This window comes from Papio anubis, chromosome 5, assembly GCF_008728515.1.
Source record: "Papio anubis isolate 15944 chromosome 5, Panubis1.0, whole genome shotgun sequence".
NCBI lineage: Eukaryota > Metazoa > Chordata > Mammalia > Primates > Cercopithecidae > Papio > Papio anubis.
In genome coordinates, this window is record NC_044980.1 from 91690199 (window position 1) to 91978556 (window position 288358).

At 38.0% G+C, this 288358-nt stretch overlaps 2 protein-coding genes, 1 long non-coding RNA gene, 1 other non-coding gene and 2 pseudogenes across 6 annotated transcripts; 5 read left to right on the forward strand and 1 right to left on the reverse strand.

The window, feature by feature from the left end:
* The first annotated feature begins 6719 nt into the window (after positions 1 to 6719).
* LOC101019744 lies at positions 6720 to 10002 on the forward strand (annotated as a pseudogene).
* Positions 10003 to 26359: 16357 nt separating this feature from the next.
* Positions 26360 to 102802, reverse strand: CHD1 (chromodomain helicase DNA binding protein 1). Of its 2 annotated transcripts, XM_031666325.1 has the most exons (37): positions 101622 to 102802; positions 99421 to 99621; positions 77154 to 77355; positions 76033 to 76155; positions 75131 to 75195; positions 73415 to 73564; positions 73036 to 73307; positions 71740 to 71965; positions 70934 to 71034; positions 70523 to 70701; positions 69440 to 69567; positions 68466 to 68682; positions 66797 to 66886; positions 65622 to 65812; positions 64417 to 64605; positions 60986 to 61148; positions 59993 to 60145; positions 57512 to 57583; positions 55302 to 55451; positions 54231 to 54379; positions 53544 to 53640; positions 53339 to 53434; positions 51794 to 51970; positions 48665 to 48825; positions 47329 to 47370; positions 45531 to 45661; positions 44296 to 44434; positions 43936 to 44086; positions 42595 to 42711; positions 41669 to 41797; positions 40938 to 41201; positions 40427 to 40567; positions 35365 to 35543; positions 31542 to 31638; positions 30504 to 30555; positions 29378 to 29588; positions 26360 to 27884 (listed from the first exon to the last, which is right to left on the reverse strand). In XM_031666325.1, exons 2-37 carry the CDS (start codon positions 99471 to 99473, stop codon positions 27539 to 27541), a joined length of 5403 nt encoding a protein of 1800 aa, XP_031522185.1. In that variant the 5' UTR covers positions 99474 to 99621; positions 101622 to 102802; the 3' UTR covers positions 26360 to 27538. The 2 variants fall into 2 exon arrangements, with proteins under 2 accessions (XP_031522185.1, XP_017815236.2); XM_017959747.3 differs by lacking the exons at positions 40938 to 41201; positions 101622 to 102802.
* LOC116275074 lies at positions 61640 to 61742 on the forward strand. Its single transcript, XR_004184043.1, has one exon. It is a non-coding gene; the product is annotated as a U6 spliceosomal RNA (small nuclear RNA).
* LOC101020439 (basic proline-rich protein-like) lies at positions 99908 to 158697 on the forward strand. The gene is made up of 7 exons (XM_031666822.1): positions 99908 to 99933; positions 101074 to 102041; positions 111104 to 112161; positions 118498 to 118553; positions 147778 to 147907; positions 148214 to 148920; positions 158373 to 158697. The coding sequence occupies exons 1-2, from the start codon at positions 99908 to 99910 to the stop codon at positions 101954 to 101956; spliced, it is 909 nt and encodes a 302-aa protein (XP_031522682.1). The 3' UTR covers positions 101957 to 102041; positions 111104 to 112161; positions 118498 to 118553; positions 147778 to 147907; positions 148214 to 148920; positions 158373 to 158697.
* A 33437-nt stretch (positions 158698 to 192134) lies between these two features.
* On the forward strand, positions 192135 to 220158 carry LOC103885275. The gene is made up of 3 exons (XR_648285.4): positions 192135 to 192180; positions 195681 to 195801; positions 216567 to 220158. It is a non-coding gene; the product is annotated as an uncharacterized LOC103885275 (long non-coding RNA).
* Positions 220159 to 223214: 3056 nt separating this feature from the next.
* Positions 223215 to 224006, forward strand: LOC101020793 (annotated as a pseudogene). Its single transcript, XR_002522666.2, has one exon. The product of XR_002522666.2 is annotated as a glutathione S-transferase P pseudogene (transcript).
* Positions 224007 to 288358: the final 64352 nt, after the last annotated feature.

Below are 288358 nucleotides of genomic sequence, written 5' to 3' on the forward strand. Positions count from 1 at the left end.
CTTCCCTCAGTACTATCCATTTGGAATAATTTTCTTCCACTCAGCTGAGACTTCTCTTGTCAAGGTCAGAAATTAATTCCCTGATACTACATTCATTGAAACCTTTTCTGCTCTTACGTTAACTAACTCCTTAGCAGCTTTTGACAGTTGACGACTTAAATTTCTTTTTAATGTGGTATGTGAAAACGATATACTGGTGATACCTTGATGACTTGGTAGTAAATAATACAAACTCACTCAAAGTAACTTAAATAGAAAAGGATTCATTGGAAAAATGAAAAAATGATTAGGGGCTGGGCATGGGGGCTCAGGTCTGTAATTCTGAGACTGAGATGGAAGGATCACTTTAGGCCAAGAGGTCAGGACCAGCCTGGGCAACATAGTGAAACCTCCATCTCCACACACACAAAAAAAGTTTAATTAAAAGATTAGCAGCTGGGCACAGTGGCTCATGCCTATAATCCCAGCACTTTGGGAGGCCAAGGCGGGTGGATCACAAGGTCAGGAGATTGGGACTATCCTGGCTAATACGGTGAAACCCCGTCTCTACTAAAACTACAAAAGAAAATTAGCCGGGCATGGTGGGGGACACCTGTAGTCCCAGCTACTCAGGAGGCTGAGGCAGGAGAATGGCATGAACCCAGGAGGCCGAGCTTGTAGTAAGCGGCGATTGCGCTACTGCACTCTAGCCTAGGCGACAGAGCAAGACTCTGTCTCAAAAAGAAAAGATTAGCATATTTTAAATTAATACTATTTATTATAACATAGTACATTATAAACTCAAATACAAATTAATATTCGTAATATAGTTCAAATTTCAATCACTTCCTTACATAATTTGACTATTCATATTGACATTTTATAGCTTCGGTGGCTAGAACTAAAATAGAAAAGGGACTGGTCGAGGTGGCTTACGCTTGTTATCTCTGCACTGTAGGAGGCTAAGGTCAGAGGATCGCTTGAGCCCAGGAGTTTGAGATCAGCCTGGAAAACGTAGCAGGACACCATCTTTACAAAAATAAAAATTAAAAATTATAAAATTTTAAAAATAGGCAAGGGCTAAAGGCTGCAACAAAGAAACAAAAATATAAAAAGATTAGTGAAAAGAAGATGTTCACTCCTGTTGCAGTTTTATGTAAGGGGTTTCCTGCAGACTTCATCACGTACTTCAACTCAGATAGCAACTATAGCTCCCATCTGAAGCAGCTATTCCTCATTCTTTTCAGGACCCTGAACCACCAATATGACTACACATTTGATTGGATAATGTAAAAGCAAAAAGTAGCACAGCAAGCAGCCTCTTCCAGTGGGCAGGGTCAGCAGGCCCAAACTCCCACAGACAAGCAAACTGATAAAACCAAGAGTAACACAAAAGGTTTCTAAGCATGAATTGGGGAACAGAAGCAGCAGAGCAGACGATCAGAGCAGCATTCGTTTCTCTCCAAATCTAGAATTTTTAGTTCATATGTACACTAGCCAGTGGTTGTGGACAGTGATTTACTTGATGTAAAGAACTTAATTTCAGTATAAACTGACTTTGAGCAGCACTGGTGATGTTGTATCCTGAGTTGTAGCTGCTGTAACTGTGACTATTAACTGAGATAGTGAAACATGGTGTCTGGCTTTCTACTGCATTTTTTCAAGTGGAAAAGTTAACTAAACGGTTGACACACACAAATTGGGGGAATTTAAAAAATTAAAAAGTAGAAAAGGCACTCTGGAATCCTCTGCATTCTGGAAGTGAAAGAAGAGGTGACACTTTCAAAAAGATAGACCATATAGAAGAAAAGTTCATTGGAATGGAGCAAAGAGGTGAAAGATCCAAGGCAAAGAGTAGGAGGGAGTCTGACCTCACTTTCTGACAGCAGCTAGCCACTAGTAAACTCTTACTCTTGCCATTTTCTTTCTAGACCAGTATAGGGCAATCTTGAATACCACAGTAGTAATAAAATATTTATTCACCCTAACGCTAAATTCCTAAAGTATACATGAAATGCAGTGTCTTATTTCTGTTTGTATGTGCGTGTCTTGTTTTCACAATTTGCAGCCAGAGCAAAACCAAAATTAACTGGAATTCTACAGATCAGAAAATAGGTTATACAGAAACTGAGGTGAGGGAAAATGGTTTGAAGAAGGAAAATGGGTTGCTAAAAAATTAAGCAGAGTTTGAGGTAGAGAAGACAACCAGATAAAAATGTCCAATGGGCCTCTGAAAACAGCACTCTAGAGTTTGGGAGAGGTCACCACTGGCAATGATGTAGAAATTATCTACTGAAACATAATAATTAAAGCCATGAAAGTAGATGGCATTGCCAAGGAAGAATGTGTAAAAAGAACAAAAGAAAGTGTATTAGTCCTTTTTCATACTGCTGTGAAGAAATACCTGAGACTGGATAATTTATAAAGAAAAAGAGGTTTAGTGAACTCACAGTTCCACATAGCTGGGGAGGCCTCACTATCATGGTGAAAGGTGAAGGAGAAGGAAAAGCATGTCTTACACGGCAGCAGGCAAGAGAGGGTATGCAGGGGATCTGCCCGTTATAAAACCACCAAATCTCATGAGACTTATTCACTATCATGAGAACAGCATAGAAAATACTCACTCCTATGATTCAATTACCTTCCACCAAGTCCCTCCCAGGACACATGCCGATTATGGAAGCTACAATTCAAGATGAGATTTAGGTAGGGACACAGGCAAACCATATCAGAGAGCTTGGTACATTTTTAAGGATTTCCAACAGACAGAAAAAAGAGATCTGATTTAAGGGAGGGGAAACATCCACTATTATGCAGCTGCACTACTTGGCCTCTCAGGAGCATGTTTCCCTTTCATTCATTTTTCTCTTTTATTTTTGCTATGCCAATCCCAATTTATTCTATTTTGCCCACTTCACTCTGGGAAGGGTGAGCTACTCCCAGCTCCAGGGGTAAATCCTAATTTACCTAAGCTGATCATTGTACTCCCTTCGTCTTGTCATAGATTGGCATGCATATCTCTATATAATATATGGTTGTATATATTTGTATATGTTATATATAATTGTGTATACGTTTATATATATATACACATAGTAGTTCTGGCTCATGCATTGTGAGAGAAAACCCGCTGTAGAGACTTCTGGGAGAGAGTTTCGCTGCTGAAAGACACATGAGAAATGAAGTTCCCCTTCTTCTGGCTGTTGTTCCTCTTGGAACTGCAGCAGCCATCTTGTGGTACTGAAGAAAACGATCTCAAGATGGCAGAGTAGAAAATGGAAAGGACCTGGGTCCTCAATCACATCATTAAATTGTTGATGAGTTACCCTTGAGACAAAATACTTCAGGACTATGGAAGATAACTTTTCCTCAGTGTTTAAATCAGTCTAGTAAGGATTTTCTGCAGCCCAAAGTGCACATTAATATGTAAAATGCAGCCAGAGTTAAGAAGAGTCAACTTAACCTTATCAAATGTTCCTGATAGTTGAAGAAGAAGAGAAGAGTCATTCTTGGTTTAGGTCCAAATAGAAAGTGAAAAACTCAAAATCCTTAATTTGATTTTAATACATATGTGCTATGTATAACACATATAGCTTAAAAGGACATTTTAGTCATATTTCTTCAAATAAATGAAGAAATATATCAAGTAAGGTTTAATCAGAAAAGAACTATTAGGAGACAGATGATTATGATGACTAGATAGATAGATAGATAGATAGATAGATAGATTCGGTACAGGTATTTGACCTTATCAACTTTGGGAGCTGGTTAAGCAGTCTCTGTAAGGCTGTAGACTTTGCACCTGAAGCTGAAACTCTTAAGTCCATACAGTAGACAGTCGGGAAAGAAGATGGATCTAAAGTGAGGAAGACCAAGAACAGTCTCAAACCCATAAGCACAATTGGAGCCCCTGAGAACACACTGACCAATATGTCATTTCTTGTTTCTTCTCACCTTAAGGAAATACAAGCCCTGCAGAAACAAAGGCCTTTCATCAAGGTGTTAAACACACACACCTGGCCCAGGAGTCAGAAACACTGACTGCAGGGGAGGGTAGAACAGGTGCAGGCCTGGTCACTGACTCATGCCAGGAGGTGATCCAACAGACAAGCAACGAGCTGTCTAGGCCATAAAATGGCTGCATCTTCACTTTTGCCCTCTGAATCTCCCACAAAAATGTCCCTGGTGGCTCACTGTAACTGGCAACACACAGGACAGTAAATTCTGGGAAGTGTAATGTAGACTAGCCAAGTTGACACACTAAAAATTCACCAAAACTTGCCAGGTTCTCATGAAATAAATAGAGTCTATTGTTATCATGGTGTTTCTTTTTCTTAATCTAATAGGACAGTCTTTGGAAAAAACATTTACATATTTAGATGCATGCTTACCAAAGCCTTTTAGTGGCATCTGTTTTGCAAAATATTTGCATCTGCTCAGCATCTTACTATTTTAATTAAATGTTATAAATAAGAGAGCACTTATCGTCTCTGAACTGTATCCTGAACTTTCTTGAATATGCAGATAGTGAGAGATGTCCATTCTGAAGACAGTTGCTTTATAGACATATGCTACTTGTTATGATAGCAGAACACCTTTGCCAAAGTACCATATCCTAGTCTCAATTTTGCCAAATTTATCAAGAATAAATATTATCTCTGCCCTAGAAGACCAATAATGAAGGTTATGCATGATCAAGGTAATGTGAACAAGAATTGTCTAATATATGAAAAATCTATTTTAACAAATATGTTTTTCTGTGTTATAGTGAATGAAAGACTCAGCAGTGAATAAACCATAGACATCAGTAGTAAATACAAAGGTCAAAGTTAAGAAATACACGTATATGTTAAATGAGATTGATGAAGTCAATAATTAACCTGTATCCACTTAGGTCAATTTACCTCTTTGTGTCTCTATTTTCTTATTTACAAAGTGAGATAAATAAAGCAAATTCTAAGATTAACTTCCAACTTGATTCTATATATATTTCTGAATGTATTCATGTATTTAATTCCAGTATTATTTAATACTTTAGGAGTACAGAATAAAACAATTTAAAACATAAAAATACTTATACATAAAATATTTATACATTTGCACAAATATATTGCAAATATATCATTATAACAGAGGCATGAACTACTTTATAATTCTTTGCATAAACTAAAAAATATAAATCCAACCAGAAAAATTTTGCATCAAATGTATCACAGAATATTTTTCTGTTTTGTTGTTGTTGTTTGTTTTGACACAGAGTCACACTTTGTTGCCCAGACTGGAGTGCGGTGGCATCATGTCGGTACAAGTGAGTCCCCTGTCTCAGCCTCCTGAGTAGCTGGGATTACAGGCGCCCACCACCACGCCTGGCTAATTTTTTTGTGTTTTTAGTAGAGATGAGGTTTCACCGTGTTGGCCAGGCTGGTCTCAAACTCCTGACCTCAGGCAATTCGCCTGCCTCTGCCTCCCAAAATACTGGAATTACAGACATGAGCCACTGTGCCCTGCCCTGTGTATATTTTTTTAATTTGTACAAGTTAATTTTAAAATCTGAAGGCCAAAATATACAATGAACAAACAAGACAATGTATTAAACAAGTCTAAATACAATATCAGCTTTGGGAAACAAGAAAAAGTTAATGACAGATAATTGGTTGGGAGGAGATATTTACAATATTTTGAACCAATAAGGAACTAATTTTTAGTATCCCAAAGGAACAATAATTAACACGTAAAAGGAAAATCAATATAAAAATTGGTAAATGATATGAGCAGGCAATCCATAGAAGAAAATAACTCAAAAGAGTATAAAATATATGAAAAGATGTCAAACTCACTGTTAATCGAGAGAAATACAAGTGAAAATAAAAGGGAGAATTTTTAAAATAAAGCAAGATGATGCTACTTTATACTATAAGATTGGGGAAAAAAAAGAAAGTCTGATAATGTCAATCATTGACATGAATAAGGGACTACAGAATCTACAAATGGGAGTGCAGACCGGTGCAGACCCTCTGGAGAGCAATTTGGTAATAGTTTGTCAAATGGAATAATAAAGTAAAACAGACCCTGTGACTGAGTAATCCTATTCCTGGGTACATATGCGAGAATTTTCTTACACAGGCTCAGCCTATAAGCGGACATATGCAAGGATATTAATCTCAGGGTTGTTCGTAGTAATAGGAAGTTAGCTAAACTGGAAAGCTGAATGGAGAACTATACAGTCAAAATAAAAGAATGGGGAGATTTATGAAACCAAAGTAAATATTAAAAACCAAAACACCACTGTTAAAAATTATAAAGAAATTAGAAACAGCATGGGGCAAAACAACCACAGGTGAAAATCAAATCAGCGGCCTAGAGAGAAAGACATAAGAGAATGACTGCAGATGCAAAATTAGAAAAACAGATTGAGGCCAGGCGCGGCGGCTCACACCTGTAATCCCAGCACTTTGGGAGGCCAAGGCGGACAGATCACCGGAGGTCAGGAGTTCAAGACCAGCCTGGCCATCATGGTGAAACCCCGTCTCTACTAAAAATACAAAAATTAGCCGGGCATGGTGGTGCATGCCTGTAATCCCAGCTACTCGGGAGGCTGAGGCAGGAGAATCGCTTGAATCCAGGAGGTGGAGGTTGCAGTGAGCAGAGATCATGCCACTGCACACCAGCCTGGGTGACAGAGTCAGACTCCGTCTCAAAAAAAAAAAAAAAAATAGATTGAAGAAATATATAGAAGATTATAGAAAAAGAGGACAATGAAACAGAAAATATATTCATAGATACTATTTTCTTAAAACAACTTTCATAAATGGAAGAAGTAATGCAATCTGCAGTGTGAAAAAGTATACAGATTATCAACATAAACACATATTCTGGTTAAGTTACTGAAATTAAGAATAAAAAGTTCTTCGTGTTTCCTTACAAAACAACTAACTACATGAGGAAAAAGGCTGTTAACAGCACACGACATAGCAATAGCTACAAAAGGCTGAGGGAAACAAAGTTCGACCTCTGGGCATGATATTCAGTCAAGGGGATACACAGATGAAAGGCAGGTGTCCTAAGACCTCACTGAACTGGGAGAACACTGAAGTCTCTGCAAAATCTATTGGATGACAGAACCGACTCAACCTCGAGATTAAAGTAGAAATTTTGGGTGGCAACTTGGAGCCCTGGGCCCGGCAGCAGCCCCCGCGCGGTGCAGGTGTTCGCTTAGGCCCGAGCACTGGCAGGGACCCCGGGAGGCGGCTAGGCGGGAGCCAGGCTGGCCTGGGAACCCGGCACCTGGAGCCCGGCACCCGGCACCCGATGCCTCCGTAGCCAATGGTGCGCAGCTGACAAGACGGGACCCTCGGGCACCTGGAGACCATGCCAAAGCAGCAGGGCTTCGAGTTCTGGAGTTGCACCCTGGGGCAGGGCCGCGCCATGTGGTGGCCCCCATGGTGACCAGAGCAAGCTGGCCTGGAGGCTGCTGAACCGCCGCCATGGGGCACAGCTGTGCTACACACCCACGCTGCACACCCAGGTATTCAGCCACAACACCAACTACTGAAAGGAAAACCCGTACTGCGAGGTGTACCCTAAGGACCGGGCCCCTCATCCTGCAGTTCTGTGCCAATGACCCTGAGGTGTTAGTTCAGACAGCTCTCCTGGCTCAGGATTACTGTGACGCCATCAACCTGAACTTGGGCCGCCTACAGGTGATAGCCAAGAGAGGTCACTATGGCGCCTACCTGCCAGACGAGTGGGACCTGCTCCAAAGAATGATTGAGCTGACACACGAGAAACTCTGTTCCGGTCACATGCAAAATTCGTGTCTTCCCAGAGATTGACAAGACTATGAGGTACGTCCAGATCCTGGAGAAGGCCAGCTGCCAGTTGCTGACCTTGCATGGGCCTGCCAAGAAGCAGATGGGGCCCCTGTCGGCGGCAGCGTCCTGCGAGCAGTGTGGAAGGCTGTGGCTATCCTTGTGTTTGCAAACGGAAACATCCAGTGCCTGTGGAATGTGGAGGGCTACATTTAGGACACAGGCGTGCAGGGACTCATGAGAGCCGAGGGTAACCCGTACAACCTCTCCCTATTTGAGGGCCGGAGCCCTGTGGTGTGGGAGCTGGCCAGGGAGTACCTGGACATCCTGCAGGAGCACCCCTGGCCACTGTCCTGCGTCAGGGCCCACCTCTTCAAGCTGTGGCACTGCGCACTGCAGGTACATCAGCAGCTGCCAGAGGAGCTGGCCAAGGTGAAGACCCTGGAGGAGGTTGCTGCGTGAGCCAGGAGTTGAAGCTGTGGTGTCAGGAGGAAATATCCAGGCAGGAGGTAGCAAAGACAGCCAGCGACTTGCCCTTCCCCTGGATCTGCCAGCCCTACCTCGGGCCAGGGCCCAGGGAGGTGAGCAAGGAGAAGGTGGGTGTGTGCAACAAGCAGATCCAGGAGGTGGAGTGCTGCACAGACGTCCTGTCCAAGAACAAGCAAAGAAGCAGCCAGGGATCTGCCACAAGACCTTCTACCCTATCTGGAGCTAAAATATGCAAAGTCTGACCAATGTGGAAATGTTACACGGGGAAGGGGAGAGGGGGTGTGGGTCCTTCTTCTTAAAGCTCCCAAAATGGTGGTGGGCTGCTTCCAAGATGGCGGCAAGCCTCTTGTTCTCTGACCTGGGATTCTTGGCCTCACCGATTTCAAGGAATGGAATCTTGGGCCATGTGGTGAGTGTTATAGCTCTATTAGAAGCCGTGGGTCACAGAAGAAAACCATGGAACCCACTGATTAGTGTTCAGCTCCATTAGGACTAACCTGGGCACTTAGCCCTGCGGGAACAATGGCAAGCCTTTAGCCCGATAGGGAGTGGCCATGGGCACCTCACTGGATCAGGAGGCAGCAGACACACTGCTGGATCTGGAGGGATGGAAGTCAGCAGTGGGTCTGCCACTGCACACAGCAGTGGTGGATGGTAAGCAAAAGCTCACCTTGAGCCCTAACAAACATGGACCAGAAGAGTGTGTAGTTGCAAGATTTAATAGAGTGAAAATAGAGCTCCCATAAAATGGGAGGGGACCCAAAGGGGGTTGCCCCTCCCTGTTTGAATGTCTGGGGTTTATATCCCAATCATTGTCCCTCCCTCTGTGCTCTCAGGCGATAGGTGATTGGCTATTTCTTTACCTCCTGTTTTTGCCTAATTAGCATTTTAGTGAGCTCTCTTTACTACCTGATTGGTCGGCTTTGAGCTAAGTTGCAAGCCCCCTGTTTATAGGTGGATGTGGTCGCCTTCCCAGCTAGGCTTAGGGATTCTTGGCCTAGGAAATCCAGCTAGTCCTGTCTCTCAGTAACCCAAAGGGCAACAGGTGTGTGTTCAGCTGTGCTGTGGCTGCTGCAAGAAGCAAGCCTCCAAAGAGACCACGGATTGCTTTTATAAACCAAATTTGAGAAGAGTCTGGCCTGAGCTGCAGGAGCCTCACCTGACAGGGCCTGGAACACCAGGTGGCTTCTCCCAAGTCATGGGAGTGCCCTGGCCTGAAAGCCCCAGAACCCCCAACCCCCAGCACTGTTGCTGGAGACTGCATGTGTCCTACTTGAGGAAATGCCTTTTACTTAGGGAATCTCCCACTACTTAACATGGAAAGATGTGCTCATGTGCTTGCCTTGGCCTACTCTTAGGGCCTGGAAATGTTGCAGCAGGAAGCAGGCCCCAGGCTGGATTAGCGTTGTTCTCCCAATGCATGTGTTCAAAAGTAAACAAATTATTTCAAAGATTAAAAAAAAAAAAAAAAAAACAGAAATCTTGATAAAATGGGAATATTGAATAAATGTATAGAAATAAATTTTCCAATGTAGACATTTTGATTGTAGAATACAATGTATGTGTTGCAAAACTTTACAAATTAACAATATAAGCTAGTTAATAAAATATCAGGAGGGAAAATATGGGAGAGGGACAGAGAATAGTTTACTAAATGTTTTATATTTCATAAAAAAGAGTCATTAGACACTATGTGAATTTTATAAATCAAGAAAGAGTTAAAAAGTATAAAATTTATAAAAATAACTGATATAAGAACTAAAAACAGACCTTTCAGATATCAGAAAAAAATACACAGAGAAAAAGAGAGCAAATCAAAGATAATATATAAAGTAAAAGAGAATATAAAGCATTATAAATAAAAAATAAGATGAAGACTAAACATATCTGTCCTTTTAATAAACATAAATGAGATAAATGCATTTTTTGGTGAGCAATCTTCACTCGCTGCAACCTCTGCCTCCTAGGTTCAAGTGATTCTCCTGCTTCAGCTGCCTGAATAGCTGGGATTACAGGCACACACCACCTTGCCCAGCTAACCTTGCCCGGCTAATTTTTAGTAGAGACAGGGTCTCACCATGTTGGCCAGGCTGATCTCAAACTCCTGACCTCAGGTGATTTGCCCATCTCAGCCTCCCAAAGTGGTGGGATTACAGGCATGAGCCACTGCACCTGGCTTTTTTTTAAATTTGCTTTCTTTTGTCTGTCATATTGATGCAGGATTTTTGCTTCTTAGTTCAGCTAAAATCCAAGTTCTTATCTCATGACCAGGAAAAAATTAGGCACAAGGACACATTGAAGGTTGAGGAGAGCTGATTTATTAGGCAAAAAGAAAGCTCTCAGCAAACAAAAAGGGAGTCCTGCCAACAGGCTCCCACCTCACAGATTGAATACTAGGCCACCACACATGAGCTGAGGAGGCCAGGCTCCTCCCCCTGCATAAGGTGCAAATCCCCATTGGCTTCACCCCGCACAAGTGGGGCCCCAGTCTGTCGTGGGCATGCCTAGACAAGGCCCTGGGCAGGTTCCCTTATCTGCTTTCTTCATGGATCATTCCCTCCTCTAAAGAAGTACATTCAACTGCCATTAGAATAAGGATAAGGACAAAGACCAATCTTAACTGCTTCCTGCTGACAGAGGGCACTGTTTTGGGAAGACAGCAATCAGATCTCCCTCAGAGGCCTATCTAAGGGTCCTTGGTAAAAGGGGGCTATTGTTTAAGGTTCCCGTTACATGATCGTTTGGAGTTCAGTGGCCTGAAGGTAAGAAGAGACAAACTGTGTTATTAGAAAACATGTAGCAAAACGAAACAAAAAAGGGTAAAGACAGCTCAAAAATCCCAAGACTTCCAACACTCCCAGATAACTGGTGGCTACAGTCATGCCTGGTAAGATTTGGGTGCATGAGACTTGGCTTTGGTGAGCTCCATAGTTCTTATTTTCCCAAAAAGAAACCTCCAGGTTAGGAGCACCTATTTACTCCCATCACCTGGTAGGATTTGCAGGATAATTACTCAGAATTAAAATATTAATCTAGATTTTTACATTACCCATCCCTTTTGTTCCTTCTGAGCTGCAGCCGGAGATTGCTGGTTGGTCCACAGCAACAAGTAGGGTTAGTCTAAAATGTAGGCAAAAACTTAAAAACAACTAATGAGTTTAGAATTTAATGACAAATGTATGATAAATTTCGAAACATAATTTCTCTCTCTCCAATCCTCAATTAGTTAAAAGCAAATCATGATAAGCCTGAGCTGTTTGCAAAATAGAGTTTAGTCTTAATACTTGGCTTGATTACTTGCATAAAGTGCAACAAGAATAATTGTTTTTACATAGGCTTTTTTTTTTTTTTTTTTTTTGAGACAGAGTTTCGCTCTTGTCGCCCAGGCTGGAATGCAGTGGTGTGATCTTGCCTTACTGCAACCTCTGCCTCCCAGGTTCAAGCGATTCTCCTGTTCTCCTGCCTCAGCCTACATAGGCTTTGATGGAATTCTGTTCCACAAGGAATCTCAGATAGGACTTTCGAAAGCCAAGCTCAGCCATGGGTTTGTACACTCAAATATCTATGAGTTGGGTAAACTCCATTCTTCTTGAGGTCCCAAGAACATGGCATTCCACGACCTGTTAGAAAGTGACATTCTTTACTCACCATAGGTTAGGAACCCTGTACAGGGACTGTGTAGACAAGGTATGAGGTCAGTTTTCCCAAGGGGCTTTTATCGGCTCTGCAAGTCAAGCTTGATTCCTTAAAGGGAAGCACACCCTTCCAGTCAAAGCCTTGGTAAAACAACCAGTTTCTCTAGTTGCATCCTGTTGCAAAAGAAAATGGATTCTTACTGCACTGATGCAAACAACTATACTGCCATAAGTCAAGAATACTCATAACAAGTTTCCAAATCCTGAAGAAGCCAGTCAGAGAAAAAAACAAATATGCTCCAAATTTTGTTCACAGGAGTATACATTACTCAATTATTAAAGGCCATAAATAGCTCAAAATACATATCCTTGACTCTGAAAAACAAAACAAGGATCAGGAATGTTCCAAGCAAAGGTATGAAAAAATAATACTTCAGTTTTCTATGAGGTCAGTCCATTCAGTTTACTCTTGCTTTGCTTGATATTCATGAACACTTCAGCTCTTCATGAGTCCTGTACTTCTTTTTATTCCATTGTCACATTCCCCAAAGTTATCAGAAACTTGCATTTGAGAGCACCTGTCAGGTTCTATAGCTGATTATAAACTGTGTTTTGAAGAGGATCAAAACAAGACAACAATTGTCTGTGAATAACAAAATGTCCAGGGTAGTTACTCTCAAAACATGACTGACAAAGAAATTTGGTTATCTCTGTGGTTTCTAATAACATAATAATCTTAATTGTGATTGATAGCATATACTCAGTCATTGAATTTTAGAAATCTCATACAATTCTGAAACAAATGTTAATATTATTTCCTAAAGTACAATCTGAAGAAGATTAAACATCATATTGGCAATCACACATACCTAAACATGTCAAATAATCCTGCTTACCTCTCTTTTGAATGTTCCAGGGGCCCTCTGTACCACTGAAAAGGTAGGGGTCAGGAAAGACAATCTTGAGGCTGAAATTTGATTTTGGGAAGCCCGTTAATGTTATGAAATAGAATTCCATATTACCATATGGAAGTTATTTATTTTGCCAAAATGATGACTCAAAAATTTTAAAACAAAGCAAAAACCTTTACTGATTAAGAGGGAAAATTTAGCTTTCCAAATAATTTGTCTCCTGCTTTCTCTTTCTTTTCCTTGGCAGCCTATCCACAAGGCAAACAGAAATCTTTCATTATCCTTTACTATTACACAAAAATCTTGTACATGGGAGAGAAAGCCAAATTTTGCCCTTACATTAGTTTACTGTTAATGTCAACCCCAATTTTCTAATGAAAACTTAGACAATTCTATCCAATCTTAAGCAGTTTGACCACGAGGTAAGATTCTTATAACCTTTTATAACCCTTTACAAATTTTGCTAAAGAGCAGATTCGTGCCTTAAGGGAAATTTGTTATGCTTTTATTTCAATGCTGAATTTACAGAAAAACAATATAATACACTACTGAATTTAGTCAATGTTTACACATAGAATTTCTTTTGCAAGATTAATTTTTACAATCCTTCCATAATTTTCTTAAACCTTTAGCTTTATTTTAACTAATTTAAAGCAATCCTTTTACCATAGGCAAAAATTTAGATTTCCATGCCTTCTTATAATATTTTACTAAGATTACATGATTAAGAATATTTACTGAGATTAAGGCCTATGTACGCAGGACTTAAGATGTTGTAAAACGGGCAAGTTCTCAAAGGCCAAAGAAACAGTTTACAACTTTAAAACATTTAGCAAATCTAGTATCTGACCCACATAATTTAGACCACCTACTTCCATTTTAACTACATTTGCATTTTACCAATAATCTTTAAGACTTTTTTTTTTTTGAGACAGAGTCTCACTCTGCTGCCCAGGTTGGAGTGCAGTGGTGCAATCTCGGCTAACTGCAAGCTCCGCCTCCCAGGTTTATGCCACTCTGCTGCCTCAGCCTCCAGAGTAACTGGGACTGCAGGCACCCACCACCACGCCCGGCTAATTTTTTGTGTTTTTAGTAGAGATCGGGTTTCACCGTGTTAGCCAGGATGGTCTCAATCTCCTAACCTCGTGATCCACTCGCCTCGGCCTCCCAAAGTGCTGGGATTACAGGCATGAGCCACTGTGCCCAGCCAAGACTGTTTTCATTACTCAAAGATTAATGTCACATGAACTAAAAGGCATTATAGCTTTTATTTTTCTTTCAAAAATATTTGATCTAAGTACTCATTTTCCTTTATGCCAATTAATTAGAGCTCTCTTTTTTATAGACATCACACGCAACACGTATATAACCACACAGACAAACAGAAGCAGATCCAGTAGTTACAAGATTTTCTGTTTACCAGCCAGGCGCGGTGGCTCACGCCTGTAATCCCAGCACTTTGGGAAGCTGAGGGGGGTGAATCACCTGAGGTCAGGAGTTTGAGACCAGCCTGACCAATATGGTGAAATCCCATCTCTACTAAAAATACAAAAATTAGTTGGACGTGGTGGTGGGCGCCTGTAGTCCCAGCTAGTCAGGAGACTGAGACAGAAGAATTGCTTGAACCTGGGAGGTAGAGGTTGCAGCGAGCCAAGATCTTGCCATTGCACTCCAGCCAGGGTGACAGAGCGAGATTCTGTCTCAAAAAAAAAAAAAAAAAAAAAAAAAGATTTTCTGTTCACCAATCTCCTTATTGGACTATTGGCCTCTAAGTGGGGCCCTTTAAGAGCAAGGCTAGGAAAGCATGCAGTTTCTAAGGCCTAATAAACAGGTATAGCTGGAAGACAAAAGCAGATTTTGAAAGGGATCCATCTGCCTCTAATTCTTGGAGCTCCATGAGGAAAACAGAGGTCTCTCCAAAAGTGGAAGCAGTGGCACCTTTTCTGTTTTTACCAGGCCATCAAAAATTATCTTAGGGCCTCCCATGCATACATTAAGGGTGGCAAGAAAAAATGGAGAAAAAGAATTTAGTCAACTGAGAAAACAACTTTTTTCCAACAAAATAAGATCCAAGAGGAGAAAAACATAAAGGTCTAATATACCTATAACTTGGATATCCACTTTTAATTAAGCTGAGTGCTCTTTAAGAAAATCCTTTTAAATCCCTTATTACCTGACTTTGCCCATGCCAAGCAGCCAATATTTCTGGCTTTTGAACTTTACCAAAGGTAATCTCCTAGGTGCTCAGAGAAAGGAAAATTGAAGGTGGTTCATGAAGGGGGAGCGAATCAACAAATGGTAAAGGCCATGTAGATATCAAACTAGTAAGGACCCTTTACCTAAGCCAAGATTGAACCCAGGCCACCGTTGTAAAATGGCAGAGTCTAAAAGAAAGCACTGCCACGTGGTCACAGGTCATCCTTTCAAGGAAGTAAAACAAGATGGAGACCTGCAGCAAAGTTTGCCACTGACCAGTTTGCTAGACTGCGTTGAACAGTGGGCCTATGGAGTCCTAGGCCCACATCGCATCCTATGGTACCCCTATTTCTGACAGAATCATACAGAGAGACATGCCAAGCACACCAGATTGGCTACAGCTTAAGACCAACCTCACAAATACTTTTTCATAATTAAAACTTTAAAGAGAATATAAACAGTGATCCTTATCATTCTCTTTACTGATTTGCACAGGGACAGGGAGGCCAAAAGCCTGACTGGTTTAAAAAAACTCTTATCCTTTTTCTAGCATGTCAGGCTTCTGGCTTCCAACCCCTCAAGTTCAATCCCAAGCCAACCAGTTTAAGGCTTGGGAAATTAACTTTTCCCAATTTGGAGGATACAGCTGAGGGGAGTGCCCTGTAGCATGGGGACACAACCACCCATGTGTAAAGAAAGGACAGAGGAGGAAAAAGGCAGCATTTTTTCAAAGCAACCCCAGGACTCAGTATGCATTTGAAAGAGGTGCAGACTGAAAATGAATGGCTGTGCATCTAGAAAGAGGGGAGAGAGGCATCCCTGAGGATGTACATGAGGTAGAGAAAGTGAGGCATCCTTCTTTCTTTATTTTTATCCCTGAGTCCCAGTGACCACACCACCAGGTGGTCACCAGCACATGGGTGCTGCCCATGAGTGTCAAAGCAGCTTTCACCCATGTTAACAGTGGGACCTAGGTGATAGGATTATCCTCTCTTACCCATGTATGTCCTATCTCCCCTGCTGTCAGTAGCTTGAGTTCCCTAGACCTCATTTATGCCATGGGATACTAGCATGACCTTTATCCATGAAATGGGAGACTTGGCTTAATCAGCAGCAATTAGTCATGCTCACCTGCACTGTGCCTTTTAACTTCAGTCATCGTCTGCCTCTGAATCCCTCAGATACAGTTTTCTTTCCTAGGGCTTCAAGTCGAAGCTTGGAATTGAGTTTGGGACAAAAGACCTGCCTCAGGGGGTTGTATGGACTCCTTATCATAAGCTGAATGCTAAGGTGAAGCTGTAGAATTGAGTCCTCCTCCAACAAGGGAGACAAAAGGATGTCTTGTGAATTGAGGTCCTGTAAAACGTCTTCTAAAAGGAAAAACAAAAACAAAAAACTGTTAACTCCTGACAGGGTGGAGAAAATTTAAAAAAAAAAACAGCTTAAATGCAGGGCTGGAAAGATGCCTGAAGGAAGAACCTCTTATTCTTATGCAAATAGGTTTCTCCAACAGGGAGATAATTTTTTTTTTTTTTTTTTTTTTTTGAGACGGAGTTTCACTCTTGTTGCCTAGGCTGCAATGGTGTGATCTTGGCTCACTGCAACCTCTGCCTCCCAGGTTCAAGCAATTCTCCTGCCTCAGCCTCCCCAGTGGCTGGGATTACAGGCACAGGCCACCACGCCCAGCTAAGTTTTTGTATTTTTAGTAGAGACTGGGTTTCCCCAGGTGGACCAGGCTGGTCTTCAACTCCTGAGCTCAGGTGATCCACCTCCCTTGGCCTCCCAAAGTGCTGGGATTACAGGCATGAGTCACCACACCCAACCAAGAGAAACTTTTCATTGCTGTTTCTTCCCTGGGGCTTAGACCAAGCTGGAGCTTAAACCAAGCTGGAGCCCTTGGCTGGGGGAATGGGGGAAGGGAAGACTCTGTGGGCACTTAGCAGGAAATGCTGTCCTGATGACCACACAGGGCCCTGGCCTCCAAGGCCACCTTGGGCTGGGCGGTGTTGGTGGCTTATTCCTGCCCTCCATGGCCACTGGACATGGCATGCACATGCAATGGACACTGCCATGCACCCCAGCTGGGAGGGAAGTGGGGCAGGGAGCTGCCACTCACCCATTTGTCCCACACGTGCACCTGTGGCCATTGGGGTGGGAGTGGAACACCCCCAATACTGTAAAAGAAAAGATAGGTGACATTACAGTCCCCCCAGAAAAGAAGGGAAATGCCATAGAAAAGGCTGGGTTGGACCGAGACCAATATTCCTGATCCCCAAGAGCAACAAGGGCTCGGGGGTCAGGGGGCAGAGTTTCCTCTACCTTCAGAAGAAGTCTTAGGACAAGAAGGCTCAGAAATGACAGGGAAATAAATTTTTTTGTCCACATTTTACTCACCATTTCTCATAGTTCCAAGCAGGCCACCAAAATGATGCAGAATTTTTGCTTCTTAGTTCAGCTAAAATCTGGGTTCTTGTCTTACAAAAAGGAAAAATTAGGCACACAGGCACACTGAAGGGTGAGGAGTAGGCAAAAAGAAAGCTCTCGGCAAATAAAGAGGTGGTCCTGCCAACAGGCCTCCACCTCACAGATTGAATACCAGGCTACCACACACAAGCTGAAACGGCAGGCTCCATCACCTGCATAAGGTGTGAATCCCTGGTGGCTCCACCCCATTCTCCCAGTGCACATGCGGGCCCCCAGTCTGTTGCAGTCATGCCCAGACAAGGCCCTGTGCACCCTTATCTGCCTCCTGCATCTATCAGTATTGTACAGGATAAGGTCTTTTTATAGGACACCAAAGGCACAATCCATGAAAGAAAAAATAAACTGGACTTCATTAAAATTAGTTTATTTTTTTATTATTATTATTTTTTGCTCTGTGAAAGACATTGTCGAGAGAATGAGAAGACAAGACACAGACTAGGAGAAAATATTTGCTGAAGACATATGTGATAAAAGACTGTTATTCAAAATATGCAAAGAATGCTTAAAACTCAACAGTAAGAAAACATACCCAATTTTTTAAAAAGGGGGGATTAAAGACCTGAACAAACACCTCACCAAAGAAAATACACACATGGCAAGTAAGCATATGAAAAGATGTTCCATATTATATGTCATCAAGGAAATGCATATCAAAACAAGTGAGATAACACTAAACACCCAGTAGAATGTCTATAGTCCAGCACACTAACAACACAAAATTCTGACAAACACGTGGAACAGAAACTCTCATTTACTGCTGGTGGGAAGCAAAATAGTACAGCCACTTGGAAGACAGTTTGAGAGGTTCTTCCGTAAGTCAACATACTCTTAGCATGTAATCCACTAATTGCCCTCCTTGGTATTTACCCGAACGAATTGAAAATTTATGTCTCCACAAAAATATGCACATGGATGCTCATAGCAGCTTTATTCATAATTGCCAAAACTTGAAGACAATCGAGATATCTGTCCTTCAGTATGTGAAGGGATATATAAAACTATGGTACATCCAGACAACAGAATATTACTCAGTGCTAAGAAAAAAATGGGCTACCAAGTTATGAAAAACATGGAGGAAACTTAAATGCATATAACTAAGTGAAAGAAGCCAATCTGAAAAGGCTAGCTACATGCCATAGGATTCTGTGACACTTGGAAAGGTAAAAACTATGGAGACAGTAAAAGGATCAGTGGTTGCCATAAGTTAGGGGATTGAGGGAGAGAGGAATGAATAGGAGGGACACAGAATTTTTAGGGCAGTGGAAATACTCTGTATGATACTATAATGAAGGATACATGTCATTATACATTTATCCAAACCCACAGAATATACACCACCAAGAGTGAACTACTGACTTTGGGTGATGATGTGTCAATACAGATTGACCAATTGTAAGCAAATGTAGCACTCTGCTTATGGGGAGGTTATATGTGTGGAGACTAGAGAGTATATGTCTGTACCTTCCTCTCAATTTTGCCATGAACCTAACACTGTTCTAAAAAAATAAAGCCTTTTAGGCTGAGCACAGTGGCTCATGCCTATAATCCCAGCAGTTTGGGAAGCTGAGGCAGGAGGATCGCTTGAGGCCAGGAGTTAAAGCCAGTCTGGGAAATATGTGAGACCCCTTCTCTACAAAAAATTAGCTGGGCATGGTGGTGCATACCTGTAGTCCTGGCTACTTAGGAGGCTGAGGTAGGAGGATCCCTTGAGCCCGGGAGTTCAAGGTTACAGTGAGCCATGAGGGCACCACTACACTCCAGCCTGGGCAACAAAGCAAGACTCTATCTCTCAATAAATAAGCCTTTAAAAATACATTTTTATAAAAAGACAAGCAATAAAAAACCCAAAAGCTGGTTTTAAAACTATCAACAAAATTGGCAAACCTCTAGTTAGGCTGAATAAGAAAAAAAGATAAACAATTAATATCAGAAACAAAAAAAAAAGGAAAGATCACTATGGAACATACAGACATTTAAAAGTTAAGGTGAAAGAACATATCACCTCAGTAGACAACATTTATGATAAAGCTTCTCTAAAAACCAAGAATACAAGGTAAATTACAAAGCCTGATAAAAGGCATCTATTTAAAAAAACTTAATGCTAAGATAATAATGAAGAAAGGCTAAATGCTTCCACTGTAAGATAAAGGATAAGCCAGGATATCCACTCTCCACCTCTCCCCCATGTCAACATAGTATAAGAGGTCATACCTAGTGCAGTAAAGCAAGGAAAAAAAAGTATACAGATTGCAAAGAGGAAGTAAAGCTGTTTTTATTTGCAGACATGATCATGTGCATAGAAGAACCTAAGGTACAAATAAAACTTTTCACTAAAGACATGATCATTTATGCAGAAAATCTTAAAGAATCTGGAACAAAACTATTAGACCCAATGAGTCAGTGAGCATGATCAGAGGACACAAGGTCAAAGGACACAAGGTCAAATCCAAAACATGAGCACTTAAAAACTGAAAATAAAAAAAAAAACCAAACATTTAAATAGCACAAAAATATAATTTACCAAAGATAAATGTAACAATATATGTTACAAGATTGTATGCACTGAAAAACTGCTATATGCTGATGAGAAAAATTAAAATACCTAAATAACGTAGACCTATTTTGTGTTCGTGGGCTGAAAGTCTCAATATTGTTAAATTGTCAGTATTTCCCAAATTGATTATGTAAACAATGCAATCTCAAAATCCCAGCATGTTTTCTAATTTAGAACAAAACATTGCAGTTCATTAAGATCCTTTTTTTTTTTTTTTTTTTTTTTTTTGAGTTGGAGTCTTGCTGTCGCCCAGGCTGGAGTGCAGTGGAGTGGCGTGATCTCAGCTCACTGCAACCTCTGCCTCCTGGGTTCAAGCAAGTCTCCTGCCTCATCCTCCTGAGTAGCTGGGATTACATGCGCACACCACCATGCCCGGCTAATTTTTGTATTTTTTTAGTAGAGACGGGGTTTCACCATGTTGACCAGGCTGGTCTCGAACTCCTGACCTTGCAACCCGCCTGCCTCGGCCTCCCAAAGTGCTGGGATTACAGTCATGAACCACCATGCCGGGTCTGGGATCCAATTTTTAAAATATTAAATAAACAGAAAGCCAAAACAATTTTGAAAAAGCAAAATAGGATTCACGACTACCTGATTTTATGGCTTACTATAAACTATAGTAATCACCATAGTGTGGTGTTGGCATAAGGACAGAAATAAAAATTAATGGGACAGAATAGAAAGCCCAGAAACAGACTCACACATATATGGACAGCTTATTTTCAATAAAAATCAAATAAGCCAGGCAAGGTGGCATTCATCTGTAGTCCCAGCTACTTGAAAGATTGAGGTGGGAGGATGGCTTGGAGCATGGGTGTTTGAGACCAGCCTGGCAATATAGTGAGACCCTGTCTCAAAATAAATAAATAAATAAATAAATAAATAAATAGAAAGAAATGTAGTGGAAAAAAGGATAGTCTTATTTACAAATGGTGCTGAAAAAATTGGATATATATTTAAATAGTAACAGAACCCACAACTTTTTGTGTTCCACACAATATAGAAAACATCAACTCAAAATGAATCACAGACATACTTAAAAGGTCAAGGCTGCAGTGAGCCATGATTGTGCCACTGCACTCCAACCTGGGAAAGGAGGATCACTCAGCAATAAAAGGAAATGAACTACTGATAGATGCAAAATAATGGATAATTACAAAAGCATCCTGCTAAGCAAAAGGCAAACTCAAAGGGCAACATACATATGATTCCATTTATATGACATTATGAGAAAAATAAAACTATAGGAACAAATCAGTGATTGCCAAGGGCTTGGTATAGGGGAAAGGAGCAAAAGAGAACTTACTTGATAAGATGGAAATACTTTATATCTCAAGTACGCTGATGGTTACAACAACTGCATAATCCGTCAAAACTCATCATGATGTATGCCTAGAGAAGGTGAATTTAACTTGGGTAAACATGATGTAAATTTCTTAATGGGAAAAATATAGCAAGTAACAGCAAGAGAGGGGATATTTTTTGTTTTTGCAATTTTACTTTAAAAACATTGGAAATACAACATATTTCTCTTAGTGTTATTACAAGTTGTGCTCTTGTGCGTTAAAAAAGATAGTGTCTCATGATACTATCTAAAAATATATTTCTTTTCGAAAGATAAGGGAATAGACAACCCAGTCATTGTGGCTTGAGTCTGTAATCCCAGCTACTTGGGAGGCTGAGGGAGCAAGATTGCCTTGATCCCAGGAGTTCGATACCAGTCTGGAGCAATATAGCAAGACTCCACTTCTAATTTTAAAAATAATGAAGAAGAAAGGTAAAGCAATAGACAAATCAAAATGTTTTACATTTTCCTATTTTATATATACCACGTCTCTGCATATCTCTTTGCAAAGTATCGATTATATTTCCTAAGTAGCCATATAGTTACAGAAACCAGGTTTTCATTTAAGCATTAGTGTATTATTTATAACAGTGGAATTAACCTCTGTATTAATTATTCAGGTCAATGAAAGAGATATTAAAACCCCATTACTTGGAGCATTTCCCTGTCATTTTAATTCCAAGAGATGAGGCTTACGTTTTTCTATGTTTCTCAAGTACCTCTGGTGATTTTTATCAGTCAAGTTTAAAAACTGGTAGTAAACAGACTCAAGTAATCCATGAAACAGTAAAGCATACGATAGTTTCCAATACTAACAAATCAGGTTAACAATGGTAAGACAAAAAGTTTGGTAATGCTGGCCATTTATAGGGCATAGCATTTCTGGGAAGGACACTAAAAAAATGAAAACAATGTAATTGATACAAGGCATTAAGTACTGAGAATATAGCAGTGAACAAAATAAAGTCCCTGCCCTAATGGAACTTATCTTCTAGTGGGGAAGCAGTCAATGGCAAATGAACCAAATATATAAGCAGTGGTAATGCTAGAAGATGCAAGATAAGGGATTTTTTAAAACGATGGGGCAGGGTACTAATTTCAAGACTTGAAATGACATTTGAGCTGAAAGAAACCTGAATTGAGGAAACAAGTTTTGTACAAATCACAAATAAGCATTTTTAATAGATGGACAACAATGCAAAGATCAAGAAGTATTTTCTTTGTATTGAGAGGAGTGACTGAAGTGAAGCAAAAAGAACAGAAATAGCTAAGTAGAAAGTGCCTTAGGCAGAAAGCCGTGAATGCATTTATCAAAGACCCTAGTTTTTAAAACTTTCTCTCTTTTTTTGAGGCAGTCTCACTCTGTCGCCCACACTGTAGGGGCGTGATCTTGGCTCACTGCAACTTCTGCCTTCTGGGTTCAAGCAATTCTCCTGCCTCAGCCTCCCGAGTAGTGGGGATTACAGGCGCATACCACCATGTCCAGCTGATTTTTGTGTTTTTAGTAGAGACAGGGTCTCACCGGGTTAACCAGGCTGGTTTCAGACTCCTGATCTCAAGTGATCTGCCTGCCTCGGCCTCCCGAAGTGCTGGAATTACAGGAGTGAGCCACTGCACCCAGCCTCGTAGTTTTTAAAACTTTTAATGTCATTAGTGTAAAAGGGTTGAGTTTGGTTTTACATATTTTAAAATTACATATTGTTAGCTGTCTAAGTGGAGATGACTTCAGGGTAGTGGTTGAAGCTAAAGATAGTCAGCACTAGAAACAGGAAAAAAAAAATAGTACAGCTGTTGAGAAATAAATCAGAAATTAAGTTTTATGATAACAATGACATTGGATTCCAGAAAGTAAAAAGAAGTGGGTAAGAGGCAACAGCTGATCAAAAAAGAAATTAAAATAATAATAATAATAATAAAACCACCACAGGACTTAATATAGTCAGCCTGCAGAACACTAGAGAAAAAGCAAAGATTTGAAAAGTAAACAGAATAAAAAAAGTAACAAGTAAAGTAGTGGCAGTTCCATAGCTCATTCTAAATTTGAAATCTAATGAATAGTAGTCTACAATAATGAAATGACAATACATCATTTTTCAGTCACATAAAGTTTTTGTATCACCAACGCAAACAATATCATTAGCTCCTTTAACAGAATCGTTAGGAGTTTTAGACTGTTCATACCTCTTTAGTTTCATCTTTAGATCAGGACTCAAATGTGGAGTAGAACATGGAATTAAAATTATTTCATTCATTTGAATGAATTGAGTTTCTACTACAAATTTTGTTTCAAATATAGGTGTAATTTTTTTTTTACACCTTAAAAAAATTGTTTTTAAAAACAATTTTATGAAAAAAAAATTTTCCATAGTCTGAACATTAATTTCTAACATACTCTAAAAATTTTTTTTTTTTTTTTTTTAAGCTAAAGGACAGAGTGGTTAGTGGCCTTTTAGTGTAGAAAATCCAGTGCATGGGCCGGGCGCGGTGGCTCAAGCCTGTAATCCCAGCACTTTGGGAGGCTGAGACGGGCGGATCACAAGGTCAGGAGATCAAGACCATCCTGGCTAACACGGTGAAACCCCGTCTCTACTAAAAATACAAAAAAATTAGCCGGGCGTGGTAACGGGCGCCTTTAGTCGCAGCTACTCGGGAGGCTGAGGCAGGAGAATGGCGTGAACCCAGGAGGCGGAGCTTGTAGTGAGCCGAGATCGCGCCACTGCACTCCAGCCTGGGTGACAGAGCAAGACTCCGTCTCAAAAAAAAAAAAAAAAAAAAAAAACAAGAAAATCCAGTGCATGAAGCCCCATTAGAGAATTTGTATAGGTACTTGTAACAATCTTTTAACATTTTTTATTAATCCTACTTTCTCCAGTAATCTCATCTTTCATCCTTTTACACCATAGCTAAGATTTCCTATTCCAAGATCTTCCTATCAGAATTCAAGGAATTTCTGTAATGGAGTCAACCTATTAGGTCCTAATTTTTTTTTGAGTTAAGAAAATTAGCATGAAGTGTTCCACAAAATCAATTACTATTGTCAGAAAATATAATCTCAAATTTTCTTCAAAATATCTATAATGTCTTAGAAATTTTAACACATTTTGACACTATCTCAAAATATTTGTTGTTGCATTACTATCTAATTGTGTCCTCTATAACATCCTCCATTCATTACAATTATTGTACAGTGCTAAAATCTAAGTTTCATTTGCATTTTGAGTAATGTGTATTTAATAGAGGCATCTATATTAATGTGCTTTTACATATTAACTCAGAAATATTTTAAAACATTTTTGCAGTTTCCTATGAAGCTGAAAGTCTTTTTAAAAAAATCCTGTATTTAAATATTAGTTGCTCTTCCAAATCCCTATCCCTTTTTAAAGCTGTTGTATTTATAAAGCTATGACAGCTAATTTGGGGTGCAAAGATCATTTTCTAGTTAGAGATAGTAGTGGGGTAGAAATACAAATCATGCCATTTACCCCTAGAGCATATTCTTGAAAAACTTCATGAAAATGAATAACCTACTCAACCTTTTCATATTAATTACAAAAAGAGAAATTATATATACAATCTACATTACATAAAATTAGAAAGGTTCTCATTAAGCTACTCACTCTGAAAATAAATTATTCAAACTCATTTTCCATAGTCTGAACATTAATTTCTAACATACTCTAAACAAAGAATATCTTTATAAGCAAACAGGCTATTGCTTTTAGTAAGAATCATTTATTGTGTAAGAGTGGAAGGTTAATTGGTACAGTACTATGCATAATCTCTCACCCTTGAAAAATTAAACATAACTGGATAAAAATAACAAAGCAGAATGAGCATGTGAAAGACAAAAAATAAGCAAATTTTATAGAGAATGTTCTGCTATATTTATGTACTGTTCTTCTCCATTGTCTTCTTTACTACTTACTGATCTCTTACAAAAAATGAACATATTTTGTCATTTGATAAATGTACATACAGTTCTATATTTTTCATTCAACTCAGCTGACTGAAACTTTCAACTAAATGTAGCATTATTTTAAAAATTAGAGCCTATTCCCTTGTCTCAGAAAATGCAACATTGTTCTGTGAAATTTGCACAATAGAATATTATGCAAGTATCTCAACTACAAAGCAATAAATTAAAAAATGCCAGCTATGATCTTATGACTTAAGCATCATGAATTAGTCAAATGCTAGCTTGTGGAATAAAATAATCATACTAAATGTAGAGAAAAGTGATAGAAGTTTCAAAAATGTGTGCCAGGACTACATTCATTACTTTTATATTTAAATATAAATTAGATGTTTAAAAAACTGAGCTATTTCCTCCCATGTTATCTCATATACCAGAAAAGAAATAAACCATCATTATTCTTCAGGGTAACTGTATTAGAAAGAGAAATTACTGCAAAACAAAACAAAAAGCAGAAAAACCCACAAGCTTTTATACACATAGACCTAATTGGACAAAGGAAAATTAAAAAAAAATAAATCTATGGACAGGTATCTGTAGGTTGCTCCCACAGCCAACTAACAGTGACACACAGAGGAATATTATAGAAATTATGTCCACATACTTATGTTTGTCAAAGTTAAGATTCAAATTTGTTACATCAAAGCATACATGCTAGAATGTGTCACATGACTTTAAAAAATCCCACTGAATATAAAGCAACATAAAAATCTATGAATAAATATAAAGCATCCCATAATAATATCTGCAGGAAGCCAAAAGGGGCCAACAAAAATGTCTATGGCCTAAGTTTTACTTCATAGGAATATTCATATATTCTCCCAAAGATTTAGTTGTAATGCTACACATTACAAATATTCAACTGCTTACCAAAATACGTTTTCTGGCGGCAAAACGTTACTTAAAAAGGGAGTGCGGGGGGTGTTAAGTGCTTGAGGGAGTAAGAATGCAGCAGAAAATTACAGGAGCCCACATATCCTTTTTCTTAAATTTAATTTGTCATATATAAGGTTTTTATATACAATCAGTGTGCATTGTAACAGTTTATATTAAAAGTCAATCAAGTTTATCTAAAATGTTAACCTGGCTGCATAGCACATTTGACATTATTGCCCACATGAAACGGGAAAACAAACAGATTTACAATAACTTTTGGCCGTTTTGGATTCTGAAAAGTGTTTATACACCTACCCTTTTAAACCAGATGCATCTGAAAAAAATGTTTCCAGAGCATGCAGTTTAAGATTTTACATATCATCTCGCCATTTTAAAACTACAAACACAATATTGACTAAAAAAGGAAAAAAAAAGGGGGAATAACATGTATCTAATAAAATATTCAGTATAAAAAGAGGACTAATGGAATTAAAGTGGCCCCTTTCCCCATTTTTACATTCTAAACAATGATTCCATCGAGACAAATCATTAAAAAGTGTTATTACACTGATTTTTTTTTTTTTTAATAAGAAGGCCTGAGTTGGTAGGGAAAGGAACAGTCAAAAAAAGCCTGAGAAAGGGAAGGAAGTAAGGAAAGTTCCTTTAATATTTACAGTAATTTACAGCCATTTCTTTTTTGTAAAAAGGCATAATAATAGATCACAAACAGGAAATTCCTGGCTATTTTACAGATATAAGTACAGAATTTAAATATTCAAGCTTGTGATGAAAAGCGGCAAGGTGGTCGCAGTGTACAATGTAAACAAGTAGCTTTGGAAATGAACAAAGTCCTTGAGTGTTTTTCTTTATTAAGAAAGAACTCTCTTTCATTCCTTCCTGAAACATGATCACAGGTCAGAGTAAAGTTCATATATAAACATAATTTAAATGGAGGTCAGTCTAAAATCACTGACTTAAAAACAGTTTTATCCAGCCTGTATGGGAGGGCAGTGTTGAGGTCCCTGTAATAGTAAACATTTTCCATTTCTTTAAAAAAGAAACAAACAAAAAAAAAGTACTACAACATTTGTAGTACAGTGCAGCATAATCCTTAAATATAAAAATATTTTCTCTTCTGTTGGGATAATAGACCTTGCATCCTGGAAAGAAGTAACAATACTGCTACTGATAGAAGATCTGTTTATATCTTTCAAGTCATGTAAGGCAATTACTGTGTTGGTTTATGATATATGGCTAAAAGTCCAGAAAGACGAAATAGCAGTTTTTGTTATGTTTTCCGACTACTCCAGGTATGCTCCGGTGTACTTTTGTGTTCAATTGAATGTTCAAATGGAGATCTGGAGCCATAAGGAGATCTCTGATCTAGTGGTGACCTAGGGCCACTGCTGGAAGCTCTGTGGTCCATTTGCCAATCTGAGTGATACCTATAATCCCTGGAAGATTTATGGTGCGTATATTCAGAACTTGATCGGTGGTCTGAATGTAACCGATGATCTGAATGAGAACGATGATCAGAATGAGATCTATCTTTTAAATTTCCTTCCAAATTTGACCTGTGATCTCTACTCCTGTGATCATCCAGTTTTCTGTGTTTCTCTCTGTCACCGTAATATCTAATAAAGAAAAATTGAGAATTTTAGATAAATAATGCAAATTAAAATGTTTCCAAATAAAAGATTACTAAAAAACATAAAAATACCTTAAAACATGTTTTTAACTGTATACAACCTCAGTGTTTCATTATAAAACTTACTAAATTAACTCAAAAATCACTGGAAATATCTCTTTGGAAGAACTATTTGATTCATAAACTAAAGTGAACCATACAAAGTCCTTAAAATAGCATCTAATTTCACATGGCTATTTTAGATAATTAGCTGCTTTTTATTTTACAAATCATTTATATGACTGCATCTTAATTGTCTGAAAGTTGAAATTAAGACTATTACAACTATCTGAAACACTCCTGAGACCAGAGACTTTTATCAACGACTAAGCAGGAAAAAGTTTAAAAATGCTAGAATGCAGTCTACAAAATAATCTGAAAAAAATTTTCATTGGTTGCTGACGCCTATTACAAGCTTCCTCAAGTTTGACTAGTTAGTAAGACGTGACACATGAATCATTAAGAAATTTACTCCACAAACATGTGACAGCTTGACAAAAAATAAATGTGGCAGTTTAATGAGAAGTATTCTCTAAAATGACTGCCTATTCCAAAGTGACACACACTGAAGATAATGTGTTCCTTTTTTGTTGACCTTACTACAAACAACTATATTGTATAAGCCTGTGAAATATATATTACAAATCTGCCTTTTTAATTATTTGACGCTTTCTAATAATGAGACATTTACAACTGATGTGTTCATAGTGTTGACAGAAGTTCTCAAGAAATTATTGTAGTGAACACAACTAAAATACAAAGAATGTCTTCTAATTTGCTGCTTCTACTTACTATAAAAGCATAAATACCATAAATCTGTTTTCAAGTTTACTTTTAGTAATGATCATTAACTACTGACAATACCTCTTTATCAATAAAGGAATAAAAAGTATTCTATGTTATTACACTGAGGTTGCTTACTGTTCAAAGGCTTCAAAAAACAACAATAAAAAAAAAACCCTCCTGGTTCCAAGAATATTCCAGATTGCTGAGATGAAGTTTAACCTCAACGAGATGTGTTTGCATATATTAATTTTTCCCCTCATGACTTTTTAAAAATATGGAATACAAAATTTCCTAAGCCAAACTTGAACCACTATTACATCAAGTTTTTATTTCATCCCATTTATTTAAGAGTATTTGAGCCAATATTCTCCAAAACCAACAATGAATCCCACACAATTTATAACTATGCAACTCCCTACATTAACTTTCTTACTACATATTTTGATCTCAATTTTATGATTCAAAAGCCATTTTATAGAGAAATTCAGTTCTTAAAATATATAAATTTTTCTTAATTACATACAACACCTTTATTTCACAAGATTTGTTTTGACTGCATGAAGATTGAATTAGTTGATAGGTTAAATACAGGAACATCATGATAAGGAGAAAGACATGCATAAGCAAAATTTCTAAAGTGACTGCCAAGTTTACCTGCTGTCTTGCTTGTAGTGATCCCAATCACGATGGTCTTTACCATTACTAAAAGAAGAATAGGGTCTTTTCCTGGATTCACTTTTTTTGTAAGAATCTCCCTGATGTCGGTCTTTATGATGATCATGGTACTGAGTTAAGTGTCTATCAGAGGAGTAACTGTCCCTGCTGCTATCATCGTGATTTGTATTCTCTTTTAATCTTTCCACATCTGTTAGATAAGTACAACTTTTATTAACGACCTTAAAAATAATATGTGGCAAAAAAAACTTAAGTTGATAGATAACAAGAACTCGTTTCAACCCTTGCCAAAACAAAATTGGTTCCCAAATACAAGCAGTTGAAGCATTTATAAATGGTGTATAAAAGCAGTACTAAGGATTATTTTAAAAGGGTCACTTGATTCTGAAATGTGACAAAAACTAAAAAATATGGGACCCATTCCTTTCTCAGACTATACTTTTGTGGCTGTCATACAGAAAGAATGCATTACTATTCCAAATTACATAAAAAAGAATATTTGTTCATTTTAACAGTTATTCTACAATTTCTGGAAACTGGGAAAAAGATGATTAAAAGGATAATCAACTAAAAAGAACGATAGCTTAAGAGAATACATTTTATATAATAATGTAGGCCGGGCGCGGTGGCTCAAGCCTGTAATCTCAGCACTTTGGGAGGCCGAGACGGGCGGATCACGAGGTCAGGAGATCGAGACCATCCTGGCTAACACGGTGAAACCCCGTCTCTACTAAAAAATACAAAAAACTAGCCGGGCGAGATGGCGAGCGCCTGTAGTCCCAGCTACTCGGGAAGCTGAGGCAGGAGAATGGCGTAAACCCAGGAGGCGGAGCTTGCAGTGAGCTGAGATCCGGCCACTGCACTCCAGCCTGGGTGACAGAGCGAGACTCCGTCTCAAAAAAAAAAAAAAAAAAAAAATATATATATATATATATATATATAAAATAATGTAGGTATGTATCAGAATTACCGTATCTTCTTAATATAAAGGTACTTGTAAATAAAAACAAGGTAACAACTTTTTTAAAATTTAGTTTATTTAAAACAAATATTTTAAAAAAAATTTTTTTAAAATTTATTTTCCCAATCAGTAAGGCTTACATACCTGGATTTCTAATCACATGAGGATTCAAGTTGCTGTTTTGATCATTGTTTTGCTAAAATAAATGCACACATGTGTAAGAATCTTTAGGTGACTTCACAAACTTACAAAAAAGGATAATTCTTAGAAAATACTGACACTGAAGTCTTCAAACAAGGTATTAGAATGTTTATGTGTGTACATATATGTATATATGTGTGTATATATACATGTATGACATTTATAGATCTCCATTTTTAAAGTATGAACTACTTGTCCCATGACTTAAAGATATTTTTTCACTTTGAAATAAACTGACTTAATAGAAAAGTTGCAAAAATACTGAGTTCTCACATACCCTTCACCTAGCTTCTCCTAATGTTAATATCTTATATAAACATAGTATAAAGATCAAAACCAAATAATTAACATTGGTATAACACTATTAACCGAAGAACAGACTTCATTCAGATTTCACATTTTTCCACTCATGTTCTTTATCTGCTCGGGGATTCGATTTGGAAGCCCATATTACACTAAGTTGTCATGTCTTCCTCTGAGGCAGCTCCTTAGTCTACTGCATGCTGTTAATACTTCTGGAGAGTAGCAGTTATTTTACAGAATATCCCTCAAGAAGGGCTTGTCTGATGTTTTCACATAACACTTTTATATTTTTGGCAAGAATTCCACATAAGTGATGTGCCTTTCTCAGTATCAGAGGGTTCGTGATGCTGATGTGTCTTACCACTGGTGACATTAACCTTGATCACTTGTTTAAGGTGGGTCAGGTAAGTTTCTCTATTATAAAGTTATTATTTTCCCTTTATAATTAATAAACATTTCAGAGATCTGTCAATATCCTATTTTCTTGCCCATTAACTTTACCTCCCTTCTGTGAATCTTGCCTGAGATTATTACAGAATTATTACTGTGGTGTTCAATGGTGATTTTTAAAATTTATCTTATTCATTCTGTATTTATTAATCAAATTGCTTTGTAAAAAGAATGTCTCATGGTTTTAATTATATAAATTAAGGGAAAAAAATATGATAGCAAGTTTACCTGAGATTCCTGCCGTTTTTTAATAGCATGCTTATATAATTTATGTAATTTTCTTGCATCAAATTCAGTAAACTTAGATACAAAAATCCATAGGTTTCTAGAAGAATTTAAAAAAAGGCAAATTACATTAGTCTGGTGGAAAATATTTAGTTTTTTTCATGGAACTCCTTCCCTCCAAACAGAAACACATACACACATACACAGCCCTCTATGGAACAAACTCTTAAGGATATTAATTCTATGTATTTTTTCAAAACTTCATATAAGACTCCAGTGAAACTAAACATTATATTTTACTTCTCTTCCAGATCACTTCATTTTATAGTCTTTAGACTGAAAAGCAGTAAACAATCCTAATTTGAAATGCACCAAAGATATAAATTAAATCAGGAAGTGATTCAGATTCATACTGTGATCCTGATTATGCATATAAGGGACAGGTATGTTAATAATTGGGAGTGGAAATACCATCAGGTAATACGGATTATGCTTGTAAAGAATTGTCTTAAATAATGCATTAAAAAGTAACTGTCATTTAATAATAGTAATGTAATGGTCCCAAGAGTTAACACGATCAAACACCATAAATGAGGTACAGCTTGGTATCTCTTGCCATTCCAACAGAGGCATCATTAATTAATCAGAAACTGTGGTGATTATTTCATAATGCATGTGTATATCAAATCATCAAACTGTATACCTTAAATATATAAGAACTGTAAATTGTTAAATATACCTCCAAAAAGAAAAGGAATGTTAAGTTCTAAGGGAGGGTAGTAGTCCCTAGAAGATTCAAATGTACACTAGAGGTAAAATATTTACCTTGAAATATATTTTTAAAATGAACTTAAGAGAATATATTGAATGGTACCTTACTGAACTGAAATCCACAGAAGGGGGAAAATTCATCTAGCCTTTACATAAATTCACAGACTATCTCGAACATATCTACATTCTAAGGTTAACTCATAAGGGTAAAAGGTGGGAATTTAATAAAGTACCTTTTTGTTCCTAAGTAAATTCCTTGTAAAAACATATTTTCCGGCCGGGCGCGGTGGCTCACGCCTGTAATCCCAACACTTTGGGAGGCCGAGGCGGGCGGATCACGAGGTCAGGAGATCGAGGCCAACCTGGCGAACACTGTGAAACCCCGTCTCTACTAAAAATACAAAAAAATTAGCCGGGCGTGGTGGCGGGCACCTGTGGTCCCAGCTACTCGGGAGGCTGAGGCAGGAGAATGGCATGAACCTGGGAGACACAGCTTGCAGTGAGCGGAGATCGCACCACTGCACTCCAGCCTGAGCAACAGAGCGAGACTCCGTCTCAAAAAAAATAAAAATAAAAATAAAATAAAAATAAATTAAAAAAATATATATATAGACACACACACATACATATACATATTTTCCCCCAAAAAAATCTAGTCAGGAACCAGATTCTGGTCTTAATTATATCATCCAAATGACTATCTGATCTTGAACAAAGCACCAGAGCTGAGGCAAGCATCAGCACTTACACAAACCTAAGAATTAGTGCCTCTTTTAGAGTTCAGGTCCTAGTGTTTCCTCTGTCATTCTCCAGTTCCAGCCCTAAAATACTTTTCAACTGAATCCATTTTTTTCCTTCTGTAAAATGGAATAGTAAATATCTGTTCATAGTTCCTACAAGTAATACTATTAAAAGGATCAGCTAGAATGAGGCATATTTGATAGACAAATAAAATACAAATATACATTCTATTTTGGCCATCACTTTATTACAGTGATCTTTAAATAAAAACTAGTGTTGCATTTCAGTTGTTTTTAAGAAATTTGGTCAAAAAATATATTGAAAAAAATTGTAAGCAAAAAACAAAAAGATCATTATGGTAACTACTGTAACACATGCTTAATGCCAACCGTTCTGTAATCTTTAGATTTCTATCTTCTTTCATTCTGTACAATTCCCCAGATGGGGAAGGAAAGATGGAAATATCTCATAAAGCAAAACAGCTGCAACTTCTGCCTCCTTAGTTCAAGTGATTCTCTTGCCTCAGCCTCCCGAGTAGCTGGGTCTACAGGCATGTGCCACCATGCCCGGCTAATTTTTTTATTTTTTTTTTATTTTTAGTAGAAAGGGGGTTTCACCGTCTTAGTCAGGATGGTCTCGATCTCCTGACCTCGTGATCTGCCCGCCTTGGCCTCCCAAAGTGCTGGGATTACAGGCATGAGCCACCGCGCCTGGCCCACAATGACTGTTGTTGAGGGGATGGGGTCAGCCAATAATAGGTCTCAATATAAGGTACTTTTTTTTTCTTGTTTCTGTATTAAAAAAAAATTCCCCCCAGCACTTTGGGAGGCCAAGGCAGGCAGACCGCTTGAGGTCAGGAGTTCAACACAAGGCTGGCCAACAATGGTGAAACCCGTCTCTACAAAAAATACAAGAATTAGCCAGGCCTGGTAGCCTGGGCCTGTAATCCCTCACTACTAGGGAGACTGAGGTGGAAGGATAGCTTGAGCCCAGGAGGCAGAGGATGCAGTGAGCCGATATCCGCCACTGCACTCCAACCTGGGCAACAGAGCTAGATTCCATCTCAAAAAAATGAATAAATAAAAATACAATTTCTCCAAGAGAGCAAAAGCTATTTTGCTTCATGGGATATTTCCCTCTTTCCTTCCCCATCTCCCTCTTAAGGGAATTTGGTTTAACCAGAGACAGAGGCAGCAGGAATGAACAATAAGGCATACGAAATCAAAGTAACTGAGAACCAAACGGGAAAACCAAAAAGGTAATCTGCCCAACTGAATGAAGAAAAGTGAAGTGAGAGCATAGCCTTAGGATGTAAAGTGACAGAATACAATGAAAAAGTTAAGTCTCCTGGCTATTAAGTCTCTCTTCTTCCAAAGGTTTCCCCACTCTTTCCTAATAACAAACCGAATTTGAAATGGTACCTATTTGTATTAGTCGCTGTGTAATTTTTATATTTTACTTAAAATTTTATTTCAAATTCTTTAATTGTTTGCTCATTTTTAAATTTACTTTCAACCAAATTCACTGTGTAATTTCAATAAGATGTTCCTTATTTCTCATCTAGAACGCAGAAAAATTAGATATTCTAACTCTTTGAACCTCAAAAATCTAAGCCCTAATTACAAGGATTCAAATATTGGTGTGTAAGATACAACTAAATATTTTCATTCAGTGGTCCTCCAAAAATGATAACCCATTCTTGGCAAAAGGTATTATTTAAATGAGGAGTTGCCAGGCTTTCAAATTTTGTATATCTGGTTAAATGTAAAAGATAGAAGCCAAGCATTTTTACACTAAAAAAAGTAGAGAAGAAATTAAATGTAATCCTTTAGATTAGCTAAATTTAGCTTTAAGAATAATGCACTACATTACTTTTATTTTCCTAACTTTTGCATTTTACATTGCTTGAGGATGTTAATTTTTACAACTTCATACATGTATCCAGGATGTAAACTGCTAAATTCATGCAACAATAAACTTTGTGGGAACATCAACTTCAAAAGATATTACCGATAATAATTTGGTAAATTGCAAAGACTTTTTCAAATAAAATGCAATCTGAATTTTAATGAAACAGCTGTCACTATTCCTTTAAAGGTAGAGATGCCACTTGTTACATACCATGATACCTAAGTAACCACTCATAAATAAAAAACTTTAACGTTAAAGGGAGAAAAATTAAAACAATCATCTGCAGGTTACCTCTTTAAAAATTATCTTGTTCCCTAAACTTCAGAATCAGAAAAGAAAACAGAAAAACAAAAGACAGTTACATAATGCAAATTTAACACTTCCTGAAAAGTGTATCACTTACTTTCTCCATTGCTTAATTTGTTCAGGATTTGTATACTCTTTTAGACATTCTGTGATATGGTCTCCAATTTTTATTAAACATTGTCTAGTATGTTCTAGTTGTTCTCTTTCTGAAAGGCCTTTCTCAGGCCTATCAAGTTGTTTCAAAGCTGCTTTAACAGGCCTCATTCTTTCTTTACACTTTAAAATAAGAAAACAAGAATATAAACACATGTATTAAAAACCTAAAGTCAACAAGATCTACCTCCTTCAATGATATTTACATGAATATTATAACACTGTTTGATAGCAAAATAAGCAATTAAATCTCACTTCACAAATCTTATACATCAGGGTTCTTTCCCCTTTAGATTTTTTTCAGGAAAGTAAGCCTTTCTGTTATCATTTAAAATTAGTATTTGAGTAAGTAAAAGTTTTGAATTTTACTTAGCTTCTACATAAATGGTTATTTTTTATACTGTAGCATACTATTATAAGGAGTCTTAAATACAGAATATTAAAAGAGAGAGAGTAAAAATATTTCAGAGTATAACTTAATATACCCTACTATCCACTAAATACAGGGTAAAATGATTTTAGCAAAACTATTAAAATCAATATAGCTAGATATATAAACTGTCTATTCTTCCAAACTTTTGCAACAACAGAAGGTGGCAATAATGACTTGCTCTTCATATTTTGGGTGGTTGGGGAATACAGGGTCAAAGGGTAACTTTTTCCTTGGCCTGTACATTCCTGACATGCTTATAAAAGGCTGACATATTAAGAACTGCATGTTTTATTGTAGCAACAGGAACTACAACCTTCTACCAAAATCAAAATAAAAATATTACTAACAAGGGAACCGTCAGATAAAATTTGTAAATGCAAAAACAAATTAAAAATTAACATTATATTCACAGAAAGCAAGCTGGTTTAGTTCTAGGAATGTAAGGATGATGGGTCAACATCAGACAATACATTTAGATAATTCAACATCATTTATTAAGAAATCGGGCCAGGTGTGGTGGCTCATGCCTGTAACCCCAGCACTTTGGGAGGCTGAAGCGGGAGGATCACTTGAGTCCAGGAGTTTGAGATCAGTCTGGGCAACAGTGAGACTCTGATTCTATACCAAAAAAAAAAAAAAAAAAAATTAGCCAAGCATGGTGGCACACACATGCGGTCCCAGCTACTCAAGAGGTCAAGGTGGGAGGACTGCTTGAACCCAGGAGACTGCAATGAGCTGTGATCATGCCACTGGCACTACAGCCTGGGCAAGAGTGAGACTGTATCTCAAAAAAATAAAATAATAAATCCTCACACCACTGCTCTGAAGGACCTCTCTTATTAGAAAGAAAATTAAAATTCAGTCAGATCTGATGCTTTAAGAAAATCTTTAATTTCCTTTCTAACTTTTAGTTTATTCATTGCTGTTCTTTATGTTTCCTATTTTTTGTTCAACTTTGGCAGTTTATATTCTGTTAGAAAATAATTTATCCAACATATGTCAGTTTAGTACATACTATGTTCTAGATATTGTTCCAGACCCAGGAAATAGAGCTGTAAGTAAAACAGATCCTGCCTTTATGGAACCTGGAATCTAGTATAACACTAGAGAGCCAATAAATAAAGAAGAAATAGTGTGTCAGGTGACAACAACTGTGATAAAGAAAAATAAAGCAATAAAGAGCAGGGAGCTTCCTATCTTATACAAGATTTCAGAGAAGGGCAATGTTTGAGAGGACATCTAAAGAAAATGAAGGAGTAAGCCATTTCAAGTACAGGAAAAAACAAACATGAACGCCCTAAAACTTGCTTGACATGTTTTAAAAAAAAGTGTGAACACCAGTGTCGCTGGAACCAAGTAAGTGAGAGAAGTGGCTGGCAATGATGGGAGGTGACTAGATGCTACGAGGTTGGTTTCAGGCTAAGAATCTTTTCTCCTACATGAGATAGAAAGCCATTGGAGTGTTTTAAGCACAGAAATATAATGGTGGGACTTTATTCTCCCTCTAAGTCATGATTACTCTGGTTGCTATGTGGAGTACCAACGGAGGTATGAGCAGGATGGAAGCAATAAGAATAGACCCTGACAATAGTCCTTTGCGGTAGTATTTAATCTATTTTATAGAAGAAACTGACACTTAGAATAAAATGACATCTGTCAAATCCAGCTCTAACTGACCTCAGACTCTGTGCTCTTTCTTGACTGCTAAATTATACTGTCACTTAGGAAGACAACCAGTAAAAGATAAGGAGTGATGTTTAGAGAGTGATGACCTAGAAAAGGCCATTGAATTTCATAATTATTTACAGCTATTCCCAAATACAATGGAATTTCTTACTTAGAGGTAAAATCCTATACAAGCCAGAAAGTCTGGCTCCGGAGTCCATGTTTAAGAACTATTCCAGTCTTCATTTCCATGATACACACAATATCATTTAAGATCAATGGAGAGAAAATTCATGCATTGTGCACAGTAGGAATTTTTCCATTCCAGCAGTTACATGAAAAAGTCAGAAGACTAAAAAAGAAATGTGGGGGAAAAAAAGTGGCAAAAGGCACAATCTCACCTAATTCATTAGTGGACCACAGAGAGAAGGGGAAGTAGCTCAAGTGAAGAGTTTAATGTTTTCACCTCAAAAAAGCAAAAGAATACCACCTCCCCCGAGTCCCACTCAATACAGAGTAGACAAAAAACAAAAACAAAAACAAAAAAACCAGTTACCCTTGAAAAAGAGAGAAGAAATCCCAACCTGTGAATCTGCAGAGGAGATAAAAATAAAAGTCCAGAGATAAAACATATGGCTCAAATAAATAAAATGGAAGATAGGAGCCACAGCAGCTTTGAATGTCTCCAATATTCTCAGTGACTGGAAGAATGTCAACAGCCCAAAGTAGGGAGAACAAGAAGACTGGTAAGAACCAATATATTTAAAGGGCATGAACAATATTTGAACTATATTAGGGCATGTTGTGGAATCAGTAGGAAATACATTAGTGGGTTCATTAAATCAGCACTGTCTAGTCATCGTGCAAAAGAAGAGAAAGCAGGACAAGAGGGTAAGCTGGGGATCTAGAAGGACATACTGGGTCAAAAACAAATATAATTTTAGAAGGTGAAATTTCCCATCTTTGAAGTATAGCATTTGATTAATACTAGTGATAAAACTAACAACCAAGTCTAACAAGTGACTGAAGTACGTTAACTGCTCCAACTAGTACAAAAGATTCAGATTCTAGAAATGCATGTTGTCACGCATATCATGCATGTTGTCATGCATTCTCTAAAAAGGAAATATAGGAATATATATTTATATATAAATTTGTATATATTGTAACTATATATAAACATGATACATTTATATATTAGACTACAAATGTTACCTTCAGTTGTGGCTTGTAAGGAAACATTTCCTAGTCCTAGTTAAGGCCAAACTACGTATCTGTCTCATACCACTTGGCTTTTTTCTCTAAAATTATTATTCCTTCCTGGTTTTGCTCTGCAATTGGACTTTTTAGTCTCACAATCACTATCAATTTCTAAGCTTTTCTGAAGACAGCACTGATCTGCAAACTTTACATGTACCAATTCATTTAATCTTCATACTTACTTTCCAAATAGCAGCATTCTGCCTCAAGAGTCAGTACTATTAACCACATACATACTGTTATATTATGTAATTACATAAGTATACAATAATATTCAGTAAATAAATTATGAATATATACATTGAGTAAATTATACATAAATACATAAATATCTTCAGTAAATAAAGTCTTCAGAAAAGGCACAGATAGTTTCTCCCTCACTTTGAGGAACACAAAGGCATGACAACATGCAGAATCAGTATATTTTAGACAAGACATATTGCCAGTCCAAAACAACATAGGTACAAAAATTGAGCCTGTTTAGATACTCGTATAATTTGACAGTGCAACTTTACAGCTACTGCATCTACTAACAAAACATTAGGCTCATATTTTGTACATAATTTTTTCTTATTTTACTTTTCTAGTGAAACATTTCACTCTTATTGGATTTTTAAAAAAAAATACTGGTCTGCAAAAGACTGGGAAAAAAACTAGTCCTTCACCATAGATAACAAGCACAATTACATATATGTGTGTGTGTATATACACGTATTTATTTTTTAATGGCATTCAGGAATTTAAAAATTTGAAATATGAGCTGGAGGAAAACAAATACACTCAAAGTACTTGTCAAACCCCTCTTCTTAAAGTCTTTCTTAAAAAGTCTCTCTGAATTGCTTCTAAATTTAAGACACCAGCTGGGCATGATAGCTCAAGCCTGTAATCCCAGTACCTGGGCCCACCTTGACCTCCTTTTATCTCCCTTGGTTTTTTTGTTTTTTTGTTTTTTTTTTGAGATAGAGTCTCACTGTTGCCGGCCCGGGCACGTAGTCATCTGAGGTGCAATGGTGCAATCTCAGCTCACAGCAACCTTAGCCTTCTGGGTTCCAGCAATTCTCCTGCCTCAGCCTCCAGAGTAGCTGAGATTACAGGCGCCCACCACCACGCCCAGCTAATTTTGTATTAGAGTTTTGTATTTAGAGTTTCATCATGTTGGCCAGGTTGGTCTCAAACTCCTGACCTCAGGTGATCCACCGCCTCAGCCTCCCAAACTGCTTACAGGTGTGAGCCACCACACTCAGGCTTATCTCCCTTTTTCACCAAGGAATTCAAGACAAGCCTGGGTGATATAAAAAATCCCCATCTTTACAAAAAAACTAAAAATTAGCTGGGTGTATGGCACATGTCTCTAGTCCCAGCTACTTGAGAGGCTGAGGCAGGAGGAGCACTTGAGCCCAGAAGGGTGAGCCTGCAATCGGCTGTGACTACACCACTGCACTCGAGCATGGGTGACAGAGTAAGATGCTAACTCAAAAAAAAAAAAAAAAAAAAAAAAAAAGAAGCCTTCAAATTTTAAATATATTGCTTTTATCAATCTAATCTATAATAAATTCAAATGCAGTTCTAAATTAAAAGCTATAAATGACAAACTTCAACTTAAATGTTATATGATTTAGTACTAATAATCAGAAAGTCAAAGGCTTACAATGCTGAATGTCTTCTGATCCAGCTCTTCAGATTCTTCAGAAATGGGAACTGGTTCACCACTTGCTGTGATATGAACTGGAGCATCTGACACTGAAGATTTCTTGGATCTTTCCCTACCATCAGATTTGGATTCGCTCAACTAAAGAAAAAGTGAAAAGAAAACAAAAACAAAACCCCAATAGCAACAAAGGCAAAACGACTAACACTTCCAGAAAATAATTACTGTCTCATTTTATTCTACAAGTGCTCATTCTCATTGAATATCCTCATCTATTTTAATTTTTTTCCCCCAATTTCATTTGGGGAAACAACCAAAGCTACTCTGTAATGTTACTCTGAAGGTAAAACATGAAAGAGTGTTCAGACCTATTATTCTCCTCTACTGCATACCCACACATGCTTCTGAAGAAAATTATTGAGACTAGTATCGGCTGATATGCAATTTAGTCTCCTAAAATGTAAATATGCTGATTGTGTTTACTTTCTATTTTTTATTATGATTTGCGTACCTTTTCTTCCTTTATGTCTTTTTCTTTCTGTATAGCTTCTTTTACTTTGTTTTCTCTTTTTTCTTTAAAATCTTTTTCCTTTATATCTTTCTTATCCTCTTTTTCTTTTATCTCCCTTTTAAGTTCTTTTTTATTCTCCTTTTCTTTTGCTTCCCTCTTTTCTTCTGGTTCCTTCTTTATAAAAACATCTGGCTCAGGTTTTTCTTCACTGTCTCTTTCTGTTTTAATTTTTTTATTTGGATGTTTCACAGAACTGATCTCATCCTGAAAAGTGCAAGTATGGCCAATGTATTACTAACCAAATTTTAACAATGACTAATTTTTTTTTCACATGACTACAGATTGCATGTATGTGGATTCTGAAAGACAGCCCAGAATCCCCCTAATAATTATACATGCAATGTTTACCTTCCTATAAAGCCAGTCCCGTTCAAGTTCATAATACAATTAAAGGAGACAGAAGCTCATCGAACTGGCAATTGTTTGAAAAGGAAGGACCTTTGCTCTATGCCTCTAGTGCTATATAATATCTACTGGATAGTTAGAATTCTGTTCTATAAATGAGACTATGTCATGAACCATAAGCGCGCGCGCACACACACACACGCAGACTTCAGTACCTAAAATACAAATTTTAAGGGACTAGTTCAAATTTTAAATGTAAAGTACACAAAAACATGCCATAATTCCCTTTCCATAGAAAAGGTTGTTGTTCTAAAACACATTCTTACTTTATCATCATCTTCATCAGACTTCTCTGAAGGCAAAGGAGAAGAATCACTCTTTATTTCCTCTTTCACTTTTATAGACTTCATTGCTTTATTCTTCTTAGCTCTTGCTTTTCTCCTCTTTGAACTTCCCTAAAAATCATTATTTTAATTTTAACCAATTCTACAGATTTCATTTTTAAAAACTTCATAAACATTAAATCCAATGGCTAGAATACATATACCTACCTGATCCTTAGTCTATTGGTAATAAGCTGTACCAACATTAGAAACTCAAAAAAGGTGCTATAACTTAATGAGTCAAATATAATATTAATGTAAATAAAAAATACTAGCCAATTATTATTCCTTTAAAAAAAGAATCAGAGAGAAGTAGAAACAATTTTTTGTCCTCTGAGATTATTATCACCTTCAGCTTAATTCAATAGCACAAGAGACAGCATTAGGAATGATTTTTAATGCTACAAGTAGTTACTGACATAATGGTCATAGGTAAACTTTTAACGGTTGCTCTAAGTTTCCAATCACCTCCTTTTTGGTGTCTGTTTCGTTCTTTTTCAGTAAGCTCGGCAAGCTATGATGCTGTCCCTTAAGCACTCTAATGACTCCAAGTAAAACAGTCATGTAGGCTATGTAGGCTTGACGTCTCGAAAAGCACTCTACACTCTAAACGAATTTTCTTTATCCCTCTCTAAAACTAGAAAAAAAACAATCCTACTTCTAAAAGCTATGATTCACCAGTTTTAACATGTATGGCGAGATAATTTAAGGTAAAATTTGAATATGGCAACATCAAATAAAACTACTTAATTATAGAAAAACCTATTTATATAAGCTCATATTGACTTCAGATGTTTAGCATGGTCAAGTAAACGAAATTTATCTTACTAAAAAGTAAACTGGTCTTAGGCATGTGGGCCTTAACTTACCGCACCAGAAAGAGCTTCTTTTTTTGCAAGATCTCTACTAAGTAATTTGATGAGGTAGTCTGCACGGGTCTGCAACTGTTTTGCTTGTGGTTTTTTATCAGGATCATCTGGAAGAATCTGAAAAAGCAATTAACGTTTTCACATTGTCTTAATAAATAACATGAGAAATTGGGTAAAACATGCTTAACCATTTAAATATATATACACACATATAGTTCACCAAGTTTCAATTATTAGTATTTGTAGGAATAAACTCAATGCAAAATACATTTTTTATACCTATGCCAGAGCCAAAGATTTAATTTTTCTGAGAATGAATTCTAAATATACTTTAAATACCCTCATATTATCTTTCAAAATGAAAATAGAAAGTATGAGGTTGTAAATTTCCTTCAAATATACAAAAGTGTACTAAACATCCACTGTTATTCCATGTTATATAATCCTTAAATGCCTTCCCTTCTCAGTAAAAGTGTATTTATATATAATGTACACAAAAATTCCTAGAATACAAGATGTCATCTTTCTAGAAGAAGACCTAAAGCATACACTGGGAGGAAAGTTTTATAGGGGAATCTAGACTACTTAATTTTTTCTTCACAGTAACAAAGCACCAATATCTAAAGGTTCCCAACACATAAGTATAAACAACAAGGAAGTTCTCCCAGTGTTTCCCGTTTTAGGCAAAAAAAAAAAAAAAAAAAGATTTCAGCTAGCACAGTGGAACCAAATGACCAAAAATACTAAAATACCGATGTTTTTAAAAATATATATAAAAGATTTTAATGATTTTGTCTTACTGGAATAATAAAATTAATGATGAATGGGTACAAATATATAGTTAGATGGAAGAAATAAGACCTAGTGTTTGATAGATGAGTAGGGTGACAATAGTTAGCAATAATCTATACATTATAAAATAGCTAGAAAAGAATCATTTGAATGTTCCTAGTGTAAAGATAAATATTTAAGGTGATAATGTCCCAGTTACCCTGATTTCATCTCTATATATTATATGATTGTATCGAATTATCACACGCCTCTGAAAATATGTACATCTACTATGCATCAAAAAATTTTTGGTAGAATAAAACTTTTAACCTAATAATCTGAAAAATAATACACCTAATGCCTTAATGACATATAATTTCACAGTAATGCAAAATCTCAGAAATCATTTAAATTTCATCTTTTCATGCAAGGCATCTTCTAAATACACCAAGGTCACACAACTAGCTAGAGCCTTGGTTTACATATTTCCATTATTTCCAACATAAAAGTAAGAATTAGAATAAATTAAATTCAACATGAATGGTCAACAGAATCAAGAAATAGAAGTACCTTGTGTGTTAGACTGAGGTCAGGATCCATTTTAATCATTTCCCAGCTTCCATATCCATATTCATAGATGCCAATTAACAAATTGGAATCATCTTCTTTGCCCCAGTCTATGTCAAAATGAGCTGCCTTTGTGTGGCATGGGATAGTATACCTGGCATTAAAGTTAATAACTAATGGTAAGTTTGTAATTGCCTTACTGAAAAATTAATTTTGAAAAACGTGAGTCATTAGAACTTTAAAATACTATGCTTTATTTCTTTTTTTTTCATAACTAGCCAATAACACCATAAAAATTAAGCACATTCATTTTGTAATTATTGACTAAGAAAAATCTTACAATGGAGAAAATAAGTAACTCACTGCTTTCTTTCTTCTGGATCAGAAGGAATGGATTTGTGCAAAGGTATTAATTCTTCTTCATGGGAGATGACTAGCTTGGCATTCACCTGTACTCCTGATATTCGGAATGTTGGACCCTTCACTTTTCCGAGTCTACCACCTTGATTTTTTTTTAAAAAAGAGTATTTTTAAAAGTATAAAACATAATTCTATAAAACACCAAGCAACTGATGCTATTACTTATGTTATTTAACAATAAGTATTCTTTATTCATGTTATTAAAAGATTACTGGAAAACCTTAAATTTCATTACATATGAACTAGTGATTATCATCTAGCAGATGTAGATTCACGAAAAGTATTTATCTAAGTGTTTTACCAATTACATAAGATGGATCAATCTATTAATACCACCAACCTCTAAATAAAGAATTATAGGATGATGACTCAGGGTCTCGCTCTGTCACCCAGGCTGGAAGTGCAGTGGTGCAATCATCGCTCACTGCAGCCTCGACCTCCTGGGCTAAAGCAACCCTCCCACCTCAATTCACAAGTAACTGAGAATACAAGCATGCACAATCACACCCTGCTAATTTTTATTTTTTCATTTTTCTTAGACACGGGGTCTCATTACGTTGCCCAGGCTGGTCTCAAACTCCTGGGTTCAAGCTAAAACCCCATCTCAGCCTCCCCAAGTGCTGGGATTACAGGTATGAGCCACTATGACTGGCCTGCTTATTAAATCTTATCTAAATATTTTTATTCAGGTAAATGAACTGTAAAATAAGCATAATAATAAAATAATTATGTACCAAACCAATATCATATATGTATATTTGCATTATATTTTCCCAGTCATCTATACTAAAAAACCCTATAGATACTATACATATTGTATTGTGTGTGTATATACACATATAGCTATGAATGTATATATGTGTACATACGTGTATGTACACATATACGTATATGTATACACACACACACACACATATATATATAACTGATATAAAACAGTAATTTCTGACCTTACCTCTCAGACAGAAAATGTCAGCGGAATTAAAAACAGATTCTACTGCCTTCAAATTGCAATTCTGTTCTCCATTTCCTATTACCCAGAATGGCTTTACTTTGTTTCATAAATAATCTTTTGAGACTGATGAATAGATAATTTAAGATATAATATCTAGCTCAACAAAGCATGTTTTGAAACTTTCATTTACTTCTCTTTTAAATCACTCTCATTTTAATGTTACCTGTTCGTTCTGTTCCTGAAGAACTATCCTTTAAAGCTTTAATGCAACCATTATGTACCAATTCTCCCAGTCGTCTAAGGTCTGTTTCCGACTTATCAACTAATTCAGCATCTCGAGCAATTGCATCTAATCTGTAAAACAAAATAATCCCATTTTCAGGTAAATATGTTAAATGAAGTGGTGCCATTTAAGATAAACTAAGTTTCACTCTATTTCAAGATCTAAATGCTACTCTACTGCATGCTCTATATATTCTTGTTCATATAAATGGCAGGAAGCACATACAAACCAGGACAATGTGGCAGAGAAACAATTCATTTATATATTCAATAAGTTTACTTAATTATAGAGCAAATGGAAGATTACATACCAATTCTATAAAAGTTTTTAATAACTGATCAAATTTTAAGATGTTCAAAATGAAGTGGTGAAGTTTTATAATTGTAAACAAAAAAGCTGAGTAAAGTTCTGTAACTTTTTATTCCTCTGCACCAAATATGAATGATTAATATTCAAGACTTTTGTTCATCTAAAATAATTATGCAAGTATTTTGTTATATTTTAAGTATGCCATCTCAAAATGAAACAGAAAATATGTCTATTTTTGAAGGGATTTTTTAGATAAAAAATAAACTAATTTGAGTCTTTGCTGGTCTATATTCAAACAGTGGGTTGACCACAACAAAGGGCAAAAAATATCCAAATCACAATACTTAGTGAGATTATTTGATAACTTCAAAAAACTGTCTTAATTTGGCCGGGCGCAGTGGCTCAAGCCTGTAATCCCAGCACTTTGGGAGGCCGAGACGGGCGGATCACGAGGTCAGGAGATCGAGACCATCCTGGCTAACACGGTGAAACCCCGTCTCTACTAAAAAAATTACAAAAAACTAGCCGGGCAAGGTGGCGGGCACCTGTAGTCCCAGCTACTCGGGAGGCTGAGGCAGGAACATGGCGTAAACCCAGGAGGCGGAGCTTGCAGTGGGCTGAGATCCGGCCACTGCACTCCAGTCTGGGCCACAGAGCGAGACTCCGTCTCAAAAAAAAAAAAAAAAAAAAAACCAAAACTGTCTTAATTTGAATTTCAATACAGTTTGTATAATAAGAGAATGAATTCGAGAAAATTAAGAAAATATCTCTAGTTAGGGAAAGCAGAGCTGGTTAAAAGGCTGTGTTAGCCTTTGGGAGGCTGAGGCGGGCAGATCACCTGAGGTCAGGAGTTCTAGACTAACCTGGACCACATGATGAAACACTGTCTCTACTTAAAAAAAAAAAAAAAAAAAAAATTAGCTGGATGTGGTGGCACACCCCTGTAGTCCCAGCTGCTTGAGAGGCTGAAGGAGAATCACATAAACCCAGGAGGCGGAGGTTGCAGTGAGCCGAGATCGTGCCACTGCACTCCAGCCTGGCAGACAGAGTGAGACTCCATTCAAAAAAAAAAAAAAAAAGACTGGATTAGCAACTCAGCCCTTCTATGGATAAATCTGCTTATGCTACTTTTAAGTTACTGATGAAAAATGAGATAAAGACTGTAAAAAGTGTCTTACAGTCATAAAAGTGCAATTTAAACATGTACTGTATAAATAACTTCATTTACAGGAAAGAAATTTGAGACTAGAAATTAAAGATAGTATAAAAACATTTTTAAAAATCAATCTGAAATTTGTCTTGTACATTAATTTTGTAAATGCCGATTAAAAGCAAATTTAACAAAGTAGCTAAACTGAATGTTAACACAAACAAAGCTGACAGCATGTAACACATTCCATTATTCTATGAGAATAATAAATGTATTTACCTTTCCAGAGGACCACCAAATTTCTTATAGCTCTTGATAAACCTAAGACAAAATAATTGTTTGGTAAATGTGAGCTTCAGTATTCACTAAAAATATAGGTATTTCTAATATTTACAGATATAAGAAGGTACTTGTTAGTATAAAAACTAATTCAAGGCATTGTTATCTAAGAAGAATGAATCAACTATGCTAAAAACAAAAATGTTAAAACATTAAGATACAGCAGGTAAGACAAGGCATATTTTAACACCCAGGATGATGTTTAGAGATATCAGTATAAATAAAACAGTAGAAGCTAAATTTTGTTTTAAAAATTACTTTATTATTTTCATAAGACCAAAAAAGGTCTGAAGCTACCATAGGAAGTATCTCCATAATAATTATTAATTATATTACACTTCCTCACATTCCAAGTGCTGATAAAAATTTACTGAATGGCTTTAATTCAGATGCGTGGTATTACAACAACGAAAAATTAAAATTTTACTTAAGAAAGCTACATAAGTGGTTAATAAATGAGGAAAAATATCCAGGTAAAGTAGAAGTCGAAATGCTTCCTCAACTAAAGACGAAAAGTCCAGCAATTCAGGTGGTCAGTACCTTTAAAAAAGGCTAACAATGTATTAAGTTTTCTGGTAGAAAGAATGAGGAAGAATTTTGTCAGGTCTAAGATTTAAAAGAAAAAAGTTACAATGGCTTGCAAGAAACAAACTTTCAAAATACAAAACTGAACAAGATTTTAATAAATTTCATATCCAAAACTATTACACAAACAAAAGTAAGTCATTATCCCATTCCCTTTAAATAAATGTGTATATATAAACATTCTGAATGGACATTACAATTTATCCTGCATGGTCAATCTTACCTCACCTCAATTCCTACTTCAACATATCAGAAAAGGTTTTATAACAGGGTTATTTTCAAAAAGGAAATGACCTTGGTGTTAAGAAACTAGAAAAATACAGAACTTCTACAAAATATTAGTAACTGGGAGTCCTAAATGCAGTGAGAATTTTTAATAAAAAATTTTAATAAAAAACCAAATGTATCATAAACACTTTTATTATTCAAAAGGATCACTATTCTGAGTCAAATTAATAAAAAAATTTTTGCAGCCTAAGTAGTTTAGCAAAAAATAAATAACACGCAAAGGTAAGACACTAAACTTGTTAGTTATAATACCCAAAAGCAGAACCACCCAATTCCTACTTAAATAACATACATTTGCCTCTTCTAAAACTTCATCACAATTTTTGAAAATTACGAAATTTTTATATTTTAGTTTCACACTCTACTAAAACTAAGTTGAAGCGATTGTCTTATATCATCTTACCGCCTAATTTCTGCATCACTAAATCCTTTAATATTCTCGCGAGGAATAGTCCGTGGTCTTCCCCGTTTCTTTGGCCTTTTCCCTTCTGAGATGGAATCACTATCAGATCCAGAGTATCTCCTACTTCTACTGCGCCTCCCTTCACTTCCATTGAAACTAATCTGGAATTGGAAAATAAATATTTACCCAACCTTAGTGTAAAAACAGCTTTTATCTTAGAAGCAAAAGCCATTATAAAAGATGGTCAGAATCTTAAAAATGTTATTCAAAGTATCAAAAACATTCCATAAACAAAATTAAAAAGCAAACAGAAAAATATATACATCTGGTGGGTATTTTGACTTAAAGGGTAATGAGACAATGTTACATCAAAAGCCTCAAAAGTTATTCTTCTGACCCAGCAACATAACTTCTAGGCATTTTTCCTGAGGAGATCAGAACTGTGAAGAAACACTGATCAATAAAGTTATTTACATCATAAGAGAAAAATGTGGCTGACCGCAGCAGCTCATGCCTGTAATCCCAGCATGACTGGGAGGCCAAGGCAGGAAGATAACTTGAGCCCAGGAGTACAAGACCAGCTTAGGCAACATAGTGACACCTTGTCTCTACCAAAAATTTAAAATATTAGCAAGGCATTTTTGGAGCATGCACCTGTAGTTCCAGCTACTTGAGAGGCTGAGGTGGGAGATCACTTGACCCCAGGAAGTTGAGGCTGCAGTGAGCCATGATTGTACCACTGCATTTCAGCCTGAGCAACACAGTGAGATCCTGCCTCAAAAACAAAAAGCAAATAATCTAAATACTCATCAAAGAGAGACCAGACAAATCTATATGATAGAATGCTAAGAGACCATTAAAAATGGGGTTGTAGAATAATTAACATTCATGACATACTGTCAAAAAGAAGAAAAAGTTCCAAATTAATACGACTCCACAATTTAATTTGGCAAATGATAATGAATTTTTAAAAACTGGAATGATGTACACTGTGATAATATTAGTCGTTATCTCTGAGGGAACGGATTGATTAACTGTCCCTTTTTTCCTGTTCTGCTTAATATCCACATATTGCTATTCTAACTAGACAAGTCAGATATTTGAAAGAAAAAAATGCCAGTTGAACCCACATAAAAGACTATTTGTAACATCCATTAATTTTAATGGGATACATCAAAACATACATTCTGTAAGTCTTGGGAGTTTTTCCAAAGCTTTGGCACATATTCTGAACCTCTAATATGCTGAAACTTAAATGAAGTAAAAAATGGTATTTAGACCTTATTTTTTCTAACCTCCCTTAATCCTTTCACAAGATCTAATGTAATGCTGCATTCTCACACACTCTAAAACAAAACTACTTAGGGGTTTGAAGAAATAAACAGAAACAAGAAATAACATACATGGTTACTTTTAGGCCAAAAACATTATTTTTGGCTCCACTTCTGGCTGTTATGTAGAAACTTGGTAGGGGCACTGCTCCTACTCTAACAACAAATCTGATCTACAAGATCCTAATTCTTCTGTTTAACATCAGAGAGATGAATTTCAGGGCAACCTATACATCTAAATGTAAGGAAATACAGGAGATTGCAAAAAGAGAAAAAGATATAGGACTCGAACAGTGGCTCATTTGTGGACAGCACAGGTGACAGAAATCAAGTACCATACAAGACGGTATCAGCTAAAATCTGCTAATGGCTGAGTATAGGCTATTGTGAGATCATAGGACCTAACAGCCAAAACTCGGAGGACCTGCACCCATTCTCAGGCACTCTGCCACAGACTTCCACTAGGCGATCATGAGAAAGCAGCATGGTAGAAGACTGGACAAAACTTTTCTCCATGGTACAGCCTTAGAGAAAGTGAGCAGTCACCTTTGTGGAAACAGGAAGGAAGCCTTGCCAGACCCTTCTCATCTGCTCAACTGAGGGCACAGAATAAGATCTAATATGGTTGCGAGAAAATAAAAAACAAAAAACTCTACCCTTGGGGGAATGGTAGCAGGGCAGGGACTAGAGTGGGGCAAGCCCCTCATTTGCCCCAGGCTTAAAATTTAAGGAAACACCAAAAAACTCAGTAATCAAGACAAATAATTTTATAATATTCTAAAAACCAAAGGATAATAGAAAAAGAAATTAGTCTTAGAATTTTTTCCTTTTTGGCAATATAGCTTGGCATGGCACTATTACAGTTATTTAAAAATCTGATATTTGTTTACTTAGGCCACTGAATAAATACCAAATGTTTAAAAACTAAAATTACATAAAGTATGCTTTCTGAACAGGGCAGAATTAAATTACCAATAATTAACAAAGATAGTTGAAAAATCTCCTAAATACCTCAACATTTTAAAACATACTTCTAAAAACACCTATGGGTCAAAGAGAAGTCACATGGGAAATTTTAAAGTATTTTTAAATTAAGGAAAATATAAAGATAGATTTGGAAGATTCAGAAAAAGCAATGCTTGAAGAAAAATTTGTAGCATTAAATGTCGATATTAGAAAAGAGAGATTACATTTCTATATCTAAGCTTGCACCTTAAGAAACTGAATAAAAGAGGCCAGGTGCAGTGGCTCACGCCTATAGTCCCAACATTTTGGTAGGCCAAGGCGGATGGATCACTGAAGCCCAGAAATTCCAGACTAGCCTGGACAACGTGGCAAAACCCCATCTCTACAGAAAGCATACAAAAATCAGCTGGGTGTAGTGGGGCACACCTGTGGGAGGATCATCTAAGGCCATGAGGTTAAGGTTGCAGTGAGCCAGAATTGTGCCACTGCACTCCAGCCTTGGCAACAGAGCAAGATGCTGTCCCAAAGAAAAAAAAAAAAAAGAAAGAAAAGAGCAAATTAAATCAAAAGCAGAAAGGAAGAAATAATAAATTGCAGAAACTCATGAAATTAAAAACACACAAAAAAATCAATGAAACCAGGAGCTGGTTCTTTGAAAAGATGAATAAAATACAAGAGGAGTAAACACTTCTCATTTCATGAGGCAAACATTATCAAATCAAGGACATTACAAGAAAAGAAAACTATGGACTGATACCTCATAGAAACAAACAAAATCGGTCCAGGTTGAATACTCTACTTTATAGAAACATCTTTAAAATTGCAAAATCACCTGTTTTGCACAATTTCTCATTCTTGGGAGCATATAAATTTCTTCAAGTTCCTTTTGTCTTTCTTCTTCTTCTAATCGTCTTCTTTGATCTTCGGGAATAATTTCCTCCCAATTCTTTGAATTTCTTTCAGGTTCCAACTCAATGTCATCCTCATCCATATTTGAGAAGTTGGCAACCTGATAAATTTCAGAATTTTAAGAGTAACTGTTATAGAAAAACTGATCCTTAATTTTTTTTTTAAAGGGAAGAAACTGACATGCCTAAATATCCTTAGGATAATGAATATGACTATGGACTAAACCAAAAATAACTTCTAAACAACCTAGATTCATTACCTCACTAGGGCAAAGCAGATCAAACAAATGACATCTAATAATCCTCTAGGAAAGATTTTCTTTTGCCCTACTGCTCAACAAAATTAGTAGCATCTCAGAACTAAAAGCAGTTAACAGAACAAAAAAAAAAAGTAATTTATACTATTAACATGCTAAATAATCTGCAGAAATTCTCAGACCAGTCCATGTATCAAGTATTGTAGAACAATCTAGTATCATTTTTATGATCACAAAAACACAATCTAAAGAGCTACTGGCAGCAAAGAGCTACTGGCAGAGACACAGAGCTCTTTGAGAGCACACTACCTTCTGGGAGGATTATATAAGATAGCACATTTAAGGGTACTATGCAAGGTCTGGTATACAGAAAGCACCCATTAAGGCTAACTATCACAGCCGGGCGAAGTGGCTCATGCCTGTAATCCCAGAAACCACCTCTTAACCAGGATTACTCAACAGTCTTCTATCTTATCTCCCTGCTACAGCTCTTGTCTCACTACAGTTAGTCACCCACATAGCAGCCAGAGTGATATTAAAATTACAAAAGTTTTTTATTCACTGTGTGGGGTACATGCAGATGTTCTATAAATACTTGTCAAATGAACACATGAAATGAACTGACCCTTAAAAACTGCAGTTCATAGAAAATAGCTAAGATGTAGAGAAGCCTGTTTCTTTAAACAAATGGCACTTAACTTACTCCATGAGGTCAGTTGACTTATGTTGTTTTAGGACTCCTTTCAACTCACTGGCCCTCAAAAAACCAGGGATATTAAGTATCAATATATAGCAGCTTATTGCTTATTTTGACTGATTTACTTGAGTTTTCTTATTTGTGATAAGTTAATGTCAAAAACTGCTTCAAAAAAAATCAGCCGAAAGCTTTCAGTCATGGAAATCTAAGTAAGAGATCACATTGATTCATTTACTTACCGAAGTATTTAAGGACATGCTATTTGCCAAGCACTATTCTAGTTGCTAATTAGCAAACAACAGCTCTTTCCACCCAACAACATGTAACTTCATAAATGGATCTGGTCTCTTTCAAATCAGTTTGCTACTGGTTTGTCTGAACAAGGGAGAGTAGTTTTTATACAACATAGCAATCTTCCTGATTATGCTTAAAGAAAGATTAACAAACCACTAAATGACAATAATTCAATTCCTCTCAATTTATATAATTACAAGGAAAATTTTGTTTAAATCTACCTTGAACTGGGAAAGCAATTCGTCTCCTACAGTTAAAGGACCTGGTTCATTTTCATGAGTTTCAGCTCTCTTCAAGATTTCATCTATATCCATTTCCTATAATTAGAAAAACAATATTTAAATATACTTGAATCCTTTCATCCTACCAAACAGATGACACATATTCTGAAGTGGGTTTGTTGTTTTGTTTTGTTTTTTTTTTTACCTGGGGCTCTTGTTCTTCTCCTTCAGGTTCCTTAAAAAGTTCCTCAGCACCAAACTTTAAAATGGCTGATAACTCTTCTTTATTGAAAGGAGTAGAACTAAAAGAGGAAAAACAAAAATGCTTAACATTAACAGTTAAAAATATTTACACAGCACTTTTATTAATTACTGACATTTTCACCTTTACAAAAGTTACATGAGGAAGTTAGATGAATCAAGTATTAGTATCCTTTTTTTTTTTTTGAGACAGTCTCTCACTCTGTCACCCAGGCTGAAGTACACTGGCACAATCTTAGCTCATTGCAACCTCCGCCTACCAAGCTCAACTGATCCTTCTGCCTCAGCCTCCTCAGTAGCTGGGACTACAGTTGTGTGTCACCATGCCCATCAAGTTTTTTATTTTTTGTAGAGGTAGGGTTTCACCATGTTGTCTAGGGCAGTATATTTACTTTAAAATAAGGAACTTGAAGCACAGAAGTTAAAGAGATTACCCCTAAAATTACAAATCTATAGCGATGAAACCAGGTATTGAAGTATGTCTTCTAACTAGAAATTAGTCAAAAGTCTTCCAAAATATAAAAAGTACAACACTGAATACATTTCCTCAATGATCTATAGTGATGTAACATATCAAAAAAATGAGTTTCCTGACTCTAAAATGACATTTTTTAAATAATAAAGTAACCACCTTGATGGGGCAGAACCTGTATGTAGTACTGTCTTCCCAGTTGTGTCCATTCTTTGAATTACAAGATGATCTAAAACCATCTTCTTTTTGGCCCTTTCAAGAATATCTTCTTCAACTGATCCCTTTGTAACTAGACGATAAATATTCACCTGTAAAAACACACACGAGGAAACAAATTGCAGCATAAAGGATTTGTTTTGCTAACTTCAAGTGCCTAAATATTGGCACACAAATTGAAGCTCATTCTACACTACATGAAGTTTTCACGGGTTAAAAGCAAAATGAAAATTTAAAAAACATGTTTACAGCTAGAGTTCCTCAACTCAAACTATTTTGAAATATATCCTTCCTTCCTTCTTAACATTTTGGCAAGGAGACTGCATTTGCTTATTTTTGCTTTTTTTTTAAAGGAAAGACAGTAATTTGTAAGTTATGATTTAGCTGGGGAAAATGGGGGGGAGCACATAAACTTCTGACAGCCTTATTATACTCGCTGCCTTGATTCTAATGTTTCATCACTCTATATAATGCAAAATTCTATGAACCACTCCCCAAGTTAATTAATAAGAAGCCCACCATAAAACAAACTCTTCAAAATTGAAAAAAAATTGGTGTAGTAAATTTTCCCTATTTCTCTAGGTAAAGGTTCAGTACCACCATTTAAGGGTATTTTGTTACAATTATAAAAATGGGGTCACATATTATATGTGGAGAATCTTGGAAGCACATGGACAAAATATACACTAACAGAAAGGCAGCATATGCTACTCAAACTCTTTCAAGTTAAAACAAGCAAGTAGACTTTTACTATAATTGAAAAACACTGCATTTTATAGTTATGACTAGAACACAGGATAAAAACAGCATACATGATCCTATTTATGCACAGTTACCTCAATTCTGTCATATTCTCCAGGTGATTTTGGTAAACCAAGTTCCTTAGCATCCTATCTGTTAAATAGTAGTATGACTGTTGCAGTGATCTTACCCTCTAGAAGATACACTGAAACCATTCCCCCCCAAAAAAGAATTCTAAGACAGCAACATAATACAAATTAAAATTAAAAATACCTGTTTCTTTTGCCCAATTCGATGCGCTCTAGCCTGTGCCTGAAGATCATTCTGTGGATTCCAATCGGAATCAAATATAACAACAGTGTCGGCAGAGGCTAAATTAATCCCTAGACCTCCAGCTCTTGTAGACAGCAAAAAGCAAAAATCCTGTAAGAAATTGAATAATCAAAATGAAAATTTTTCAATTAATTTTCTGAACTTAAACAGCATGTTACTAATTAAACAAAAAGTTTTTAAACTAATACATAAACATCTAGCAAGACCAACCAACAAAAAGACTCCAAAATCAAATATATATGTTATTAATACCAAATTCAATATAGTGTTTACTTCTGTTGGAAAAAAAAAAAAAAGAAAATGCAATAGGAAAGGAATGATGCTTCAACTCGAACTGTAAATTTTATTTCCTTAAAAAATAAAAGGCACATACCAAAAAAAAAAGAACTCTATGGAAAATAGTGTGGAAATTCCTTAAAGGAACTAAAAGTAGAACTACCATTTGATCCAGTAATCCCACTACTGAGTATCTGCCCAGAGGAAAAAAGTCATTACATTAAAAAGATACTTGTATATACATGATTATAGCAGCACAATTTGCAATTGCAACAATGTGCAACCAGCCCAAATGCCCATCAATCAACAAGAAGATAAACTGTGGTATACATATACAATGGAATACTACTCAGACATAAAGAGGAATGAAATAATGGCATTCGCAGCAACCTGGATGGGATTGGAGACTATATTCGTTTTTTTTTTTTGAGATGGAGTCTCACTCTTTTTATTTTGCCTCACTGTAACCTCCGCCTCCCAGGTTCAAGCAATTATCCTGCCTCAGCCTCCCAAGTAGCTGGGATTACAGGTATGCACTACCACACCCAGCTAATTTTTGTATTTTTAGTAGAGATGGGGTTTCACCATGTTGGCCAGCCTGGCCTCAAACTCCTGACCGCAAGTGATCAACCTGCTTCAGCCTCCCAAAGTGCTGGGATTACAAGTGTAACCCACCACGCCCAGCCTGGAGACTACTATTCTGAGTGAAGTAACTCAGGAATGGAAAACCAAACATTGTATGTTCTCACTCATAAGAGGGAACTAAGCTATGAGGATGCAAAGTAATAAGAAATGATACAAAGGACTTTGGGGACTCAGAGGGGAAAGGGTAGGAGGGGGTGAGCGATAAAAGACTACAAATTTGGTTCAGTGTATACTGGAGAAGGGTGCACCAAAATCTCACAAACCACCACTACAGAACTTACTCATTTAACCAAATATCACCCGTTTCCCAAAAATCTATGGAAATAAAAAAAAAATTTAAAGCAAAGTGCGATAATTTGCTGTTTTGGGGTCTTGTCTTTACTTTTTTTGAGACAGAGTCTCACCTCTATTGCCTGAGCTAGAGTCTAGTGGCATGAGCATAGCTCACCGCAGCCTCAAACTCCTGAGCTAACTGATCCACTTAACTCAGCCTCCCAAGTAACTGGGACTATAAGGGAGTGCCACCATGCCCAGTTTATTTTTTTACTTTTTTTTTTTTTTTTTTGTACAGACAGCAGTCTCACTGTTTCCCAGGGTGGTCTCAAACTCCTGGCCTGAAGCGATTCTCCTGCATTGGCCTCCCAAAGTGCTGGGATTACAGGTGTGAGCTACCGTGCCCAATCTACCTAATTTATTTTGAAGCAAATTAAAGTAACTGTTCCATGCTGAAACAGTATTGATAATAAACGGCAAAATTCTTGGCTGGGCATGGTGGCTCACACCTGCAATCCTAGCACTTTGGGAGGCCGAGGCAGGTGAATCACCTGAGGCCAGGAGTTCAAGACCAGCCTAGCCAACATGGTGAAGCCCCATCTCTACTAAAACTACAAAAACTAGCCAGGCACGGTGGCATGCGCCTGTAATCCCAGCGACTTGTGAGGCTGAAGCAGGAGAATAGCTTGAACCCAAGAGGCAGAGGTTGCAGTGAGCTGAGATCATGCCACTGCACTCTAGCCTGAGCAACAGAGCGAGACTCTGTCTCAAAGAGTGCAATTCTTAGGTTTAAACTAGAATAGTGACTTTAAAACCTCGTTTGCTGATCAAAGGTGGCTAACACTACTCCTTTTTTATCAAACTAGATATGAAGATTAAAAATGTCTGAATATAATAATGTAATATACTGATACTAAATCAAAATTATTTATAATTTAAAAAGTATTAATACATACCTCTGATCCCTCAGCATTAAAATGATCCAGAGCTTGTTTCCTCAGTTCTCCTTTTATTGATCCATCTAATCTCTAGAATAAAACACATTAAAATACTGCATATAACAGAATCGAAATGTTACAAAGCAATTATAAAATTAAGTAGAAATATGAAGCATGTCTTGCTAAAACTATAACAGAAGGTACCTACTAGACGGTAAAATAATGCTCAGGCATTCCGTCTTTGGTCTGTGCTCCAAATCACTAAGACTGCACCCTCAAGAGTAAATACAGCATAGGCTGTCATACTATTCTGCCTCAGTCCCATTCTAAAGGTATGTGATTGAGTACACAGCTGTTTACAAACACCTGAAACAAGTTTCATATCATGCCATGACATACTGTGTTATACTCTCATGTTTTATCATTTTACTTTCAAGATGTTGGTGTAACCCATTAAACTGATTCACAGATCCATTAACAGGTTACAATTAAGTACAGTGTGGTTACTAGAACAGCATTAGTGTCACTTGAGAACATAGATAGGCAAATTATTCAGCCCTACCCCAGACCTACTGAAGGGGTTTAGCAAAGGCCATCCAATTAATTCTGATGCACACTAAAGTTCGAAAATTATTGATGTGAAGCATCATGGGCTCTAGTCAACATCCTGCAAATGAGTATTTTATTCACTGGGTATCTTGAGCAAGTGATTTGACTTTTCTACACAAACTTTTTCTCCATGTCAGTTCGGCTTTAAGTAAAACAGACGTAATAGTAGTCCCTCTTTCGTAGACTATAGAGAACTCAGTGAGAGAACATAGGAAAACACGTAGCACAGTGCCTACATATACTGAATGCTTATTAAACATTAGCTACTATTTCACTTTATAAATGGCAATGATTTTGTAATTATTACCTGGTTATAGACTAGAAATAACTTGTCTACTGTGATCCATGCATTTAACCGATGTATTAAACTAGTATTTTAGGAAGCCATATGCCTACCTTTGCTTTGTTACTGTATGAATTTTAACTCTGAGAAGAAAAATATATACATTTTAAATGATGTATTCTAAGTGGTTTAAGTGAAATGCTCTTAATTATCACCTACACAAAGTAGGAAAACAGATGTCTATTAAGGTTTTAAAAAAAATAATGTTTCTTTTCCACTAAAATACAAACTAGTACAAATATTAAGAATAGTGGCATCTCATTACTGTGGCATGACCTAAACCAAATAAAATTAAAAATGATTCTCTCCAGGAAGCGACCTAGGAACAAGAAGGCATTAGCGGCAGAGAAGTGGTGCTTATAAACACTCAAAATTAGTCAAACTAATTTTTTGTTTGACCAGGTACACAATAATTTGTTTAAAAACAAATCAACACAAGGCAGGAGAAGAAAGCAAATGGAAGGACAGGAGGAATAGCTAAAGGGTACAAGTTGCTTTCCGATGAAAATGTTCTAAAACCACCTGTCTGACAATTACACATATCTGTGAACATAGTAAAAACCACTGAATTGTATACTTTAAATGAGTAAATTGTATGATATGGGAATTACATATCAGTAAAAGTGTTTTCAAAACCCTCAACTAATGGTACTCTTCTACGTCTTCTCCTAAATGATTGTAATTATTTCTCAATGATACTCATATCACCAAATACCTGTCCTTCTTCACAACACTTACCAGAATTGTAATGTTACATTTATTTGCAATCACCTGCTTGATGTCTGTCTCCTGTAAAAGATTATAAGCTCTCACCAAGCAGGGAATGTGTGTTGAGTCCCATTATTATAATTTTACTGCTATTTTACTATCTACACTAAATATACACCATTTGCTAGCTGTATCTACATAATGTCTGCTATGTTCCTAGCACTGTTCATAAAATTGCTTCAAGGATTAAATAATTAGATGTAAAGTACTGAAAATAGCACCTGACTTTAAACACTCATCAATAATATTAGCTTTAGTTATACTGAATGAACTTCAACATAAATTTTGAATAGATGGAAGGGAATTTTGGTCTTTAGTTTCTTCTCTAAAGTTGTCCAGTTTTACTCAGCGAACACTGTGTCAGATAACTATGAGCACAACAATCATCAGAATCTTGGCAGCATTCACATTCAGAGGCTGCTGGCTGTTTTCCTCATTCAGATTAAAGACTAAAGGCTCCCCTGCTTTTAGATCTATCCAATCAAGAAAACTCTGTCTTAGTTCAATTTTTAAAATCTAAAGCAAGCACAGAAGAAAAAGGCAGAATTAAAAGAAAATAAAAATTAGAGGAAAGGAAGAAAAATTGTTTTGTTGCAGTATGTAAAGTCAAGAAGAAAAAACGGAATGACAAACATTTTTTAAAGCAGATATATCTTTTTAAAGAAAGTGCAGTTTATATAAAAACCTAAACACTTATAAAATAATTTCAAAGGTAATACTGTAAAATATGCACAGGAATTAGATAAAATTTAAAACAACAAATACAATTAAATGCTTACTTGAAAGGGGAATTGACGATATTTCAAATATTCTGCAAGTATATCTAACATCCGCACCATTTGCGAAAAAATAAGAACTCGATTGCCTCGTTCTCTTAGGCGAATTAAGAGCTTGTCAAGAAGAATCAATTTTCCGCTACTACGAATTAAGTGCTACAGAAACAATAAATTCAAGTCGTTATATGTTAAAAGACGTAAATAAGTTGTCCACATAACACTTTAGTTGCTTGAATTCTTTTAAATTGAGATTTTTAATTTTCATGTTAGAAAACAACTTGTTTCACTTTTCAAAATTTTCTAAGACCGTTACCATTTCACTATGACTTAAGCTAAAATATTCCTTGCCATATCACACCTAGGTTTTTGTTGTATTGTCAGGGAGGAAAAAAGTACTGTTCACTCTGTTTGCTAGTTACTACACCACAGTGTTTCTCCAAAAATCTTAGCTGAAGAACAATTACACAGGAAGCAGCAGCAACTAAGCAACCAAAGGTTTAAAAGGAGTAAGCAAATGCATTCTAATGTATTAATTCTAGATGCTGATCCCAGCCCTTCAAGGCACTACAGGGGCTGGACTGCAGTTGTGCCTTCACACTTCTAACTTACCTTCCAGAAGTACCAGGAAGGGTTAATTAAGATGTGAGGTCAAGATGTCCTTTAGACTACCATCTACCAAATCACTAAAGCAGCACAATTACTATTAATGATTTTTTTCATAATTATGAACATACTGTGGGATTTTTTTGCTGGATAAGTCATTATAGTCCATGGTTTGAGAGACATATTTTTAGAAAATTCATCAAAATAATTAGATAAATTAGAATTTTAAAATCTTTTCCACAAAGATTAATAACTGAGACCATTATAAAAAGGCACCATTAACTAAAGAGAACTTTTAACCAATATATTAAAGCACTGAGCTATTTTCGATTGTAAGTGAAATCAACATTTCTAGAACTTTATCATAAAGTAACAACATTTAAAAATTCTTACTTGTAAGGCCTCCTGTTTATTATAGAATTCATTATTATCTGGTGGTTTAATGAGGTAGCAATGGTTACAACATTTCTTTAGTTCCATCATAATGTTCAAAAAGCCTGAGGTACTGCCCTTGGAACCTTTGCTGAGGGCTTTGTAATTCCTAGTTAAAATCCATCTTAAAAAAAAAAATTATGAAAATGACATTTAGCAGAACAATTACCAGGATAAATTCTAAAAGCTTAAAAAAAAAAAAAAAGGCAAAAGGTAGTACCAAAGTAAAACTGTACCATTATGAAATTCACAACTGGATATATGATGGACCAAGCCTCTTTCATAATACTCACGAGAACACAACTTGTTTTCCGAACCATTAGCTACACACAGAACAGGCTAATGTAACATAATTATTACAGAGTATTAATCCTTTTCCCCTCAAATTTGCTAAAAAGATGGTCGCCTGCATTACTTATCTTAATCTTCTTACAACTTTCACTGCATTAGACATCTAATGAAATTGAATCTTCTACATGGACCTAAAAGACACCTGAGGATACCTGGTTTTAGCCACAACTGTCTTCTCTAGATTGCAATTACACAATACATATGCAACTTACAGAAAACACCTTGGTGCTATTTTACTACTCCTAACTATATGTAATAATTCCTGTGCTCACTTCGGCAGCACTTATACTAAAACTGGACCGATACAGAGATTAGCATGGTCCCTGTACAAGGATGACATGCAAATCCACAAACACTCCATATTTTTTGTATATATATACCATGAATACTACACAGCCACAGAAAAAAAAGGATGAAATGATGTCCTTCAAATAAAATAATGTCCATGGATATAATTGTAGACCATAATTCTAAGTGAATTAACACAGAAACAGAAAACCAAACATCGCATGTTCTCACTTATAAGTGCAAGTTACACACTGCGCACACATGGACATAAACATGTAACACTGTGGACTACTAGAGGGGGGAATGAGGGGAACATGGGTTGAAAACTACCTACTGCATACCATGCTCACTACCTGGATGCAATATTACCCATGTAACAAACCTGCACATATACCTCCAGCATCTAAAATAAAAGCTGAATTTTAAAAAGAAAAGAAAAATTTCCTCTCACCACGACCTTTTCCACCTTTTATTTTCCTCCTTTTATAACAAGGTCAGTTTTTGAAGGGACTTCAAAGTCTCAAATATCTAGTGTACATACTCTTTTATTACCATTCTTTACCACTAGTTATACAGGCAGTTCCCCAAAACTGGAATGAAAAGCAAAACAAAACCCATGGACAATGCTCAATGCCGTAAGAGGTAATCAAGAATAAAGAATTATTTTTCCTTATCCAGAAAAAGTTTATTATTAATTTCTCTAGAGGTAATAATTCTAAGAATTTTTCCAGAAATTTATGGCAGTATTTTATTACCTTAGTTGCCAAAAAGTACCCTGAAGAGTTTAAGTTCAACATTCATGATATATGACTGGCACTGAGAGAATTACAGGTGAATGTATCTTCTTCCTACTTTGACTTTTCTTACCAGATATTCTACAAAATGCATTACTTTTTTTAAAAGAACCCGATAACAAAATCAGATAATCGCCATTGTGTACTACAAAATATACTCTTATCATAATTATTAATTTGAATATTATCAAGCACCTAGATCTAACTACCGATCTATAGGGAATACAGGGGATACTGTTAAACTATTTTAGAGGGAAGTACTATGCAAAATCTAGATTGTAGAAAAATTCTACAGAACAACTGTTTTCCTCATCGTATACATTTTAACAAAAAAGAAGTACCTATGGATAAACTCAGAGACAAATCAATTGCCATATATGAACCTAACTCAATCCTGATTTGAGTAAACGTAAAAAAATTTTTTGAGACAGAGAAAATCTGAACAGATACTGAATACTGGCATCAAGAAATTACTTGATTCTGTTGAGAGAGCAATAATTTCCTAAATTGTGAAAATTTTAAAGTGGGTTATTTATGATGGGGTCTCACTGTCACCCAGGCTGGAGTGCAGTGGCATGACCTCGGTTCACTGCAACCTCTGCCTCATGGGCTTCAAGCGATCCTCCCACCTCAGCCTCCCAAGTAGCTGGGACCACATGCACCCACCACCACTCCTGGCTAATTTTTTTGTATCTTGGGTAGAGACAGGGTTTTGCCATGTTGCCCTGGCTGGTCTCAAACTCTTGAGGCTCAAGTGATCTGTCCCCCCCTCAGCCTCTCCAAAGTGCTGGGATTACAGGCATGAGCCACCATGCCCAGGTGATACTAGTATTTTTAAAAATCAATTATTAGAAATACATAGAAAAATATTTATGGAAAAATGTCTGATCTGCTTCAAAAGGATAGTTACTGAGGGAAATGGGGATATCAGAGATACATAAAAAGACTGGCTTGAGAGGAAAGTGAAGCTGGGGCTGGGCACAGAAGCTCACACCTATAATCCCAGCACTTTGGAAGGCTGAGGTGGGTGGATCGCTTGAGGTCAGGAGTTCAGGAGCAGCCTGGCCAACATGACAAAACCCTGTCTCTACTAAAAATAAAAAAATTAGCAGGGCATTGTGGGGCACACCTGTAAACCCAGCCGCTCGGGAGGCTGAGGCACCAGGATCATTTGAAACCGGAAGGCGGAGGTTGCAGTGAGCCAAGATCGTGCCACTGTACTCCAGCCTGGAGTACAGAGGGAGACTCCATCTCAAAAAAACAAACAAACAAAAAAAGTAAAGCTGAGTCATGGGTATAAGAGTTCATTAAATTATCCTATTTTTGTACATGTCTGAAATTTTCCATAACAAAAATAATTATGCAGTAAGTATATTCTTTCAAATGTGTGGCACCTATAGATTTACCATAAAATATAAATGTTTCTGAAACTACAAATGCATGTAGCAATGTATTTCCTTTTATGCAATTAAATGTTTAAATAGATATTAGAACAGATTTTCCTTTCTGACTCTTTGAAAAGTCCTACTGTATAGATCTTGACATACAAAATTTATACCAGCTATGATCTGTTAATACTCTTCAAAAAGCAGCAGGGCCTAAAATTTTGTTCTAAGTTTCTTTTTTTGGCCTCTATCTGTTAACTGTCATAATCAAATAATACCTTCATATCGTGGAAATCCTAACACTTAAACTTTTTATAATGTAACAGTATGATATACAGGAAAGCAATTAATGATGTGTTAGAAGATAAATTAGTCTTGTTACTCATCATTTTGGACATGTCATTAAATCTCCTTTTGCCTCCTAACGACACAGAATAAACTTATTCTAAAACTCAAGAATTGCAACTGCTCTACGACACTATTGTAGAGAAGGTGGGGGCACCAAGAGCAGGACACAGACATGGAAGTTATTCAGAATTAAAAGTTCAGAACATGTGCTCTGTGTACAGCTTACTTGTAATATTGTTTCTGTAAAGCACTCATTTCCATTCTTAAAATCTGCTCAACCTTGGCAGGAAGAGATTTTTCCACATCTTTCTTAACTCGGCGTAACAGAAACGGCTCAAGCTCCTTGTGAAGGCTTGCATAACCATATTCTCTCCCTTTGCCATGTTCTTCTTCAAAATCTTCCCAGGAAGAAAACCTTTAAAATTTAAGAAATTGGAACAATCACTAGAAAAAGTCAAACTGCATATGAGTTTTTTTTTTTTAGGGGAGTCATTTATAAACAAAATACTACAGATTTTTAGAATAAAAAATTAGCTAAAAACTTAGTTACTGGCCGGGCACGGTGGCTCACGCCTGTAATCCCAGCACTCTGGGAGGCCGAGATGGGCGGATCACGAGGTCAGGAGATCGAGATCATCCTGGCTAACATGGTGAAACCCCGTCTCTACTAAAAATACAAAAAAATCAGCCAGGTGTGGTGGTGGGCGTCTTCAGTCCCAGCTACTCTGGAGACTGAGGCAGGAGAATGGCGTGAACCCAGGAGGCAGAGCTTGCAAGCTTGCAGTGAGCCAAGATCGCGCCACCGCACTCCAGCCTGGGCGACAGAGCAAGACTCCATCTCAAAAAAAAAAAAAAAAAAAAACTTAGTTACTTCTAAAAATTTCCCTCCGAAGAAGATGCATGATGAAATATAATTAGTTGTTTTATAAGTTATGATTCTTGAATCAAGTGAATATGAAGTATTTTGAGGTATAGGAGTAATTATCACTAAAATATTTCTCAAAAAAAATACTTTTAAAGTTCTGGACCTACTGAAAAAGAACAAGTAGTGACCTTAGGGAACTTATTTAGCCTAGTCTAGTCTAGTTTTCCTCATTTAGAAAAAAGGATTGCCAGCACCTCATTGTTGTTACTCCTACTATTAAATACAAAGAATGTTACCATGTTAGTTTTTCAAGCAAGGTATATTTTGAACATGTGCAAAATCAACTGTTGTGATTTATAACACATGGCTTAAGTTTACTAACAAAATTGAAAAACTGAAATGGTATTACAAACTACCTGACCTCATTTTCCTTTTTTAAAAATTCTTAGTGATCTGTGATCTAATCTTTTAGGGCAATAAAAACTCTTACTGACCTTATTACCTGGGTTTCTTCCCACTAAACATAACCACACAAAACTATGATTAAAATTGTAAATTTGTCTTACTTTTCTGGCATAATGAAATGTAGCAAAGACCAGAGCTCTTTGAGGGAATTCTGTAGAGGAGTTCCAGTGATAAGGAGACGATGATTGGATTTAAAATCTATTAAAGTTTTATAGAGAAGGGAGTCATCATTCTTTAATCGGTGTGCTTCATCAACACCTATAAATGCCCAATTTAGACCTCCAAGGAATGCCTTAAAATAGAAAAACAATATTTTGAGAGAAAAATGGAATTCAGATTTAGCCTTACCATTAAATCTGAACTCTATTATTAAAATGAAACAAAAATTAAAAACACGCTTTGTCTAATTTTCAAATAAAAAATTGTAATTTCAAGATTACAATACACAAGTAACTCAGCACATATTCCTTCTATGACAAATTTAACCACTAGAACGTAATATCAAGCTAAAGTTTTTATTAGCTTATAAACATAATTAACAGAGAAAAATCAGCAGTGTCATTGAAAATTTTTACAAAAGATTTTTAGCCTAAGCCCAATAGAAGCCTCTATTAATGTCAATATGAAAAAAAACTAAGACACAAATTCAGAACAGCGTCTTATTCCAAGTGTAGGTACAATTCTTTGTACAACTTTTATGAACTGTAGAAATCTCTTAAACTTAGGTCTCCAAGTTACAGCAAGCCTGATTCCACTACTTAAGAGTTGTGTTACCATAGGCAAGTTCATTACATTCTTTGAGACACTCTTGAGTCCCTTTTTCTTTTCCATAAAGTAGAGAAAGCGAATATAAAGTAGATGCAGGAATTAAGTAAGGCAGTATCCATAAAGCCTTCATTGCTTCACACAGTGATAGCTTAATCCTATTAGTTATCTTCCTCTTCTTTAAAGAGCTTACAAATCAATACACACTATAACAAACTAGTTTCATTAGACCGAGTTGGCAAGGTTTTTCTAAAAAGAGCCAGATAGTAAATATTTCAGACTTTGCGGATAAGAATATGGTCTCTGTTACATATTCTTTCTACGACCCTTTAAATGTAACCTTTCAAAAAGGTAAAAACCACTCTTAGTTCAAGCACCATTGAAAAAATAAGACTACAGGCTATGGTTTGCTGACTCATGATTTAGGCTATTCTCTCATCTTGGCCACAGCATATGATAAAGAAAAAACTGATATACAAGAGACAAAAACACGTGAGAAATAAATACATACCTTATCCTTTAATAAAATTTCATAAGTTGTTAACAGTATATTAAATTTTAACCGTTTGGTCTGATGATGTGTCCATTCATGAGTTCTTATCTATCAAGAAATTTGAAGGACAATTTTAAGACAAACATCAAGCAAATTATACTTTTACATACATATCTAAAAATAAAAATCCATTCAAATATGTAAATGACTATTAATATATGTTTATGTAATAAAAGAGTTTTTGTGGTTTTTTTGAGACAGAGTTTTGCTCTTGTTGCCCAGGCTGGAGTGCAATGGCATGATCTTGGCTCACCACAATCTCTGCCTCCCGGGTTCAAGCGATTCTACTGCCTCAGCCTCCCGAGTAGCTAGAATTACAGGAATGCACCACCACACCCAGCTAATTTTGTATTTTTAGTAGAGACGGGGTTTCTCCATGTTGGTCAGGCTGGTCTCGAATTCCCGACCTCAGATGATCCACCCACCTTGGCCTCCCAAAGTGCCGGGATTACAGGCATGAGCCAGCGCGCCTGGCCTGAGTTATTCTTTATATAGTCCAAAATGCTACGTAAATCTTATAAATAAAGCATAAATACCACAGCATTTGTTAAAAAATGAAGTAAACACAATTTTAAAGCACATCTTTCACAAAAGAAAAGGTCTTATTTAAGAAAACATTAGTGATTAATTCATTTAATAATGTAATGTTTATGGAGGAAATATGATGTCTGGGGTTTGCTTCACAGTAACTAGGAAAGTAGTGTGAAGAGGTATAGATAAAACAAAACTATCAGTAAATTTGTGAAACTGAAGATGAGAACATGAGGGTTTATTACGTTCTTCTGTCTTCTCTCATGTATATTTGAAATTTTCCATTAAAAATGTAAAATATGGGGGCGTGGTGGCTCATGCCTGTAAATCCCCCCAGCACTTTGGGAGGCCAAGGTGGGTGGATCACTTGAGGTCAGGAGTCTGAGACCAGCCTGGGCAACATAGCGAAACCCCATCTCTACTAAAAATACAAAAATTAGCCGGGCATGGTGGCAGGCACTTGTAATGCCAGCTATTTGGAAGGCTGAGGCAGGAGTATCACTTGAACCTGGGAGGCAGAGGTTGCAATGAGCCGAGATCGTACCACTGTACTGCAGCCTGGATGACAGAGTGAAAAGAAAAAAAAAAAGAAAAAAAAAAAAAAAAAAAAACACACACAAAACCAGTCAAATATATATATGAAGTAACACTAAACCAAAATTGACTTTGTTATAGTCAATTAAACATGTACTGAGAACTTATCTGTGGCAAGTTCTATGCCAGAAACAAAGATTTTTATAAAGACCAAAACAAAACAAAACCCTTCATCCTTGTTAGGCCAAGAACGGTGGCTCATGCCTGTAATTTCACCACTTTGGGAGGCCAAGGGAGGCAGATCACTTGAGCTCAGGAGTTCAAGACCAGACTGGGCAACACAGCAAAACCCTGTCTCCACTAAAAAATATAAAAAATTAGCTGAGTGTGGTGGTGTGCTCCTGTGGTCCCAGTTGCAATGAGCCAAGATCATACCACTGCACTCCAGCCTGGGAGACAGAGTGAAACCCCATCTCAAAACAACAACAACAACAACAAAAAAAACGCTCGATCCCAAAGACAAGTACATTTTTATTTCTACATTTACAGGTAAACAACTTACCATGTTTCTGCTGTTAATGTCACCTAAATAAACCACAGCATTCATTTGAGAAGCCCATGTCTGAATTTCCCTTTGCCAGGAAGTAAGAGTGGAGAGCGGTACTACCAATAGAAAAGGTCCATATAATTGATGTTCATGAAACAAATAATTCAGAAATGAGATCGTCTGTATTGTTTTTCCAAGGCCCATTTCATCAGCGAGTATGCAACTATTTCCTCTACAAAGTTAAAAAAAAATTAGCATGGAAGAAAATATTCAAATATACAAAGAAACCTTTTTATATCATGTGTATATGTTTATATGAAGTTAAATAAAATTAATCTGATAGGTATTATACAGAATATATCACTTTTATTAACTACAAATAATAAATGTAAAGGTATTTGGGTACTCAATCACTAATGTTGTAAGAAAAGTAAAAGGAGATGACCACTTTAGGCCAGAAGAGGCTTAAAGATTAATAGTATTATGTTTAATCAATTATAAAGACAATAATGCAATTCATCTACTACTAGTAGAGTCCAGATATATTAAGTATTAAATAAGTAAAAAGCATATAGGAAGAACATAGATTAAAAGAAAAAACCTACAGCTAAATTGCAACTGAGAGTCAAAAAGTAGACTGGGGGCCACAGAGGACAGAAAAAAAATGTAGAAGACTAAATGGATATTAAAATAACTAGGAAAAAAGAGAATATTCCAGGAACAGCATGGGATGAGAATGGATATGCATTTTGATTTTTAAACAGAATAAAAACGTATTTTAAAAAGGCAACAATCAAGTTAAACTCAAACTCCACTGGATTTTCTTCCTAGTATGTAATAAATATTGTTTATATAAACTAGGAAATACAAAGAGTGGCATATCAACTGCCAAAGTCTTATCCTTTATGTAAATGGAAATCTTTTCTGAATTCTGTATTGGTAAAATTCTTACTCTGTCAAATTAAATAGATGATTCAAAATACACTTACTTGCACCAAGAATGAGCAAGCCAATTTAAACCATTCAGTTGATAATCTCTTAATTCTAAGCCCTCATGTCCTCCAATATAGGATGGCTGCTTCTTCAGGGCTACAAATCTTGGCCTTTGTTTTAATACCTTCAGCAGAAATAAAATTATGTAGAATTATTAAATATAAGAAATTATACTAAAAGATGAAAGCCTCAGCTTTACCATAAATTCTTAAATTTCATCTCTCATCATCAAGCTCAGAAATTCCATTACTCAAAATGTATCTGAGGATTCAGTCAATATTGTTTTCTACTATTCTAACAAAAATGAAAAGTGAAATATTTTGCCTTCTTTTTTAAACAAAAATTTATAGAGAAAATTAAGTTCCTGCCAAAATATGAGTCTCATGTATATCACATGCAAAACCTATGTTAAATTGTTCACAACCATTGCTCCAGCCTTAAGCTACAAATAAACCATAAAACTGGCTTAGCTTATCATTCAATTTCTGAATTCCAAGTTATCCCTATGAAGAATGTAATTCTTTTAATAAGGAAAGAAAGTCTAGTACTATACAGATCTCAACACTATCACTAGTAACTTTGGGTAAGTTACAAGGATTCAGAAAGTATTGTGCAAGGTAGTTCTGGATACTTTCCTATATCCCTCCCTCTCCTCTTTCTCTACCTTCTAAGAAAATATCCACTATCTTTAATATTGAGCGTATCTCTAGTTTCCAAGAGCTTTTTTCTATTTAGTTTCCCAACCCTTTCCAACAATCGACATAACCAACTTATCTTTCTGACATAGCGATGCTCAACAAGATAAAAGACAGTACAACATTTAAGAAGATATACTGACCAAAACACCGTTTACAATTTTTTTAAAAGAGAAAGTTTCAAATAAAAAATTATAAAACTAAAACTAAAAAACAAAAACACACAACAATTGCAGCAAGTTCACTTCCTGTAAGACCAATTAACCAAGAACTATTCTCCCTTAGTCTATCTGAAATCAGGATCCAACTGCTGTATTTAGGCTTGTAAATATTTATAATGCATAAATATATTTTTAGTAATTTAAAATGTTAGACAATACTCACTTTGCAATCTTTAAAAGGAGTGGTTTTTGATTGGTTCCTGCTAAAATACTCATCAATGCACGCTTGAAACTTTTTGGAAATGAGCGCTCCATCTTCCCAGCTGCACTCTGAGTATGGAAGGCCCTGCCATTTGCAGTAATAATCAGGATAACCAGCCGCTGACTTTTGATTGGAATGAGCTGTGAGATAATCAGGCATTTACTTATTTTTTTTTTTTTTACATTTAATCATCAAATGCACAATTCTTAGTAAAGGCTACACGAGTAAAATTTAGCTATCTAGTTTACAATACTGTTTTAGTAAGAGCAAGCTACTGTGTTTGATGTGTAAGTGGCAAATTTATGACTTTTTTCAGATTATTTCAAGCATAAAAAGATAAAGTTTTTTTAACCAGAATCATTTATCACTAACCAATTATACGTTCCACTATTTGATACTGTTTATGTAGATCATCTGTAAGTTCTTGCTGGCAATTATAATATTCCACATCTTCTGGAGAAGCATTTTTCAACCTGAAAAATTATTAATCCGGGAACAGACTTAAAAATCTCCCATAAATAACCTGTCACTCCCCCAATCCCAACACTATTTGTAGCACAGAATCTTCCATTTTGCCACCGTGTGGGCCAAGTTTCAGTAATAAAGAAACTAACAGGAATAAGGCATCATTAATTTTTAACTAAAAATTTGTAATTTATAATGTATGAGACACTCTATGTGACTGTTACCACGGACAGGTTTAGACAGGTACACCCCTAGGAGTTTTACCTTGAGATGGAATAAAATCATCCCTCAGTACCTGCAGGGGATTGGTTCAGGATCCTCTACAGATAGCAGAATCTGAGGATGCTCAAGTCCCTTACATGAAATGGCATGGTACTTGCAATATAACCCACACACATCCTCCCCTATACTTTAAATCATCTCTAGATGTTCTTAAAATACCTAATTTTACATTTACAGTGTAAATAGTTGTTACATTGTATTGTTTTTAATTTGTATTGTTGATTGTTGTTTTTTTTTCCCCTCCGAATACTTTCAATCCATGGTGGGTTGAAACCAAGGATAGAAAAACTGTGGACAAAGACAGCCAACTGTATTATAAAGTCTATAGTTATTTTAGGCTATCATTTGATGTTACTATGTATTCTTTATTAACATAAAGGCTCAGTAATCTTTGAACTATTAAAAAAAAGTATGACATACAGCATACTTACCATCTTTTTGTTTCCTGATCTTTTTTCTTATAATTATCCAATTTTTTCATTCCTCTAACATTCTGCTGCTTGAGGGTTTCTTCTGTCTCCCAAGTGTTGTGGATATGGGACCATCCTTTCCATTTAATTAAATACTGAATCTCTCCTGGTTCTTTGTTTTTTTCAAAGCCTGCATTTGGGTCACCATCTGCTTCAACTGCATAGATGGTTGTAGTAGCACCAGTAGCTGAAAACAAAAGCATAAGATCCTTCCATGTAATCAATTCTGTTGTAGGATTATATTTCAACTCAAAGTTTCAAAAACACGAACACAAAAACATAATACTCTTAAAGTATCGGGGGTATAGAAACTTATGGGAAATTCTATTGCTCATAAATAAAACTAAGAATTTCAGAATTATCTAATATAATCCCCTCCTTTTTCAAATTAGAAAAAATAAAAAGACAGAGGTCCACCTGAGATCCCACAGCATTATTCTATAATTATCCACAATATAGGAAATGTGGTCAGGTGGAGGCCCAGCGCGGTGGCTCACACCTGTAATCCCAGCACTTTGGGAGGCCAAGGCAGGTGGCGGATCATGAGGGCAAGAGATGGAGACCATCCTGGCTAACACGGTGAAACGCCGTCTCTACTAAAAATACAAAAAATTAGCCAGGCGTGGTGGCAGGCGCCTGTAGTCCCAGCTACTCGGGAGGCTGAGGCAGGAGAATGGCACGAACCCGGGAGGTGGAGGTTGCAGTGAGCTAAGATCGCGCCACTGCACTCCAGCCTGGGCGACAGAGTGAGAATCCGTCTCAAAAAAAAAATGTGGTCAGATGGTTATTAAGAAGATACTCAGGCTAAGCAAAGCATGCTTTTATAAAACATAAGTAAAACAACAACAAATCCACCCTCTTAGCTTTCAACACTGTTGAAACATCTTTAACACTTTACTTTTTTTTTTTTTTTTTTGAGATGGAGTTTCGCTCTGTCACCCACGCTGGAGTGCAGTGGCGCGATCTCAGCTCACTGCAACCTCAGCCTCGTGGGTTCAAGCAATTCCCTTGCCTCGGCTTCCCAAGTAGCTGAGTCTACAGGTGCGCACGACCTCACCCAGCTAATTTTTGTATTTTTAGTAGAGACGGGGTTTTGTCATGTTGGCCAGGCTGGTCTAGAACTTCTGACCTCAGTTGATCCACCCGTCTCGGCCTCCCAAAGTGTTGGGATTACAGGGGTGACCCACTGCGTCCGGTCCTTTACTCTTGTAAATATTATTTAAATAAGCAAACAATAAATGGTTTTTAAAAAACTACCTCCTTTTCTCCCAATCCGACAATCCATAAATCTTTCTATGGTTTCAAATTCCTCTTCCTCAGGTTGAGGAACGTCCTCTCCGCAGACTTCCAATAGGTCATCAGAATCTGTTTTCATTTCTTCATCCTCCTTATAGCTAACATTAACAGTTGCTTGGCGACGAGAACTTCTTTTATCATTATCATAATCTTCTTCATCCTCCTCCTCCTCAGACGAATCAATCTGTCTCTTTTTTTGTCCAAGAATCTTCTTTCCATTTTTTGACTTAGATCTAGGAAAGGACAAGAAGAAAAAAAAAAAACCAAGATTTGAAAAACTATATACACAAAGAATGAACACCTTCTACAATCAATTTTCACCACCAAACTGAGACCATACCTATTTTGAGGTTTTCTGCTTTTGACTTTGTTTTTTGGCTCATAATCAGATTCTGTTTCATCACAACTGCTTTTATCTCTCTCTTCTTCAGATTCTGAATCTGAACCAGACTGAGACGGAGATCCTGACCCAGACATTTGCCAATCTTCACTGTAGACAAAATTTATAAAGTATTTTTATTTGTACTTATACAGCAAATTTTATCTCTAATACAAAGACGATCAAATCAACTAAACTATATTCCAGTTATTATCAAAAATACTGTTGCTTTTACTCATGCTAAAAATGATGAAGCATTTACAGAATAAACACACTCTGGATAATATTCTTCATAGACTTCTCTCACAAGTCTAGTTTTGTTTATCAGTTATACGTCAATGAACAGCAAATAAATGATATTTTAATTTTCACTATAGATGAAAATCTTGTAAAATTATTCTACTTGCCCTCTCAAAAAAGAGATACTAATCCATGCCATTTTAATTCTCTAGAGGCTGTGATTTTGAAAAACACCTTTTTAAACTGATTTTTTAAATAGTGCCCGTTCACTAAGAAAAGCTTACAGAAAAATGTAAAAACAAAACAAAAGCAACATTAGTACCATCTCAAACATTCAATCTGAGTACCTTACTTTTATTATTTTTAGCCTATTAAGTCTACTTCATTCCAATCAACATGTAGAGAAAAATAATGGATGTTAATATTTTGCTATCATAAGAAGTTCAAATGAAAGGCACATACTGAATTCTTATAAATACACTATATCCTATTTCAGCTATGCTTCTGCTTCATTGTTCTGTATCTTTTGCACCAATTGTAACTATGATGAAGGCTACATAAACAAGCGTATATGATCATATCTGCTTATGATAAAAACATAATAGAAGCAAATTTTTTACTTTGAGATCTTTTCAGGGCTTGCATGCCAAGAAGTCTCCATTTAATATTTTTAAAACGGAAAAAAAAAATGGATGATCCAATATACATCTATTAATAGGAGGATCAGAGAGATTTGTAAAAAGAGAAAGGAAAAAAAATCCAAAGATAAATGATTGACCTTTCAGAATAAAAGATAGAACAGACTAATAAAAGATATGAGTCTTCACATTAAAAATGCCTGAATCTTTTGGGAAAAGCAAGTAACCACTCTAATAGGCAGAATATCAAAGGCATATAGGAAAATAAAAGTCAAGAAAATGGAATGTTTCCAAACCATTAAAATAAACATGGATTGATATTTTGAAGTATTCTTAATACTTGCTGGGTCAAGATCTTTAGGAAAATACAGTGAGTTTCTAGAATGAGCTCTACAGTATGAAGTAAATTTCACATGCAGCTGAATAGTAAGGATAGCTATTAACATAATTATAAGAATCATCCCAAATCAGTCATCCTGTCATCCCTATACTCCTATATTCCCAAGTTATTAAGATTTTCTGACATTACAACTAAGGAGATCATTAAAGTTTAAAAATATATAGGGGGAGTTATAGGAGATAAAGAAACGGCACAATACCCTCGGGTAGTCACAGAAAGATAAATGTTAAAGATAAGATTTATCTTTAAATGGTGTAATGGTGTAAATTAACTTTATAAAATGCCAAGAACTAAGAATTTAGAAGACTTTCCTTTTGGCAACAATTTTCATAAAGAAAGAAATATGAAATCATTAAGATTTTTCTAAAATGAAGAAGTCAGTTGAACAAAATGACATACTCTCTATGCTTTTTCCTTTTGACCTCACTTGATGAGTCATCGGAATCTTCACTGCTAGAAGAATCCTGCAGAAAAAAAATAAAATCAGTATCATCCACTAATGATTAGAATGTAACCATATCAAAATTTTACTTGCTATACAACATTCACTTTACGAATAACAGCACTTGTGAAGCCTTTTTTAATGTAGTTTTATTTATATTAACTAGCTGAAAGGAATTAGTAACATTTTTATTGCAAATTAATATAGCCAGTGAAATTAAGTAAACAGCAAAATGTCAGCATTTTGTATAAAACCTTAAAATCTACCCTCTCTGGAGACCATTATTGTTGCCTAGTATAGCCAAAACAAGAAATCCTAGGTGCCGGCATGCCAAGTTTTGAACTTTTTTCTTCACCATTACTATTACTTTTTGTTATAATTTTTCCTGAATGTTTTTGTGCAAACATACATGTATGCATGCTTGCACACACACAAAAACTACATTGTTGAAACAATTTACTCTTTCAAAAATATTATGTTGAGAATTCTGTTATTATTTTGTACAAATATGATTTAATGGTATAATATTCCTTCATTCATACATGTATATGGATATATGTGTGTAGGTGCATATCAAATTTAATTATTTCCCACGGAGTTCACATTTAGTTTATTTCTAACTTTGCTGTGATGAGCAAATGCACACAAATGTCCCACTGCTTATTTTGGATTAATCCCTAAAATTGGAATTATTGGATAATGCAAAAGGTGCATTTCAACATTCTTGATATATACACTTAAAGTATTTCCTACTTATTCTTTCAAAGCACCTATTATTTTTAATAATTTCACCAAATACTAGTTAAGTGATTCAGCAGCATGTCCACTTTTAAAATAAAAGCTCATGACGAAAATGCACCTCTTCTGATCCGCTATTAGATGAGGCTTGATGTTGCTGTTGTTGCTGTTGCTGCTGCTGCTGCTGCTTCCTGAGCATTGCAGATCTCTGAACGGCCAGAATACTAGGACTAGATTTCCAAAACTATAATAGAAATATAAACCAGTGAACGATGAAGTATTAAGAAAATTGCAAAAAAGGTTAATTTATTGAAAAACTGTACCACCATCTTTACTGCCTCAAAGTAATAAAGACTATTTTCCTTACCTATATGTAACACGATTATCATTGCAATATAATTAAATAAAATGCTGAGTTTTAGTTATGTATAAAAAAAAATGGTGTGTTGAGTTCCACAGACAATGTTAATCAATATCCTCTTGATGTTAAGAGCATCTAAGTGATAATATGCTTTATTAGTGCAACTCATAGAGTGGTTACCTATTTTATCAGTGTGAGGTGAAGAGGCTGAGTCAGAATATACACCAACGATGTCACTAGGCCCATTGTTTTAGTTCAGATTTGGTGGGGGGCAGTAGTAACATTTTTTTCTATGAAGGAAGCGTGTGTCGATTTATATTCTGGCCCTCAAGCATCTTATCTCATCACAGACAGGTACTCTGAGTAACACTGTACACTACCATGAGGTATAGACAAGTTTTTGTATCTCTTGTAGTAGTTTTTTTCAAACAGAATAGCCCCTTATCCTATTCTATCATTATCTTTGAGGAATCTGAGTTCCATCAAATTATTCTGCTAGTAGCAATAAAGTATTTCCTTTGAAGATCTTGAAAGTAGAGATCACACACAGTAAGGTTAACAAGTAGACCTCAGGATGTCTTAAATTTGTATCTATGACACAATGGATATTTATGAAACTCAATTTCTGCGTAAGAGGCAGAAAACGTTTTATTTGCCTGCATGTGATTTACACTTTGTGTTTTCTAGTTCGAAAATGCATCTATTCCAAGCCAATTAGTCCACACGTGTACCACCACGAATGTGAGGATCACTAAAAGTAAATTTTAATTTAAAACGCTGTCTTCTCTAAAAGCTAGATTAAGAATGGTATAAACCAATCCTCTAAATTTTCCCAAAGTAATACAAGCAATCTACCTTTCATTGGGTATTTTATTGATTACCTCAGCTCCATCAACTTTCGGTGGTTTTGCTTGAACTTTGTTTTCTCGGGAAGTGTCTGACTCAGACTCTGACTGACTGCCTGATTCAGATCCGGAGTCAGAGTCACTGCTACCTGACTGGCTACTGCTTCCATCACTACTGCTTCCAGAACTCGAACCAGATCCAGAGCCTGAAGCTGACCCAGAATCATCATCCGACTGGCTATAATTTGAAAATAAACAATTTCAAACAAAATTCATTAGGAATTTAATTTTTCTTAGACGTCAGCAGAAAGCCCCAAATCATTAATTTCACTTCATACTTAATATTTCAACTATCTTTGGCCAACAAAATAGAAAAATAAATTGACTTAATCTATAGTAACAACTGCCATACTTGATAATTTATACGTGATATATTACATACTTGATAGATTTATGACATATTTTATAGATTTTTATGGCTAAAACATAAGCAACAAGATTGTAATCTTCTTCTAAGACAAAATGCAAAATCCACTAAGTACAAGATCCTGGGTTAGAAACCTTGAGAAGTCAAGAAGTTGAAGCCATGATACCTACCTTTATAAAGTTCTAGCAATTATAAAGTAAGCAATGTGCGAAGAAAAGATTAAATGTGTTAAAAAAAAACTCTTAACAGTAATAAGCAGAAATTTATTTGTAGTTTCTGCCTGTTTTCAAGTTTCCATCTCTATCACTCCAGGAGAATGTAGTTTATTATAATCGAGCTATGATAAAATATAATTTATTTTAAAAAATCAGTAACGCTTAATAGTTCTTCGTGGATCTGTAGCAATAAATCTGAAATAGCAAATTCTCATATTTCCTAACATGCATACACATACATACAAAAGCAATTAACATTTCATAAACTATCTTTTTTTCCATTTCTAATTTTTAGTACAAGATAGAGCAGAAATGGTCTGGACTAAACAGTTCATTATATAATTATCCCCAAGGTCATTTGTTTATATGTTGAAAACTAGGGCATTAAATTTCTGGTACATACGGTAGAATCAGATTTTGATGTAATTTCATTTGGCTTTATGAGAAACCACAGGTAACACAGTTTACAGATACACAAGAAAATACAAGCTTCCGGCCGGGTGCGGTGGCTCAAGCCTGTAATCCCAGCTCTTTGGGAGGCCGAGACGGGCGGATCACGAGGTCAGGAGATCGAGACCATCCTGGCTAACACAGTGAAACCCCGTCTCTACTAAAAAATACAAAAAAATAGCCGGGCGAGGTGGCGGGCGCCTGTAGTCCCAGCTACTTGGGAGGCTGAGGCAGGAGAATGGCGCAAACCTGGGAGGCGGAGCTTGCAGTGAGCTGAGATTCGGCCACTGCACTACAGCCTGGGCGACAGCACGAGACTCCCTCTCAAAAAAAAAAAAAAAGAAAATACAAGCTTCCTGTCCTCTTCTGTAATTTTCTAAAATGCCACCAGATGGAGGTATTTACTCTAAGACAACACAGTAATTCTCTTTTTCCAGAGCAAGAATTTAATAATTTCTGCATGAAAACAGAAAAGTTTGCAGGAAGAATTTTGATTCTACAGGTGAGATATATAAATGCTTAAAGTATGAATAAGCATTATTGTGTTTTTAAATCTAATGGAATAAATGTTATATTCACAGAAACGGTAAATTAAAATTTGCTTCTTAAAGGCTTATGTTATGAACATCATTTTTGCCATCATGTCTACTCTCTGGTCACATAGTTTTGAGGTCCAAAAACATCATATTAAATTTTAATTTTTAAGGCCATATTTTACTTGCATCTCTTGCAAGAAATTTTAGCAAGGATATTAGAAGACTTTTTTTCCTGACATACAACTTTATTTTTCCCTTAAAACAGTAGGTAAGCAAAATATTTCATTTACTCAATACACTTTATTGAGAACTATCATATGTTAGGCACTGGGGACAGACTGAGATGAGACGAAGTCCTTACCATTAAAAGAACTATTTAACCTTGAGACAGTCATATAAATGGATAAATATCATTCTTCGCTATGTTTAAAACAACTGATCCACACGTATGGGGAGCACTAAAGATACAACCAAGTTTGGTACAGTAGTCAGAAAACACTTAGAAGATAAGTGCTGCTAAATGAATTCTTCAGCAAAGAAAGCAAGCGTATCTCTTTCTTTTGAGGAATCTGAGTTCTATTAAATTATTCTGCTAGTAGCAATAAAGTATCTCCTTTGAAGATCTTGAAAGTAGAAATCATACACAGTAAGGTTAACAGACCTCAAGAGGTCTTAAATTTCTATCTATGATACAATGGATATTTATGAAACTCATTTTTTTTCCAGAGTACCTAGCACAGTGCCTCACACAGATGTGTGCTCAATAAATATGTGAACAGTAAATAGATGAATGACTGAATTGTGGGGGCTATTGTGGGCCTGTAATTCTTATTAGTCATTAGTCACTCCAGATGCATAGCTAATACAAACTGCTTGTTAACAAATCAAAATTCTAAAATGAATATAGATATCTTCCCTTTCACATTCTTTAGGCAGTAGTACTGACTGGAGATAAAAGCAACAACCCGAGGCTAGGCTACTCTAATCGCACGGGTTTATTGTTAGAATGCCTTTACCTTGGGTATTAGAAATACTGAATAAAGTATTTTATTGAGTTGTTCTTCAGTAGGATAAAGAATATGCAAAAAGAGCCAGGAGCGGGGGCTCACACCTGTAATTCCAGCACTTTGGAAGGCAGAGGCAGCCAGATCACCTGAGGTTGGGAGTACGAGACCAGCCTGACCAACATGGAGAAACCTCATCTCTACTAAAAATACAAAACTGGCCGGGTGTGGTGGCGCATGCCTGTAATCCCAGCTACTTGGGAGGCTGAGGCAGGAGAATCGCTTGAACCCTGGAGGTGGAGGTTGTGGTGAGCCAGGATCACGCCACTGGACTCCAGTCTGGGCAACAAGAGCAAAACATCTCAAAAAAAACAAACAAAAAAACAAGATGCAAAAAGAGTAAGGAGTATCTTATTTACTGCTATAGAATGATCTAAGATACAGTTTAAGTGAAAAAAAAGAAGTTTACAGAATGTCTCTTTTGCATAAGAAAGAAAAATATTTATATGTATTCGCTTCTATTTTTTGAAAAGCAACAATGGCAGAATAACCCAACTAATTAAAAAATGATCACCTAAAGACAGAGGGAGGGAAGAGCAGAAGGAACAGCAACTGAAATGAGTCTTCAGTTTTAGAATTATGTAAATGTTTTGCATCATTTTTTTAAAAAGAGATTTTAAAAATGAAAGAAAAATATATATGGGGCCAGAAAAAATTATAGACTGAAAACTCTGAGCTAAAATAGGTCAAAAGCCTCTCCCTAATTAAGAAATTTTATTTCCACCTATTGCTGCAAATGCTCTTTCTAAAATAAAAAGCCAATCGTGGCCTTTCTTTTTTAAGTCTTCTGTTCTGTAACAAAGTTCAACAAACATCTATGACACCTTTCAGGAATCTCTAATTCTCCAATCTATTTTCAACTGGTTGCTCACTTAAATCCCTAAGTTCAAGCTATGGCAAGCCACATGTAATTCTCTGAAAGCCACTTACTCTTTCCACTTCCTGCCTTTGTATCATTCCTTCTCTTTTCTTTTTATTATGTAATTTTTTAACTTGAGTACCACCTCACAGCTACTCCTCCAACAAATCTCTGCCAACTCTATCTCAACCCAATGTTAAATCAGGTATCCTTCCTCAGCACTCCCAAAACTTCTTGAATATATACCTTTATCTTGGTTACGAGCAAACGATGTAATAATCACTGTAGTGTTTTTTGTTTTCAGGTACCCCATCTAAGACCTTACGTTCCTTGAGTGCTGGGATTGGCTTATTGCTGCTCCTATGTCAAGCATTAAATGAAGAGTACAATGTTTCACAGGTAGATGAATGACTAAATAAAGTAAATCAAAGAGAAACAGGGGACACAGTTTTACATATTTTATGTAAAACTCACAAATTTGGCTACTAAATCTCTGATCTCCAATTAATATTTTATTTTAGGTAACAACCAGTATTACTAATCTTTTATAAAACTGAAATATCTGTACAACACTTAAGAGTTATTCTTAAAGTATATTAAATCTCACTAGCACAATACTATTAAAGTGATAGGTAGATTACTAAAAACACTGAATTCTTAATTCAGATAATACACCCATGGAATAAATAAATAAATAAACCCATTGAATTCTTTTCCTCACTTAATTCACAGAAGAAAAACCACCATTAATAGGTACTGTGATAAAATTTTAGTGTTTTCTTAGGGTAAATTAAGGAGAAATACCACATTTAAAAGATAAAATAGTAATTCAAATTAAAGTGTCTTTTCAAGTTTATTTTTATATACAATTTCAAATATAAACTGTAGAGTAATATGAATTATCATGAATCACCCAGCTCCACAATTAGCAACTCATATCAATCTTGATTCAACTAAGAAACTATTTGTAAACATTTGCAATACCAATATATCTTAAAATATCACTTCTTTAATATTAAAGATTTAATATTATTAAACATTTAAATTAAGTATACTGAATATTAAATATCCACATCAGGCTATACTTTTAGTCTCATAATTGTTTCTACCATTCTGCTTTCTAGATTTTGCTAAGTGCACCCGTGTTATCATTTAATATATTTTTCTATCCCTTGTATTTCTTATAAACTGGCTATTATATCTAGAGGCTTGATCAGATTCAAGTTCTGTTCTTGACAAGAATAGTTTATACGTGGTGTTGTGGACTTCTACCAGACGGCATTTAATGTTCTGTTGTTTCCTTTTGTGTGAGATTTAGTAAAAATCTGTGGACTCAGGTACTGCCAGCCTTATCCATCCATTATAAAGCTCCCCATCACTTCATACCTAGTATTTTTTAGTAGCCATTGATGATCATATGTTTTCTTCCATTAATTAGAGGCAGTAAAGTGGTGACATCATTCATCAGTTACTCAAAACATCTTTTCTTCATTATTAGGTAGAATACTTCTATAAAGAGAAACTTCTCCCTCACTGTATTTGTTAACTCTGAGGTATATAGTTCATGAAGGGATTTTATTTCCTTTCCTTATTTACCAGTTTTCAAAATGAGTTAAATCGCCAGCATCTTCTAAAGTTGACCAATAATTTTTTAAGTCCCATTATGAACTCATGGATTTCAATTTATTTTATAAATTTTAATCCACTGTCAAGTATCCTTGATGTTCAAACTCTCCCACCTTTTGCCAACAGGAAACCCTTTATTAGCACCTAAGTCCTTCTGACAAGACCTGAAGTAGTCTTTGATAACTTAACTGCCTTTCTAGTATGACAGGATGTACCAGGCTCATCTTGTGTGTTTGTTGCCTGGGGCTATAACCCAGTCATTTTATCAAAAAGCCCTTCTATTTATAATAAATTAGAAACTAAGCTGCAATACTACTGGATTGGTTGCCTTATTTAGGATGTTTCAATGGAATGAGCTAGGATGCGCGTATTTATTTAGAGAAAATACATTAAGAATTCATGTAATTCAAAACTGCAGGCTTTTTACTTCGATTGTATATTCATGTCGTCACTCAGGCTGAGTTGGTTGCAAATGGCACTAATTATTTGCTTTATTTCATTTTTAATAGTTTCAAAATAATACATTATAAACAGTATGATTATTCAAGTTAAGATGACTATGCAATTCTTTTTGTTTTCAGGAATACTCACTTCTACAGTCAAATGACTACTATAAAGTCAGGTAAAATAATTTATCTCTGTGTGACCACCAATTTGGCACAGTTAGGACCATTTGCTTTTTTAAATAGAGACTGTGCTTTCTTACTACTTTTGATTTTTATGTTGCTTTATTTACTTGGATCCAACTTTGGAGCTACAGAACAAGTTATGGTCAGAAGTTCAGCTTCCATTCCTGACTCCTGTACACTATGTCCTCTCTTCCCGTATAGTAACCATTTAAAATTTTATTTTGGCGGTAGCGGTGGCTCAAGCCTGTAATCCCAACACTTTGGGAGGCGAGGCAGGCGGATCATGAGGTCAGAGTCGAGACTATCCTGGCTAACGGTGAAACTACATCTCTACTAAAAAATACAAAAACTAGCGGGCGAGAGTGAGAGCCTGTGGTCTGGCATCGGGGAGGCTGAGGCAGGAGAATAAGAAGTAAAACCGGGGCCGGGCTTGCAGTAGGCTGAGATCCGGCCACTGCACTCCCAGCCCTGAAGGCGGTGAATAGTCTCAAAAAAAAAATTTTTGTGCCACTTTTTTTAACATAGCAAAATTATGAATAAGAATGTTTATATTTCCCCTTTCATAAATAATCATTAACATATTTTACTCTTAAATAAATGGTAACAGATTATATACACATTATATCCTGGAGATCATTCTGTAGTAGTAGACATATTTGTGCTACTGCACATACTCCATTTTGTAGATGCACCATAGTTTCATGTCCCTCAAGGATGTACATGTTGTTTTTAGTTCTTTGATTCTACAAATAGTGATACGGAAAAAAAAAATGGCCCTCTGCAGATATCTCTTTTATTTACAACAGTGTATCTTTTGATGTGCTATTTATCAACCAATGTAAACTCATCCTTTCTGAAGTTTTAAATTTACAATCACCTAGTACCTAGATTCTGACTTCTAAATACTACTCCACACTTAAATAAACTACAGCTCCTTTGAGAAACGGCAGGTTCTAAGGCTGCAACAGGGAAGATACAAGATGAGTCTAACAACCTTCCTGTGCCAAAATGAAAAAAAATGCATATATATGGAGGAATGTCAAAAAGTACAGAGGAAAACCAAAAGGACATGGGAGCCAACTTGAAGGGGCTTCCATTGACCAAATCTGATTTGAGTATAAAAATAAAGACAGTTAAGGATCACTACTCAGTAAATAAAACAGGAACCCTTGAGTCGGTGCTGATGACAGAAACAGACACACAGAGGAGGGCTCTGATAGAGCTCAGAATGTCAACTGGTAAATATGGACAGCATATTAGTCTTAGAAAACCATAATTATGCAATCATCCAAGAAAATGCTGATTCGGGCAAAAAATCATCAATGAATACTAAATCTAGGGGAAGAGTTTGCTGAGTAGAATAATTTACATAGACTCAAAGTGTCTTCTCACAAATTGCTTCTTAGCTGTTAACAAATGAATTAGAAATCACAGTGGAGAAACTGGACACCATGTCCTGGTGACTGAATGTAGCATCACTAATAGGGGGAGACAAACAATGTGAGCTCCAGCTGTGAAACACTTGAGAAGATGTATCATTACCTATACAGTTCTCCAGTCAGGTATGCAGAGTAAGGAACACATAACTTGGATATAATGATAAGTGAATACCAGAAAAACCCAAATTGAGAAATATATTCCATAAAATAACTAGCTTATAGTCTTTCAAAATGCCAATGTCATGAAAAACAAAGAAAGAGGAACTGTCCAGATTAAAGGAGATTAAAGAGATACGACAGTCAAATGCAGTATGTAATCTCTGTACTGAAAGATAATTGACCAAACTGTAATGCAGGCTGAAAATTCAAGTACTGTATTAGTGTAAATTTTCCTGAACTTAATAAACAATACAGGCCTTAAGTAAAAGAATACTTTTTTTATTCTAAAATATGTACTGACTGTTATGGAGAATGGTTTAAAAGAAAAGAAAAAAAAACAAAAAATATATACTGAAGTGTAAGAGGTGTGATTTTTGCAACCTACTATATCACAAGTTTTCTTCATTAACATCCATGATTATGAAATCTTCTTTGCAAGTAGTAAAAATGTACAATGAAGCAAAAATTTAAAAGCCACAGAAGTAAAGTGAACATAACAGGCAACTAAACATTCAATGTAAGAAAAATGGAAATACAATTATCTAATGTATAATGTATCAATAAATTGGCCAAACTAGGCCAGTAGAAATAAAATAACAAAACTTCTTTTTAAACAATCTGAAAAGATAAAAATGAACATTAAAGAAGGCAAATGTCAAACTGGGCATGGTGGCTCATGCCTATAACCCAGCACTTTGTGGGAGGATGAAGCTGGTGTATCATTTGAGACCAGGAGTTCAAGACAAGCCTGCCCAACATGGTGAGACCCCATCTCTATTAAAAATACAAAAATTAGCCAGGTGTGGTGGCACATGCTTGTGTTCCCAGCTACTCAGGAGGCTAAGGCATGAGAATCACTAGAACCCAGGAGGCAGAGGTTGCAGTGAGCCAAGATTGAGCCATGGTATTCCAGCCTGGGTGACAGGGCAAGACTCTATCTCAAAAAAATAAAATAAAATAAAGAAGGCAAAGTCAAATGTATATAATAGCCACCTCAGAAACTGCTAGTAGCACTAGAGAATAGACTGTTTATGTGTATTTAAACATTATATGTCAAAAGCCTTAGATCTATTTTCAATTACATTAAATAACATATTTATTTACTTCTATTCTTAGCACATAAAGATTTTCTTTCTTGTATATATAATTTCCCTACTTTTTATTTCCTTTTTTTTTTTTTTATCAGTTAACAGTGATTAGATGAATTAGATTCCAGTTGGGGGTGTTGGGGAAACCCTGACAGAAGGTAAACTAATTTTCCACAGAATTATAATGGAGGATGGTGTGCTTGACAAAGAGAGCTATAAATAAAGAAATCAAAGAATTTAATTTACTAAAGAATAGAGCATAATGCACTACATTCTCATCCTATGCCTCTTGTTCCCTTCCACCTATAGCGACTGCTTAAGTGTCAATGTCATTTGAAAGAGCTTCTTGCTAGGCATGGTGGCTCACACCTGTAATCCCGACACTTTGGGAAGCTGAGGCAGGAAGATCACTTGAGGCCAGGAGTTCGAGATCAGCCTGGACAACATAATGAGATCCCGTCTCTCCAAAAAAAAAAAAAAATACAAACTTAGCCGGGCGAAGTGGCATATGCCTTCAGTCCTAGCTACTCAGGAGGCTAAGGTAGGAGGATCATTTAACCCAAGGGTTCGAGGCTGCAATGAGCTATCAACTGTACCACTGCACTTTAGCAGGGACAACAGCCAGACCCTAACTCTTAAAAAAAGGGGAGGTGGTCTTCTTTTAAGGAATTCTTGGAAGAATTTTTGGACACACACTTACAGGGTAAATTCTGGACTAACTTGATGTTCTGAAGTTCAACCACAAATTATTTTCCTCTAGCTCTCTAGCCCTTTCTTCTCCTTCTAGTTGTATTTATATCTGTACACTGGTTAGATGAGCCTCAGGTTTCTGCCACATAGAATTAATTATTTAATTATTTAATTAAAAGAGGAAAATATGATGTTATTTGTTAGTTGGTGCTATGTACCAGATATTAGGTTCTTATTTAATCCTTTTATTTTCATAATACAAATAAATTAAGGATCAGAGAAGGCTGTGTAAATAAATGCCAACATTGTAATAACAAGGGTACAAATTATGAATATCTATGGAGAACTAAAAGGAAGTTCAGAAAAATAAAAGTCCCTAATTTCTTAGGATGAGAGGAGTAGTTTATTTTTTAAAAAATTCCTTAACGTTTGTGGCAGAAAATTTGCCCCAACCTATCCACCCAGTATCCACTTTGCTTGTCCTCTAGTATTAACAACCATCCCCCTAGTTTTGGTTGACACATGCCCACCCCGCTAAAGATTAGCTTTTTCAGTATCTTCTACAGCTCAGTGTAGTCATGTGAGTAGGCTGTGGCCAATGAGATACAGCTAGAGGTGATGGTGATGTGTGATTTCTACATCATAGCCTTAAATATGAAGTGGCTTGCCTTAAATCCTCCCCCTTTGCATCTTCTCCCTGCCAGCTGAAAAGGGTAACCACTAGTATTGGAAGCCATACATTAACAAAAGTAAGGCTGCCCAAAGGTTTGAACTCCCTTACCTGGGAGTGAAAGAGAAGTAGTCATATTTAAGCCTCTGTGTTTTTAGTTCTCTAATACAGTACCCTAACTGTTTCTCTAGCCTAACAGCTGTACTAACTTTGTGAAATAAACATTTTGGAAAGAACATGTTTTATACATACACAATTTTAACTCACCTGCTCATATCCTCAACTAATGAGTACTGAGCTAGAGTTTCTATTGGGAACAAAATGCCATAGGAAAAAAAAAAAAACTTTATGTGAAAGTAAAAAGATAAAATACAACTGGTCCGATTCCTGACTGAGGAACTGAAAATAGGGGAAATGCAATCACACGCATGGTTTTATGGGGAGTGATTTTAGGACTCAGCATCAGTATCTTTCTCTATACTTTTCCCTCTGTCTGGAGAATGCTTTCTCTCCAAAGCAATCAATAAAACTTTTCACTCTTCAAGACTATTCAAAACCACGACTATTCAAAACTATGTCCTCTAGGTAGCCATTCCCTGATTTCCCCAGGCACACATCACTGCTCTAGCTCATGTTCCCACAATACTGTGCTCAAGTTACTAACAATTCCTTCACAATATTACAATTATTTGTATACATATATCTCTCTGCTAACTAGGTCTTGAAGATCATTCAGTCAGGACCTTAATTTTAGTTATTTTATAGACCATTGTCCACTTCAGCATGACTGCAGAAAGAATCTGGAAAGTAGTAGGCAATGACTAAATGCTAAGCATTAACAACAACAAAAAAGAATAGTGGCCAAAGTCAAGCAATGGCTTTCCAACTTTTTGGACCATGACCTATATAATACATTTTACATCATGAGGGAGTATACACACACATAAACACAAATAAAAAGTTTGATGACATAGTACAAATAAAAACTGTAAAAGGTTTCAGAAGACCTGGAAAACATCTTCTCATCTGTACAACTCTGAAAACCAGGTAGTTCCACTGCTTTGTTAAACATTGACCAGCAAAAACAACAGTTCCTTTCAGCATTCTAAACTACCAATCCAAGACAAAATTGTACTATAAACTCTTCTTAAAGTACAATATGATTCTATCTCCTTAAAGTTTCTAACTGAAGAAATTTAAAACTGCTGAAAGTGGAGCGATACTAGGAAGAATAACTTTTAACATGACTGATTTCAAAGATGATTACTTAGTTGTGTTGAACCTGGGATAAACTCAAGAGAAAGTATTTTCTGCCAGGCGCGGTGGCTCAAGCCTGTAATCCCAGCACTTTGGGAGGCCGAGACGGGCGGATCACGAGGTCAGGAGATCGAGACCATCCTGGCTAACACGGTGAAACCCCGTCTCTACTAAAAAATACAAAAACTAGCCGGGCGAGGTGGCGGGCGTCTGTGTTCCCAGCTACTTGGGAGGCTGAGGCAGGAGAATGGCGTAAACCTGGAAGGCAGAGCTTGCAGTGAGCTGAGATCTGGCCACTGCACTCCAGCCCCGGCGACAGAGCCAGACTCCTTCTCAAAAAAAAAAAAAAAAAAAAAAAGAGAAAGTATTTTCTGTAAGCAGAGAATGACCAGATGAGAAATAAGGGCTATGGATATATACATTGAAAAATCATTGAAAAATAGTTCCCTAACATACATACAAAATTTATTACAATATTATGACATGCATGAAAATCTCTAAATCTTTAATTTATAGTTATAACAACCAGGCAAATCTTAATGATTTTTCCCCCTTTAGTATTATCTCTCAGGTAGAAGTCTAACACACACAGAAATTATGTTTCCAAAAAATCAAGTGAGGTTGGAGAGAGTAATAGGAGTTGAGATTAAATTAGATTGGCTATGAATCGAAATATGTTGAAGCTGTATGGTGTGTACATGGGGCTCATTTTACTACTCTCACTACTTTAACATAAACTTCAAATTATTAATAATAATATTTCAGTTAACACAAATAATGTCTACATTTAAAAGTTCAATTTTGGCTGGGCGCAGTGGCTCACACCCAAAATCCCAGTACTTTAGGAGGCTGCGGTGGGTCAATCACCTGAAGTCAGGAGTTCAAGACCAGTCCGACCAACATGGTGAAACCCCACCTCTACTAAATACAAAAAATTAGCCAGGCATGGTGGCACATGCCTGTAATCCCAGTTACTCGGGAGGCTGAGGCACAAGAATCGCTTGATCCCAGGAGGTGAAAGTTTCAGTGAGCTGAGACTGTGCCATTGTACTCCAGCCTAGACAACAAGAGCAAAACTCCGTCTCAAAAATAAAATAAAATAAATAAATAAATAAAGTTCAATTTTAAAGAGATTACTGATACTTAGTCTGCTTTTTTAAAAAGGTTTTGGCAGGGCATGGTGGCCCACGCCTGTAATCCTGGCACTTTGGGAGGCCAAAGCGGGCGGATCACCTGAGGTCGGCAGTTCGAGACCAGCCTGACCACCACGGAGAAATCCTGTTTCTACTAAAAATACAAAATTAGCCAGGTGTGGCGGTGCATGCCTATAATCCCAGCTACTTGGGAGGCTGAGGCAAGAGAATCGCTTGAACCCAGGAGGCGGAGGTTGTGGTGAGCTGAGATTGCACCATTGCACTCCAGCCTGGGCAACAAGAGCAAAACTCTACCGCCAAAAAAAAAAAAAAAAAAAGGGTTTTAAAATATTTATATACTTTTATATTACTTTAACGAATACTGCCACAAAAAAATGAAGTTACCAGCAATATATAATTTTAAACAAAATTATTTGTTATGTAGTATTTCATCTGTCTGCATATACCTATAGGTCTGTACTGCACCTAAGAAAAAACTTCTTTTACTGTGAGTCATTTGATTAAAAAAAGTGAAATAAACAATGTAGTATGTATCAGATACTAGGTTGGACACTAGGTTAATCCTTCACTATAAAATACATTCTAAAACTGGAATAGATAAAAGATGATTAGGAATTTCGGTACCCCATATACAACTAATTCTGATTCTTTTACTATAAATTTTCCTTTCATATCAAACCTCTGCCGTTTACTAATGTAACTGAGGACTGAATCATTTAGAACTGTGAAAACAGTATTACAGAAGTAATAATAATCAGTATCAAGCACAAAAACAAAAAGACTCTTCCTTGTTTTAGGCTTCTAGGAATTTAGACTGTTACTTCACTCTTTTCCAAAGGCCCCATGCCTTGACATAAAAACTTTTGATCTTAAGACTCACGATCTTTTACTAACATACTTTTCCTTAGTATAAAAATTAAATCACTCTGCTTTTTGCTTAATCCTGTCAAAATGCCTTACCACCAAAGTCACATTACCAGGACATTTTTAACATATGTGAAATTTAAGATTATCATGGTTTAAGTCAATCCCTCCAAAAACAAAGAAACCAAAAAAAAAAAAAAAAAATTCTCTTCATTTTAATATTGGGCTTGATACTTGTCCTTATGATCAAACCGCATTCCTACATTTGAACGGCCACAGATTTTGGTATCTCTCTGCATTTATGGTATTCACCTGATATATACATGTATTTTTGAAGACTTTTATCTCTTTCTTGATTATAAGCTTTAAAGGAACTCAAATTTTAGAATCCCATGATATCTACCACACAGTAATTGCTCAATCATCTAAATAACTATCAGAAAACAAACACTTGTATTTCTGAAAGCAACAACAGTAGAACTGAGAAATAGCTATTCGGAGTCATTCTCATTAAGACTAACCCACTATTCTTGTGTCTTATGCCTCAGTTCTGAGAGATACTGTAGACACTGAATTCCAGAAGTCAGTACTGTTTGAATAGAACTTTGCACATCTCCAGCTTTGTCTCTACATATTTTAATATCAATAACTTAGATCTCAATCTATCTACACCAAAGAAACTTCTGAGCACAATTTAACATTTAAAGTTGACTTCTGACTCAACAGTCACCTCATACCATAGTGATAGATAATATATTTTCAATCATAAACACTAATTTTCTCAGTCACATATACAAGTTGATTTTGGAACAAGATTCCTGGAATTTCTCCCTAAAACTAGTGGTTCCAACCCATTCACATGGGGAATACACTCCCCATGGGTAGTGTTTTTTCTGCTATGCTTCCTTTTCCTTCCTTCACCTGGAACTAACCCACACAAAAACTTTTTTTTTTTTGAGACGGAGTCTCACTCTGTCGCCCAGGCTGGAATGCAGTGGTGCGATCTCGGCTCACTGCAAGCTCCGCCTCCTGGGTTCACGCCATTCTCCTACCTCAGCCTCTCGAGTAGCTGGGACCACAGGTGCCTGCCACCACGCCTGGCTAATTTTTTTGTATTTGTAGTAGAGAAGAGGTTTTCACCGTGTTAGCCAGGATGGTCTCGATCTCCTGACCTCGTGATCCACCCGCCTCAGCCTCCCAAAAGAGCTGGGATTACAGGCGTGAGCCACCGCGCCTGGCCAAAAACTTTTAACAATGAATAAACCTCAGGTAAAGAACTGCAAAGCTAGATGTCAAACATATTCTCCTTATTAGGGGACTTGCACACTTCTTTACTGGGGGACTATGACTTCTATAAAAATCTTCCTAAGCCAGGTGCGGTAGCTCACGCCTGTAATCCCAGCACTTTTGAGAAGTCAAGGTGGGCGGATCACGAGGTCAGGAGATCGTGACTATCCTGGCCAACATGGTGAAACCCCATCTCTACGAAAAATACAAAAATTGGCTGGGTGTGGTAGCATGTGCCTGTTACCCCAGCTACTCGAGAGGCTGAGGCAGGAGAATCACTTGTCAGAGGCTGCAGTGAGCTGAGATCATGCTACCGCACTCCAGCCTGGCGACAGAGCAAAACTCTGTCTTAAAAAAACAAACAAACAAACAAAAACTTCCCCTCTAACACCTTTTTGAATACATATTATTTGTTCTTCCTTTCTTTTCAAACTGCATTTCTCATCATTATTGAAATTACAAAAGTTAAAGCATGCTATGAAAACTTTCCAACTAGCTCATTAAATGACTCCAGTAATTTACCCTCCATTTTCTTTTTATCTCACTTTCATGCCCATTTGGTCCCACAAATTTGAATATACTCAATTGTATATTTAAACTGGCTATTCCATTATCACCCCTAGATTATAACAGTCTTTCTTGAAGTTAATTTATAACTTTAAAACATGGCAAGATGCTGAATGATTATAGGTGAACAGCTTCATATACATGCATATGAATTTAACATGAATACAATTCTCCTGGGAATCTTGTCAAAATGGAAATTCTGGTTCAGTAGATCTGGGACCTTTTAAGATGAAAGAATGGTTCTGTACAGTACTGGAATAGAGAATAAATTATTCTATGCACTTGTCAAAACCCACAGAACAGTGCCTCATGGAATAAGTATTAATATACACAAATTGTAAAAATCAACCGGTATGATGAGGATCACAGGATGGAATGCATATTGTGACAAATGAGTCTAATTTTATTACAAATTTATCACATGATTACACTCAAACAGGTGAGGGAAAAATGAACTTGACCAACATCAGAAAACAGTGTTTTGACTAGAAACTTAAAGGCTAAATATTAAAGTGTACTGTACATAAACACCATATTTTAGTTGGGAAATTAGTTTCTCCTGATAAAGTATATCTAAAAATTCTAAAACTGCTTTACATGCATATTAGGAGTGAATATATAAGCACATAAATGGTGGATGGTGAGAGCCAGGTTTCTCACTGTTGAATAAGGAAGTTACAAAGGAATAAGAAACAAAGGTTAGAATGAACCCTATAGTACAGGATTAGAGTTGGAGCCATCGGTATGAACTCATGTTTATGTATGAGTTGGTATGTATATAGATGGAAGGATACAGAAATTACTATAGATATGTAGGTATACATAGTGTATCTATATATATTACCTAGCTCTGTCCACTTTGTTCACTGAGAGGAAATAAAAGCAGTGACACTTGAATATCAAGAAGCATACCCAGTACCCAAATCTTGGTTTCTAATACCATTCTCCACAAAAATGGAACCAAGGCTCCTTGGAGAGTGGCTGATTCTAGGGTGAAAGTAAGGGAGTATGTAAAAGAAACATACAAGTCAAACTAAGAAAGCTTCCAAGAGCCAAGGCTAGATCAATTTAAGTAACAAAAAAGTCAACTATTATACATTAGGTACATAAAAGTACCTATTATACATAAACACATAAATATTATACACAAATATGTATTTTATAGAGTTGTAATCCAGTTTAGTGGATTACATATAATCCACTAAATCCATATAAGCACACATATAAATCCACACATAAACGATTCATAAATTTCCTTATAGAAATTCCATTTAATATATGTAAATACTCCCCCCACCAGAGGATGGAATTTAATTCCTACCCAACCCTCCTGAAAGTAGGCTAGACACAGTGACTCGCTTCCAAAGAATATATTATGGAAAGGGAACTTTATAGTAGAGAAACTTGCAAATACTACCTTGACCAAGTGATGGAGGTTAACACCACCAGTAATGTCATGAGGATAACATGTTTCCCATGATGTGACTAGCACACATTATCTTTGTGGTATTCTTCTAAAAACCAATAACCCTAGTTTATCCTAAGAATAATAGACAAGGCCAGGTATGGTGGCTTACACCTGTAATCCCAACATTCTGGGAGGCCAAGGCAGGTGAATTACCTGAGGTCAAGAGTTCAAGATCAGCCTGCCCGACATGGAGAAACCCTATCTCTACTAAAAATACAAAAATTAGCCAGGCATGGTGGCGCACACCTGTAGTCCGTCACTCAGGAGGCTGTGGCAGGAGAATCGTTTGAACCCAGGAGACGGCAGTTGCAGTGAGCAGAGATCGCGCCATTGCACACCATCCCGGGCAAGAGAGCAAGACACCGTCTCAAAAAAAAAAAAAAAAACAACAACAACAGACAAATCTAGATTTCAAAGACATTCTACAGGATACCTGGCCAGTATTTCTCAAGATGGTTTAGATCATGAAAACTAAGGAAAGACTTAGAAACTCTCACAGATCAAAGACGACTGGGGAGATCTGACAACTAAACGCAATGTGGTACTCTGGATTTAATCCTACAACAGAAAAGAGGGAGTTAATAGAAAAATCAATGAAATCCAAGTAAAGTATAGAGTTTAGGCAATAGTTTTTTAAAAAAGAACTAAAAAATATATAAAATGGCTATAAATCTTGTTTCCCCATCTGGAAAGTAGGAATCATAACACTATACTTCACAGAAGTTTTGTGAGGATGAACTGTGATAATTCAAGTAATGCACAACGCCCCATGTGCATCATGCTAGGTTAAGGCACAGTAAGAGCTCAACAATCATCGGTTGCCATTGTTACTGTTTCCGAAGAAATGAAACTTTCCTAGCCTCTTGCTGGTCTTGCTCAAGACACAGTTCATTGGAGGTTCCCAGAAAATGAAAACCATATATAACAACATCAATAACAAAAAAAGTGGCAAGATGCTATGACTCCAGATGAATAGCTTCATATAAATGTGTATGAACTTAATACGTAAGAATCACTTGGGAATCTTGTTAAAATGAAGATTCTGATTCAGTAGGTCTGGGGCAAGGCATAAAGTTCTACAGTTATAATAAGCTCCCAAGTGATGCCAACACTGCTGGTCCATGGACCACAACTGGAGCAACTTTTCTATTTCTGTAGTTTTAAATATTCCCCTTTTTAAAAAAAAGTTTAAACATTTTCTCCATTTATCATAACGTAATATTCATTTTAAAACACAAAACTGCACCACATACAACCCATCAGTCATCAACATCTTAAATAAGCAACCACTTAAGCAGAGTAAAAGGGATAACATCACATTAATGTTTGCCCACAAATTATCTTATGACTATATACAGAAAAGTAGTATCTTTGAAAGTTAACTCATATACTATTCTGATCTTTAACCGTATAGCCATTCCTGAAGTAAATCATCACTCAAGATAACTTATTTAAAACTAAAAACACGTCGGTTAGGCACAGTGGCTCACGCTTGTAATCCCAGCACTTTGGGAGGCCGAGGTGGGTGGATCATGAGGTCAGGAGTTCAAGACCAACCTACCCAAGATGGTGAAACCCCATCTCTATCAAAAATACAAAAATTGGCAGGGCGTGGTGGCAGGCGCCTATAATCCCAGCTACTCAGGAGGCAGAGGCAGAAAATTGCTTGAACCCAAGAGACAGAGGTCACAGTGAGCCAAGATCATGCCACTGCACTCCAGCCTGGGCAACAGAGTGAGACTACATCTCAAAAAAACAAACAAACAAAAAAATTTAAAAAAAAGTCTACCAGGATTTGAAAAATTTGCTTGCAAATACCACCACAAATCCACACAGCTGCAAACTGATGCTTTGAAATCTTCCAGCATTATCTTTAAAAAGCTTAACTTCAGTTATATAAAACTTTGTGTTGAGCTATAACTGTTATACAGGTGCATCCTGGCCCACATTTCTTAGTAAATAAATTTCAAGACTGTCAGTAATAGCATAGCCAAAGAGACGTATTTTCCTGTGTATTCTTCCTTTCAGTGAATAGTTACAGAGAGCTCTCCAGACAGAACACTTAAAAAAATTTTTTTTCAATAGAAAGCTAACTGTAACCTGCCAATGCCAAATGAATTCTTTCTTAATTCTATTCTGTTTAATAAACTTTTACAAAGGAAAAAGGAAATTTTGAAGCAAAAATACATTATAGAATTCTAGCCACTAAAAAATCAAAATTTACTTTAGAAAGCTACTTACAATGAATATCAACTTTAAAAACAAAGTATATTTCTCATCTAATTGTATTAGGGGCCCAGGCACGGTGGCTCATGCCTGTAATCCCCAGTGCTTTGGGAGGCGAAGGTGGGCAGATCACTTGAGGTCAGGAGTTTGAGACCAGCCTGGCCAACATGACAAAACCCTGTCTCTGCTAAAAATACAAAAATTAGCTGGATGCAGTGGTGTATGCCTGTAGTCCCAGCTACTCGGGAGGCTGAGGCAGGAGGACTGCTTGAACTCGGTAGGTGGAGGATGCAGTGAGCTGAGGTCACACCACTGCACTCCAGCCTGGGCGACAGAGCAAGACTCCAGCTCAAAAAAAAGAAAAAAAATTACTCTATATTAATATTCATAGTTATAGAAGCTTTTGTTTTTTTGCAAGAAAATCCCTCTACCTCTAAAGTTCACCTCCTCAGTCTTTTAACAAGGCACAATTTCCCTTCTTTGTAATGTCTTATGACAAACGCTTCTGGGGAAAGGAGCGGGAATAGAGTGTTAATGACTGTAGAGCATAGCTATAGCAGCAGTAAGAAAGAAAATGAAGGCAAAAAAGAAGGTCTCTCTCCTGATAAACTCCAAGGTAGTTGTAAAAGCTAGATAACCACACTTTTCAGAAGCACACAAAATTAACAACTCTGAATAAAGAAATATGCTTTGCAATTATTTAAGATGAGTATGCATTGTAAAAGATTCCTTAAATTAGATTTCACAAGGTTTAATTTTTTTTTTTTGAGAAGGAGTTTTGCTCTTGTGGCCCAGGCTGGAGTGCAATCACGCGATCTCCGGCTCACCACAACCTCCACCTCCTGGGTTCAAGCAATTCTGCCTCAGTCTCCCGAGCAGCTGGGATTACAGGCTACCACACCCAGCTAATTTTGTATTTTTAGTAGAGACAGGGTTTCTCCATGTTGGTCACGGTGGTCTCGAACTCCCAGCCTTAGTACGCCTGCCTCAGCCTCCCAAAATGCTGGGATTACAGGCGTGAGCCACCGCGCCCGGCCACAAGATTTAATTTTTTTTCACCTGTAGTATCAAATTAGACCAAGTACTCCTCCTCACTTTAGATATGGCAGAAAAATAAATAAAATATTGGAACAGGTAAGTAGTCAGAATATACCAGCACATGATCTGTCTGCTAGACAGATCCAACTAGAGGATTTACTCCCAAGAGTCTTATTTCCTATTTTATGAGTAGTTTGGTTCCTGTGTTTCCTCTAGATATTTCTACCTACTACACATTTCACTGCAACTATGAATAAGAAAATGTGAGGCCGGGTATGGTGGCTCACACCTGTAATCCCAACACTTTGGGAGGCCAAGGTGGGAGGACTGCTTGAGCCCATGAGTTCAAGACCAGCTGAGACAATATGGTGAGACCTCATCTCTACAAAAAATTTTAAAATTAGCTGAATGTGGTGGCATGCACGCCTGTCAGGATGCTGAGGTGGGAGAACCGTTTTGAGCCCAGGAGGTGGAGGCAGAGGCTACAGTGAGCCAAGACTACACAACTGTACACCAGCCCGGGTGACAGAGTGAGGACCTGTCTCGGAAAAAAAAAAATTGTGGGTGGACAATATGACTCTTCTATTCACTTAACTGTAGTCAGTAGTCAGCATACCTACAGAGATTTGAATCAAAGCTGAGATTTAAGTCTTTTAATTAAACCTCAACTCTAGTGGTTCTAGTAAAACTTTACTGTTTGAAACTTTACAATGCACTTTGTAATTAATTAAGGTGAAACTTCAATATCAGTTCAATCCTTAGAGTGGAGGCAATCATATGAGTTCTAATTAATGCAGAGATAGCATCAACTCAGGTTTTATAACTCCTAGACTATACCTGTTCAATAACGCTGCTTTCCATAACTGTTCCTTATTTTATTCTATATGATATTCTTGTTCATCCAAACGGTACCTATGAAAGCTGATACACTAAAGTATAACTAGTTAGGTCAGAAAATTCCATGTGTCAGGCCGGGCGTGGTGGCTCACGCCTGTAATCTTTGGGAGGCCGAGGCAGGTGGATCACTTGAGCACAGGAGTTTGAGACCAGCTTGGCCAACGTGGTGAAACCCTATCTCTACAAAAAAAAAATACAAAAATTAGCTGGGAGTGGTGGCCTGCGCCTGTAATCCCAGCTACTCTGGAGACTGAGGTAAGAGAATCACTTGAGCCTGGGAGACGGAGGTTGCAGAGAGCCAGGATCGCACCACTGCACTCCAGCCTGGGCGTCAGAGTGAGACTCTGTCTCAAAAAAAAAGAAAAAGAAAAGTCCAAGTTTCAGATTAAATACAAATACCACTACTTAATTTTAGTTTTCTATCTAACATTTTTCTTAATCTTCTTAATTGCCAAAACTTTCCCGTTTCTTGTCTACCCCCATGTCGCCATCACTGTAATTAATGTTTTTGTTATATAGTATCCTGTGTTACACAAAACATGCTGGTTACAATAAGCAAATATTCAGTGCTCATTATCTCAGAAAATATTTTAAGCCCTTTACATGAAGCATCTCAATCCTCAAATTTTTTTTAATTTTATTTTTTATAAATTAGAGACAAGGTCTCACTATGCTGCCTAAGCTGGTCTCCAACTCCTGAGTTCAAGTGATCCTCCTGCCTCAGCCTCTCGAAGTGCTGGGATTACAAGCATGATCCACCAAACCTAGCCATGAACTTTAAATAAGATAATAGTGTAATCCTCTCTTTATGGGGCAAAAATCAGAGCTTCAGAGATTAATTTGCCCTAATTCACACAACTAATAAGAGACAGAAATGGAATAAGTAAACAGTTTGACTCCACATTTCTAATTTCTAAATATGATAATGCACATAACTACACGGACTGTAAATTAATGTGCAGATAACTCAAAATTTGGGAGCTACAGAATTTGAAGAATCTTCTTTGCAAACACTTGGCCCAAGCAAGAACTCTTAACTCCTTCACAGATAATTAAAACTCCAATCTGAAAATAAAACAGGGCGCAGTAATATTTCAACAAATGTTTGGTTCAGCACTGTCTAAAACTTTCTCCAGTGATAGAACTTTTCTATGTACTGTCCAATATGGTAGCCACTAGCCACATATGATTATTCAGTACTTGAAATGTATCTAGTACGACTAAGTAAATTCTGAATATTTTGTAATTGAAGTTTAAATAGCCACATGTGAATAGTGGTAACCATACTGAACAGTACAGGTATAGAAGACAAAATGCCAGAAAAAGATGAGTGAAAAAATTTTTACTGCCTTCATCTAGAAATTTCACTAACAGTCAAAACAATTTAAATCTATTTTACATGCTCCAGCTTAATTATTAGCTCAAATATAAACTTCCAGATAGATTTAGGTAAACAAAAACTTTCTATATTTAAGACCTACTGTGTATTTGAATGAAAAAAATTAAAACCTGTATTATGAGAAAAGGTTCGTGTATCACAATTTTTTTAGTATTTTGGATAGCTAAAAGGAAAACCTGAAAACTTTGCTACCTATGAGGAAAACTAAACAACAACAATAATAATAAAGAAAAAAGAGAGTGAAGTTTTCAATTTTCTTCATAGTAAACAAATGATAACAAAGTGCTTACTTACCTTGATTCTCCACTACTGTTTCTAACACTTTCTTCATCACTGTGTCCATTCATTGTAAATTATTATCAAGAAGTTTTAAAGTAAAATATAAATCTTCCCAGTTTAAAAGATGAATATAAATACTGACTCCTTGAATATAAAAATTCACAGATAAATTTTCTTCAACAGTCACAGGTTTTCTGGGACTCTCCTTTCATTCACCTAAAGAAAATATATTAACAAATTAAGAAAATTTCCTACAGAAAAAAGGTAAATAAGCCCTGTTTAAAACATACAAATCTACGTAGGCCAATTAGACTACAGGTAGTAACGAAGAAGTGGAGGCCTTTTATTAAATACTTAAAATACCTAGACTTCTAGTAACCACACTCCTGACTACTAACTGGAATTTAGTATGCTACTGCTAGTATACTTCGGACAGAAGAATTAAAATATTTGCGGAGTGATATGATTTTGAGAGACTAACTGAAACTGCAACTATCTAACAATGTTTGTATGGACTCCTAAAGCAAGGTGATACGATGTAACATATGCATACATCCCAAGAGTAGATAACGGAGTCTTATTAGATAACTTGGTCGAATAAATGAAGTGGGGGGCAGGGGGAGGTTACCTTTAATCAAGCTCTCATTCCTGCCACCAAGAACTTCATACACTTGAGTGAGAAAGTTTTGAAAACGCTCCCATGGGAGGAACAGGCAAATAAAAGATATCATATAATCTCAACAAAAATGCACAGATCAAAATAAATGTGTTATTTAACAGGTAAACGGATAGTGGGGTAACATTTAAATAATAACCAGTTTGCACTTGGTTTTTATTTTGTGAAAAAAATTAAAAAGGTAATAGAATATCCACTATATCTGATTTTTTTACATAAAAAAATTGGGGCAAGAATAATGAACCAAGACACACCATTTCCACCTTTAGAGATTTCAGTACAACACTGAAGAATCACCTACAAGCCATCCACGAATAAACAAAGGAGATCTCTGGCAGGGGAGGGAGAGGAAGAAGCGGGGGAAGGAGACGTCAGATCCTTCCCCAGCCAGAAAGTACCGAGACAGCCAACTGAGAGCAGAGCTGTCCTCCGACCTCAGCAAAGAGAATTCACTCCTACGATTATTTCCCTTCCACAAAAGAGGGAGGGAAACAGACTGTTACCAACTCAATGATAGCAAAGTCTGCATCTGGATCAGGATGTTAATTCTCTAGACTACAGTCCAGAAAACTCTGCAAGCACAGGTTATCTAAAAAGTAACTGTTCTACTCAACATTTATTCCTAATGTTAAATATTAATCTCACCCTAGTCAAACAGCCTTACTAAACAATTAAGTCTTAAAAAATCGATGTTAACAAACTACCTTTCCCGTTTCTTCCTTTAAACAGTTCACTCCCCTTTTCGTTCTTTCCTTTTCACTTTCCTTTCGTCCCTCAAAATGGCTTTCTCTGTACATTTTTAACTTCCTTTCTCCCCCACCTCCCTTACCCGAAAAAGTCCTCTGAAACCCTTTCACAACCTTAAGTTGTGAAGCTCCAAGCGCACACAGTGCTCTGTCCTCTCAAGTGTCTCCATGAGGACTAAGCTAAGTTATCAAACGTCTTCAGTCCCCTGTCTTTTAACAGTTGCTTTGCTCCTGTTAAGTTTTTAGAGCTGCACTCGAAAGAGGTTTGGAAATCATCCTCCTTGCTCATCCATTCAACGCGCTCCAATCAGCCTCCCTTGCGGACCTGCCCCCCTCTCCCAGGGCCTCCATCCCGGTCCGGGAGTCCCTCTTCCCGCCTCAAACTTCCCGCAGACCCGCCCCGCGCCCTCCCAGGCTCGCCCGAGCCGCCGCCCCCTCCCCCTCCCGCCGCTCCCCACGTGCTGGGAGCCCGGGTCGCGGCGGGACCCACGCACCGGCTAAGAGCCAGCCATTCGCGGGTCTCCTCTCGCGGCCCAGTCCGCACCAAGCTGAAGAGGCCGGGGCAGGGCCGCCAGACCGGCGTAAGGACGCGTTCTGCGGCCGCCGGCCTGTACTCGCCGCTCACACGCCCCCTGCGCGCCGGGCCCGTACACCGCCACCGGCACTCTCAGAGCCAGCCGGCCTTCGCCCGGCCGCTGGGCCGCCGCCTGGGCACCGCGCCGCGCCTGCCCTCCACCCGGCCGGCTCCTGTCCTCCCCGCCACATCCTGACCCGCCCGCCGCCCCCTTTCTTACCGGCGGGCTTGGCGGGGCGGAGGGAGCCGACTCCAGTCGACGGCCTCCCCCGCGCCCAGGCCCGGGATCTCCGCCGCCAAGGTCCTAGAGCTCCGGCGTCTCCGGGTAAGGAAGAGTCCGTGCGGGGGAGGGGGAAGGGGACAGACGCGGAGGGGAAGGGGAAGCCCTGGCCCGCAGCACCAACGCGCGATCCCCTGCGGAGTGGAGCTAACAATTCATTATTGAAGCACCAACGGCGAGGGCAGCAAGAGCTAGAAGTAACGAGTCGTCGCCGCCGCCGCCGCGCGCGCGCGCTCCCGCTCCCGCCGCTTATCTGCCCCCGGCAGCCGCCATGACGCCGAGAGAGCGAGCGAGCGCAACCGTCTCCGTCGTAGCCGCCGCCGCCACCGAGGTCGCCGTCGCCTCCGCCTCCCGCGCGACGTAAGCGCCTCTGCTCACTCCCCCTCTCGACAGAGCGCGACGCGGGCAAGCGAGCGGGCGAGTGCGCGCACGCCGAACCCTTTCGGCTCGCGCGCGGGCTACGGGAGGGACTACGTTCAAGAGTCGTGGGCGTAGGAAAAAAGCGATTGGTACTGGGGCGGGGCGGAGGGCGAGTGCGCGCACGCGCACGAATGGGAGTGCGCACGCTGGCTGCGCGGAGGCCGCCGGACTCTGACTGCGGGGAGGCCGCCGGACTCTGGTCGCGGCCTTAGTCCGCTGATCTTCGCTTGGGTGCCCGCCCTTAGCGGCGCGGCGTTGAATTCCGGGAAATGGGAGCTTCAGGCTCGCTCCGTGCGGGTATGGGCGCTAATGTCACTCGGGATGGTTGCGCAAAGACGTCGCGGCGGAGACTGACAAGGAACCGGGGAGGAACGGGGGTGGGGAGAGAGTGCGATGGTACTCGGGAAGCCGGGAACGGCCGCGCCGAATAAGCCTAAAGGGCCGGGTCGCAAGGAGTGTCGGGTAGCACAGGCCTCGGCTCCGTCGGAGCGCCAGGCCTCAGGGTCCGGGCGGGGGCTGCTGCGTCACACCAGGCAGCCTGGGAACGCAACTGTTGGGCAACCGTGGTGGCCTCTCGCCACCTCTTACGTTTGGGCGATCTGCGACTGACGCTCCCTCGGGAACTGATGTCCCGCACAGGCGGGGCTCCTGAGGAGGAGTGAAAATAGAGACCCGGTTGTTGACAGCCTGTGATGCCGCTTGATTCCTGTGTGGGTGGCCTGGTTTAGACATGTACCAACCCTTCCTTTCTAGGTTCCTCCCCAGAGGGCGGGGTGAAGGGTGCGGCACCGAATCGCAACAAAAAACGCTACTCGAGGGATGTTAGTAACTGTCTCAGCTTAACTTGCTGCCTTTTAGCTGACAGTTTGTATCGTAACTGTAATTGTGGGCCTTAGTTAAATCCCTTCAATGTATTGGAAACATTTTTTTTAAGTGTGTTTTTGAAACATACGTAAAGCATTTTGAAATGCTTTTTTGAAAGCATTGTTTTTTAAATCAGAATTCTGTTACACGTTATTTTTTTCAGTCTGCAGATGGACTTGACTCACTCAAGGTTAATGATTTTTGTTTTTTACTTATTTTTATAGAGGCGGGGTTTTGTCATGTTGCTAGGTTGGTCTTGAACTCCTGAGCTCCAGCGATCCTCCTGCCTCTGCCTTCCAAAGTGTTAGAATTACAGGCGTGAGCCACGGCACCCAGCGGCCAAGGTTAATAATATTTAAAAGTGTCTAATTCCATTGTTCAGTTATTTGATTTGGTGTAAAGGCCCACTTTCCTAGTCAAATGAGTCTGTGGTAACATGCATTCCCCAAATAATTATTTTCTCTTGTGGGAAATATTCCGGAGTTTTAGACTACCAGCTGTTTAAACAATTTGGTTCAAATCCTTCAAAAAAAATCTCAAAACATAACTCCACATATGTATTTACTGCATATTGAAGGGTATATTCACCTGGAGGAGTAGGGAAAAGCAAACAGATGCCCATGGCCTTTTTGAAAACATGTATCTATCAGCAATAATTGAATAGCAAAACGAAATGGAACACTACCGTCCTTTGCAATATTAGTTTTAATACTGGGCTGTGAGGGATAAAAGGATCATACAAATCTTCATTTCTGAAGTCCCTAGAGTATTACGAACTGAGTGCTAATTTTTCATATTAAGCTTTATGTTAATATCCTTAATGATAGGAACTTCCTGTGCCCCTAATTTCTCCAGAGAAGCTAATGATTAACATATATAAAGAATGTTGTAATCAGAAGTGTAGTTCAGTTAATAAAGTCCTCAATTACAACTCTGACATTTTGTCATTGTCTTATGAAAATAATTACTGTATAATACAGTCTATTTTACGTTTTCTGGAAGCACATCAGACTGTTTTTTTGTTTTTTTTTTAACTAATTGTGCCATCAAATATGCTATTCTGCCATATTGTGCCACCAAACATGCTATTCGAAAAAATATCTTGCCCAATATGTAATAAAATATTGAACATTGGAGATTTAGATTTCGAGTAAAATCATACTTTATTGCTTCACAGAAGTAGACAGTAGGTGGAAACTTGCAACAATCTTGCCGGTTTATTTTTTAAAAAGCGTGTAGGCAATCCCAAGATACGTTTTGGGTGATTTATCAACGTAGTTAAATTTACAGTGTCACTTTATCTGAATAAACTGGCTTTATCTCTACTTACTGGTACTAAAACAATATCCAACAGTTGATAATCTCACATGACTAACGAAAAATTCCACATAATTAACATTAACCAGGAGGTTTTTTTTACTATTTAATTTCCCATTTTTTAAATTTCATATTCTTTGGAAAGAATGTTATTTTCCAGAATCTAAGACAGCATTTTGTGGGTCCTTAATTGTGATATGCTTTACTAGGCGAAGTACTAAATGGGTATCCTTAGGTGGGGATAGACTGGGAACCACATATCCAGAATTTGAAATATGTAACGTAAACAGGATGACTTGCTCCTTTGTTAGCTTTTTGGATGCCAGGGTTGAGATTTTAATTCCATAATTATCTTCTTGTTGCCTGGAGGATTTGCATATGAGAAACCACAAAAACAATCAGGACAGTATGAAAATACCGTAGAATCTCAACCTATGACAGTATTTCCCATGTCCTTGCCAAACCAGAGGAAGTCTTTCCAATATGATTCTTAAATTTACAAAGTTCTCTGAATAGAACCCATGAAATCCTAAGTCATCGTCTAGTGAAGATTTACTGTACATTTTCTGTTTTCCTAATAAGAAATTAGGGGAGTTTAGTTCCCAGTGTTGGGCAAGGGACAGGACTCAGTCACCTGTAAAGTTCAGAAACTACATGTGCCTGACCTTCCTATTCTTCCGCTCTTCTGATATGCAGAATTTCTAGGTTCTAGGTAGTATTTGGGAAGTTTCCCAGATTATTGTGATGTCCACCAGTGGCTCATTCACCTTCTTTATGGTCACTGTGTTTGGGGATTTTGACTGATAAATTCTTGAATCACTAAAAGCTAAATTTCAAACAAAATTCTTAGAGGTGATACTAAGAGGCAAGTATGTATAAAATCTAATAGGCATTGAAGAAGATATAAAGATTCCATCCTCTGCTGCAAAAATTGTGTGCACGCGGAGTAAGAAAGAAGGTTCAGTAGCCAACCTCAAAAATATTAAAAAATAGTTGCATTGATGCTGTATCACTCCTTTCCTTGCCCAGATTCTCTCTCTCTTTCTTTCTTTCCTTTCTTTCTTTCTTTCTTTCTTTTCTTTCTTTCTTTCTTTCTTTTTCTTTCTTTCTCTTTGTCTTTGTCTGTCTGTCCTTCCTTCCTTCCTTCTTTCCTTCTTTCTTTTTTTTTTTTTTTTTGACAGTCTCTGTCACCCAGACTGGGGTGCAGTGGTGAGATCTCAGTTCACTGCAACCCCAGTCTCCTGGGTTCAAGTGATTCTCATGCCTCAGCCTCCCAAGTAGCTGGGACTACAGGCGCGTGCCACCACACTCAGCTAATTTTTTGTACTTTTAGTAGAGACTGGGTTTCACCATGTTGGCAAGGCTGGTGTCAAACACCTGACCTTGGATGATCCGCCTGCCTCAGCCTCCTAAAGTGCTGGGATTACAGGCATGAGCCACCACGCCTGGCCCTCACCCAGATGCTTTACTCACTGCTGTCCAAATACGGTTGGTCCTCTGTACCTGCAGGAATTTACAGGTACAGAGGCTCAACTATAAAGGACTTGAGCATCCCCAAGTTTTGGTAAATGGGGGTCGTGGAACTAATTCCATGAAGATACTGAGGGACAAACTGTACCACTCATTTTAATGCAGAAATTTTGTATTCATCCTTTCTTTTTAAATCCCACTACCAGGCTTAGTTTAGGCCTCTATTTTCTCTACATCTTTCCCTTCAGCTTATCCTTTAGGTTTCCTTCAAACTTGAAACCTAATTAAATCAGTCCCCTGCTTATATACCACATATATTTGTAAACTAAACATATATAAACATATATGTACATATCATATATTCCTAGTATTTTAGTTAATTTTTTCACAGACCAATCTCAGGATTGCCTCCCATCATTCCTCACGAACGCTTGGTACTCTAGACACTTCTGCAGGTCACTGGAAAGGTATCTCACATTGTAAGTGGATATAGCCCATTTATCTTATGGGTCAATCTTTCATAGGTTCGTTTAAGTAAATGCTCAAGAGCTCTTGAGTACCCTGACACAACTGTGCTGTCAGCCTCTGAGACTTGTCAGACAACTCTCTGACCTCCCTTTTAGGACATGGAATTGAGTATTCTGTAAGTGCAACATGTCATTGTATCACAATATAACATTTGTTTCCATACTACATTGTGAGGTCCTTGAGCAAAGAGACTGTGTCCCAGTGCATTGTATTGATATTCATTCAATACAATGTATTACATACCAGACATTCTGCTGAGGGTAGGGAGGGATTATAATACAGCAAAAACTAACACTTCCGAAGTTAAAGCCCAGTTCGGGACACAGTCACACTATACAATCACAGCTTAGAAAAATAGTATGAAGAGACATACAGTGCTGTGAGAATCCATAATAAAGAACCCTAGTCAAGAAAGTCTCAAGAAAGTTACGTGATCGACTTGATCTAGACCTGAAGAATTAACATGAATTAGGCAAGAAAGGGAAGTAAGAGCTGCTTTCTGGGTAAAAGAAACAACATGGACAAAGATTCTGGGGTCAGAGAGATCACGTCAATGCATTTGCCAATTTGCCAAGAACAGGCTGTATTCACTTTCAGAAGTGTTCAGGTTTGGATAGTAAATTGCATGACCACCCTATTTGTAAGGAACTCTTAAGAGGCTTGTTACTGCTGGAGCAAACAGCAGCTGGACAAGATGAGGCTACATAGACGCTAGGCCCAAGGCTAAGTGAAGTATGTTTTTCAAGACAATGAGGAAGCTACTGAAGGATTTGAAACTGGGTGGTAGCTTGATGGGATTGACAAATTGAAAGTTTTTACTTTAGGTGTAAATCCCAGAGAAGGATTAGATGTGAGTTGAAGTAGATACAGTATTCCTAATAGAGTCAGGAGTCTTTGGCAGATAAGAGAGGTTAGAAATGATACGATAGACTAGGATAGTGTAATGGAGGTGGAGAGAAGTAGAATTGGGAAGAATGACAAAACTTGATGGGATTGGATTCAGGCAGGGTTAGGGGGAGGAGGGATGTTAGTCATTTGCTGGTGAATGACATTCACTTATATAGTAATGTATTTACAGATGTGTAGATAGGGAGATCATTACATTTGGTTTAAGACAGAATTGGGCCCAGTGCGGTGGCTCATGCCTGTAATCCCAGCACTTTGGGAGGCTAAAGCAGGTGGATCACGAGGTCAGGAGGTGGAGACCATCCTGGCCAACACGTTGAAACCCCGTCTCTACTAAAAATTAAATTAGCTGGGCGTGGTGGCATGCACCTGTAGTCCCAGCTCTTTGGAAGACTGAGACAGGAGAATTGCTTGAACCTAGGAGGCAGAGGTTGCAGTGAGCCGAGATCGCGACACTGCACTCCAGCCTGAGCGACAGAGCTATACTGTCTTGGAAAAAAAAAAAAAAAGACTTACAGAATTTCCAATGCCTTTGAATTGCCCGGGAGGTTTCTGGATAGAATGATGTAGCTAAGTGAAGTCTAGACTGAAAATTAAAGCTGTTAAGTGTGAAGTGTGTAGGGAAAAATTAAAGTCTTGAGTATTCATGAAGTAAACTTGGAAGACAGCCGAAGTGTGTGCAATGAAGAATTTCAGTTTATTTTTGACTAGGTAAAGGAAGATAAACTGGATAAGGAGGAGTTACACAGTTACCAGAAGGTTGTTGTGCTATTGAAGATGAGTAAGTGCTTCATGGAAAGAGTGGTGAATAGTGTCCAGTTGCTGTGTAAGAATTAGGTTGGAGGATTATCACATATTAATCATCTAAAAAACAAATACATTAATATCTTCAAAGTCTGATTTGGGATAATATGTTTTCATTTTTTTTTCAAACAGGAACTGAACAATACCATCATTTACAGTTATGGGCTGTGGGTGGTCACTTAATTGGTGTGATTTGAGACTGAGAACCTCCTATTCCACAAATCTGTACTTCATCCTCTACTAATGCTTGAAAAGTCATTGATGGAAATCTGTTTTAAAGCATATACTCCTGGGAAGTGTAATATGTTTAGAAGATACATAATTCTCAGCTGTGCCAAAATTTAGAATTACCTGAGGAGTAGTATACTAAAAATGCTCAAAATTCTATTCCATGGTTCTGAGGTGGGGTCTTGGCATATGCATGTTTTTTAAAAGCTCCCCTAGGTGATTCTAACGTGCCATTGTTGGAACAATCATTGACAGCATCCTATTAACACAATGTTGACTCATAACATTTTTTTTTAGATGACATGTGGGGAGGACAGGACACTTATTTATAAAACAGTGGTCGGTAATGGCCATTGAGTAGGGAGGATTTTGCCCCCAGAGAAAACATTTGCCAAAATCTGGAAAAATTTTTGTGGTCATCCCAGTGGGTGGGTTTTGCAGAGTTGGCACTATTCATATATAGTAGTTAGAGACCAGGGATACTGCTAAAAATCCTACAGTGTACGGCATAGCCCCCTCTTCCCCTGCACAAAAGAATTATCTGGCTCAAAATGACAGCAGTGCCCTTGTTGAAAAAACTTGCCATAAGCGATGGCAAGCTAGGTAGTATTTTCCAGTGAAATCTTACACAGATTGGAGTTGTGGTTTGGTAAGGGTGCAAATGAATGAAGATCTACTCTTTACCCAGCAGCTTAGCCAAAACTCACCCTTTCTTATAACCAGTAACAAAGGAGCCTCAAATAAAATGCATTCTGCAGAACAAAGAAATGTGACTAGCATAACAGACTGATTTCAATGTTATTTTTCTTGTTAACAATTTATAGTGTAACAAACTCTTATTGCTGGTAAGGGTGCACATTGGTTACAACCACTTTGGGAAATTGATGGGCAGTATTCATTATGGCTGAATTTATGTCTACCCTGTAATTCAGCAGTTTCACTCCTGAGTGTATACTCAAGAGAAATGAATGTGTCTACTAAAAGTTTTTGTGTAACAATGTTCATAGCAGTTTGATTCATTATAGCCCCAAACTGGAACAAAGTGAAGCATATTCATAAAATGGAATATTATCTGGTAATAAAAAAGAAAATGCTACACACATAACATAGATAAATCTCGCAGTCATTGCATTGAGTGAAATACACACAAAATAATTCATATTGTATAATTCCATTTGTATGAAATTCAGAAACAAGCGAAACCAATTGATAATTGAAGTCAGGATGGTATTGACCTTTCTGGTGTTGGTATTGACTTGGAAGGGGCACAGTGAGCCTTCTGAAGTGATGGAAATGTATACCTTGATCTGGAATGTTACACTGGTGAATGTGTATGAGAAAGTGCATCAAACTGCACATTGACTTTTTGTGAACTTTATATATGTTATACTCCAGGGTTTTTTTTTAATTATTAAATATAAGAAAAACAGCGAAGCCGCTTCTTAACTACTTGAAGTCTTCTGTCTCAAGCTTGGTTAAATACAGGGTCAACTATATAATATAGTCTCAATAAATATAAATAACCTAATGCATTATTTGGTAAAAGGAATATTGGATTTGGAATCAGACCTAGTTTGTTTTTTAAGACTAGTCAAGTGCAGTAGTGAGAAGGAGGGAAAGAGTAGAACAAGAGTTCAATCTAGAACAGACTGAACAACCAGCTGAGATAACTCACTACCTTTGGACCAGCTTCAGACCTGGTTTTGTATCACAGTTTCATCTTTCATTAGCTGTATGACATTGAGTAAGTCTCTCACTTGGGTACTTTTTGTGACTGTAAAAGAGCAGAAGATAGCTGAGAGAAGTATAAAAAACATTTTTAAAATTTTAGCCTTGATTCATGATCCCTCACGACTGAGAAACGTCCACACACATTCAGGAATGGGCCTCAGCAGTTAGTAATGTATTACGTGACCTAACACTTCTGGCTTTAGCTAGTTGAACAACAGAACCCTATCTGAATGAATCAGATTGTTCTGAGAATTTAAAATAAGGATTGAGAGAAGCTTGTCAGACTGCTGATCACTTGAACTGGGAAAATATAAACTTAGGCCAGGGCTGCTTTGTTTGGTAGCAAGCAGCATGTGGAGAATCTGAGAGATGTGATAGAGAACAAGAGTAATCTCAGATTGCTTACTGTGTCACCCAGTGTTCTAACTGCTATAAGTCTATGAATTTGGGTACTGGTTTAGTATTCCTTATCCAAAATGGTTGGGACCAGAAGTGTTTAGGATTTGGGTTATTGGAATATTTGCGTATACATAATTAGATATTTGGAGATGGGTACTCAAGTCTAAACATGAAATTCTGTTATGCTTTCTATTTTGTGCTTTATATACGCCTTATACGCATAGCCTGAAGGCAATTTTATACAATGTTTTCAGTAATACTGTGCATGAAACACATGATGTATTTTACGAGGTCAGGTGTGGAATTTTCCACCTGCTGTATCATGTGGGTGCTCAGAAATTTTCATGAGGGAGGAAGATTGCTTGAATCCAGGATTTTAAGACCTGCCTGGTCAACATAGTGAAACCCCAGCTGATTTAAAGAATAATAATAAAAAGTTTCAGATTTTGGAGCAATTCAGCTTTCTAATTGGGGGTGCTCAACCTGTACTATTATCCTTACTTACAGGTAAGGAAACTAAAAACCTTGCTTAAAGTAAGTGCTAAAGATACTAAACCCCAAGTAATTTGACCCCAGAGTCTGCTTTCGTGAAGCAGTGCTGACATATCAGACACAGATATAGTAGCTGCCTCAGTTACTGATAGCTTTCTGGTTCCTGATCTTAGTGCTTTGCAAAGATAGGTCTGCTGCCTATCTTTGAATTATTTATAATAATTTATCCTTAAAATAAAATTTTGTGTCTTTGGTTAATCTAGCTTGAGTGGATTTCAGCCAGTTGCAACTGAAAGAGCCCTGCCTCAGTTTGACTGTGAATGGGGTTGCAAATAACAAACCTCAGAGAAACTGAAACTGGCTGATTCGAGGTAAGATTGGGGGGTAATGTGGACTTTCCACCATTAAGATGGAAATTTAGTTTGTGTTATGCAGCAGTGAATCTTTTATCCAGACATTCTCCAACAGTGTTTTAGAACTCAGTCATTGAGTGTTGCATTAGAGAATTTGGTAGCCAGATATTTTTAAATGTCAAGTATATTGGTTACTATATATGAGTTTTGAAAAGTACATTGGAAAAGAGAGGCATTCTAAACAAGTTTTCCAGAAAAAAAGCAGATTGGAGCAAATTCTGCAAATTTGACAATTATTGGAAGCCATTTCTGCCTGTAGCCTATGGTCTAAGAATGTAAGACCAGATCAAATTATTTGAGAGGCATGTTTAATTGCAGCATTTTTTTTTTTTTTTTTTGGCCACATTTTTTCTAATACTAGAGTTTTTACACTGAATACCAGAAAGTGAAATCTCAGTATTAGGAATAAGACTGTCAAGGAGATGCAAGTGATAATAAAGAACTCTAATTCCTCAGCTCCCCTCCAAAATATTTTCTACTGCCTACCCCCTTTCATGCCTCACAGAAATATGATGATACCTCACACCATCTATCAATAGCAACTAGGATCGGAATGCACTGTGTGTATAGGGATATGACTAAAGGGCAAGCTGGCATGCCTACTTATTCTCTTATTTGCTTGTGAGGCTGAAACAGAACAATGTCGATGGACAGAGTCCCAGCTGTTGCTAAGAAACAGAAGTTCAGAAGAATTGACAACTTAAGGAGAAAGCTGACCCACTAAGGTCTTCAGCATTAACTAAATACAAAAGGAATCTCCCTAAAAGAAAATTGTCAAGCAATCCTTCACAGTAGAGCAGTTGCATGCCATAAAACCCCAATGTCTGCAGTAGACCCAGACCACAGACTATCTCAACTTCTTGGGCACCTTTCAGTCTCCAATTCAAAGGAATGTGCGCCTGCCATAAGTGAGTACCCTTACCCCAAATGAGGAACTTCAGTGTCTCTCACTTGGGAGTGTACCTGAAGGACTCTATAAAAGGGAATCCAAACTAGGTGTAGCCAGATTTTCTAATAACTGGTTAGGAAGTGGCTTAATTAATTTGTGCCTTGTGAGATTACAAGGGCCCATTATGTCCTATTATACTCCTGCTGGATACAGTATATACTCTATTTGAGCCAGTTAAATTTATATTGAGTCCACAGATTGCAGTATAAATTCAAATATTTCTTGAAAGCTGTCTCTCTCCCTGTCCTCAGGCCAAGTACTAGGAAAACAGTGTTAAGGAAAGGGTTTTTCTTTTTCTTCTTTTTTTTTTTTTTTGAGACAGAGTCTTGCTGTGTCGCCCAGGCTGGAGTGCTGTGGCGCAATCTTGGCTCACTGCAAGCTCTGGTTCCCGGGTTCACACCATTCTCCTGCCTCAGCCTCCCAAGAAGCTGGGACTACAGGCACCCGCCACCATGCCCGGCTAAGTTTTTGTATTTTTTAGTAGAGATGGGGTTTCACCATGTTAGCCAGGATGGTCGCGATCTCCTGACCTCGTGATCCACCCACTTCGGCCTCCCAAAGTGCTGGGATTATAGGAGTGGGCCACCGTGCCCGGCCTAGGAAAGGGTTTTTCTCACTTGGAGTTGACAATCTAGTTTGAAATTGGAGGAGGAGAAAGATGGATGAATAAGTAAATAACAGGATTACAAATGGAAGCTGGGTTCCGTGGTACATGCCTGTAGTCCCAGCTACTTGAGAGGCTGAAGCGGGAGGATTGCTTGATCCCACGAGCTTTAGTGGAGGCCCACCTAGGCATCATAGCAAGTCCTTCTGTCTTAAAAAATAAATAAGATATTGGGATGATTTCTGTAAAGAAAAGATAGGGTACTATCAGAAAGAGTAACGAGACATTTACATGGGAAGAGCAGTTAGGGCGGTCAGAGAAGGCTTCTTTGAGCAGTATCTGGAAGGATGAGAAGGAACTGATTGTAGGAAGAACCATGGGAAAAGTAGGAAGGAGAGCAAATGCAAAGACCCTAAGGTAGGAAAGGGTTGTGACATGGAAAGGACTGGAAGAGGCAGATATTGCTGGAGATAAATGAGTAAGAAATAGAGTTGATAATAGAGTGAGCACTCATGCAACAATTTAAAAAAATATTTTTTAATTTTTATCTGAGTTCATTTTTACTAATTTTGTATTAACATTAATTTGAAGAAGTAAAAATACTCATTTGGCTAGAAACTTCTCTCTTTCTTTTCATTTTTTAAGTTCTCCATACATCTTAATTTTTTAACTACCTGAAATTAGACTTGGTGTAACAATTATAAGGCATGAATATTTTACTTTTAAAAAATGATTTTTCAGTCAATTTGATTTTATGGTTTCTTAACATTTGTTATTATGAATCATGTTTCTGTTTTTTCCTCTGACTAGTTAATATCACTTTAATTAGAGAAATGTAAGTAAAAACTGTGCAAAACTTGTTGTTTCATATACTGCCATTAACAAAACTTCCCGAGGAGATAGTATATGAACCTGCCTAACTCATCAAAAATAATTAGCCTAGACAAATAGACATATTTGATGGGAAGAGAAAAGAAGTACAAGTAGCTCTCCATGTTGATGTCCTGTGGGTTTTCACAGTTAAATCAACATGTAGTTTTCAAGGACAATACATTAATAAAATAAGCTAATTAGACATTTTGAAAAGGGTTCAAACTTAAAAAACAACAACAACAAAAAAACTATCTGTGTATCCCAAAATGTACGGTACAATAGAACTGCTGCAAGGAAGAGAATGGTAGTAGGACTTCTGCCTGTTTTTCATACTTCCATTTCTGTGCCTTCCCCCTGCCTCCCACTCTCATACAGAAATCAGAGAGGGGTTTTTAAAAACGTAAAACAAATCATCTTGCTTCACACTCTTTCAGAAAAATTCAACCTCCTTTCCATTGAGTCTTACAGGAGCCTGCATGATCTCACTTCAGTCTAACTCTCCAAAGTCCCATCCCCTATCATTCTCCCCCCTACTCATTATGTTCCAGCCAATTGGCTTGCTTTCTGTCCTCAAGCCTGCCAAATTCTTTTCCACTTGCAGGCTTTTGCTCTGGTCATCTCTGTTCCTGGAATGCTTCCTTGGCTCTTCACACATAGGGCTATTCGTCATCCTTTAGGTCTGAGGCCAGATGTCACTTCCTTAGAGAGGCTTCCAAAACATTTTCCAAAGAGGGCTTCCTCTGTTACTTTTTCTAATTCCCCTGTTTATTTCCTTCATAGTAATGATCATGATTTGTAGTTACTTTATTTTACCTGTCTTGTCTGTTGTCTACTCCCTTACTAATACATAAGCTCCCTGATAAACTGATATGATGAAACATTTGGAAAACTTAAGGATATATTAAAAGTAAATTTTGTAGGATTTTTAAGAAGAAGCAATTAAAAATTACCAGTGAAACATAACAATTATACAGAAAGGAAACAAAATCATCGGACCCTGTTACCATCTGTTGTCAACATGAAGTAAATATTGTTATTGATTTTAAAAAATATGGTGTTATACAGTAGTTCTATTGGAGTGGTAGGGATGTAGGTAGTATGTGAGTGCTGAATGCCCATAGTAGAAGTTGGCGTTGTTGATCCACCCTTCATCTGTCTTTCTCCCATAGGATAGTGGCCACATGGTCCAGCTTTAGAGTTCAGCCTGATTAACTTAAATTGATTAGTGTAATCCCATCCTGCTTGCCACTCTACTACATTTATGGATGGGTAAATCTAAGCCAATAAATTCATGGCGTTCCTTAGGCCATAGGGCATAGTTAAGGAATGGGCATATAACCCAATTTGGAATAAAGAGTTATGAGAGGTTTGTTTAGGAATTCAGAGAGAGGGCTTTTTTTTTTTGAGTGAAAGATGAGAATGAGCTTCTTTGTTGCCTCTGGGTGTTGGGTGTGTTGTTGTGAAACCAGGAACTGTTAAATTTCTTTTGCTCCCACAAGAGACGCAACCAATCTAAAGATGAAGACATCACACAGAAGAGAAGAGAACCGAGGAAATCACAGAGAAATGGAGCTAGAGCTGCTGGGTGAAGCTGACTCTGAGGCTTCTCATAAACTCTGTTCTTCCAATTGTGAAAATAAATGCAGTTCTCATTTCTTTTTTTTTTTTTTTTTGTAAGTTTTTCAAAATTTTATTTATTTAGAGACGGGAGTCATCCTGTATTGCCCAGGCTGTTTTTGAACACTTGGGCTCAGGTGATCCTTCCCTCCGGAGTAGCTGGGACTACAGGCACATGCCACTGTGCTCGACTGTAATTCTCATTTTTTAAACTAGGTGGGATTGTAATTACTACAAGTTGAGGCATCCTAACTGATAAAATCCTACTAATAAGAAGTCAAGAGATAAGGTCTAAAATATATAAATGAAGAGGTAGCTAGGAATATATATTATTTAGAAAGATGAAACTTGCTAGCAGAATAAACAGCTTTCAGTAGCTAAAAAGTGTTTGTCTCTTTAAAATAGAAAGCAGAGATGGGGAGAAGAGAAATGAGGTGCAGGCTATTTTTTTTTTTTTAATTGTGAACCTTTCAACACTTTGATTTGTTAATTGCATATTTTAATTATTAAGTTTTTTAACCTGATGAAGCTTAGACTTAAATTGAGCCCATTTAAAAAATTGTATCTTAAATTGCTATTTTAATGCAAGCAATTTTAAAATAAAAATATTTGGTGTTCCAGATATAGAGAATGGGTAATAGAGGAGTAGGGTACATGGAGTAGACCTAGAAGGAAAGTCGGGATCTTAAAAGATAAGAAGTTTAAAGTTTTGGGGTTTTTTTTAAGTGCCTAGTGGCTTTTTTTTTTTTTTTTTTTTTTAAGATGGAGTTTCATTCTTTTTGCCCAGGCTGGAGTGCAATGGCGTGATCTCGGCTCACCGCAACCTCCGCCTCCCAGGTTCAAATGATTCTCCTGCCTCAGCCTCCCTAGTAGCTGGGATTATAGGCATGCACCACCACCCCGGCTAATTTTGTATTTTTAGTAGAGAAGGGGTTTCTCCATGTTGGTCAGGCTGGTCTTAAACTCGCGACCTCAGGTGATCCACCTGTCTCGGCCTCCCGAAGTGCTGGGATTACAGGCGTGAGCCACCGTGTCCGGCGTGGCTAAGTACCATGCTAAAAGTACTGCAAAAGTATTGAAAAACAACAAAAACACTGATAGATTTATTAAGATAGATTTCTTAAAACAAATTGGACATTTTATACATAATATGATTTATCAAAGCCCATTTTGGAGAGATAAGAATATCAGTTTTTCTTTTTCTTAGGCTGATATTGGCAATATGTTTTCCCAAAGTAATATTATAGCCCTATATTCCACTTGTAAAATACTCAACTGTTCCTATGTGTAACAAATTTATTACTTCCCAATAGATTTTCACAGTGTTCTCATATTCACTGCATAAAATTCTTGTGCCTCACCCTCCCAAGTAGCTGGGATTACAGGCATCCTGGAAGTCCTTCAGAGTTGATACTAATCTTCTCCATCCCCACCTAAAATGTGAGATACTGCTTTTGGTTTACTCTTTTGTCTGAAGTAGACTGGGGATCAGTTTCCAAAACTCTACTTAGCTTTCCCTACTATAATAGGTCTTACTTCACGATCTAAAACTCAATGTAGAAATTACTCTAACTGCCAAGCATGTCTATACCAAATAGCATTCCGGGACTGGGGACCATCAACTGTTCCCATGGACCCAGGGTACCCATCATGAGCCAGGATTTGGCCAAGACTAAAGTTTATTATTAGTTTGGTGCAAAAGTAATTGCGATTTTTGCCATTAAAAGTAATGACAAAAACCGCAATTACTTTTGGATAAACGTAATACCTGGCTCCTATATGCTGCTACTCTAATAAGAAGGCCAAGATGATACTGTTGATCTGCAGGTATCAATGTTAACTCAGACCCTGTGTCTGTCTTCCCTGAAGTGTCTAAATATTTCCCACTTTCTAGTGTGCAGTCACCTGAGAAAAGGGCTAGATCCCTTTAGGGAAGTATGAGAAGAATCATTACAGTATATGATTATGGGATCCTTCCCTCCAGGGATCTGGCCACCTGTCAACAGGTTCCCAGTCTGAAAATTGGCTCAGATCTGGCAATTGAGTGAGGGATCATGGTGTTTTTTATTGCGATAACCACTCTTAGTCTCCCCATCCACTCCTGCTTTTTTTGATTATATATATGATTACATAACCACTCTTGTTGCCTCCCCATCTGTTTTGCACGTAGGGACACTGAACTCTGTTAGCCAACTCTAAAACTCATTTTGGGTTGAACTCCCTTGACTGTCACTCTCCTTTTGCTCATCATAATTGTGACTCCCCCTGACTTCTGGCAGTAAACCCTGCCCCCTGGCATTTAATGTGCGTCTGGGGCCCGTCATTCCCATTCCTTTTGATAAGCCACGCCCTGTGATAGTATCTTTTATCGTTAGCTCTGACTATCAAAGGTGAACTGTCACTGAACTTTTTAGTGAGGCTAGTGCATCTCTTACTGGTACATTCCTGATGACCTTAGTGAATGGTGTGTCCTCCGGGCCCTCCCATGGAACATAATTCTTGTGTGGGCTGCTGGCCTCACATAATATATCTACTCCAGCCTACCCATTTCCCTGATCCCTTTTAATCCTGTTCTTCACTATCTTCCTTTAGCAGTTCAGGTGTTTTGACTTCACTCAACATGGGCAATTGCTTATAGTAACCATCCTAACCGGAAGTTTGCACCCTCCTCTGGGACCCTGATAGAGTATTAAATCTCATATCCTGAAAATACCTCCAAGTTAATAATGTCACTTTTTTCCAGTCTTATGTTTCAGCCTTCTTGATCAAACACCCTCAACATCCAGTCCCACATACTCCTTTATTTCCTACCAATATATTCTAATTCTTGCTGCTGCTTTTGGGGATATACATTGGGCCTGGCACGTTCCCATTTGGGCCATGACTTAATTCTAGTTACTGGTCTGGCAGTCATGAAAGATAGGGTAGGTTTCCAAGAAGGCGCTCTGTTGCCTTATTCAGGAACTATCTACTTTTGAGTACTAGCTTTCAGTAAGAAAGGTAGGCAGCCTCTGCAGACTGAGTGTTCAAAGGAGATTTGGCAGCCAAAATCTTTGGGGGTATCCCCCTAGCTGTCCTCATCCTGTATGCCAGAGTCCCAAGTTTTCCAACTAGCAACCTAACCTTGGCTTCAATTGTATTTTAATCTTCTTGACTGTTAAGTCCTGAGTTTGGTGTTCCAGCTTTTTTCTGTTTTCCCAGGGCAAAAAGATAAGGGCCTCTTTGTAAGCTACTAAAGAAGCTGTCTGACCTACACAGTAAGTTTTCACTTGTTAACAAGCTCTCAGATTTTCATTAACCTTTTGTAGGCCTTAATGTAATTTTATAATAGCTGGCCAATTCCATTGTTCTTGTAGATATTATTACACACACACACACACACACACTCACACACTCTCACACTCACACTGAATTTTTGCCCCAACAAGGGCATTGCTCTGTATCAGAACATTCTCCCAAATTACTCCTGTAAGTTTTTTTTTTTTTTTTTTGAGACGGAGTCTCACTCTGTAGCCCAGGCTGGAGTGCAGTGGCATGATCTCAGCCCACTGCAAGCTCCGCCTCCCGGATTCACGCCATTCTCCTGCCTCAGTCTCCCAAGTAGCTGGGACTACAGGTGCCCGCTACGACGCTCGGCTAATTTTTTGTATTTTTAGTAGAGACGGGGTTTCACCGTGTTAGCCAGGATGGTCTCGATCTCCTGACCTGGTGATCCGCCTGACTCAGCCTCCCAAAGTGCTGGGATTACAGGCGTGACCCACTGCGCCCGGCCACTGCTGTAAGTTTTAATGACTGAGCCACCACGTTCTTCCAGGGACTATCCATGCTCCAACAATCACACATCCCATTGACAGTGGGTCATTTCTGATCGAACCCCAAGCCCCTTGTTTGTTTGAGTTTGTGGTGTAATATGAAATAATTTGGTCTTTGTCTCCAGTTCCTGTCACAGTGCTAAAACCCTTGGAATTTCCTTGTTATTCATAATATCCCTGTCTTGATCACATCTGAGTTTATGCTAATGAGATAATTTAGGGTGGGGACCCTAAATAGCCTCAGGATCGGGCCAGCTGCCAGAAAAACCAGGTGATTTCAGGATTAGAGGATTGGAACTTTTAACTACACCCAACAACCTCTAGGAAAGGGAGTGGGGCTGGATGGATGTCAAGCTCTATAAAAACTCTTGGACAACATGATTTGATGAACTTCTGGGTTGCTGAAGATACAGAGATGTTGGGAGGCTAGCACACCCAGAGAGGGCATGGCAGCTCTGTGCCTGCTTTCCTCCCCATACCTCATCCTGTATATCTCTTCATCTGGCTGTTCATATGTATCCTTTATAATATCCTTCATAATAAACTAGCAAATATAAGTTGTTTACCTGAGTTCTGTGAGCCAACCTAGCAAATTAATTAAATGCTAGAAGGAGGTTGTGGGAACCCTGATTTGTAGCAGGTCAGAGTATAGGTGACAACCTAATACTTAAATCTGAAGTGAAGGCAATCTTGTGAGACTGAACCCTTAAACTGTGGGATCTGACGTTATCTCCAGGTAAATTGCCAGGTGGATTACCCTATTCCAGATAGATAGTGTCAGAATTGAATTCAATTATGTAATACCCAATTGGTGTCCAATGGAGAATTGCTTGGTTTTGGGAACAGCCCCCCACACATCTGTTCACAGAAGTGTTCTGTGTTGAGTGTGAGAGTGGGGTTGTGGGGAACAGTATGTTTTGTTTTGTTTTTTTTCTTCTTTTTTTACAGGGTTGCTAATACAAAATAACATAAACTGGTTGGCTAATAAATAACAAATTTATTTCTCACAGTTCCAGAGGCTGGAAAGTTCAAGATCAAAGAGCTGGCAAATTTAGTGTCTGGTGAGGGCCGACTTCGTAATAGATGGTGTCATCTCATGTGCCCTCACGTAGTTGCTTTTGGCTTTTTTTTTTTTTTGAGACAGAGTTACGCTGTTGTGCAATGGCATGATCTCGGCTCACTGCAGTCTCCGCCTCCCAGGTTCAAGTGATTCTCCTACCTCAGCCGCCGGAGTAACTGGGATTATAGGCATGTGCCACCACGCCCAGCTAATTTTGTATTTTTAGTAGAGAGAGGATTTCTCCATGTTCGTCAGGCTGGTCTTGAACTCCCAACCTCAGGTGATCCACCTGCTTCAGCCTCCCAAAGTGCTGGGATTACAGGCGTGAGCTACCATGCCCTGCAACCCTCACATAGTTTAAGGGACAAACTAGCTCTCTGAGGCACTAATCCCAATCATGAGGGCTGATTACTTCTCAAAGGCCCCACCCACCTCCTAATACTATCACCTTGGAGGTTAGTATTTGACCATGGGAATATTGGAGAGACATAAACATTCAGACCACTAATCCTTATACCAACTGGTTCACTTTGGATGTTCCAGGAAGCAGAATATAACATTAATTTAAGAGTACAAAAAGTCTATTGTAAAAATGATGGGGAAGAAAAAGACAGAGACTGTGGTGTAGATCTAAAAATCAGGCTGGGTTGGGTGTCTCATGCCTGTAATCCCAGCACTTTGGGAGGCTGAGGCAGGTGGATCACTTGAGGTCAGGAGTTCGATACCAACCTGGCCAACATGGTGAAACCCTGTCTCTACTAAAAAATACAAAAATTAGCCAGATGTGGTGGTTCACGCCTGTAATCCCAGCTAGTCAGGAGGCTGAGGCACAAGAATCACCTGAGCCTGGGACTCGGAGGTTGCAGTGAGCCGAGATTGTGCCACTGCATTCCAGTCTGGGCGACAGAGCAAGACTAAAATAAATAAATAAATATCTAGCAGAATCTCAGCTAACCCATTGTGGAGCTCTGGGGAAAATATTGCTTGTTAGGGAAATTCAACTTTGGGCAGAAATGACTAGACCCTCATACCATTGCCATGTTCAGTCATTGTCTGGGGGCTGCCAGGGAAGACGTTACCTCAACTGGTGTGCTGTGGTAGATCTTGACAGTGCTGCAGATGGAGGCAGTTAGCTTACTGGTATTCATTGCAGCTGAATGGCAAGTTCTATCTAAAATGGAGATATTAGTGGTGTACCTCCTATGACTGCCCCACTGATCTAACCTGAGAAGGTTCAGGAGATGCCTGCAACTAGTAGTCTAAGCATTTGATGGGGAAGGAGAGTAAGGCCAAAACAAGGCGGGTTGGCTGAAAGTTGATGACTGAGCAGTTATCCCATTAGATATCCCCAACTCTTGTCACTAGGCAAAGGCCAGTTGAAAACTGGTTTTATCAGTACACATTCACACCTGTTCATTTACATATTGCCTATCGCTTCTTTTTATTTTTTCATTTACATATTATCTATGCCTCCTTTTTTTATTTTTTTCTTTCTGAGATAGGATCTTGTTCTGTCACCCATGCTGGAGTGCAGTGCTGCCATTATGGCTCACTACACTCTTGACCTTCTGGGCTCAAGCAATACTCCTACCTCAGCTTCCCGAGTAGCTGGGACCACAGGCACACACCATCACACCCGACTAATTTTTGTATTTTTTTGTAGAGATGGGGTATTGCCATGTGGCCGAGGATGGTCTTGAACTCCTGAGGTCAACCAGTCCACCCACCTTGGCCTCCCAAATTGCTGGGATTAGAGGCATGAGCTACTGCACCCAGCCTGGCTCCTTTTTCACTACGATGCAGTGTTGAGCAAATTCGAAAATATTTACTGCTTAGTCTTTTCCAGAAGAGCTTGCTGGAAAGTTTGCTGATTTTCAATCTATGCCATTGGGGTTATTTACATCTATGCATTGAGGTTATTTGTATCTATTGTATCTCCATGGTAGATTTACTATATAATGGTGTGCTGCTGCTTATCTCTTCCCAACTGCATTCAGAGGAATTATATTGGTAGCTTGAAATTGGCTACAGTGGGGGAATTTTACCATAGAAGTTAGCAAGTGCTACAATTCGGGCCTTTTTCTTTTTGGACAGCTGATTGTTAAACATTGACCTGCAGCATTTTTCAGTATGGGATATTACAGGCTGCATTGTTTCCACCCTCCAGAGGTCTGTGTTGAAGTGCCTACCCACAGTACCCCAGAATGTGGGTGTGTTTAGACCTAGGGTCTTTAAAAAGACATTTAAGGCTAGGCACGGTGGCTCATGCCTGTATTCCCAGTACTTGGGGAGGCCGAGGCAGGCGAATCACGTGAGGCAGGGAGTTTGAGAGCAGCCTGGCCAGTGTGGTGAAACCCCGTCTCTACTAAAAATACAAAAATTGGCTGTGTGTGGTGGCATGTGCCTATAATCTCAACTACATGGGAGGCTGAGGTGGGAAGATCACTTGAACCTGGGAGGCAGAGGTTGCAGTGAGCTGAGATCACACCACTGCACTCCAGCCTGGATGACAAAGCGAGACTACGTCTCAAAAAAATAAAAATTATAAAGTCATTTAAGTTAAAATGAGGTCATTAGGGTGGGCTCTAATCCAGTATGACTGGTGTCTTTATAAGAAGAGGAAATTTTTACAGGTTTTGGGTAAGACTCTGTGGTAACACAAGAAGACAGTCATCTACAAGCCAAGACCAGAGGCCTCAGAAGAGAACAACCCTAGTGATACCTTGATCTCAGACTTCTAGCCTCCAGAACTGTGAGAAAATACATTTCTGTCATCTCACCTGCCTATTCTGTGGTACTTTGCTATTGTAGCCCTAGTAGACTGATAGAATAAGTGACCTGACAAAGTGTCAAAAGTTCCTGCAGAAGCAATCAATTGAAACGACTTCCAAAGAGCTTTGGTATAGGGCCAGGAGTAGTGGCTCACGCCTATAATTTGAGCACTTTGGGAGGCTGAGATGGGAGTATCACTTAATGCCAGGAGTTCAAGACCAGCCTGGGCAACACAGTAAGACCCTGTCTCTAATGTCAGTTTAAAAAACAAATACAACAACAACAACAACAAAAATGGCTTTGACTATTTAGTGCATGGTCTTTTCCAGAAAAATTTGCACCTCACAGAAGTTTGCTAATTTCTGTGGTAAAAATTCCCCCACTTCAGCCAGTTTCAGGCTACCAACATGATTTCTCTGAATGCAGTTGAGGATAAGCAGCAGCACACCATTATGTAGTAATCCCACCATGAGGATACAGTAAATATAATGCACAGATGTAAATAACCCCAAGAGCATAGATCAAGAGTCAGCAAATACACCTGATTCTTTTTACCCCAACTGCATTTTGGTGACATTTAATAAATTTGTTGAGCACTGTAGGTACCATGCAAGCCTTTTGGACTCTGCAAAGACCAGTTTACCCTAGGAAATAATCTTCAAGACTCTGGAATCAGGGTTATATAAAGGCAGTACAGCTTTGCTCCCTCCCACCTGTACCCTGCCTTTTGTTGGCCTCATTCCTAAGGTAAAGTGATAGCTAGGTAAAAAGCAGAAGTTACAGCTAATAGCAGTCTTAAGGGAGAATTTCCGGAAGGATTCAGTAGGCTAGGTGAGTGACACCTGAACTACTTTTTGTTTAAGATATACTCATGTAGAAAGTCCTTGAGAGCTGGGCGCAGTGGCTCATGCCTGTAATCAAAACATTTTGGGAGGCCGAGACAGGCGGATAACCTGAGGTCAGGAGTTTGAGACCAGCCTGGCCAACTTGGTGAAACCCCGTCTCTATGACAAATGACAAAAATTAGCTGGGTATGATGGCAGGTGCTTGTAATTCCAGCTACTCCAGAGACTGAGGCAGGAGAATCATTTGAACTTGGGAGGAGCGGAGATTGCACCATTGCATTCCACCCTGGGCAACAGAGTGAGACTCTGTCTCAAAAAAAAAAAAAAAAAAAAAGTCCTTGAGAGAAAGGGGCAAGTAATATGAATGTACCACTCCCTAGGTAGTATAATCTTTAGCCTTAAAAGTTCTGTGTGACTTGACCTAGGGTGTTTTTGACATGGAAAAGAGCAAACTGATTGGGAAAGTAAATAGTCCCAAGACTTAAGGAGAATAAAATAATTCCAGTGACCTTTTATGCTGTTGTGGTGTGAATATGGCACCCCGAATTAATATGTTGAAACTTATTAGCCAATGTGATAATATAAAACGTGGGGCTGTTGGGAGGGAATTAAGGCCCTTATAAAAGGGGTTGAGGTAGTGGATTATCTCTCTCCCACTCTTTTGCCATGCAAGGACACAGCATCCATTCCCTTTTTTACCCTTCTGTCTTCTGCCATGTGAGAAGGCCCTCACCAGACATCAAATGCCAGTGCCTTGATCTCGGACTTTCCAGCCTTCAGAACTGTGAGGAATACATTTCTATTGTGCATAAATTACCCAGTCTGTGGTATTTTGTTACAGCAACACAAATGGACTAAGACATATACCATTAGCACTTTTGGAACATAATTTACTTTACTGGCACAGTACATATATAAAATAAACTCTCTTTTATCCTTTTGAAAATCAATAAATATGCATTGAATGCCTATATATTTATGTAGATGAACACAGGCTATAATAGGAGAGCTCTAAGATATTTAAATATTTATTCTCACATCATTAGTTACTTGATAGAGAGTATAAAGGACAGAAAGACTTGAAGTAGTGGGAGCATAGCCACTGCTGATTAAAGACAAAAAATAAGAAAGTAGATAAACAATTATTTGTCAGTTAAAAATAAAATAAAACTTTTAAAAATTAAGAAAATATATATGTGAACTTCTACGTCCTTAAAAGGTCAGCTTACATGTAACTTTTCTGGAACAAATATATTTCTGAAGTAAAATATGTATATAAAGGTATACTTTCATTTAGCACTACTGATATATGAAATTCCACATTTATGAAGTATGCAAACTGTATTAAGGTTCTCTAGAGGGACGGAACTAATAGGATATATATATATATAGGAATTTATTAAGTATTAACTCACATGATCACAAGTTCCCACAATAGGCCGTCTGCAGGCTGAGGATCAAGGAAATCCAGTCCGAGTCCCAAAACTGAAGAACTTGGAGTCCCATGTTCGAGGGCAGGAAACATCCAGCATGGGAGAAAGATGTAGGCTGGGAGGCTAGGCCAGTCTCATCTTTTCACATTTTTCTGCCTGCTTTTTTATTCTAGTCCTGCTGGCAGCTGATTAGATAGTGCCCACCCAGGTTAAGAATAGGTCTGCCTTTCCCAGCCCACAGACTCAAATGTTAATCTCCTTTGGCAACACCCTCACAGACACACACAGGATCAATACTTTGTATCCTTCAACCCAATCAAGTTGACACTCAGTATTAACTATCACACAAACTGAAGTGGATCATTTGTCTTTCCAAATGGATATGCCGTGAGATTAATCATGTATTTCACAAATTGAACACCAATAATATTCAAAAATATTTTACAACCAAACCCATTTTATGACATCATTCAATGGCATTCTTTAATTTCATGAAGAAAACACAAATTCAGCACCCCCAAAATGAAAATTATTTATACAATAAAGCATAATATAAATGTTGTATAATGACATGACATATAACTTTGTACTGTTAATACTGATTTAGATGATGTTGTATAGTAGTGAGTACTAGAATATGTATTTGAATACAATACTTAGCAAAGCATCTTTATTTTTTGACATAATTTGACTTTAAACATTTTATTTTGTTACATTTTTTAAGACACAGGACCTCACTGTGTCACCCAGGCTGGAGTATAGTGGTGTGATCATAGCTTACTGCAGCCTTGAACTCCTGGGCTCAAGCAATCCTTCTGCCTTGGCCTCCCAAAGGGATTACAGGCTGAACCACCACATGTGGTGTATTTTATTTTTTTTAATGAATTTTTCTAACCCCTTTTGCAGTAACCAGGACCTACCCTTAGGTGAGGCATAGATGGACACCCAGAGTCAACACACTAGTGGTCCCAAGCTGGGTCAGAAAACCTGTGTGATCACAGGAAGACCCTTTGAGAAATCCCCCCTCAACCAAGAACTAAAGCTGGTAGGTAAGTGTGGCCTCCAGAGCAAATGTGACATCTGGAGAGTCAAATTTACCCTGGACAAGTCTGCAGAGCTGCCCAGGAGCTGCTGATGTTTGCTGAGAAGGACCCATGGCCTCTGTTTGAAGGCAGTGCCCTGCTGCAGTGACTTATTCACATCAGAGTGCAGTACAGGGACAGAATGAAACTAGATTGCAACCTAGGCCTGAAGATTGAGGCTTTCCTGCAGAGATGCCTGCAGACCCAGTTCTTCAAGCCAGGATTTGGCCAAGTCCAGTCATCATGCCCCTGTGCTGATCCACTAGCACCATATCTGGGTCTGCAGGTGGTGAACATCATGTCTACTTCACTGACTGCCTGGACTCCCAGAAGCACGGCAACTTCTCCCTTTGCTCTTTGTTTGGCAGTGGTCGCCTGGGCCTCCTGAAGAGAAGAATTCCAAGAAGGACCAGGGTTGGGCTGGAGAGCCCCTGGAGATAACCAAGAGGAGGGTTAAGCACACCCATCCCCTCCTGGGGTGGGGGATTGTCTAGTTTTCTAATCAGATAATGGGATCAACATTTTGAAAACAAGGATTCTAGGGATGATGCTTCTCTATTTTCCATTGATAATATGGAAACATGTTTTTGAATGTACATACTTTTATATTCCATTAATAAGTACAATCATCTACCCAAATCATTTTTTTCCTGCAATTTCAGTAACTGAATTTGAGGTAAGTAAAAATGCTTTGTTTTCTTTCTTTTTTTGTTTTTTTTGAGATGGAGTCTCGCTCTGTTGCCCAGGCTGGAGTGCAGTGGCACAGTCTCGGCTCACTGCAAGCTCCACCTCCCGGGTTCACGCCATTCTCCTGCCTCAGCCTCCCGAGTAGCTGGAACTACAGGCGGCCACCACCACGCCCAGCTAATTTTTGTATTTATAGTAAAGACGGAGTTTCACCTTGTTAGCCAGGATGGTCTCGATCTCCTGACCTCATTATCCACCTGCCTCAGCCTCCCAAAGTGCTGGGATTACAGGTGTGAGCCACCACGCCCGGCCGCTTTGTTTTCTTTCAAGCATGCACAATCTACTTTCTAAAATTCTACAAGCATGAAAAAGAGGAGCACTTCTTAAAACACATACCATTTACTAAGAAATCTGTTAAATGTTCAGGTGGTGTTGCACAGTTTTCTAGGCATAATATTTAAACCATATGTGCAGTAATAGGCACATACCTCCTTTGGACAATGTGAAATCACTCCATAAAGTATTTTCAAAAAATGTTCATATATTTTTTAGTAATGGAACTATTTTTAAAACAAAAATTTGCTTAGAATCTTAGGAAGCCAAAGAGGTAAACATAGCGATGCTAGAGTTGAAGCTGGGTTGGGATGCAGAGGCTCTTCCACTCAGCCATCCGTCCATTATCCTAGAAGCCCTGTAGGTTTCACTAAGAATCCTGGGTCCTTAAGAAACCGAGTTTGGGAACTGGTATAAGGAACAAGCACCAGGTAAGAATCTGAAAGTTTTGTTCTGAGTTTGAGACTTGTAGCTGGTCATTAACTTTCTCTGGTTTTTGTTCCCTGATTGGTATAGTGGAGGTATAAGATGTAGATGATCTCTGAGGTGTCTTCCAGCTCTAAAACTTTATGATCTCAAGTGCTACTAGTAATAAATTACTCCACATCCGTCCAATCAATGCCAGAGATTTAATCTAAGTTCATGAGCAAGCCAGGCTGTGCCAAAGAGGAAATAGTTCTTGACTCTGTATTTGGCATTGTTTTTAACACTAGAAGCAAATTTCATTTTTCATATTGGCTACGTTCATCCCTTATCATCAACCAAGAATTATTTCAACATTGCCTAGTTTATCTAACATAAATAAGGAATGTTCATATTGTTCCATATTTGAAAACTCTGACTTCTAGTTCATGAATATCAAGTTGAATAGAAACTTGGCACATAGTAGGTATTCAATAAATAGTTGTTCCTTATGACTATGCTAAAAACCACTGAATTGTATACTTTAAAAGAGTGAATTTTTATGGTACATGAATTGTATCTGTTTTTTTAAGTTGTTAAGTGAATGAATTAATTATATTTCTGGATGTAGAAGTAAGAGAATTTGTTGCAGTTTTAAAATCCTAATTTCTGGTGCTCAGAATAAAACAACAGCAACAACAAAAACCAAATAAAAAATAATAATAAAAAAGAACAAAAGAAGCTGCCACTTGTTTTCAGGAGACATTAATTATTGGGGCTGGACACAGTGGCTCACACCTGTAATCCCAGCACTTTGGGAGGCCAAGGCAGGAAGATTGCTTGAGCCCAGGAGTTCAAGACAAGCCTGAACAATAGAGTAACACTCTGTTTGTATGAAAAGAAACAAGGTCTCCTTTTGTCACCCAGGCTGGAGAGCAGTAGTGCAAACACAGCTCACTGCAGCCTTGACATCCCAGGCTCAAGCAGTCCTTCTGCCTCAGTTCCCCAAGTAGCTGGGACTAGGCCCGTGCCGCCACACCCAGCTAAATTTTGTATTTTTTGTACAGATGGGTATTTGCCATGTTGCCCAGACTGGCTTGACCTCCTGGGCTCAAGAGATCTGCCCATCTCACCCTCCCAAAGTGCTAAGATTACAGGCGTGAGCCACTGCACCTGGCCACATTCCTGAACTTTTAAGATTTTGGCAAGATGTTACGTAGAATTTTCCTTGCTACTTTTCCAGAGGCAAAATAGTGACTAGATCAACTTCACTCATAAATCTCTATGGCATTTTATAATGTTTTTTTGTGCTGGGCGTGGTGGTTCACACCTGTAATACCAGCACTTTGGGAGGCCGAGGCGGATGAATCACCTGAGGTCAGGAATCGAGACCAGCCTGGCCAACATGGTAAAACCTCACATCTACTAAAAATACAAAGTCTGTAGCCAGTGGCGTGTGCTCGTAATCCCAGTTTACCGGAGGCTGAGGCAGGCAACCGCCGGAACCCAGGGAGGCAGAGGTTGCGGTCAGCCGAGATCTCACCATTGCACTCCAGCCTGGGCAACGAGAGCAAAACCCCATCTCAAAAAAAAAAAAAAAAAATGTTTTTATGCTTTGTAAGTATTGCATTTAATGCCATGAATTCACGATGCCTAATATATTGCCTATTATTCCCTTGAGTCAGTTTCTTAATGCGGTGAGAGCCATGGGCTTACACATTAACTGTAAACATTTACAATGTTTGGGAATCGGGTGCAGTGGCTTGTACCTGTAATCCCAGATACTGGGAGGCAAACGCAGGAGGCTTGCTTGAACCCAAGAGTTCTAGACCAGCTTTAGCAACATACCGAGACCCTGCCTCTACAAAAAAAAAATTGTATAAATTAGTCGGGTGGGTGGCAGCACATGCACGTATTCCAAGGTACTTGGGAGACTGAGGCAGGAGGATCTCTTGGGTCTAGGAGTTCAAGCCTGAAGTAACTCCTCATCTCTCTAAAAAAATAAATTACAGGCCGGGCGCGGTGGCTCAAGCCTGTAATCCCAGCACTTTGGGAGGCCGAGATGGGCGGATCACGAGGTCAGGAGATCGAGACCATCCTGGCTAACACGGTGAAACCCCGTCTCTATTAAAAATACAAAAAAAAAAAACTAGCCGGGCGAGGTGGCAGGCGCCTGTAGTCCCAGCTACTCGGGAGGCTGAGGCAGGAGAATGGCGTGAACCCGGGAGGCGGAGCTTGCAGTGAGCTGAGATCCGGCCACTGTACTCCAGCCTGGGCGGCAGAGCAAGACTCCGTCTCAAAAAAAATAAATAAATTTAAAAAATAAATAAATAAATAAATTACAATGTTCAATCAAATCTACATAAATATTGTATTTTTATATACTTCCTTTCTGAGTAAATGAATATTTGTTGGAGGAGATCTTATAAATTAGTTTAAAATAAAAACTCTTTATATTTGGTTTATTTCTTATCTTTACTATATCACTAATAAGAGAGGGCAGCCATAGACTATTTTTAAGAATTCTATTCTAAAATAGAGGCAAAAGTCCTTTAATTCTACTTTAAAAACACTTCATTCAGTAACACATGGTACTTATTTATTTATTTATTTATTTATTTATTTATTTATTTTGAGACAGAGTCTCACTCTGTTGCCCAGGCTGGAGTGCAGTGGCACAGTTTCGGCTCACCACAACCTCCGCCTCCCTGGTTCAAGCAATTCTCGTGCCTCAGCCTCCCAAGTAGCTGGGACTACAGGCTCGTGCCACCATGCCCGGCTGATTTTTATATTTTTAGTAGAGACAGGGTTTTGCCAGGTTGGCCAGGCTGGTCTCGAACTCTTGACCTCAAATGATCTGCCTGCCTCGGCCTCCCAAAGTGTTGGGATTACAGGCATGAGCCACCGCACCCAGCCAGTACATACTATTTAAAGTCATTGCTGACACATCATTTATACCTCTGATATAACCCTTAGAACATAGAGGGTCCTAAGTAACTATCTAACTGTCTCATTTTATAGATAAGAAAAGTAAAGCCTGAAAAGCTTACATGACATGTCCAAGACTACCTAGCCACTTGATGGCAGAGTTTATGCTTCAGAATTACCTAGAAATTCAAAAAATAATTCAAAAATCATTTACATCATCTAAATTCACAAACCTGATGACCTTTCCTGATCCTATATCCTAATTCTCATTTGCTGTTTTTCTCCTTTTGATGTTAATATTTACATATATCTTAATTATTTACAGAGTATTTGAGATAACCCAGCAGCATATTGCATAAAACTCTTAGGTTTGCTTTGTACTATAGTAATACGTTTAGATGATTTATTTTATTTATTTATTTATTTATTTATTTATTTATTTATTGAGACGAACTTTTGCTCTTGTTGCCTATGCTGGTGTGCAGTGGTGTGATCTTAGCTAACTGCAACCTCCGCCTCCCAGGTTCAAGCCATTCTCTTGTCTCAGCCTCCCAAGTAGCTGAGATTACAAGCATGTGCCACTATGCCCGGCTAATTTTTGTATTTTTAGTAGAGACAGGGTTTCACCATGTTGGTCAGGCTGGTCTCAAACTCCTGACCTCAGGTAATCCATCTGCCTAAGCCTCTGAAAGTTCTGGGATTACAGGTGTGAGCCACCATGCCCGGCCAAGTTTGGATAATTTCTAAAAGTCATTATTTACAGCACGTTATAATGACATCTATACGTCTGTTAAAATTATTCTTTATATAGACTTTGAACATTTCTGGCAAAAAGTGTATTTGTTTTTGTTCTCAATGTTGTAGTGCTCACTTTAATGCTATAACCTGAGGAAACTGAAGATCAGAAGCATGAGGAGAGACATTTTTATGTACTTGTTTCTCTTAGTTAAAAGATTAGTTCCCTCAACCTTGGTTTTCCCATGCCGGTTTGTCTCTGCCTCAGAGATGATTTGAAGAATTATTCTCACCAGCAGCAGGTGTAGTCAGTTTACCAACATAGTTGTTATATCACCAGAATACTTTGATCGTCGGTAATCATTTTTTATGATCCACTTACTAACCAGAGATTCACTAAATACACACACATGCGCGCGCACACACACACACATACACACACACAGACACACTTGCAAAGCCACAAATCAGGTTCTATGGTGGATGATGTGGTATGACCCCCACTACGCCCCCCAATTCCAGCCCCTTAAAGACTAAGACACTCATGCGCCTGTTTGCCAAGAGTGTTGGCTGCTGACTGCTGGCAGCTACATTCTTCTTATGATTGTTCTTTTCTTAAAGAAGCTGCCTCACCTAAGTTTACGCCCCCACGATTGATGTGGTATCAAAGGTTTGGACCCTTGGCTTTAATTTAGAACTTCTCTGAAGGGGCTTCATAGCTCCCATGGGTCAACTGAGACCTCTGTTGTAACTGCATCACAGTTCAATTCCTCCCTCTCTAATCCTACTTCCTTACCTCTCACAGATCATGTTTCTGAGAGAAACCCTCCTTTCCACAACAAACCTCCTACATGCACCTCAGAATCTCAAAGTCTATTTATTTCCTGGGATCCCGACTTGCAGCTGCTTACAAATATATGTGTGTGGAAATGGAAGGAGAGAAAAGAAGTTTGAATGAGTTGATTAATTTTACCTGTCACATGTGGCATAATCATGGGAGAAAGGCCAGGAAAACAAGGCTTGGATATTAAATTCATTTTCTCATATAATACTACTGGTTCTATTTTATCTATAGTCCTTACATTGGATTATGATTTATTTACTTCTGAACGTTAGACTACCTCATCCTTCCGTTCTTTACCCTCTTTTGTCTCTATAATTCCATAAAGAGATCAGATGTGGTGGCATACATCTGTAATCCCAGCGCTTTGTGAGGCTGACATGGGAGGATCCGTTGAGGCCAGGAGTCTGAGACAAGCCTGGGCAATATAGCGAGATCTAGTCTCTTAAAAAAAATTATAAACAATCTTTTCTATTCAGGTAAGTCCTATGAATTTAATTAGCACCTATACACACATGGATTCCTAAATCTTTAGCTCCAACTCTAACCACTTTCTGAGGTTTAGATAAGAATTTTCAAAGCCTATTTGACCTCTCACCTTGAATTTTTGACACTTCAAATTCATTGTGTCCAAAACTAAACTCGTTACTATCAAAACTACTTCCCCATGTAGTCTCTATGTTTTAATATAGTCACTGTCTGCCCAGCTCCCCCAAAGTAAATGATCTAATCATTGTTAATCTTCCCATATGTTATACTAATGATTGATCACCAAGTCTTGAAAATTCTAATCAGAAATGTAAAATCTACTTTTTCCACTGCTTTACTTAAGTCTTGTCATTTTATTTTCTTTTTTGGTCTGAAAGGCTACCTACTATTCAATGTTAGTTCTGTAACCATCCTCCCAGTTTTTCAGTGTAACTCACCACATACCACCTACCTTTAGGCCTATAAAAGAAACTGTATCCAGTGATATTTGTGAAAACCAATTTGGGCCCTACTTCCCTGTTTCTGATCCCTTACCTATCCCGAGTTCTTATTCTGTCTCTTTTACTTCAAATTGGCATTTAGGTGTGTGTTTGGGCTCTTGAATCCTATCTATCCTGTAGGATTCTGACTTGGCTGTCTCTGCTGTGGACCCCTGCAGGTGATGTTATCATAATCATTCTCATACTCGGAGCTGAAGCCTCTGGGTACTAAGGATGTAGCAGTCAACAAAAATTACTGTTCTCATAGAGTTTACATTCTAGTAGGATAAGTGCATCTGTTGAAGCTCAGAGATGAGGGAGGGGAATGCTAACCACAATATTTATACTTTCTCACCTGGCTGACCTAGTTTGTTAAAGAGGGAGAGAGACTGTCCAGCAGATTGTACCAGCATCTCCTCCCATAGTTGTCCAAGGGATCTGTAAGCCATTGCTACTTCACCCTCTTCAAACATATCTTGGGATCAATGAAAACAAAAACAGCCTTCCTTGCTTAAGCAACTGCAAATTCATGTGAAAGCCTGAGACTCATAATTGGCATGTGTAATCGGGTGATATTTTACAATATTACACGGATACAACATAATCTTCACAGCTTTCCTTTTCCTTGGTTTGAGGCTTATTACACAAAAGGAGCCAGAGGATTATTACACAAAGGAAGCTACACCAGAAAGGACACTGATTAGCTTTGAGACTCAAAGCTGACTTTCCTGACCTTTCTAAGAAGAGAATTGTCTTGCAAACCTGGAGAATGAAAGGGTTTCCCAAACTCCTTTTGCTAGCATTAACACATCAAAGACTAGGCCTGATAGCTATTAGGCTCTCACATCACTACTACCGACAATAGGAAACATCATATTGTGACCCAGTTCACATGTACCTAGACCGAATATTATACATTCATGTGAACTGAATCATAATATGATATACGTACACACACACACACACATGCATTATCGCTGAAACAAAAATTTAACATGCATTTTGATATGCTCACTACAATTTTATTTCTTTTTAATACACTATTCACAGCACACTGAACTGAGATGTGCATTTAAAAAAAAAAAATACCACCTAGGATTTTTCAAAAGGGAGAATTCGGTGAGACAGAAAAAGAAGTTAATTCTGCTTCTGCTGGGGGCGAGGGTTGGGGATGGGTACGGGTGGGGGCCGTGCTTAGGGAAAGGATCTGAAGAATCAAAATGTTCAAATTATTGGTGTTGAGTAGATTTTGATCAGAGGGAAAATATCTTACAGTGAAGAATAGAATTATTTGATGTCGGTTATTAAAAGCAAAGTTTTGAAGTCACTGCATTCAGGGGGAAGTATAAGGTCACCAAGACATTGTAAAAAAAATAGATATGGATGAGGCAACTGCAGAATGTTTACATTCTTACAGGGATAAGCACAGGATAAGCTAAAACCACAGCTGATGTTTGACCAAAGAAGGACTAGCTATAACTGACATTGCTCTGTGTGGGTCCCTCCTGATGACTTGGGCAATGAAATTCCTCCTTATGATAATGATACTATAAAAAGAAAGAAGTAAGAAAATGAAGCAATTGGTAACCAGTGATGGAGCAACCTGTGGTCTAGTTACTGTCATCTTGAGGGAAAGACTGGGGAGCACTTGTGTTTGTGGTAGGTTGGGTGGTGGTGGCTGCAGGTGGAAAGTTGTGCAAGAAAGATGAGACCATGAAAATTATAAACATGAGGTAGGCATAAAAATGTACAGACTTGTCGGCCAGGTGTGGTGGCTCATGCCTGTAATCCCAGCACTTTGGGAGGCCGAGGCGGGCGGATCACCTGGTCGGGAGTTCGAGACCACCCTGACCAACATGATGAAACCCCGTCTCTACTAAAAATATAAAAAATTAGCTGGGTGTGGTGGCACATGCTTGTAATCCCAGCTACTCGGGAGGCTGAATCAGGAGAATCGCTTGAACCCGAGAGACGAAGGTTGCAGTGAGCCAAGATTGTGCCATTGCACTCCAGCCTGGGCAACAAGAGTGAAAACTCCATCTCAAAAAAAAAAAAAAAAAATGTACAGACTTGAATACTTAGAGAAAATGCTTGGGTGCCATAGACATGTTATAATTAACTGACAAGGTTGTGTTCAATAAAGATAATAGAATTCTGTGTCTCCACGTTGCCTCATCAGTTTCCCCCATCCTACCTTTGAAGCAAAAAGTAGATTAAGCTGAGGTTTTTCTGGGCTGGGTTAAATATAGATTTTTTTCTTCCTTGCCTCCCAAAAGGGGAGGAACTAAAAAGGAAAATGAGATTGTTGACTGCTATATCCTTAGTACCCAGAAGACCCTAAGAGGTTATAGTAAATGAAAAGACCTCATTGTCGTCGTACATTCAAGTATAGTGAGCAAATGTGTGACCCTATCCATATGGTATTTGCTCAAATGTGACCTTTCGGCAGGCCTTCCCTAACCACACTATACCCCAAGCATTCCTTCTTCTCCTGTTCTGCTTTACACTTCTACATAGCATTTATCACAAATAAACAACAGTGTGTGTGTATGAATAATATAATGAATCTCTTATGTTCCCATCACCAAGCTTCAATAATTATTAATATTTTACCATCATTTATATTACCCTCATCATTTTGTTTTGCTTTGTTTGGGCTTTTTTCTGAAATGTTTTAAAGTGAATACCAGACATGACATTTCCTTTCATACTGTATGTTTTACTTATTTAATGTCTGTCTGCTCCTACTAGAATATGTGCTCCATAAGGGCAGGAATTTTTATCTACTGTTCACAGAAACATTCCCAGCATGTCTTTTACTTTTTCTTTTTAAATTCATTCAATTTTGAGAAGTGATTTTGAGCATTTTTTTTTTTTAAGACCAAGTCTCTCTCTGTCACTCAGGCTGGATTGCAGTGGCATGATCACAGCTCACTGCAGCCTCAGCCTTCCCAGGCTCATGTGATCCTCACACTTCAGCCCCCTCAGAAGCTGAAATTGCAACTGCACGCCACCACACCCAGCTAATTTTGTATTTTTTGTAGAGGTGGAATTTCACATGTTGCCCAAGCTGGTCTCAAGCTCCTGGGCTCAGTGATCTGCTTGCCTCAGCCTCACAAAGTGCTGGGATTATAGGCATGAGCCACCGCTCCAGCCACGGCATCTTAAAAAGCTTCCTGGCACATAATAAGTGCTCAATAAATATTTTTTGAGTGCATAAATATGGAATCCAAAAAGTAACATTTTCAGTCTCTTCCTAGTTAGGCATTGTCTCAGTCAGTTCAGGATGCTATAATGGAATATCATAGATTAGGTGGCTTAAACAACAGAATAGTTTGTTTTCAGTGTATAGAAATGCAAATAACTTTTCATATGTTGGTTTTGTATCCTGCAACTCTCTGGATGTATTAGTTCGAAGAGTTTTTTTATCGCATTTTTAAAGGATTTTCTATACATAAGATGTTGTTCACAAAAAGGGACAACTTTACTTCTTCCTTTTAGATTTAGATGCTTCCTATTTCTTTTTCTTGCCACATTGCTCTGGCTGGGACTTCTAGTACTTTGTTGAATTGAAGTGGTGAAGGTGAACATGTTTGCCTTGTTCCTGATCTTAGAGAAAAAGCTTTCAGTTTTCCACTGATTAATATGATGTTAGTTGTTGGCTTTTCATATATATACTTTATTATGTTGAGGTACTTCCCTTCTCTTCCTTTTTAAAAATTTTTTAACAATTCCCAAATTGTAGTAGAGAGAGTCTGTGGGCTTTTTTTAAATCACAAAAGGATGTTGAATCTCGTAAAATGCTTTTTTGGCATCTATTGAAATGATCATATGGATTTGATCTGTTGATGTGGCAAATCTCATTGATTAATTATTTTGTATCTGAAAAGAAAAATAGGAAAACAATCCCATTTACAACTGCACCAAAAAGAATAAAATACTTAGGAATAACTTAATTAAGGAGGTAAAAGACATACACTGAAAACTATAAAACATTGATGAAAGAAATAAGACACGCATAAATGGAATGACACTATATTCGTGGATTGGAAGATTTAAAATTGTTAAAATATTCATACTATACGAAACAATACAGATTTAATTCTATCCCTGTCAAAATCCCAATGGCATTTTTACAGAAATAGAAAAGACAATTCTAAAATTCATGTGGAACCACAAAAGACCATGAACAGCCAAATCAATCTTGGAAAAGAACAAAGCTGGAAACATCACACATCCTGACTTCGAAATATATTACAAAGCTACAGTAATCAAAACATATACAAAAAACGTACATACAAAACCACATAATACAAAAATCAACTCAAAATGAATGAAAGACTTTAAGGCTTGAAACAGTAAAACTCCTAGAAGAAAACTTAGGGGAAAAACTTCATGACATTGATTGGGAATGATTTTATATATACGACACCAAAAAGGCAACAAAAACAAAAATAAGTGGGACTACATCAAGGTACGTAAACCTGCACAGCAAAGGAAACAATCAACAGAGTGAAAAAGCAACTTACACAATAGAAGAAGATATTCGCAAACCACATTCTGATAAGGGTTAATCTCCAAAATATACAGTGATTTCCTCAAAACATTACTCAATAGTAAGAAAATGGATAACCAGATTTTAAAAAAAAATGGTCTAAGGACTTGAACAGAGATTTTTCCAAAGAAGACATGCAAATGGCCAACAGATATGTGAAAAACAAATGCTTGATATCATAAATCAGGGACATGCAAGTTAAAACGACAATGAAATATCACCTCACACCTGTCAGGATGGTTACTATCAAAGGAAACAAAAAACAAGGATTAGCAAGAATGTGGACAAAATTGGAACCCTTGTACACTGTTAGTGGGAATGTAAAATGGTGCAGTGGCAATGGAAAACAATAGAGAGCTTCCTCAAAACATTTTAAAAATAGGACTACTGTATGATCCTGCAATCCCACTTCTGTGTATATGTCCAAAACAATTGAAATCAGGATCTCAAAGATGTTAGCACTCCTATGTTCATTACAGCACTGTTTCACCACAACCGAGATGAGGAAATAACCTAAATGTTCATGGAAAGATGAATGTGTTTTTTAAAGTGTGGTACATACAAATGGTAAAATATTATTCAGCCCTAAAAAAAGAAGGAAATTCTACAATATGCAACCACATGGATCAACCTTGAGGACATTACATTAAGCAAAGCAAGCCAGTTACAGAAGGACAAATACTGCATGATTTCACTTATTTGAGGTATCTAAAATAGTCAAGTCTGGAAATTCAAGGAGGGAATGGTAGTTTCCAGGAGTGGAGGAAGGAGAAATGGGGTATTATTAATCAATAGGCATGAAGTTTAATTTAAGCAAGATGAGCAAGTTGTATAGATCTGCTGTACAGCATTGTGCCTGTAATCAACAACACTGTTATTGTACACTTAAACATTTGTTAAAAAGGTAGATCTCACGGTAAGTGTTCTTACTACTGTGAAATAAAATCAGAGAAAAACTGCAAAGTCTAACACTGCTATCCTACCAGTGAGCACTTTTTTCCTCAAACTTGCAGCAGCCACTGCTCAAAGTTCTCCATCTCAGTATCCATTTGTCAGTAACCCACCGTCATAGGCCAATTACTGCACTGGGTCTTAGATTATTTACACTTCTACCTACTATACAGGCCCAAGGCATAATTCACTAGAATAGAATTTGCAGAGTGTGTTGCTCTACCCATTCAGCTAATCACAACAGTCATTACCATTACAGCTTCGATCCCTAATTTCCCACTTCCCTGCCCCTCTAAAAACCAGCCTCTGATTGGTAGTGGGATAAGATGCTTAAGAAAACCTACAGGATCCACTGTGCTCTTGGACATCTAATGTTTTAGCATAGTCAGCACATTGTCATTCTTATGGTAAATGCACCAGATTTTTGCTTAGGGCACTGTCTCTCTTTGGTTACCATTCCACATTGTTAGGTTGGGACTGATCCCTTCACCTTTGCTCCAGAAGTAATTATGTAAGCTGGTCAGAGAATCTCATTAGCCTTACCACAGTGCTTGGGTCATAGATAAATGTATAACAGGAAACAGGCAAATCAAATGCATGAAATCCATTTCTGAGCTGTATGTTGGAATTGTTGGGGGCAGAATAGCTCTCTTTACAACAGGTTTAAACCTAAAAAATTTTGAGCTGCTGGTTGCACTTTTGCTATCATATGTGGAGAGCCTAAAGTGAGCCTATCTGAGACTGAAGATAATGCTTAGGAAAGGAGAACCAAGAAATGACTAGTTAATATCAATTGAGCAATTACTATATGTTAATCACAATTGATCATTTAATTCTACAGTAACTCTTAGAAACAGGGTCCAAATTGATCATCCATAAGCTAGAGATGAGGTCAATAAGAATAAATGTCTTGCCTAAAGTTTTACAGCTAATGGCAAAGCTGAGATTTGTACTAGCTAGATCTAGTCTAGATCTAGATCCATGTTCAGTACCACTATGCTACACTGTCTCAATGTATGCTAATATATTGACTAATAAATACATGCACTTCAGAGGGAGTTGGAGAGAGAGTAAGAGCCTGAGAAAAACAATGAGTCCTGGTTATTTGTCTTTGAGTACCTGGATCTAATCATACCTAAAATCATAAACTTTTTTTTTTTTTTTTTTTTTTTGAGACAGAATCTCACATTGTCACCTGGGCTGGAGTGCAGTGGCACAAACTCAGCTCACTACACTCTCCGCTTCCTGGGTTCAAGCGATTCTCCTGCCTCAGTCTCCTAAGTACCTGGGATTACAGGGGCCTGCCACCACGCCCAGCTATTTTTTTGTATTTTTAGTAGAGATGGAGTTTCACCATGTTGGCCAGACTGGTCTCGAACCCCTGACCTCGTGATTCACCCACCTTGGACTCCCAAAGTGCTGGGATTATAGGTGTGAGCCACCGCGCCTGGCCCTAAACTTTTTTTTCCTTTAAATTAAATAAGCAAATTCCCCTTTCCTTTCCACTTTTTTCCAGAAGCCAGTTTGACTGTTAAAACTGATAAAACTCCTAATATATCCTTCAATATGCAAGGAGTGATACACAGAAAACTATATCAAACATGAAAGCTTTCAGATCACACTGAAAACACTGGATGGCTCTACATACTTTATAAACATTTACACTTGTCTCTAGGAGAAATTTGAGGACTATTTCATGAGATTCTTTGAAGTAATTCATTGAAGTAACCAACCCTTCAGTATTCTCCCTATATTTACCCCTGCCCACTTATGCTCTCTTTCATTTCTTCATGCCAGGCCTGACTGACATACACCTTGCTCTACATCTAGGGCCTACAACTTCAGGAAAAATCAGAGTACATAGTAAAAGCAGTGTCCTGGTGACCTGGCATGCTGCAACCCAGGCTCCCATCTCAAAATTGCCCATAAATGTATCTGTTTTCGTTGGACCTTCCCCAAAAAAGTTACACTGAGCCTTGTCTAGTAGGGGAGCCTTGCCTCAGATACAGTGTCCATCTCAAATTTGTTGCTTGAAGTCATCCTAACACATCCACACAAGGAACCTAAAGAAGCATGACCTGACCCTCCTCATTTGTTCTTTTTCTGTTCCTGCTTTCGTCCTGTCCTTGAGTGATTTCCAATTGGAGACGCCTCTTATTTAACCTACCATTTCTGTAGGCAAAGATTTCTTAATCAGTATTACAGACAACACAGTAAACAAAAAGATTAGCAAATAACAAAGTGATAAAATTAAGAATTTCTGTTTCTTGAAAGATACAAATGAGACACTGGAAAAACAAGATAGGAAAAAAACGTTTGCAATGCGTACAGCAAAGAGATCCTACAGATTAATAAGAGAAGTACCTAGAAAAATAGATAAGAAACTTGATTGGCCAAGTGTGGTCAATCCTAGCACTTTGGGAGGCTGAGGCAGGCAGATCGCTTGAGTTCAGGAGTTTGAGACCAGCCTGGACAACATGGTGAAACCTCGTCTCTACAAAAAACAGAAAAATCCGAGTGTGGTGGCAGGCACCTGTAGCCCCAGCTACTTGGGAGGTGGAGGGGGGAGGATCACCTGAGACCAGGGAGCTGAGGCTATGGAGAACTGTGATCATGCCACTGTATTCCAATCTGAGTGACAGAGTGAGACCGTGTCTTTAAAAAAAAAAAAAAAAAGTTAAAATCCCAAAACTTAATTTGGTACCCCATATAATGGGATACACAGTTGATCAATCAGTATATGAAAAGGTATGTAGCATCATTAGTCAAAAGGGAATCGAAATTAAAACTATAAAGAGTTAACATTACCTACCCAGTGATCAGAATGGTTAAGAATATCAATACGAAGAGTTGATGTGGGCCACTTGGGGTGACTCATGCCTGTAATCCCAGTACTTTGGAAGACTGAGGCAGGAGGATCCTTTGAGGCCAGGAGTTCAAGACCAGCATGGGCAACATAGCAAGACACTGTCTCTACATAAAAATTAAACCATAATTTTAAAAAATTTAACCAGGCATAGTGTCATGTACCTGGAGTCCTAGCTACTCAGGAGACAGAGGTAGGAGGATTCCTTGGCCCAGAAATTCAAGGTTATAGTGAGCTATGACCACACCACTGTACTCTAGCCTGAGAGACCCTGCCTCTATTGAAAAAGATAAAAAGTTGATTTGGATAATTTGTTGATGATCTGAAACTCACACACACTTTTGGTAGGACTATAAATTCGTACAACTTTGCAAAAACAGTATTAATCTGCTAAAATTTTAATCTCCTAAAATCTTAGGGACATGCCCACCGGGAATGCAACCATGCATATCAAAGCTACACTGGAAGTTGTTAACAGTATTATTTATTCTAGCTATAAATTGCAAGCAACCCCAATGGAATTAGAATAGATAAATAATATGTGATATATTCATGGAACAAAATACCATTCAGCAGTGAAAGTGAACACACTATAGCTATGTACACAATGTGGATGCATCCCACAAACATAATATTTCCTGAAAGATAACAGACACCACCAAATAATATAAATGCATGATTCTATTAATGTATACTCAGAAATGAAATTTTAGAAGTTAGAATATTGGTTACCTTTGAGGAAAAGAAAAGGGATAGTTCACCTTGCTCCAGAATACCCTGGTAACATACATACTACCCTGGCTGTCTGGTGGATAATTCTACCCTCTGCCCCAAGTCCGATGTCCCACTCCAGACCACAAGCAGGTTCCCCAGTCTTTCTACCCGATTCACCAATGGAAGGGATGGTGGAACTGTATTCTAACAATGGTCAACAACCCGGATTTTCCTAAACGTTGCACATACATGCATAACTATTTGTTCATATTGTTCCCTCTGCCTAGCATGGAATTCCCTCTTCTCTCTCAGCAGAGAAACCCATACTCCCAATTCAAAACACAGATGGCACCACACGAGGTCAGAGAAAGAGGCAAGAAGTTTTAGTCAACTTGTCTTTGATTATTGGCTTACCATATGCAGTCTACGTGAACTTGGTAATTGCTTAACTTTTTAGCCTGTTTCTCACGTATGAAATGAGAATAATGATATCCAGCTCATGGGCTGTTTAAAGGAATACATGACATGATAAGGTAAAAGCTTATTACATATTATTTTTCTTTGTTTTCCTTTTTCCCTTGCAGTATCACTTGCTTTCAGCTGTGTACTGGCACCACTCAGAATCATTTTAGAGTCATTAATTTTATTTATTTCTCTCTTTTATTTCTTTTAGCTTTTTTTTTTTTTTTTAATTTTAAAGGCATGGTCTTGCTTTGTTGCCCAGGCTGGTCTCAAACTTCTGGGCTCAGGTGATCCTTCTGCCTCAGCCTCCCAAAGTGCTGGAATTACAGGCATGAGCCACAGTGCATGGACCCGAGTCGTTGATTTTGTTTTAGTTAATTTAAATAATTAATTTATTTGAGACAGAGTCTCACTTACTCTGTTGCCCAGGCTGGAGTGCAGTGGTACGATGTTGGCTCACTGCAACTTCCCTCTGCCTCCTGGGTTCAAGCGATTCTCCTTCCTCAGCCTCCCGAGTAGTTGGGATTACAGGCATGAGCCACCACGCCCAGCCAATTGTTGTATTTTTAGTAGAGATGGGGTTTTACCATGTCAGTCAGGCTAGTCTTGAACTCCTGACCTCAAGTGATCCACCTGGCTCAGCCTCCCAAAGTGCTGGGATTACAGGCATGAGCCACCGCCCCTGGCCCCAAGTCATTAATTTTAAAAAATATTTATTTAGCCTGGGTGTACTTGGTAGGAGCCAAGGTTAGAAAAAGAGCAAGATAGGATATGCGAGAAATTATTACTTTGGCCAAGAATAGCAAGTTAGTGAATAAGAAAATGTCTAATGAAAAAATAATTTTTGGAAATTCTAAGAAAACTTTAAGAGATTTTAAAGCCATTATGTGCAAGAGACTAAATTTTTTAGATAACCAGAGAGATAAGTCTACAGTAGCTATGCTGATCTAAAGTTATTGGTATCTAGCTTAATAGGTGTGTCAATGGGAAGATTAAAAAAAAGATATGACACACGAGACAGTAAGAAGGAAGAAGCATTAGAATTTTTTAAAATAGATACTGTATAAAGAATAGTACAGGCCAGGCATGGTGGCTCACATCTGTAATTCCAACACTTTTGGAAGCCTAGGCGGGAGTATCACTTGGGGTCAGGAGTTTGAGACCAGCCTGGGCAAAAAAATCAAGACCCCATCTCTAAAAATAAAAAATTTTTTAAAATTTAAACTAAAATTAAAAAAAAACAAATTAGCCGGATGTGGTGGCATGCACCTGTACTAGGTGACAGACTGAGACCCTGCTGAAGAAGAAGGAGAAGGAAGAAGAAAAGAAGAATGAGGAGAAAAAAGAAGGAGGAGGAGAAGTGGTAGGAGGAGGGTGATAAGCAGAAGAAGAAAGAAGGAGAAGAAGAAGAGGAAGAGGAGGAGAAAGGAGAAAGATAAGGAGAAAAGAAGAAGAAAAGAAGAATAGTATAATGTGAACCTGTTTTGTATTTTTTGGTTTTGTTTTTTTTAGAGACAGGGTCTCACTAAGTCATCCAGGCTGGATTACACTGTCTCAGTCATAGCTTACTGCAGCCTTCTGTACTACAGGCACACATCACCATCCCCCACCTGCCTTTTTTTTTTTTTTTTAAGATGAGGTCTCTGTGTTACTCAGGCTGATCTCAAATTCCTACACTCATGCTGTCCTACTGCTTCAGCCTTCTGAGTAGCTGGGATTATAGGCATGACGCACACTGCACCTCGCAATTTCAAAGTCACATAGAAATTGTATTTGTTTACTCTGAAACCAAAAACCTACCAATATTTTATCAATCTAACTGTGTGTGCTTCCAATGGTGATAGCTGAAAATTTCAAATATTCAAAACAAAACACACTGTTATAGAATAAATTCATCATGTTGATTCTAAATAACATTAAACATGTTTTATTAAACATTTTAATTTTTAAAAGATGAGACTTTTGTCACTTCTGTCAAAATATCTATCTTGGAAAAAAGAAAATAGGATGCAGGAAAACATCAAGTGGCAACTGTTGCTACATAGCTAGAAGGCTACATATGTTTCGGTTATTAGACAAACATTTCCATGCTCTGTGGCTTTTAAAAAGATTACTGCCCCTGTAATGGGACATAAATCTTAACAATACATACAAGTTGACAACTTGAAATTTATTGGTATTGTTATAAGCTGTTTAACTGACAAAATTGTACCTTGACATTTGAATAAAACATCTAATATGCAATTTGCTTAACACATAATTTGCATATCATCTGCTATAATATAAACTTTTATTGTAACAATGGGAATATAAGATATAAAGACATTTTTACATAGTAGACGTGAACCAATGAATCCTTTAAGATGAAATGTGAAATCCTGGCAAGGAGGGGGAAAGAACAGAACATATTAACGGAATGCCCTAAGATGGTCTGGGAACACTTACCCCTAATCAATATTTCATCAAGCAGATCACATAGCAAAGCTACTAACTGAGCTAAGCACTGAACTAAGATACGTAACTAAGATACGTAAAGAATAAAGAATAAAAATTTGTAATACACAAAATAAATTACATGTTTACAGTTGTGGATATATAAAAAGCCAGTATTTTTAAAAAAGATTCTGGAAGAATCATGGCTTGCCAATAATCAAAATTGATTCTGGACTGTTTCATCAATGGAAGATCTTTTGAAGTAACAAGATACTCATAATGGAGAAGATACACTCAGGAGAGGAAAAAAAAAAAACCTTCTGATATGAAATCATGGAATATCACAATAACTATTTAATGGGAACAAATATTCCTACTGAAGTACTAAACTTTAATGTTCCTATTACAATACTAAACTCCTGGATATTACTCATCTGACAGGAGACAGTTGAACCTTACTGTTATGCTTGTACAAATGTTTGGAATGTAACTTAATCTGGAACAGTATTTGCACCTGGAACTTTTGTTATAATTTCATGAAATTTGCTTTATGAGTTTGCACTGCCATTTGGGAGTAACCTACATTCAGTCCTTGCCTCTGTATTAGTTTGTTGTTGCATTGCTATAAAGAAATACCTAGACAGACACAGTGGCTCACACCTAAAATCCCAGCATTTTGGGAGGCCGAGTGGGGCAGATCACTAGAGCCCAGGAGTTTGAAACCAGCATGGGCAACACAGTGAAACCCTGTCTCTACAAAAAATACAAAAATTAGCCTGGTGGTGCACACCTGTAGTCCCAGCTACTCAGGAGGCTAAGGTGGGAGGATAACTTGAGCCCAGGAGACGGAGATTACAGTGACCCATGATTGCACCACTGCACTCCAGCAGCTGGGTGATAGAGTAAGACCCTGTCTCAAAAAAAAGAACAGAGTGAAAGAGAGAGAGAGAGGAGAAGGGGAGAGAGACAGAGAGAGAGAAAGAAATACCTGAGACTGGGTAATTTATAAACAAGTTTCATTGACTCACGGTTCTGCAGGCCGTACGGGAACTGAACACACCCACATAGGGTATGTACAGAAGCAGATGCTCTGGGGCCTCAAGGAAGCTTACAAGCATGGCAGAAGGCGAAGGAGAACCAGCATGTGACATGGAGAGAGAGGGAGAAGGTGTCATACACTTTTAAACAACCAGATCTCACGTGAACTCAGAGCAAGAACTGATTAGCACCAAGAGGATGGTGCTAAGCCATTCAAGAGGGATTCACCCCAATGATCCGAACACCTCCCACCAGGCCCCACCTGCAACATTGGGAATTACATTTGAACATGAGATTTGGAGGCAACAAACATCCCAACTATATCAGTTTCTACCCTGGTACAGGAATCTTCATTGCATATAGTGCCATGCCATATTGGGTGCCCTGAATTTCTTTCAGTTCTAGTAGGTACAAAAGTTAGCTGCTTGTGGGCAGTGAGTAACATTCGTGAACTTTATGGAGGCTACAGAATTGCCTAGCTGTTCAGTTTGAGGATGTCCCCGGGGAGGGCTATCTCTTAGATACCTTAATAATTAATCTTTTTGCACATAGCATCAACTTCCCAAGACACAATGTATCCAAACGTTAGAAGAACAGAGTTCATGAATGTTTATACCTAAGCATGGATTTTGCTGAAAGTTGTGGCTTGTTTATGTGGGTGTGTCTTTAGTTAGGTACCCTATATGGGTGTGTCTTTATTTAAGTACCCTAACCCTCTCAGGTGTGTCTCTAACCCTCTAAGGTTAAGGTACTTAACTAAAGACACACCCACATAGGGTACCTTGGAGTTTAGGGTACTTATTTAAAGACACACCCACATAACTCTTACTATGCTGCTCTGACTCACAAATAAAGGTGGAAACTGGTAGGCATAATTCCTGTTCCCTTATTTCATGTACATGTCTGAGAGTAACTGGGCCCCCCAGAGCACTTGTAGATCCAGGTCATGGTGGATTCCCAAGCATTAAAAACCACATCTGTTAGGGTCTAGGACAGGAAACCCAGACTATGTCATGCCTAAGTGCCACTCCAGAGTACACAAAAATGAGAACATATTAGAAAAGATCTTACAGCTTCTCAAGCAGCTCTGTAGTTCATTTATTCCCCATCTTCTCTTAACCCTAAAGTGCTGGTGTTGCTGGTCGAGGACAGTTTCAGAGCAATAATTTCAGAGCCTATGAGCTGCCTCTGTGTATACAATGATATATGTCATAACTCTCCTAGTTCCTGCAAAAGAGTTGTAATTCTTCTTAGGATTGGGGGTGCACACTTTAAAGGAGTATGTTGATAGAAACGTGTTATAGGAATTCATTTTCCCCTCAAGCCACTTCATGGAAGCACAGGTACAATTTGTAAATTTAGTGAGGCCATAATTCAGGGATGCACTGGATTTGGGCTTCAAACTGAGTGCACAGAGATCACTAGAAGACTTAGGGGAAAAAAGGAAGCGACCCCATGGACAAAGGGGAAAAATTGACAGATGAAAAGAGTGAAACAGAATGGTAACTGCCAGAGGAAGGGATGAAGTTTTATTCCCTACAACATCCTTTCTTGTACTGCCTAGGTGCAGAGGCACATCTGCTGCCATGATAGGAGTTTCCTAGAAAGTGGTGAAGAGACCATAGCCTAATGCAAGTAGAGAATTGGGACCAGGAAAAATAAAGCCATGAAATGATGAGTCTACTGTGTTAGAGGTAATTTATTACTGCTTCCAAGATTTAACATATGGAGTAAAATCCTAAATGTTGAATGAAAGAATCCAAAAGTTGAACATAATATAAGGTGTCCTAGTATCCCTCAAAAACATTAAATACCATTGGTTTAGAGAGAGGTATTCTATGGATTGACATTTCCTGGGAATTTGGGGGTTTGAGGAAAAAAATATACTATATGTTTAGTATTTGGTTACATTACACTATTTGTTTAAATACATAAACATTTTAACATAAATTCGTTGTCTGAGAATTTGCTCTATTTTCACATATCATCAATACTTCTAGGAAAGAGTTTCCAGAACATTTTATGAAACTTTAATCAGTGGGTATCTATAAATTTTGTTGGATTATGATGCCATATAAACAGGTAAGAAGCCATTTTTTCCCCTAAAACATTATCCACACAAAATGTTCTTATAAAAACCATGAACTTTGTCTTTTCTCTTTGGCCCTACAACTTCACCGCCACCAGAGCAGGTAAACAGTTCTTGGGATTCCATGCCTCAAAAATGTACTTTCAGGCTAATCTGTTGTTGGCCAAGAAAAAGCTATAGGGCCATAATAACAGGCAATTTGTAGCAAGAGAGACTTGAATTTAAAGTACCTTATCACTTTGCCCACCACACTGGGCCCTGAAAAACCTTAAGAACAGGTCACTGAGCCCCTTTCAAGTCAGGAATTATCTAGTGGACTAGTACCTCATCGTCTTCTTTCAAATATCTCCAACCTATTTTCCATTGCTTATATTCAGGCTCTTTCTTTATAGATCTTATGTTGCATCCTGATTGTTTTCCTGATAGAGCTAGGAGAGAGACAGCATGTTCCATTTATGCTTTCTGGACTCCTGGGATCCTAGAAGCCAGCTAAAGCACATAGTTGTAGAAAGAGCTACTAGCTACAGAACAGAAGAACCAATCTTTCCTTGTGTATTCTGCCAGGACAAATTCTAGCTTTCCATTGGCTGGCCCCATTCCACCTCACTCCCGTGCCAGGTAAGTCTTTTGAGTCATCAAGCACAGCCAGGCTCACCCTGTTAGATATGTATACCCCCAGATTAAAACCTAATGCTTCCCACCTCACCCACTCCACCTGGCTTCTCATTCTGAAAGTTGTACTTTATTAAGGGCCTAATTGTTCTTTTTTTGTGCCTTACCTCCACTCCCTAATTTGAATTACTCAGTTTCTTTTGTTTTTTCATATTGAACATTTGATACACAGACTGTAATTATTCATAATTCTTATTTACTATCACACTCTCATCATTTGTACACACAGGGCTTCCTTCCTTCTCTCCTTCCAACCTTCTTTATTTTTTATTTTTTTACAAACCGAGTCTTGCTGTCACCCAGGCTGGAGTGCAGTGGCATAATCGTAGCTCACTGCAACCTTGAAATTCTGGGTTCCAACAATCCTCCCACCTCAGCCTCCAGCGTAGCTAGGACTGCAGCCATGTGCCACCATGCCCAGGTAAGTTTTATTTTATTTTGTTTTGGTTTTTATTTTTTAGAGAGAGAATCTCACTTTGTTGCCCAGGCTGGTGTTGAACTCCTGGGCTCAAACCATTCTCCCGCCTTGACCTCCCTAAGTGCTAGGATTACAAGTGTGAGCCACCATGCCCAGCCTTATAATTATTTTTAAAAATTTATTAGTGTAGTCAGAGTCTCACTATGTTGCTCAGGCTGGTCTTGATCTCTTTGGTTCAAGCAATCCTTCTGCCTCAGCCTTCTGAGCAGCTGGGACTACAGGTATGCACCACCACATCTGGCCAATTTATTATTTTTTATTTATTTTTATTTTAAAATATTTTTTGATTATTGTTTTTATTATTCACTGACTATTCCCCAAATGTTTTAAAAATTATTTTGTTGAGACAAGGTCTTGTTCCATTGTCCAGGTTGGAGTGCAATGGCATCATCGTGGCTCACTGCAGCCACAACCTCCTGGGCTCAAGGGATCCTCCTGCCTCAGCCTCCTGAGTAGCTGGGACTACTGACATGTGCTACCACACTTAGCTAATGTTTTCTTTTATTTATTTTTTTTTTTGTAGAGAGGTGGTCTCACAATGTTGCCCAGGCTGGTCTCAAACTCCTGAGTTCAAGCAATCCTCCCACCTCAACCTCCCAAAGTGCTGGGATTACAGGTGTGAGCCACTGCACCTGGCCTTATTTTTTTAGAGACGGGGTCTTGCTATATTGCTCAAGCTGGTCTCAAACTCCTGGGCTCAATAAATCCTCCTGCCTCAGCCTTCTGGATAGCTGGGATTAATAGGCCTAAGCTACAGTGCCTGGCTCAAACCTTTTATTTTAATAATTTTATATATTGCAAAAAAAGAAAAAGACCATTTATGAGTCTACCACAGGAAAACTAGAGCACAGACAATAATTTACGTCCACCTCTGTGGTTCTTCCTTATCTTGTTCCCTCCTGCTTTGATTTGAATGTGTTTCCCCAAATTCTTGTGTTAGAAACCTAATCTTCAATACAACAGTGTTAGAATGTGGGGCCTAATGGGAGGTGTTTAGGTCATGAGGGATGGACCATCATGAATGCATTAATGTTGCTATAAAAATGGCTTGTGAGACTGGGCTCAGTGGCTCACACCTGTAATCCCAGCAGTTTGGGAGGCCGAGGTGGGGAGATCACTTGAGGTCAGGAGTTCAAGGCCAGCCTGGCCAACATGGTGAAATCCTGTCTCTACTAAAAATACAAAAAACTAGCTGGCCATGGTGGCACATGCTTGCAGTCCTTAGGTGGCTGAGGCATGAGAATCACTTGAACCCAGGAGGTGGCAGTTGCAGTGAGCTAAGATTGGGTCACTGAACTGCAGCCTGGGAGACAAAGCAAGACTCCATCTCAAAAAAAAAAAAAAAAAGGGCTTGTGAGGGTAGGTTTCTCTCTCTTCTACTATATGAGGAGGACACGGTGTTCCTCCCCTCCGAAGGATGCAGCATTCAAGGTGCTATGATGGAAGCAGAGAGACTGGTCCCTGACCTGTCAGTGTCTTAATCTTATACTTTCCAGCCTCCAGAACTATGAGAAAGAAATTGCTATTCTTTATAAATTACCCAGTCTCAAGTAGTCTGTTACAGCAGCACAAAACAGACTAAAACACCTTTATCCCCCACTGCATCCAAGGTAATCACTATTCTCAATCTTGTGTTCATGATTATTTTGCTTTCCTTTTACTATGGTACTGTATGTATGCCTAATTAATTAATTAATTGTAAAGATAGGGTCTCCCTATGTTGCCCAGGGTGATCTGAACTCCTGGGCTCAAGCAGTCCTCTCACCTCAGCCTCCCAAAATGCTGGGATTACAGGCTTAAGCAACCAAAACTGGCCATATGTATGCCTTAAAGGTTTTAAGTGTTACATGACTCATTTTCATTTGACTTCAGACTTGAGCCCTCACATGACTGCAGTGTTCAGTCTGTTAGTCTGTCATGGTCTTGCATGAACTAAAGACGAACTGAAAGTCAGATAAATAGTCATTCAAAGACACTTGACATCATGACATCTGTGCCTTATTTGTGAAAGAATCCAGTAAAGATGCTCTAAAAGATAGGAACCAAAGATATACTATGAATATTTGCCTTTTCTTTATATCTATTCCTTTAAAAGCTTTAGAGAGAGATTACCTGATAAGTAACCCTCTGAAGATTTCTGATAGTTTGCTGTTTTTCTCTTCACTAGTCTTCTTTACCTTAGAGTGTTCTACTCATTGTTTAAGATACATTCCAAAATTCACCTCAGGGCAACAAATGCAAACATAGACAAATGGGATTACATCAAACTAAAAATCTTCATAGTAAAGGAAATAATCAACAGTGAAGAAACAATGTATAGAATGGGAGAAAATATTTGCAAACTATACACCTAAGAGGTTAACACTCAAAATATATAATGAATGTAAACAACTAACAGCAAGAAGACTACCCAACTGAAAAATGGGCCAAAGATGTGAATAGACTTTTTTTTTTTTTAAGGAAAACACACAGTGGACAAGTATGCAAAATCTCAACATTATTAATCATTAAGGAATCAAAGAAATGCAAATAAAAATCACAATATCACCCTACACTCCTATTAGAAAGGCTACCATTAAAAAGACAAAAGATAAACAAGTGTTGGTGAGGATGTGGAGAAAAAGGAACCCTTGCACACTGTTGCAGGGAATGTAAATTTGTATGGCTATTATAGAAAACAATTTAGGGATCCCTAAAAAAATTAAAAGTAGAGCTAGCATATGATCCAGCAATCCAACTACTGGGTATATATCCAAAGGTAATGAAATCAGTATGTCAAAAAGATATCTGGCCTCTCATATTTATTGCAACACTATTCACAATAGCCAGATACAAAAATCATCCAAGATAAAGAAAATATTGTACTTACATAAAATAAAATACTATTCAGCCAAAAAAAGAAGTCTTGTCATTTCCGACAACATGGGTAAACCTGAAGGACATTAGGTTAAGCGAAATAAGCCAGGCGCAGAAAGACGAATACCACATGATCTCACTTATATGTGGAATCTAAAAATTTTATTCTATGGAAATAGAAAGTAGAATGATGATTACCAAAGGCTGGGGTTGTGGGGAGTGAGAGAGGAGATATTGGGAAGATGTTGGTCAAATAATACATAATTACAGTTAGAAGGAATAAGTTCATGCGCAGAATGGCGACTAGTTAATGAAGATATATTATGTTTTTGAAAAATGCTAAAAGAGTTTAAAAATGCTAAGTGTTCTCACCACAAAAATGATAACTGTGAAATAATAGATTTGTTAATTAGCTAGATTGAATCATTCCACAATGTGTATATATTCAAAACATTATATTGTACATATTAAATACATATAATTTTATATGTCAATTTTTAAAAATAAATAATTTGAAAAAAAGTAAAAGTCACTTCAGAAAATCCTTGTACAATTCTCATAGGCATATAGTTCTCCATCGTTTGTTCTTTAAGCGCATGCCCAAATCATTATTCTGGAATTTATCTCACTTTGTGATGATTATTTCTAGAGAAGCCTGTCTTTTCAGGTCACTGAGCTATTGAAGAGATGGTCTCACTCATCTTTGTCTTTTCCAGAAATTAGTCCAGTACCAGGGCAATAGTAAATATTTGTTTAGTAAATGAATGAATGAATGATGATAGGCATTATTTCAGATTATTAGTAGTGGAAAAGAATGGGGCATAGTGTTGCATGTCTGTAGCCCCAGCTATTTGAGAGGCTGAGGCAGGAGGATTGCTTAAGTCCAGGAGTTCAAGGCCATTCTGGGCAACATAGTGAGACTCTGCATCAATATATATTTTTTTCTTTTTACAAAAAGAAAACATTACCAAAATGTCTACTTATGGTCCCAACTACAATAAGAACGTGCTGTAACAGGAGTGAACTTAAAATTGTTTCCATATCTGCTCACCCTACTAGGCTTTTTCCTTATAAATGATATCACTGAATAGAAAATGGTAAATCAGGTTTAACAATCATGCAGTAATCACAGTAGTGGTGGGTACTATAACTGATTATAACTGAGGCTGAGGGTTACATTCATTTACATCCTCAGGAAATTCTGACTAAAATGGCAGATTTGGAGACAGTGGTAGAGGGGACAGTAGCAGACAAGGAATTTATTTATTTGTTTGTTTATTTTTTAGAGACAGGGTCTTGCTCTGTCACCCAGGCTAAAGTGCAGTGTGCCATCCTAGCTCACTGCAGCCTTGAATTCCTGGGTTCAAGTGGTCCTTTCACCTCACCCTCCTGAGTAGGCTGGTACTACGGGTGCACGCCAGCATGCCTGGCTTCAGGCAAAGAATTTAAACAACTATTTGGAAGATGGAAAGCAGAGAAGGAGCAATAATTACATTAGTAGAGCAAAGTAAGCTGCAATCTAAATGCCTGCAGAAGGGAATACCAAAGAGAAGCAAATAGAATTGTTTCAGGACTCTGGTAAACAGTTAAAATAAGGAGCAAGACAGGACTGCTGGAAACAGAGGGAAACTCCAAAAAATCTATACTCGGCGTACCTAGACTACCCTACAAATGCCTTCTTATCTCCTACCACGAACTAGATGTTTAGTCTCTGGATATATTGAACTGGAGAAGCTCTAGGATAGGAGACACCAGCTCAGCAGATGGTGGTGGGGGAGGGTTAACTTCAGACACTGAAGGTGACACCCTGAGTTCATTTGTTCTTTTCCCAAAATGCCAACAATCAGATCTATGCCCTATCGGACAGGAGATCAGGGGATTTCTTCATGGAAAAATTGAATAGTCTTGGGATCCTCCAACCAAAAATTCAGCTTTTTACCCAGGTAATCGAGAATTAAACTAGCCAATAAGCTTTATACTGCCTTAACCTGAAATATAGGTGATTAGCCACAGATCTCCAGATGTTTGAAAATGACCCCTTGACACGAGAGGCACAGGTTCAATCAACCTAATATGGAAAAAGAACCCAGAGAATATTGAGATAGGGCAAGAAGAAGAAAAGAAAATCTTTTTTAAAAAATCAGTAATATTCTCAGAGAAACAAGAGAAGATATTGCATCCTCGCAACAAAAAACAATGTTACTTTGTAGCAAAGAAATAAGATGCTATATTTTAAAAGGAATAATTTGAGAACCCTCACCCCAAAAAAGTCCTCTTAGAAAAAAATGACAAATGAAAACGTTAAGAAAATAGAACAACAACAACAAAAAGCAATGGAATATAAGAAAAAAATATAAGAAAATCCAGTAAATTTGGGCCAGGTGCAGTGACACATGCATATAATCCCAACACTTTGAGGCCAGAGGATGACTTGAAGCCAGGAGTTTGAGACCACCTTGGGCAATAAAGTTAGGACCGTATCTCTACGAACAGATAAAAAGAAAAAAAGAAAATTCAGGAATTTCAATATCTGATTAATAGAGTTCCAAAAAAAAATAAAGAATAAAGAAAATGGAAATGAAGGAGTTATCAAAGACACAACATAAAGAAATTTTTTCAAATTGAAAGAACGAGAGTCTATGTGTTTAAAGGACCCACTCAGTGCCCATAGTAGCAAATGAAGACCAACAACAAGGCATAGAATGCTATGAATAAAATGAAGATTCTTTAACCTGAAGAGAGAGAAAAAAGTAGCATGTGGAGGATTATCTCATCAGACTGCAAGAGTAGTAAGTACATGTAGAAGACAGTGCAGCAATGCTCTCAAAATTCTAAGGAAAAATTTGCAACCTAGAGTTTTATATTCAGCCAAACTATTCATTAATTATAAGAAAAAACCAAAGGTATTTTCAACATGCGAGTCTCAAAAAATATACTTCCCTTCCATTCTTTCTTAAGATATTACAAGCCATGGCCGGGCATGGTGGCTCAGGCCTGTAATCCCAGCACTTTGGGAGGTCAAGGCGAGTGAATCACCTGAGGTCAGGAGTTAAAGGCCAGCCTGGCCAACATGATGAAACCCCGTCTCTACTAAAAATACAAAAAAATTTGCCAGGTGTGGTGGTGCGCCCCTGTAATCCCAGATCCTCAGGAGGCTGAGGCAGGAGAATTGCATGAACCTAGGTGGCAGGTGGTTGCAATGAGCTGAGACCAGGCCACTGCACTTCAGCCTGGGCAGCAAAATGAGACTTCATCTCAAAAAAAAAAAAAAAAAAAGATACTACATTACAAGCCAGATGTGGTGGCTCACACATCTGTAACCCCAGTGCTTTGGGAGGCTTAGGAGGGAGGGAGCCCTTGAGCCCAGAAGTTCAAGGCGTTGAACTATGATCACACCAGTGCAGTCCAGCCTGGGTACAGAGTGAGACCTTGTCTCTAAATTAAAAAAAAAAAAAAAAAAAAAAAAAAAGATATTATTTAATGATATTATTTACTGCATCCAAACATATTTTTGATCATCCTGGATCTTGGAAATTCGAAGCAAATCATGAGCACTGAGATCCAGGATGTCCCAAAATAAAGGCAGGGTAAAGGAATTCCTGGATGGCAGCTATGTATCTGGGATTGATGGATAATCTGATGCATTTTAACTATATACAAAATAGTATTGAGGATATTTTGAAGACCTTTCTGAGAATTTGGAAAGAATTTTTGATAGGTATGTGGGACAATAAGTAAATTGGAGAGATTGATAATTTGTATCTCAGAAGAAAAAATGGAAACAAGAAAACATTTCAAAATGAAAAACTATATTACATAGTGAATCAATAGTAGATTATATTTTAATATTCATACTATTCTTAAGAGTGATAATTTAAAATATTTAGAGAAATTTTAGGGAAAGACAAATGGGGTTGTATATATCCTTATCTACTATGACATATATAACTAATAAAACAAGAATTAACAATATTAGTGTATCATTAGAAACTCCTTCACCTCAGCAAAATGTATGAATATTGAAAGTGGTAGCATTTAAATAATAGGATGAGAAAGGTAGGGGAAAGGTTATAGTTTGCTACAATTTGTTATAAGCTTTTTTCTGTTCCATTGAACTTTTACATTATATGTATACATTATTTTAATACAAGTTAAAATTAGTTAAAAGTCAAAAGTATTACAAATTATTATCCTATACACACAGAATCACATATAGAATACACTAGCCCTGTGTTAGTCTAGATCCTCCAAACAGCAGAAGCCAAGATAGGATTAAATATGAAAAATATTTATTAAGGTAAATACTGATGAAAGAAACATGGGGATTTGGGAGAGGCTAGGAGAGCCATAGGACTATTATGCGTGTCTGATTTTGAGTGAAGAAAAGAAAAAAAGAAAGGAGGAAGGTAGGCAGGCAGGAAGGAAGGGAAAAGGAAGGACAGGTAGAAGCAAGTTTTACTGTTGTGTAATCAGAGGAAAAGTCTACAAGACCACTGGAGGGTCCTCAAACCAAAGTAGACCGGCTGGGTGTGGTGGCTCATACCTGTAATTCCAGCACTTTGGGAGGCTGAGGCAGGCAGATCACCTGAGGTCAGGAGTTCAAGACCAGCCTAGCCAACATGGTGAAACCCTATCTCTACTAAAAATACAAAAATTAGCTGGGTGTGGTGGTGCACGCCTATAGTCCCAGCCACTCGGGAGGCTGAGGCTTGAACCTGGGAGGTGGAGGTTGCAGTGAACCGAGATCATGCCACCGCATTCCAGCCTGGATGACAGAGTGATGCTCCATCTCAAAAACAAACAAACAAACAAAAAACACAAAGCAGACCATCAGAAGAGTCCTGGCATCTCCCAGGAACAGGCCTGCCTTCCTGCTGGATGGAGCAGCTCCTGGAAAGTTTGGCTTCAGTGCAAACCTAGCAGTTGATTTCAGACCACAGAGGTAAGAGCTCTTGACACAGTAGACTTCCTGCTGTAGAAGATCTAAGAGGCGCACTCTCATGGTTGCCACTGCCACAAGGACTGTATTGAAAATAAAAAGATTTTATGTCATCTATTGAAATAAGTGTGTTAAAAAATCAAATTAGCAGGGGATTTTTCTATTTTGTTTTTTGTTTTTTTTCATTTGAAAAGAAGGGATTCTAGTATTACCTATCACTTAGGAGCTTTGTGAGAATAAAGTGAATAGAAAGATTAGATAAATAGATATAGATATGTCTTAATCTCATAGCCTGTCACATAGAAAATGCTATATAGTTACACATTAAGTAACAATGCTACAGTAAGGTAGACAGTTCGGGTTTTTATTTATGTTACATCATCTTCCCCTTCCTGAGACATGGAAGACTACTGTGTCACTAGATTTGATGAAAAAATGTGAGCAGAAGTGATGCATATCATTTTTAGGCAGATGCAGTAAAAGTCCATTCACAATTCTTCATGTATCTTTGCCTACTGGTCATGAAGGAGGCCTCAAGTTGAGATGAAAGAGCTAACATACAGCAAAGTAATCTGGATCTCTGGAAAATCCACAGAAAACATGTGCCCTAGAATAATTCCTGCACCAGCAGCAAACTTTGCATAAAAGAAGAAATGGATTTTTGTCTGCATTTTTTTTTTTTTTTCCCTGAGACAGAGTCTTGTTCTGTTGCCCAGGCTGGAGTGCAGTGGCACAATCTTGGCTCACTGCAACCTCTGCCATGGGTTCAAGCGATTCTCTTGCTTCAGCCTCCCAAGCAGCTGGGATTATAGGCATGCACCACCACACCTGGCTTTTTTTTTTTTTTTTTTTTTTAGTAGAGATGTGGTTTCACCATGTTAGCCAGGCTGGTCTCGAACTCCTGACCTCAAATGATCCACCCGCCTAGGCCTCCCAAAGTGTTGGGATTACACACATGAGCCACTGTGTCCAGCCAATTTTTTTCCATGATAGCAACATAACCTAGACCCTCCTGATGAATGCAGCTATTATTGTTGTTGTTATTGTTTCTAAAGATCCTCTCATTGAACAAGTGACTGAATTTCTGTGTTTTTGTTTTTTTTTGTTTGTTTGTTTGTTTTGCAGTAATGTGGAACAAGTGACAATTTCATTTCTTAAGAATGCTGTTGTAAAATAAGGAGAGAAAAATGGAGCTGGAATGCAATGCAAGTCTGATTCTGAGTGAAAAAGAGAGGAGTAAAAGGAGGAGGAAAGCAGGCAGGCAGGAAGAATGAAAGACAGGTGGAAGCATCTTTGACTGAAGTAAAGTCTAAGGAAGAGAAGGAATTTGTAATTTGGAGTAATTGTTAATTTTTCTTTTTTCATAACCACATCCAATCAATTACTAATTCTTTTAGACTCACCTTCAATAAATATCCCAAATCCAGAACTTTTCACCATTTTGAAACCATCTTAATCTCCTGTCTGGATTAGTAGTATCTCTCTCTCTCTCTGTCTCTCTCTCTCTCTCTCTTTTTAAGACAGGGTCTCACTCTGTCGCCCAGACTGGGGTACAGTGGAGCAGTCTTGGCTTGCGGCAACCTCCACCTCCTGGACCCAAGCGATCCTCCCTTTATTTCACTGTATACAAAAATTAATTCAAGATAGATTAAAGACTTAAATGTAAGACCTGAAACAATAAAAATTCTAGAAGAAAACCTAAGAAAAACTCTTCTGAACATTGGCCTAGGCAAAGAATTCATGACTAAGACCTCAAAAGCTAATGCAACAACAACAAAATAGAAAAATGGGACTTAAACTCAAAAGCTGCTGTACAGCAAAAGAGTCAGCATAGTGAACTGAAAACTTGCAGAATAGGAGAAAATATTTTCAAACTTTGCATCCAGCAAAGGACTAATGTCCAGAAACTATAAGAAACTCAATTCGACAAGAAAAAATCTACTCCAGTAGGGCATGGTGGCTTAAGCCTGTAATCCCAGCACGTTGGGAGGCCGAGGTGGGTGGATCACGAGGTCAAGAGATCGAGACTATCCTGGCCAACATTATGAAATCCCGTCTCTACTAAAAATACAAAAATTAGGCACCTGTAGTCCCAGCTATTTGGGAGGCTGAGGCAGGAGAATCACTTGAACCCAGGAGGCGGAGGTTGCAGCCAGCAGAGATTACACCACTGCACTCCAGCCTGGCGATAGAGTGAGACTCAGTCTCAAAAAAAAAAAAAAAAAAAAAAAAGAAAAAGAAAAAGAAAAGAGAAAGAAAAAGAAAAAACCCCATTAAAAAGTGGGCTATTTTTCAAAAGAAGACATACAAATGGCCAAGGAGCATATGAAAAAATGCTCTAATCACTAATCATCAGAGAAGTGTAAATTAAAACCACAATGAGATATCATCTAACACCAGTCAGAATGTCTGGGATTGGTTTTATTTTGTTTTTGTTGTTGTTTTGTTTTGTTTATTTTTTTTTGTTTTCAGGGACAAGGACTTTGTATTAATCTGTTTTCATACTGCTATAAAAAACTGCCTGAGACTGGGTAATTTATAAAGGAAACAGGTTTAATTGACTCACAGTTCAGCATGGCTGGGGAGGACTCAGGAAACTTACAATTATGACAGAAGGCAAAGGGGAAGCAGGAACCTTCTTCACAAGGTGGCAGGAAGGAGAAGTGCCGAGGGAAGAAGGAAGAGCCCCATATAAAACCATGAGATCTCATGAGAACTCACTGTCTATCATGAGAACAGCATGGGGGAACCAACCCCTTGTTTCACTTACTTCCACCTGGTCTCACCCTTGAGACATGGGGATTATGGGGATTATAATTCAGGATGAGATTTGGGTGGTGACAGAAGGCCTAACCGTATCAATTTTGCTCTATCACCCAGGGTGGAGTGCAGTGATGTGATCACAGCTCACTGCAGCCTCAACCTCCCACACTCAACTGATGCACCCACCTCAGCCTTGCAAGTAGCTGGGACTACGGGCACATTCCACCATGCTGAGCTAACTTATTATTTTTTGTAGAGGCAGGGTTTCACTATGTTACCCAGGCTGGTCTCGATATCCTGGGCTCAAGCCCAAGAGTCTGGCTGGAGCCCAGGAGTTCGAGACCAGCCTATGCAACATAGTAAGATCCTGTCTGTGTTGAGACCCTGTCTAAATCCTCCTGCCTCAGCCTCCCAAAGTGCTGAGATTACAGGAGTGAAAAATGGCTGCTATTAAAAACGAAAAAAAAAAAAAACAAAACATGTTGGTGAGGATGCAGAGAAAAGAGGACGCTTATACACTGTTGGTGGGGATGTAAATTAGTACAGCCTCTGTGAAAAACAGTATGGAGATGTCTCAAAGAACTAAATATAGAACTACCATTCAATCCAACATCCCACTACTGGGTATCTACCCACAAGAAATCATTATATCAAAATCTACCTGCACTCGTGTTTATTGCAGCACTATTCACAATAACAATATGTGGAACCAACCTAAGTGTCCATCAGTGGATGGTTGAATAAAGAAAATGGTACATATATACCATGGAATACTACTCATCCATAAAAATACATGCAATCATGTTTTATGCAATAGCAATGGATGGAACTGGAGGCTATTATCTTAAGTGAAGTAACTCAGAAACAGAAAGCCAAATACTTCATGTTCTCACTAGTAAGTGGGAGCTAAATAATATCTATACATGGACATAGAGAGAGGAATAACAGATATTGGAGACTTGGAAAGGTAGGAAGGTGGAAGTAGAGGGTGAAGGATGAGAAATTGCCTAATGAATATAATGTACACTATTAGGATAATGGGATCATTAAAAGCCCAGACTTCATCACTATGCAGTATATCCATGTAACAAATTGGCACTCGTGCTGGGCCAGTGGCTCACACCTGTAGTCCCAGCACTTTGGGAGGCCAAGGTGTGAGGATCCCTTGAGCCCAGGGGTTTAAGACCTGCTGGGCAACATAGGGAGACCCAGTCTCTAGAAATTTTTTTTTTTTTTAAATAATTAGCTGTGTGTGGTGATCCCACCTACTCAAGAGGTCCCACCTTGTGGTCTCACCTACTCAAGAGGCCAAGGTGAGAAGATTGCTTGAACCTGGGAGCTCGAAGTTACTGTGAGCTGTGCACTCCAGCACTGCACTCCAGCCTGGCAACAGGCAAGATCCTGTCTCAAAAAAACCAACCAACCAACCAACCAAAGAAACAAACAAAAATTCACTTGTACTCTAAGTCTATAAAAATTTAAAATAATAATAATAGTAAAAGGAAAATTGATCTGTGAAAAACCAAGCTTATAAGTATTAAATTAATAAAAGTCATTTGATAGCATTAATGTAAACCTTAATTTGAATACCAAATTTAATATTGCTCCTCATCTTTTGATTTCTAAACTGTGTTGAGATATTAGAGAGACAAATGAATAATTACTATCTTAGCTCTACAGGTTTTCTAGTAGAATTGGAGTCTGCTGAAGTCATCTGCATTGCACATTCATTAGATATTTTATATATTTGATTTTTTAAAAAATTATTTTTATTTGGAGGCAGGGTCTCTCTATGTTGCCCAGGTTGGACTTGAATTTCTGGGCTCAAAGAATTCTACCACCTCAGCCTCCCAAGTAGCTGGGACTACTGATACATGCCACCTGAGTAGCTGGGATTACAGGCATGCGCCACCATGCCCGGCTAATTTTTGTATTTTCAGTAGAAACAGGGTTTCACCATATTGGCCAGGCTGGTCTCAGACTCCTGGCCTCAAGTGATCTGCCTGGGTGTGGAGATATATTAGTATATTTAATATTAAATAAAATTGTACAGTTCTTAGCAGAAGAAACTTTGCACACTTTCCTAATTTCTACCTATCATTCTGTTTTGTTTGTTTTTCTTGAGACAGAGTCTTGCTCTGTTGCAGAGGCTGGAGTACAGTGGCACGATCTTGGCACGATCGTGGCTCACTGCAACCTCCATCTCCCGGGTTCAAGCGATTCTCCTGCCTCAGCCTCCCGAGTAGCTCGGATTACAGGCACACACCACCACACCTGGCTAATTTTTGTATTCTTAGTAGAGATGGGATTTCACCATGTTGGCCAGGCTGGTCTTAAACTCTTGACCTCGTGATCTGCCCACCTCGGTCTCCCAAAGTGCTGGAATTACAGGCGTGAGCCACCGTGCCCGGCCCTCCACCTGTCATTCTTGACCATTTTCTCATAAACCCAGACACTAGTTTGGGCTCTTAATGACTTATAGATGGTAAAATATTGGCATTGTGGAAGACAGTGTGGTGATTCCTCAAAGACAGAAATACCATTCGACCTAGCAATCCCATTATTGGGTATATACCCAAAGGAATATAAATCGTTCTGTTATAAAGACACATGCATGTGTATGTTCATTGCAGCACTGTTCACAATAGCAAAGAAGTGGACTCAACCTAAATTCCCATCAATGATAGACTGGATAAAGAAAGTGTGGTACATATATGCCATGGAAAACTAGGCAGCCATACAAATGAATGAGGTCATGTCCTTTGCAGGGACATGTTTGGAGCTGGAAGCCATTATCCTTAGCAAACTAACTCAGGAACAGAAAATTCATACTGCACATTCTCACTTATAAGTGGGAGCTAAATTATGAGAACATGTGTACACACATAGGGGACCAACACACACTGGGGCCTGAGAGGGTGGAGGGTGGGAGGAGGCACAGGATCAGGAAAAATAACTAATGGGTACTAGGCTTAGTTCCTGAGTGATAAAATAATCTGTTCAACAAATCTCCGTGACATGAGTTTAGCTGTGTAACAAACCTGCACATGTACCCCCAAACTTAAAAGTTTTAAGAAAAAAGAGAACTGGGGGACAAGGGGAGGGAGAGCATTAGGACAAATACCTAATGCATATGGGGCTTAAAACCAGGTGATGGGTTGATGGGTTCAGCAAACCACCATGGCACATGTATGCCTATGTAACAAACCTGCACATTCTGCACATGTATCCCAGAACTTAAAACAAACAAACAAACAAAAAACAAAGAACTGTCACAAGCAAAAGTATATCACAAGCGAAAATATGTTTTTCTTGAAGACCAACAAGCTCAAATAGATCTCTTTGAATTCTTTCTGAAGTGAACTTTTAAAAAGGGAAGGTTTAGGAATGGAAGAGAAAAAAGAAAAGGAGACACCACTTTCTCAATTAGGAGGAACCCTAAGGCCATCTACTACTTACATAAAGAAAGCAAGGTTTATAGAAAAAAAACTGAGTGAGGAAAAGCCAGGTACAATACCACATGCATTCAAGGAACTTTAAAGAGTGCTTCTCAAAGAAAAGGGTCAGAGTGTGCCTTTGGGGCAGGTAGGAGGATGAAAGAATTTCATCCCAGTCACTGCAGGCTGTGGCATAAACTGAAAAAGGTTGAGAAAGTACTGCTTTAACCTTTTCACTAGTGACATTAAAAACTCCAGCCCCCAGCATTGTTGCCTACTTCTGTTATCAGTAGGTATCCTCTTTTGGAGGCAAAGTGAGGCAAGAAACACCTTGAGTTCCCTCAAGTGTACAGCCAATAGCTTTTATTTTGTCCTCCTGTTAACCCACATGAATTTAATACTCCAACTATGGGATGTTGCTGTTTCATTCAAATGAGATCAGAGTATTAGAAATACCCTAACTGGGCCAGGCACAGTGGCTCATGCCTGTAATCCCCAGCACTTTGAGGGGCCAAGGCAGGTGGATTGCCTGATCTCACGGGTTCAAGACCAAACTGGGCAAAGTGGGGAAACTCTGTCACTAGAAAAAATACAAGAATTAGCCAGACATGGTGGTGCACACCTATAATCTCAGCTACTTAGGGGGCTGAGGTGTGAGGATCACTTGAGCCCAGGAGGTGGAGGTTGCAGTCATCCATTCAGTTCACACCATTCAGTTCACACCGTTGAAGTCCAGCCTGGGCGACAAAGCGAGACCCTGTCTCAAAGAAAAAAAAAAAAAATTTCCTAACTGTTTATAATCCTTACCACAGCTCCTTTGCATCATCCAGAGATGGGCCATATAGCCCACTCAAGGCCTGGTGTTTCCCCTAGACACATCAGAAATAGGATGGGACAATATTTTAACTGAAATGACATATGACAACTCAAAACTATGTATGTGGCCAACTGGGAGCTAGCCTCTTAGAATGATCCAAAAACTGTTTAATTTGGTTAGCACTTTTGATAATTAAATACTGAATGTGAATGCCCTGAGGCAATAGACATGCTTACTCTGATTTGCAAAAGCCAAATACCTCTTCTAGATTCTACGTTTCGCTACTTTATTTTCCTGTCTCTGAACTCCCCGATACACCTTGTAATGTTTACTTTTAGGTGTCAACTTGACTGGATTACTGAATACATAGAAACCTGGTAAAGCATGATTTTGGGGTGTCTCTGTGAGGGTGTTTACAGAAGAGATTAGCATGTGAGTGTGAGTGGACTAGGTGAGGAAGACCCTCCCTCAACGTGGGCAGGCACCATCCAATTTGCCAGGGCTGGAGAACAAAAACAGAGGAAAGACAAATATGTCCATCTATTTCCTAGAGCTGGGCTTCATTCTTCCTCTCCTATCCTTGGATATCAGAACTCCAGGACCTTTCCTATCCTTGGATATCAGAACTCCAGGCTCCGGCCTTTGGACTCCAGGACTTAACACCAGCAGCTCCCAGATTCTCAGGATTCAGCCTCCAACTGAGAGTTACACCATTGGCTTTCCTGATTTTGATGCCTTCAGACTTGGTTTAAGCCATGCTACCAGCATCCCAGAGCCTCCAGTTTGCAGATGGCCCGTTGGGAGACTTCCCACCCTCTATAATTATGTGAGCCAATTCCCTTAATAAATCCCTTCATATGTCTATGTACATATCCTATTATATCTGTCTTTCTGATGACTCTGACTAATACACATTGTCTACATATATTTGTGCAACTTACCTGTCCCCTACAAGTATGTGGGCTTGCTATTTCCTTTGTAGCCTGCATTAGGCAAAGCAGTCTCCTTCTATTTCTATCCTTGTTTTATTTTGCTTTTTCTTTTTTTTAATTTTTTACTCTTTCTGGCATGTGCCTCTAGATGTGATTCTTTCCATATTTTAAAGTATGCTCAGGCCAGACACAGTGGCTCACACCTGTAATCCCAGCACTTTGGGAGGCCGAGGTGGGTGGATCACCTGAGGTCAGGAGTTCAAAACCAGCCTGACCAACATAGTGAAACATTATCTGTACTAAAAGTACAAAACTAACTGGACGTGGTGGCACATGCCTGTAATCCCAGCTACTTGGGAGGCTGAGGCAGGAGACTTGCTTGAACCCAGGAGGCGGAGATTGTAGTGAGCCAAGATCATGCCATTTCAGTCCAGCCTGGGTGACAAGAGTGAAACTCCATCTCAAAAATAAATAAATAAATAAATAAAAATAAAGTATGCTCAGCTATTCATTGCCCAACAAACTTACCACGCTATAATACAGTGATTATAGCTAACATTTTTACAGCTAGTATGTGCTAAACACAATTCTATGTTTTCTACATATGTCAGTGCATGTAATCCTCACAACTAATTTAGGGGTAGGTATAATTATTTTTTCTACTTTTAAGAGAAGAAAAGAGGTTAAGAGACTTGCCCATAGAGAAAGTAGCATTAAAACCCAGATGGTCTGACTCCAAAATCCACCTCTCAATCACTATAGTATATACTGAGCCCTTGATGTCTGCACCACATAATGTCAGTTATTTTCTGTATACACCTTATACATTTTAACAGTACAAATCTTTTCCCAATATCAAGCCAATTCTCTGTTCCCACAGATAAATCAAAGCTCTAATATCAGATTCAGTGTCTCAGGCCCTCTTGCATATCTCCCTCCTGTTTGCCTGCAACCATGCACATTTTCTTTTAAATCCATGCAGTCCCACTGTTGGGACTAACCCAGGGCATGTTTCAGCCTGAGTCTTTTCCTCTAAGGTATGTTCTAGGCCATCTTCCACTAAATATGAGTTCAGTAACATGTGAACGGAGGCCACTATGAGCTACTTTAATCCCAGAAGAACCCTAGCTTTCTTTGCTCCAAGTTCTTCCAGCACTGTGCATACAGGGGCTCATTGAGAAGGATGTTATCTCTGTGGAGTCTCATTCCCTAAATCTCACCTTTCTTCAGTGTTGAAATCACTAAACCTTGGTTAAAGTTGTTCTTCTCAGGCTGATGCAGGCATTCTTTTCTGCAACCCATTTTCCTGTTCCAGGAGGAATTTGCCTATTTTCTCTAGCATTGAATATTACTCCTTCAACCCTGGCTGAGGAATAGGATGAAGAAGAAAATTGACCTTGGAGTGGAGAACACAGAGCAATCCAGCAGTACTTGGTATTTTTAAGTCAGAAGTTTATATGCTGAGGCTCTGTCTTGAGGTCAGCCAGACACCCTAGAACTGAATCCTCATCTTCACCAAGACAATGGTCTACTTACTGGATCCCATACTTGTGCATTAGCCTTTCTCCTCTTGTGGGGATTTATCCATAAATAGGACAACAGTCCTTAAAGTTTAAGATTCTTTAGTGATCTTACCTCCTAAACCTTAGCTGTGTATGCACTTTGATCATTTTAACTACACGAGATGTTGGTGATCAGAATTCCAAATTCTGCTTCTTAAAAATTTTTTAAATTTTTTGAGACAAGGTTTTGCTCTGTTGTCCACGCTGGAGTGCAGTGGTGCAATGATCTGGGCTCAAGTGATCCTCCCATCTCTGCCTCCCAAGTAGCTGGGGCTATAGGCACATATCAGCACACTGGACTAATTTTTTATTTTTGTAGAGACAGGGTCTCACTATGTTGCTCAAGCTGGTCTTGAACTCCTGGACTCAACAATCCCACTTCAGCCTCTCAAAACTGCTGGGATCCCAGGCATGAGCCACCGCACCTGGCTAGAATTCCAACTTCTGAGTCATACACTACTAGGTTGGGCTTTGGACTCCAATCCCAATGTACTCTACTCGTGATTCAATCAGGACTTTGTGGGCCCCCAAGGATTTCTCTTATTTAGGTCAGAGGCAGACTGAAAGAGTGTTCACCAAGAACTACACCCTAAATTGAGATCTGGAAATCCTATGACTTGAATGGAGTGAGGGGAAAGTAAAGATGAATACAAAGAAAAATGAATCATAGGCATGAAAGTCATTTCTTAAAGAGGCCTAAATCTGAACTAATGTAAAACATAATCTCTTACACTTTCCTAGGGCTGTAGTTGTGTTTTTGGAGTTAGTTTGGGGCACGAAAGCTGTATCAGAAGGATACACAGCATCCAAGCACTATGTCCATCTTACAACATTAGACATATTGGAGACTGGCACTCTAAAAATGCAGACTTGACTGGGCGCGGTGGCTTACGCCTGTAATCCCAGAACTTTTGGAAGCTGGGGCAGGTGTATCACCTGAGGTCAGGAGTTTGAGACTAGCCTGACCAACATGGTGAAACCCCGTCTCTATTAAAAATACAAAAATTAGCTGGGCGTGGTGGTATGTGCCTATAGTCCCAACTAATCAGGAGGCTGAGGCAGGAGAATTGCCTGAACCCGGGAGGCAGAGGTTGCAGTGAGCTGCAACGAAAAAAGAAAGAAAGAAAAATGCAGACTTAAGGGATGCTGGGCCACTGCTGACGCTTTAAAGTTGGTCAGACACCCCAAAAGTGTTGCAGTGTCTCCTAGCAAAGAAAAAATTAGGAAGAAGTCCAGGATAACTTCTGAATGCCTTGTAAGATGGGCAAACAACCCCAGACAAACAATATAAGAGAGAAAGTGATGATTTCAGTTTTGGTTTGTAGCTGTCTGTAATATTCAGGAATAGATGTCTAGCAGGCGGTTGGATATACTGGTCTGAAATCAAATTACAGAGAGTTCTGGATAGGGATAAAGATTTGTAAGGCAGAAGCAAAAAAGGTAGTAACTGAAAGCTTGAGATGATCTTTAGATCTTCTGCAACCCTATTACTCTATAATTATTGCTTTTCATGTTGATGACAAATTTTTGCTTACCAGTTTAGTGCATGATGTTTTAAATGCAGAAAAAAGTGCCACTTTTCCTTTGTATCTTCTGTGACATAATGCATTGATTCTGTATTTAACTGTTCTATGTAAGGACACTCTTTTAAAGAATGTTAATTGGTGCAGAAAAGGAAAAGGAGTGGAGTACTGTTATGAAGATTCTGATGTGAAGCTGCTCAGCAGCACCTCTCATTTTCAGGCAGATTTTTTACTTGGACTTTTAATGTCTTTGGTTAGGAATATTTCTCCTGATGGAATTGAGAATATATTCCTCGTAATATTTGAAGTGCCTGTTGAAAAATTAAAATTTCTTAATCCCTTTCAGAGCTACTGTGTTATAATATCTCAAACTAACATTTGAGACTCTCTGGCTTGATAACTATGATTTCACTGAAGATGACTATTGAGGTAATCAACTTTGTAGCAATTCTCAAACTTTAGTATATAAGTCAGTCATCTGGGTACTTACTAAAAATATGGATTCACAGCTATTCTCCAGCCCTAGTTTTGATTTAGTAAGTCTAGGAAAAGGCCAACATATTTGCATTTTAATAAACACTTGTATCTGTGATTACCTGATTACACATTGAGAAATAATATTTATTTCTTAGTATTACCCTAGAAATTCCAGGATAAGTATAGAATAGGGTTTCTTATAACCTGAGATCCAAATATCCCAAAGGAGCCTATGAATAAAATCTAAAGGGTTCACAAACTTGAGTGGGGTAAAATACATCTTTATTTTTAGTAACTCCTAATTAAACCTAACATTAAAAAAAATTGTAAATGTAGACAACGTAGCACAGTATTAGGAGTAATTCCCCTAACTTTGTCATCAGTAGAAAACACAGAAATTTTTATATTGCATTGGAGTTGCTGCAAATATCTCAAAGTGTTGTTTATAATCATCACTCCTTTAAAATTATGGTAGTTACCAGACTGCCTTTAGATTTCATTTAATTTAATAAAGAAGCATACATATTACTCTAAAATTAAATTTGAAAACTGTGTCTTGATAAAATTGGTTTCTTTCGTAATCCTGCATATTTCTAAAAGCATTTACAAATGATTACAAGAATAGTCCATAGGCTTTGCTAAAATATTTAAAAGCTCCATGGCACTAAAAGGTTAAGAATCTTAGTGTAGGAAAGAATAGTTCCTTATTGAGACATTAGGGAGGTATACTTAATTCCATGGGAAAAAATCATAAATACTTATAGATCAGTTGAGATTTTTGACTCAGTCTCAATTTCCCCTTTCCTGACTAATTTTTCACTCTTCAGTATCTCTTCTCATGGACTACATCTTCCCCGATTTGTTTACTCCTCCTCAACAGTTGAATGGCTCTGTTTTCCATCAATGATGACAGCTTTTAATCATAGATCTCAAGCCCATTATGAACATTAATTAATGTCTGACATCGCTTAATGAGGTAGGTAAAAACTATTACTGTTTCATACATGGGAAAATCAGGTTGAGGCAAGTTTGGTGACTTGTTCTTAGGTCACCCAAGAAATTGTGGCTTATTTCCAAAATCAATGCTTATTCTCCTTACAGACAAATGATGTGTTTTTGTTTGTTTGTTTGTTTGTTTTTCACAGTATATCAATCTGTTGCAAAGACAACCTATTTTGCAAAAAAAAAGATTATTGATACAGGCATGGAAATAATCTTTCTTAAGGCAGAAACATTTGATGGTATCAGTATTCATACTGCTTCAACCTAACAATGTATTGGTTGAGTTTTCTCTGAAAAATAATAGATGCCTTGGTTGGAGGGAAAAAGTCGCAGCTCAAATAAACCATTAAAGCCACTATCCATTGTTTTGAATACAATAAAAGTTGATTAAAAAAAAGAGAAAAAAACCCACTACCCATTTTGAAATAAAGCAGTTAGTTTCTTCTTGTATTTAGAAACTCTACCCAGTAAGAGTCGGAGAGGAACAAAGTCAACATTAGTTATCAAAATGCATTACCTTACCTTTTGATCTTAAGACACCACACGCAGTCAGTAAGCACTTTTGTCTTTTTGTGGTAACTTTGTTTTCTATGGACTCATGTTGCTTTGATCAATGGTATTTGTGTGCCTCATCTTAATCTAACTTTTTTGTTGTTTGACCAGTTCATCTGGTTTGACAGGCTAATGTGAAAAATTTGAAAATTCTTTGTGATTTGTCTTTTTAAACCGTATTTGCTCTTCTTTTGTTGTTTTGCTAAATCCTCACTTGCCTGGCAAATAAGGCGAACAGAAGGAATATGATTTGGAATAGTTGAATAAATATTTGAGAGAGAAAGGAAGGTTTATTTTTTATAGAAAAATCCAATTAATATATGAGAAAAGAATGAGGAAACTTTAAAATTTCCATTAGACAAACACGATTGTTGCAGGTAAAATACGTGGAAGGATTCCAAAATCAGTGGACAAAAGTTTGAGGAAAAATAAGATATTTGTATAGTCTCAAATTATTTTCCCTAACGTACTTATTAATAATGGGAAAAGAGGGATAATTACATGGAGAAATTTGGCAGATACCACCATGTCTCCCGGTATTTAAAATTAGTAGGCCTTAAATAAATGTATTAACTTTTTTCTCAAGCCATCTCTTCCTGCCTATATTCGATTTTCATTTAAATTATTAACAATTAGCCAATTTCTTGAGCTAGAATTCTCAGAATAACCTTTGACCTTTCCTTCAAGACCTACTGTCCCTTCCTCCTTCCCATAACTATTTGCCAGATTCTCTGTTAGTCACTGAGAGTACTATTGTGAAAGAGCAGACACGGCCACTTAATACTGATGGAGTTTACAACTCCGTGGGGAATATACATAAGAAACATAATACATGAATAAAATAATTACAACGTGTAAGAGGTGCCATAAAGAAAATATAGAGGGTAGCATGGTAGAAATTTACTGAGATAAAAATATTGAAGAAGGCTAATTCAGCTAAGCCTTCTGAAGCTGAGACCTCAAAGGTGAGAAAGTTATGTCAAATGCTGCTGAAAAGTCCAACAATTAACATTAAAATCTTTTGCTCTGAAAAAGACACTGGTGGAAAATGAAGACAAACCTACAGACTGGGAGAAAACATTTAAAGTCACATTTCTGACCATAAAAACCACCACCAACAACAACAACAAAAACTTGTGTTCAGAATATATAAAGAATGCTCAAAATTCAGCAATTAAAAAAGCAAAAAATATAAAATAAATAAGCATATGAAAAGATATGGTACTCATTATGGAAATGCAAAGTATGATCACAGTGAAATGCCCAAAATACCTATGAGAATAGGGAAAAATTCCTGATATTACCAAATGTTGGTGAGGATGTAGATCAACTGGAATCCTAATATTTTGCTGTCACAGCCACTTTGAAAAACAGTTTGACAACCTTGTTGACTTAAGCAGCTTTAATCATTTAAACATTTATGATTTGCCATCATATATTCTATCATATAAGAACATGCTTTTCATAATGCAGCAGTCTGACTCTCAGATATTTACCCAAGATTTATGCAAGGTTATGTTCACACAGAAATCTGTACATGAATGTTCATTGCAGCTTTATTAGTAATTGTCAAAACCTGAAAACAACTCAAACTTGAATAAATGAATTAGCAATTTGTGGTGTATCTATACATTGGAATTCTTCTTAGCAATAAAAGTTGGGAAATATGGATTCATGTAGCAACATGAATGAATCTCAAATATATTTTGTGAAAGTGAAAGAAGATAGAAGCAAAACATTTATATTGTATGATTTCACTTATTTAACATTCTAGAGAAGGCAAAAATATTAAGATGGGAGACAAATCAGTGGTTGCCAGGAGTAGGGTAGAGATGGAGGCTCACCATAAAGAGGCAGCAGGAAGGAATTTGGGGAGTGATGAAACTTTTTTTTTTTTTTTTTTTTTTTTTTTTGAGATGGAGTCTTGCTCTGTTTCCTAGGCTGGAGTACAGCAGCATGATCTCAGTTCACTGCAACCTCTGCCCTCCTGGATTCAAGCGATTCTCCTGTCTCAGCCTCCTGAGCAGCTGGGATTACAGGTGCAGGCCACCACTCCCAGCTAATTTTTGTAGACATGGGGTTTCACCAAGTTGGCCAGGCTGGTCTTGAACTTCAGACCTTAGGTGATCTGCCTGTCTTGGCCTCCTAAAGTGCTGGGATTACAGGTGAGAACCACTGTGCCTAGCCTGATGAAACTGTTTTGTATATGACTGTGATGATGTTCTATGAATGTGTCAAAATACATAGAAATATAAATTATAATAAATGAATTTATGTAAATTTTAAATCTGTAAATTTTTTTTAAAGTTAAGCAAAATAAGAATTGAGAAAAGACTTTTCGAGTTTTTCGTTATGCATTTCATTGGCGACTGAGCAGTTTTGATGAAGTGGGGCTCATTGAATCCAAATTGCATTATGTTTAAGAGGAAGTGAAGTGAGTAAATGGAAACATGTAGTGTGGACTTTTCTAGAAGTTTGACTATAAAGGGGAGAAGGGAGTAGATGGATGAGAATGTGAGCTTATAATAAATCTTAATTTTGGGGGATGAGACCAATTAGAAATAAAACTAATAAAAATGTGCAAGACCTCTACTGAGAACATTACAAAATTTAATAAAAGATATAAAATTTCCAAATAAGTAGGTGCATCATGTTCACTGATGAGATGACTTAGTGCTACAAAAATCTAAGTGTTCCCTTAATTAATTTATAAATCCAAACAAACAATCTCAATAAAAATGCTAATAGGATTTGTGTGTGTGTGTGTGTGTGTGTACTTTGCCAAATAGAGTCCAAAATTCATTAGGACAAGCAAATGTATAAGAATGGCCAAAATAATCTTTGACAATATTAGGAATTACTTCATCAGTTTTGAAGACACATTATAAAGGTATATTAATAGAAACACTGTGGAACTGGTGCAGGAATAGACATCCGATTTTGAGATATGAGCAAGGTCGTCTCCTTGAGGAACAATTCTACAGTTCTACCAGTAGAGTATATTGTTAATTTTCCACTTTGCCTTCCTGAAAGTCACTAGAGGCTGTTTGGTAGGTTATCTGTGTACTGGAAAGAGGGCAACATCCAGATTTTTCTGGGATTACTGGGACAGACTTAGAGTTGATGCTAATTCCTGGAGAACTCAAATGCTCTTTGGCCAAATAGAGTGGAAATTTATAGACATTAGATGTTATATGGAGCTTTGGTCTAATTTCTTCTCACAGTGGGCCAAGTGGGTCCACACAAAGAACCCTATGGTAATTCTCTTTATTTCTGAATTTGTAGTTCCCAAGAAAACACTTGAAAACTAACAGACTCTTCAAACTGGCTCCATTGCCTGTAGAATGATGGCTAATGTGAAAAGGGCCAAGTAGAAACCACTAGAATTACTCTGACCAACCGAAATGTTAAATCAAAAGCCATAGTGCATCTGTGAGGTCTGTGGAGATTAATGTCACCATGAAAGTCTTGAGGGATGCAAGAGTGTAGATTTAGCTTGTGATGATGGTAGTAGGCTTTTGGAGAGTGATAGAGGATTTTCATAAAGTTTTTTTTTTTTTTTTAGATGGAGCCTTGCCCTGTTGCCCAGGCTGGAGTGTCATGGCTTGATATTGGCTGTCTGCAACCTCCACCTCCCGGGTTCAAGTGATTCTCCTGCCTCAGCCTCCCAAGTAGCTTGGATTACACGTGAGTGCCACCACACCCGGCTAATTTTTGTATTTTTAGTAGAGATGGGATTTCACCATGTTGGCCAGGCTGGTCTTGAACTCCTGACCTCAAGTGACCCACCTGCCTTGGCCTCCCAAAGTGCTGGGTTTACAGGCATGAGCCACCGTGCCCAGCCAGTTTTCATAAACTTAATCAGGTGGTGACAGGAAATGCTGCTGCTTTTATATATGTAGTCTCTTTACTGGATCAAAACAACAAAATCTCTGATACCTAGTATGCAGCTATTGCTCTGGCAAATGCTTTATTCTCTCTATTCCAACCAAGAAGCAATTTGCTGTTGCATTATTAAGACAAAACAAACAAACAAACAAAAAACCTTCACTGTTGCTTTCAGCTCTGTGGCTGTCTGTCATAATCTAGGCTACATAATATATGAAATCATGCTTATAGATCTATTGCAAAACTTTATTAAGACACATTTGTTCTGGGGGAGGAGATAAAGCCCATGAAAATGTATTGGGTTCCCAAGGTCCTGGGGTTCGGGATATACTGAGATCTCTCCTCCAAAGTAAAAGTTAACTTGATGTATCTTCCACCCACTAGCATTAAACAAGTGGTTATTTTGTGGACTTCTTTTGGATCTGGAGCCAACATATATCTAATTTGTGTGATTTGCTTTGCCCATTTACTGAGTTTTGAATGGAGCTCAGAGCAAAAGAAGACTCTGAAGCTGGTCCAGGTTACAGTACAAGTTATTTTACCATTTAGGCCATATGAATCAGCAGGTCTGTGACTTTTAGGGCTGTTCCATGGAGCTTCTGGCAAATCCCCATACAAGAATGATAATACATGCTTGTAAGATTTTAAAACAAAGCTATGTAGATATTCATTCACCTTTTTAGAAATGGCATCTTTCTTGCCACTCAGTGCTGGTAGAGATTAAATATCTGACCATGGGACATCAAATGACCAGGCAATCTGAGATGAGTATCATGAACTGGATGTATCTGATCCCAAAAGCTCTAAAGTTGGACATCAACAGCGAAACCCCATTATAAAGTGATAGTGGTAGGAGACTGAGCACAAAGAGATACTGAATATGTGATTTGCATGAATTGAGATTTAGACTCTCATGAAATGTACTGTTACTGCACTGCTGCCTGTCCTTCAACTCATACTTCTGACCTCATGGGGCGTTCCCCCTGACTGAGGAAGAAAAAAATTCAGGCCTGGTTTATATATGATTCTGAGTGATATGCTGACACAGATGGAAGTGAATTGATGCATAATTATGGCCCAACTCAGAGGTGGTCTGAGATGACAGTAAGGAAATGAAATACTTCTACTGAGCAGGACTTCAAGCAGTATATCGGTCTGCTTGCCCACTCTGCCTGGAAGGAGAGATGGCCAAAAATATGGATCATATTGACAGTCACTAGTGATTGTCACTGGAAATTCAATGACTTGAAAGATACACAATTGGAGGAATGAAGATAAGGAGATCTGGGCAAAAGGTATTTGTGTGTACCCCCAGAATAAGAACAGAATATGAGGATTTGTCTCATGCGAATTCCTACCAAAAGTCACTGACTGAAGAGTCTTGCAGTTACCAGCTAGACAAGAAGACCCATTGTATGCATAACATTCAGCTTCTAGCTTCATCTACAAGCGCTTCATCAAGGGCTTGTGAACAAAGTGGCCTTGACAACAGGAATGGAGATTACACATGGGTTCAACAACATGAACTCTCATCAAGGCTAATCAGATTAATGTCACTGCTGAGTGCTTGCCTGGCCAGTAGCCTAGCTGAGCCTCTGAAAGAGCAGGATTCTCCTCGGAGACCAGTTACCAATCTGGTGGCAGGTTGATTTTCTTGACTATACTGTCACTTTGGATAAATTTGGCTTTAAAATTTGTGTTACTTGTCTGAAATGTCTGTCAGCGTCACCATCAATTAACCTACGAATATTTCACTCACTATCATGGTATCACACATAATAGTGTTTCTCCAAGTATGACCCATGAAACCATAGGGATCTCCAAGACCCTTTCAGGGGATCTATAAGCCCAGAACAATTTTTAAAACAGAACTAAGACATTACTTGCCATTTTTTGTGTTTACATTTATACTGATAATGCAAAAGCAATGCTGGGTCAAACCTCTGTCTCCTTAGCACAAATCAAGGCAGGGGCACCAAACTGTACTGAGTTCTAAGATTCTTTGCCACTGTGGACTCAGAAAAAAATGTAGTTTCACATCAAGAATATACTGATGAGGTAGTAAAAATGATTACTTACTAATTTTTTTTTGAGATGGAATCTTGCTGTGTTACCCAGGCTGGACCCGAATTCCTGGGCTCAAGTAATCCTCCTGTCTCAGCTTCCTAAGTAGCTGGGACTACAAGTAAATGCTACCATGCCCAACTAATTTGATTAAATATTAACTCTTTAGTACATGGCTTCTAAATATGCTGTGTGGCAAATAAGTCATTCATATAGCACTTTTGCTGCATACAAAAATACAATATTTGTCTTGTGGAAAAGCACTTGTGTGATGAAGTTGTGAGCCAAACTAGCTGATTTTTTTCATGGGGCACTATTTTTACTTGAAAGAACAATTGACAGACAAATTAGGATTATTCAGACTTGGATATTTGGCAGACATTTTCTCAAAAATGAATGAAGTAAGCCTGTCATCTCAAGGAAAACAACTGACAGTATTTTGTTATCAATTAAAAAAAAAAAAAATTTAAGCTTTCAACTAAAAGCTAGTGTTTTGGAAAACTATCCAGTACTCTGAGAATGAAAACTTCAGAATTAAGATGCTAAAAATATTGTTAGTGTGATATTAGTGATTGTCATTTTATTTTATCGTATCATGAAATGTGTCACTACTTGGAAGGTTTGAATAATACAGTAATGCAGTATTTTCCAAATGTTCAAAGCATGATGTTACAAAATCATGAATGGTAAAAGGTTCATTTAAAGTGCAAGTTAGGCTAATAGTTTTAATGTAACACAGTATATTGAATAACAAATTTAAATAAAAGACAAAAGACAAATTGAGAAAACTATTTCAACACATATTAACACTGTCAGAAATAACACTTTAAATTATTTTAATAAGTATAATAGATCATTGAGTTATTTCTACTTATTTGGGTATAGAAACGAAATAGTTTTTTTTTAAAACTATTGTTTGAAAATGTACTGTGTCAAAATTTCTTTTTCATCCCTTAGCACACTCTTGGGCAGATTCCAAAATCTTCTGGTTTTTTAATTTATTTTATTTTATTTTATTTTATTTTTTGAGTTGGAGTTTCGCTCTTGTTGCCCAGGCTGCAGTACAGTGGCAAGATCTGGGCTCACTGCAACCTCCACCTTCCAGTTTCAAGCAATTCTCCTGCCTCAGCCTCCTGAGTAGCTAGGATTACAGGTACCTGCCACCATGCCCAGCTAATTTTTGTATTTTTAGTAGAGATGGGGTTTCACCATGTTGGCCAGGCTGGTCTTGAACTCCTGCCCTTGTAATCCCCCCGCCTCGGCCTCCCAAAGTGCTGGGATTACAGGCGTGAGCCACTGCACCCGGGCTGGTTATTTTTTTAATTAATTGTGCCCTGCATAGTTTCAAACCACCAGGTCATGTCTCAATTCCTAGTACCACCAAAAGCTGAGTTTCTGGCTACTAGGAGTGACTTCAAGAAATGGGTATAGGGATTAGAAAAATGCTACAAAAATAGTTCTTGAATTGCCAAAATAACTAGTCTGAATTGTATTATTCTTACTTCTTAACCCTGTACTTTGTATGGAGTGGCAGATGGGGGTGGGAAGAGGCTGTAGGGCTATTTTTGTAAACCTTGAGGGTAAGGAAAACTCTCTGTTCACAAATTTGATGGTATTTTTATGTCTTTCTTTAGCATGTAGGTTACTTGGAACCTCTGGACTTCAGCTTTAAGTCTAAACCTAGATTGAAGAGAGTAGAAAAGTCTACCTAACACCCTATTCTGTAAGAAAAATACTAATACAACAATGGAAAAATGACAAAAGATCCTAAGCAGAAAATCCACAAAAATACAAATCACTAATAAATATTTGCCATCTTAGGAAATCCAAAATATTGTTGGACCAGTTGATATGGTTTGACTGTGTCCCCACCCAAATCTCATCTTGAATTCCCACATGTTGTGGGAGGGACCTGGTGGGAGGTAACTGAATCAAGAGTGCAGGTCTTTCATGTGCTATTCTTGTGATAGTAAGTCTCATGAGATCTGATGGTTATTATAAGGGGGGGCAGGGTTCCTGCACAAGCTTTCTTTGCCTGCTTCCATCCACATAAGACGTGACTTGCTACCCCTTGCCTTCCACCATGATTTTGAGGCCTCTCCAGCCACATGGAACTGTGAGCCCAATAAACTTCTTTCTTTTGTAAATTGAGCAGTATTTGGTATGCCTTTATCAGCAGCACGAAAACAGACAAATACACCAGTATAACAATTTTATATGTCATACTGCCATTAAAATTTATAATACCAAGGCCAGGTGTGGTGGCTGACACCTGTAATCCCAGCACTTTGGGAGGCCAAGGTGGCAGATCAACTGAGGTCAGGAGTTCAAGATAAGCCTGGCCAACATGGTGAAATCCCATCTCTACTAAAAATACAAAAATTAGCTGGGTATGGTGGTGTGCGCCTGTAGTTTCAGTTACCTGGGAGGCAGAGGTGGGAGAATAATTTGAACCTAGGAGGTGGAGGTTGCAGTGAGCTGAGATCATGCATTGCCTTCCAGCCTGGGTGACAGAGCAAGAGCCTGTCTCAAAAAAAAAAAAAAAAGAAAAGAAAAGAAAAGAAAAAAAAAGAAAGAAAATGTAATATCAAAATGTTTCAAGCTTATGAGTGATAGGTACTTTTCATACACTGCTGATGGATTTCAAATAAGAATAACCAGTTGTGAGGAACAATTTGGGGACCAATGTCAAGAACCTGTGTCAATATAAATATATTCATGCTCTTTGACCTACTAATTCCTTTCCCAAAAATTGACTGAAGAAAATAATCTTAGATACTGTATTAGTCAGTTTTGCATCACTATTAAAAAACCCTGAGATTGGGTAATTTATAAAGAGAAGAGGTTTAATTGGTTCACAGTTCTTCAGACCACACAAGAAGCATGATACAAGCATCTGCTTTTGGTGAGCCTCAGGTAGCTTACAATCATGACTGAAGGTGAAGGGGTGGCCACCATCTCACATGGTGACAGTGGGAGCAAGAAAGTAGGGGAGGTACCACATGCTTTTAAACAACCAAATATAAAATTAACTGAACATGGTGGCACATGCCTGTAGTCCCTTGGGAGGCTGAAACACAAGAATCGCTTGAACTGGAGAGGTGGAGGCTGCAGTGAGTCAAGATTGTGCCACTGCACTCCAGCCTGGGTGACTCCATCTCAGAAACAAACAAACAAAAAACCAACAATAGTCAAATCTCACGAGAACTCATTCACTATTGTGAGGACAGCACAAAGCTATAAAAGATTAACAACCATGACCCAAACAACTCCATCCAGGCCTGATCTCCAACACTGGGGATTAAATTTTAACCCTCTCGGTTGTGCAAGCCATAAGTCTTGGCAGCCTCCATGTGGTGGACCGAGCTGTATTTGGGGCCCTTTGAGCAGAGATTGGAGCTGGAGTTGCCTAGATGCAGGGAGCAGTGTCCCCAGGCTGCACAGTGTCCCTGTGGCCTGTGGTGGGAGAAGCTGCCTTGAAGTTCTCTGAAATGCCTTCAAGGCCTTTTTTCCATTGTCTTGCAGATTAGCACTTGGCTCCCTTTCAGTCTTGGTAATCTCTCTAACAAGTGGTTGCTCGCAGCCACTTGGATTCTTCCCCTGAACATGGGCTTTTTTTTTTTTTCCTACTACATGGTTAGGCTACAAATTTTCCAAACTTTCATGCTCTGCTTCCCCTTCATATTTAATATAATTTCCAACTTTAAGCCATTTCTTTGCTCCTGCATCTGAACATAGGTTGGTAGAAGCAGTCAGGCCACACTGTGAATGCTTTGTTACTTAGAAATTTTGTCTCATGCATCCGTGTGAAGAGACCACCAAACAGGTTTTGTGTGAACAACAAGGCTGTTTATTTTACCTGGGTGCAGGCAGGCTGAGTCCGAACAGAGAGTCAGCAAAGGGTGGTGGATTATCATTAGTTCTTATAAGTTTTGGGATAGGCAGTGGAGTTAGGAGCAATGTTTTGCAGGCAGGGGGTGGATCTCACAAAGTACATTCTCAAGGGTGGAGAGAATTACAAAGAACCTTCTTAAGGGTCGGGGAGATGACAAAGTACATTGATCAGTTAGGGTGGGGAAGAAACCAATCACAATGGTGGAATGTCATCAATTAAGGATATTTTCACTTCTTTTGTGGATCTTCAGTTGCTTCAGGCCATCTGGATGTATGCATGCAGGTCACAAGGGATATGATGGCTTAGCTTGGGCTCAGAGGCGTGACAAATTTCTTCTGCCAGATACCCTAAGTCATCACTCTTAAGTTCAAACTTCCATAGATCCCTAGGGCATGAACACAATGCAGCAAAGTTCTTTGTTAAGGAGTAACATGGGTTACCTTTATTCCAGTTCCAAATAAATTCCTTATTTTCATCGGAGGCCTCGTTAGCTTGGCCTTCACTGTTTATATTTCTATCAGCACTTTGGTCATAACTACTGTACAAGTCTCTAAGAAGTTCCAAACTTTCGTTTGTCTTCTTGTCTTCTTCTGAGATCTTCAACCTCTGCCTGTTACCCAGTTCCAAAGCTGCTTTAACATTTTCAGGTATCTTTAAAGCAACATCATACTTTTCTTGTTGTTTTTTTGAGACAGAGTCTCAATCTGTTACCCAGGCTGGAGTGCAGTGGCACGATCTCAGCTCACTGCAACCTCTGCCTCCCGGTCTCAAGCAATCCTCCTGCTTTAGCTTCCCGAGTAGCTGGGATTACAGGTACCTACCACCACACCTGGCTAATTTTTGTATTTTTGGTAGAGATGGGGTTTCACCATGTTGGTCAGGCTAGGCTTGAACTGCTGACCTCAGGTGATCCACCTGCCTCAGCCTCCCAAAGTGTTGGAATTACAGGTGTGAACCACTGCACCCAGCCAATACCCTACTTTTGATACCAATTTTATTAGTTTTGTATTGCTATAAAAATTTACCTGAGACTGGGTAATTTATAAAGAAAAGAAGTTTAATTGGTTCACTGTACACTACAGACCATACAAGAAGCATGGTGCTAGTATCTGCTTCTGGTGAGGTCCACAGGAAACTTACAATCATTGTGGAAGGCAAAGGGGTGCTGGCATCTCACATAGTGAGAGTGGGAGCAAGAAAGAGGTTGGGGAGGTGCCACATACTTTTAAACAACCGTATTTCACTAGAATTCACTTAATATCATAAGTACAGTACATGGCATGACGGGTCCACCCCCATGACCCAAACACATCTCACCAGGCCCCACCTCTAACATTGGGGATTATATTTCAACATGACATTTGGAGGGACAAATATCCAAACTATATCAGATACTATCAAGGATATATGAGCAAAGATAATATTTATCAAATTATAAGAGTAAATATTACAACCATTTAAATGACCATAAAGAGAACTGTTAAATAAATTACGGTGTACCTATATGAATAAAATGTTATATAACCAATAAAATGATGCTTTTGAATAACTGGTTAATATATAACTTTCTCAGAGTACAATATTAAATGAATAAAGTGGAACAAGATATTGAATGCATATTATGATTTCAGTATTATGATTCAGTATTAAACAACTCATAAACATACAAAAGTAGAAAAAATATTTCTATGGTCATATATTAAATCAATAAAGTGGGCCGGGCGCGGTGGCTCAAGCCTGTAATCCCAGCACTTTGGGAGGCCGAGATGGGCGGATCACGAGGTCAGGAGATTGAGACCATCCTTGCTAACCTGGTGAAACCCCGTCTCTACTAAAAAATACAAAAAAACTAGCCGGGTGAGGTGGCGGGCGCCTGTAGTCCCAGCTGCTCGGGAGGCTGAGGCAGGAGAATGGCGTGAACCCGGGAGGCGGAGCTTGCAGTGAGCTGAGATCCAGCCACTGCACTCCAGCCTGGGCGACAGAGCGAGACTCCGTCTCAAAAAAAAAAAAAAGAAAAAAAAGTGGAATATGAAATTGAATGAATAGATTAAGTTTGCTTTTTAAACCTCATAACATATAAAGATGATTGAGAGAAAAATGCTGTACCATCATATATATTATTTATATAATTAAGATTAATTAAAATTAGATCATCTTTCTAATAATGCAAGTCATTATTGTTTTTTATTTTAAATTATTCAAGTGTATTTATCAATTAGGAGATAATAGTATAATGTCACTAAAAATATTTGTTGAGTACTTATATCTACATCATTGCTAACCTATTAAATCTCAACAGATAAGACATATTCTTATTTAAAGCCTAGATTGAGGAAGAGAATATATACATACAAGGATATGTATTGCTTTTTAAACCTCATAACCCACAGAATGTAACAAACTATTGATACTAAGAATACAAAAAATGATATAGGAGTTCAAATTTCAAGGAATAATTATTTTTACTTTTTATTATTATTTTTTAAGATGGAGTCTCACTCTGTTGCCTAGGCTGAAGTGTAGTGGCTAGATCTCTGCTCACTGCTGCAACCTCTGCCTCCTGGGTTCAAGCGATTCTCCTGCCTCAGCCTCCTGAGTAGCTGGAATTACAGGTGCCCATGACCACTCCCAGCTAATTTTTTTTTTTTTTTTTAATTTTTCAGTAGAGATAAGGTTTCACCATGTTGACCAGGCTGTTCTGGAATTCCGGACCTCAAGTGATCTGCCCATCTCGGACTCCCAAAGTGCTGGGATTACAGGTGTGAGCCACTGTGCCTGGCCCAGTTTTTAAAAGAGACGGTGGCAACAGAGGAAAGTAAGATGTGACTGGGCTTCTAAAAATGAATAGAATTTTTTTTTAAAGAGCAAAAAGGGGAGAAATAGAAGCAGAAGAAATAATATCAACAGAAGCTTAAAATGTGGCAGTTGTATTAGTTTCCTAAGTTTGCTGTAACAACAAAAAGTACTGGAGAGCTGGGTGGTTTAAAACAGTAGAAGAGTATTGTCTCACAGTTTAGAAATCAGAAATCAAGGTGTTGGCCCGGCCGTGCTTCCTGTGAAGGCTTCAGAAGAATCCTTCCTTGCCTCTTCCTACCTTCTGGGTTTGCTGGCAATCTGTGGCATTCCTTTGCTTGCAGATGCATCTCTTCAATCCTCCTTCTTCACGTGATGTTCTTCCTACCTTTACATCATCTTCCTTCTGTTCGTGTCTGTCTCTGTGTCCAAATTTCCACCTTAATGACCTCATTTTAACTTGGTTACCTCCGTGAAAACTCTATTTCCAAACATGGGAAGATTCTGAGGTACTAGGGGTTAGGACCTCAACATATGTTTATTGCAGAATACAATTGAACCCATAACATTTTATTTTTATTTTTATTTTTTTTAGAGATGGGATTTTATTATGTTGGCCAGGCTGGTCTTGAACTCCTGGCCTGAAGTGAACAGCCTGCCTTGGCTTCCCAAAGTGCTGGGATTATAGGCGTGAACCACTGCACCTGGCCAGCAACTTCTTATATAACAATGATTTGAGAGTAGTAGGAGTAAGTTTGGAGTGAGCTCCTAGGATGGGGCATAAAGAACTTTGAATACTAGGCTGAGGAAATTAATTTTTAAAAATACAGGTAAGTGATGAAGAGCCACTGAAAATGTTCAAGAAGTAGGACTGAACTCGTGCAACTCCCTTACTCTCTTGGCAAGCTCTCACTGAAATAACTGGAAAGCTTTATCTTTTGGTTTTGTTTTAAAACTTCACTTTTAAACAGGTAAGATATGAGGAATACATGGGAGGTAGAAAGCAAATGGTGTCAAAAAGATAGAAAAAGAACAGAGGAAGCAGCAGCATGGGATGGTAGAGGGAAGCCCTGCTCTCTCTGGGAGAATTCTGGAGAAGCTCTGGGCTGAATCCATACAAAACAAAACAACAAAAAACTGGGTCATGGAGAAATCTGCAATGTTTTATGTATAAAAGGTGCCAAAAATTTCCCTGAACTGGAAAGTCTATTCGAAATTTACACTGAAGATATTGTCCAGTGACTGTAACTGTGGTGACTCATCACATAAAACCTATAATGAGCTTCATTTTCACAGACCACATGTTGGACACTTGTCCTTGATATATGGCTTTAGTATGACATCATTCTCACTTAAGAACAACTTTATTTCTGGAAAACTATACTCTGTACAAATTATCTGTTGCCATTTTGCATGAAATCAGTGCAAAAGCCTCTCATCATAATACTAAATGCCTTCTGAAACTTTCTGTCAGGGGCCAGGCATGGTAGCATCTGCCTGTAGTCATAGCTACTGGGGAGGCTGAGGTGAGAGGATCACTTGAGCCCAGGAGTTCCAGGCAGCAGTGAGCTATGATCATGCCACTCCACTGCAGCCTGCACGACAGAACGAGACCCTGTTTCTATAAAGAAAAACAAAGACAAAACAAAACTCTATCAGTGCAAATCCAACCTAATTACTTAATTGTATTTCCAAAGTTTGAATTCTGGAGGCAAGCACACACTTGACAGGGCAAGGTACAGAGCTTTTATAGAGGCTTGACCCTTCTCCCACATGAAACAATCAGGATTCCTGCTCTCTACATTCATCTCTTAAACAGTCACAGTAAGGGGACTTTGGCAAGTCAACTCGTTTTATAACTAAAACTCATTTAGATGTAGAACTTTATATATTTTTAGTCACTGGAAACACCTTATTTTTGTCTAAAAAATTTCAGAGTGTTATTATTAAGTATTTAGAAACAGGGTCTTGCTATGTTGTCAAAACTGTATTCAAACTCCTGGTCTCAAGCCATCCTTACTCCTCAACCCCCCAGATAGGTGGGATTATAGGTGCATGGTAAGACACTCTGCTAAACATTTCAGATTTATTAGAAAAGTTACAAAATATTGAGAGAAACAGACAATGAGCAAATTTTCTGATTGTGATGAAATGCTGAGATCTTATATAGGCAGGAAAACTGCTTCATATGTCTCTATTCTTTGCAATGGTAATTATTTCCCTCTAGCTAAGTTTATTACAAGAAAGAAAGACATATTCAGATACATATTTGTTTGGCCGTGTGTCCGTAGGGGAATAAGGTAAATCTGTATGAACGATGATTTAGTCTAACTTTCGTATCTGCTTTCAAATTTAATTGAATCTGAATCTGACTGTCCTCCCTCACCTCCTCCATCCTTCCCTTCAACTGAAAGCTTGAGAATAATAAATATAACTCTCTTTGTACTCCAAAGAGATCATTTCAGATTCATGGAGGAAATGGGTTAAATGACAGGTCAACATTGAAGAGATTAGTACATGGCTAATACCCTATGATGGTGGGATTCAGATCCAGACCAGACGTATTTCTGTAAGTAATTGTGTAGAAAAAGATCTCAGAGACATTTTAATAGTTGGGTTCGTTTATGGAATTTAATTATTATCTAGTTTGGCCTGGTTAATCTAGGAGCAAATCTCTTATATGGTTCAATCTAGAGTAGATCTAATTGCCCTTTATTTAAAAACTGTTTCTTTTATTTTTTAGTAGAGATGAGGTCTTGCTATGTTGTCCAGGCTGGTCACTCCTAGTCCAAATGATCCTCTGTCCTCAGCCTCCCAAAGTACTGGGATTACAGGCATGAGCCACCATACCTAGCTTTCTAATCTCCTCTTAAATGGCAGAATTTGCAGAACTTTCCCTCTTAAGTAGCAGACTAAATGTTATTAAGAAAACAAAATCTAAAGCGGCGTTTTTTCCCTACTGTGAATTGAAAAGGGAAGAGTAAAGCATCTCCTTTCCCCAAACAAGAGAGGAATGGCCAGCAATTTGTTTTTAAAGGCCTGAGTTAGAACTTCTCTTTCCACCTCTGCTTAGACAGGAGAAAAGTAAACTGGATTATCTCAGAGGAGGAAAGGACCAAAACTGGATTTTGGAGTTGAACAGATAAATGTGGCTTATCTTCACCAGGTAGCTTCCCAGTGGTGTGGTGACTGAGGGTGCACATTACCCCTTGTGGAGCCAAGGGTGTAGGTAGGGGGACTCTTCCAGAAAGTGCATGGATGCTGTCGCTTTGAGAATCATGGTGAAAGCTTCCAGTGCCCATAACCGCCATGAAGGGAATGAGCTGCTGGTCTTCTACGAACATCACAGGTTTAGAAGATGATAGACCACAGACTAGAGTTCTTCTCCAAGTTATCAGGGCAGCATTCATCTATCCCAGGGAGACCCTTCTCTCTTGCCTCCCCATGATAACTAATATCTACTGTTTTAATTCCATAGTGAGTGTGGGCATAACTCCAAATTTAATTTGATATAAGGAAATAAAGGAATGTGATGCTTTCTTTACCTGAATATATGGAAGGTATTTGCCTTCTAGAAGGTCAGGGCCAAGGTTATTGCTAAAATTAGATTCACAACCAGAGTCGTCCTCAAGATTCTCAAGACGTTACTCTGGCATGTTTGTGCCAGAGACATAAAGTTATTCAAAGTTGTATTAAGTTTGTGGATATAACCTGATAAATTCCAAGAGGATGGGAGACCAGAAGAACCTTAAATTTGTTACTCATGAACTATGTTAACATATCTTTCTTTCATATTCACTCACTATTCTATCTATTCTACTTCTTTTTCGTTTGTTTTCTCTTTTATTATTAATTTCTCTTCAGACTGGCTGAAAATTCAAATATCTGAAGCCAGTAAGGTAATATAGATAGTAAATGGGGCTGCATTGGAAAATGATGAATAACAACTGGCTCTTGGCTTCAGTGTCAGGATGAATATGGAATTGTGTGTGTGTGGAGGAAGGACAATATTGACTGCATATACCTTGCCTAAGGAAAGTAGTCACTATTCAGCAGTGGAAAGTGGATCCAGAGTTGCTACATTTCAGATTTTTCAAGAGAAGTTGGAAATCCTTTTCTTTAAAAAATGAAATACTCTGTATTTGAAATATTGGCAATTCAAATAAAAACTGTAGAAACACTGTATTCCACCTACAGAATGGCTAAATTCAAATGGAGTTGCGTGGGGAAATAGAAACTCTCATATATTGCTGCTGAGAGTTGGGAATACCTCTATGGAGAGCATTTTGGCAATGCATGTCAAAATTAAATATATACATATGTACATATTCTTCATCTCAGCAATTCCACATCTCTACATTTACCCTATAAATAGGCTTGCACTTGCAAAATCATATGTGCACAAGGATAGTCATTGCAACACATATCTAATCCTAAAATATTGTAAACAACCTAAATGTCCATGAAAAAGGAACTGTTTAAATAACCTATGGTACATCAGTACAAGGGAATGTTATGTAGACATTGGGATGACTGGAGATAGTGCTATATTTACTAACATAACAAATGTTAATAAGAAAAGCAAGATGTAGAATAAACAGCTTATATTGTATGCTACCATTTCTCTTTTTAGTTTTATATTTAGAGATGGGGTCTTGCTATGTTGCCCAGGCTGGAGTATGATAGCTATTCACAGGCATGATCATAGTATGCAACAGCCTCAGCCTCAAACTACTGGCCTCAAATGATCCCTTTTCCTCAGCCTCCCTAATAGTGGGGTCTACAGGCTAATGCCACTGTGTCCAGCTTGTTGTCTATATTTTTTAAAGAACATCTATGTATTTTATCTTAAATAGCAAATATATATTAAGTATTAACATATATTTATATATACACACACAAAGATTTTTATATTTATATATGTATATACACAAAGATGTATATATTAATATATACATACACACATATTTGTGCCAGGATTTAGTAGTGTCTTCTTTTAAGTAGTTACTCAATAAATGTTCTTAACTGAGTAGATGTACTTTTCCTCATGTTTTGCTACTCTCATTCCATTTTAATTAATTAATTAATTAATTTTAGAGACAGGATCTCACTCTGTCACCCATGTTGGAGTGCAGTGGCCCGATCACAGCTCACTGAAGCCTTGAACTCCTGGGCTTAAGCAATCCTCCCATGTCGGCCTCCTGAGTAGCTTGGATTACAGGTGCTACCATGCCCAACTAAGTTTCTAAATTTTTTGTAGAGACAGAGCCTCACTATGTTGCCCAGGCTGGCCTCATACTTTTCGCCTCAAGTGATCCTCCCATCTGGACCTCCCCGAGCTCTGGGATCATAGGCATGGCCACTATGCCTGGCCACAGTTTTTTTTTTATTCTTGTGTTTCCTCTACCACGCCCCAGTCTTCTCCTGGGTCTCTGGTTCTCAGCCATCTACTCTCTTCCTGCTACCATCTAGAATAAGAACCTGCATATGTCATTTTGAATCCAGGCAAAATTGTGACCCCTGCTTTGGCATCTGATAGACACAAATGAGTTTAGTTTCTGGCTGTCACTTACAGGTGGTGTAAACTTTTCCCAACTTCTGAACCTCAGTTTTCTCTTTCATAAGATAGAGATAAGAATGCCTACTTGAGCTGGGCATGGTGGCTCACACCTATAATCCCAGCACTTTGAGAAGCCGAAGCGGGCTGATCACCTGAGGTCAGGAGTTCAAGACCAGCCTGGTCAACATGGTGAAACCCTGTCTCTATGAAAAATACAAAAATTAGCTAGGTGTGGTGGCACACACCTGTAATCCCAGCTACTCGGGAGGCTGAGGTAGGAGAATCACTTGAACCCGGGAGAAGGAGGTTGCAGTGAGCAGAGATGGTGCTGCTGCACTCCAGCCTGGGAGACAGAGCCAGACTCCATTTCCAAAAAAGAATGCCTACTTGGTAGAATTATTGTGAGACTTAAAAACACATACATACATACATATGTGTATATATGTATATATTTATATATGTATATATAAAGTCTCACAATAATTAAGTGCCTTAAAATATTAAGTGTCTTAAAAAATGTATCCAGTCCAGAGCTTATACATGTAAATGAGCAATGAGCAATAATAGTTAATTTATTCTCAAAGAGATCAATACAGTTAATTCACTCTCAGAGGCTTAAGCAGTCACCTATCAAAATTGTTTGAATTCTTCCATCACAGTAGAGCATAAATAATTAATAATAGTACAAAGAGCATTTTTATTTTAGCAGAAGTTAAAGCATTAGGGTCAATGGAATAAAGCTCAAATGAACAGAGTTTAAATATTAACTAAAAGAATTTGTTTGTTTTGGGGGATGGAGCAGTTCAAGAGTGGCTTGGTCAGGGACTTGGAAACAGGAAGTAGCTCAGGAGTTCCCTTGGTTGTAGCACTATGAGACTGTTTAAGTTAAATATTGTTAATTAAGGCCTTGCACCCCAACGGAGAAAAGACAACGTGGATTATAAGTGGCTGTGTGTTAGCAAAACTACCTTTCGAGAATTTCTAAAATCTCTTAGGGTTTCAGAATCTATCCTGAGGTTAGAATCTTGAGAACTTCATATTTTGGGAAATCTCCCTTACTGCCTCTCCTGACTGCTAGCTGCTATCATTTTATATTTATTTATTACTGACTGATTGATTGAGACAGGGTCTCACTCTGTTGCCCCGGCTAGAGTGAGTGGTGCAAACACAGCAGTCTCTACCCCTTGGGCTCAGGTGATCCTTCCACTTCAGCTTCCTGAGTAGCTGGGACCACAGGCTTATGCCACCACTCTCGGCTAATTTTTTAAATTGCTATAGAGATGGGGTCTTATCATGTTGTCCAGGCTGGTCTTAAACTCCTGAACTCAGTTGATACTCTCACCTTGGCCTCCCAAAGTGTTGGAATTATAAGCTTGAGCCACTGTGCCCATCCTGCTATCTTATTTATTTATTTATTTATTTTGAGACAGTCTCCCTTTGTTACCCAGGCTGGAGTGCAGTGGTGCAGTCTTGGCTCTCTGAAACCTCCTCCTCCCAGATTCAAGTGATTCTTGTGCCACAGCCTCCCAAATAGCTGGGATTACAAGGGCCTGCCATCACACTTGACTAATTTTTGTGTTTTTATTACAGGTGAGATTTCACCACGTTGGCCAGGCTGGTTTCGAACTCCTAACCACAAGTGATCTGCCTGCAGTGGCCTCCCAAACTGTTGGGATTACAGGCGTAAGCCACAGCGCCCAGCCCCATCCTGCTATCTTTTAAATTATAGGCAAAGTACCTTTAAAATGCATATCAAATGCAGCCCTGAGAGGGACAGAATATTCCAGAAGAGCCAGAGATGGCCTAAACTAACTGAGGGAGATATTACCCAGTACACATTGCATTAGTGAAGAGAGCTGAAGAGATGGAAGAATTTGTCACTGTGTATAATAAAATACTTATTTTAGCATAAATGGTAGACATAGGCTACAGAGCTAAAATTGTTCTAACAAGTTGCATTTTGTTGACCTTTCAAACTAAATGCCCAGGGTACCCATCTTAATTCACTGCATCGTACAAATGATTCTTGATTCATATATTGCAGAGTTGGAGCAGGTTACTTCTAACAATACCTCCCAAGTCTGTGATTTGTAGAGTGCATAATTTTCTTCTAAGGTGATTAGAGCACTTTGTAGACATTGCCTAATAGAAGTCTTTGTACCAGTTTGAAAAGTCAGCAGTACTACAATTTTAGTTTTCCAGGTGTGAAATATGAAGATTAAACTATTGGGCCTGGGTCAGTGGCTCATGCCTGTAATCCCAGCACTTTGGGAGACTGACGGGGGGTAGATCACTTGAGTGCAGGAGTTTGAGACCAGCCTGGCCAATATGGTGAAAACCCGTCTCCGCTAAAAATACAAAAATTAGCTGGGCATGGTAGTGCATGCCTGTAGTCCCAGCTACTTGGAACTTGGAAGGCTGAGACAGGAAAATCGCTTGAACCCACAAGGCAGAGGTTGAAATGAGCCAAGATCCTACCACTGCACTCCAGCCTGGGTGACACAGAGAGACTCTGTTTCAAACAAAACAAAACAAAACAAAACAAAAAACGGTTTAGGCTATTGAAGCCTGAGTATGGATTATTCTAGCTTCCAGATTCCAATAGCATCTTGTAAAGATGAAGATCTCTAAATACAGAGAATGCAAGCAGTGTGCCTAACTTTGCTTAGAAAGTGCTGACAGGAGCGAGGAGTTTCACTAGCATTTCCTGTCTCAAAAACAAGTTCTCCATTTCATATTCAATGACAGTAAAACAAGGATGAGAAACTGTTACAGTTTGTTCAAAAGCAGAAGCTAGAATCATTTCAAAGAAAGATAGGGCAAAATTAAAACTGAAACTCCACTTCTACCTCTCTGTAGAAGCAGTGGAGTGTATCTCCTTGAGGCTTCTACTCCCTTGCTGCAAGTGAAATTTATTAACCGCAGAAGTGTCTTTCACTTGTGTCTTAAATGAAGGTGTATCTTACTGTTTTTGATACTAACCAAGTCATCTTCTGGGAACCAAAAATAGTTTTTGTGGCTTTATGAAAAGTCTGGCCTTTCCACAGCATGTGTATCCATTGACCTCACTTCTGAGAGCTTTAGGCTAATTTGGTAATTAGACCAATTTGCACCATTAATTAAAATGCTCTATGAAATAACCCAAATCCCAATGCAAAGAAGAACAGCGTGGTATACAGATGTTTGTGTTTTTTTAATTTAAAAACATTTAATAGTCTTCTTGGGTTCCAGAATCAGATTTTAAAAAATTAACCATCCCTAAAAAAACTCACAAAACCCACTTTTATCGGGAGGTTCCATTCATTCTTCATGACTGTGGTGGACCATCCATTATTTTAATACACTATAAAATTTCAAAGTTGGTGACAAAACAAAAAATAAAAATGGAGGGAATTCTCATGGCTTCATGGGTATTTAGTTAGGAAGGGTAATGTGGGGAAGCTGTCACACAGGAGGCAAAAAATTGCAGAGACTAAATATGTAAGGTATATTTATAGCTTTCTCAGCCATTCTCTTTGCCTAAACTGCCCTTTCCTTTTTTCTTTTTTAGACAGTCTCACTCTGTTGCCCAAGCTACAATGCAGTGGCTCGATCTTGGCTCACTGCAACCTTCGCCACTGGGATTCAAGATTCTCGTACCTCAGCCTCCTGAGTAGCTGGGACTACAGGTGCACACCACCATGCATGGCTAATCTTTTTTTATTGTTAGTAGCGATGGGATTTCCCCATATTGACCAGGCTGGTCTTAAAATCCTGACCTCAGGTGATCTGCCCGCTTCAACCTCCCAAAGTGCTGGGATTACAGGTGTGAGCCACTGCACCCGGTCCTCCTTTTCTTATTTCTAAGTGATATTCTCATTCATCAAGGCTCAATTCAAATATTACTTCCTGTCAGAAATTCTTTTGTCTCTATCCTCAAACCTCACATTTGCTGCTTTCTTACTTTTGTTTCTGTAGTCATTTCTTAACAGATCATATTATTGATTTTTAGTTTTGTAGTTTTATCCCCTAATAGGCTCTAATTTCCTTGAGAATATGAATCATTCATCCTTACAATTCTTACAATATACATATTGTCTAGTATACAGTAGATAAAGTTTGTTAAAGGGTACCAGTTTGGAATAAGGAGTTAGTAGCTGAAAATGACCTAAAATGCTCTCTACTTTCAAGTTATAAACCCACACATTCCTCTGTTTCTCTGTATGTGTCTGTCACTGCTTAGATGATACATGGTCTAACACCCCATCTATTAAGACATCTTCAAATGTCAGACTCCCATTTCTAACAGTACTACACAATTGTGTGTTATTTTAAACCTTTCAAATGTCTTTTGCATCAATCACTTTATTTAGCTCTTACAGTAATTCTATAAAGTTTGTGGATGAGAAAACAGAAACAACAAGCATCAATGACTTTGGACTACAGCTCAGGTCTTTTGAACCCTCGCTATAATTCCCTTTGGTCCAGAGCTTACAGTTTTTAAACTTTTTACTTTCAAATACTTTCAAACTTACAGAAAAGTTGCAAGAATAGTGCAAAGATCACCCATATACTTCACACAGATTCACTATTGTTAACATTTTACCACATTTGATTTATTTCTCCCACCCTGCCCACATATATACAGGACCATTTGAAAGTGAGCTGCAGATGTCATGCTGCTTTACTCCTAAATACATCAGTGTGTATTTCTTAAGAACAAGCATATTCATCTATGTACTGTAGTAAAATGATCAAACCTAGGAAATTTGACATTGATATAATATTTTAATCAATACACCTAATACAAGTTTGCAAATTTTTCTAATTGTGTCTTTTATGAATTATGACTTTTTTTCTGATTCAGAATTGAACAGAATCAAACATAGCATTTACTTCTTATATCTTTTTAGTCTCCTTTAATCTGGAAGTGTCCATTACTCTTTTTATTTTGTGATACTGATATTTTTAAGAGTTCAGGGCATTTATTTTGTAGAAAGGAAATTAATTTGGGTTTGTTTAATGCTTTTGTATGATTCAATCCAGGTTATGCAAGTTAGCATGTAAAAATACCATGTAAGAATAATACTGTTTTCTTCTTAATACATCACGTTAGGAGGCATGTGATGTCAGTTTGTCCCAACACTGGTGATGTCCACCAAATTTCTCCACTATAAAGTTATTACTTTTCCATTTTTAGTGATGTCCAGAGTTTTTATTTAAAAAGAAAATCTAGGGCTAATTGTTGTGTAGGCACCTGGTGTGCCCCAACTCGTAGATTCTTGGACCTAATTTTACACCAATCATCACTGAGACCACTGTTCTTGGCTAGGTAAAAATCAACATCACTATTGACATTGATATAATATTTTAATCAATACACCTAATACAAGTTTGTAAATTTTTCTAATCATGTCTTTTATGAATTATGACTCTTTTACTGGTTCAGAATTGAACAGGATCACACATAGCATTTTACTTCTTATATCTTTTTAGTCTCCTTTAATCTGGAAGTGTCCATTATTCAGCCTACACTTGCCTTTTCTTTTCTTTTTTTCTCTTTTCTTAATTCTTCTTTTCTTTTCCTTTTTTTTTTTTTTTTTTTTTTTTTTGAGGTGGAGTCTTGCTGTGCTGCCCATTGCAGAGTGCACTCAGCCTCATGGGTTCAACTGATTCTCCCGCCTTAGCCTCCCAAGTAGCTGGGATTACAGGTACCTGCCATCAAGCCCACCTAATTTTTTATTTTTAGTAGAGACAGGGGTTTCACCATGTTGGCAAGGCTAGTGTCAAACTCCTGACCTCATGTGATCAGCCTGCCTCAGCCGCCCAAAATGCTGGGATTATAGATGTGAGCCACTGTGCCAGGCCACACTTGGCTTTTCTTAATTTCTGCCCCATTGCTAACTCTACAGGGCAACTGGGGTGTCTGTGGTAGGTAACAGATCTGCCTCACACATTGTATACGAGAGGTTAATATCATTAAGGCAAATCGTGACCTATCAGGGACAGACCCCAGTGGATAAATGCTACCTTCTTCTGTCCCTTGTTTGCAGAATTTTGAGGCTCATTCTATATGGATCTTTAGAGGATTTTCAATGGATCATGATCTGTGGTCATGTTCAGCTGGAGACCTTCTTCCCCTGATACTGCTTGCCTTTCTTCCGTATTTTACTCTCTCCAGTCCATTCACTCCTTAAAACTTAGGATCATTTCCCAAAATAATCCCTTGCACATAAGCCCTTGTTTCATCTTTTTAAAAAGAGATCTATACTAATACAATTATACCTACTGTTAATAGAGTTAGTGGGTCCACAGTTAGTGGGTCAGGTAGGTGACAGATTAGAAGTTAGCAGTACAAATAGAGGAATGCATCTTTCTTAGGTGCTGACCTAAGTAGACCTTCCTTCTTAACCCCCAAACAAAGACACAGTACTGGCCACATTAATGCCTCTGTAGGCTCTGATAATGACATTGACACTTCTCTCCAGTCGATGTTTCTTACTTTCCCTTTCCTTCTCCTCTTTTCTCCTTTTTTCCCCTCCTTTCCCTTCCCTTCCCTTCTCTTCCCTTTTCTTTTCTTTTCTTTTCTTTTCTTTTCTTTTCTTTTCTTTTCTTTCTCTTTTTGAGACAGGGTCTCACTCTGTTGTCCAGGCTGAAGTGTAGTGGTGCAGTCATGACTCACTGCAGCCTCAATTTACTGGGCTCAAGTGATTTTTCCACTTCCGCCTTCTGAGAAGCTGGGATTACAGGCATGTGCCACCATGCCTGGCTAATTTTTAAATTTTTTTGTAGAGAAAGGGTCTTGCTATGTTGCCAGGGTCAGTTTTAGACTCCTGGGTTCAAGTGATCCTCCCACCTTGGCCTCCCAAAGTGCTGGGATTATAGGAATGAGTCACTGTGCCCGACCCATGTTTCTTCTCAGCCTAATTCCACACCAGTGCAGTGCCTTCCAATCTGTAATCCCTGAGAGTATTGCAAGAGAATGAAAAGGGCTTAGTGAAAGTGATTGCTCTGCTTAAACTGCATGCATCTCTTCCCCCTATTTCTCATCATACTGCCCTTTAGCGCTCCTTTTTCTTTCCACTAATGATTTTCCCTTTGTCCTTGCCCATTTCTCTCTGATAGACAACTCATTTCCCTTTTGTCCTCTCTGACAGAAAATTTGACTCTGTGTATGTATGTTTCCTAGAAGAAAGCAGAACCGTGATTAAACACCCAGTGAATAATTTGGGATGCTGATGAAATCAAGGAAGACTGGAAAAGCAACCTGCTGGGTGTGCTGTGGAGAGATTTCCTATACTGGGCAGAAGGTTAGATAAAAGATTCTCTGTGGTGTCTTCTATCTCTGGGAGTTTATGCTAGAAATGTCAACTTAATTAAATTGCAGCACCTGTCAACAATCCAAGGGCAAAAGTTTGCTCCAGATCTACAATTCAGTCTCATTATCTTAGGGGGAATGTGACCGAGTATCGTATAACACCACCAGTATGAAAAGAACGAAATCCACACAGCCTGCATAATTATAGGTACAGAGAAGAAGAAATTGATGACACAATATTAAGGTTTATTTTTGCCACCTATAAACATGTCAACATCGTATTATCTCATTATCTCAGATTTTTATTCAATTCTATGGCAGCTAAAGGTAACCACTACATCTGTCAATTAAAAAAAGATAAACTGGCGGGGCGCGGTGGCTCAAGCCTGTAATCCCAGCACTTTGGGAGGCCGAGACGGGTGGATCACGAGGTCAGGAGATCGAGACCATCCTGACAAACACGGTGAAACCCCATCTCTACTAAAAAAAATACAAAAAACTAGCCGGGCGAGGTGGCGGCCGCCTGTAGTCCCAGCTACTCGGGAGGCTGAGGCAGGAGAATGGCGTAAACCTGGGAGGCAGAGCTTGCAGTGAGCTGAGATCCGGCCACTGCACTCCAGCCTGGATGACAGAGCGAGTCTCCGTCTCAAAAAAAAAAAAAGAAAAGAAAAGAAAATAAACTGCTTATTGAAATTTTAAAATTTGATCTATGACATGGAGTTGAACTGTAAGCACCTGCCCGTCTTCCTGATGCTCCAGATAGTATTTTGCTGCAAATTAATTAATCTAACTACATCTTCTTGATTTTCTCACGCTGCATTAGAAAGTGTGTGCTCTTGGTCATAAACCATGATGAAACTATAACAACCATGTAATGAAACCTTCTGGCTAGTCATAGAGATGAATATAGTATAATTAAGCCACAGTCTCTCCTAGCAGTAATGAAGGCACTGTTTTGGGGACTATGCCCAGGACAGGAGATAAGTTGTCTATGGCACTGGAACAGTCTACACTATCCAAGTAAGGTAACTAGCTAAGGCACTTTCAAAGTAAAACTAAACAGGAAGTCACGGCAGATAATGCCACTTTCATCACTGGTAATTACTGACTTTAGAGTTGTAATGAATGGCTGCTACAGAATAAAAGGTAGGTGGCAATTTATGCAACAGATCATTGTTCATCATCAGCAGTATGGGTGGCACTAAGCAATACGCAGAATTTTTTTTAAACCTGTGAGGTAAAATAGATTAAAGGTATTATTAATAGGCTAGGCCTAAAGGAGCAGTGTCTTAATTATGGTCTCTTTTTCCGATCCTTTCTTAAAGATATTATATTTCTACAACTGATGAAGGACTAGATTAAGCTTAGGCTAGTAATAGAGGGAAGACTCATTGCTGCATTAAGATCAAAGAAACTTCCAAAATCTTGGTTGCTCCAAGCACCAGAAGTCAGTTGTCATTTTATTGGAAGCAATAGGGAAAGGGTAGCTCACAATTTTTTTTTTTTAAAGTATTTCTCAATCAGTCCACCATTTATTGGACCGGGCTAAAGTAAACTGCATAATTTTACAGAATCTCAAGTTTTTCAGGATATCTTGTTAACCAATGGGCTGACATTCTCTTTGCAGGAGCTCCACCAAGTGGTCATCCAGCTTGTGGGCGAAAGTCAGAAAAACAGATTAGGAATCCTTAGAAAGTCTGACTGATAGCTGAGTAGAGCAGTCGGAAGGCAGATAAACGTGAACCCTCCATTCACAGAGAGATTCAGATACAGGCTTGATGTTTAGGCAAGACATCTGCTTTTCCCCACCATTTATTTTTGGTAACTTTCTTGTCCTTATTTGAACTATGTCTGCCCTTTGACCTCATGACCCCATATGCTTTGAGCCCTCCATTTTCTCCTAATCAATTAGTCTCCTTCTGTCTTCCCATTTTCCCTGTTCAGCCCCACACAGTGGTGTCCACTACTTAAATTATGCTATCAATATTACTTTCAACTCTTTTTTTTTTTTTTTTTTTTGAGACGGAGTCTCGCGCTGTGTCACCCAGGCTGGAGTGCAGTGGCACGATCTCGGCTCACTGCAAGCTCCGCCTCCCAGGTTCAGGCCATTCTCCTGCCTCAGCCTCCGAGTAGCTGGGACTACAGGCGCCCGCCACCACGCCCGGCTAGTTTTTTGTATTTTTAGTAGAGACGGGGTTTCACCATGTTAGCCAGGATGGTCTCGATCTCCTGACCTCGTGATCCGCCCGCCTCGGCCTCCCAAAGTGCTGGGATTACAGGCTTGAGCCACCGCGCCCGGCCTACTTTCAACTCTTAATCCAGCCATCCTGTTTCTCTGACTCTGGAACTGAGCAGCTGAGAGTTCCTGGAGAAAAATCACACAGCCATACCAATTGATATCACTGTATGTTGTTGCTTTTTGACCAAGGCTGAGTCCTCAGTTATGGTGAAGGTGCTTCTGATCAACTGACAGTGGGTATTCCAAACATTTCCCTTACTGTCAAAACCGCCAACTCTTCTTACACTCAGCAGATGATGATTCTGTCCATTTCATTGTGAAAAGCCAAGGGCACAAAGTGAAAACTGCACCTTCCTCTCCCTCTTACTTACATGCTTATTTATTGGCATTTGTACTTTTCCTTCCTGGTGGAAAAGGTGCCTATCTAACTCGAGGCTCATTTCTCAACCTGTAGATTGGATTCCATCCTCTTCTGTGTACTCAATGACTTTATTATATCAATCATCTCCCTCTTTCCTGTTTTACTTCAGAAAATAAAGAGAACAGTAGTTTGTCTTATTGAAAATGAAAGCAAAAGTAAAATTACTTTGGCAGTTTTGGGTCTCAAATTAAAAGCCAAAGAAACAAATTGAGAACAACTTATGGAAAAAAATGGTATTCGTTGGAAATATACTGGTATAATGCAGAATAGAAGAAAATGCTAAACAGTCAAGCTTCCTGAGGGCAGGAAGCACAGGATCACTGAAATGAAACCGTGGACATTCATAATCATGTATGTTTACTAAGGTTCAACTACCTTTCCTCCTTGTGTCACCACTTAAGATTCAGCTCCTAGGAAGGAAACATTTGATTGGCCAAGCCCACCAGAAACATGTGCAGAGGAGATGCTCCTGATACCTGCACCATTGAATTCCATATGGCACAGTTCAGGGAACTTTGCTTTGTCCTTGTTTTGTTTGACGTATTTGTAGCAGTTCTTCTCCTTCTGGAGTCCTCCTTTGTTTTCTGTGGCATTATTCTTTCCTTAAAAAGAAAAAAGATAATTCTTTTTAGTCTCCATTGTAGGTTTCTTTTTTTCTGCTTAAACATTAAATGTTATCTTCCTCATGGCTTCAACTTCGATCACTGTTACATTACAAACTTCCTCCTGACAAATCTTCCTTTTGAGTTTGCGATGGAACCTACAATTGAGTTTCCAATAAAATTCAGTATATCTAAAATTGAACTTATGCGTTTCAAACCTGCGCTTTACTTGAATGGCACATTTTCATAAATGGCATATCTCATATCCAGTCACCCAATCCACTTCCCTGGGAGTCTTCCTAGGTCACTCTCACTTATACTCAATCAATCCCTAACCCCCGTGGCTTCTAATTCCTTGGTATCTCTTGTTCTCCTCTTTCCTAAACTCATAACCATTTTTTAAATTAAGGTCTCAATGACTTCTCACCTAGATTGCCGCATTAGCTTCCTCAAAAGCAGGTTTCCTTACACGTCATACTCCGTTTCTTACAGAGTGATCCTTCTAAAATGCTAATCTGCTCTGCAAACTTGGATTCAGTCCTTTATCTTTCAGGATAAATTTCAAGGCTTAACCCACGCATTCTGTCTTTGGCCACTTTCCAAGCTTTAGTGATGGCTACTTCCTTACTGCTGTATTGTAAAACAAGCAGGTTTCCAGTTGGAGGGACTTAGAATTGTTTTTTAACCTTGACTGAATGTAAGAATTTCTTGGGACATAATTAAACATGCAGATTCTTGGCCTGACCCTAAACATATTAAATTGGAATCTCTAGGAGTGGGGCTTATGTTTCTACTGACTTTTTTAATGTCTCTACTGATTTTTTTTTTTTCCTTTTGAGACAGAGTTTTGCTCTTGTTGCCCAGGCTGGCGTGCAGTGGCGTGATTTCGGCTCACTGCAACCTCCACCTCCTGGGTTCAAGTGATTCTCCTGTCTCAGCCTCCTGAGTAGCTGGGATTACAGGTGCCCACCACCACGCCCGGGTAATTTTTTTATTTTTAGTTGAGATGGAGTTTCATCTTGTTGGCCAGGCTGGTATCAAACTCCTGACCTCAGGTGATCCACCTGCCTCGGTCTTCCAAAGTTCAGGGATTACAGGTGTGAGCCACCGCGCCTGCCAGTCTCTACTGATTTTTATGATCAAGCCAATTTGTGAATTAATGCTTGACTGTTTCTAGGACTCCTTGTACTTACGCTGTTTGTACTGCAATTTCCATCCCCCTTGTCCTTCAAAAGTTTACTTAGTGTCACTTAACAGGTAACTCTCATTCTTACTTAGAGGCCTCTTCTCTGTGTTCCTGTACCATGTAGGCCTATCTCTGTCATAGTATCCAACACATAATATTTGACTAACCTACCTATAACTGCTCTAAAAACTTATCTTTGTTTTCCTAGTACATAAAAGACAAATAGTAGGCATTTGGCAAAAATTGCTTTGATATGTAAAAACAAATGAAAAGCTCAATACACTTTTGCTGCTATGGATTCTTTCTGTTGCTTTATCTCTAAGGAGGTACTCATAAGATGAATATTGTTCAATTACTTAAAAACACCATTATTACTATGATTCCTTTAAAATCGTATTATAGAAGAATATTTTTTGATATGTGAAAATATTATAATATACTACTAAGGGAAAATAGGCTAAAATTTATATAATATGACTTTTTTGGTAAAAATTTTAAAACAAATTAAAAGCATATATAAAAACATATTGAGAAGACATGCAATGTAATTTTCTTACTCTTTGATTATGAAATAATGGGTGATTTTTGTATCTACTTTCTATCAGAAGTAGGTACATCTAAAACATTTTTTTATTTGCATAAATTTAAGGGCTACAAGTGCAGTGTTGCTACATAGATATTTTGGATAATGGTGGTGAAGTCTGGGGCTTTTTCTGTGACCATCTTCTGAATAACGTACATTGCACCTATTAAGCCACTTTTCATCCTTCACTCCCCTCCCACCTTCCCATCCTTCTGAGTCTCCAGTGTCTGTTACTCCACACTCTATGTCCAAGTGTACATGTTACCTCGCTACCATTTGTTAAGTGAGAACATGTGGTATTTGACTTTCTGTTTCTGAGTTATTTCACTTAATATAATGGCCTCCAGTTCAAGGCAAATACTGGGTGGGGACTTGAGGCTCCTGAGGATTATAAACCAGTTAAATACAAGATGGTGCTTAAAGCAATTTAGGCAAGAGTGCAGTTAACACCATCAGCTGCCAGAAGGAAGAAGTCTTGTTGAAATAGATTAAAATAGGAAGAAGGAAGTGCCTAAAAAAATTTAAATTGATCACAAAGTCTGTTATCTACCTTGAAGCTGGTGATCTTGAAAGACTTTGTCCATTTACAGACTAAATATTTGTGTCCCCTAAAGTTCCTGTGTTGAAATCCTAACCCCCAAAGTGGTGGTATTAAGAGTTGGGGTGTTTTAGAAGATGATTAAGTCTTGAGCACCGAGCCCTCATGAAGGGAAGCAGGCCCTCACCAGATACCAAATCTGCCAGCACCTTAATCTTGAACCTTCCAGCCTCCAGAACTGTGCGAAGTAAGTGTTTGTTATTTATACGTTATCCTATTTGTTTATTTTGAGACCGAGTCTTGCTCTGTTGCCCAAGTTGGTGTGCGGTGTTGCTATCTCGGCTCACTGCAACCTCCACCGCCTGGGTTCAAGCGATTCTCCTGCCTCAGCCTCCCAAGTAGCTGGGACTATAGGCATGCACCACCATGCCTAGCTAATTTTTGTATTTTTAGAAGAGACAGAGTTTCACCTTGTTGGCCAGGCTGGTCTTGAACTCCTGACCTCAGGTGATCGGCCTGCCTCGGCCTCCCAAAGTGCTGGGATTACAGGTTCGAGCCACTGTGCCTGGCCTAAAGTTATCTACTTTATAATATTTTGTTATAGCAGCTCAGACAGACTAAGATACTCTCTTTTCTGTGTTTCTTGAAAGAGTGCTTCATATTTAATTTTTCCTACATGTTTCTGCAAATGTTAGTAAATAGAGTATACTCTGTAGGGAAACCTTTTTTTAATAGAACTGGAATAACTGGGTGGCATGTGAGCCACTTCTGCTCTTTCTCAGCTCTGGAGGAAAGCTTGGCGACATGGTAAGGTCTCAAAGCACCACCCTTCACTGGTGGAAGCACACCAATGACAGTGATATTGTCCTAGAGGAAATATATCAACTTTTCTTCAGCTGGCCTTAATCCTAACTTTGCAAATGTCCTAAGAAGAAATAAAACAATGGTTCATTTATAAATGTGACTCAAGCCTTTATATATGAAATGTCAATAAATTTAAATTTCCACTTGTTTAGCTGGAATAATGAGACTTAAAATCTATGTGTCACCTTATTTAGACACATAGATTTAGGCGCACATGAAAGAAATGCAAATATAAAGTTGCTGTCCAAAAGCACCCACAACTTAGCATAAATTACTTTTGCTGTTACATAAAGAATTTTTTCCATTGTATATTGTAGATGCTATTATTTTAAGTAAGGACTCCTGGTGAAGTTAAAATATATACTCCACAAATATTTAATGTTTGGATAATTTGTCAGGAGTAGCCTTATTACATAAAATGGGGGCAAATTTGTATTTAAATATCATGTAATTAGTTCCAAATTAAAACAGCATCAAATATAAATTATTTATTTGTATAAATTACTTCACGCATAAAGGCTTAGTAGTAGGAAATATTGAAAGCCAGATGCTCTAACAAATTGTGACTAGGGAATCTTAAAACAGGTCATCACTTGGCCAGGAAGATTTGACATCTGACCTTTGATTTTTTTGAAATATGTTGCTTACTCAGCAAGAATGTCAAGCCCTGAATAATCTAATATTAAGGAGCTTCTTTCTCCTTTTGTGCTTCTACAAAGCTGGTAGTTACTCTGACAAGATTCAATACAAGGAATACTTTTTTGAACAAAGAACCTGAGATTTTTTTTTCTTGCCCTTATTCAGAATTAGCATGTAAATGGAAAGCAATGATATATGATCAATTAATAAGATGGAACCCAAAGTCCTATGAAACATCCTTTGTTTTTTCACTTTGTGGGTCTAAAATGTTTTAGGATTAGCTTCAAAGAACTAACATAAATATACTTTTGATGTTAAAAAGATAGTAAAAATCTATTTTAAGGAGTGTGATACTGTTGTGGAGAAAATAAAAAGGTAAGGAATTGGGAATTAAACTGGTTAAAGTTTAAGCACTAAATTTTGGTTTGAAAATAGATATCCAGATGTTACTTTTATTTTACATAATGTAAACTCTTTGAGAACAATTTCCTGTTTAGCTAACACAGTGAGTTTTTGTTTTCAACACAGTGTTTACAGGAGTGCCCGAAGTTACCTCTCTTGCAGTTTGTTAGACTCTAACTCAAACTGACATTAACTACATTGCTTGTTCACAATCAGGTTCCTTTGGTAGTTATATAGTTAACTACTTCTAATAGTTAGATGTAGGTAGACTCTATATATCTCTTTTCCCACAACGTAGGTATGAGTGGCATATTTATTTATTTATTTAAAAATAATTTTCACTTGTATTTTAGATGCAGGGGGTACATATGGAGGTTTGGTGACTGGAAATAGAGATAATTGAAGCTACTCTTGAAGGGCTTTTGAATAGTCTTCCAAATGCTAATTATCCTTAGTATAAGTATTCTGCTTATAGTTTACAGATTAAAGCCCATGCTTATGTATATATTGCATTGCCTATGATGACCTATTTTGTGTAAAATAAACATTTCCCCCAATATAACAATATGCTTCCTTGAAAACACCTTACGTAGCCAAAATGACATGATCTCACCTAACAAAGTTATTAGTTTGTTAGTATCATGTAATACTCACTCTATATTTAAATTTCTCCTATTTTTCCCTTTTCAAGTGGTTTAATCTGAATCAAGATCCAGTCTGAGTACATTCTGTTAAATCCCATGAGTCTCTTCTATTCTTTGAAAGTACCTTTTATAATGATACTCTGACTTGCTGAAGTCCTCCCAGTTGTCCTTTAGAAGATCTTATGCTGTTTGATCCCTTTCTTGTGGTGATGTTTTATTTGTTTCTTCATCTCCAGTAATCTCTGTAATCTGGCAGTCAAATCTAAAGGTTGCATTAAATTCAAGTTAAACATTTTTGTCAAAGTTAAAATCATAGGTGATGTTGTACACTTAACATTGCATCACATTGACGGTCATAAATGTCTGATTGTCCCACCAGTGGTGATATTAAATTGGGCCACAGGACCAAGGGAATATAAGTCTGATTCTTCTATTGCAAAATTACGTTTCTCAGATTGTGATCAAATTTTTTTGTCTAGAACGGTATGAATTTTCAGGTCACCAACAGCCGTTTATGGTATTTTATTTTAACACCAACTGATAAGAGTTGGGTGCATCAATAATCTAATCAGGGCAAATAGTTATATCTATGATTCTTATCATTTATTTCACACTTATTAGCTTTCTTCGTCACGTAGACTGTTTTTTCTTCAACTGGGTCTATTTAATTTTCTAAATCACAATTCCTTCTAAAAAGTTGGAATAAATGTTAATTCTTTCTTTTGTTTCTACAATTTGGAGGCACTGAGCAGATATCTGTCTTCAGAACTCTAATTGACCTGTCCAATGTGGGTGCTTTATAATACATATTCTATTAATTTTTAAAAATAATTCCCATTGTGCTTGTGCCAAAATGGCTATCCAGGAACAACTGTTATAGTGTATTGCATTTCTTATTTGTTTCTTGTTGTTATGTAAAATCCCCTAAGCATTTGTAAATATACTAATCATTGTTCTTTTTTTATTCATTGTATTTCCATGTAAGGGTGTATTTGATTCGTTTACTGTAAGCTTTTCCTTCCAGACTTTTCCCATGATATTCCAGAATTTCCATTTCATCTTGATGATTTCATCTATAATATTTATTTGGTGCTGAGAAGGTTCCCACAAATTAGTCAGATTCCAATGCTGATATCCTGTTACTTTCCACCTGCTACCACTAACCCTCTCCTTGGGTATCCAGACAGATTATGGCACTGTCTTGTAGCTGCTCCCAGAAACAATTTATATGGCCAATATTTGTTACAGGATAAATACTGAGGATCTAGGACATCTGGCATGACATAATCTTTAGACAATTTTGATTAGTTGTAAGACTGTCTTAGATTTGGCATTACCCGGATTTGTCATTATGGGGTCCGCCTAGTTTGTCTTCTGGTGTTGTGCTGGAAACTGAAATAATCTGATGCATTAATTAGGCCAGTGTAACACATGAAATAGAGTGTGGTTTGACAGACAAAGGCCTCTGTGGAAGGCCTCTGTGGAAGAATATTACCTTGCCATCCATGTTGAAGAATTTTATAATACATTACAAACAATATATAACAAAACATTTATGAAAGTAGGGACTAGTACTGAATCTCCAGAGTGAAGCCTCACATGTAACAGACTCTGAACAAATGCTGGTTGAATGAATTAATTTCAACTTACTCATCTGTGGGAGTTAGAGATCCTTCAAAGAAATCCACAGATGAGAGTTGAAAAAATTGTCTTGTTGAAGCCTCCTCTTCTTTTTTTGAGACAGAGTCTCACTCTGTCCCTCAGGCTGGAGTGAGTGCAGTGGTATGATCTCTGCTCACTGCAACCTCCACCTCCCTAGTTCAAGCAGTTCTCCTACCTCGGCCTCCTGAATAGCTGGGATTACAGGCGCCTGCCACAGCGCTTGGCTAGTTTTTGTTTTTAGTAGACAGGATTTCATCATGTTGGCCAAACTGGTCTCCAACTCCTGACCTCAAGTGATCCTCCCACCTTGGCCTCCGAAAGTGCTGGGATTACAGGCATGAGCCACACGCCGGGCTGAAACCTCTCGTAACTAAGAGTCTATATTGTCTTTTATTGGAAAGTGTGTCAGAGTTCTTTTGCCTTTCCTGAAGACGTTTATAACATAAAGTGCTATCTGTTTCGTATCCTCTGACGTCAGTTTCTTACTGTTATTATTACTACATTTCAAGGTCACTTCAGAAATATTTGGTAGTAAAATAAAGGCTCTAATTAAAAAAAAAGTATTATGTTATTGATCATATCTTTGTTCTGTTGCCAATGTTTGCATGTCTAAAAACTCAGAAACACAATTTTTCCTAGTTGACTAGACATATTTAACCATGTATACTCACTAAAACAGGAGAAAATAGATGTATCAATCAGAATGTCAATAAAAATTTGTCTGCCAAGTAGAGCATATTGAGTACTCAGCATAGTTCTCCTCCCTTATGCCTACCCAAATCTATTGAGTTGTCTTCATGAACAGAGACTCAGAAGAATTTAATAACTCGTGTCACTAGAGTTGGCACTTGGCATACTCATTTTCTTTTTTTAAATTTTTTTTGAGACAGTCTCACTGTGTCGCCCAGGCCAAAGTACAGTGGCTCAATATCGGCTCACTGCAACCTCCGCTTCCTGGGTTCAAGCAATTCTTGTGCCTCAGCCACTGAAGTAGCTGGGACTACAGGCGCCCGCCGCCATGGCTGGCTAATTTTTGTGTTTTTAGTAGGGACATGGGTTAACCATGTTGGCCAAGCTGGCCTTGAACTCCTGACCTCAAGTGATGTGTCCTCCTCAGCCTCTCAAAGTGCTGGATTACAGGCGTGTGTCACCGCGCTTGACCTGGCATACTCAGTTTCATAATGATGGTTTAACTGTCAAATTAATAAAAAGTCCTACGCCCTGTCCTCCAGAAAGTGCTAGAAACCCAGCACCACTCAAATTAGGCTCTCCAAATTCTTCTTTCATAGATAACAAGAAGACCACTCCATGTTTGTCTATATATATATATATGTATATTTTAAAAAATAGAAATAGCTAACATCAATAAATTGAATGTAAGCTTTCCAATTATGACATATGAATTTCCATATATCTTTTATTTAGTTACCAGTTATTAATAGTTTGACAAACTAGCTTTATCTCCTCTCTCTCATTTTTCTTTCTTGTTAACACTTTGAATAATGAAGAAATTTTAATGCATTATAATTCATTATGATGATTATTATTTTGATGTCATATTATCCCAAATTTGGCCAGAAGGAGCCTCTTCAGACCTGCTCTTTTATGTTTTTGCCATGATCATATTCATCCATTACATTGAATTCCTCTTGACTTCATGTCTTGGAAGATTTAAGCTTTAGATTTGTTACTGTTTTGGTATTTCCCACATGCATTTCCACACAGATATAAATGACTTAGTCATTTGAAACAATTACTTGGTCTCCTCTATATCTTCAGGACAAGATGTTTTAAAAAGACAAAATTTAATGTTTTTATATACCATGGTAAAGTGTGTCATTATTGTTATATTTTTAGGTAGAGTCTTGCTCTCTCACCCAGTCTGGAGTATAGTGGTGTAATCACAGCTCACTGTAGCCTCAATCTTGATCCTCCCACCTCAGCCTCCCAAGTAGCTGGGACTGCTGGAGTGCCATCACACCACCATTGGTTTTTCTTTTTTTGTATTTTTAGTAGGGATGTGTTTTGTGATGTTGCTCAGGCTGCAATATGGCCTGAGCTCAAGCAATCTGCCTGCCCTAGCCCCCAAAGTGCTGAGATTACAGGTGAGAGCCACCATGCCTGGCCAATTTATGTCTTTTTAAGAAAAAATATTTCTATTCAGTTCAAAGACTAGCATTAGAGATGATAACAATAGAGTTTAGTTGGTGTTTGCTTCTTGGTATAACTTTATCTGCAATTTTTTGCTCAATACCACTTTGTTAGTGTTAGCTCTTTTATGAGATTCCTTGTGGGTTTTAAAATTAGATAAAATTTCATATACTTTCAGAATTCTGAATCCAGTTGAATGTTTAAAAACAAATTAAAATGCCATAGGAACTTTCAGATGAACAATCCAGCCTTGTTCAGAAATGCTAAATTACAGGACCTTTTCAAATAATTTTCCTGGTGAAAAAGTACTTTAATATTCACACAATGCCCAATGCGTGCCTTTTTCATAGAATGGCTTGATATGTGTTACTTCTTAAGGAAGCTATTACTTCTTTATAGTCCTTTCAGAATATTTTCTATACTTGTCACTAATGTTTTCACTTTGAAATGGAGAAAAATACATATTTCCAGAACTCAGTTATTCTCATGTCATATTTGAAATTTAAAAATTTTTCATCCCATGGGATATTGTTTATGTCATAAAGCAAGATTTATCTAAAATATGCACGGTTATCCTTGAAGGCTTAATTATAATTTCCCAATATATGTAGGTAGTCTTTTGCTCCAAAATGATCCTGAGGGATAAGAAAGTTTTATTTTTAGTCCCAGATCTTTCATTAACCAGCTCTATTATTACCTTAGGTAAATTAGTTGACTAATAATTTAGTCAATTTTTTTGATAAAAAAGTATCTGAAAATGTACAATATATGGGAGAGTCAATTCTTTGGGATTACTTTTTCTATATGCAAAACAGGAAAGTTTGACTAGGTAATTTCAAAATCATTCCTAATTTTAAATTGTTGTGACTCTGAGAACAGATTTAAAATTTTATTATCTGAAGAGAGTATTCAGAGAAGAAGCACTATCTTTTATCTGCAAATTCATCTTTTGCTAGAGGTGGAGATAAGTAGCTGGAATTACAGGATGGATATAATGTACTTCTGCTAGCTCTTTCCTTGTACATATTTTACAAATACAAAGTATCGCATATGAATAACATTGCTGTACTGAACAGTACATCCTCTGCTTTACATGTAGAGAGGTGGATGGACGGGAGATGAGGCAATAGTTCTTTTTTTCCCTTTCTGAAATTTTAAAATGTGTTAATGCTGGCTCATACCATTCTTTCACATGAGAAGATACTAGGACAAACATGTTCATCTGAGAGACGTTGCTGCTTCTGTAGCTCGAAATATCTCTCCAGTCCTAGCTCTTTACCCCTTGGGTTTAACCACATCCAATTATTTTCTAAGACTCCATAAAGGATTCACTGCGTTCATAACAATAGGCTATCTCCTTGGGGCACTGGTTCATCTGCTTTCAAATACGTTATTGAAGAAAATTCATTCGTTTCAAAGATCCAGTATTTCTTACAAACTTTCTCGAAAATATTCCCCCAAATGTTCTAACTTAGACATCCTCTTACTGCTGGCTTAATGATCAAAAGGAGTTAGAGAGCATGAAGCATTTTGAAGCTGAAGTGATTTAAATGCCTGTTCTGCCATATCCCTTGTTCTTGAATGTGTTCACTCACTTGCTGAATTTATAGAACCAATTTAGGAGAAGAACAATGTTTCTGCGTCCCCTAAGAAATTCCTCAAATTCCTCACAGTGACAATCAAAAGAAAATCTGATTTGCTCTTTGTGAGAGCATTTCTTATATACTCTCAGTAGCAGTAAAAGTTTTGATTGCTCTGGTTTCAAAAAGAAAATTACAAAATTTTTTTATTTCTTCTCCCTTTAAAAGCGTAGCTTAGCGCTCTGCAGTATATAAAAACACAATTAACTGCAGACAGAGTACCTAAGGCGTGAACTTTGTAATCAGACAGACGTCGACTGAAATGTTAGCTCAGACATTTGCTAGCTCTGTGATTGTAGGTATTGCTTTTAAGAAATCTGACCCTCAGTTTTTCATCTGTAAAATGAGACCCAATGTTTAATGTTGTAAGTTTTAAATGAGATAATACATGCAATATACTTACAACAGTCCTTGGAGCATATGACATGCTCAGTAAACAATAGCTGTCTGCTAACCTTTTAATTTTAGCTATTATTAACTAGCTGTTAACCTTTTAATTTTATCTCTAAAATTTGATGACTATTTAAAAAATGTGACTAAAATATTAGTATTGCTCTTCAAAGAAAGGACCCATGATTTCTTGCTATCATTAAATATTCAGTGTTCCTATTCCCGCACTAGGTTGATTCAAAGTAGGATCTAAACAAGGGCCACACATTAAAGTTGATTGACATTTGTCTTAACAGTTGTTCATCAGTAGGTTTATTTCTTTTTTCTTTTTTGAAAATTGGTTTCCATTTGTTTAAAAAATACATAACTAATTCTGTAACATTTCTCACATTCTTGTTTGTCTGGTTGTAACTGCCACAGTGTTATTGAAAATGTTAACTTAAAAAAATAAGAATTTAAAATTTAAATGAGGTAGTAATTTAGCAAGATCCAACCAGACTTTAAATTCTATGAGATCATGCTTTTTTCTTCTTTGCATCCTATGGGGTGTGAGGATACAGTGCTAGGCAAATAAGAAATACTTGTTGCTTGATTAATTATTCCTATAGTTTGAATATTTGTCCCCTCCAAAACTCATGTTGAAATGTAATCTCCAATGTGCAATATTGGAGAGGTGGGGCCTTTAAGAGGTGACGGGGTGATGAGGGCCCTGCCCTCATGAATGGACTAATTCATTCATGGATTAATGGGTTAATGGATTAATGGGTTGTCATGGCAGTGGGACTGGTGGCTTTCTAAGAGGAAGAAGAGAGAACGAGCACCTCAGCACACTCAGCCCCTGTCCATGCGATGCCCCTCACTGCCTCAAGACTAGTCAGAGAGTCCCCATCAGCAGGAAGGCTCTCTCCAGATGTTGCCTCTCAACCTGGGACTTCTCAGCCTCCGTAACTTTAAGAAATGCATTTATTTTCTTTATAAATTACCCAATTTCAGGTACTCTGTTAAGCAACAGAAAACAGACTAATACAATTATTGAGAGAAATACCCCTGCATTTAACTAAAATATATTAACGTTTATATTAGAGGTAAAGTAAGAATTAAGAGTTTCAAGGCCAGGCACGGTGGCTCACACCTGTAATACCAGCACTTTGGGAGGCCGAGGATTAGCCAGGCGTGGTGGTGGGCGCCTGTAGTCCCATCATGCCGAGATCATGCCACTGCACTCCAGTCTAAATGACAGAGCAAGACTCTGTCTCAAAAAAAAAAAAAAAAAATTAAGAGATTCAAAATTTGGTCTTGCTTTTGCCATCATTTTGCTAGTTTCACTCTGAAAAAAATGATTAAATATTTCTAAGCTCAAGCTTGCCTGTCTTTTTTTTTTTTTGTCTCATTGATTTGCCATGAGAATGAGAAAATATATGAATGGTAATATAAATGCTAGTTAAATAGTAACTGTTATTCTTGTTGAATTAAAAATGCATAAATACTTATATTTAATTTTTAACATCAGCAGTTAGATAAAAGACTCGATGGCCTTGCTGGTTGAAAAGACACCCTTATATTTTACAAATAGAAAATGATTTTTCCTACTTAGCTTCCATGTCTATCTTTGCCATTATTGTGCAGTTTTATATGCCACATTATAATGGAGAATGAACATTTTCCTGATTTTCTCACCCAGTGAGGATTCAGTTGCAATAATGATGATTGACTTGTATGGCAAAATGAGACCATAGACTTTGCCTTATGTACCCAGAACTCTTGATCAGGCCAGCTTCAGAGATCTTCTGAAAGAAGGGAGGACTCATCTCCATCCAAATAAAGCAATTGAGGAAGTATCAACAACTTTTTATCAAAGATTGAATTAATGAAATATTTACAGAAATAAATACACATGCATTTAAATACAAATGTCATTCCAAAAAATGTCATTCTAATGAATACTAAATACATTTGTAATAAGGGTCATTTGAAGTAAAAACAAGACCCTAATTTCAGTTTTAGCAAAGGCTCAATGAATGTGTAGTGTGTAGGCACCTAATATGTTTAATGGTTTAAAAAACAGCTTTTAAATTCCATTTAGGACTCATTTAGATTCACAATTAAGGTATGTGTTATAATACTCAGAAAACTACAGCGAATGACCAGGAACAGTGTAGTTGCAGAATTACAGGAATGTTGAACACACAAGGCAGACTCTGCATGAAGGTATAGCTGGAGGTTTGCATCTACCTACTCTTTAGGTTTGGACATAAGGTCTTATTAATAAAGGAATAACAAGGCGTACCTGCATATACAAATGAACCAGAGCAGTGGTTCTCATCCTAGGGAGACGATTTAAAAAATACTAATATTCAGTTTTCGCCCAAGATGCATTACAACTCAGAATTTCTGGAGATATGGCCTAACATTTATTACTGTTAGTAAAAATGTTGGAATTCTTTCCCTTCAATTTTATCCTCAGTTCAAAATGGAGATGCTGACAAAATTAATTTTTAAAACATATATAACACTTGTAAATTACAATAGGTCAGGAAGGAAGCAAAATGAGGTAGCGGTTATTTTTGTGCCCTCTGTGAGCGCAGTTACAAACTCCAGACCAAACCATTGTTTGGGGTTTCAGCTCCTTGAAATGGCTTCTTTTCTCATCTAGAGATTACCTCCTTTCCAAGATTAGTGAACTTTAAAGACTATGTAGACAAGTTAGATTTTCTAACAAGGGTGTTTTTTTTTTTTTCTTGAGACCTCTTTTATATGTAAAATATCTTAGGAAAGTCATTTAGTCAATAAAAAAATATTGAGGAAAGAATTTTTCATGATTCATCATAATGAGCAGAGTAAAAATAGGTAAAAATAATCTGGTACAAAATATCAATGTTTTTGACATTTTTTTCCTCAAGAATTGTTGAGAGAGTTTTAGATGTGTAAACCTGCTAGAAACAAAAGAGGTCTTTAGAAAATCTGTTTTTTTTAAAGAATAGTTTTATATCTGTGAACAGAAGAAAAATAAAGGTTCTTTGTCTAACTTATTTCAAACTCTTAAGTTGTAGTTTATGGAAGTTAGAATATTTCACCATGTATCCTACAGCTTTGACTGTTTTGAGTTATTTATTATTACTGCCAGTATTAAAGTAAAAAGATGAATCAGTTAATAAGAAAAATTTTTAAAGTTGTAAATTTTCAGAGTTATGAGTTTTTGAAAAAACATGCAAATATCCTATTAGTTTTTTCTTTTCTTATTGTCATTATTCAATTACTCTTTGAAAACAATAATCATTTTTCCTTTATATTTCATTTACATTGTGTGCCCAATTATTTTTCGTTATTGGTCAGACTTAACACATTCTTTTGAAAGGAGAGGCCGGGCGCGGTGGCTCAAGCCTGTAATCCCAGCACTTTGGGAGGCCGAGGCGGGCGGATCACGAGGTCAGGAGATCGAGACCATCCTGGATAACATGGTGAAACCCCGTCTCTACTAAAAATACGAAAAACTAGCCGGGCGTGGTGGCGGGCGCCTGTAGTCCCAGCTACTCGGAGGCTGAGGCAGGAGAATGGCCTGAACCTGGGAGGCGGAGCTTGCAGTGAGCCGAGATCGCGCCACTGCACTCCAGCCTGGGCGACACAGCGCGAGACTCCGTCTCCAAAAAAAAAAAAAAAAAAAAAAAAGAAAGGAGAATAGATAGATACTTCTCAAGGTCCTTCCAGACTTACATTTTAATAAATTTATGACTAAAATTAATCTTCTCCAGACATTGGTGAGTTAACTCTCTTGATCTGCATGGCAGAAGGATAAGCAGAACTTTGTCAGTTTCAAACTACTAAAGGCAGCTATAAAAGCGTAAGCATTTATTGAATGATCTGGATTCCATAGTATACAATCAGAAAATAGCTTTATTTTTCCACCACTATATATCACTGCTGATTTTTGATCTCCTTTTCCACTATTTGACAGCATTTTTTTTTTTAACAGATCTCGTAGTTTGTCAGTCATTAACAGTGTTTATTTATTTATTTATTTATTTATTTATTTATTTATTTATTTATTTTTGAGACGGAGTCTCGCTCTGTCGCCCAGGCTGGAGTGCAGTGGCCGGATCTCAGCTCACTGCAAGCTCCGCTTCCCGGGTTCCCGCCATTCTCCTGCCTCAGCCTCCCGAGTAGCTGGGACTACAGGCGCCCGCCACCTCGCCCGGCTAGTTTTTTGTATTTTTTTAGTAGAGACGGGGTTTCACCGGGTTTGCCAGGGTGGTCTCGATCTCCTGACCTCCTGATCCGCCCGTCTAGGCCTCCCAAAGTGCTGGGATTACAGGCTTGAGCCACCGCGCCCGGCCTTATTTATTTATTTTTTGAGATGGAATCTTGCTCTATTGCCCACGCTGGAGTCTGGTGGCACGATCTCGGCTCACTGCAACGTCCGCCTCCCGGGTTCAAAGAGATTCTCCTGCCTCAGCCTCCTGAGTAGCTGGGACTACAGGCATGCACCACCATGCCCAGCTAACTTTTTGTATTTTTAGTAGAGATGCACTTTCACCATGTTGGCCAGGCTGGTCTCAAATGCCTGACCTCAGGTGATCCACCCACCTTAGCCTCCACAAGTGCTGGGATTACAGGCGTAAGCCACTGCGCCCGGCCACCAAGTGTTTAAAAGTCCATTCTAAACCAGCATTCTAATCTTGCCTCCAGTTTAAAAATTTTTCCCTTTAGGCTTAGCATGGACTCTGGTTTTTTTGTTTGTTTGTTTGTTTTGTTTTGTTTTGTTTTTTTGTTTGTGTTTTTGAGATTGAATCTCGCTCTGTCGCCCAGGCTGGAGTGCAGTGGTGTGATCTCACTCACTGCAACCTCCACTTCTCGGGTTCATGCATTCTCCTGCCTCAGCCTCCAGCTGGACGCTGTTTCAGGAATTAGTGATGTGTGTGGGGACAGGTGAGGTGTTAACTCTTTTTTCTGTCTCCTTATTTCACATCCTCTTTCAGTTCCAGCTCACTACCCTGTTCTTGGCTCTTCCAGCGTCCAGGTCGGGGGCAGGGGTGTGATGAGAGGTAAAGAGGTTTAAAAGGAGGCAGTAAAAAGGGGTTAAGATCATGAACTCTTGAGTGAGAGACTTGGGGTCGGAGCCCCTACCACGCACAAGCTTGGTCACCTTGGTTATGTGTCTCCACAGTGTCCCTTCCTCACAATCCCAATAATGACTTTTAAAATAATGACTTATAGTCCTGAGAATCATATAAATTGATTTATGTAAAGCATTTACTCAGTAATTGTTAGATGTTACTGGATATTTTATGGGATTCATTATTATTCTTTTTTTTTCTGGGTCTTTCTTTCTTTCTCTCTCTCTCTCTCTCTCTCTCTTTCTTTCTTTCTTTCTTTTTCTTTCTTTTCTTTCTCTCCTTCCTTCCTTCCTTCTTTTTCTTTCTTTCTTTCCTTCTCTCTCTCTTTCCCTCCCTCCCTCCCTCCCTCCCTTCCTTCCTTCCTTCTTTCCTTCCTTCCTTCCTTCCTTCCTTTTTTTTTTTTTTTTTTGAGATGAACTCTTGTTCTGTTGCCCAGGCTGGAGTGCAGTGGCATAATCTTGTCTCACTGCAACATCTGCCTCCTGGGTTCAAGCGATTCTTCTGCCTCAACCTCCCGAGTAGCTGGTATTATGGGCATGTGACACCATGCCTGGCTAATTTTTTGTATTTTTAGTACAGACTAGGTTGGCCAGGCTGGTCTCGAACTCCTGACCTCAAGTGACCCACCTACTTTGGCCTCCCAAAGTGCTGGGATTACAGGCATGAGCCGCTGTGTCTGGCCTGGGGCTGTTTTACCAATGCCGATTACTCTTTACCTTGGCAGGTGTTCATCACTAGTTCTCTTTTGTGGGATGGTTTTCTGTGTTCTCTGCCTTCCTCTCCACCCACAGGGATCTTTGCACTGTAGTTTCCTGGTGTTTGTAATGCTCTTACTGGCTGATCTCAGTTCTTACCCTGCTAGACTCATGCAGTTTCCTTCCCAGAGCAGGCAAAATGATGGAAAATGGGAAAATTCATGCATCTAGGGCCAGCTAAATGCTGGAGGTGTAGGCCATTTTGCCTGTAAGTGTCTGTTCTTGCTCTACCATTATGGGCTGTTCCAGTGGTCTCCTGCTTACAGATTCCTTTAGAGTGCCTTCATTTCTTCATGCATGGAGAAATACCTGGAGACATGTCAGAGCTTCCCCAAATACTCTCATCAATTTGCCTACAGAGTGTTGCCACTCAGCAAACTTCCACCTAAGGAGTGAACTATCTCTTGGAGAAAACTTTCATCTCTGAGTGGTCCTCTTAGGGTCCCCTTTCCTTGGCTTGCTTTTAGGGAAACACACCCCTGTCCTCTCATGTAGGTGAAGGGAGACACCACGGTATTCTCTTCCTTGAATTCATTTCAAAGACTCCCCCTCTTCAGTGAATCTCTAATCTTCTCCTAAGTAATCACTGTGTACATTTGCAAGCTTATATTTTACTAGACAAGATGTATACCAAAGGAATAATCTACACGTAATTTGTGGATTGCAATTGTTGTGTGGCAGTATGGATTTCTGACTCCCCTCCCCTCATCTCCCCACCACATGTCTCATGTCAAGACTGACTCCTATTGAGAGCCAGAATACAAGGCTGTGGCAAATTTGATTCAAAAAGGAGACAGGTATTCTTTAGTACAATAAAGTGCAAACAATATACTAATATGTGGTAGTATGAAGAAGCTAATGGCCTTATACCGAAAATGTAAAAGACCGACCTTAATGAAGATTTTTTTCTCTTCTCTCTTCTGCCTTCAGCAACTGAAAATCTCTGCAACAACTTGGCAATGGAATGTGAAGGAGCCGAACAAGGAAGGACCAGACAACTGACTCACAGGGTTTGGTTGAAGGAGATGAGGGCAAGGAGAAAAGGGATATGAAGAGGGTTGTAGAGGCTGTGGGAGGAAGGAGATAGAAAAGGCCTTCGGCAAAGATACTTTTCTGCCTACATCTATGTTGGCCATATGGGGATGCCATAAATACCTTGAACACTGGAGGAGCTAGGTGTGGCACCAGACATCAAGATGGCCCTCAAGGATTCTAGCCTCCTGGTATTCATGTTCTTATATAGTCTTCTCCAACATTGAAAAGGGCTGACCTGTGTAACCAATAGGATATTGTGGGAATGATGGAGTTTGTCTTTTGAGGCTAGATCATGAAAGACATGTGGTTCTTGGACTACTTAATCATGGAGAAGACGGCTGCCATGTTGTGAAGACTCTCAAGCAGCTCTGTGGAGAGGTCCATAGGTGAGGAACTGAGACCCCCCTCCAAGTGAGCAATCTTGGAGGTGGATCCTTTCCTCTCATTCAGGCCTTCAGATGACTACAGCCTGGGCTGGTATCTTGACTACAACCTTATGGGGAACCCTAAGGCAACACCAGCTAAGATTCTCCTGAATTCCTCACCTGAAGAAACTATGAGATAATAAATCTGTGTTGGTTTAAGCCACTGTGTATTGAGATAACTAATTATGTGGCAATAGAAAACTAATACACTAAGAGATGGATTAAATAGAGAATCCACTCCAAGATTCCACTGTCCATTTGTTTATTCTTTTAAATTCTGTGTCTGCCTGACTGGCCCACAAGACTCTAGGATTATCAAGTATACTACCCTACCCTTACATAATAAAGGGTGTAGGCTGGGTGACGTGGCTTATGCTGGTAATCCTAGTGCTTTGGAAGGCTGAGGTGGGAGGATCACTTGAGGCCACGAGATCAAGATCAGCCTGGGCAACATCGTGAGGCCAGGAGATCAAGACCAGCCTGGGTGACGGAGTCAGACTCTGTCTCTAGAAGTAAGCAAACAGATAGTTAAATAAATAAATAAAATAAAGGGTGTGGTGTTTGGGTTACAATTTTAAGTGCCGAAAGGAGAAATATAAGATACAATGAAATGATATAACTCATTAACACTGTTATTATTTACATGTAAAAGTAACAATACAGTTGTGAGATACTGAATAATATGAGTAAAATTATATGGTGTGCACCTGTCATACAGTCATCAGTTTCACATGCTCCTGCTGAAAATAGCTGAGCCCTTAGTTCCTCGGTACCATTGACCTTTTCTTTAAAAAAAAAAAAAATTAAATCTATTTCTACTGTAATTTGCTATCACATATTGTCTCCTCTCCCTTTTAAAAACAACGTTATTTCTCTCTCTTTTTATAATAGAGTATTCTGAAATCTTCTGTTTGTATTCTACATTGCAGCTTCATTTCAAATCCAAATCCTTACAATTGGCATTGCTTAGCAAATTAACAATGATATACTTCGGTAGCTATCGTGTTATGATTGCTATTGTTTTATGTAACAGTTTGGCAATTGCATAAAAAGACATGTATCAATGATTTTAATAATTGAAATGCCATTTCCAGTTCCCCTTTAAGTGGAGGAAAACCTATTCAAATTAATTCATTTTTAAAAACTCCACTGTTGCAAGGCAATTTTAACAGAATGATACCACTATCTCCCTTGCTCAGAGGTTGCTATTTACATATTTAACATTCTGAATCTCTAAAGGGAGTTCAATACCATGTAAGCATTAGCATAAGGCAAGCATGTGAACCAGATACATCTACCTATCGCTTTTTACTTGGTGTTTTTCCTCCTTTGTCATCAAACTCAGAAACCGTCAGCTTCTGGCGCCCTCTTGTGGACAAATGCTCCTACTGTTTTTGGCAGCTCCCTTGTTTAGGGAAGTTTGAAAAAACGAATCATTTTCCTATTTATTTACGCAAAATAATTTGAATTTCTGAAATAGTGTGACATTTGTTGCTTGGTTACAGAATTGGGGAACTGAGAGAAATTTCTATTAAAGCAAGCATAAGACATTAAAAAAAAAAACCACTCCCGATAAAGCAATGAAATTCCTACTACATTTTTGATTTGTTAGATGGGATTGTTGGTTCTAACTTGTATTGATAATAATTAATTGCAAGAATACCAATCATGTCTGCTTCCTTCCTTCTCAATTTAGGACTTGACTAACGGGGAGGCTTCCGTTCAGCATTTGTTTTCCCAGCTCCAGGGTCAGGACTCACCGTGATCACTGGAGCCCCCGCGGTCTGCCACTGCAGGATGGGTCCTCCAACACAATTCCATAACCCATCCTACTGCCATTCCTTTCCTAGCGTCTCCTACAACAGTGTTCTCCTTTGGCCCATCCTCCTCATCCTGTCCTCCACTGACACATTAATTTTCCTTCTTGTGTTCAGGAAAGATTAATTGAGCATCAGTGAGCATTTAAGATGAGCTGGAGTCTGAGTAACAGTAGAGGGATTAGCACAGTGCTAATGTGATAATAGGGCTTAATGAGTCAGGGTATAACCCATGCCCAGACCATACAAAGCTAGGAAAAAAATTAGGCTCATAGCAGTGGTCATGTAAATTATTTCTTTGACTGTATACCTGCCTTTGTGAGATCTCCAGCCGCTTCCAGGTGTCCCTATCTCAACTATTTCTGGGAGTTCCTGTAAATTCCCATAGGTGTTCAAACAGTTTTCTTGGCCACCACACAAACACTTTCCTTTCTTTAGCTGGACTCTAGGAGATGCAGGCTGCCACGTGTTGCTTGTTTGTGTATATGTAGGTGTCTCATGAATGTGTTGCCCTGAGTGTGCTGCTCTTGCCTTGTTAAGGCCAGCTGAGGTCACTGGGGCAATGCTCTGTGTCGAGAGATGTCTTGGTCACTGCTGATGTGCTAGTGCTCTAGGTATGTCAAGGCTTCGCCAAGTTTTTTGACTTTTTAGATCTGTATTGGCTTCATTTCCAAATGCGAAAAAATCCCACTCTTGTTCTATAGTCTTCTAAAGTTCAAAAGTAGTGCTGTTTTGTGTGCTCAGTATCTCTCAGACCTTTGAGCTAGGCAGCTGTCTTATATTTCTGCCAAAGGCTCCTCGCCTCGGGTTCCCGGAGAGACAGAAGGAAGAGAGAGCCTATGAGGAAGAGAGGAAGTCACAGAACGAGATGAGACACACTCGCTCTATATCACTCCTCGCACTCTTTTACTCAGGGCATTTTTATTAGATGAAACAGTAAACGTCACTTCTCTTTCTTTGCTCTAAAGCTATTTTTAATTTTCTCAAACTGATTCCTTGTGGCTCTGATTCATCCATTTTCCAGAAATGCTCAGGCACATCTGCATCTAGGAAGAATGCAACTTAGGTGTGTGTGGGATTCTCTCCATATTAGTTAATGGTGACAAAGGTGATAGTGGACAGTGGTGACCAGGTTATGAGGAGGGAAGGAACATCTTTAGAGGAAAAATATTGGCAGCCCCCATATTTCTAAAATATTGCAGAAATTGCTCTTTTGGGGGGAGTACATCCATGAAAACTTTCCTCTCATTCAGGCCTTCAGATGACTACAGCCTGGGCTGGTATCTTGACTACAACCTTATGGGGAACCCTAAGGCAACACCAGCTAACACAATTTCAAAAGTGCTTGAATGTCTCATGAGAGCATAATACTAAAAATCTCACACTATTCTGTCTTATAAAGTACTCCCACTTTGTGATGTGTTCAGCAAACATGCTAAATTATTATTAAGCTCATCGTTTACAAATACTAAAGTTATAAGACACCTAATGGTCAAACAAATGCATATATAAGTAAATAGGCATTACCTAAAGGCATTATCTGTTATTAGAATCATCGGTACATATCCTTTTATGCAATTGCCAAATTGCCAGATTATTACATAAAACAATAGAAAGCATAACAAGGTATGCTAATTTGACTGCTTAGCTAGGAATTTGCATAAAGACATTTTTGTTTCTTCTATTTTGCAAGGTAATTATGTTAAAATGCTCCCACCTCCCCATCTCTGCTGCTCACATTTTATGGCCCAAAAATACAAAAACAGATTCTCCTGATATTTACAGTATTGCGAAGTGGAGGCAACCTATTTAGTTTTGAACTCAGATGCCCCAATTTTCTAGCTGAATCGCCTAGGACGAGTTCTCTCAATAGTCTGAGCCTCAATTTCCTGATGTTAGGACATTGGATAAAGAACACTAGTGGTACCTACCTTATAGGTGGCAAGACTTAACTGAGTTCATCAATAAAACCAAGGACAGTTACTAAGGCAAAATAAAACTTTTCTCCCTATATAAAAGTAAGTTTTTGTATGTCAGTTATTCCTCAATAAAGCTGTTAACTAAAATGAGAGACGTTTTTAAAATGAAAGTTGTCTTACTGGAAGAAAATGTTAAGTTCGACTCCTGAAAAATCTTAGCTTTCTTTCAAAGAAGGTAAAGTTCTGAGAAAGACAGGAGGGCTGTGCTTCCTGCTGCACACTATGGAATGAGTGTCTGGGGACAACATGAGTGGGGACCATAAAGTGTCCCTTCTGATGAATTTGTATCATCACTTTACTCTTTCACTTGAGCCAGCACTGACCAATACAGTAGCCACTGGCCACACATGGCTATTGAGCACTTGTAGTGTGTCTAAACTGAATTGAGATGTAGTGTCAGTATAAAATGCACATCAGATTTTGAAGACTTTATATTAAAAAACATGTGAAATAGTTTATTAAAAGTTTAAAAATATTGATTACATGTTAAATTGGTAATATTTTATATACCTATTTTTAAAAAGAAATATGAAAGTTATTTTTGCCTGTTTCTTTTTACTTTTTAAATTGTGACTGCTAGAAAACTTAAAATTATATATGTATTTTGAATTAGATTTTTATCAAACAGTGCTGTGAGCCACATACATTTTCACCTTTCCTTGATGACCCGAAGATACACAGAGAGGGCATACTTTCTGGAAGATTGGATTTAGACCTTATGACTTTAAATCTGGACACCATCAATAAATAGCTGTGTGATCATGGACAGGCATGTTAATGTCAGAATCTCAGGATTTTGTATTTTTTATTTTTTCCAGAAGCAGAAGGGTGATATTATTATGTGAGTACACAAATAGAGTTGTGCAAGAAATACAGGTTTATTTTTTCATACCTGGAGTTAATTTCTATTATGAATGTCTAATTTATCTATTAAGGAAAACAATCTCAGTTAATTCAGGTTCACTTAACCCATATACACAAAATCTTCCCTCTTCCTTGAATAGCCCTAAGGTAAGGAGGCAAAGAGTATTTGATCCTGGATGTCATCATCTCTCTCTCCTAGGGACATTCTCTTGACTGCCTGGGGTTTAGTCATCATCACTGCTGTTTCTTTCTCATTCCCACCGCAAGGCCTCATTAGGAATCCTAGTTCTTTTTTCCATAACAGATCCAACGTGGAATTTATGGAAAACAGTCCCCAAGCTAGAGAACATACTTCATAGGTGTATTAAGAAGAATAAACAAGGTGATCCTTGTAAAGTGCTTAGTACAATGCCTGATATAAATGAAGCCTCTAATAAAAGTAGTTAATATTACTAATGCTGTTGATGCAGATGTTCTGGCTTTCAGGCAGTGCACTTTGAGTTTCTAGAAATTTAGCTGCCAGAAAAGAGGTGAGTAAGGGTGTCATTTTCTGTTGCTTCTTTTTCAGTAGTTCAGAGTTAGGAGAGCAAATGTATACACTGAGGGGAACAGTGCAGTGTTGAGGGGGTTGAGGTTTGGGGACAAAACAAAACATTAATCTACAATTACTCCCTGGTTTTGATCAAGAGTTTAGCAGCTAGGATTGGTGCTGGGAAGACACCACCACATGTGGGTGGTGGTAGTTGGGTGAAGACTGGTAGACCTTCTAACATTGGAGGGTACCATGGCAGAAATAACAATACCACAAACATCTACTAAGTGTCTCTGACATGTCAATAATGTGATAGGTGGTGTGGAGAATACACAAGAAGTGGAAGTCATAGTCCATGTATTTGAATAACTTACAACTGGATAAACACAAAATCCACATTGCATTTCTAGAATGAGTGATGAGGATAAGTTGGAAGGCTGACTGTTTCTGCATGATCTTGTGTGATGGCGATGCTTTGGTGGAGATGTCAAAGCTCAGGATTAATACTAAAATGTTGGCTGGGCGCAGTGGCTCGCGCCTGTAATCCCAGCACTTTGGGAGGCTGAGGCGGGCGGATCACCTGAAGTTGGGAGTTTGAGACTAGCCTGACCAACATGGAGTAACCCCCCATCTCTACTAAAAATACAAAGTTAGCTGGGCATGGTGGCACTTGGGAGGCTGAGGCAGGAGAATTGCTTGAACTTGGGAGGCGGAGGTTGCAGTGAGCCAAGATCGTGCCATTGCATTCCAGCCTGGGCAACAAGAGCAAAACTCCATCTCAAAAACAAACAAACAAACAAACAACCTAAAATGTCAGATATAGAAACTCAATTTGTTAGTGTGCTTTGAGCCAATATGGCTACCAGAAACTTATTCTTTGGGCAATATGATGGATAATCAGAATATTGATGTATTAACTTACAGTGAAGGATATTCCTTTCAAGAGAGGAGAATGCGGCGCTGGAGTTTCGTCGTCGCCGCCGCCGCGTGTGCCATCATGCCGCCCTACACCGTGGTCTACTTCCCAGTTCGAGGCCGCTGCGCGGCCCTGCGCATGCTGCTGGCAGACCAGGGCCAGAGCTGGAAGGAGGAGGTGGTGACAATGGAGACCTGGCAGGAGGGCTCTCTCAAAGCCTCCTGCCTGTATGGGCAGCTCCCCAAGTTCCAGGACGGAGACCTCACCCTGTACCAGTCCAATACCTTCCTGCGTCACCTGGGCCGCACTCTTGGGCTCTATGGGAAGGACCAGCGGGAGGCAGCCCTGGTGGACATGGTGAATGACGGCGTGGAGGACCTCCGCTGCAAATACATCTCCCTCATCTACACCAACTACGAGGCGGGCAAGGATGACTATGTGAAGGCACTGCCCGGGCAACTGAAGCCTTTTGAGACCCTGCTGTCCCAGAACCAGGGAGGCAAGACCTTCATTGTGGGAGACCAGATCTCCTTCGCTGACTACAACCTGCTGGACTTGCTGCTGATCCATGAGGTCCTGGCCCCCGGCTGCCTGGATGCGTTCCCCCTGCTCTCCGCATATGTGGCGCGCCTCAGTGCCCGGCCCAAGCTCAAGGCTTTCCTGGCCTCCCCTGAGCACGTGAACCTCCCCATCAATGGCAACGGGAAACAGTGAGGGCTGGGGGGACTCTGAGCGGGAGGCAGGGGCTGCTTGCCTCCCTTTCTCCAGGACCAATACAATTTCTAAGAAAAAAAAAAAAAAAGAGAGGAGAATGCTTGCACAAAATTTAGTGACAGCTAATACCCACCAGAAGATAAAATAAATAGTTCTTTAATTTTCATTAATATTCATTTATTGACATTCATTTTATCATCTGGTGAATTCTAGCTGATACTAAAAATTAGTTTAAGTTTATAGAACAAATTCTTTGGCATCAAAAATTTTATCAACTAATTACATTAAAAATATGCAGATTGGGGAAAGACTACTGATATTAAAATGTTAGCAGTTACATTATCTCATATTAAAAAATCTTATATCAGTTTGAGGAAAAGCAGTGTTTTGCAAAAGCATGGTTTGAAAACCACTGCTACAAATATTGAATGGTTTAACACTATCTTGATGATTCTCTGTTTTGCACTTATATTTATTAAGGGGTTAAGACATGATCTGACCTTTGAATGAGGTATTAGATTTGGATTAGAATTAAGAAATAGGACATATAAGCCAGAGAATGAATAAAGTGTAGGTGAAAGGAGATATGCAGACAGGCTTTTAGTAGAACGCAGAGAGGAATCAAATTAGAGACTAACAGGAGGGAATGTTGTCTGGAGGCTGATTTGATAGACGATGTATCATGTAGACAATTTGGTAGACGATGTATCATATTAAATTGCAAAGTGGCATGAAGAGAATGATGCTTGTCAGAAGAAACCTGAGCTAAAAGTTTTTCACCTCATGAGTTCCGTTTCCAAAATGTTAAAGTTTCAGATCATAAAGAGTGGTTATTTTGGCCAGGAGCGGTGGCTCAAGCCTGTAATCCCAGCACTTTGGGAGGCTGAGACGGGCGGATCACGAGGTCAGGAGATTGAGACCATCCTGGCTAACATGGCGAAATCCCGTCTCTACTAAAAAATACAAAAAACTAGCCGGGCGAGGTGGTGGGCGCCTGTAGTCCCAGCTACTCAGGAGGCTGAGGCAGGAGAATGGCGTGAACCCGGGAGGCGGAGCTTGCAGTGAGCTGAGATCCGGCCACTGCACTCCAGCCTGGGTGACAGAGCGAGACTCCGTCTCAAAAAAAAAAAAAAAAAAAAAAAAAGAGTGGTTATTTTGTGTTTAACTTCTCAAGCACTTCTTAAGAGTCACCTTAAAAGCAGTTTTTTAAAACATTGTTTAGAGAATCAGCTATTTTGAATTATTGTACAAGCTATAAATGTCTGATTTTAAAAATCCCTTTGCCTCTCAAAGCTGTCATTTTTAGATAATTTTTTAATAGGCTCTGAGGTAGAAGGTAGCATACGCTGCTAACACACCTAATCTAGAGTTATTACCCAATCTTCTGGTTTCAATAGTTCCTCCCCATCTCTTCTAAATTTCATTTCATAAAATCAAATTGAGTTATAGGATATTAAAACTGTAAGGGATCTTGATTCACATGGTTATATCTTTGTGTGTTTTTTTTTGTTTTGTTTTTGTTTTGAATTCTTGAAAGGATTAAAAGAAATACAATACAAAGTAATCTTTGTTTTTCTAGGTGTTTCCTAGGGACTACACCAACATTATAATCTGGTCAAATTTCAACATTCTTCTTATGCGCTGTATCTAGAGTTAGAACTTGTGTACTTTTCTGGCATCTGGATAAAGATTGCTTTATCCAGTCCTTTACTTACTAATTTTGCACTCGATTTTATAGAGTCCATCCTCCAGACAAATGAACAGCATATGGGATATATATTTTCATGTCATAATTTTGGTCAATGTAGCAATACTGCTTCTCTGCCTTCACTGTGTATTCTTCAGTGCCAACTTGGCTAGGCCACAGGACCCGAATATTTGGTCAAACACTAGTCTAGATGTGGCTGTGAAGGTATTTTTTAGATATAATGAACATTTAAATCAGTGGACTTTGAGTACAGTAGATTACCCTCCATAATGTGGGTGGACCTCCCTCTATCAGGTTAAGGCCTGAAGAGCGAAAATACCGACTCCATGAGGAAGAGGAAGAGGAAGTTCTGCCTGCCACCTGCCTTCAGATTTGAGCTGCAACACCACCTCTTCTTGGTGCCCAGCCTGCTAGCATACCCTGCAGATATTGGACTTGCCAGCCTACACAGTTGCATGAGCCAATTTCTTAAAATAAATCTCTCTTTCCATATATATATTTCCTATTTGTTCTCTTTCTCTGGAGAGCCCTGGCTAGTACAATCAGTCAAGTATGATCAATGATCTACCTCTGGCCAAAATTCATCACTATTCCTACAGGTTAGAGTTTAATGTAAAAGTATGAGACTAAAGTCACATTTCATAGTTGCAGAAATCAGTCTTCATGAATAAAGAGAATAAAAATGGAAACCCCAAAACGAGAAGAGAATTTACTCTACATGATCTTATTATTGCTCAAGAACTCACCCCCTCAAGTAAGAGAATATTTCACAGTATCAGGGGTTAGTTACCGTTGGAAGCAGATTCAGGTTTTGCCTGCACAGTTTGGGGACCTTTCTTTAAGAAGTTAATACAAAAGTACTAAAATGAAATTAGGTATGAAGTGAATATTTATATAGATTGAGAAAAATCATAACAATTTACAAAATTTTAAAAGCTGAAAAATACTGTAAACACAACAAAATCCAGAAAGGAAATGTATACTTTTAATTAACATATATACTTAGTATATATCAATATGTATAATTAATACATACTTTTAATCGCCTGATCGATGTTTATTACTCTCTCCTCCTCCAGTTTTTGGTGTGTATTTTTGGTTGCCCCTTCAGAATAGAAAGGCAATTTAGTTCATACATTTCAAACTATGTTTCTCCTCCATTAGCAATAAACTTCTGCATTAGTCCAATCTCACATTGCTAGAAAAAAATACCTGAGACTGGGTAATTAATAAAGAAAAGCAGGAGGAAGAGAGAAAGAGTGGGGAGTTGCTATACACTTTTTAACAACAAGATCTTGTGAGAACTCTATCACGAGAACAGCACCAAAGGGGGAAATCCGCCTCCCTGATCCAATCACCTCCCTCCAGGCCCCACCTCCAACACTGGGAGTTACAATTCCACATGAATTTGGGCAGGGCCACAGATCCAAACCATATCAACTTCCATGCCAGATACTGTAAGACACACTCACATGGAGATAGGACCTCTGGTCTGAGCCTTTATGTGACCACATTGTATGAATGTGTGCAGCGTTTACAGGAAAGATGTATTTTTGAAAGCCTTTTCTGTATGACTGGCAGTAACTTAACTATATATTGAAGCAGCTGCAAGCCACATAAATATATGCCACATGACCTTAAACGTAGCCTTAAGCAGATCCTAAAAATGCCACGGCCACGTCAATACCACTCTACCTGAGGAGACAGGCAATGGGAGGAAACTCACAGTGGAAAGAGACAGAGGTCATCCTAAGAGAAAGTATCTCCATTTGGTAAATTTACAAAACCTTATGATTATGTGAATGTGGCCTTGGAAAGGACCTGGGTAAATGAGAGATCCCAAAGCTTCAGCACTGGCTACTGTAGATACATCACACCCGTCTCTTTTCGCACTTCAAGATAATTTTTTAAAGACTCATTTAATAATATATATTCCTGCTACTGGAATTATTGTGTGAAATTTTCCGTAATTAACTGTAAATATTTATACTGTGAGTATGGGAACTCCACGTGAATAGAAATGAAATATCTTTAAATCACACATTTGCAATGAATATTTCAGAGCAGTGTAATTGAATCTTGTGTATAATTATGACAGACATACAAAAATAGTTCTCTCTTTAAAGAATGTCTTTTTGTTTTTTGTCCTAGAAGGGCATAGGAAAGGAGCAAGAAAAAAGTTACACAGGTTTTGTCAGGGGAGGTTGACTTTAGAACAAAATACGTAGTGAAGCCATTCATAGTTAGAAATTATTTCAAAAGATAATTGCCGTTGGCTTTCAAATGGAAATTTCAGGAAGAAAATGTTAATAAAAATGTAATGGTTATAATGGCAACCCTAATGATGGTGATGTTATGTGTGTGTTATTATATGAATGATTATCATAATCTATGACACCTATTTTAGTACATTAAGAGGCAGAATGGAGTGGTGCTTATGAGGTCATGATTTATTCTCTCTTCCTTAGCTCTTTGAAATGACTTTGCTATTATTTCTAAATTCTCATTCTATAATAGGGCCATGCACATCTGACACAGAGAATCAGATTGAAAGGAACATTAAGTCAGCTTCAATTCCGCTTTCATTATTCACAGGACTAAAGACTCTTCCAGTTAAAATCAGTTCTTTGGCATCTTCTTATTGATTCTGAAAAAGGCTTATATATAAATTTATATAGGAATCTGTGGCAGCCCGGTGCTTTAATTTCCCTCTTTCCAAACTGTTCCTTTCGACACTAATGTCCTTATATAGCCCCCCACCACAAGGACTCTGGGTTTGGTCATGTAACTTGCTGTGGTTATCAGTGGACATCAGCCAGTGTGACACAAGCAAGGCTTGTTGAGGGCTTTCACATTCAAGTTGTCTTCTTAGAAAACTCCCTCTTGGAACCCAGATATTGTACTGTAAGAAAGTACAGGCTATATCACTAAAGCGAAACACCATGTGGAATATCCCTGCACGTCCTCACTCAAATCTCATGTCGAATTGTAATTCCCCTTGTGTTGGCCGAGGGACCTGTTGGAAGGTGATTGAATCACGGGGGCAGTTTCCCCTTGCTGTTCTTGTGATAGTGAGTGAGTTCTCAAGAGATCTGGTTGTTTGAAAGTGTGTAGCACTTCCGCCTTTGCACGTGCTCTGTCTCTCCTGTTGCCATGTGAAGATGTGCTTGCTTCCCCTTCATATTCTGTCACGATTATAAGTTTCTTGAGTCCTCCCCAGCCATGCTTCCTGTACAGCCTGTGAAACTGTGAGTCGATTAAATCTCTTTTCTTTTTTTTTTTTTTTTTTTTTTGGGACGGAGTCTTTTCCTTTAGCCCAGGCTGGAGTGCAGTGGCCGGATCTCAGCTCACTGCAAGCTCCGCCTCCCAGGTTCATGCCATTCTCCTGCCTCAGCCTCCCGAGTAGCTGGGACTACAGGCGCCCGCCACCTCGCCCGGCTAGTTTTTTGTATTTTTTAGTAGAGACGGGGTTTCACCGTGTCAGCCAGGATGGTCTCGATCTCCTGACCTCGTGATCCGCCTGTCTCGGCCTCCCAAAGTGCTGGGATTACAGGCTTGAGCCACCGCGCCCGGCCAAATCTCTTTTCTTTATAAACTAGCCAATCTCATGTAGTTCTTTATAGCAGTGTGAGAACAGACTAATATAGGTTCCCAAGGGTGAGACACCACATGAAGAAAGAGACTATTTGAACGAAAACCAAAGTGCCCCAGCCAAGTTTCCAGTTGAGTGTAGTCATGTGAGAGACCTCAGTTATCAATACATGGAACAGAACAACCCAGTGAACACAGAGAAATGTGAAAAATAATATAGCATTGTGCTTTTAAACCAGTAGAATCCCCAGGGAATGCTTATGTTTCATAAATCCACCCCTAAGTATTACCTTTGGATTACTTACCAATTTCAGGACTTCTCTGAAAATGTGCAAAGATTTTTGTCATTGCCACTTAACTAAAAAATACTTAACAGGACATCTCTTCAGGACACAGCAAACATTTCCTCCAACAAATTTCATGTTTACTTAGTCTATAAAAGTTGCTTAAAATTACCAAAAATTCAGATTTTCTAGTTTTAACAAATTGGCACAGTGACTGTATGTATTTCTGTTGTTTTCCCTTCAAGTGTTATGCATTTTGGAATGAACACAGTCTCTATAATGGATGGAAATTAAGATAGAGATCTATGATTCAAAATGAAAGATGCTCATACTTTTGAAATTTGAAGGGATCTTAGAGATTATTTTAAAATGTTGGGATTACAGACCTACTTGAGAATCTGAAGTAATGGATATTTTTCCCAGAAAAATGCATATGCTCTGGTGTGTTCACAATACATACCCAGAATCACAGAATCTTAGTGTTTTTAGATCTCTTGAAGCCCATTAGTATACTCCAGTCTAATAGGGGGAAAACCTGGATCTGGTCTGTCCATTTCTCTTCACTTTATTCATAAAGTTATCAAGCCAAGGTGACCTATTGAACTAGTAGTAGATCTAGGATTATAAGTAACAACTTTTACCTTAATAAGCTACTGTTCCCTATGTCTTCTCTGATTTCTTTCTTTCTCCCATACCACCATCATAAAACAGATAACTTACTAGTTTCCAAGTCTCGTTAACAGGAATAGTTTTGGATAGACCATACAGTGTAATGGTCAAAAGCATAGACTTTGGAGTCGAGTCCTGGCTTTGTTTCAAACTTTAGTTATAGTTCAGTCTTTCTTTTTTTTTTTTGTGATAATTTTTATTGTGTATAATCAAGGTATACAACATGATATTATGGGATGCATATAGATGGTGAAATGGTTACTATAGTAAAGTAAATTGGCATATCCATCGCCTTACATTGTTACCCATTTGTGTGTGTGTGTGTGTGTGTGTGTGTGTGTGTGTGTGTGAGTGAGGAGTAGCTGAGTCTACTCATTTAGCATGAATCCCATATACAGTACAATTTTATTACCTATAGTCCTCATGTTGTACCTTGGATCTCTAGACTTGTTCATCCTACATATCTGCTACTTTACATTCTCTTACCTATACCTCCAATTCTCTCTCCACCCTCACAGGGGTAACTTCTGGTTTGTTTTCTTTGTATATTTGATTTTTTTTAAATTTCACATATTAGTGAAATCATGCTATATTTTTCTTTCTGTGTCTAGCTTATTTCACTTAGAATAATGTCCTCCAAGCCTATCCATGTTGTGATAAATGACAATATTTCATTCCTTTTTTTGGGCTGTATAATATTCCATTGACATATGTACCACCATTTATCCATCTGTTCGTCAATGGACACCTAGGTTGTTTCTATAACTTGGTTATTGTGAATAATGCTGCAATGAACAAGGGAGTGTGCAGATATCTTTACAAGGTAGTGATTTAATTTCCTTTGAGTATATGTGCAGAAGAGAGATTGCTGGGTGATATGATAATTCTGTTTTTAATTTCTTTAGAAACCTCCATACTATTTTCATAATGGGTGTACCAATCTACATTCCTACCAACAGAGTACAAGAGTTCCCTTTTCTCCACACCCTAGTCAACTTTTGTTATCTTTTGACTTTTTTTTCTTCTCCTTCTTTCTCCCCTCTTTTGACTTTTTGATAATAGCCATCCTAACAGATGTCACATAGTGTTTCATAATCATTTGATTTGCATTTCCTTGATAATTAATGATGTTGAACACCTTTTCCTATACCTGTTGGCCATTTTTATATTTTCTTTGGGGAAATATCTCTTCAAGTCCCTTGTCCATCTTTTAATCAACTTATTTTATTTTATTTTAATTAAGAGACAGAATCTCACTCTGTCATCCAGGCTGGAGTATGGTGGTGTGATCTTGGCTTACTGCAGCCTTGATTTCCTGGGCCCAAGTGGTTCTCCCCGCTCAGCCTCCCTAGTGGCTGGGATTTTAGACTCACACCACCATGCCCAGCTTTTTACAAGTTTTTTGGAGAGACAGGGTCTTTCTACGTTGCTTAGGGGTGTCTCAAACCCCTGACCTCAGGTGATCCTACCCTCTTTGGCCTCCCAAAGTGTTGGGATTACAGGCATGAGCCACCAAACCTGGCCTAAGTAGGTTATTTGGTTTTCCACTATTGAGTTGTATACATTTTGGATACTAACTTCTTACCATATATATTGCTTGCAAATATTTTTTCCCATTCCATAGGCTGCCATTTCATTTTGCTGACTGTTCCCTTTGTTGTGCAGAAGCTTTTAGTTTTATGTAGTCTCATTTATTTATTTTCGCTTTTATGTCCTCAGCTTTTGGTGTGATACAAAAAAAAAAAAAAAATCATTACCAAAACCAATGTCCAGGAGATTTTTCTCTACATTATCTTCTAGCAGTTCTACACTTTCTTGACTTATATTTAATTCTTTAATCTACTTTGAGGTAATTTTTGTATATGGTACTTAAGGGTCCAATTTCATTCTTTTTTACATGAAAATTCTGTTTTCCCAGCACCATTTATTAAAGAGACCATCCTTTCCCTACTGTGTCCTCTTGGTGCCCTTGTCAAAAATTAGTTGATTGTAAATGTTTGAATTTATTTCTGGGGTCTCTATTTTATTCTCCTGGTCGATGTGTCTGTTTTTATGCTAGCACTATACTCTTGATTACCACAAATTTGTAACATAATTTAAAAACAGGAAGTGTGATGCCACTAACTTTTTCTTTCCCAGAATTCTTTTGGCTCTTTTGGGTATTTTGTGGTTCCATATGAATTTAAGAAAAATTCATATGGAATTTGAAGAATGCAATTGGGGTTTGATAGGAATAATGTTAAACCTCTATATTGCTTTGCTCAGTATGTATTTCTAACAATATGAATTTTCTGATCCATGAGCACAGGATATATTTCCATTTATTTGTGTCTTTTGTTCATCAATGTTTTATAGTTTTCAGCATATATATATATATAAAATATCTAAATATATATATATATTTTGAGTCAGAGTCTCACTCTGTCACCCAGACTGGAGTGCAGTGGCATGATCTCAGCTCACAGCAACTCCCGCTTCCCAGGTTCAAGTGATTCTACCTGACCCTCCCTAGTAGCTGGGATTACAAGCATGTGCCATCACTCCAGGCTAATTTTTATATTTTGGTAGAGATGGGGTTTCGCCATGTTGGCCAGGCTGGTCTCGAACCCCTGACTTCAAGTGATCTGCCCACTTAGGCCTCCCAAAGTGTTAAGATTACAGGCATGAGCCACTGTGCCCAGCCAGTATACAGATCTTTTACCTCCTTGGTTAAATTTATTCCCAGGTATTGTTTTGATGCTATCATAAATGGAATTGATTTCTTGATTTTGTTTGCAATTTTTTTTTCTTTTTTTTGAGACGGAGCCTCGCTCTGTTGCGCAGGCCGGAGTGCAGTGGGGCGATCTCGGCTCACTGCAAGCTCCGCCTCCTGGGTTGCTTTTTGTGTATAAACATGCTACTGATTTTCGTGTCGATTTTGTATCCTGCAACTTTACTAAATTCATTTATTAGTTCTAACAGTTTTTCTTTTTGGTGTGGAGTCTTTTTTTTTCCTTTTTAACTTATGAGATTTTGTCATCTGCAAATAGAGATAATTTTACTTCTTCCTTTCAGATTTGGATGTCCTTTATTTCTTTCTTATTTTTTGTCTGATTGCTCTTGCTAGTACTCTGTTAAACAGAAGTAATGAAAGTGTATATCTTTGTCTTGTGCCATATCTCAGTGGAAAAATTGATTACAATGTCAGCTGAGGTTTTTGCAGAAGTGGTCTTTATTATGTTGAGGAACTTTCCTTTTTTTATCATTACACTTTAAGTTCTAGGGTACATGTGCACAACGTGCAGGTTTGTTACATATGTCTACATGTGACATGTTGGTGTGCTGCACCCATTAACTTGTCATTTACATTAGATGTATCTCCTAATGCTATCCCTTCCCGCTCCTCCCACCCCACCACAGGCCCCAGTGTGTGATGTTCCCTACCCTGTGTCCAAGTGTTCTCATTGTTCAATTCCCAACTATGAGTGAGAACATGCGATGTTTGGTTTTCTGTCCTTGCGATAGTTTGCTGAGAATGATGGTTTCCAGCTTCATCCACGTCCCTACAAACGACATGAACTCAAGAGGAACTTTCCTTCTAATGCCTAAGCTCTTCAACCATTCTAAGCTTCAATATTATTATTGTAATATGATGAAAATAATGGAATTAAAGAACTGTTGTAAAGATGAAATGAGATAATATATACAAAATACTTGGTACAATGCCTAGCACATAATAAACATTAAACAAACATTAGTTATTATTATTATTATCACTATAGTTCTTGAAAACTAGATGGAGACACTAGGCTCAAAGTAATCAGGTGGGATGTAACATTCTGTTTCCTCCTTTTTAAATAAGGTGAGCCATTTGAAGTGCTTTGCAGCTGGAGTTAAGACCAGAAAAAAAGTCAATTCAAGGTCAGCGTTCTGGCCAGTCTTTATGTTGCCTAGCTCTATTTTAAAATGATGCAGGTATGATACAATTTTGTTTTAAAATTGCTTATATGTAAATAAATTTTTAATTGAGTTATAATTAACATACGATGAAATGCTCAGATCTTAAGTATTTCATATGATGAACTTTACAATTATGTGCATTCCTGTAACTATTACCCAAAGCAAGATACTGTTTCTCATTGTGTAGAAAGTCCTTTGTGTTTCTTTCCAGTCAATTTTTACTCCATTCCATATCACAGCCAATAATTGATTCTATTATTATAGATTAGATTTATTTGTTTTTGTATTTCATGTAAATTGCATCATGCAATATGTACACTTTCGGGTTTGGCCTCATTGGTTTAATAAAAGTTTTTGAGATCCAGGCTGGGTGTGGTAGCTCATGCCTGCACTTTGGGAGGCCAAGGCAGGCAGATCACTTTAGGCCAGGAGTTCAAGTCCAGCCTGGCCAACATGGCAAAAACTCATCTCTACTAAAAATACAAAACTTAGCTAGGCATGGTAGCACGTGCCAGTAGTCCCTACTACTTGGGTGGCTGAGACATGAGAATCGCTTGAATCCCAGAGGTGGTGGTTGCAGTGAGCAACTGCACTCCAGCCTAGAAGACAGAGCAAGACTCTGTCTCAAAAAACAAAAACAACAAAAAAACTTTTTTGAGATTTATCTATCGTGGTGTATGTATTAGTAGGTTGCTGTTTTTTTTTTTTTTTTTTTTTTTAATTGTCAAACAGTATCCCGTTATATAAACATACGATCTTTTATCTCCTGTCTTAGACATTTGGGTTGTTTCCAGGTTTTGGCTATTTTTAATAAGGTTGATAAAATTTTTTTTTTGTGGATGCCTATTTTCTTTTTGTTCCCACCCCTCCAACCCCCCCCCCCCTTTTTTTTTTTAAAGACACAGTGGTCTCACTATGTTGCTCAGGCTGGCCTTGAACTCCTGGCATCATGTGATCCTCCCACCTTAGTCTCCTGAATAGCTGAGACTACAGGAGCCACACCTGGCTCCTTCACTTTTGAAGGATAATTTTGCAGGACACAGAGTTCTAGGTTGGTGTCTTTTTCCCTCTCAGTTTACTTCACTCCATTTTCTTCTTGCTTCCTTGGGTTCCAAGGAAACCAGTTGTAATTTTTATCTTTGCTCTTCTACTGTTAAGGGTTTTTCCCCTACCAGCGCTCTCTGGCTTACTTCAAGATTTTTTCTCTATCTTCAATTTTCTGCAGTTTCAATATGATATGCCTAGGCACAATTTGTTTTGTCAATTTTCTTTTCTTTTTTGGGGGGGATTTATCCTGCTTGGTGTTTTTTTGAGCTTGCTAGATCTTTGTTTGACATTAATTTGGGAGAAATCTGTAGTCGTTATTTCTTCAGACATTTCTTTTTTTCCTTTCTCATTCTTCTTTGGTATTCTCATTACTTATATGTTATACTTCTTAAAACTGTCCCATAGTTCTTGGATATTCTTTTCTGTTTTGTTTTGTTGTAGTTTCCTTATCTCTGCCTTTCAGTTTCAGAAGTTTCTATTGACACATCCTCAAGCTCAGTGGTTCTCTTTTCAGCTGTGTCTAGTCTACTAGTGAGCACATCCAAAGCATCCTTCATTTCTACTATAGAGTTTTAAAATCTCTAGCTAGCATTTTTTTTTATTCTTTTGTAGAACTTCTGTCTCTCTGCTTACATCATTCATTGATTTTTTCATGTTGCGCACTTTCTCCATTAGATTACTTACCATATTAATTATAGTTAATTTAAAGTCCTGGCCTGATATTTGTAAGATTCTTGCCATATCTGATTCTGCTTTTGGTACTTTCTCATTTTCTTCAAACTGTGCTTTTTTTGGCATTTTAGTATGCTTGTAATTTTTTTGTTAAAAGCAGAGTAGGATGTACTAGGTGAAAGGAATTGAGTAAATAGACCTTTAGCAATGTGGTGGTAAGGGGCAGGGCATGGGGGAAGCTTTCCATAGTCCCATGATTAGGTCTTAGTCTTCCAGTGAGCTTCTGTCCATGGACTATAAACCTCAGAAATGCTTCTTATATTTTTTTACTTCCTTGGATGAGACATGATATCTAGAGGGTTTGGAGAGTTGGGTATTTCCCTTGCCATAGTTTAATTAGGCTCTGATAAAACCCCAACAGGTTAGGCTTTGGTAAAATAATTTCTCCTGAGGGCAGGTCTTATTAAGAACAAAATGCCCTGACTTATTTCAAAATGACTGCTTTTTATCCTCCCGCAGCCAGAAGAAGGAAGGTGTCTATACTGTGAGATTTTACTAGAGCTCTTAGAGGTAAGTCAGAAAATGTGGGTTCTTCCCCATGACGGCTCCCCCACCCCGAGGTCTTAACTCTCAGAGCTGCCCACACTGAGCCTCCAGTAACTCATCAATTACAGTTCAGGTTTTCCTACTCCAGCAGTGGTTCCCACAGAGGCTTTTGCTCTGATAAGTTGTCATTCTCTGTATCTGCCTATCTCTCTCTTTAATTTTTGGAGCAGCAGCTTGCCTTGAGACTTCACTTCTCTGATAGATCTAAGAATAGGTGCTGATTTTTAGTCTGTTCAGCTCCTTACTTGTTGATGGAGTGACACCTGCCAAGTTCTTTACATGTTGGACTGGAAACTGGAAGCTCTGTACAAATCTTTTTGTGGACATGTTTTTATTTCTTTTGGCTAAAGACTTAGAAGTGGAATTGCTATAATGAAGATTTGTAGTGTTCCTTTTGTTGGCAATGCAGATTTACGACTACATTTAAGTACTGATGTCTTAGGCTACTCAGGCTGCCCTAACAAAATACCATGGACTAAATGGCTTAAACAACATTTGTTTCTCACAGTATTGGAGGCTGGGGGTCCAAGGTCAAGGTGCAAGCCAATTCTGTTCCTGTTGAGGGCCCTCTTCCTGGCTTGTAGATGGTTGCTTTCTCCCTGAGTCCTCACATGTTGGGTCCTCACATGTTGGAAGAGAGATGCAGAGAGAGGGAAAAGAGGAGTGGATGGTGAGGGGGAAGGGGAGAGAGAGGGAGGGAAGGAGAGAGAGAGAAAGTGCACACACTCTGGTCTCTCTTTCTCTTCTTAGAAGGATGCTAATCCCATCACAAGGACCCCACTCTCATGACCTAATCTAACTCTAGTTACTCTCTCCTAAGGCTCCATCTTCAAATATCATCACATGGAGGGCTAGGGCTCTAACATAAGAATTTCGAGGGGATACAGAGCTTCAGTCCATAACAACCATACTTTTAAGTTTTTCTTGAAATCTACCAAGTAAATGTAAACATATATTTGGGCAATGTTTCTTAAAAAATATACATTATCATAACATCATTGTTTTGCTACCAGCTATGAGATGTGCTGCTAAAAATGTATTAATTCAGAGTGTGTCATCAAATAAACTTTACCAATGAATTTCCTTATTTTATGCTTTATCAAGAAGCCCCTTGTTAAGGAGTGAATGTTTCTGTTTTCCTCCCCCACCCACAATTCATATAATGAAACTTAGTCCCCAGTGTGATAGTATTTGGAGGTGGTGCCTTTGGGACGTGATTACGTCATAAGAGTCAAGCCCCCATAAATGAAGTGAGTGCCCTTATAAAACACATCCCAGACAGTTCCCTCCTTACTTCCAGCATGTGAGGACACAGTGAAAAAATGACTCTGTGCCCGAGGAAGTGGGCCCTTCCCAGACACCAAGTCTGCCTACATCTTGATCTTGGAGTTCCCAGCCTTCAGGATGGTAAGGGATACATCTCTATTGTTTATAAGCCACCCAGATTATGGTATTCTGTTATAGCAGCCCAAATGGACTAAGACACCCACTTTTCTATTCTTGGGTGATAGGTTAATTACCAGTGACGGTTGCAAGGTATTCCTGTTCTATGTGCCCCAACACATCTATCCTTCCAAAGAAGGTAGAAGTCCTGGGTTTCTAAGGTCTGAGCATTGATTGTGGGGTGTCAAAGCGTTATTGAAAGCAGAGACTGGACTCACCTAGTACCTCACCTTGGAGCTGATGACCAGGTCAGGGCACCCCACCACATGGCTATGAGTGCAGCATCTTGCCTAAACATCCACTGTGGGGATATTCCTGGGTCCTTGGTAAATCTCTATGGCATAACTGAAAAGTGATGGGGGTGGAGGAGGGCTGTTTGATTTAGGAATAAGGTTGGAGCCTGTCTATATCTTTGCATCCCAAGCTGGTGACAAAGGGGAATTACGTCTTTTTTGTAACTAATAATTGTTACTGAAACAAATGTAGCAAATCATTCACATTAATACATTAACTGTACATTAAAATAATTCAAGTTATCCTCTTAATATCACTTTTACTTGCTTTTGTTCTACTGTTTTAATGAGAAGAGGTGCAGATCTAAGTGTCTGTGGGGATAATTTTGTATATTTATTAATGAAAACTTATATTTTGCAGTTTCATTTGCAAAATGATCTAAAATTTTAATATAAGCAAAAATAAATATATTCTAGATCATCTGGTTGAACAGTTATAACTGAGAATGACCCAAAGGTCCCTGTGGAGTCTGCATTTATGATTATGACTTATGCTTCACCCAGTAAAGGATAAACGACAGCGTAAGGTGCTGCATGGATTAAGTTTTCAGAGTAAATTGAGAAAAGTGAGTGAAGGATCGAGTCTTCTTATGGCATCAGGTAGCACCATACTAATATTACAAAAGGTCATCTTATAAAAATCTCACACTTTTACCCATCCCCACCCACCCCCAAATTTAATAATTCTCTTAGTTCTGAGAACAGTTGGCCTCCGCATCTGTGGTTCTGCATCTGAGGATTAACTAACTGAAGATCAAAAATATTTGGGTTAAAAAACTGATAAAAAGTAACAATACAAGGCTGGGCACTGTGCTCATGCGTGTAATGCCAACACTTTGAGAAATCTCTTGAGGCCAAGAGTTCAAGACCAGCCTGGGCAAAATAACAAGACCCGTCTCTACAAAAGAAAAAAATAATACAAAAAAAATTAGCTGGGTGGGTGGCACGTGCCTGTAGTCCCAGCTACTTGGGAGGCCAAGGTGGAAGAATTTTTTAAGCCCAACAGGAGGAGGTTGCATTAATCTGTGATTGTGCCACTGCACTCTAGCCTTGGCAACAAAGTAAAATCCTGCCTCAAAAAAAAAAAAAAAAAAAAAAAAAAAAGTCGAAAAAAAAAAGAAAAAAAAAAAAAAAAACCAAACAAATAAAATAGTATAATCACTATTTCATAGAATTTACATTGTATTATATATTATAAATCTTCTAGAGATGCTTTAAAGTATACAAGAGGATGTGCACAGGTTATGTGCAAATACTATGCCATTTTATATAAAGAACGTGATGGAGGAAGAATCTGCTTCCTTGCTCACTCAAGTTGCTCACAGTATTCACTTACTTGTAGCTATAGGAACCATAGCAAATTGCTTCCTCAAAGCTGGCAGTGGAGAGAGTCTCTAGCAGAATGGAATCCTATAGGATGCACTGTAATTATGAATGTGACATCCCATTACCTTTGCCATATTCTATTGGTTAGAAGCAAGTCACAGATCCTACTTACACTCAAGGAGAGGAGATTATGCAAGGGTGTGAATACCATGAGACAGGGATCAGGAGGCCACCCACAAGTTTGTCCAACTCACAGTAAATGAAGTATAAAATTTGCAAATAATCTTCTGCTGTTAACCCTAACCATTGCCATTCATGTTCAGCAAAACAGCATCATCTATCACATAAAATTAATGTAATTAATAATGAAAATAGTTTCACATTGATAGTATGTGATAATTTTTCGTCTTCAAAAAGAATTGTATGTTAACTCAACTTAACTTGAAGAAAACACTGGTTTATAGACTGTTTTCAGGATGGTTAATATAGTTATTCTTTAAGTTAGCATCTAAATAAAAGTCCCAATACTCCTGTATTAGTTTCCTAGGGCTCCTGTACAAAGTCTGACAAACTTGAATGGCTAAAAACAACAGAAACTTATTCTCTAAAGGTTCTGGAGGCTAGAAATACAAAAGCAAGCTCTCAGCAGGGCCATACTCCCTTCGAAGACGCCAAGGTAGAATCATTTACCTCTTCTTAGCTTCTGGTAGTTGCTGAAAATCCTAGGAGTTCCTTGGCTTGAGGATGCGTCTCTCCAGCCTCTACCTCAATTACTCCATCACATTCCCTTGTGTGTCTCCTTTTCTTATAAGGACACCAATCACTGGAGTAAGAGCATGCTCTACTGCAGTATGACTTAAGTTTAAATTAACTATTTCATCTGCAACAACCTTATTTCCAAACAAGGTCACATTTTAAGGATCTGGGAAAGCTGTGAATTTTAGGGGGACACTTTTCAACCCAGACAACCTGCTGAGTTTAGTAGTAGTAGCTCCATATGGTTGGCAGTTTCTGAAATAACTCTCAATGATCTCCACATCCTGGTAGTCACACTCTTTTGTGTGGATCTAGTGACTTTTCTTCTGGTAAATAGAGTAGACAAAAGCGATGAGATACCACTTTGAGATTATGTTGTAAAAGTTTGTGACTTCTGTCTTACCTGCAGACTCTCTGGCTCTTCTCACTTGTTTGCGCTGATGATGCAAGTTGTCATGTTGTGAGTTACCAATAAGACACCTACACGGTAAAGAACCAAAGGTGACATCCAGTCCACAGTCAGTGAGGAACTGAGTCTCTCACTCCAACAGCCTGCAAGGAACTGAATCCTGCCGACAGCCATTGTAGTGTAGAAGTCGTTCCACCACCAGTCGTGTTTCAAGATGCTTCAGACACAGCTGACAGCTTGATTTCAGCTTTCTGAGATGATCCCTGTGAGATATCCAAAGCCAGAGGATCCAGCTAAGCTGCACCTGAATTCCTGACTTGCAGAAAGACTGAGATCATACTATTGTGTTATAGTGCTAAGTTTTGGGGTAATTAATGCCACTTCAATAGATATTAGTTAATACACCCCATTTAAATTTTTCTTCTGTATCATTCTCAACAAATATAAACTTGGGGATGTTTTTACATTTTCTTCCACTTTAAAAAATCAAGTACAGTCTAGTGTAGCTTAATATAGCATAACACTAATAGTATCACTGTAAGCTTTCTGTGAATGATTTAATAATATCGGGTGAACTCACTGCCCATTATAAACTGAAGAAAATCTCAGAGATTTGATCATTAAGGTTTAATAAGAGTTGATGGGATTAATTATTATAGCCACATCAACAACATAACTATGCTGTGAGTTTGCTTTTAACTGAAGTGTTGTTGCTTTCGTTCTGGGCATTTGAAATAAATATAAATTTGTTTTGGTTTGCTAGTTTATATTAGTTGATGAGTTTGTTACTGTCCTCTGAAGGCTAGGGTTTACAATAAAAAAAAGATTAGTCATTTGACATACCACTCTCTGTTCTGTTTATTCTAAAAGAACTAGAAAGGTTAATTTTTTTTTAAACCAAGAAAACCTTTTATTTCCAGTTTCAACCCAGAGGCTATATAAACCTATAGGGAAAAGCCTTGGGAAAAAAATAATAGGATATAAATGAAGTCCCATTTTCTTTTCTTTACAACTTTTATTTTAGGTTCTGCCAGAACATGTGCTGGTTTGTTACATGCGTAAATTTCATGTCTTGGGGGTTTAGTGTACAGAATATTATGTCACCCAGGTAAAAAGCCTAGTACCTGATAGGTAGTTTTTCAATCCTTACTCGTCTCCCATGCTTCACTCTTAAGTAGGCCCCAGTGTCTATTGTTGTCTTCTTTGTGTCTATGTGTACTGAAAGTTTAGCTACCACTTATAAGAGAGAACATTTGGTATTTGGTTTTCTGTTCCTGTGCTAATTCACTTAGGAAAATGGCCTCCAGCTCCATCCATGTTGCTGCAAAGAACACGATCTTATTCTTCTTTATGGCTGCATAGTATTCCATGGTGTATGTGTCCCACATTTTCTTTTTTTAAGTTTATTTTTTATTATTTAAAAAACATTTTTGTGGGTACATAGTAAGTGTATATACTTAGATGGTACATGAGATGTTTTGATATAGGCATGCATTGTGAAATAAGCACATCATGGAGAATGGGATACCCATTCCCTGAAGCATTCATCCTTTGAATTATAAACAATTCAATTATATTCTTTATTTTAAAATATATAATAAAGTTATTATTGACTATAATCACCTTATTGTGCTATCAAATAGTAGATTTTGTTCATTCTTTCTTTTATTTTTGTACCCATTAACCATCCCCTGACCCCCAACCCCCAACTACCCTTCCCAGCCTCTGGTAACCATCTTCTACTCTTTATGTCCATGAGTTCAATTTATTTGATTTTTAAATCCCACAGATAAGTGAGAACATGTGATGTTTGTCTTCTGTGCCTGGCTTGTGTCACTTAACACAGTGATCTCCAGTTTTATCCATGTTGTTGCTAATGATTGGATCTCATTCTTTTTTATGACTGAATAGTGCTCCATTGCGCAAATGGACCACATTTTTTTTTATTGATTCATCTGCTGATGAACACTTAGGTTGCTTCAAAATCTTAGTTATTATAAACTGTGCTGCAACAAACATAGGAGTGCAGGTATCTTTTCGATAGATACATTTCCTTTCTTTTGGGTATATACTCAGCAGTGGGATTGCTGGATCAAATGGTAGCTCAATTTTTAGTTTTTTGAGGAAACTTCAAACCATTCTCCACAGTGGTTGTGTTAATATGCATTCCCACAAACAGCGTACAAGGTTCCCCTTTTCTCCACATCCTGATCAGCATTTGTTATTGCCGGACTTTTGGATATAAGCCATTTTTAATGAGGTAAGATGATAATTCATTGTAGTATTGATTTTTGTTTCTCTGATGATGAGTGATGTTGAGCACCCTTTCATATGCCTGTTTGCCATTTGTATGTCTTCTTTTGAGAAATGTCTATTCAAATCTTTTGCCCATTTTTGATTGGATTATTAGATTTGTTTTCCCATAGAGTTGTTTGAGCTTCTTATATATTCTGGTTATTGATCTGTTGTCAGAGAGGTAGTTTGCAAATATTTTCTCCCAGGCTGGAATGTAGTGGTGCCATTTCAGCTTACTGCAACCTCTGCCTCCCGAGTTCAAGCACTTCTCATACCTCAGCCTCTTGAGTAGCTGGGATTACAGGCGAGCACCATAATGCCTGGCTAATTTCTATATTTTTAGTAGAGACAGGGTCTCGCCGTGTTGGCCAGGCTGGTCTTGAACTCCTGGCCTCAAGTGATCTGTCTGTCTTGGCTTCCCAAAGTGCTGGGATTACAGGTGTGAGCCAATGTGCCCAACCATGTGCAGAGGTTTTTGTTTTAGCTTGATGTGATCCCATTTGACCATGTTTGCTTGGGGTTGCCTGTGCTTGTGAGGTGTTGCTCAAGAAGTCTTTGCCTAGACCAATGTGCTGGAGATGTTCCCCAATGGAGTGTCCAGCTGTTATTGCATCAAAACCTGTCTCTCTCTTTATCTCTTATAATATTTCCTCTCTATATCTGGATGCTCTAGTGTTGGGTGCATATGTATTTTAAATTGTTATATCCTCTTGCTAAATTGATTCCTTTATCATTATATAGTTACCTTCTTTGTCTCTTCTTATAGTTTTTGTCTTGAAATCCATTTTGTCTGATAAAGTATAGCAACTTCTGCTCTTTTTTGGTTTCCATTGGCATGGAAAACCTTTTTCCGTTCTTTATTTTTATTCTATGTGTGTCTTTATAAGTGAAGTGTGTTTCATGTAGTCAACAGATCAATGCATCTTGTGTTTTCATCTATTCAGCCAGACTATGTCTTTTGATTGGATAGTTTAGTCTATTTACATTCAACGTTATTACTGATAAGTAATAACTTACTCATACCATTTATAATGTGTTTTCTGGTTGTTTTGTGGTTTTCTCTTTCTTCTTTCCTTCCTTCTTGTCTTCCTCTATTGAGTGATTTTCTCTGGTGATATGATTTAGTTTCTCGCTTTATATTTTTTGTGTTTCCATTGTATGTTTTTTTGGCTTTGAGGTTATCATGAGGATGGCAAATACAATCTTATAACCCATTATTTTAGCCTGATAACAACTTAATACTATTTGCATAAACAAACAAACAAAGGAAAACTAATAAAACTCTACACCATAACTTCATCTCCCTGATTTTTAACTTTATGTTGTTTCTATTTAGAGATTATTGTATTGATGATGCCTTGAAAAGTTGTAGTTATTGTTTTTCATAGGTTCATGGTTTAGTCTTTCTACTTAGGACAAGTGTAGTTTACATACCACAGTTACAGTGCTATAATATTCTGTGTATTCAGGAGAAAGCAGGAAAGATCTAAAATCAACACCCAATGTTACAATTAAAAGTACTAGAGAAGCAAGAGCAGAAAAATTCGAAAGCTAGCAGAAGACAAGCAATAACTAATATGAGAGCAGACTTGAAGGAAATAGAGACACGAAAAACCCTTCAAAAAATCAATGAATCCAGGAGCTAGTTTTTTGTAAAGATTAACAAAACAGGAAGACTGCTAGCCAGGCTAATAAAGAAAAGAAAGAAGAATAAAATAGACATAATAAAAAATGATAAAGGGGAGATCACCACTGATCCCACAGAAATACAAACTACCATCAGAGAATACTATAAACACCTCTAAGCAAATAAAATAGAAAATTTAGAAGAAATGGATAAATTCTTGAACACACACACCCTCTCAAGACTAAACCAGGAAGAAGTCAAATCCCTGAATATACCAATAACAAGTTCTGAAAATAAGGCAGTAATTAATAGCCTACCAACCAAAAAAAAGCCTAGGACCAGACAGATTCACAGCCCAATTCTACCAGAGGTACAGAGAGGAGCTAATACCATTCCTTCTGAAACCATTCCAAACAAAAGAAAAAGAGGGACTCCTCCCTAACTCATTTTATGAGGCCAGCATCATCCTGATACCAAAACCTGGCAGAGACACAATGAAAAAAGAAAATTTCAGGCCAATATCCCTGATGAACATCGATGTGAAAATCCTCAACGAAATACTGGCAAATCAAATTCAGCAGCACTTTAAAAAGCTCTTCAACCGTGATCAAGTCAGCTTCATCCCTGAGATGCAAGTCTGGTTCAGCATATGCAAATCAATAAATGTAATCCATCACATAAACAGAACCAATGACAAAAACCACATGATTATCTCAATAGATGCAGAAAAGGTCTTTTATTAAATTCAACAACTCCTTCATGCTAAAAACATTCAATAAACTAGGTATTGATGGGATGTATCTCAAAATCATAAGAGCTATTTATGACAAACCCACAGCCAATATCATACTGAATGGGCAAAAACTGGAAGCATTCCCTTTGAAAACTGGCACAAGACAAGGATGCACTCTCTCACTGCTCCTCTTCAACATAGTATTGGAAGTTCTGGCCAGGGCAGTCATGCAAGAGAAAGAAATAAAGGGTATTCAGATAGGAAAAGAGGAAGTCAAATTATCTCTGTTTGCAGATTACATGATTTTATGTTTAGAAAACCCCATCATCTCAGCCCAAAAACTCCTTAAGCTGATAGGCAACTTCAGCAAAGTCTCAGGATACAAAATAAATGTGCAAAAATCAAGCATTTCTATATACCAATAATAGACAAATAGCCAAATCATAAGCAAATTCCCATTCACAATTGCTTCAAAGAGAATAAAATAGCTAGGGATAAACTTACAAGGGATGTGAAGGACCTCTTCAAGGAGAACCGCAAATCACTGCTCAAGGAAATAAGAGAGAACACAAACAAATGGAAAAACATTCCACGCTCATGGATAGAAAGAATCAATAACGTGAAAATGACCATACTACCCAATGTAATTTATAAATTCAATGCTATTCACATCAAGCTACCACTGAATTTCTTCATAGAATTAGAACAAACTACTTTAAATTTCATATGGAACCAAAAAAGGGCCCGTATAGCCAAGACAATCCTAAGCAAACAGAACAAAGCTGGAGGCATCATCCTACCTGACTTCAAACTGTACCACAAGGCTACAGTAACCAAAACAGCATGGTACTGGTACCAAAACCGATATATGGACCAATGGAACAGAACAGAGCCCTCAGAAATAACACCACACATCTACAACCATCTGATCTTTGACAAACCTGACAAAAACAAGCAATGGGAAAAGGATTCCCTATTTAATAAACGGTGTTGGGAAAACTGGCCAGCCGTATGCAGAAAACTGAAACTGGATGCCTTCCTTAAACCTTATACAAAAATTAACTCAAGATGGATTAAAGACTTAAACATAAGACCTAAAATCATAAAAACCCTAGAAGAAAACCTAGGCAATACCATTCAGCACATAGGCATGGGCAAGGAGTTCATAACTAAAACACCAAAAGCAATGGCAACAAAAGCCACAATTGACAAATGGGATCCAATGAAACCAAAGAGCTTCTGCACAGCAAAAGAAACTGCCATCAGAGTGAACAGGAAACCTACAGAATGGGAGAAAATTTTTGCAATCTACTCATCTGACAAAGGGCTAATATCCAGAATCTACAAAGAACTTAAACAAATTTACAAGAAAAAATGAACAACCCCATCAAAAAGTAGGTGAAAGATATGAACAGACACTTCTCAAAAGAAGACATTTATGCAGCCAACAAACATATGAAAAAAAGCTCATCTTTACTGGTCATTAGAGAAATGCAAATTAAAACCACAATGAGATACCATCTCATGCCAGTTAGAATGGCAATCATTAAAAAGTCAGGAAACAACAGATGCTGGAGAGAATGTGGGAAAATAGGAACACTTTTACACTATTGGTGGGAGTATAAATTAGTTTAACCATTGTGGAAGACAGCATAGTGATTCCTCAAGGATCTAGAACTAGAAATATCATTTGACCCAGCAATCCCATTACTGGGTATGTACCCAAAGGATTATAAATCATTCTACTATAAAGATACATGCACATATATGTTTATTGCAGTACTATTCACAATAGCAAAGACTTGTAACCAACCCAAATACCCAACAATGTTAGACTGGATAAAGAAAATGTGGCACATAAACACCATGGAATACTATGCAGACACAAAAAAGGATGAGTTCATGTCCTTTGCAGAGACACGGATGAAACTGGAAACCATCATTCTCAGCAAACTAACACAGGAACAGAAAACCAAACATTGCATGTTCTCACTCATAAGTGGGACCTGAACAATGAAAACATATGGGCGCAGGGAGGGGAATATCACACACTGGGGTCTGTCAGGGGTAGGGGGCAAGGGGACGAATAACATTAGGAGAAATACCTAATGTAGATGATGTGTTGATGGGTGCAGCAAACCACCATGGCACGTGTATACCCATGTAACAAACCTGCACCTTCTACACATGTATCCCAGAACTTAAAGTATAATAAAAAAAATTCTGTATGTTTCTGTGTTCTTACTATTACCATTGAGTTTTGTACCTTCAGGTGATTATTTGTTGCTCATTAATGTCCTTTTCTTTCTGATTGAAGTACTTCATTTAGCATTTCCTGTAGGACAGGTCTGGTAGGACAGGTCTGGTATTGATTAAACCTTTCAGCATTTTTTTTTTTTTTTTGGGTCTGGAAAAGTCTTTATTTTTCTTTCATGTTTGAAGGATGTTTTTGCTGGATATACTATTCTAGGGTAAATGCTTTTTCCTTTGGCACTTTAAATATGCTATGCCGCTCTTTCTTGGCCTGTAATATTTCCACTAAAAAGTCTGCTGCCTTATGAACTGGGCTGGAGCCCCATTGTATATTGTTTGTTTCTTTTCTGTTGCTGCTTTTAGCATCCTTTCTTTATCTTTGACCTTTGGGAGTTTGGTTATTAAATGCCTTGAGGTAGTCTTCTTTGGATTAAATCTGCTTTGTATTCTACAATCTTCTTGTACTTGGATATTGATATCTTTCTTTAGGTTTTGGAAGTTCTCTGCTGTTATCCCTTTAAATAAATTTTCTACCCCTATCTCTTTCTCTACCTTCTCTTTAAGGACAAAAACTCTTAGATTTGCCACTTTGAGGCTATATTCTAGTACTTCATTGTTTTTTATTCTTTTTTTTTTTGGATGGAATCTTGCTGTGTTGCCAGGCTGGAGTGCAGTGGCACTATCTCAGCTCACTGCAACCTCTGCCTCCCGGGTTCAAGTGATTCTCCTGCCTCAGCCTCCCGAGTAGCTGGGCCTACAGGCAAACACTACTATACCCAGATAATTTTTGTATTTTTAGTAGAGATGGGATCTCACCATGTTGGCCAGGATGGTCTCGATCTCTTGATCTTGTGATCTGCCCACCTTGGCCTACAAAAGTGCTGGAATTACAGACGTGAGCCACTGTGCCTGGCCTCTTTCTTCTTTTGTCTCCTCTGCCTATGTAGTTTCAAATAGCCTGTCTTAGATCTCACTCTTTCTTCTACTTGGTCAGTTGTGCTATTAAAGGACTGTGATGCATTCTTCAGTATGTCAACTGCATTTCTCAGCTCCAGAATTCCTCCTTGATTCCTTTTAATTATTTCAGTATTGCTGTTACATTTATCTGATAGAAATTTGAATTCCTGGCGGGTGCAGTGGCTCACGCATGTAATCCCAGCACTTTGGGAGGCCAAGGCAGGCAGATCACTTGAAGTCAGCAGTTCAAGATCAGCCCGTCCAGCATGGCAAAACCCTGTCTCTACTAAAAAATACAAAAGTTATCTGGGCTTGGTGGCATGCACTTTTAATCCCAGCTACTTGGGAGGCTGAGGCAGGAAAATCATTTGAACCTGGGAGGTGGAGATTGCAGCGAGCTGAGGTCATGCCACTGTACTCCAGCCTGGGTGACAGAGCAAGACTCTGTCTCAAAAAATTTTGTTTTTTGAGTTCTTTCTCTGTGTTATCTTGAATTTCTTTGAATTTCCCTAATACTGATATTTTGGAAATGTTACCTATTTCTGTTTCTCTGAGATTGGTCCCTGGTGCCTTTTTCAGTTCATTTGGTGAGGTCATGTTTTCCTGAATGGTGTTGATGCTAGTAGATGTTCCTCAGTGTCTGAGCATTGAAGGGTTAGGCCTTTATTGTTGTCTTCACTGTCTTGGTTTATTTATAGCCATCCTTCTTTGGAAAGCTTTTCAGAGTTTTGAAAGGACTTGGATGTTGTGATATCAGCTGTAGGGCACACCTCAAGTCCAATAACACTGTGGTTATTGCAGACTCGTAGAGGTGCCATCTGGATGGTCTTGAACGAGATCTGGGAGAATATTCTGGATTACCAGGCAGTCTCTTTCTCTCTTTCCTCACTTTCTCCCAAACATACAGAGTCTCTCTCTCTGTTCTGAGCCACCTAAAGCTGGGTGCAGCATGACACAAGCATTCCTGTAGCCACCACCACTATGACTGCACTGGGTGAGAACTGAAGCCAGCACAGCGCTGTGTTTTCCCCAAGGTCTGCTGTAACCACTCCCTTGCTACTGCCTATATATGCTTAACGCCCTGGGGCTCTTCAGTCAGCAGGTGGTGAAGCCATCCAGGCCGATGTCCTTTCTTTCAGGGCAGTGAGGTCCCCAAGTCCCAGGTGAACCCTGAAGTGGCATTTAGGAGTCAGCATCTAGAGTCAAAAACTTTAGAAGTTTACTTGGTGTTCTATTGCATAGTGGCTTAGCTGGAACTTAAAAGCACTTGATACAGTCCTTTCCACTCTTCCCTCCCCTTTCCTAAGGCAGAGGAGTCTCACCCCAGAGCCACTGCCAGCCCAGGCCATGAGGAATACTGCCAGACTACGACTAATGGTCTATTAAGGCCCAAGGTCCTTTAAGTTAGCTTGTCATGAATGCTGCCTGGCCTAGGACTCACTCTTCAGGGCAATGGGTTCCCCTCTGGCCAAGGGCAGGTTCAGAAATGTCATCCAAGAGTCAAGTCCAGGAATTGAGTACCCCTAGAGCCCACTTGGTACTCTACCCTTCTGCAACTGTGGTTATCTAAGGTGCAAAACAAAGTCCCTGTACTTTTCCCTCTGCTTTCCTCAAGGAGAAGGAGTTTTTGGTCCTAGCGACCACAGCTGGTTATGTGCTGAGTCTCACCTGAAGCCCATCCAGTCTCAGAGGTTCATCCAAGGTCCTCGATGTAGCACCTGGGTATCGCTGCTGATTATTCAGGGCCCACGGGCATTTCAGTTAGTAGGTGATGAATACTGGTAGGACTGAATCCTTCCTTCAAGGCAGCAGGTTCCCATTTGGCCCAGAGCGTGTCTAGAAATGTCTGGGAGCTAGGGCCTGAAACAAGGACCTCATAACTCTGGCCAGGGCTCTATCCTGCAGTGGCTGGGCTGGTACCCTAGATATAAGACGTATTCTTCCCTACTCTTGCCTCTCTTCTCCTCATGTAGAAGAAAGAGGGGTCTTTTTTGGAGCCATGAGCTGTGCAGCCTGGGGTTAGAGGAGGGGTGACACCAGGAATCCCTTGACTTCCCCAGCTAATGTCTCAGTATGTCATATGAGCCCCCAGTCCGCTGTCTCTGGGCCTAATTCAGCAGTAGGACTTGCCTAATAGTTGCATGTACTTATGGCCTACACTGTCTTTCAAGTTTCCTCAGAAACAAATAATGCTGTCGACCTCAGGGGTGAGGTTTGCAGCTACTCAAATTCAGACCACTGGGATGGATGATCTCCCTATGGCTAGGGCTGGTTTAAATGCTCCATCTGTGGGTGGGCATCAGCTGAGTTTGATTGGTTTTCCTTTCTACTATAACAAGACAGCACTGAGTTCAATTCCTCATGATTGCTGTGTTCTCTTTCCCCTAGTACCCAGAGATGCTCTTCACACCACTCTGCTGCTGCGGGTACTTGGTGGGGGTCGGTGATTAGTGCTGCTTTTTGATCTCTACAGTGCCCCTTTCAGAAACATGAAGTTACAACTAGATTCTGTGAGTGCTCACTTGATATTTAGTTGTTTGAATGTGTTTTTCTGCGTAGATTGTTGTTAACTTGATGTCCTTGCAGGGAACATGATCAATGAAGCTTTCTACTCCACTATTTTGCTTTGCCTTTTTATGTACCAAATATTTTTTATCCAGTCCATCGCTGATCGACATTTAGGTTGGTTCCATGACTTTGTTATTGTGAATAGTGCTGCAGTTAATGCCCTGGGGCTTATTGTGTGCATGTGTCTTTATGGTAGAATGTGTGCATGTGTCTTTATGGTAGAATGATTTACATTCCTTTGGGTATGTATCCAGCAATGGGATTGCTGGGTCAAATGGTAGTTCTATGTTCTTTGAGAAATCTCCAAACTGCCTTCCACAGCGATTGAACTGATTTACATTTTCACCAGCTGTGTATAAGTGTTCCCTTTTCTCTGCAACCTCACCAGCATCTTTTTGACTTTTTATTAATAGCCATTCTGAGTGGTATGAGATGGTATCTCACTGTGGTTTTTATTTGCATTTCTCTGATGATTAGTGATGTTTAGCATCTTTTCGTATGCTTGTTGACCACATGTATGTCTTCTTTTGAGAAGTGTCTATTTATGTCCTTTGCCCATTTTTAATGGGATTGTCTATTGCTTATTGATTTGCTTAAGTTTCTTAGAGATTCTGGTATTAGACCTTTGCCAGACACATAGTTTGCAAATATTTTCTTCCATTCCATAAATTGTCTGTTTACTCTGCTAATAATTTCTTTTGCTGTGCAGAAGCTCTTATGTTTAATAGGTCCCATGTGTTAATTTTTGTTTTTGTTGCAATAGCTTTTGAAGTCTTTATCATGAAATCTTTGCCAGGGTTTATGTCCAGAATGATATTTCCTATGTTTTCTTCTAGGGTTTTTATAGTTTTAGGTTTTACATTTAAATCTTTAATCCATCTTGAGTTGATTTTTGTATATGGTGAAAGGAAGGGGTCTACTTTCAATCTTCTGCATGTGGCTAGCCAGTTATCTCAGCACCATATATTGAATAGGGGGTCCTTTCCCCATTGTTTGTTTTTGTTGACTTTGTCAAAGATCAGATAGTTATAGGTGGGCAGTCTTATTCCTGGAATGTCTATTATGTTCCATTGGTTTATGTGTCTGTTCTTGCACCAATATCATGCTGTTTTGGTTACTGCAGCCCCATAGTATAGTAATTTGAAATCAGGTAGTGTGATGCCTCCAGCTTTGTTCTTTTTCCTTAGCTTTGCTTCAGCTATTCAGGCTCTTTTTTGGTTCTATATGAATTTTAGAATAATTTTTTTTAATTCTGTGAAAAATGTCATTGGTAGTTTGATAGGAATAGCACTGAATCTGTAAATTGCTTCAGGTAGCCTGGCCATTTTAACAATATTGATTCTTCTTATCAATGAGCACGGAATGTTTTTCCATCTGTTTGTGTCATATCTGAGTTCTTCGAGCTGCATTTTTATTTACCATTGTAGAGATCTTTCACCTCCCTGGCTGGCTGCATTCCTAGGTATTTTATTTTTGTGTGTGACTATTGTGAATGGGATTGTGTTCTTGATTTGGCTGTCAGCTTGGACGTTGCTGGGGTATAGAAATGCTAATGATTTTTGTACATTGATTTTGTATTCTGACACTTTGCTGAAGTTGTTTATCAGATCTAAGAGGTTTTGGGCAGAAACTATGGGGTTTTCTAGGTATAAAATAATATCACCTGCAAAGAGATAGTTGGAATTCCTATTTTAATTGTTTAACTGCTCCCTTAATATTAATATTTTTTAAAGTAATGACAAAAAAAGCGATGACAATGTTAATAAATCTGGTGGTATACCAGGATTTTGAAAACAAGTCTATAGAAATTTTGTTATAATTTGTCATTAATTGAATCATTAAAGCTAATATTATGCTATCAAATTTTCCTTTGAGTAAAAAAGAATTGATCATTTAATTTTGAAAATGTTTAAACATTTATTTGGCCAATTAACTCAGATTTTTGTTAGTTGTTTATTCTGAACATCTCCTTTAGTGTCTCTATTAGTCAAACTACCTGGCCTAATAAAACCTTGAATAGATTCTCAGTCTATGGATTGGGGTCCAAACGTAAATGGACTTAGGAGAAGTCCTGTAGAATTGGGAGGAGAACACAGAGAATAATTATTTGAATTTAAATCATGATTTTTAAAAATTCAAAGCATTTTTTCACTTTATTAAAGATAGGAATTAGCATATAACTGCTTTATTGTTACAGCTAATGGATATAAGAACTGAAACTATACTGCTGACATTACCCAGCCCAAAGTTGGCTGTGCCCATCATGGCAATTATCACATTTTATCATCATGGTAATTGTCAACCTATGAGAATCTTCCCAAGAGCTTCCATGACCTTCTATGTCACATGTCAATTATGCACACCTTACAATAAAATAAATACAATGTTGTTCTGTTACTATTTATGTCTTTTCTTAAGAATGAACTTACTAGATGTTTTAATGTAATAAGATGGAAATTTCAGAGAGATCAAGGTATAGAAATAAGCCAATATTACGTAATTCTTTATTTTCTATTAAGTGTAATGTCCAAATAATACTTAGTTCTTACCTGCATTGCTTCTGTGACCAAAGTTAGGAAACTTCTATTTGTGTAGGAGTTGGTGGGCCCCTGAATGGTGTGCTTGGTGCTGGGTAAATGACTGGTGTGTGTGTACATGTGTCTGGTGTACACGACCTCCAGCTGAACCTTTTCAGAGAATATCTGGGCTACCAGTCCAGTGAGGAAAGAAGTGTAATTTTTTCATGTTACTCTCACCTAAGGTAGCAGTTTTAGGTCCATGCTAAATTTAAGTAAAACATCAGCTCGTGATGTAATCAGACCTGAATATGTGAATGATGGGACCATATATTCAATAGGGTGAGCCAGCTGGATCTCTAAACAAAAGATATTTGTAGTAAAGGATTAACATAAGTTACTGTAATCGGCCTCCGAGATGGCCCCTGTGACTGTCAGCTGGGATGCATCCGTTGTATCACCTCTTTCCATATTGATTCAGAGCTGGTCTGTGTGACCAATAGAAGGCAGTGGAAGTGACTGTGTGTGACTTCCAAATATAGGTCATAAAAGCTTTTGAAGTCATTGAAGCTTTTGCCTTTGACTTTTGGATCTCTTGCTCCAGAGAAAGCCAGCTCTCAGAACACACACAGGCAGCCCTGAGAGGATGTTCATATGGAGAGCCACGAAAGCCCTGCTGATAGCCAGCACCAACTTGCAGACAATTGAGTGAGCTACCCTGAAAGTGGTCCTGCAGTCCTAGTCAAGACTTCTAATGATTGTAGCACCAGCCAATATCTGCCTGCATTTCAAATGAAAGCTCCTGAGAGAGAACCAACCACCCAATGAAACTGCTCTGAAATTCCTGACCTACCGAAACCATAAGAAATAAGTTGGTCTTCCTTTCAGTCTCTAAGTTTTAGGATGATTTGTTACAAAACAATAAATGGTTACTACAGTTACTATTCTCTATCAATATGACGATGCAAATTTATGACATGAGATGATGACCTTTGGTATATCTAGCTTACAGTAGGTACTGAAAAATATTAATTGAATGAATTAATGAATACATAAATGGAAGCACTTGAAAACATGGCATTGAAAGTTTCTAAGATTTCAGAAATGAATTAACATCCTAATGAGCAGAGAAATAATTTTATAATGTTAAAAACATTTAGCTTTGTGCTGTGAGAGGAGACACATAGAATATGTGCAGCAATAGGACATGACAGTAATCTCCCACCATATAGCAGAGCTACTTATATCTACAGCAATATTAAAGCAAAAAAAAAAAAAAAGTGGAAAAAGAAGGGCATTTCATTTGGGGCAGAGTTAGTTAGATGGTTAACTTTATGTGTCTACTTGGCTAGGCTATAGTTTACAGTTTTTAATCAAACACAAATCAAGGTGCTGCTGTGAAGGTATTTTGTAGATATGCTTAATATCTACAACCATTGACTTTAAGTAATTTTAGTTGGTCTCATTTAATCAGCTGAGGCCTTAAGAGTGAAAACTAAGGTTTTCCAAAGAAGATTCTCTGTTTCAAGACCGCAGTATCGACTCATGCCTGAGTTTCCAACCTGCTGGTCTATGGATTTCAGATTTACCAGCCACCATAGTCATGTCAGTCAATTCCTTAAAATAAATACCTGTGTGTGTGTGTGTGGTGTGGGTGTGTATAAGACTTATTGGTTCTTTTTCTCTGGCGACTCAGACTGATACAGATTGCTGCTGCCCAGTGAGTACGGATGTGCTTCCCTCCATTTTCCCAACCTTCCTTGGAGTTAGTTTAATGCCAAGTGACCAGACTGGACAATGGGCTGTGAGCCGTAGTGATCTGTGTCATGTTTTTTTTTTTTTTTTTTTTGATATGAATTATTGCTTTGTCACCTGGACTGGAGTGTATCAGCTTGATCTTGGCTCCCTGCAACCTCCGCCTCCTGGGTTCAAGTGATTCTCCTGCCTCAGCCTGCTGAGTAGCTGGGATTATAGGCATGCACCACCATACCTGGCTAATTTTGTATTTTTTGTAGAGACAGGGTCTCCCCATATTGTCCAGGCTGGTCTTGTACTCCTGGACTCAAGTGATCTGCATGCCTTGGCCTCCCAAAGTGCTGGGATTACAGGCGTGAGCCACCGCGCCCGGCCTTAAAATGTATTTATTTTACCATAATTTATACTGTGTGGATGAATTTCTAATTTTATTTATTTCACCGGAGTTTTTCCCATATGAATCAGGGTCTTTTGCAAGTGAATGAAAATCCCTCTCAATTTATTTGTTTACAAAGAAAGGGAATTGAATGGCTTATATAATTGAAAGGTCCAAGAGTGGATTTTCAGATTTAGGCACAGCTGAATCCAAAGAATCAAAACATGTCAGCGGGATTTGCATCTGACTTGTAGTCTAACTTACACTTTTATTTATTTATTTATTTTCAGACCAACAAAGTCTAAGGAATGATTCTGATTCACTCAACTGGGTTATGTTCCTAACCCTGAACCATTCACTGTGGCTGGGTCATGGACCAAACTCACGGGTCAGGTTTATTCACATGCTTATTCTTAAAGGGGGTGATTGAAGGACTGCTAAGATCAACACCACCCATATCACAGGGACTGAAAATGGACGAGGCGAGATTCTTGAACGGAAAGTTGGGCTGTGGTGACCTCACATGGAAAGGAAGTCAGGCAGACAAAAGCAACAGACTGGCACTGCAGTGGATAGAAGTTTATATGCCTGGTATCTCAGGAGAAAGGAAGCTGAGTTACATGTATAGAAACACCAGTGTATTCACTGAACATGCTTTTAAAAACCAAAGTGTTGTGGTAAATGAGTGGCAAGCCAGCTGTGCAACTGACAACTGGGAGAGTAACTGTTGCAATGTGATAATTCATTTTAATCAAAGATAAAAGAGATACTTTGTCACATCAAGACCAGGAATATCAATAATACATCTATCAATGTACAGAAGATGTCACATCTGATCGAAAGCAATTGAAGTGATATTTCATCTCTCAAGAAATAAAAGCCAAGGGCAGGTTATTCCATATTGAAATCACACCCACACTTATTCATTATTTAGATAATAATGACACATTTAGAACTTGTTCAGAGAGTAATTAACAAGTTGACTATTCAGTCACATCCTAATCTATTTTTCATAATGTGAATAAAACTAGTCTGATAGAAAAAAAGGTATTCAAACAGAAATCTGCTTGTGACTGGACATAGTGGCTCACGCCTGTAATCCCAGCAATTTGGGAGGCTGAGGCAGGAGGATAGCCTGAGTCCAGGAGTTCAAGACCAGCCTGGGCAATATGGCTAAACACCGTTTCTATAAAAAATACAAAAAAAAAAAAAAAAAAGAAAAGAAAAGAAAAAAAAAATAGCTGGCTGTAGTGGCGCACAGCTGTGGTGGCAGCTACATGGGAGGTTGAGGTGGGAGAATCACTTGAGCTCAGGAGGCAGAGGTTCCAGGGAGCCGAGATGGCACCACTGCACTCCACGGGTGATAGAGCAAGATACCCTGTCTCAATAAAAAAAAAGGCTCCTGGTTTCTCAGTAATGTTATAGTATTAATATGTAATAAGTTGCTGTATGAGTTATGGAAATTATTGATTTATACAGATTATAAGATGTGTGTCTATATATACATACATATCGATTATTGATTCATCTTGTGGTATATATTTTCCATAATTAATAAACATAAATACCATACATGAACACAATTATAAATCTTCTGTATATGTAACAACACACTGAACATTTGCTAAAAATATTTAAAATTTTATAAGAAATCATTGAAGAGATCTAGGAGCAGTTTGAGCAAAATTAGGATTGTTTGGCTGCTGTGAAGAAGAAAAAATATTCAAAGCCCCTTTTCCTTTGCTTTTTCCTTTACTTTTTTAAAAGCAAAAATATTGACTGCATATATAGAAAGTAAATGTATATATTATGTACATAAATTTAAATATAATAGATATCTTTTAAAGGAAGTCTAATCAAAGACTGGGAGAACAATACAATTTGGCATATGTTAATTTCCTGCCAAGTTTCGGAATTATGTTTCTGACTTTTAATAGGCATGACAAAACTGGAGTTGGTAGGAATTACATTCTCACAGAAATTTGAAAATCAACAGAATTTCAGTAAATATTGCAATATATAGCAAAATATAGATATATAAAGAGATTATAAATACAATTTTACAAGTGTCTACTTCCAAAACAAGCCACAAAGCAAAGCTATTAAAAACCTGCACCAGTAGATAATTTATTTATTGAACCTCTTTCTTCAAGAAGCTTTCTGTGATATTTTGATCTGTTGTGGCAGATATTTTTTTTTCTCTTTCTTCATCATGCTCACTGCACGGCTCACTATTCAAAGTATGTTAGTATAGTATCTACCATGCCCTGAGCACGTTACATGCTTTTTTTTTTAGACAGAGTCTCACTCTGTTGCCCAGGCTGGAGTGCAGTGGCGCAATCTCGGCTCACTGCAACCCCCACCTCCCAGGTTCAAGCGACTCTCCTGCCTCAGCCTCCCAAGTAGCTGGAACTACAGGCGCGCACCACCACAGCCAGCTTATATATATATATATATTTAAGTAGAAACAGGATTTCAGCATATTGGCCAGGCTGGTCTCGAACTCCTGACCTCGTGATCCGCCTGCCTTGGCCTCCCAAAGTGCTGGGATTACATGCATGAGCCACTGTGCCGAGCCATTACATGCATTTTCTAAGCTCAGAGCGTGTAGAAACTTTTCTCACAGAAGTGAGAATAATTTAGATTTTCCCAATTCCACATTTCTTCTACAGTTTCTCAGTCTGCTCCAATGATATGCCCTTCACATACCCAGGTGTTATGGTGTTTCACCCTGTTCCTGAAGATGCTCCGTTCACTCCCTCATATGCATGGGGGCTCCAGAGACATCTTTACATACCGATCCCTAGTCCCCTACATAGTTCCAAGCGCTACAACATAAATCATGCTTCTGAATCCTGAATGACCTTGGGTCTTTTAGTCTTACAGGAATCAGAAGATCCATGTTAGTATTCCAGCTCTCTCATACTTGCTATGTGATCTCGGACAGGTGGTTTAAACTATCAGTGCCTCGATCCTCATTCTTTATCCCTCTCATTTGCCCAAGAGATCCTCTGACCCCTGCTTCCAGCTTCATGGAACTTCTAGTGATGCCACTGAATTTGCACATATTTTAAATTAATCTTGTATTATTTTAGTTTTAATTTTTGGTGTTAGGTATAATTTTGCTATGCAATATTCGGGGGACCATATAGAATTTTTTTTTCATCTTGAATGTGGATTTTAGCTCTCTACTTTTATCCTAATCATTTTTCTAAGGGGAAGAGGGGACTAGATGACTACTTATCCTAGGGCTGTGCAAACATTCAAGCTCATGGAAAATGGAAGAAGATCCTAGTCCTTGGTCCATTGTCCGTTGTGTTGTTTGCCATTACTATTGTTCCTCTTATCAAGGGACACTGCTGTGAAGAGCTGCTTCTCTACCATTATTCAGGGACTGCTGCTCCAGAATGACTCAGATATTTTTAGAATATTTCTCTGTACTGACCACAGGCTCTGTCACACAGTGACCTGTATTTTCTAGGTCTCAGGACTTAGAGGCCAGATTCCAAAGAGGTCCGAAAGCTTCATCTTCCCTAGTCTCTGGCATTGGGAGAAAAGTCTGAGAATGTGCACCAGATAAGAATACTAGATAGTCCTCTTGTCCCTTCACTAGTCTTCCAGAAGCTACCCTTTCTTCCCAAAATGACCCATTTTCCAAAATGACTGCAAGCACAGCCTCTAGCCCCTCCTCCCTCTGGGACTACCCAGCCTAATTAATGAAAGTTACTTTGATTCCCAAGCAAAAGCCCAAGTCCTCTTGCTACCAGACAACCTCTGTTCCTGACTCTGAAACTCAAAGCTTTTTACAAGCCCTATAAGGGCTTATTTTAACAAGCCCTTAAAATAAAGAAAATGAATACAATGCTGGACATTCCTATTTCTAAGGGTCTGGGTAACTGCAATGCAATTACATTTGCATTTCTTCTGAGAGTCTCACATAGAAGAATAAGACAGAAATTATTATCACAATAAATTATCCTGCAATATTTTTCTTCATGTATATTTTAAAAGGGTATCAGCTTAAAAATCTGGAGAAGAGATAGAAAATGCTTGACTTTTGTAGCTACTGCTTTCTTCCTCATTCATGGCAGATATAGCTAATAGATCACTCTATCAAATGGCCCATACCTGTTCATGCTAAACTTAGTGTGTGAGACAGCCAGTAATAATGAATTAGAATCAGAAATTGAGATTAAGCCATGCTTACTATCTGTTCCCTAACACATTGTATAATGTGGAACATTCTGAAATGTACTACTATTGCCAATGAGATGAGATGAAGTGAAAAGATGAGGGGTAGGAAAGAAGGAGAAAAGAGGAAGGTTGATTGATTGAAGTTCTATGTTTCAGAGAGAACATGTGGAGCAGGTCCTCCATGTGAGCGCACCTGGAATCTGACTCTGTTTTTCAGCCTTTGTACTGAGGACCTTTCTATTGTCATCTATCTGGAACAATCAGGCTTTGAGAAACAAATGTATCCTAAAGAAACGGATGTATTAATCTTGCAAATTACTTGGTGAAAAATGAAATCTCTAGATAGAAAGTTTCTGGAAAATACATATTTAGTGGTGTAAATATTCTTCTACCAGTGACAAAAAATTCCCATGAGACCAAATTAATATCTGAAAGTTAATAAAGCAATTCAATGATAAAAAAGAGTTAGATGTTCCTAAAGCATAATGCCTTCAAGATAAGATAGCGTCATGGGCCTATCTATAAAACAGGTATATATGCAGTAAGCAGACTAGCAAACTAACATTGTGGATGGCCTTGTGTATTAATTAGAGTTTTCCAGACAAACAGAACCAATAAGAGATATTTATATATTTGTTTATTATAGTTGCTTGGCTTACATGGTACTATGAAGACTGACACCTTTCAAGATCTGCAGGATGAGTCAGCAAGCTGATAACCCAGGGGACCCTATCATGTCATTTCAGTCTGCAGGCTGGCAGGCTCAAGACCCAGGAAGATGTGATGTTCCAGTTTGTGTGAAAAGGCAGGAAAAAATGGATTCCTAGTTCAAAAGCTGACAGGTAGGAGGAATACCCTCCCCTTGAGGGTTTCTTTCTATTCAGGCCTTCAACTGATGGAATGAGCCCACTCATATGACGGAGGGAAATCTGCTTTATTTAGTCAACTGATTTAAACATTAATATTAGCCAAAAAATTCCCTCATGGACATCCCACAGTGTCTGACCAAATATCTGGGCACCTTGTGGCCCAGTCCATTTGACACATGAAATTAACTGTCAAACCTGGGAACTCTTTCTTTTGAAAGGATGAATTGGAGGCAAATGGATTTTACCCTTTGGACTTAGTTTTTTAAAAGAAGTCATGAGGATGACCATTTATTTTGTATTAGCTATATTTATTATTGTGTTTTCCTGAAAGGATTTTAGTATATTATCCAGATTTACCAGCATAACAATTACAAATGTTATTTCAGGGTGTTACTTTCCCAGACCACTAATACTCATTTAGAAAAGGCATAATCGATTTCATTTCGGAGACGACGTTATCTAAACTTTTCTTATAATTCCAACAGGAAAACCTATTCAGTCATAAAATCACCATTGCATTAATCATATGTGTCAGAAATTTATTTACTGTAAGATCTCATGTACATCTAATTTATATTATTTAATGCACATGTGTATCACAGAAGTCTATGCAGACATACCTGTATACATTTAATTCATGCAATCAATTTTAAAATAAATTTTCAAATAAATTTTTTTTGTAGAATTTCCGTATACCTGTATTATTCTTTACCGCAATTTGTTTGAATAACATTTGAAAACTACCTTCAGATGCTCGGTAAGCATTCCTGAGATTTTTGGATTTTTTTTTTTTTCCTTTATTTTCTGATGTGGAATATAAACTGAGAGAAAACAGAACCAAATTTGATTGGCCATGATGCAAATTTTACCTGTTTATATTTCATAGCTATCAAACTTACTTTAAAAACTATTAATGATCTTAGCCACAATCTAAATTATATTTTTATCAGAAAAATGTGTAAAGTCTGAAATCAAAACTAATTATACCAAGAGAGTTAAATCTAGTTTAGTAGGCATATGAATTTGTAAGATAACAAAATCACAAGATAATCCTCACTTTTTCCAGTTCATTTCTGGAAAATGCATCATAAACACAGTGCATTTTCCCACAGGAACCTATATTGGTGATTGCATTCTTGTTCACTTACTCACCGTCAAATAAGCTATGGTTGTCACAGCAACATATTACAAAAACACAGATAAAATGATAAATCTTCATTATAAACTTAATAATAAAATTAGAAAAATGTTTTCTCTGTATTTGTTGAGAGCCTAGTTAGTGTATTCTAATGTTCATGTGTTTATTCAAATGTATTTATTCAAATGTATTTATCTAATAGCTGTTCTGTTTTTTGAACTACGGGCAATACAATGCAAAGGCATGTTTGCTGTCATTCAGAAATGGAAAGAACTTAAAAATTGTAGCGAAAATGGCATATGTTAGACATAGCTAAAATCAAGATGCTACCTACGATAATTTAGACAAGTTTGGGGACCGATAGGAATGAGCCAGACAGCTTAAAAACTGTCCAGAGAAATTTTACTGATGATTTGTGTTTGTTCAGCTTGTTTGTAGCAAGCCGAAATATTTTAAATTATGCTGTTAACCTTACTGCATGCTCAAATTTATTTTTGTCCTTTGAAAATTTAGACATTGCAGCATTTAAATATTTAAAGGCATCATTAAATACTTCGGTCATGATAGATTGAAGAGAATTTCCTTCTTACTCATCTTTTCTTTGTTCTATCTTTAGTCTTCTTCCTCGCTAAAACCACTTTAAACTTAATGGGCTGCTTTGAAAGGGAAAAATTGAAGGAAGATTTGTTCAAAGAAACAGGCAGGCTCCTTAAGTCAAATACAAACTATTGGAAAACACAGGTCTTTCTTTTGCATTAGCTGGGAGGTCTAACTCCTTCTTTTCCTTCCCTTTCAAGCCTACAGAAGGTTCGTTAGACCAACTGCCTATGGGAACTATAGACTAAGCACGTGTAAGTCAGGAGACATGAAGTTTAGGTGTCAATTAGGCAGACTTGAATGAGCAAAGATACAAAATGTACCGGGCAAACAAGAAAATTGTGCCTTGTGCTAGTTCCTGATGACAAAACTATAGTTTAAATTTTCCATTATGGACTTCAACTATTGTGTGCTTTTAACAAGAGAAATTTTTCTTTTTCTATTTTTTTTGAGACAAAGTCTCGCTTTGTCACCCAGGCTGGAGTGCAGTGGCACGATCTCGGCTCACTGCAACCTCCACCTCCTGGGTTCAAGCAATTCTCTGCCTCTGTCTCCCAGGTAGCTAGGATGACAGGCAACTGCCACCATGCCCAGCTAATTTTTGTATTTTTAATAGAGACAGGGTTTCACTATCTTGGCCAAGCTGATCTTGAACTCATGACTTCGTTATCCACCTGCCTCAGCCTCCAAAAGTGCTAGGATTATAGGCGTAAGCCACCAGACCAGACCTCTTTTTCTACTTTTAACAGGCTTTTCTATTATAATATACTGTACTTTATAATTACTGAGTTTGTACTACTGTCTGCTCATGTGTTGATTTTAGATAAACATAGACACACAGCAATTATATTTTTTAAGATAAATGACTAATAGTTCCATTTATTTTTTGGATATTTGAGAAATATCTAGTTTTTCTGATACAATTTTAGGTTTGCACATGAATAAACTGCATGCCATATCTTATAATATATAGATAATATTAAGGTGTCCTTATTAAGATGAATTTTTCTCTGTCTGGTATTATTAAATAATAAAACAGTGATTTCAATACTGGCCTTGCCACTTGCCAGATGTGTGCCCTTAGGCCAATTACTTAATCTCAATTTGCCTCAGTTTCTTCAATTGAAAATGAGGATATAATAATAATTTCTCATAAATTTGTTACAAGAATCAAATCAGTTAACTTTATAAAACATTTTAATAGTGCCAGACACATAGTGTGATATGTGTTTGTTAAAAAATAAAATACTTTTTCTTGTTCTTTTTTCTAAATTTTTTTTTTCACATTTCTGCTGGCAAGGATCTTGTTCGAAATGCATATGCAAATCTCCATCTCCAGACTTCTATCCAACAAATAGACTAATTTGCCTTCTTTTCCTTGCCTTTATTTCTCTTCTTCTACCCTCTACTCTCATAGTAGGCTTCAGAAGGAGGACAAAATGAGAAATTACCTGGAAAAATTGGCCTGTGCATGCCACCTTTTCAAACCTGACATTATAGATTATATCAGTTAGCATAGATTTGGAATCAAGTAACAAAATTTATTTCAATCCCATTGGTTTAAATTGGCTGACAAAGTATAGTAGAATGGCATGATGGATTTCAGGGCTGGCTTCACTCAGTGAGCACAGCTCCTTTTCGTCAGCATTGTTGCTTTAAGTGTGATGTCCTTTTCTTTAGACTGAGTTGCCTCATGCTGGCAAAATGCCATTAGAAGTTCTAGGTTCTATATAATGGAATATGTAGAAGATGAGAGGGAGTCCATTTTGCTTTTAAATATGAAAAAGTTTTTAACCAGAAACACCCAGAAAGCCCTCCTTTATGACTCACTGGCTCAGATTAAGTTACAAGCTAATTCTGAAAAATTGAGGCTAGGAGAGTATTAAGAGCTAACTGGATTAGCTGAACCAATCTCTCTAGTATGATGGATGGGATTACCCTCAGATAAATGAGGCCCACTCCGGTGCTAGAGTCTGTCAACTTACTTTTAAAAACATTGGTAATGGTGGAAGGCATAGATGCCTGAACCATAGTGGAATTGTGTCAGAAGAGAAGAAGGGGGAATGGATACAGTGTAGCAACTACTGATGACTACATAGGCTATGTTATCTGTAGGAGATTTAGAAATTCATCAGTGTCAGTAATAGCTATCTCTGAATGAGGAACAAGTTGCAGCTAAGCAGACCTTTAAATTCCATAAATTCCATAAAGTGGTCTTTTAGATTATGTACATCATTTTTGGGGTTTGTTTGGTTATAAAAACCAGGCATAATCAAATCGGCATAATCAATCTTGTCTGTCCGTGGTGCTAACACTGGCACCAGGGCTACACAATTTGAACTGTAGTTTCTGGGCTTATTAAAAAAAAAAATTAATCATAGTACCTTTTTCTATTTTGAAGTAGTGTTAAACTTGCAGATTTGCAAGAATTGTACAAAGGCCTTTTTTGTTTTTTTTCTTGGATCAATTTGAAAGTAAATTACTGATATGATGCCCCATTATAGCCTGATATTTAATGTATCAAAAGCAAGAAAATGCTCCTACCAAAACACCATGTAATCATTAAAATCAGGAAATTTTATTTTTTTTTCCAGATAGGGTTTCATGGTGTCCCCTAGGCTGAAGTATAGTGGTACCATCATAGTTCACTGCAGCCTCCAACCCCTGAGCTCAAATGATCTTTCTGCCTTGGTCTCACAGAATGCTGGGATCACAGGCATGAGACACCACACCTGGCCAAAATCAGGAAACTAATTCTCTACATTAGTTCCATTTAGTTGCAGACTCCACTCATGTTTTGCCAATTATCCCAATGTTTCATAGCAAGAAGGTCCAGTTGAGGATCACATGTTGAGTTTGTTATTTCTTTTTATCTCCCTTAATCTTGAATCTCAGTCTTCTTTGACTTTCATGATCTTTACAGACAAATTACGAGGCAGAATACCCTTCACTTGGGGTTTGTGTGGTTTCCTCATTATTATATTCAGATTATCTATATGTGACAGGAATATCACAGAAACATAGAAGTGATGGTGCATTCCTTTCATTGTATCCTATCAGGTGGTCTACAACTTTAATTTGTTCCATTATTGGTGATGTTCACTTTGAATCCTTAATTGAAGTGCTGTCTGTTAAGCTTTTCCACTGTAAAATTACTCAATTTTCTTTACAATTAATAAGTATGTGGGGAGAGTTTCTATACAGAGGTAAATTGAACTTCAGGGCTACTCAATGCGTTTTTAAAAATTTTGCAATTTCCTTAGTTCTGTTAATATGTAAAGATGTAAATTATTCAATCTTTATTAAATTTTCACCTACTAGTTTTGACATTCATTGATATATTTTGACTGAATCAGTTATGATGATGACAATAGTTACTATATATTTGATTTTTCTAATTTAGGCATTCATTCTATATTTATTAGATGCCATTCTAGTGTGAAAGTTCTCTTCCTCCTGTTTGTTTATATTAATATGGGCTCATGAATTCCTAGTTTATAAAATGGGCTATAATTTTTTCTTATTATTTATTTTGATACCCACATTGTTCTTGATTTGGTCAGTAAGGATTCTTTCAGACTAGCTGCTATGTGAGTCTGACCTGTCCTTTTCATTCACTGAGCACTGTGTTACTTTATGGCGCAAAAAGATGTCCCAGACTAATCTTGTACTTCCCCAATTCCATACCAGAATCAGACAATTCCCCAACAGGTTCTGCTTCTTTCTGGTGGAAACCAGTATTTAGATTTGGGTGCTAGATATACTTATTGTTGTTGGGGTGTCAGTGTTGCCCAGTAGTCTCAGTAGTCAGAAGTAGGGAAAATACTTAAATTCAAACCGATACCATCAATCCCAATCCCAATCCAACACCAAAGGCTATCAGAATAGATCAGAGTAGATTACAGCGAAGAGAAGTTGGAAGAAGACCTGGAGTTTCTTCTTCAATCTTGCTGCTTTGATAGAGGACAGAATTCTGTTTTACAATTCAGCATACCCATATCTATTTTTAACTTTGCTAGAGAGGTAATTCTCTTAATAATGTAAAGGATACTGGGTAACAAAAAATGCTTTCATGAAATGTGCAACTACATTAGTTTCCTATGGCTGCTATAAAAATTACCAGAAATCTGGTGGTTTAAAATAAGACAAATCTTTCAGTTCTGGAGGTAAATTGGACTTCTGAGAAATCTGAAATCAGTTTCAGTGGGCTGAAGTCAAGGGCTGATTCCTTCTGGTGGCTGTAGGGGAGAATCTGTTTTTCAGCTATAGCACCCACCTGTATTTCTTGGTTTGTGGCCCCGTTCTCCATCTTCAAAGCTCACCGCTCTAATCTCTGCTTCCCTCACCCACTTTCCGTAACTGGTCTTCTCACTTTCTGACTCTAACTCCTCCTGCTTTCCTCTGTAAGAAGGAACACCCTTGTGTTTACATTGGGCCTAACTGGGTGATCTAAAACAATTGCCTCAAAATCCTTCATTTAATCACATTGCAAAGTCCCTTTACCATGTAAGGTAATATATTTATAAATTCTGGAGATGAGGATATAAACACTTAGAAGCCATCATTCAGCTACCACACCAAGACTCAGCTAATTTGTTTCAAGTTTTTATTTTTGTAGAATCAATTTTAGTTTTGAGTTGCATTAATCAGAACTGTCATTTCCAAGTTTTAGAACAAAAACGATTCAATTTGGCTTTGGCAAGGAAAAGGGTCTTTATTAGCTCCCATAAATTAAAGTTGTAGAGCTCTAATCGATATGCTCTATTGAGTCCAAGGGGTCAAATATATTGATAGGAAACTTTCTCTTCATCTTTTAACTCTGTTTTCTTTTGGGTTTATTCTGGGCTCGGCTTTCCTCTCCTATTGGCGAGATGGCCACCAGTAGCTCCAGCATTCTTCTATCTTGGAACCCCAGGACACAGAAAGATTCTGTTTCTCCCTATAATGTCAATAAAACCCAGTTAATGTAGCTGGGCATGGTGGATCATGCCTATAATCCCAGTGACTTGGGAGGTTGAGGTGAGAGGATGGTTTGAGGCCAGGAGTTTAAGACACACCTGGGAAACATAGGGAGATGTCATCTCTACAAAAATATTAAAAAATTATCAGGGCACGGTGGCACATGGCACATGCCTGTAGTCTCAGATGTTTGGGAGACTGAGGCAGGAGGATCCCTTGAACCCAGGAGGTGGAAGCTACAGTGAGCTATGATTGCACTACTGTATTCCAGCAGCGAGACCCTGTCTTAAAAAAAAAAAAATCTAGTTAATGATTTTCGTTGATCCAAATTTAGTGGGATTCTGTAAATCAAAATGTTTGCTGCTTCTACTGAAATTGCAACCACTTGATGTATTATTCATTAATTTACTACCTAAAGGTTTTCCTCAACTTCCCCTCTTTTCCTCTATCTCTCTCTTTTCTTTTGTAAACACTTCTCATTTAAAAAATAATTAGAATATTATATCTATATGATTCTTAATTTAAATATCTTATTTAATATTAAAAAATTTGGAGAGAAAATAATTTAGCAAGAAAATATGATCTGAAGGTTTACTGTGGTTGAGAGAGATTATTTTTGTCATAATAATTTTTATAATAATGTATTTAAGCTAATAGTTTGAGAAGTTCATCCCTGATTATGTGCTAGAGAATCCTGATGTGAGACTAAAATGCAGGGTTATTAAAGACATGTAGACATAGAAAATATGAAAAATACATTTATGTTAAATATATAAATCTTATAAAAGCTTCACATACTGTTAGCAGTCTCTGTGGTCTTGATTTTCTTGGTATTTATGTTACTGCTTTCTTTTGTTTCTATAACTGAAATATTTATGAAGTATAAATAGATTTGGGCCACCTGCTGATATTTGGATAGATAAGGTATGGTATCTTTACTGTTAAGCCTTTTTCAGAATTTGTTAATATCAAGCATCCTGTTTATTTTCAGGAATGAGCATATGTCAAGTTCAAACAGAACCAAGCTTACTTGAATACTAAAACATTTAAAATATTCAACTTTTTATAAAGCAGTCTTTATTAACCTCTTCTAATATTTTTATTTTTTAAATTTAATTTCAAAACTTACGCTTTTAGTTCGAACCAGACTGTATAAGTATTTTAATGCCTTTTAAATTAGAACTTAAGTGCCTTTGCAGAGAGAAAAAGAGAAATAGACGCGTAGAAGGAGCTCAATCAATACCTTTAAACTGATTGGTATTCACATTATAAAATTCAAGTCTGTTAACAATGCCTTTTTAATTGAAGAACTGTAATAAGTACTTGCCTTTTTTACATTGTGAATATCCAATTGCTATTTGACAGACTATGCATGTCAAATACTTGTATGCATTGTATAGATGCTTTTATATTTTTCATAATAAAACTGCTTTTTTGGTTTAGTGTGCAAGTATTATATTGAAGGAGTAGGACACAGAGAGATAGTACAATCATGAAGCAACTTAATTTTCCCTCATTATTCTTTAAAATTTTTTCTGCTGGAACAATTCTCCTCTTGCCCCATGGGTAAAATTAAGACCAATCTTGACTTTTCAAGTTACTTCTAGGTCTCCTAGACAATCTCGGGTCACTAGCTAAAATATCATTTTCATAAAATAGAAATTTAAAGTTCATTAATGTTAAAGACTTCCCCCTTTGTTAGGATGGGCCATCAACTATGGAAAAGGGCCTGTTAGCCTCTTCCTTAATTCCCCAGAGAGTTCTTCTTCTTCTTCTCCACTTTTTAGGGGCCTCTCACTCCTCTAGAGTTGAAAGAGATGTGGCAGGGCAGATATATTTATTGACACTACTCATTTGGCACTGATTTGTGTTAGTTTCCTCTGGCCATGATAGATGTGTAAGGTCAACTTTTACTGACTAACCTGCTGATATGGTTTAGCTCTGTGTCCCCACCCAAATCTGGAATTGTAATTTCCAGGTGTCGAAGGAGGAACTGGTGAGAGGTGACACGATCACGAGGGCAGTTTCCTCCATGCTGTTCTCGTGATAGTGAGTGAGTGGACATGAGATCTGATTATTCGAAAGTGTTTGGCAGTTCCCCGCTTTGCTCTCTCTCTCTCTCTCGCAGACTTGTGAAGAAGATCCCTGATTCCCCCACTTCCACCATGATTGTAAGCTTCCTGAGATCTCTGCAGCCATGCAGAACTGTGAGTCAATTAAGCCTCTTTTTTTTTTTTTATAAACCACCCAGTCTCAGGTATTCTTTATAGCAGTGTGAAAATGGACTAATACACACGCCGTTGTTGGAGATCTTGCACCTGCATTTTCTTGATGTCAGTGAATAATACATTTTCTGGATGTTTATAGCTCCTCCTCCACCTCTTAGGAATCTAGAAAGTTTACTCTCTGCTGGGTCATCTCATGCATTCAGGCAATCTTCTTGGTCAGGACAACACCCAGGCCAATTTTCTCAAGCCATGACCACATCAAGTCCAGTGGAACAATCTCTCTTGATTCTGCCTTCAGAGAGATTGGCCAGGCAGATTTATCATGTGTGAGTTTTATGTTAGGGAGCTGTGATCCCCAAACTCCAGAGGACTTATGTCCAGCTTTCTGACTAGGCATCAACATGTCTTTCCATAGGCTTCTGGGTGGTGCTACTATGCGCTTATTGGTCTGTAACAATCTTCCTCTTCCTAATCTCTTCTAATTGTCACCTTTCCTTTTCTTCCTGCTTTAATATCTCAGCTAAGGGTCTGTGTGGTCCCACAATGAGCCCGGGGTGGGGGATCAACACAGTTTCAGGCACCTCATTTGCAAGTCCTGCTTTGGTAGTCTCAAATCTCTCCTTGGAATTTGAGACTGATTGCTACCTCTTGTCCAAGGGCCTAAACCAAATCTAAGATATAGAGTTTTATTTTAGATCCTGTCACAAGCGAAGAATCACTAATTAGTTCAGGAAATGATCATTTCCTATTCAAGGGCCATTTATTTGATAGCTATGAAGTGGGAAAATCTAAGTTATGATAGTTTTCTTTTTCTGGTAATTTTACCACTGACTATTACATTTTTGTCACACCAGTTTCTTCATAATATTCCTACTTGTCTCATAATGAGGTTGTGATAATAATAGTATAAAGTGCCTGGAACTTGTGTGTGGAGAATTTAGTAATTATCTAATGTACATCACATTATTTTTCTGCCAGGCAGCTATTATTTAAGTGCCAATAGAGAAATTGAGACAAAAATCAACACTTTTTGAATAAAAGTGTATTGAACTTTGAATACAACTTACCTTCCAAAGTAACTATAAAAGTTCTATAGGAGAGGGAAAGAACAGTTTCACCCTCCTTGAGTAAGTATTTTCTCTATCAATGACTCTGTTCAAGTTTTAAGGCAGGTGCAAAATAAATCATTGATCCTGTCACCTCTCACCAATTCTTCCTTTGACACCTGGGGATTACAATTGCAGATTTGAGTGGGGACACAGAGCCAAACCATATCAGCATGTTAGCCAGTAAAAGTTGACCTTACACATCTATCATGGCCAGAGGAAACTAACACAAATCAGTGCCAAATGAGTAGCATCAATAAATACATCTGCCCTGCCACATCTCTTTCAACTCCAGAGGAGTGAGAGGCCCCTAAAAAGTGGGGAAGAAGAAGCAGAAGAACTCTCTGGGGAATTAAGGAAGAGGCTAACAGGCCCTTTTCCATACCTTTTTCATTCTACTCAACAATTAGCCACTATAGGTATTGTAGTTTTATTTATCAACAGTTTGTAAATAACAACAGCTGATTTATAAACATGATGAAAGTCATATAAAATGCACACTTGTTACCAATATTTTGTTAATAGGCTACGAAGAAGTTGGAAAGAAATACTGTCATTTTAACAGTTATGTAAATGGAAAGATGAGTTACAAATATTATAGGCATACAAGTGTTCATATATACTTGACTCCAAGATCAAGATTAAAAAAATATGTAATAGGTAGTTTAGTGTGCTATGTGATTTGTACACTATTTCTAGAATTTGATATTTTGTATCAAACAATTATATGTGCATACCTTTTAAGCCAGCCATTGTACCTGTAGAAATTTATTAAAAATAATCAGATAAGTGCAATGTGTGTGTTTGTATTATGGCACAATTTTTGAGTATAAAAAATCAGAAAATCCTAGATGACTACAGGCAGAGATTAGTTAAATAAATCAGGATATGTCTATATAAGGCAACACTATAAAACCACTAATAATTGTTAAATATCTCTACTTAATTACAATTAACTAATTTCTCAATATATTGCTAAATGGGAAATGTAATCTACAAATGGATATTGATAATATTATTCTATTACTGTAAAAAAGACTATAAATATTTTAATATATACCTTGAAAATTCTGGAAGGATACACAGAAACATGTTCAGAGTGGTTGCTTCTGAGTGGTGATATTCCTTTAATCAATAAATACTCACCAGTCCAGTGCAGTAAGAACCATTTGGTCTAGTTAATAAACGGAAGTGTAAGGAAGTGAGACAATATTTCACATTTGACTCCTGCCTTTTTCTGAAGTGAAAACTTGTATGGCCACCTGACATTCTGTAGGCCCACTTTTATCCTGTAGATTGTTGTTCATCTATTTAATCAATAGTCTTCTATTTGTCTTCAGGAAACACATGATAATCAAATCAATGGAACTTCCACTTTGCTTCATTCTCCCTCCTAACTGAAACCTTAGCCCATGTTTACAGGTAGTGGAACACAGTTGTTCACCTCTGCAAATGAAACAGTGATATTTTTCAAGATTGTTCTGCAACATTTTCACACCTTTTTTCTTTTTTTTTCTTCTTCTTCTTTTTTTTTTTTTTTTGAGATGTAGTCTCGCTCTGTCGCCCAGGCTGGAGTGCAGTGGCGCGATCTCGGCTCACTGCAAGCTCCGCCTCCCGGGTTTGCGCCATTCTCCTGCCTCAGCCTCCCGAGTAGCTGGGACTACAGGCGCCCGCCGCCACGCCCGGCTAATTTTTTGCATTTTTTAGTAGAGACGGGGTTTCACCGTGTTCGCCAGGATGGTCTCGATCTCCTGACCTCGTGATCCGCCCGCCTCGGCCTCCCAAAGTGCTGGAATTACAGGCGTGAGCCACCGCACCCGGCCACCTTTTTTCTTGTACAGTTTTTTTTTTTACCAACGCCTATTACTAAAGTTACAATAATATTTTGATACATAATGAGATGGAATTAAATATGTTTAAGGAAGTACTGTTGATCTAAGTAATAAGAGAGTTTGGAATTGGCAGCAAGAATGGACCAAATATAGAATGATGTTCAGAACTGAAAAGGAGGTGAAAGGGGATATATATATATATGAAATTGGGGGCTAGGAGAATTGAGATTTGGAAAGACAAGCACAGCATGGAAATAGAGTAAAAAGTTGAAAAGAATGTGAGCCTTGAGACAAATAGGCCTTGTTCTGGCATTCTTTTCTGCCACTTACCTGGGTAATCTTATTAACTGCTCTTGATCTTAGTCTCCGCAGCCATAAAATGGAGATATTTCTATCAGTGTTGTAAAAAGTAAATTACATAAATACAAACTTAAAGTTCTTGTAACAAAGTGGACAGTCAAACACTAGGGTGGTGGCCAGTCTCTGAGATGACACTCAATGACCCCACCTCCTAGTATTTACACCCCTGTGTATAGTTCCTTCCCATGTAGTATCTGAGCTGGTCTGTGACAATAAAATACAGCAGAAGTGTCACTTTTGAGGTTAGGTGATAGAAAGATTGCAATTTCCGTTTGGGGTTCTTTCTTTCTTACTCATATCACTTGCTGTTGGGGAAGTTATGTTGTATGAGGAACATGGCATGGCTCATGTGGTGAGGAGCTAAAGTTTCCTGCTAATAACTCTGTGCTTGAGCTTGGAGGCAGATCCTTCAGACTTAATCAAGCCTCAGATAACTGCAGCCCCAGCTGACACTTTGATTGCAGCCTTGTGAGACATCTTAAGCCAGAACTACTGAGCTAAGCTGTTCCTAAATTCTTGGCCCACCCAAACTGTGGGATAATAAATACTTCTCCTTTAAGTGCCTAAGCTTGGATTAATCGGTTATGCAGCAATCAATAACTAATACATGTAGCTATCATTTTGAAGATTTGGGAGGTGATGGTTTAAATCTACAGTAAGTAGGGGCTAGTAGTAGGTGATAAGAATTTTAAGCGGATCTAGCGGTGGGAAGGAAAGTTAAGCACTAGTATCCTAGGCCAGTTTATTGATTGATTGGTTGATTGATTGAGACAGAGTTGAGCTCTGTCCCTGAGGCTGGAGTCCTGTGGCCCGATCTCAGTTCACTGCAACCTCTGCCTCCAGGGTTCATGAGATGCTCGTGCCTCAGCCACCCAAGTAGCTGGAATTACAGACATGAGCCACCACGCATGGCTAATTTTTGTTAGAGATGGGATTTCACCAAGTTGGCCAGGCTGGTCTGGAGCTCCTGGCTCAAGTGATCTACCCTTCTGGCCTCCCAAAGTGCTGGGATTACATGTGTGAGCCACTGTGTGCAGCCGAAAGGTCAATTTATACTTTATTTATTGGAGGACTCTGAGCCAGGGCTTCTCAACTGGTAAGCTAGAAATTTGGTGTAGATGTTTTTAGATATTGATTCCTCTCCACTCTTTGGGAGGTTTGGTGAGGTCTGGGAGGCTGAATTCTTGGAGTTAGTCACCTCTGGACTTGCAAAGGCTCCCCTTTTTATGCCCATGTGCCATACAATATGATTTTCTACGTGTGCTATCGTGTGAGAACACTTGGACGGTACTGGCATTTACAAGGCCAGCATCTTTGCTTTGGGTACAGGGGTATGAGACAAATAACTTCATATAAACTGTGAACTGTGAAGGTTAGACTAAGGAAGAATTTCAAAATCTAGTGTTCTGTGTTCCCTTAAGGGTTATAAAGGGGGATTCAAATATTCAATCTTTGTGCCTCAGTTTCCTCAATTATACTAGCAATCATACCAATTTCACAGGCTTGCTATGGTTGTTACATGAGCTATCCAATATCAAGTGCTTAGAACTGTGCCTGTCTGGCATGTGTTTAGTGCTCAATAATGTCAGTTACAATTATCATTGCTCCTAGACCCTGACTCCAAACTTCTTCCTACCAGCTTGAATTCTTGGAATCAGGCTTATATTAGGTCTTCCTGTATTCATAACAAGGGTAGGTTATTGTGGCCCAGGGCTTCAAATCTGCTTTTCCTTTCTCCTGATTGAGGCAATATCCCTATGGAACATGAGATGTTTTTGGGAGTTGTTTGTTCATTTCACCCTGACTTGGCAAGAAAAGGCAGAGGCTGCTGTTCACCTCCTTAAGTCTCAGATATTTTACTTGTAAAATAAAAGGGTTAGACTATATGACTTATAAGGTCTCTTTCAGTCATAACAATCTATGAATTTATAAATAATCAAATTAATGCACAGGTGGGTAATAGTGGTGAAGTGGAGTGAAAGGTGATCAGCACAATTGCAGTTTCAAGCTTTACATAATTGTACAGGACATTTAGATAAAACCTGGGTTCCAAAGCTATCTAGGTATACATTACATATGAAAAAACTCTAGTTTCTGAAAAGTGAGAAATATCTGTGGTTATTCTCATAACATCTTATTTGAGTTTATACTAAATTCTATGTTCTATACTGTAAGGATGTGTCTATATATCTACACATAAACCAGTATCCATCTATCATCTATCTATCAATCTATATCCAGCTATCAATTTAAAGAAAAATTAAGGCATTATTCATGAATAAATTTAATTTGCTTTAAAACAATAAGATTAATGATATTTTCATTCAATAATATTAACTTTCATGTATCATTTTCCAAAAGGTAAAGCAACTGTTGTGGAAATTAAAGACTCAGATTTCTACAACGAGACTGAACCAATGGACAAGGTTTTTGGATGGCAATTAAAGGATTCTCAGTAAAAAGGAATATTTAGATTAAATAGGATAACTTCATCACAGTTAAAAAGAAAAAAAAAAAAAAAATCACTTCACAAAACAGCCAGCAGAGGTCCTCAGTCCCATAGTTTATCAATTCTATTACTGTCCTGAAAAATCTCTCCCTATTGAGTAAGGAACTGGTTCCAGGGACTCATTTGCTTACTTCAGATAATTAATCACAATGCATCGCCTCCAGGTTTAAACTGAGATGGAAAAGAACATATTTAAATCAAAAATACAATTATTCTCATAGATTTTTAAAAAATACAATTAATATGTGCAACAATGTATAATGTGTTGAAAGAAATACAGATACAAAAGAATGAGGGAGTAAAAGTGCAAGTTACATGTTTTAAATGAGTTTTCAGAAAAATTCAACAGATAAAGGTGAAGAATGTTGAGGAGAAGACAAAGCCATTGCATATGGGTGTCATTTCTGATATTTTCAGTTTTGTTTCTTTCTCAGTTTGAGCTATTGTTTTACTTCTAGGAGAAAAATAAAAAGAAAGGATTCATATAGGGCATTCTTTAGGTAAAAATCCTAAATACTGTGTTTTTTCATTAAATATAAATTTTAAAAAGGATTTAATAGAATCAGAAATAGAAATAACTAATGAGGTTGTTGCTGAGATAATTACAAAATATTTCTGAGTTGCCAATCTTTCTCTTCCTTTTTCTTTCTGTCTCAACACTGAGACAGCATTGAAACTTCTCTTAAAAGGAAATACTCATTGGATAACCACCAGAGAAACTTAGGCATCTCTCTTGATAGAGCTTACTGGTTTATTGGTGTTGTGTTAGGGTTAATTGACAATATGTGCTAGATATAAAACCCTAATATTTGCTCAAAAAAAGAAGTAAACATTTAAGACAATGGCCAAAGCTCAATCTCTTTGGGTCTTAGCTTCTTAATCTAAATAATACTTTGAGATTATTGTGTTTGTGGAGGAATGTGTCAGGGAGGGCACCCCAAGGGATATAATTTAATGACCTGACATAGATGTATATACTAGGAAGATTAACTAGACATCATCTCATGGCCCAAAATAAATATAATGGAAATTAGATGACAAGGAAGGAAAGATTCTGAGTAAAGTTGAGATAAATAATCTCAGAGTAAAAGAAAAAGGAAGGGTCATTTAGGAAATTGTCTTCTCATTCTTTTTTTTTTTTTCTTTATTTTTTATTATACTTTAAGTTCTACGGTACATGTGCACAAAGTGTACGTTTGTTACATATATATACATGTGCCATGTTGGTGTGCTGCACCCATTAATTCGTCATTTACATTAGGTATATCTCCTAATGCTATCCCTCCCCACTCCTCCCATCCCACAATAGACCCCAGTGTGTGATGTTCCCCTTCCTGTGTCCAAGTGTTCTCATTGTTCAATTCCCACCTATGACTGAGAACATGCGATGTTTGGTTTTCTGTTTTTGCGATAGTTTGCTGAGAATAATGGTTTCCAGCTGCATCCGTGTCCCTACAAAGGACATCAACTCATCCTTTTTTATGGCTGCATAGTATTCCATGGTGTATATGTGCCACATTTTCTTAATCCAGTCTATCACTGATGGACATTTGGGTTGGTTTGTGAATAGTGCCACAATAAACATACATGTGCATGTGTCTTTATAGCAGCATGATTTATAATCCTTTGGGCATATACCCAGTAATGGGATGGCTGGGTCAAATGGTATTTCTAGTTCTAGATCCTTGAGGAATCGCCACACTGTTTTCCACAATGATTGAAGTAGTTTACAGTCCCACCAACAGTGTAAAAGTGTTCCTATTTCTCCACATTCTCTCCAGCACCTGTTGTTTCCTGACTTTTTAATGATTGCCATTCTGACTGGTGTGAGATGGTATCTCAATGTGGTTTTGATTTGCATTTCTCTGATGGCCAGTGATGATGGGCATTTTTTCATGTGTCTGTTGGCTGCATAAATGTCTTCTTTTAAGAAGTGTCTGTTCATATCCTTCGCCCACTTTTTGATGGGGCTGTTTGTTTATTGCTTGTAAATTTGTTTGAGTTCTTTGTAGATTCTGGATATTAGCCCTTTGTCAGATGAGTAGATTGCAAAAACTTTCTCCCATTCTGTAGGTTGCCTGTTCACTCTGATGGTAGTTTCTTTTGCTGTACAGAAGCTCTTCAGTTTAATTAGATCCCATTTGTCAATATCGGCTTTTGTTACCATTGCTTTTGGTGTTTTAGACATGAAGTCCTTGCCCATGCCTATGTCCTGAATGGTATTGCCTAGATTTTCTTCTAGGGTTTTTATGGTTTTAGGTCTAACATTTAAGTCTGTAATCCAACTTGAATTAATTTTCGTATAAGGTGTAAGGAAGGGATCCAGTTTCAGCTTTCTACATATGGCTAGCCAGATTTCCCAGCACCATTTATTAAATAGGGAATCCTTTTCCCATTTCTTGTTTTTGTCAGGTTTGTCAAAGATCAGATGGCTGTAGATGTGTGGTATTATTTCTGAGGGCTCTGTTCTGTTCCATTGATCTATATCTCTGTTTTGGTACAGGTACCATGCTGTTTTGGTTACTGTAGCCTTGTAATATAGTTTGAAGTCAGGTAGCATGATGCCTCCAGCTTTGTTCTTTTGGCTTAGGATTATCTTGGCAATGCAGGCTCTTTCTTGGTTCCATATGAACTTTAAAGTAATTTTTTCCAATTCTGTGAAGAAAGTCATTGGTAGCTTAATGGTGATGGCATAGAATCTGTAAATTACCTTGGGCAGTATGGTCATTTTCACGATATTGATTCTTCCTATCCATGAACATGGAATGTTCTTCCATTTGTTTGTGTCTTCTTTTATTTCGTTGAGCAGTGGTTTGTAGTTCTCCTTGAAAACGTCCTTCACATCCCTTGTAAGTTGAATTCCTAGGTATTTTATTCTCTTTGAAGCAATTGTGAATGGGAGTTCCCTCACAATTTGGCTCTCTGTTTGTCTGTTATTGGTGTATAGGAATGCTTGTGATTTTTGCACATTGATTTGTATCTTGAGAATTTGCTGAAGTTGCTTATCAGCTTAAGGAGATTTTGGGCTGAGACAATGGGGTTTTCTAAATATACAATCATGTCATCTGCAAACAGTGACATTTTGACTTCCTCTTTTCCTAATTGAATACCCTTTATTTATTTCTCCTGTCTGATTGCCCTGGCCAGAACTTCCAACACTATGTTGAATAGGAGTGGTGAGAGAGGGCATCCCTGTCTTATGACAGTTTTCAAAGGGAATGCTTCCAGTTTTTGCCCATTCAGTATGATATTGTCTGTGGGCATGGGACCCTCCGAGCCAGGTGCAGGATATAATCTCCTGGTGTGCCGTTTGCTAAGACCCTTGTAAAAGCGCAGTATTAGGGTGGGAGTGACCTGATTTTCCAGGTGTTGTGTGTCACGGTTTCCTTTGGGTAAGAAAGGTAATTCCCTTACCCTTTGCCCTTCCTGGGTGAGACGATGCCTCACCCTGGTTCGGCTCTCGCTCGGCGGGCTGCACCCACTGTCCTGCACCCACTGTCCGACACACCCCAGTGAGATGAACCCGGTACCTCAGTTGGAAATGCAGAAATCACCCATCTTCTGTGTCGCTCATGCTGGGAGCTGTAGCCTGCAGCTGTTCCTGTTTGGCCTTCTTGGAACTGCCCCTCCTTCTCATTCTTTTTAATTCTTCTTGAGGTTGTTTGCTTTTCTTTTTCTTCCTAATATTCTCCGCTGTCTCTCTCTTTGGTGGTGGCAGGCTGCCTTGAAAATTAGAGAGTCTTTAGAATTCAAACACAGACAAACCAATAATGGGAGTGTGGGAGACATTCTTGGCCTTTCTCAAAGGTAGATCTAGGACACTCTAAAAATCTATAAAAGCTAAACAGCTTTTTAAGGTTTGTTTTTTAAAAAAAGTGGTCAGAAAATTGGTAGGTGGCATGTAATTAAATTCATGATAGCTTCTAGAGCAAGTGAACATCTTTGGAAAATGACTTGTTTATCTTACTTCCCTTCATACCATACCCAGCAAGAATGAACTGAGTGAGAAAGACCTATAGTAATGGAGATAAAGAATAACCAAAAGGAACTCTGTTGTTATCTATAATCTTCTTGCTTGAGTGTGCCTATTTTCTTTCTAACAAACAGGCTTTCAGATATTCTCAGTGCTAAATAATATGAGTAACTAATTTTCACTTACAGAAAGATATAATATGCATAGGTATGCATAGATGTCTTCAGGGCTAGTTATCACAGGCTTTGGTTTTACATAATGATGTTTGGGGTATATGTAGTGTTTTATTAATTCTAAAGTTGCATGTCCACAGCACAGTATCTTTCCAGTGCATTAAATATGTTTTTCAGGTATATATAATTTATTAATTTATGTCTTTTTTTAGTCATCAAGCTCTGTATTTGCTACTATTTATTTGATGCATTCCATTATGCCCAACATTTCAATGAACATTATTTAGACCTCTGGATAGTAATAAATGTGTCTAAATATATTTGTTGCCACAGTGAAAACTATAATAGGATAAAATTATTATGAAACATATTGCAAATAAACACATTTGTTTTATATACAAATTAGATCTTATTATATGTGATATAACCATATTATAAAACACTTAAAATAACATTTCATTAGATTTGGAAGTGCTGCTGCATTATTTTGCAGTTATCCTCATGTGTATTCTTAAATTCTCTCCATATAGGAGATAAATCTAGAAATTTAATGATTTACATCAGGAGATTACACTTTTTTCTAGTATGGTTTGGTGTTTTTCTGTGGCTTGGTAAAGTTGAAGGGGTTGGATTTTATTGTCCTCATTGTCCTCTCTTTAAGCAAAAATATGGATTAAACAAATTTCATCCCTTACTTGCTAAGTAAACTTGAGTAATATAATTCAGACGACCCGGTTATAAATCAAATCTGAGGCACTCATTGCTCAAGAGTCATGGATGCTACTTCTTTTCTTCTGTATTTCTAATTAGTGGGGCTTCTAATCTAACATGGCATCTACTATTTTTCATTAACGTTAAAGAGATGCCAGAGGGAGCTGACCAGTGTCCGTAAAGACTGGCATTGAAAACACACTAAACATTGGCCAGAGACAGGAGTCACTTGTATCTCCTTCCTTACACATCTAAATGTTGCAAGACATACCCAATAACTGAATATTAGTTGTAAGAACACTGAAAATTAGTTCTAAGAGATGGGATTAGAAGCGTTATTTTCTTTTAAATATATTTTTCTTGAAAATATATCCATGGACTATGGACATTTGTTTTCATGTATTTCAGTCATTTTGTCCTCAATTTACTCCTGTTTAGTTCCTAGGTTATGAGTTACTCATAATGCCCCAATTTTTCTTTTATTAGATTTTAGTCTTACACATCGAATATCTCAATCATGACCACTTCTTTTTTATAGAGAAATTGCCAGGGTTCTCAGGCTAAGTAATGGAGGAGAAAAGTTGAAGAGCAAAGGATATAGAGGGAAAGCTAACAGACAACTTTTTCCCCAAGGCCACCAAACTGGCAAAGAGATGGACTGGTTCCTAAGTTCCCACATTAGGGTTGGACCTCAGTGTCCAAAGATAATGTGATTGATGGTGTTAAGAAAACTTTATCTTCTAGTTATATTAAAAATAGAAATAAATTTTGAAAATTAAATTTGAGTTTTTAATTTTCACTTTAACATTTTATCACTGATTTTCATTACATTAAGTGGACAAGATGCATTATTCTGAAACCAAACCAAACAGAAAACACACACAAAAACCTTACAACATTTTGTGATTGTGTTGAGATTTTTTCACTGAGATAGAGACAAATATCTTTGGCCAGTCTCAAGTATAGATGTTGATGATGATTTTATCATATATTCATATTATTCTGTCAGTAATTCCACACAGGTATGTCTGTGAATAAAGAGACTGTGTGGTTCTTTAGATAAAGGGACAATTTATAAATCTCCTGCTGCCAAAATTACTTTTTCCATTTGAATATTTATTATTTCTGTTTTGTGATTAAAAATGAGACCCATAATCTCTTTTCAATGCCATACTAATTTTATTAAGATGGAAAAAGGGTTAAATCAAAGAAGACATTTGTTAAATAAATATCAAATTCGATATAGCATAGGAAATGAGCTGCTGGTAGGTATGTCTAGCTCATTGCTTCTGTTTTTATTCAGACCTTGTTCCTAATACATGCCAAATAATGACGGTTAAGACTAGATCTCCTTTCAGCGTTTGTGTGTGTGTGTGGGGGGAAACTGCGAGGAGGTGGGTCTATCTACTTTATGATGTTGGCTGTGATACAAAGAAAACCTCAAGAAAAGCAAGGTTTTAGTAGTGGTGAAAGATGGGAAACTCATATATTATCAATCCATATATTTGTCCTTCTCCGTAGTTTTGCTCTTCCACCTTTATCTAAAATAAATAAGGAATTACCTGAGGCAGAATATTGATGGATCTATTTTTTTAAACTGATTATTTTTCAATGCTAAGGCTTAAAAATAATTAGAGTTTACAAGGGGCTCAAGGAAAAGACTTATTTGTTTATAAGCTTCTTGTTAACCTTCCCCATTCTTTGCATTTTTGAAAATGTGAGAATAGATATTTCCTCCACACTTAATTTTTCTTGTCATTTAAATGTTGTCATTATTAATATACAAAAATATTTTATTTGGAATTTAATTATGTATCTATGTCAGTTTGAATACAGGCTTAACAGATATGTACCTTTATATTTTCAAAGAAAAAAAACTAAGAAATTAACAGTGAGTGTAATTTCAATTGTGCATCTACCTAATTAGATAAATGAATTGTTTTCAGCCAGCTTAGAAACACTCCAAATGTAATATAGTGTAATTGCTATTTATAAACACATAAATTCAATTTCAGGTTCTTCAATAATTTAATTAAAAAGTATTCCTGTATATTCATTATAGCAGGACTTTAATGTTGGATAACTTGGTTAATGTGTACAACTGGAATAATAATGCTATACACCTAAAATTTGTTATATTTATAATGAGATATATATTAACGGCAATTTTTTATTAGATACTTTTTTTTTACTATTAATACAACTTGATAAAGTTTTACAGCGTTAGTTTTTGCAAAGGACAGTAAAGGACAAAGAAGAGTTTGAAACAGTTAAGAAATAAATATATTGTTTCATAAGCTTCTTAGAGTCAGATTACTTTAGAAGTTACTGCTACATGCTGAAGTATAATTTTGGCAAAAGATTATAAAAACATAAAGATTACAATATTGACTATGTAAGCATTGTAAAGTAATTATTGGAAGTATGTGTACTTTAATTACTTTTAATAGAAAACACTGTACAGTAAAAAAATAGTATCAACAGTGTAGTAATACAAAAATGGTAAAATAGTACAAAAAAGCATTAATTTACCTTGTGGCTTTAGTTGAGTTACTAGACTTCTCTGAGTCTCAGTTTCCTAATTTGGACTGAATGATCTGTAGGATTTAAAATTCAAAAATGGCCTATATCTATAATATTGCTATCACACAACTTCAAAGAACTTCAGTATCATGCAGTGTTGATGTAATCATGTATTTACTTAAAGCAGCAAGACTTTTAGAATATGAGTTTATACATAAGTTTAGCTTATTAGATCAAAGCATTTCATTTTTGAGGCAACTACCAAGCTTACATGATTATTATCATTCAAGGCAAAGCTACTTTATTCCCTGGCATACAATGTTATCTGGAATTTTCATTTTGTTGTTGGCATTCACATTTTAGGGATACCTAAGGAAACCAAACTGGTTTTTACTATTATTGGTCATAGTTGGTATTGATGGTACTGAAAAATGTCATCAGTTATTTGGAGTGAGATGTTCAGTACTTTCCTTTCTACATGTAACACTTTAAAAACCTTATTTGGAAGAGAAGTTTATTTTTCATACAGGAGCTGGTGATCCTTTTGAAGAGGAATTAGGTTCTTGTCGTCATGGCAACACGAGATTCCACACTCCTGCTTTTCTCACTGTATGTTTTTCTGAGTCAGGGTGTTTATAAGTGTTTTATTCATTGACGATAGTGCGTGGTTATTGGCATTGAGTAAATAGATCAGCCAGATGACATCTATGGTGCCTGTCAACTTTGAATTTCTAAGATATTGACTATTCCAAAAGAAGTGATTGTGGTATCTCTTTTAGGATGGAGTTGGGATACTAACTTTCACTTTTTAAAATACTTTGATCAGTCTATTTAATGCAAATGGCTATAACAAGCAACACTCATATATGTCGGTGGCTTAGCACAACAAATTATATTTTGTCTTGATTATATCAGGTGGTTGACAGGGCATAGCTGTACCAGAGGGTGACTTGTCTCTGTTGACCCTCAGAGGCCACTAGGAGTCTTCCACTGGATCTCCTTCATCTGCCTGGCTAAGAAGCCAAGAAGGAAAGCATGCAGAATCACACAGGTTGTTCATGGCTAGTTCTGGAAGTTGCACTCATCAATTCTGTATACATTGCAGGACCCAATGAAGTAGCCCTAACTAACTTCAAAGGAAGCAGGGATATGTAGTCTTCTTGAGTGCTAGAAAGAGAAAATGGAATTGGCAAACAGTCTGTCTCTGCCACAGTGCCTTTTTGTTTGCAAATGTTCTATGTGTAATTGGCATATCTTTGGGGAAATTAGATCTCTCTATTTAAAATTCACTTTGAATGATGAACAGGTGGTAGCTGATGTATTAATTTAAATTTATCCTTGTTGCTTTTTCATAAAAGACTTGTTCATTGTTTCTTTCCTTATAATTTAGGGTATTCTGACTTTAACCATTAAGTTTTTATTTTTTATATTTATTGGTACCTTAGGATCTTACTTTAATTATTAAGCTTTTGGTTCTGTTAAAGAGAACTTCATAACTTACAAAATAATAATCATAACAGGACTTTAAAAATTCCTCAGAGGCAAGATGAACTTCATTTGAAGTAATTGAAAGTCAATTATTTTGTTCTAAAGTATCACTTTTACTTTAATTACCTGTTATTACAAGGAAAGTTTCTTAATAATCTTTTTGCTGTTCCTTACATCTGCAGTAAGTATATAGCCGTGTGTGACCAATTAAAGAGGTTCATAAATACTTTGACACTTCTCCATTGTTAAGTGAAGGCTATAGTCCCTCCTTTGAATCTGGGTGACCACTGTGACTGCTTTGAAACTAGAATAAGGCAGAGATGATGCAGTGCAAGTATTCAGGTTTATATCTTTTTTTTTTTTTTTTTGAGACGGAGTCTTGCTTTGTCGCCCAGGCTGGAGTGCAGTGGCGCGATCTCGGCTCACTGCACGCTCCGCCTCCCAGGTTTATGCCATTCTCCTGCCTCAGCCTCCCGAGTAGCTGGGACTAGAGGCGCCCGCCACTACGCCCAGCTAATTTTTTGTATTTTTAGTAGAGACGGGGTTTCACCGTGTTAGCAAGGATGGTCTTGATCTCCTGACCTCGTGATCCACCCTCCTCGGCCTCCCAACAAGTTTATATCTTAAGGCAATGGCAGCTTTTCCTCTTGTCTTCTGGAATTGATACTCTTGGAATGAAACCACCGTACTGTAGGGCTTAAAGCCCCATGGGAGCCATGTGTAGGAGACTTGGATAACAGCTCCAGTGAATGCCCCATCCTGCAGCCAGTATCAATTGTCGGTCATATGAGTGAGTCATCTTGGATGTTAGTCCAACAGAGACTTCAGAGGATTTCATTGAGCTCCAGGTTCTTTCTGAATGCAATCAGCCAGAGATTCCAAAAAAGCTGTCTGGCTGTTCAGGTCAAGTTAGAAATGTGAGAGATCATAATAATACCTGTTTATGTCACAATAAAAACCTAGAACACTGTATTTTTCCTTATTAAGATTTTATTCCTAAAAGTCTTCTAACACCATCATAACAAGGTGTTTTTTTTAAACCAACTTTGAATATGGTTGAACAATTATGGGATTTAGAGAAATGAATATGAATTACATCTCTTGTTTTTATTTATGTATGTATCAATCTATGTGTCTATCTACCTACCTATACCTACCTATCTGTTTGTATTAGTTGCAACCTAGCTGCCAGCTGAGACAAGTTTGTGGGTTAATATTTGAGTCTGAGTGACATTGCCAAGGACTGGGTTCATTGAGATATATGTTTCAAGGTTGCCAGCAGGCAATATTCTTATAATTTTCTGGGTCATTGCCATAAACTAGAATTCTAAGACCATAATCATTTCGTCTAAGGAAGCATCAAACTCAACAGTTTGTCCTGGGTGGCAATGTCAATGTACGGTATAACTGGTGGGCAAACTTAGTCACTAGAGAGAACTGCGCATGTGAAGTTGTTCAAGAAACAGGGAATACAAACATTGTTGTTAAATGATGTGAATTCAGGCAGGTCAGGCCATGTGTGGATTATAATGAGCTATATCCTTATATTCTATTACTTGGAAGATCCATAAAGGATCAGATTACCTTAAGTTCTTGTTTCATATAGAGGTCTGGATCCTAAAATGATACCACTACCGATTCAGTTTTTTTTTTTTTTTTTTTGTCTTCAGAATGTCTATTAAAGGTGAATATTCTCTTGGAGACTAGTACTTGGAATAAACTTACTCAGATGTTAGAGATTTTCATATATATTGGTTTTTTTCTAAGAAGAGAGGAGCCTTTAAAGATAATTGGTGTTATTCTTGGGAAGATACTGAATGTTGAAATAGGGAAAAAAGAGAGATGTCATATATTGCATACTTTACAATTTCATCTGAGCTAATGCTAAATGCACTGTGTAAGAATTATAAATGCATTTATAATTCTGTTTGCTGCATTCTGCTGGTGTCCTCAGAAGTCATATGAGCTTTGAGGCAGGCCCATATATTTTATAAAGTAGTAATATAATAAATCAATAACATTTATTAAAACTCATTAATTGATAAACATTCCTTTTACCAGTCTTCTTCCAGGGCATACGTAAAATGTTGGAAACTGACAATGTGAATTCTGAACAGAACACGATAGTGCTTTCTTCAACAGGCATAGGCTTAGGATTAGAAGCCTTTTGGTAGTTCCCTAATGTGTTATGTACAAAGGGAATAAAAATCTAAGACATCAGCTTCTACAGATAGCACAGCTAAAATAACTTGATTGGCAGATGATTTTTTTGCTTCCAATTTCCTTCTACTGTTCTCTCTCTCTCTCTCTCTCTCTGTTGGAGCATATGGCCACAAAACTAGAAACTACATTTCTCAGGACTCTTGGTCAAGGGTGCTGGTGCTCACAAACTAAGTTATCACCAGTGGAGTGGAAATAGAAGTGATTCGGACAATTTTTGTCTTATTTTCTTAAAAATAAAAACTACCCTGGGTTTTGTGTATTTTTTTCCTTCTTGTAAATAGAACATAATGTTCTTGTGACCCAACTTCAAACATGCAGATAAAAATAACACCTTAGGGGAAGTGGTAAAGCAATATGGTGAAAGGCACCTATGAGCCCGAAGGACCTTGTGGATCAGGCCACTTCAGTAACCTTGAACACTCCCCTTGGGATCATTATATGAAAGAGAAGTAAATTATATCTTATATAGGCCAGTAATTTTTCTCACTTTTTAAAAGTAGCTTAGCCTTTATTGTAACTATTACGCTTTACCTTTTATGATTAAGGGAAATATTCTCTTCTATGAAAGAGTTCAGCAGATAGCCTCGTGTATGTGATAGTTAGTTGCCTTAATAACTCGATGATGTTTAAAAAATTCTGAAAATGATGCAGTGGGTTGAATGCTGTCATAAATGTAATCATAAAATATTATGTCAAGTGACCCAATGAACATATCTAACTTAGACTGTAAACCCAGTGGGAAGGCATCAAATTTTTTCCTGTCAAAATATTCCCTATTTTTGTTTTCCACATATTTATTTTAAACTTAGACCTCTATAGCTACTTGATGAGTATCTTTTTCATTCACTTACTGTATCCTTACTTTGTTGTAGGTACTAGAGAAATCAAAGAAGCATTGACTCTGATTGGAAGGCTCATGTTCTTGTCTGTTTTGATAAACATGGTCTCCCAGAATTCAGAACAGTGCCTACCATGTGAAGTACTTGGTGAATATTTGAAGATTAAATGAATACAGTTGATGAGAAAAGATATATACAAAAAGTTTAATAATATGAAGAAGTATTGGAGTGAAAAATGGCCATTAAAACAAGAGGTATGGAGTTTAGAATAGTGAGAGTCAACATGAGTATGCAAGTGCTGAAGTATGTGTGCAATTTAGCTGGAGAGGGTTTGCATTGGTTCCTGGGTATAATAACAAACAGTACGCACAAAGATAAAGGCAGTATAGATCAGCTCTGTCCACTAGAACTTACTGTGATGATGGGAGTGTTCACATCTGCACTGTCTGGTACGCTACCAACTAGCCACATATGGCAATTGATCACTTGAACTGAAGCAAATATGACTGAAGAACTGACATTTAAATTTTATATAATTTTAGTTAATTAAAATTTAAATAACCACATGTGGCTAATGTCTCTCATATTCGAAACACAAGAATAGATAATTCAAGTAGTAAAAATGTATACACAAATATTTAGATATGAATGATCCAGGTAAGTTTTGAGGTTAGTGAGCTAACTCAGGTCCTGGAAGTGGAAGTTTATGTTTAGGAGTACTGAACTCAGTACTGATCTAAAGGAAGGCTGCAGAAAGGTGTCTTCAAACCTCATTCAGAAACTGCCAAGTTTGCATTGGCTTTTCCATGGTACTGTTTCAGTTGTACACACACACACACACACACACACACACACACAACCTTGAAATGAGAACTATGTATTGAAATATATTGAG

Excerpts from the sequence above, each read along its gene's own strand:
- LOC101020439 (XM_031666822.1), top strand. The coding sequence starts at position 99,908 with ATGTTTGTATGGACTCCTAAAGCAAG. Across the intron at positions 99,934-101,073 it reads GTATGGACTCCTAAAGCAAG|AGCTGCACTCGAAAGAGGTT; the intron begins GTGATACGATGT and ends TTAAGTTTTTAG.
- CHD1 (XM_031666325.1), bottom strand. The coding sequence starts at position 99,473 with ATGAATGGACACAGTGATGAAGAAAGTGTTAGAAACAGTAGTGGAGAA. Across the intron at positions 48,826-51,793 it reads TGAGAAATTGTGCAAAACAG|ATTAGTTTCAATGGAAGTGA; the intron begins GTGATTTTGCAA and ends TTCCAATTCCAG. Across the intron at positions 27,885-29,377 it reads CACTACAAGCAAGACAGCAG|ATATTACGGTGACAGAGAGA; the intron begins GTAAACTTGGCA and ends TTTCTTTATTAG.